At 38.4% G+C, this 288,358-nt stretch overlaps 1 protein-coding gene and 1 pseudogene across 2 annotated transcripts; one reads left to right on the forward strand and one right to left on the reverse strand.

The window, feature by feature from the left end:
• Nucleotides 1–3,190: 3,190 nt before the first annotated feature.
• Themis (thymocyte selection associated) lies at nt 3,191–226,722 on the reverse strand. Of its 2 annotated transcripts, none has more exons than XM_052169729.1 (6): nt 226,345–226,722; nt 172,830–172,991; nt 138,183–138,641; nt 123,965–125,016; nt 24,445–24,587; nt 3,191–8,933 (listed from the first exon to the last, which is right to left on the reverse strand). In XM_052169729.1, exons 1-5 carry the CDS (start codon nt 226,433–226,435, stop codon nt 24,456–24,458), a joined length of 1,896 nt encoding a protein of 631 aa, XP_052025689.1. In that variant the 5' UTR covers nt 226,436–226,722; the 3' UTR covers nt 3,191–8,933; nt 24,445–24,455. The 2 variants fall into 2 exon arrangements, with proteins under 2 accessions (XP_052025689.1, XP_052025690.1); XM_052169730.1 differs by having other exon boundaries at nt 24,435–24,587.
• LOC127674181 (protein AMN1 homolog) lies at nt 30,246–98,010 on the forward strand (annotated as a pseudogene).
• Nucleotides 226,723–288,358: the final 61,636 nt, after the last annotated feature.

Raw genomic sequence — 288,358 nt, forward strand, 5'->3', positions numbered from 1 at the left:
TCCAAATCTCAGTTGATTTGATATCTGGTCAAGACTTGCTCTACTTAAAGATGGCATCTCTTAAAGTGTCTTTACATGACCAAATGGGGGAGGGTACCCCCTTACACTTTGTATATTAATACTAATCCATCCATGTGATTGGAGCTATCATATCTGGCATTTATTAAAGATCTTAATATTGTAATATTTAATATAAATAATATTGCAGCATTGAGTTCCAACAAAAGAATATTCAGAGAATACCAACATTCTGATCATTGTCTTTATACAAAATCCTTATAACATTGAGAAACACAGAATTTAATGGATCTATTTGGCTTGTGGAAATGACTTACCAGGCTTAACTATAGTGCTCTGGTTTCGAGAAGAGACAAAAATATCTAGTGGTGCACAGCTCCAAAAGAAGAAAAGATGCTAACAGCAGTTCAGGTATGTGGGTTTGAGCAGACTTTTCATTTCTAGTATAATGATATGGCTAACCTGTGGTGTGAAAACTCTCCATAGTAAATAGAGTATATGAAATCTCCAGTTAGCCCTCACAGATAAATTCCTTTAGAGTCCCTGTAACATGGTCATGGCATTTTATCATAAAATTATTCATTATTTGAAAGCAGCTGTCACATGCTACTGAGCTGAGAGAGACCGAGTATGCAACAACAGTACACTGTTGTCATCTGCACCAATTCGTAAAAATCAACAAAGTCTAGCTCCAGTCTACCATAATAAAATTGGCACATGTGATCTTAAAAGTGAATGGGTCAAAATTATGCATTTGAGTCATATGAATGAGTGATCCTGATCTGGACCTTTAATATACGTCCATACTTCCACACAGTTCATACTTATGCAGCTCAGGAAGAAGGGCTCTATAAGCAACTAATAAAATGAATTATACTGTTACATGGAACAGTAAACATGATAGATTAAGAGAGGCCCTGAGTGCATTACTGTTACCCTCATTTCCTATGTAGAGGTGAACCTGAAAGACAACGGCAACGGGAAATCCTCCCAATGGGCAAAGCCCCAGGCAGCCCACTACTACACTAGCTGTCTACCTTGCCCAGAGACAATTAGGCAAACTTATTTATCTCATTCTGTTTCAGATCCCTCAAGGCATTTTACTTTGGGGAAATTGTGTAAGATCTGACCAGACACTGTGATCACATTTCTTAAATGCCATCAATTCCTTCAGCAAAAATAAAACTGAGACCCAAATACTTTTCTCCATACCTAGATTCATAATTCACAAACCAAGCAAAAACTTCTGTCCTCTTGAAGTTCAAATTTGTGTCCAAAAAAGATGTAAAATAAGTTGTGTGTGTGAAATATGTAACAGCTAGACGTAATTACATAAAAACTAAAACAGTGTAGCAGATGAAAGGGGCCAGGATGAGTTGAGGTTAAAATCTAAGACAAGTCATCAGAGCAGGCTGCAGAGAGAATATAACTTGTGGATAACATCTAAGGAAGTGACCTTTATGGAGAGTTGAGTAGAAGACTTTCTTTTATGTTGTTGGGTTTTTTTGTTTTGTGTTTGGCTTTTGGGGTTTTGGGGGGTTTTGTTTTTTGTTTTCTTGGGGGTTTGGGGGATTTGGTTTTTTCGAGGCAGGGTTTCTCTGTATAGGCCTGGCTGTCCTGGAACTTACTCTGTAGACCAGGCTGGCCTTGAACTCTGAAATCTGCCTACCTCTGCCTCCCAGAGTGCTGGGATTACAGGCATGTGCCACCTGGCTGAGTAGACTTTCAAAGCATGGAGAACAACTATGAAGGCCTTGAGCTTGGGTCCTGGCATAGCTGATGGAAGACTGGAGGGATGATAGCAGGCAGGTGAGAACGGCATTGGAGAAGTGAAAGGATTAGACTACAAGGGACAGTGTAGGTAATTTTAGACATTTTGACTTTTATTCTGAGCATAGTTGCCAATACCCATTCTGCATACTGGGTAGAAGAGCTGCATGTGTATCCCAAACAAAGGGGAAGCATGTTGTTGGGTTATCATAATAAACCAATGGAGCCAGTCAGTGGATGTTAGAATTAAAAGAGTAAAAGTAGAAGCAGTAAATTGTAAAATCCTACAAATGTTTTTGATAAATTAAAAAAATATGCTCAAGTCACTGAGTTGCATTTTTAGTATCCTTAATTATCAAGGTTCATTAATATCCTAATTCATTCTTTCCACAAATTTACACATCCTTTCCTATTTAGACAAAGCTGTTATGTAAAACCAGAAAGTTATATTACATGCTGACTTTGGGCTTTAAAATGTTTTTACATTATAGTCTTGTTGTAAGAGTTTAGTCAGTCCATTTCAAATAAATTACTTTTTGCAACTTCATACTTCCTTTCTGTCTTAGATATTTTCCAATAGCTATAATTAAAATGCTCTCTTTTAAAAATCCATGTAAGGAAGGAGGATTATTTGTGTACTGTTTCGATGGTACGGTCCCTCATGTCAGGGAAGTTCTGTGGTATAGATTGGAGCAGTGAGGCATTTGGCCTTGTCTTCAGTCTTCAGTCAAGGAGCAGTAGAAGCTGCATGTGGAACTTAGCTTTTTTGCTGGTTTTCATGCATTCACACTCAGGCAATGTTTTTCCCCCTCTTTGGGGCAGACATTCTCACCTCCAACCCAACCAACATAATCCTTCGCAGGCTTGCACAGAGGCTAGCCTGATCTAAACACTCCTGGACAGGCATGCCCAGAGACTTGCTTCATAGATGACTCCAAATCCTAAGAAACTGACAATCAACACTAACCTTCACATTCATATACATGGGTACACACACACACACAACTACTTCCTGGCTAAAGTCACCTGAAAGGAGGGAACCTCAATTGAGAAAATGTCTCCCTAAGATCCAGGTCTAAGGTATTTTCTTTCTTTCTTTCGTTCTTTCTTTCTTTCTTTCTTTCTTTCTTTCTTTCTTTCTTTCTTTCTTTCTTTCTTTTTTTCTTTCTTTCTTTCTTTGGGGGGAGGGTTCAAGACAGAGTTTCCCTGTGTAGCCCTGGCTGTCCTGGAACTCACTCTGTAGACCAGGCTGGCCTTGAACTCAGAAATCTGCCTGCCTCTGCCTCCCAAGTGCTGGGATTAAAGGCATGAGCCACCACTGATATTTCATTAATTAGCAATTGATGAGTATTATGCCCAGATCTCAAGACCCCCAAGAGACCACCAGGGACCACAACTCCAATGCAAGCACACAGAATTCTTTATTCAAGTTTTGAAGGTCACAAACCTTCCTGATGCAACAGGTTAGGAAAGAGACACTTGGGTCTAGGAGCTTAGGGTTTATAAAAGCAAAACATTTCAAGCAGGGGCTTTCAAGCTTTGGCATTACATGATTGGGTAAATGAGTAAAGGAATATGATTGGTGCATATCATTTATTCAAACCACAAGAAGAGACTATGCATCTACACATCTTGACCTGGGAATGATTAAGGTTTTCTTAACTCATTCTGTTATTGTGACCAGTTTATCCTGTTATTGTGAGCCAACCATAGCTGTTATGTCTGTTTTCAACTGCTGATAAAACTTTGTGATCTCTTTCCCAGAGCCCAAGGGTGGAGGCCATGCCATTCGAAGGACAAGTAAGTGAAGATGGAGTTTGGAGAGCAAGATGGAGTCTATCCTGCTCCTCTGGCCTCTTCATGGGAAAGTTCCAGCTTATTGTAGGTGGGGCCATCTTGGGCTGGTGGTCCTAGGTTATTTTAAAAGCAGGCTGAGCAAACCATGGGGAGTAAGCCAGTAAGCAGCAAGCCTCCATGGCCTCTTCACCAGCTCCTGCTTCAAAACTTCAAAAGCAGTTTGTGCCCTCCCTGCTTTTCATAGTGATCTGTTATATGGAACTGTGAGTGAAATAAGCCCATTCCTCCCCCAAGTTGCAGCTTGTCATGGTGTTTCATCACAGCAGTAGTAATCCTAACTAAGACACCATCCTTCAAGCTGCCTCAATCATTCACTGTTACAGAAGGCAGCTTTTTAATGAGTAGAATTAGTAACTGGTCATATTGACACCTATTTATGCATCATGACTATGCTGAGAAATTTTGTTGCTATGACTGGGTCCAAGATTGCAAGCCCACAGTGGGTAGGAATATAGGGGACACTCTTTTTCTTCCTGTCTTTTAAAAAAAAACAATCAGGTTCCTCAATGTAAAAAACAGGTTTCAGTTCTCGTTAAAGAACATTTTTTTTTTTTGCTAAATTGTTATAGAAAGCAACTTATTTCATAGTTAACCATGGTCAGAGACACGTATCTATGAGCAGTGGAAAATTTCGTTCCAACTTCTCAAGATCCTTATAGGTCATAAAGTTTATTGTATTTTTGATTCCAAGACAACTAGAAGCAGATTATGTAAGTGGAATTTCATTAAAATAGAAATGTTAGACATGATTTATGGTAGAAAGTATTTGAGGATTCACAACTAAAGGAAGAGAATTCATTTTTTCATTTCCTAGTCAAAGACATAGACTTACAAGAAGTCCAAATTTAATTGTACTCAGATACCAAACTAAAAATATTCAGTGCTCAATGTTAGGTAAAAATTGCATTGGTCTCAGATTACCCATAGTGTAGCTTTCTTAGGCTATTTGGTTGGGTCATGATTCTCTATGGTGTCTACAACTCAAATGCAAAGACATCAGCTTTCTCATTTACTGCTCAAATGTATGTAAATTAAACTTTAAAAAAAACACAGATTAAAAACAATCTCCTAAAATTTTATTAATTACACATGATACATCTCCTAAACTTTTGTTGTTGACATATAATATGATAACAGTTAAGTCATTAAGCAATTTTTAAAGCATTGAAATAAAGATTAGTTATTCCTTAAAGAGAAAAAAATAATAGAAGGTAAAAAAAATCGGAATATAAACATTATATGAAAGATCTCCGTTGTGATTATATGATGAAAATTATCTCAGGGTTTACTATCTTTAGAGACTCTTCAGTACTAAATCATAAAAATAAGTTCTCCCAACTCATAAATTAATTATAAGATCAGAGTAAAGTTTTGTAAAAAGTCTGACTCATGAACAAAACCTAAGGCATCCCACTATTCCCTACATAACATTAACTAGAAATATTCTCAATCTCTTCATGTTATAAAAGACAAAGTAATGTTATTCCTGTATATTTAGCACATAATATGAAAACTTATAAAATGTGTTTGCCTTTAACTTTTACAGGCATATAACTATAAGTTCTATTGTGTTATGCATTCATTAATAATCTCTTTGCTTCTGTCAACTATATTTATAAGGCTCATTACAATTATATTACCTTTTTCTTTCCATCAAATATTATGACTAACTAAATCTTTTACTACAGTCCTAATAAGCATTTATTAGAAGCATGATCAAGAATATAGTATATAAATTAAAAGGCAATTTTTCAGAATCTGAGCAATTTTTTAGTCAGCAACTCTCCCTTTTAGAAGTAGAGGGAGAAGGTTAGAGAAAGTTCTGTGACTTATAATGGTGCTAGTTGTTGAGAATTGACATTTATTTACTGTGTATTTATAAAACAAATTGAAAATGTAAAGTCAAACTCATTTTCACAGCTCCCAAAGAATCAGAGGAGAAACTTGGCCATTTTAAGTCGCTGTCAGACATAATTAATTTTTCTTATTGAGTTTTAGCAGAAATGATGATGAAACTGGAAAAATGGGAAGAAAACTGCTAGAAAAAAAGGTGAATATTCAGTGAGAGTTTAGAATTTTAAAAATAGGATTCTAATCAATAATTGAAGTACAAAATTATTTCTAATTGCAAATTGCTGATAGCAAAAATAAGCTACATAAACAATGTATATTATACAGAAATCCATCAGTGTAATCCACTACATAAATAAACTCAAAGAACAAAACCACATGGTCATTTCTTAGATGCTGAAAAAGCATTTGACAAAATTCAGCATCCCTTCATGTTACAAATCTTGGAGAGATCAGGAATTCAATGCCCATACCTAAACACAGTGAAAGCAATATACAGCAAACCAGTAGCCAACATCAAACTAAATGGAGAAAAACTTGAAGCAATCCCACTAAAATCAGGGACCAGACAAGGCTTCCCACTCTCTCTCTCTATCTATTCAATATAGTACTTGAAGTTCTAGCTAGAGCAATTAGACAACAAAAGGGAGGTCAAAGGGATACAAATTGGAAAGGAAGAAGTCAAAAGGTCACTATTTGCAGATGATATGATCATATACTTAAGTGACCCCAAAAATTCCACCAGAGAACTCCTAAACCTGATAAACGACTTCAGCAAAGTGGCTGAATATAAAATTAACACAAACAAATCAGTAGTCTTCCTCTACTCAAAGGATAAACAGGATGAGAAAACTAGGGCAATGAAACCCTTCACAATAGTCACAAATAATATTATATACCTTGGGATGACTAACCAAGCAAGTGAAAGATCTGTATGATAAGAACTTCAAGCCTCTGAAGAAAGAAATCAAAGATCTCAGAAGATGGCAAGATCTATGCTCATGGATTGGCAGGATTAATATAGTAAAAAATGGCCATCTTGCTGAAAGCAATCTACAAATTCGATGCAATCCCCATCAAAATTCCAACTCAATTCTTCAAAGAGCTAGAAAGAGCAATCTGCATATTCATCTGGAATAACAAAAAAAGCCAGGATAGCAAAAACTATTCTCTACAACAAAATAATTTCTGGGGAAATCACTATGCCTGACTTCAAACTCTACTACAGAGCCATAATAGTAAAAACTATATTGGTATTGGTACAGAGGCAGGTAGGAAGATCAATGGAATAGAATTGAAGACCTAGAAATGAACCCACACATTTATGGTCACTTGATATTTGACAAAGGAGCTAAAAACATCCAGTGGAAAAAAGACAGCATTTTCAACAAATGGTGTTGGATCAACTGGAGGTCAGCATGTAGAAAAATGCAAATTGACCCAGTCTTATCTCCTTGTACAAAGCTCAAGTCCAAGTGAATCAAGGACCTCCACATAAAACCAGATACACTGAAGCTTATAGAGGAGAAAGTGGGAGAAGAATCTTGAACACATGGGCACAAGGGAAAATTTCCTGAACAGAATACCAATCAATGGCTTATGCTCTAAGAACAAGAATCAACAAATGAGACCTCATAAAACTGCAAAGCTTCTGTAAGACAAAGGACACTGTCAATAGGACAAAATGGCAACCAACTTACCAATCCTACATCTGATAGAGGGCTAATATCCAATGTATACAAAGAGCTCAAGAAGTTAAAGACTCCAGAGAGTCAAATAACCTTATTAAAAAATGGGGTACAAACCTAAACAGAGAATTCTCAACTGAGGAAACTCAAATGGCTGTGAAGCACCTAAAGAAATTTTCAACATCCTTAGTTATCAGGGAAATGCAAACCAAAACAACCCTGAGATTCCACCTCATACCAGTCAGAATGGCTAAGATGAAAACTCAGGGGACAGCAGATGCTGGCGAGGATTTGGAGGAAAGAAACACTTCTCCATTGCTGGTGGGACTGCAAGCTAGTAAAACCACTCTAGAAATCAGTTTAGCAGTTCCTCAGAGAATTAGACATAGTAACTGAGGACCCAGCTATACCATTCTTGTGCATATACCCAGAAGATGCTTCAATATGTAATAAGGACACATGTTCTACTATGTTCATAGCAGCCTTATTTATAATAGCCAGAAGCTGGAAAGAACCCAGATGTTCTTCAACAGGAATGGACACATAAAATGTGGTATATTTACACAATGGAGTACTACTCAGCTATTAAAAACAATGAATTCATGAAATTCTTAGGCAAATGGATGGAACCAGAAACTATCATCCTGAGTGAGGTAACCCAATCACAAAAGAACACACAGAGTATGTACTCACTGATAAGTGGATATTAGCCCAAAAGCTCAAAATAAACAAGACACAACTCACAGACCACAGGAAGAAGGAAGACCAAAGTGTGAGTGATTCGGTTTTTCTGAGAAAGGGAACAAAATACTCACAGGAGCAAGTATGGAGACAAAGTATGGGGCAGAGACTGAAGTAAAGGCCACCCCGAGACTGTCCTACCTGGGGATTCATCCTATAAACAGTGACCAAACACCAACACTAATATGGATGACAAGAAGTGCTTGCAGAAAGGAGGCTGATATGGCTGCCTCCTAAGGGGCCCTGCCAGAGCCTTACAGATACACAGGCAGATGCTAGCAGCCAACCATTGAACTGAGTGCAGGGTCCCCAATGGAGGAGTTGAAAGGAGGACTGGAGGAGCTGAAGGGGTTTGCAGCCCCTTAGGAAGAACAATGGTGTCGGCCAACCAGACCACCCTGGGCTCCCAGGGACTAATCCATCAACCAAGGGGTACACATGGTTCCAACCGCAATTGTGGAGGAGGAATGTCTTGTTGGGCATCAGTGGGAGGAGAGGTCCTGGGTCCTATGAAGGCTCAATGGGGGGGCATTTCCCCATGCCCCAGTGTGGGGAAATGGAGTGGGGGAAAAGTGGGCTGGGCAGAAGGGCATCTTCTTGGAGGAAGGGGAAGGAGAATGGGTTAGGGGTTTTCTGGGAGGGCAAAACGGGGAAAAGGTATAACATTTGAAATGAAAATGAAGAATATATCCAATAAAAATTTTTTTGAAATGCATAATAAATAAATATGTCTTAAACAAGAAGGAAATGATACCTGTGGGTTTTAGGAAACAAAATAGACAATTTAAATTCCATATCATGTGTCCCTCTCTGGGCTTTATGTGCTAAAACATTTAAGCTTGTTTTTGTCCTTTCTGTAGCCGGTCCAGATTCTTCCGGAGTCCAGTGGGGAATTGTTTTTGAGCTAGAAGAAAAGACTTCCTTCTCCACTGCAACATTTACGTTCACTGCCCAAGTGACTTCCATCACATCTTGTTATTTTTGATGTTTTTTCAGTTTTGAAGAGTTCTATAAGTGAAGAAAAAGTAAAAGGAGGCCATCAGGAGGTTGGACGGACTGCTTACAAACATTGTTTACAGTATCCCTGCACTCATATTCTTTTGAGAAACAACGGGGAGCAAAGTAAGACGAACTAGAAAGGATAACCTGTAAATTATTCAGGAACAAAGTACGTATTTATGAGGCAGAAAAATAATACTTTAGATTCGTAATGTGCTCGCAGTTGAAAAACATGATTTTGTATTCATTTCCATTCAGCATTATAACACATCAATTTCAGGAGACTATAAGGTGGGAAAACTGAGGCTACAGGAAAGGTATGGCTCACCCAACTGGACACAGCTAGAGAAGGATTCTAGGTCTAGTCTACCTGCAGCCAGACACAAGCCCAGTTCTCAGAATTGCAGAGGAGTAATGCGGCACCTGTGAGCATTAAAGTAAAACAAATGCTACAGTTTTCAAGCGACAGCCATACTACAGAAGGGTTCTGTTAGCATGTAAACAAACCCACACTGGCATAACATCCTACCAAACTCCAGAGAGAGAGAGAGAGAGAGAGAGAGAGAGAGAGAGAGAGAGAGAGAGAGAGCTGTTTGCTCTCTGACAAGTCATTCCTTCCCACTGTGACCTTAGAAAGATAGGATGTGTAGCAAAAAAAAAAAAAAACAAAAAAAAAAACAGCAAACAAAAACAAAAATTCCAGAAAGTTTTGCATGCTGCACTAAAATGGTAAAGACTATCGAATCCGATATCTCTCCCACCTGCCTAGGATGTAGGTACTAGAAATCATGGCTCCCGGGCAGCCATTATCCTGTGATGTCTCTTCTTCCTCCTCACTTCCTTCTTCCTATTTCTGTCTGTCTTTTCTTTCTCCCCTTCTTCCTCTCTGTGGTAGTTTGTATATGCCTGGCCCACTGGAAGTGACATAATTAGGATATGTGGCCTTATTGGAGGAGATATGGCCTTCTTGGAGGAAGTGTGTCACTGTGGAGGTGGGGATTTGTGGTCTCATATATAAGCTCAAACTAAGTCCAGTGTTACAATACTCTTCTGCTGCGTGCAGATCAAGAGGTAGCATTCTCAGCTCCTTCCTCACCATGACTGGTTGAACTCTGCCATGTTCCTTGAACTTCTGAATCCATAAGTCAGCTCCAAGTAAATATTGTCCTTTATACAGTTACCTTGGTCATGGTGTCTCTTCACAGCAATACAACCTTAATTAAGTCTCTCTCTCTCTCTCTCTCTCTCTCTCTCTCTCTCTCTCTCTCTCTCTCTCTCTCTCCTTTCTTCTCTCCCTTCCTTCCCTCCCTTTCTCCCTCTCTCTTCCCCTCATACTTCCCCCTTTCTTTTCTCTCCTCCTTCCCTCTTTCCCACCTTAAAATCCTTATCTATCATTACCTAATCTTAGGGGATTACTTGTTTATCTTTAGAGATCAGAAAGAACAAGATACAATAAAACCAGTTATACACAATTCTCACAAAACCTAAATGAGGTAAGATCAAAAGTCTAAACTATTGTTTCACTTCTTTCCAACTTTTATAATGTGAGTGAAATATAAAGACAAAACCTACAGCTTCCTAAAAACTATAGACTTCACAGTTCCACTGAAAGAAAGTCAAGTATCTCAAGCTAAAAAGTTACATGATTTCTCTACACTTCATTTTAACTTCCCCATTTCTGTGATATTTGGGCTGGGATTGGATAGTAGGTGTCCTGATGCAGAATGTGACAGGGTCACACATTCTCTTGGAGTTCATTTCTTCTCTGTCTTATTAACTATAATGCCCAATGGTGGTCTTTAGATTTCTCAGTCTTTCTCATATAACCAGCTATCATAGATTATTAAAATAAGGATTTAATTCCCATTCCTATCACTTTCTACCTTTGAGACATTATCTACAAAAAGGGATAACAACATTATTTCTCTCTTGTAGTATTTCTTTTCTTTATTGGGAGGGGGGAAATGGAAAATGAAATGATTATACTATAGAAAGAATAGAGACTGAAGACCTAGGCCTTGAGACTTAAGTATACACCTCATGGCTGCATGTCTTGACTAAACTTTGTATTCCATTTCCTTATCAGGGAATGAGTTGTTTGAAGATAATAACCAAGGCACCAAGTTACAGAAATATCAAATGAAATAATGTATCTCAAGTGCTTTGTAAAACATAAAGCGCAGCAGAAATATTACCTGCTATTACCTTCCTATCCTCACATAAGAGGATTACAAGCTTGTGGTGGAAAAGTTCAGTCTGTCATCTTGACAGTTATTAGTCTCACTCTCCCCTGTCAGTAAACTGATTTAAGAGAGTACATTGTAAAGCAGAGACGTGGGAGGTAAGGATATTAGAATAATTATATTATCTCAAACTGAAAGAGTGGCTGGAAGCCAGGTTAATTTTAGAAGGGACTTTCTAGGTCACTTCAGACAGCCTGATATCCTTCAGTCTTGCCCCTTAGCACCCACGCTCCATCTAGCAGACAGAGCTGAGCTCACACTGAACAGAATTCTGTTCCTGTCGCCCTCTCACTTGCAAGAAATCGGAAAGTATACAGGAACCATTTTTTTTTCCTGAAATTACTTAGAATTTAGAATGCAAGTTAATATGAAAAACCTTTACTTTGGGGCATTTAGCATACATTCCTTTAGAAATATCGCAAATGTATTACAGGGTGGTTTCTTTTCTATTTTACATTGAATTGAAGATCTGCTTGACCAATTATTTAGCTGATGAAATTAACAGAGGAATTTGGATTTATACAGAAGTTCCTCAGCGATTAAAACAAACCATTCCTCATTTGAACAGATACTAAATGGAGTTTTATTTCATTTCATTTCATTTTCTTTTCTTTTCCTTTTTTTTTTTTTTCGAGACAGGGTTTCTCTGTGTAGTCATGGCTGTCCTGGAACTCACTCTGTAGACTAGGCTGGCCTCGAACTCAGAAATCAGCCTGCCTCTGCCTCCCAAGTGCTGGAATTACAGGCATGTGCCACCATGCCCGGCTTCCATTTTCCTTTCTAAAATGTATAAACCAAACAAGTGATCTTCACTAGAAGAAATATACATCTTCAAAATTAACCTGTCATTCCAGCTAAAAATTTTATATATATATATATATATATATATATTCATATACATATATACACATATATAATAGTAGTTATTATATATATATATATATATATATCATATAATCATCAAGAAAGAAAATCTCCGTTTTCTCATATTTTGTAGAAATCAAAATATGTACATTTTCATGTAAAACGATTATTTCCTAATGCATTAATTTAAATCAAGCCTGGATACACCTTACTTTCCCTGAAAAGTGAGAGACAGACTGCTAATCCTGCCAAGTCTGAGACCGAAGAGTGAAGCCCTCAGCGAGGGCTGCTTTGGTAGGAGTGTGCACGGCTAGTCTCGTCTGAACCACCCATGGAATCTCTCCCGATCATTCTTGACGCGATTTTCACCCATGTTTTCAACTGTGCACCAATCATTCTCTTTCTTTTCTTTGGTACATTTTGAGATTAAACTGTGGGCTAAGACAAAGTACCAATGACACACGTGAACAGCTGCTGCATCTCTCATTTGTAGGGATTAATTGATAGTCAATTATTTTTCAGAGCTAAGGCTTATGTTTGTTTTCTTGAAGAATGGTTTACCTAGAGAACAAAATGTTTAAGAGGTGCCACACATTGTCTATAAAGTAGTGAATAGCAGTCTGGAGGTCATGGTTTTGCTAAGAAAATAGTCATGGAGAATTTAGCACATGCCAAAGAGTTTCTTAGCATCTAAAATTAGAGTAAAGTAGAATTTTTAAAAAAAATCCCTGTAATCATGGTGCCCCTCTGTGGTGCAGGTGGCTAATAACCAAAATTTATAAAGAAAGCATGTGCTATCTTGAGTAGTCTGAAAGCAAGAGACAGTGTAAGGTATGAGGTTGTCATTTTTGGTAAGGTTGTTGTGGAAGAGATCACCAAAATAGCTCAAGGCTGTTCTGCAGGAAGGGCCATGGTGATTTCTGGACAAAGAAGATGACTGGAATTTCTCTTAAAGGTGTGAGAAATATGAACTCAATGGATCTTAAACAGAGGTGGTAGAGGATAGGGTTGTCCTCATGGGGTTTTCAGGGCAGGAATTCCATGATTGACATGGGGTTTAGCACCTTGCAATTGCCTGTTTTATTGAGAATGGACATCATGGAACAATGGTAGAAGAAGATGAATTAGCCTATTCAAGGATCCTGGTGATTAGTGTGGCAGTACATCCCAGTCTCTGAGGGCTAGAACTGCAGGAACTGCGGGCATATCCTACCACGTGCATCAGCGGCCTGCACAATAGAGTGAGAGTTTATTATAGCAGGAAAGAAGTCCTGAAACAGTGGTTGACAGGAGCAGATATTTGCACTAAGATGGGAGCAATGGTTATGGAAGAGAACTAGGCATGCAAACGTAGAGATAGAGCCAATAGAATTTGTTGATGCATTAGGTTCAATGAGTATGTGAGAATAAGGAAAGGTTGTTCTCGCTTCTTCTCTGTATCACTGCTTCCCAGATATCTCCTGGATCAGAATCACAAGAAAGGCATCTTGAAGTGGATTTTTGGTATAACCAAAAACCAAGGAGTTATTTTCCTAGAACACATACTAGTAAACTCTTTCAAGTACCAGATAGTAAATATCTTTCACAGATACTCAGCTTTGCCCATATACCACTGAAACAGCAATACACACACACACACACACACACACACACACTGCTATGTCCTAATACAATTTTACATACAGGCATTGAAATTTGAAATTTCAATTTCATATTGTTTCCGCACACCAGAAACTACTTTCTTGATCTCCTTTTTTTTAAGCTTAGAAGGAAAAACAAACGTTTGTTAGTTGCTAACCTATACAGAAACAGTCCTTAGGAATGATCTCACTCAAGGGCCATTGTTTGCCAATTGTATTCTACAGAATATATGCCCCACATATGCATTCCAATGTTCACACAAGTGATTTTCTTTGTGCATAAAAACATTCTTGTGATATGAGTATTGGTAGGCAAATTTAAAGCTTAGAGGCAAAAATCCCGAAGACACGATATTCTTTAAGGTAGAGTTCACTGTTGTGTCTGTCTGGTTGCAAAGGTTGCTCACTTTCCATAATATCCCAGAACTCTGAGCACTATTTTGCTAGTAGCTCATGGTCTTGTGCAGACATGGACTAAGACAGGGATGAAGTGAAAAGAGAGGAAAGGGGTTGCCTTGCCTAGAAAACCATTGTTTGCTCTCTGTGACTACACAGTGCTATTATAATTACCAGTCTGCTGATGAGAAATCCCATTGGTGAAACTTGACAAGCAGAGTACTCTGCAAAGAGCCAGAGCTGCAGAAAATAAATTAATCTCTGGGGGTAGAAGAGGGGCAAGGTTGTCAGTGTTCACGCAAGTGCTAATGGCGAGTGATATTTCAGAATCTGTCAGAGGATTCTGCTCGTCCTTCTGGCACACCCTAAAACATTCAAACAGAATTCAAACATCCACCAGGGAAGCAGAGCAATCTTACCACACTGTACTTTGTGATCTTACTACTTTCAAAGCAAGAGATTGCTTCTCGTAACTATGGGGGTGCTAACAATTCTGTGATTTTTGTATTCTGACAATATCTTTGCATCAAGATGGAAACATCAAATGGAACAATAATCTGTTATAATAGTTTATGCAGAGCATACTATGAAGAGCTTGAAGTACAAAAAAGGATAAGGTAGGAAAAGCAAGCTATTGATCAGTACATGTATGCATGTTTGGAAGTGCCACACTATGCCTGTGATGATGTATACAGGATTTTAGTTAAGCAAGTAAAAATAGAGTTTTTCGCATATAATCCAGTCATATTAAGCACCAGATGTTGGTGCCAGTTTTAAATTAACTAACATTTTAAATGATAGGTTCTCTAGTTTGAAGATTAAATGTTATTACTGAGCTTAGAATACTGCTGAGCAGCACTGAAAGATAGAGCTGGTTTTTCATTAAAATTGAGAAACAAAAATATGTTGCATTATGGTAATATCTGAAGTAATACCTCCAGACACGGCATGACGAGGTAGTCAATCAAGGTCTCAAATATAGAACTCCTACTGTACATTCCTTAACATTCCTTAGCAGGACTCCATTTACGTCCTATGTCCCATCATACAACTGAAATATGATTTAGGTTACATGATTAAGTCAAACTGATATCCATACAAAGATCTCTTTAGATACCTTCTTATCCAGTCTTTAGTCTCTGGGTTCTACCTTGGGCATTGAGGAGAATTTTCCCATAGGGCATCTTTCTTTTCAGCTGTTCAGTTTACCAATAGAAGTGAGACTTAGATGTAGAAAAATAATTCAAATAAGTCTTACTCAGATGTGGGACTTTAGGGGGCCAACCACCTCAATGTTCTATCAGTAGAGGGTATCGCATCAAAATTGTTCAAGCTGACAGTCATGAAAATTGCCTTCTAGGATGATAAAAAGCAATCTAGAGACATGAATCGGCTTGTTCAAAAGCTGTACATTTAGGTTTGGGGCAGGGCGAAGTCTAGAAAGCAAGGCACCGTTGTACAGAGCCATATTGGGGCAGTCATGCACTTGGTCAGAGTTTGACTTTGGTCAAGGTTAACTTCTCCCAGATAGCCAGGATCCTGCTCCACCTAGGGCCGAGTGCTAAAAGTAAAGGTTAAGTTCATTGTTTCTCCAGGTCTAGGAATTCCTGAATTAAGCAGGTGACCCACCCAGCTGCCGGAGCAGTCAAGAGGAGGACCTCCAAGAGAAGCTAGACAACTTCCACCGGAACTCAGCCGGGAGTCTGGGGGGAAGGGTTTGCCCAAACTGTTAAAAGGTCTGGCGCCATTAAAGTTTCTGGCTTTGATCAGTGAATATTGTCTTAGTCATACTTCTTTTCGCCCCTCTTCCCCATTTATCCTTCAGCTTCTGTTCCAGAAACCCACTTCGTAATAGCTGCAGGCAGCTATGGAACCCAACACACCGTGTTTTGTTTTCTGGCTTCCTGCTCCTCTCACTGGTTCACTAGTCTAATTTATGAAGGGCAAGTGATGGCGTGTTTCATTTAAAGATTTAGGATAATTCAAGGAGCATGTCTGAGGAGTTGAAAAGAAAGAAATTGTATTAGAGACTATGAATCAAGAAAGTATAAAGTGTATTTAATAAAGAACATCTATGTATTCTGACAAAGAATTCAGCTTCCAGAGGGGCACATAAAACAGAAAGAGGGAAACGGATCCCTGTGAATGAGAATCAATTAATGAATAAGTAACACACATCCTAACATGGTCTCCTTCCCAAGTAAATAGTAATCCTACTATCCTGAATAAATTTTCTCTGGGCCAAATGAAGCCTCCTGATCTCCAGTCACAGCCCCTGGCCTGGACAGCTGTATCCAACTGGTACATGAAGCTGAGGACTGCTCCAACTCAGGGCACCTTCAAATAGCCATGCCCATCCCAGAATTCCCTGAGGCTTGCCTGAATCTTTGAGGTGATTATATCAGGGCTTCTCTTCTCCCTTTACTCATGCCTGCTTCTGTTACTTCACTTTTGGTATATTCCCTGAGAGCACTTTCGCCATGTGCAAATCAACTCTGGGAGCTGAGTGTGCAAACAAACAGACCCAAAACAAAAACCAAAAATAAAACAAAAAAACCTGCTTAATGCAAACATTTCTGCTTAACACCTATCAGCTACTTAAAATAGCTCCTGAGCTGGTTAAACTATAGAGTACCATGCTCTTGTAGAAACATCAGGGTCAGATCATCCAGCTAACTCCATTATAGCAATGCTTCTTAGACTCAGGAACTCTCCTGTCCATAGCTATAAAAATCCCCAGAGGACAGAATTCTCAGAGGAAAAAAATACTGACTAACAGTACCCCACAACATCAAGGCTTCTTAGAGGTACTGTTGGGAAATAAAGTATTCTTTGAAATGAACTCAGAGTCAGTGATTTCTTGCAACACTGACATAATTGGAGTTTGTTATGTGTTAAATTAACTTTCACCTGCTTTATCCAATGAACACTTCCAAGTAGCCTATGGACTAGTAGCAAACATATGGACCCAATCAAATACAAAGAGTTTAACAAATTGCCAATGACATAATGAGCAAGTGGAGATTTTAAATCCAGCATCACCCTTTAAGACTGTAGAGGTATGAACTTTACCCTCATAGCACATATGCATGGTGTTTTCAGAAAACTGTACTTTTATTTATCGACAAAACATGCAGAGTTAATGAGGATGTTATTAAAAGATGACTCAAGAATCACCAAGCTATTAGAGTAAATTAAAGGCCCACAGAAGGTCACCTAGCAGGTCAAGTGAAGTGCTTTTGCCAGTTTTTTAGAGAAAGGAATTGGCCCTGACAATACGGTTACAATACTGTTACAGAGTTCGTTTCTTGGAGTCTGACTATAGTCAGTTTCACTGTCATTGCATAGTTCCTATTTGGCCACATAGCAAATTGGCCTTTAATTGTCTACTCTGATTTCTAGCTCAATCACCTTTCCATCAGCAAGGTTCCATCTCTTGCATCTGATGAGAAATGATGAGTTCCCAGAGACACAATATCAAAAATCTAACACTTTTATCCTAATGCAACTTTATAATTTTGAATTTTCAATTTTGAATTTGTAATTTTATAATTTTCAAATTATAGTTGTGAATTTATAATTTGAAAGTTGGCAAAGTTTTATTTGTGCTCCACTTTCCTCTTTTATGCTTATGGATGGAAACTGCCACACAGTGATAGCTCATACTGTAGATTCCAACCTGATTACCTTTGAAGATAGAAAAGTGAATAAAAACATTCTGCCCACACTACTAGTTTGTAATTTTCAGGCAAATACATGCTGAAATTAGCCTAGAAAGGGAAATTTCACTTTACTCTCTGGTAGGAAGCTAGGACATCTCTCTAGCCTAGACCTATTATTTTAATCTGAGGCTCCTTTTGTCCTCTAAACCCATCATTTATAAGCACTGTGTAAGAACAGGTACTTCCAATGTCTATAAAATATGCTGCATTATTCACTCAGGCACAACTGGGGCAGCTGATGTACTATTCCAGAAATGCACACGCTGGGAAGATTAGATACCCAAGTTCCCTGTGATTGAAACAAAAACTTTGATCTCAGGAATTGTGTTATCTGGTACTTTGTAGGATCCATAATCTTACAGAAAAAAATAGTTTCCAATGAATTAATAATGGCTTGAGTCTCAACCCGCTGCAGCAATTTTCACTGCACCGGTTGTTTCTTTTATAGTCACACTTGATTAGTATTTGAAATGTGGAGGAATTGCAATATGCATGGTTTTCAAAGCCCTTTACAGAATTTCATTTTATCACTCAGAGAGAGTCAATGAAAACGTAATAAGAAAAGCTCTATGGGATATTTTTATAGAAGTGTCAGAAGCCAGTAAGCTAACTACTTGAAAGAACTCAGATTGTACAGACAGGGTTTGGAGCAGAAACACTTCAGAGACTTTAGATCTAGTATTGTGACTTTTATATGTCCTTGGAAGAAAAATTGTACTCACTACAAAAGCAAATAAGGAGGGAGGGAGGAACAAGCCAGATGCTTAAGAATAATTAATTTCAATTTTCCCACAAACTAAATGTGAAGTTTTGAAGATAAGTGTCATAGGAATTGAGCTGGTTTTGTGTATCTAAAATATTGCCCAAAAAAAGACAAAAATTCCCCTTTTCCTTGCATGTCAGATGCCCAGCATATGGAAGTTAGTCTGGTAGCTTAATTGATTGCTATCAGTCCTTCACAAGGCCATTTGCTCTTGTTCAGTAGAGATAGAAAGTGCCATAGCAACATCTCTACACAACAAACCAGCATAAAAGGAAGTCTACATTTGACTAGCTTATATTTTAAATATTTTTATAGATTTTTTTAAAAATATTATTGATTACTTGGGATTTTCACATTATGAACCCAAAGTACACTCATTTACTAGTCTTTCCCGATCTGCCCCTACCCATGAAATCTTCCCCACCCCCTAAAATAAATGTGAAGAAGAAAAAGGAAAAAAAGGAAAAACAAAAACAAGACACAAATAAAAAAAAGTCCAATGTATGCTACCAATATAGTCATGGTCACCCTCCCATTGTGGCCAGCCCAGTAAAGAAAACTGCATCCTTAAAAGCTTCATTCACATATTTTTGGTAATAAGCCACCAGGGCTTTTGAGATGAAGCTTCTAAGGAGATCAGACTTCCAGTCTGAGCCTGTGGCCTGAGCAGACCTTGGGTGCTAGCTCCTCACCCAGTCCCACAATATCTAGAAGAAGCTCAAGTCCCAAGCAGTCTAACATGCCCAGGATCATAGGATCTGAGGAACTTTGTCACACCAGGATTTCAGGATTCCAGAAGCAGATTGACTCCGAGGAGCTCTGACACACCCAGGACCTCAGTATCACAGGATCACAGAATCACAGAATCACAGAGACAGCTAGACTCTGAGGAGTTCTGACACAACCAGGATCACAGGAGAGACAGACTCCAGTAGGAGACAGTGAGGTCAGGTAGCACTAGAGATAACAAGATGGCAAGAGGCAAGCGTAAAATCATAAGCAACAGAAACCAAGGGTACTTGGCATCATCAGAACCCAGCTCTCCTGCATAGCAAATCCTGGATACACCATCACACTGGAAAATCAAGATTTAGATCTAAAATTGGTACTCATGATGATGATAGAGGACTTTAAGAAGGACATAAATAACTCCCTTAAAAAAATCCAGGAGAACACAGGTAAACAGGTAGAAGCCCTTAAAGAGGAAACACAAAATTCCCTTAAAGAATTACAGAAAAACACAACCAAACAGGAGAAGGAATTGATCAAGAACATCCAGGACCTAACAATGGAAATAGAAACAATAAAGAAAACACAAACAGAGACAACCCTGGAAATAGAAAACCTAGGAAATAGATCAGGAGTCATAGATGCAAGCATCACCAACAGAATCTAAGAGATAGAAAAGAGACTCTCAGGTGCTGAAGAAACTATCATAAGCATTGACATAACAGTCAAAGAAAATGCAAAAAGCAAAAAGTTCCTAACCCAAAACATCCAGGAAATGCAGAACACAATGAGAAGACCAAACTTAAGGATAACAGGTATGAAAGAGAGCAAAGATTCTCAACTTAAAGGACCAGTAAATATCTTCAAGAAAAAGAAGAAAACGTCCCTAACCTGAAGAAAGTGATGTCCATGAACATACAAGAAGCCTACAGAACTCCAAATAGACTGGACCAGAAAATCTATTTCTTCCATCAAATAATAATCAAAACACAAAACAAAGAAAGGATATTAGAACTAGTAAGGGAAAAAGTTCAAGTAACATACAAAAGCAGACCTATCAGAATTACACCAGATTTCTCACTAGGGACTACAAAAGCTAGAAGATCCTGGTCAGATATCATACAGACTCTAAGACACTGCAAATGCCAGCCCAGGTTACTATACCCAGCAAAGCTCTCAATTACCATGGATGAAGAAACAAAGATATTCCACGACAAGGTGAAATTTACACAATATATTTCCACAAATCCAGCCCTACAAAGGATGCAATATGCCAACACAAGGAGGGGAACTACACCCTAGAAAAAGCAAGAAAGTAGTCTTCTTTCAACAAAAAAAAAGATGATTTCAAACAAAGCAAAAGAAGATAGCCACACAAGCATAATTCCACCTCTAAGAACAGAAATAACAGGAAGCAACAATCACTTTTCCTTATTTTCTCTTAACATCAATTCCCCAATTAAAAAACATAGACTAACAGAGTGGATACATAAACAGGACCCAGTGTCTTGCTGCATACAGGAAATGCATCTCAGTGAAAAAGACAGACACTACCTCAGAGTAAAAGGCTAGAAAAAAATTTCCAAGCAAATGATCCCCAAAAACAAGTTGGATAGCCATTCTAATATTGAATAAAATTGACTTTCAATCAAAAGTTATCAAAAAAGATAAGGAAGGACACTTCATACTCATCAAAGGAAAAATCTTCCAAGAAGAACTCTCAGTTCTGAACATATATGCTCCAAATGCAAGAGCACCCAATTTCATAAAAGAAACTTTACTAAAGCTCACATTAGACCTCACACACAGTAATAGTGGGAGACTTAAACACCCCACTCTTAGTAATGGACAGATCATGGAAACAGAAGAACAGTGAAACTAACAGAAGTTATGAAACAAGTAGATTTAACAGATTTCTATAGACCATTTTATCCACACACACACACAAAAAAAATGACACTGGTTCTTCTCTGCACCTCATTGTACCTTCTCCAAAATTGACCATACAATTGGTCACAAAACAGGCCTCAACAGATACAAGAAGATTGAAATAATCCCATGTATCCCATCAGATCAATTCGAACTAGGCCTGGTCTTAAAAGATAAGGAAAACAAATGAAAGCCCACATACACATGGAAGTTGAACAATGCTCTGCTCAGTGATAACTTGGTCAAGGAAGAAATAAAGAAAGAAACTGAAGACATTTCAGAATTCAATGAAAATGAAGATATAACATACCCAAACTTCTGAGACACAATGAAAGCAGTGCTAAGAGGAAAACTCATATTTCTGAGTGCCTCCAAAAGGAAACTGGAGAGATTATACACTAGCAGCTAAAAGCATACATGAAAGTTCTAGAACAAAAAGAAGCAAATATACCCAAGAAGAGTGGACTGAAGGAAACACTCAAACTCAGGGATGAAATCAACCAAGTTGAAACAAAAAGAACTATACAAAGAATCAACAAATCAGGAACTGGTTCTTTGAAAAAGCAACAAAATAGATAAACCTTTAGCCAGACTAACCAGAGGGCACAAAAACAGTACCCAAATTAATAAAATCAGAAATGAAAAGGGAGATATAACAATGGAAACTGAGGAATTTCAAAAAATCACCAGATCCTACTGTAAATGCCTATCCTCAACCAAATTGGAAAATCTGGATTAAATGGACAATTTTCTACACAGATACCAGATGCCAAAGTTAATCAGAATCAGATAAACCATCTAAACAGCCCCAAACTCCCTAAAGAAATAGAAGCTGTCATTGAAAGTCTCCCAACTTAAAAAAGCCCAGGACCAGATGGGTTTAGTGTATAATTCTATCAGACCTTCAAGAAGACCTAATACCAATACTCTTTAAACTATTCCACAAAACAGAAACAGAAGGATTGCTACCAAATTTATTCTATGAAGCCAGATTTATTCTTATATCTAAATCACACAAAGACCCAACAAAGAAAGAGAATATCAAACCAAATTCTCTTATGAACATTGATGCAAAAATAGTCAATAAAATCCTTACAAACCAAATCCAAGAACACATCAGAATGCTCATTCACCATGATCAAGTAAGCTTCATCACAGGGATGTAGGGATGGTTTAATATATGCAAATCTACCAAGGTAACCCACTACATAAGCAAACTCAAAGGAAAAAAAAACACATGATCATTTCATTAGATGATGAAAAAGCATTTGACAAAATTCAACATCACTTCATGTTAAAAGTCATGGAAAGATCAGGAATTCAAGTCCCATACCTAATAATACTAACAACAATATACAGCAAACCAGTAGCCAACATCAAACTAAATGGAAAGAAATTTGAAACAATCCCACTAAAACCAGGGACTAGACAAGGCTAGCCACTCTCTCCTTATCTATTCAATATAGTACTTGAAGTTCTAGCTAGAGCAATTAGACAACAAAAGGAGGTCAAAGGGATATAAATTGGAAAGGAAGAAGTCAAAATATCACTACATGCAGATTATATGATAGTATACTTAAGTGACCCCAAAAATTCCACCAGAAAACACCTTCAGTTTATAAACAACTTCATCAAAGTGGCTGGATATAAGATTAACTGAAATAAATCCTTCCTATACTCAAAGCGTGAACAGGCTGAGAAAGAAATTAGGGAAAGGACACCCTTTGTACAAAGCTCAAGGATCTCCACATAAAACCAGATACACTGAAACTAATAGAGGAGAATGTGGGGAAGAGCCTTGAACACATAGACACAGGGAAAATTTCCTGAAGAGAACACCAATGCTTTATGCTCTGAGATCAAGAATCAACAAATCGGACCTCATAAAACTGCAAAGCTTCTGTAAGGCAAAGGACACTGTCAATAGGACAAAATGGCAATCAACAAATTGGTCTTGCTCAGGTCTTACACAGGCAACAACATCTGCAGGTAGTTTATGAGCAGTATGGTGCAGTCAGTTCCTGAATACACTTGTTTCTCTTGATCTACCTTAACATCTGGGTTTTACCATTCTCACACTCCATCCATGATGATCCCAGAGCTTCTTTTGGAGAGATACAAGATATAGATACCCCATTTGTGGCTGAGCACTTGTCAGTCTTATTCTCTCACTGTGATGGTGGGTTTCCGTGTCAATGGTCATCCACTACATAAAGAAAAGGTCTGAGAACTGGTTAAAACTTGGTTCTCTTATCCTCTTTTCAAACCGTTAGACATGTTTTACTCATTCATCTAGTAAAAATAAAATATATATATGATTGGGATAGGGAACTAGCTGAGTTAGAAAAGTACCAGTTGTGAAGGACCTGGGTTGATACTATTAGCACCAGGTAGAAAGACAAGAGCACTGACATGAATAAGTAATTCCAGAGCTGGAGGGGGCAGAGACAAAAGGGTCCCTGGGTAGGTAGCCAGCCTCGATGAACGGATGAGCAAGATGCAGGTTCAGTGAGAGACCCTGTCTCAAAATATTAGGTGGATAGCTCCAAAGATAGCTCAGTGATCAAAGGGTATTTGAGTGTTATGCACACAAAGGACTCAGGTGCTCTTCTTAGCACCCCAGTGTGATGATTACCCACTGTAACTCCAATCTCTGGAGATTTGTCACCCTCTTCTGGCCTTCCAGGGTGCATGCATGTGGTACACAGCTATACAAACAGGCAAAACAGCTATTCACACAAAATGAAAACATATACCTTTCTAAACCACCAACCAAGAAGTACACACATGGAGGGACCCATGGCTCCAGCCATATATGCAGCAGAGGATGACTTTGTCAGACATCAGTCAGAGAAGAGGCTCTTGATCCTGTAAAGGCTTGATGCCTCAGGATAGAGGAATTCAGGGGCCAGGAAACTGGAGTGAGTGGGTGGGTAGGTAGGAGCACACCCTCTCAGAAGCAGAAGGAGTCGGGATGGGATAGGGGAGGTTCTGGTGGGGAAATCAGGAAAGGAGATAACATTTGAAATGTAAATAAATAAAATATTCAATTAAAAATGTTGAAAAAAAGATATATCTTTTTTTAAAAAAGTGGCTAGATTCCAAACACTGACATCTGGCTTCTACACACATGCTCTGTGTTCCAAATAACATGGAAGCAAGAAATTACATGTTGCAGCCTTGTCAGGTACACAGTGAAAATAATATTTTATAGTTAAACTGACATGTAGTTACATTGGTACTTGCTACTGCAGTGGCCCATCCTTGTTCTTCTGTCTCTCCATATCAGCCAAATCATTCTGAAAACCAACTGGTACTCTTGAAGCCTGACCACCTTGATCTGGGTGGAGCTTCTTGGATCTGTCTACGTGGTGACTCTGAAATGACAAGCACATATAAATTATCAGTTCAAGGTAAGTGCCGTCTAGAGATATGACAAGAATAAACATTTATCACAAGGCAAGTAATTTCCATATGTCTGAAAGAGAATATTCTATACGCCAAATCAAGTTATAAATCCTAGGTTTCTGCCAGGAGCCAGCCCCAGTGGGAGATGTTCTTCTTTCTTGTTGGTTCTTGAGGCAGCTGATGGGGAAGAACATTGGCAGGGGAGGGAAGTAAGACTTGGTCTTATGAAATTCTGGGTAAGACTCTGTCTTACAAGATATTTAGGGTACCTCTATAATAAAAAGTTTACTTATCTAAATCTATGTTACTATGCTATTGTGCTGACCTGTCTTCTGTGTTCCTCTCAGGTCAGAGACTGCAGTCTCAGGCCTCATCCAAAAACAGAAGGAGGTTAAGTAAAGGATTAGTTGCTAGAGCCTTCTCCCTATTGTCCAGATGCCTCTTGCTTATCTGGATAGGGGGAAGTATGGAGCAATAAACTTTTACTGAACCAGGAGAAGAGAATAACACTCACAGAAAGAAAAACTTTTGCATAAGCGAATATGCATAATCTCACATAAGTTCATACACAGCTTCAAACATGCAGAGTTCTCATTTACACATTTACACACACATTCAGTTGGGCCCAGCTTGCATGCATTTTCACAATTACATACTTACCACATGCATGCATACATTCTCACAATAACACACTTTCATATGCATAAGGAGCAAAAGACCAAGTACTGGTGCAGAAAGAACTCACTCATTCTGGATGAAAAATGAGCTCCAATAGTTATTGCACAGAGAAAGAAAAAGCTTCCATCCTTTTAAAGCTAAATGAATTAAAATCATGTTTGTAAGAAAAAAATCTTTGTTCCTTTTAGTAAGTCTAAGCCTGCCTGGTCCTTACCATGGGACCTGTTCTGTCCTTACCATGGGACCTGTTCTGTCCTTACCATGGGATGTGTTCTGTCCTTACCATGGGACATGTTCTGTCCTTACCATGGGACATGTTCGGTCCTTACCATGGGACATGTTCTGTCCTTACCATGGATGTGTTCTGTCCTTACCATGGGACGTGTTCTGTCCCATAGTAAGAGAAGCCTGCCTGCTCCTTCTGCTCTCTGCAGCCTGGCTTCTTTTTTCCTCTTTCCCTCTGCACTCTGCACATTGCTCTCTTAGTTTTGTTTTGTTTTGTTTTGTTTTTATGTTACCTATAGTTTCTTGCCGAGGATGGTCCCAGCCATTCATATCCAAGGGAGAACTTTGGATTTCAGGAGAGGCACAGGTTGGGTGGGATGACAGACAGACACAACCACACACAGAGGCGGTTTGAATCTGAATGTGTTTCTCTGATTTGAGGCCTGAGCCTTTTAAGCATGAGGGATTGAGGCACAAGGAACAATTAGCATAACCATTTGGCACAAGGAAGTATAAAATCAACCAAGTAAAACATTTTCCCATGAAACAAATTTAGAAGATCGAACACAGACAACATCGATCTTCTTTATATAAACTTTTAAAGAGACTTTAAAGGACATTTTGTCAAACTCCCTGAGTTTAAATGAGTCTTCCTGAGTAATAAGTATGAACTACATCCTGAATCACACCGGGATAAGTGAAGAATGTTGTTTTGGCCAAAGACCACCTAGGTGGGGTCTGCAAGACAAAAGCAGTTCCTCACAAGCTTCCATTGAGGCAGCTCTAAGCTTTGCACCAATTCAAATGTAAATTCTTTGTAATTTGCTCAACACCCACCTGTTCTGCAAGGCAAGGACACTGTATAAGGTTCCTCAAATGTAAATATCTTCTAATCTGAGCCTATTGTCTAAGACCAGGCCCAAATCCACCTGACCTGCAAGGTCATAGTATGAGGGTAATTTTAGGGTTCCTGGAAAAATTCTACTACCTGCCATGTCAGAGCCATCCTTCATTTATACACTGTTGGGAGGTAAATGTAATTACGTAAATGACTGGAGCAAAGTGTTGGCAATTTTCTAAACTCTCCTCCTTCTTAATAGCCAGGACTAAGAAAAACCAAGCAAATTAATATGTAAAAGAATCCATCTTAAAGTAAGTCACTAGCCAGAAAATTCTGCAACGCTTTGCTCCAGTCAACAGGGCTCACCTGTTGCAGATTATATAATAATCTGAAGTGGGTCATTTCAGGGTGATCTCCTGCTAGTGTATTAGCTTGTCCCATCATGGCTTCTGACACATTTCTTAATATATTTTAATAATAAAGTACGCACATTTTGAAGAGGTCAACTGAGTAGAATAAAAAGTTGTTATAGAAGAGAAAAACTATTTATATGTATTACTTTTTCCTTGTGTAGTTTATAAAATATTTTACATGTAGAACATCCCTACCCAGTTGTTTCCTTCATAGCCAGACAATCCAGTACTTTGTCATATATCACATAATTATGTATCAGTTCTGCATTATTCTTTTGTGAACTTATTATTTTTAAATTTTATGTACATTATGGGTTTTTGCCTGTATGCAGGTATGTTTACCACTCGCATGCATATTGCCTAAGGAGGCTAGAAAACAACATTGGAACTAGAGGTACAGACAATTGTGAGATGTCACGTGTCTGCTGAGAAACAATCCCAGGTTTTCTAGAAGAGTAATGTGTTCTTACCCACTAAGCCATCTCTCCACAGCAGTCTCTATCCTTTATTTAGAGGAAATCTCATTATCTCCTCTAAATGTATACACATTTTAATCAGCAGTTTGTAAATTTAACAAAGTCCTCTGGCCAACTTGAGAATAATAATCTATCATACTGATGAATTATTAAGGCCCAGCATCAATGGGCCCCTGTAACTTATCAGACATAGGAGATGTCATAATGTTTGACAGTATGCTGACATAATGAATACTTCAAAAGATACAACAGTTATGATCCCAAATTCAAGAAATACCTAAGGGGGAAATTAAACTTCAGCCTTTTGTTTCATAATGAAATTCAGAATAGAAGCTTATTAGTTTGACTATGATTATAAAATATTAGCAGATTTGTATTCAAAATTAGCTAGTCAGTTTTGGCCAGTCATATTAGCCACTGAGGACAAGACAATGATGTGTACTCTAAAGTTCATCATAAAATGATATATAGAATTTAATACATTAAAAGTTGGTTTTATAGAATGAAAGTATTATGAAGTTTTAGAAGTCTAAGAACTGGAAGCCCTGCACTATGACCTGACTCACCCAGGTTAACGAAAGAAATGGTGGAACTATAACCCGATTGTCAGTACAGGATTTATCTCACTCTAAGTCATTGGTTCTGTCTATAAGTACAGAAAAATGATCACATTGATGGCTATATATCTATTACATTCTTTTTTATCAGAGTCCTTTCATGCAATTTTAAAATGACCTACTGTTGTAACTTTTGGCTGGACCACATGGCTTCTTTTGAACCAACAGAGTATTGACACACCTGGAGGCTTAAGAGATAACTGCACTATTGTTTATTTGTTCATGCCTGCATTTCCATGAAGTGATGGAAACAGATTCAGGCTAGCGTGAAGGATGCAGACCATGAGCTATAGTTTAGCTGGGTTACCAAATTGTCTAAGCTAAGGTAAGACACAGCTATAGGAGTCCAGGATATTTAGGATACACCAGTTTAGACCAGTATAAACCAACTGATGTTGGCTCAACCCCACAACTTCATGAACCCACTAAATGTGATTCCAACTATATGCCATATGATGTTTTTTTTTTCTGATAGTCATGTAATACTGTGCAATGATAACTGTTTCATTCAACCAATATCTATCCCAAACACTGCTGGATGACAAAGCAAATATATAACAGCCTCGGACTTGTCAAATATATTTCAAAATACCAAATGAGAAAATTAAAATAATGTGGTAAGCATATATAGATAATTCCCTTCTAATATCAAAAGATAGAAGCTTAATGGTATTTCCAGGAACAAATCAAAGGGTCACTTTGACTATTAGTAGTACAGTTAACTATTTATCATCATAGTGCATATATTCCACTTGCTCACAAGCTATGTATATATATATATATATATATATATGTCAGTAATAATGTGAAACTTGAAGTCTATTGCCAAGCATACTGGTATCATCATACAGTATTTGAAAAGAAGAATATTCAGCATGTTCATATCTTCATGATTGTTGAATTACATGCTTTGAAAATATATTAATGATAAGGTAGACATTAAATAGCAAATTCCCTATAATGAGCGATAAACTAGATTAATAGGCAAAAATAGATTAACTTTTTTTCATACCAAATTCAACTGATAACATTAAACAGCTGAGGGGCCACTGAGGAAACAGAGTTTTAAAGACATTTGCCTGAGGAGCTTGATACCAGGGACCCACAAGCTCATATTTGACTAGTTGATATTTGACTTATTCACAAACCACAAAAGACCCTAAGATGAGACCTGAGCCCTGCGAGTCGTCCTCCGACCCCCACATGTGCTCTGTGGTACAGAGCATTTCCTCTCCTCCTTCTCTGAGACCCACATAAAACAAGTAAACAAATGCTTCCGAAGATTTAAACAAATGAATAAACAAAAATATGTATGAAAATCTAGCAGTTTGTGGTAATTATAAATGCTATGCCATAGTCCAAATTCTAAAGAAGACATTTTAGATATTATTAGAGACCTTTGAGATAAAGCCACTATGGGAGAAAAGAGCCACCTAATCATAGTGGGCGCACTATTACACTTTTATATGAGCTTCTTGGTGCAAACATTTGTAGACTTAGATATTACATTAGAATTTCATAAATTAGTAATGTACATCTACTGAAAGAACCTAAGCACAGTCTCCTGTGGTTGAACCGTGTGGGATTTTCCAACTCTTGACCTTATTCATAACCAGGTCCTGTCTCCAGAATGGAACATCAAAAGATCTATGTGGTCCATGAGTCACTGGCCCAATCCCGGCCTTTTAGTTACTGAGTTTAGATGTCACAAGTCTGGGATCTCACATCCTAAATTACTATTTATTTTCTGCCACAATGAAGTTCACACACTGTTGTTTCTTCATTGCCCTCTACCAACCCTCAACTCTCCTTTCCCTTTCCATGGTTATCAAATCATTTCACTCCGACTTTCTGTCTTCCTTCATGACTCACAAACTTGACCACATGTTAAACTTTCCTTTAGAACACAGCTTCTACCTCCGTACACTGGCTATAGGAGCACTGGAGACCTTCTTACTCTAAATGATGGTCATCCTTGGGTTGGTGGTCCCTGGCTCTCACTTCCTGCTGCTTCCGTATGCCCACCGTCTAGCTATACAGCATGTCTCTTCGCCTTGCTGTTATTTCCCTACCAGTCTCTAATTACCATGAATTGTGGACTGCTGTTTTTCCATCCCATCTCACTACTGTGGACCTAATTCTGAGTGACATTTGTAAGTAGAAGAGCCTCTCATTCAGCACCCTGAGGGTCTCCTCATTACAAGAAATCTTTTCACTACCCCAGTCCTCCATTTTATCTATCAAACTTGTATTTAGAAATCAGTGTTCTTAAGCATGCTAATTATTGCATCATTGAAAGACAGATGATGATATACTATCCTTTATATCTCTGATTGAAATTACACAGGTCAACTACCTGTAGAAATTACAAGTGAAAATGACGGCTATGTTATACAGTGAGAATCTAGAACTGAGTGTGAACACAGAACCGCGGGGTATGAGAAAATTGCCTGGTAGATGAAACAAAAAATGGGGGGGGGGGTCACTGTTCTACACTGCTTAGATAATGAACCTTCAAATTGAAGATGAAGTCCAGAGGAAGCTTATAGAATGAAAATGTGTGACAAGAGTAAATGATTTAGAAAGACATGCATTAAGCCTTTTTTTTTTTTTTTTTTTTTTTTTTTTTTGCAGCTCTGTAGTCACACAATCAAAATTAAGCTGTTTGTTCTGTGGAATTTCTAACAAACTAGGCATAAGAATCCTTGGTCTGGAGAGAAGGCTCAGTGGTTAAAAGCACTGACTGCTCTTCCAGAGGTCCTGAGTTTAAATCCCAGCAACCACATGGTGACTCACAACCATCTGCAACAAGAACAGATGCTCTCTTGTATTATGTCTGAAGACAGCTATGGTGTACATACATATAATAAATAAATCTTTGGGCCAGAGCGAGGGGGAATCCAAAAGACTTATTTTTACCTTTAATTATGTATATGAAAGGCAGGCTGTATGTTCCTGCAATATCCTCAGGGGCCACAAGAGAGCACCCTTGTAAAAGAGCAATCCTCTCCAATTGGCTGTGTTTTTACAGAAACTGCCTTCTCAGCTTTCATACACAGCCACTGTGTCTTAACATCTAGTCTATTTCTCTTCAGAAAGTAAACTTAAGTGATAACTCTGAAGAAATGTCTGGTGATATTTGGGGATTTCTTTACTAACTTTGATCCTATTGTGTGGGACCGTGTAAGGCCGTCTGTGGCCTGGTTGAGCGAGGCTTACTCTGGAGACCCAGGAGAACATTCTACAAGGGACGGAACCAGTGAGCCATGCTCCCAGACTGCTGACGCCTCAACTCCACAATCCAGTGGCCATCAGTCATGTATGGCCACACCCAGGACCCGAGTGTTCTGGCTGGACTCCACCCCTACAGTCACCTGGCTACAGCCAGGTTTGCCCCACCCCACCTGCCAGGTAACCCAGTCCACTATAAAAGGAGGCTTCTTGCCCCTCCTCGCTCTCTCTCGCCCCTCTCTCGTTTTCCTCTCGCCCTTGCCCGTCTCTCCGTCCCCCCCCCCCTCCCGATTCTTTCCCCCCTTTCCACGTGGTCATGGCCAGCTCTCATCCCTCCATATTCTCTTGCTCTACTTCTCTATCTCCCTTTCTCTTCCTACTTTTCTATAATAAAGCATTGAAACTATGAACTGTCTCTTCTTATCCAAACCCGCTGTGTAAGGACATGGAGCAGGCCTCAGCGTTTCCAGCCACCAGGAAAGGACCCAGCCCCTTCCCAGGCGAGCTTCCTCAACAGGTATCTGGGAGGCCCATGGCAGAACAGCACCGCCTTCTGAGCAAGGACCCCCTCCCGCTAGCCAGGCAGTCTCTCTCTACCTATAGTTACTTGGGCGGTGTGCAGGCCTAGCCAGTTTCCCCTTATACTGGCATTGCCCGCCAGTCTTCTCCTATGCAAGCCCGCCCTGCCTGCTCGTTTCCAGGGCCGCGCGGACCCGCCCCCCACCCTGCCTTTTTGTTTTTTTTTCCACACTATTGTGCTATGCCCAAGTGAAACCATCTTCTAGAGAAACGATAGTTCTTTTTATTATTATTCGATATATTTTTTATTTACATTTCAAATGATTTCCCCTTTTCTGGTCCCCCACTCCCCAAAAGTCACATAAGCCCCCTTCCCTCCCCCTGTTCTCCCACCCACTCCTTCCCACTTCCCTGTTCTGGTTTTGCCTTACACTGCTACACTGGGTCTGGAGAACACTAATTCTGAGGCTGCACTATCATGCTCCAAGGTAAGAGAGTGTCACCTGCCATTCATATCCCGATGGCCACGCATTTCGAGAGAAATGTATACAGGTCTCCATGTAAACTTCCTTCACTCTCTGCATGTGAGGGCTCCTTGTTTGGTTTCTGTTTGAGTGGCTAGAAATAATTTGACGATCAGAGATATTATTAAATTAAGAAAAACAATTAAGCTTATGGAAGCTAAAAGCCATTTTTCTCCTTTGTCTTATGCCTTTACTTGTGTATTCTCCTTGGTCCTCAGGCTCGATAAATAATTTAGATTACAAAATGGATTAAAACAGCAAGAAGTTTCTCCTTCTGCATTATGAGACTCTGATATAATTTGATTTTTCCCGGGGAAAGTATTTAAACAAGAAGGAACACAAACTGTGAAAACTAATCTAAATCTGACCATCCATACCATACTCTCTTTCAGATAATATTCTGTTTCATACAATTATCCACACGGAATTACTGACCCGCTTCTCTGCACAGAGTATATTCTTTCTTATGCCAGTGAGGGAAGGTGCATTTGGGCTGCCATACTGCTTCTAAAAGAAGCTGTCATGTTGCATCCTTCAATTCCTTTCTTCCATATGCTGTTACTGGGAGTCCGCTGAGGTCACGTGACAGAACTTACTCCATCAGACATCGGATGCCAGTTTCCACCTGTTCCTCCGGCCTCGGCGGGGCACTGGGCTGGCATCTAGAACCCAGCAGGCCCAGAGCTCCTCAAGTCTTGGGCACACGAGCTGGGCTCTGACCCACTGCTGGTCAGGAGCTACGTAAGCAGCCATGGGTGCGTCTGTGCAGACCCTGAGCTCTTCTCGGACCCAGCTCACTTACACACAGTGCACACTGTCCCTTTAATCAGGCATTTAAAAGGGTTTCTGTCTCTCCATTCCTCTCGCTTGGATTAAAGAAGAAACCACTGATCTTTAGAAAATGAAGATTTAGGTACCTCCTGGTTATCTTCCCCTGATAAGAGATAATAGCCCCCATCCCATTCCTTCAAAGGCCACGGCTTCCTCCAAGACTGTCTGCAACTAGATCCAATCAAAGCCATCTTTACTGCTGCTGTGATTAGAAAAGTTTATCATGCCTCGTATTATAAACATCTTACCTCGTTCTCGTAGATAAAACCTTTCAACTTGTTATTAAGACTGTTCTAAAAACCCATTTCCAAAGATACATTCAAGAGAATATTATGAATTTGAACAGCTCAATCATCTGCCTACTTCTATAAAGATCTCTGAGTTTAGCTGGAGATGGCATAACTAGTAGAAGCACACTGCTTAACCAACAAATTTTTCGTGGTAAAATGAGAACAGGATGGATATAGCTAATTTAGACAATTGTTATTCTTAGAGAGATGAGTGAGAAACCCTGCTGTCTTCAGAGACATTTGTCCGGTAACCCCATGCATTAGAAAAGCTTGCAAAAGCATTTGCTGCTTTCTTGCTAAGGCGGCAAGCATCTCTCTTGCAGATGCCAAGGTCGACTTACTTAAGATGTTGGTGTCATAAACACTGAAGTTGCTCTTGGTGCACAGACAAATCTTTTTCCTTCTTTCATATTTTGCTTTTCTGCAAATCTTAAAGCAATTAGTTTGCATGGCTATGGTCATGTAGTTTCATAGTTTCTGTTTTAATGGAAAAAATCATAACTCTTGGGTTCTGGGAGAGTAATTGGTGGCTAAAGGGCAGGCAAATCATCTTATTTAGAAATCAAGAAACAGAAAATACAATGGTATAAAAATGATGTGACACAATTTGGGTTAAATTGGTTTGGGGTGAAATTAGTTTTGAAGCAGTGTCCATCAGAACCATCGCTGCAGCAGATGCCAGATGGTGGCTGTGTGTGCTCAATAATAGGTCTGAAGCCAGTGAAGTTATTTTGAATTTGTTTCTTTAAAATTACATTTTAACTTTCTGAGGACCAAAGCATACTCCTTTCACAAGAACCTTTGAAAAGCAGAGGAACAGAAAGCAGCAACCATTTAAAACAATGTTGCTTCATTGTTTGAACTAAGAACCCTTCTGATGGGTATCATACATTCCAAGTGTAGTCAAGCATTCACACTGTAGAAATGCTAAGCAGCATCCATGTACTAAAACATTGCCAAAATTAAAAGGCTTGTGAATGACTAAGTGGCCAAGACTGGGTGAGTTCTCAGCAAGCTGCTGTCTGCTACCTCACAGACTCTGCTCTTCTAACTGGTTCTTGCCCACAGTAGTTATGGTCTTTGTGGCTTGTTTATTTTTGTGACAGGGTCTCACACATTCCAATCTGGTATTGAATTCACTAGGTAGCCATAGATGATCTTGAACTCCAAATCCTTCTGACTTTGTCCTGTGAGTGCTGAGATTATATATGTGCACCACAATGCCTGATTCATGTAGTGCTGTGAATCAACCTGGGACTGCCTGTGGGCTAGACAGGGACCCTACAAACTGAGCAGCATCTCTACACTACAAACAGATTCAGTCCTGCTAGGCTCCTACGTATAAGCGTTATAGAGTACTATTAATAATGTCAGGGACCAGTGCTTGCCCATGGGATGGGTTTCAAGTTGGACCAGTTATTTGTTGGTCATTCCTTAGTTCTCTGTTTGATTCATGCATTTCTTTTAAACAGGACAAATTTTGGGGTCCTGGGGATCCTGCCTGGTTACAAGAGGTGGCCTCTTCAGGTTCTATGTCTCTGCTAGTATTGTGTGGTTTAAACTTCTTATATCTGTGGGATGCAGTCTTTATTATTTAGAATTTTCTCATTCTCAAAATCTTGGCTCTACGGTGGTCTGCTGCTCTACAGCTCACGCACACGTCTAACACTGCGCTTCCCCTCCATCCTCGAGTCTTATCCGCTGTCTTCTCTCACTTCTCCTCCCAAGCCTCTCTGAAGCTGCATGCCAACGGCTGATCTGTGAAGATTACGAGATCCTCAGCTTCTAGTCCATCCACTGTTTGCCAGGCTCTAAGTTTCTCTCACCAACCCCAATGTTTTTACAACTTACAACTTGTTTCCAAGGTAAGTTTCTGTTTACAACTGTGTCCTCAGTTACCTCTGGATCGGTTTTAGTTCCTTGTGAGGTAAGAGATGTCAGACCCATTTCTCTTATCAAACACATGATCATAGCAGCCTAGAAATTCTTGGAGTTAAAAACCTACCTAATCACTTAATAAGCTGAGATGATCTGGAATCAACTCCCATATTCTTCTATCTCCCACTCTCTCTTTTTACCACCCCCCCCCATGGCCATAGGCAGCTATAATAGGACATTTTTTTCCATTTATTTGTTTATTTATTCATTCATTTTCTTTCATTCATTCATTCATTCATTCACTTTACATCCAGATTGTATCCCTACCTTTTCTCCCAGTCCCTCACATAGGGGACTTTCCCCACCCCCATCTTCTTCTCCTCTGAGAAAAGGAAGCCCCCACCCCCCCCTATCAACCCACCCTGGCACTTCAAGTACTATTGTGTAGATCTGTCCTCTGTCCTCTTGAACTGACAGCAGTGATAATCAAAGGAGTACTGCCCAAGCTTGATCATGACATCTTTCTGTCATGGGGGGGGGGGGGGCATGTCTCAAGGCCAATCCTCTCTGTCAGATTTATGATTGATAATGATTACTAGAGGAGAGAGGGATCCTGAGCCCTCTACCCACCACAGCAATATACAGACAGTGCACACTGGATGAAGAAATAGATTGTTTTCATTCAGTTATGTAGGAGCTCATAAAATGGCCATATTATGCAAGTAATCGTCCTTCCCCTTCGTGTAAGTGACCCTAGGTCGACTCAGTTTTTCCCAGCTCACTTGAATGGAATTGCTTTCTGTTTCTTTTCTTGGTGCTTACTCTGGGGTGGGAAGATATTTTGTTTTGTTTTCTCAGACAAAGGTCCCCCAATTTCTGGCTCACAAAGTGCTCTGCCCACTTTCTAAAGTGAGTGCCTCTTCCCTGGAGCATGGATCTTCCCTCTCCCTTGCTGACATTCCACATCACTTATTCTTCCTACAGTGTTGACATCCACTGGGTCTCCTCCTCTAAGCCTCATTGGCTTGGCCCTGACTTTAATAACACTGCCCTTTCATTGCAGCTGCCTGCTGTCTCCTCTTTCTGGCCCTGCAGGGTCTGCAGAGTGATGTGCTTATTTCCTATTTAGATGCTACACTGACATCTTCCCCAGTATCTTTACACATAACACAGGCTTTTAAAAGACCTCTTTGATATCTTAGTTGGTGGTTTTAGAGTACACTTTAATTATTTGGAAACTTTTATAAATGGTTATAAATTATGTCTATACATATATAGAATACATATAGATATATGTAAACATAGATATACATATATAGATATAGTTATACATATATATGTTTATATACATATATATGTGTGGATAGGTAGGTAAATAGACAGATAGACAGACAGACAGACAGACAGACAGATAGAGTGTGTGTGTGTGTGTGTGTGTGTGTGTGTGTGTGTGTGTGTGTGTGTGCATCCTCCCTCCACAGGTAAGTGGACAGAAGATACCAATATCATATGTCTTCCTCAATTATCCACTTTATTTTTTGAGGCAATATTCCTCACTGAACCTGGAGCTAGCAAATTTCACTGAGTAAGCTGTCCAGAAAGCCCCAGGGATCTTCCTTTCTTCATATTGAGATTACAGGTGCATGCCTCTGTTCCAAACTTCTGTGTATGCTGGGACTCTAGGTTTCTAAAGACTTGTACAGCAAATGTTTAACTAATGAATGTTTAAAGCCTGTTTTCACATTTTTAAAATGTGAAATATGGTAGTTTTAAAGGTTACGTACTGTTTTAGCAATGAAGGAGCACTAAATCAGAGATATGCCAAAAAAAAGTCTATTTTTCAAAACAATTCTTCTAGGATGCTTCTTTTAAACTTCTTAGTCTTCTCAATCAGTGGTTAACCTAAGTATATATATATGGATTCTCACTACTTCTAGGCATTATGTTTAGAATAGGTAAACGTGTATATTCAATTTTACAAAAATTGTTGTGCAATTGAGATAATCAACAAATCTTTAAAAGGTACAGATGAATACTAGAGACATTCTCCTTATTTGGATGATTATACTATTTTTTAAAGCTTTGTTCTATAAATTAATAATGTTCAGTTCATGTAGAAAACACTTTGGAAACTCTTGACTATAGTTCCTTTGCTGAAGAAGCTGTAAATGTATTCCAAAAGCAGACTCATCTTTAGCCATCTTTTAGTATAATTTAAAAAATTCTAGCAGTGGCTGTATTTATTCAGTTTACCCAGAAAGCAATGTTTTCATTAAAGAAGTCATCAGAGGCAGAATAATGGCATAATACATAAATAAATAGTTGCTCATGTATTTCATTATTGAAACACAATCTAGTCATACTGAAAACAGATTTGTCAGTGAATAGCCTGGATTTTCATGCAGCTGTACAGATAACCTCTCTCAGTGAGTTATGTTTCCATACAAATAAAACTTACATTTATTTTGAGCTTCATAAGTACCGAATGTCATTCTAGGCTGGATATAGATATTTGTATAGTGAGATACTATTTTGTAAACATCTTTCCAGGTAATTTTTCTAACAGATAAGTCAACAAAAACAACAACAACAACAAATGGTCCTCACATGTCATTACATTGATTCTTTGTATTATTTTAGCTATTTTTAGTAATCACTAGTGAATCCAGAAATATATAACATTTTAAATCCATTTTTTAAAGACTCAAAAGAGTTTACATTATTTTTCTGAATTTTAAATGTAGCAAAGCATTGGATTAACAACAATTTTAAACAATGGAAAATTACAGAAAATTATTTTTCTTATCACTTAGTTTAAAAATGTCATTAATTATAATAATCTAAATTCTTTCAAAGAATAATATCAAATAATAGAGTAAGATATGGTGAAGAGCATTGTCGCATAAGAGCGCATGAAAGCTTCCTTTCACTTTTGCTTATTTTTTTTAAAGATTTATTTATTTTTATATATAAGTACACTGTAGCTGTCTTCAGAAACACCAGAAGAGAGCATCAGATCTCATTAAAGATGGTTGTGAACCACCATGTGGTTGCTGGGATTTGAACTCAGGACCTCTAGAAGAGCAGTCAATACTCTTAACTGCTGAGCCATCTCTCTAGTCCCTCACTCTTGTTTATAATTTCAAACTTTCTCCATCCTACTGTATCTAGTAAAGAAATACCAGAAGTGTGGGGAAAGCTTCAATTATATGTTTTTGAGACAAAAAAGCTTTATATTGCATATAAGTACAATTTATAACTTATTTACTGTAGTGTATAGTACTTTAAATGAATTTATAAGAGAAACATGGCTCAATGACCCAATACAAATCAAATTCACCTATGGGGCTACTACCCCTGGTAGTATCAGCAACCTGGAAATGGAATATTAAGGCTCTGCTGTCTGCCCCCTGCTTCAATACAATTTCAATACTTCTCTCCAAAGCCAACCACTGTCCTAACAGAGTTTATTTTCATTACTGTTTTGAGATCCATGCACTTTGAATTACACAGTATGTTCTGTTTTCTGATTGGGTTCTTGCTTTTTATCTACAACATAGGATATTCCATGACTGAACATGCCAAATATAAACTTAAGAGTGTTTGGGTTGTTTCTAATTTTGGCTATTACAAATGATACTTCTATAAACATTTCTCTGTTTCTTTTCTTTTAGGCTTTTCTGTTAGGTGAACATATGCGCATATTTCTGTAAGAATCAATGATGGTTAATTTCTATTATCGACTTAGCATAGCAATACAACATGTTTGGGTATGTGCATGACAGATTTTCCATAGACAATTAAAGGAAGAAAAGCCCACTATGAATGTGGGTGGCATTATTTCATGGCTTGTGGTCCAGATTGAATTAAAAGTGGGGCCTTAGCACATGTACCCCTCTTTTTCTGCTTCCTGATGTCCCAAGATATGGGCAATCAGCCATGTTTTCTCCATAACGGAATTTATCCTTGTAGAAGAAGAACCAAAAGAAGCCCCTCGTCCTTTAAGTTGCTTTCTGGTGTGATATTTCCTATCAATGAGTAAAGTAATAAATACAATGTGTCCTCATTCCTGTGTGGCCAGCTTTGTAAACCGGGCACAACATTGTCCTAGGATACTTAACTCATGAGTGTGTGAAAGTCCAGTGTCTCCTTGCTGAGAGTTGCAACTCTCAGGCTATTGAAAACTCCTAGAGATTGTGAAGTGCTGGTGCTACCTCTCCTGATTTTAATTTTAATTTTCTAGCTGACTGTAGAAATTAAACAGTGTTATATGGGTTGCTGCAGGCAATTATTCTGAACACATAGATTATTACTTAGACTTCTTGACTCAGTGACAAATACCTGAGCGCCGACTTGAGGAGGGGAGGAGGGCTTACTTGGTTCACGTCATCAGATGTTACATTCTTTTGTGAAAAGGAGGGTATTTCAGACTGAAATAGTTCACATGGTGCCTGACGTGATATAGCAAGAGAAAATTCCTGTTCCTGATGGATTTCTAATTTTTCAATTTTTGGTATATCTTGGTCCCTAGTCAATGAATATCATCATTCTTATTCAAGGGAGGGCGTTCTCTCCTGAGTCACTCTTCTCTGGAAACATGTGTGTTCACTTGCGAGACAGTTTTAATCCACTGAAGAAGACAATCCAATTTAAATAGCACACCTATTTGTATAGTAAGGATTTGAGCATCTGGTTCACTTTCTCTGTTAGGCTGTCTGTGTTTTTGTTACTGATTAGTACAAATTCTCTATATACCCTGAAAACAAGTTATTTTGCTACTCCTTTGCTATTTTCAAACACTTCTTTCTTTTCTGGAACTTGTCTTTCACTTCTTGACAATGTTTCTATTATCTTTAATCTACAGGTTGATTTTGGTGATTTAAAAAATATTCATTTTAGATGGGTTCATTTCATGTAAACCTAGGAATATAATTTTTATTTCATTAGATTCATTAAGTCTATAATAAATGCAATTCCCCGAGATCGGTAGTGTATGTTGTTATGTGCCCTAGCCAGAAAGACACTGAATATCTGGAAATAAAACCAAGACCTAGAAATCAGAACTGTTCTATAATTATGATCAATATATGTGAAGATCAATTCCTTTGAGGAGGAAGAAGATGAGAAAGAGGAGAAGGAGAAGGAGAGGAGGAGGAGGAGGAAGACAAATACAAGGAAGACAAGGAAGATGAGGAAGATGAGAAGGAGGGGAAGGGGAAAAGGAAGAAAGGAAGGAAGGAAAGAAGGAAGGAAAAAGGAAGGAAAAAGGAAGGAAAAAAGGAAGGAAAAAAGGAAGGCAGGTAGCCATTTGTAATCCCCACAGAAACATTCAGAACTGCTTGTATTCTTCCTAAGTCAATAGTCTGAACACTGGTTGTATTCTAAGTAAAAAGTCTGACTATCAAGCCTTGAAATTTAATGACAAATATACAGGGGGAAAAGGCAGAGGACACTCTGTGCAGATTCTTGCCCCTGGTCAGGCTTTGAACGCATGCTAGCTCACTGTGTGATATCTGGCCTGTGGTAATAAGGAAGGAACCTCTGAAATAAGTAAGAGCTTAAATGAAGGGATCTAGGGTGCTTGGCAAACAACAAAGGATCCTAAAAAAACCACCAGTTAATTCATTTCTCCACTATGCGACTGCCATTCCAACATTCTCCCCTGCAGCCACAGGAATATAATCAACAAAACCCATGCTGTGCTCTCCTCTACAGAAAATATCCTTTTCCTCTCGACATATGGAGACAAAATAGAGTGAAATATGCATTCAAAAAACCACAAAAGTAGGGGCCAGCAGGATGGTTCATGCTCAGTTCATAGTCCTCAGCTGGAGCTGACCTCCTGAAGTCCAGTGAGAAACATGTCTTATCACCAAACTCAAAGACATGAGTCTGACGCCAGGAACGCAAATGATGGAGAGGATAGACTCCCACAAACTGCCCTTTGACTTTCCCACGTACACAGTGGTACACGTGATCCACTCCCCAAAAGCAGAAGTATAAGAAGGCAAGACATAAATGGATGCAAGTCACTTGCAGTATATGAATAATTTGGATCATGGTTTGAACTATAAAAATCATTTTGTGAGACAGCTAGGCAAATGTGTGTCTTTACCTGGTTCATGATGATTTTGATAAGTGATGTTGCTAATGCTTCATTCGTGGCATTGAGTTGTTCATTTTAAATGTACCTGTCTTTTAGAGTTATCCCTAAAAGAAGAATTTATTGATGAAACTAGATGAAATGCTATTTGATTTATTTCTTATATACCCCAGTTACAATAAAGAATAAGGAATATGCTGGAACAAAGTTGGTTTGGGGCTGAAAGTTGGTGAAGTCAAGGAATGAGTAAATGGAGATTCATCATGCATTCTATTTAATTTGTGGATATTCTTAATTTTTTCTATTTTAAGTAAAACTGATATGTAAAAATTGGTTTTTCCTAACATGAGATCAAGACAATAGTATGCTTAAATGCAATGTAATGAAAAACTTAATGGGTTTCAAAAAACGTTTCATAAATTCTAGGTTGAATGTTGGTGATCAGTACAAGGGCTGTATGACACTTGCCTGTCTTTTTAGAGGACTTGACTCAATATTTCTCTGGAAGCGCAGAAAAAGCTGCAGTATGGAAATTTTTGAGAAAGGTGGAGGGAGACCAAGGTTGTAAGCAAGATACATGGACTTTTTTTCTAAGGGAGAGTTCATTTTTTTCTGTCACTTTAAGAAGAGATGTTGTCCATTGTAATAGGAAGGCACAGATGAAGGAGTAAGAGGTGGGTCAGATTTATATTTATAGTTAGAAAGCAGAAAGATAAATACTGCTGTTCAGTCATGTCTTCTTGTTTGTTTTTTGTTTATCTTGCACCCTAGCACCACCCACATTCAATACTAATAAGTCTCCCCAATTAAACTATTTAGGAGAATTCCCTCATAAACATATCCATAGGTGTGTATCTTAGGTGATTTCAAATGCCCTCACATTGCAATGAAAACTAACCACGATTGTGTCCTTCTCATATCCAAAATGCAGCCGGTCCAACTTCCTAAGTCCCTATGCTCTTTAATAGCTTCGATATTGTCTAGTCTCTTCTGAGGCTCAGAACAAAATCCTAACTATGAGCCCCATAAAATCAAAACATAAATGTCACACTAGAACAGGATAAACATTCCCATTCCAAAATGGATGAATAGAAAGTTAGCAAGGGAAGACTTGAGCAAAGAAAGATACAGTTTAAATAATTCAAGCCAGCGTGTGTTTCATAAAACCCCAGTGACCAAGGGGTAAGGCTCTGCTGTAAGACGGAGAAAAGGTGATAGACAAAAGACTACATAAGCAAGTCCTGGGCAAGAGAAGCGAGACTGGAAATTTCTTACATTATCAAGCAAGAAGGTGTTGAAATGCTAAGCTAAGCAGTGGCAGGCTGTACAACCAACCAAGTGTGTATATTTTCTCAAAACAATTAGTACGTTCAACATTAGGAAGAAATAAGGCCAGGAGACAGTGGCTGAAACAAAATCCTCAGCTGAACATCTTAATGACTTTGTCATACAGGGTTGGAAGTGAGCTACTGTCATTTCAAAGATAAAATGATATAACCAGAGTGGCTATAGTCTGACCGCATTAGACCCATATAACACACTATGAAATTTGTTCAAAAGTATGTACATCTTGAGAGAAAGTGTCAGTCAATATGTTTGTGAAAAGTTCAGTTTAAAAAAAAAAACTTCATATTGGATCTGAATGGAGCAATGACTCTCAACGAAAAAAGAAATCTGTGCCAAGTAGGTACACAGTACCTACTTGTGCCAAGTAAATACACAGTGAGTGTTTTTATCTAATTCTGACTATTTGTTAGAGGAAGCCCATCAAATACAGAGAGCACATGAATTCTTTTATATTCTCAAAATATTGACACTATCATTTTGTCATGTTCAGATGCTATGTTGTGTATTCAGAACAAACCAGTGGATTCTTCTCCAGCTGTGTGTGATATAGTTAGAACTTCAAGGCCTTGAGAAAAGGAGACACAGTGTTTTCAGAGTTCCCATTTGCAGATCATAAGAGGCTTCTGGAAGAACAAGCTAGCCCTGTGGAGCCTGTGATTCCATGGCTCTGGGATGGAATGAAGAAAGAGATAATCTGTCATGGAATTTACCAGCCTCTAAGTGTTGAGTGACAATGGTTAGGGTAGTTCTTCCAAATCATAGGCATCAATGGGTGAGGACACTCGTCCTGAGCCACTCCACATGGTTTACTTCAGAATGTGGAATAATAATGTTTGTTTATTTAATAAAAGGTCAAAGATACTTCCAAGGAGTGCTAGAGAAGTCAGCTAGCATGGATGCTTTCTAGAGACTCTCAGCTACAAAGAATCCATTAAACTGCTATATTCCTTGTTGAGGAAATCAGTATTCCAATAGAGGGGTTTGACCAATGTAGCCCCCTGACTGACATGCTGAGCCAGTGACTTTGACCTGAGGGTTCTGAATGAACAGTGCATGCCAAGGCTGTTTCTGAGATCTTATTTGTATAAATGCAGATCTTATGCCAGTCATCCTGAAGCTCCTTCCAGGGAATCTCATCAACCAGGAAAGATTAACTCAGGAACACAAGGTAACGTTGAGGTTACACTCTTACTTGTTCTGAGGGAAATGAACATTGCTCCAAGACTTGTTTTGTTACCCCAAGGACTTTTTATCTACACAAAGGACTCTGTTTGTTTCCTTCTTCACTGAGTACCAATTTCCTTCTGAATTCCAGAATCTTTATAAACTTAATGTGTCTGGTTATTCTTAAGATATCATATTTCATGGATTCCAATGAACAAATATGTTAATTAACTATGGCCTTTTCTCCTGTTTATTTGCTTTTGATCAATTCAGTTTGTTCCCTAGACAAGAAATCTGGAAGGGTAGAGAAAACTGTTTTCCCCTCATATACACCAGTGAAATAGATGTAGATTCCTTGGAAAAAGTTATAAATTTACAATAACATAGATGGGATTGTTTAGTATAGCCAGACTCACCATATATAAAAATACTTCTGAGTGCATATTAAAGGGGTTGATGATGGAAGAGTGTTTAGATTCAGTGCCTTTTACACCTAATCTGAAATTCTCATTTTAATAACAAGAAAGTGAAAATGAGCATGCTATTTTCTTTATTGTATAAATAAATAACACCTATTTAAAGTCATATATTGAAAGTATATATATATATATATACTTTCTATATATATAGAAGTATATATATATATTTATATATGAAGTATATATAAGTATATATATATATATATATATATATATATATATATATATATATACTTTGAAAATTAAATTCAAAGGTAAATGACTCAAAGAACAAGTGGATTGTAAACCATGCATATATCCCTCCTGAAACAATAGTTCCAACCCACTCCTCCTGCATTCACTCTGGAGAGAGGGAGACTGAATAAGGCAGAACACAAAAGTAATACTAAGAGATCCTTACGAACTAAGAAGTTATTGACATCGGTAAAGAATCTAGAGAGATAGCTCAGCGGTTAAGAGAACTGACTGTCCTACCAGAGGTCCTGAGCTCAATTCCCAGCAACCACATGGTGGCTCACAAACATCTGTCATGAGATCCGTTGCCCTCTACTGGTATCTGAAGACAGCTCCTATGTACTCACATATGTTAAATAAATAAATCTTAAAATCAAATAGACAAAAAAAAAAAAAAAACCCAAGATCTGCCCTTAGGGATTTATAAAGACTTTAAGTACATTAGAAGTGCATGATTTATAGTTAACATCAGTCCAACAGACAGAGGCACCAAAATAGCCAATGGCAATAAGTAAAACACAAATGTAAAAGGACTAAACAGCATTCTCAAGTATAAAACAATCAAGCACATATGTTGAAAACCTATCATTTGCAGACCTACCTGCATGCTATTTTTTTTTTTTTGCCATTTTATGACTTCTCCATCCTCTACCTCCTAATATGGTACGAGGTGAATAAACCTTGGCTCTTTCTTTTTATAACAAGAGGGCTTATCTTATTTTTTGAAAACTAAGAAATGATGACAACGGAAAAAAATGATCAAAGGTTTAAAAGAAAAATATTTAGATCTTCATCTCCATTGTTTTCTTAATGCAGTCGAACAATATAGGTAAAGCAATAGAACAAAATAAGAACTAAATCATAAAATAGTAATTACTAATAGTTAAAATATTGTTTATCTCTACTCCTATCTAGAACCTTCTGATTAGGGCTTGTGGTGCTGAATTACTTTGCATGTTACTGGAGAAGCAAGGTAATCATTGATTTCACCAAGCTACAAATATGTTGACGTGCAAGGCACACTACTGGAATCGTTGTGTAAATATCACACATAGGAGTAACCACTTTTTTATTTTCCTTATTTACATCCCAAACGTTACTCCACCTCCTGGTCCCCCCCAAAGAGTTCTTCCCCATATACCCCTTGCTTCTGAAAGGGTGCTTCCCTCTACCCCCACATACCCCTTCCCTGGAGCATCAAGTTTCTTCAGGATTAGATCCATCCTCTCCCCTGAGGTCAATTAACGCAGTCCTCTGCTATGTGTGTGCCAGGGGCCTTGGACCAGCCCGTGTGTGCTCTTAGTCTCTGGGAGATCCTATAGGGTTGGTCTTCCTATAGGGTTGCTATTCCTTTCAGTTCCTTCAATCCTTCCCCTAACTTTTCCACTGGGGTCCCTGACTTTGGTCCGTGCTTGGCTGTGAGTGCTTGCATCTGTCTCAGTCAGGTGCTGGTTTAGCTTCTCAGAGAACATTCATGCTAAGCTCCTGTCTGCAAGCACAGCATCAGGAATCTTGTCAGAAAATGGTGCCTGTGCATGGGATGGGTCCCAAGTTGGTCCAGTCACTCATGGTCTTTTCTTCAGTCTCTGCTCCACTTTTGTCTCTGCATTTCTTTTAGCACAATTCTGGGCCAAAAATTTTGAAGGTGGTCATTCACTTTTTTCAAATAAGGCCCCCTTCAAGAGAACTGAGCCCATACCTAACCATGATAAAGCACATAAGAAACTGAGATTAGGTAGGTCAAGGGCCTAGAAGAAAACCAATATTAGTTTGCTAAAGGAACATGGCAAGAAAATAACTCCTAATGACATATGGGTAAATCCAAAAAAAAATTAAGCCTTATCAGAAGTTTCTTCTTACTGTAGAAAGTAATTAACAAAGAGATTCACAGCTGGACAGTGTGCAGAAAATAAGAGACTTAAGAGCACTCGGTCCTACATGGGATGTCTTCATCAAATCCTTCCCCTCAAGGCTTATGTACAATGGAAGCAGAAAGATTGTTAAGAGCCAGTAAATGATGACGTCAAGGATACGGTGTCTTCCTGACACAGGGCTGATACATATAAGAGAACACAGACACTGTTACAGCAGACACACACACACACACACTCAGGACCAGCCAAAATCCCAGCACTACTGCAATAAGCAATACTCCTAGATGAATGACAATGATTCTGTTTTCTCCAACGTTCAAAAACAAGTGGGCAAATATCCATCAACTAGTACAAACCTCTTCAGAGATATTAGCCTCCTTATGTATAAAAGATTACTTTGAGTGTGAAAAGCTGTTATTGGAGCCTTTGACTATTATGAAGTTAAGAAAATGTAACAATGCTGTTTGAAGTTGCTTCACAAGAGAAATAAATTCTATGTGTTTTTTAATCCTTAAAAAGTTAATAAAATAAAACATTGCTCATTTGACTTCTGTGGTACTCAAGTTTAAATCTACACTTGCCTTAAAAATTAGGTTACTCCCATGGATACTAGGAAATGGAACAGGATCCTGTAGAGAAGAGAGAGTGGGTGTGATTGTGTATCTATGTGAATGTCACAGAGAAACTCATTTGCTTTCATAGTTAGCCAAATAAAGCACATTAATAATTACATATATGTTAAAGTTTGGCTATAAACAGTCAGGAAGCTGACTTGAGTAGTAAGTTTATATGACCACCAGGTGGCAGTCTTCCCCATCGTGTCTAGCCTCTTACAACTAACAAAGCAGTGACATATCTGTGCACTGGATTTAAATGTGGGAAATCTGCCAGGACTCTAGGATTAAATGTCTTTCATTTAAAAAAGTGACCTCCCTGGGCAAAGGTGGAAGCTTTTGGTTTTGTTGTTTTTGTTTGTTTGTTTGTTTTTGCTGGTTTTGGTATTGGGGGGGCTGTTTTTGTTTTTGTTTTTCAGTAATACGGACACCTTCCGGACTGAGATTATTTACATGAACTACAGGTCACACTAGAGCCTCCCAGGAGAGCAGTTGGCACCTTCCCTTGATTGTGAATACTCCAGAAGGCTGGTAAATGCACCAGTGAGTGCTTCGGAGTATTGTGTTTCTGAAATCAGAGCCAAGTAAGAAATATTCAAATGCCACCCGTGTCCTCGCTTCTTATCTCAGCTCCAAGAATATTTACTTAAAACATTTTCATTCTCTTGGCAAACAGCTATGTAAATACATTTAATTTTACCATTTTAAAAAAATGCATATGTCCCTGAGACATATGACTAATGTGCTGGATTTGAGAATTTTACTCTCTAACTACATGGGCATAAATGTATCACAGACTAATTTAAGAATTAAAGGCTTAACACCGTGATCAGTGACATTTGCATTCGGGAATTACAAGCAATAGAGAGTTCATCAGCTACCTTCGCTGCAAGAGAGAGCTTGGATGCATTTCCTTTGCCGATTTATGCTCCTAACAAATGCCTACTTCTGACAGGGATCAGTATTAATGGAATTCTCAGTACAGGAATTCACATAATCTTAAGATGCTGTCTGTATTTTACACATGGAACATATGGGGAACACCTCGGGGTGAGCACTGAACACAGCAAGGGATGGGAATCCTAGGACAGTGACACCCCAGAAAGGAGGAAGACAAGGGTGGAGTAGGGAGGGCCAGCTTTCTTTTCTGGCTTTTTCTATCCATGCCTAGCAGAGAGAAAGGACCCTGCTGTCCTTTCCTTCTTGCCCCTTACTACTATGGAAAAACAATGCAGTTTGCTGTTCATCTGGAGAATGCGAACTATTTTTAATACACCTAATATAAAGCAAGCATAGAAATTCAGTATAAATTTAAGTAACAAAAATACTCATTACCCAGAACTAAATTCACAGTCATCCACAGAGAACTGGACTGTAATCCAAGTTCCAAATGATGTAACACATATAGATGTAACCAAACAGAGAGAAAGAACGACTTTATATGGACGGGGAAGCTGAGATCAAATTATTCAGGTAAGCAATGCAACATCGAGAGACCAGACGATAGCAAGTTGCATACTTCTTCAGAAGCAAAGAGGAGTGGCTTACATATAAAATTGGGGTTGCCAATTGGTCTCCTTTATACAGTGCCTCTGTGACTCCTGTTCCACTGCACGTGCAAACTCCAGAGTACTGCTGCAACCTTAAAGATTACTCTCCACCCTACCTAATGTCTCTCCTGCTATGCTCAGCCATGGAATCCCACCAGGAAACCTCAACTTTGACTGCTCTTAAGTCCATCCGACTAGGCAGTGTGCTCCTGGCAATTTTTCTGCTGGTTGCACTTTCAATTTCTAACGAGCCCTCAGTACATGTTTGATGAATTAATCAAATAAGTAACCCTGGGAGGGGTTTTTGGCTAGGCTGTTTTGGCAAAAATTCCAAAATGTCTGGCAAACACGTGTCTATTCCCGTGTTTGGAGAAGTTCTGGAACACTGGAATGCTGTATGAGTTTCCATGAGCTACAGCTGCAGACTGTCATGCAGTCTGTGGCTTAAAGTATTCTGCTCTGAAAGGCCTGAAGTTGGAAAACAGTGGTGGCATCATTCTACCGCTTGTGTTTACCCTCGTGTTCATTTCAGGGTGCTGACCCAGGTCTTCGCTTCCCCAGCTCCCCTTTTTGGGGTCACAGTGTTGGGATCCCCTGGTGGCCCAGTGCAGAGCTCTTCCCCTCAACCTAATCACATTTTCTATACACACGAATGTTGGGGGAGTGGATCATTGTATGAAGAGAGGATCTTTGGGAAGTAGGGCAAAAACTAGGGAATGAATTTTACTGACAAGAACAGAAGCATTGGGGGAGAGCAAGAAGAAAGAGATGATAAGTGAAAATTTAACAGATATGTCTTACAATTGTCTCCCTGGGCTCAAAATGAATGAGGGGTGCAGGAGAGGAGCTAAATTGAATGAGGGGATGCAGGAGAGGAGCTAAATTGAATGAGGGGGTGCAGGAGAGGAGCTAAATTGCTGTGTGAGCACAAAGAGCCGAGTTTGATCCCCAGAACCCACACAAGAAGTTTGCGGAGCCACAAGATGCTGAGAGGGTAAAGACAATTGTTGCCACACCTGGTGACCTGAGTCCAATTCCCACATGGTGGAAGGAGAGAACTGACTGCCAGTGACTGTCCTCTCACCCTTCATGGGTGCCACAACACACATCTGCACACACAGACACACACTGACACACACACACTGAGAGAGAGGGAGAGGAGAGAGAGGGAGGGGGAGAGAGTGTAAACTAAGGATCAGTTGTGTGTGTTATACCAGGGTTGGGACACAGACAGAGGAGGATCCTTGGGACTCATTGGCCAATCAACAAAGACTAATTGTAGAGCTCCAGAGGAAGCCCAGATCCTGTCTCAAAGGAGATGCTTCACCTCCCTCAAGATGATGCCCAAGGTTATGCCCTCAGTCTACTCATATGTACATATCTATTAATCTGTAATCATACACACATATATACACACATACACACATACCACACACACCACACCACATCACACACACCACACCACACCACACCACACACACATACACACACACACACATACACCACACCACACCACATATCACCCACATACACACACACACACACACACACACACACACACACACACACACACGGGAGGCAGAAAAATGAAAATGAAGAAAGGAAATTGAAGGAGGAGGTGACCCTAGAAAACAGAAAGAACCCGGGCAGCCTACTTCACTGTGCTCATCAAATAAACTCTAAGACATCGTACGAATCATACATCAGACAGCTTTCCAATCTTCACTAACTCTAAGATTCTAGTACACTGATAAGTAAAAGCCAGAGCGTCTTTAAATATTATGCATTCCGGGACTCACATTTAGCTGGTATATATTGCTCCTACACTGCAGACAGGCAGCCGTCCTCCACAAGGCGTGCCTCATTGTCCAGTATCCACACCAATTTTCCCCAAGTTCATGCCTACAGGCATGAAAAGACAGGGTTGGTAGAGAGCCATTGGGGAAGAGAAAGAGGATCTCTCTGATTCCTCTGGGAAAGGAGTGGGAAATTAATTAGAGCAGCTGCCATAGGAACTTAATTGTTTTCTTTCTTTTTTCTGCTGCTGTGTTGGTCTTTTGTGGACATGTAGATTCAACACAAAAACTATTTAAGATAACTTTAAACACCTAAAATATCAGGTGCTGGAAACTCATTTATGTTCTCAGCCCATGACCCAAAGCTCAGACAGAATTTAAAAAAATTAACCTATATTTGTAGCTGATGCTGCAGGTAGAGCTGTTGGGTGGTGACCTCATACCTGTTGGGTGGTGACCTCATACAGATGACAGCAAGCAGCTTGTTGCTAGAGGCTGCTGAAGAAGCCCCTCGTTGATTGGAGCACTGCTAAAATCTAAGTGTACATAAAGTTCAAGCCATTAATAGTCATTGTCCAAGAATTAGTTTTAAATGCAGCAAATAAGGTTTAATCAACTCCCACTGCTTAGCCAATAAAATCTTCTCATCAAGCTGGATTTTAGCCTAATATAAGATCAGCTTTTTTTTTTTTTTATGACTTGCTATGGGAGGTATAGTAGTATAAATGACTCAGCAATGTCTCCTTTTGCTCCCTCAAACAAAGCTTCTATGTGTTCACAAATGGCTATGAGGGAGAGGAGGGTCTATTTACTGAAGCAATCAGTGTTGGACAAAGCTTATATCTGCAGAGACCATTTTGAGTTACTAGGACTCCACAATATAAACCATAAACCCTTTACTGCCACAATTTTAAGGGAACAAAAAGGAAATATTTTAGAGGAAAATCTATGGTGTAGGCTTTGCCCATATGTCTAACAAGTGCTGTAAAATTCAAAAACTTTATAAGAATTTTGCTTTTGTAATCATGCCTGGAAATATTTCCTCTTTTCCCTTCAATCCTATCCAAAGACAATTGGATATGTTTGCTTGTCTAACTCCAAAAGGTACTTAAATTTTATAGCTAACATCTTTGAAAAAACAAATAAAAACCTAGACATACTGCAGCTTGGTAGAAGATTCAGTTTTATATCTGAAAACCTAGAATCCTACTTTACTGGGGTTTTTTTTTTTTTGGTCTGTGGTTTATAGACACAGTCCACACAGCACACGTGATCAACACAGCTTTCCATTTGCTTGAAAGTTAACGCTACACTGCCTTGTACATTTCCCGCCCTTCTTGGGCATCAAATGAGGTAACCTCTATTTAAATGCAGATTTTTTCTGTTTCCTTTGGTATCTCTTTGGGTCTTAGAAATATCGGAGGCCACGGCATTGTTTCGGTGCTGCTCGTCACATTTCACTTGTGTATAGCTTGAGAATCGCAGGAAAAGGAAAAGTCTGCCAGACAGAACGAGCTTGACTTCATTGCAGAATGAAGATGCAGAACTGGGGTGAAGAAGTTGGGGAAGTGGTCAGGTTTGATAAAGTCCTTGCTGGGCAAACACAAGGACCTGAGCTCAGACATGTAGCAGGCATGCAAAAGCAAGGCACACTGAACTGGAATTTTGTTGTTGTTTGGGTTTTGTTGTTGTTTTGTTTTTTGCTTTTTGTTTGTTTTTATTCACTTTAAATCCCACTCGCTGCCTCCTTCCGGTCACGCCCCCTCCCACAATCCTTTCCCCCATTCCCTTTCCCCTTCTCCTCTGAGAAGGTGGTGGCCCTGGCACATCAGGTCTCTGTGAGGCTAGGCACATTCTCTCTCACTGAGGTCAAACAAGGCAGCCCAGCTAGAAGAACATTTCCACATGGTCAGTCAATAGCTCTTGGGGTAACCTCCACGCCAGTTGTTTGGGACCCACATGAAGACCAAGCTGCATGTCTGCTACCTATGTGTGGGGAGGCCTAGGGAACAGCCTGTGTGTGCTCTTTGGTTGGTGGTTCAGACTCTGAGATCTCCAAGGGTACAGGGTAGTTGACTCTGTTGGTCAACAAGCACACCTCTGTATATGTGCTTACTAGCATAGGTGTACACACCCTCATATAGGAAAACACACATACAGCACACACACACATACACACACAAATACATACATATGGCACACATATACATGTGTACCCACAGGCACATGCACCCACACATACATAGGAACACATACATACAGCACTCACTTGCACACGCACGCACACACACACACACACACACACACACACACACACACACACACACACAAGAAATGAAGGCAGAGATTAGAGTAGCCATTTGTAGATCTGCTCATGTCAGGGCATTATTCATAATAGCTAAGATGTTAAAAGTGCTTGCTGACCAGAGCCTGGGAGGCTCTGCTAGTGCATGACAAATACAGAGGGAGACACTCTCAGCCAGCCATTGGACTGAGCACCGGGTCCCCAGTGGAGGAGCTAGAGAAAGGACCCAAGGAGCTGAAGGGGTTTGCAGACCCATAGGAGGAACAACGATATGAGTCAGCCAGTACCCTCAGAGCTCCCAGGGACAAAACCATCAACCAGAGAGTACATGTGGAGTTTCTCATGGCTCCAGATGCACAGGCAGCAGAGAGTGGCCGTGTTGGACATCAAAGGGAGGAGAGGTCCTGAAGAGTCTTGATGTTGCAGTGTAGGGGAATACCAGGACTGGGAAGCGGGAGAGGCTTGATTGGGAAGCAGGGGGAGGGGAGATGGCTTGTGGGTTTTTCAGTGGGGGGGGGGGGAACCAGGAAAGGGGACAACATTGAAATGTAAATAAAGAATATATCAAATAAAAAAATGATCCAAGTGTGTTCTGGAGGATGGATGAATGAGCAAATCATGCAATCAGCATGTGGTAAAATATCCACCCTTCAAAAGGGAGGATGTTCTGACACATGCTGGAATGCAGATAACCTTAAAGGCATGATGTCTACTGGAATAGTGGAATCAAATGGCAGAGAGGCAGGCACCAGAAGATGGGAGTGGTGACAAGGTAGGAGTTAGGCAGACCAATTAGTAGGACCATATTAGAGCTATGCAGGGTGGGTCCAGTTACATTTTAGTTTATATTATTTCAATATTGTTATGTAAAAATGAAAAAAAATTGAGGAGCAAGGTATGCCAAAGCCCCAGATTTGATATGTCCTCATAGCAACATCTCTACCATGAAACTATCAGGTAGAACTTAACTACAACATTCAAATATGTTTCTTCATAGACTTGTTCAAATCAAGACTTATGGAATATTTTAGTAAAAAGCCACACATGCAAAGGAAGGAATTATTTTTTACCAACACTGCACAGCCTGTGGAAGATGGCTCACTGAGGGAAAGTGAGTTGTTCTCCTGGTGAAGGTCATCACGCTAATAAATGGCCCATGAGGAATACTAAAAGGAAGACATGCCATTGGGTGATTGCCATCTCTGGGTTAAAATGGCAATACCTCAGCTTTGGTGGAGATTTTGTGTGGGAGCCCTTTAATTCTATGTCAATCAGTTGACTAAATCACATGGGCATTAAACACCACAGAGATGAAGTCTGATCCTGGGGAAATGCCGTCCCTCTCATTTTTTTTTCTCCCACCCAAAGCCAATGGTAATGAAAACATCTGCTTGACATTTAGAAACGAATAGATGTCAATGAAAGGAATTAAAGATGCTCAGGCTAGAAATATTCTCAGTGTTTAAGAGGAGCAAAAGAATGAGATTCTAGAAGAGGCAAGAGTGAAATCGGTGTTCTGACATGTCCTATTCATTCCTCCAAGAGAAGAGATGGAGAATAAAAAGTTCTTCAGATAGAATCTCCTGAGGAAAACAAGTGTTGCTTAGCTGCTCCGTGGGCAGATGCTGAATTCATATAAAATTACAGTCATCTTATTGTGCCCTAGGCCGCCTGACATATGTGTGAAGAAGAAAAAGTTGATGATTAAATCCATGCCTTTCATAATTCTTACCCCAAATTTCTCAGGTGCACAATGCCAAATAAATAAATAAATAAATAAATAAATAAATAAATAAATAAATAAATAAAGCAAATCTTTTATTTAAAATCAGTTCTATCGCAAACAATGTGTAAGTTGTGGGAAAGATTTCTATGATTTTCAATATTGTTCTAGTCGCTTCTGTATGATGCCTAGAGGTGTTTTCTCAGGTAAAGAAGCAATTCACTAGGTTTTGCTCACAACAATATAGTACACTCATTATTTGTTAAAATTTTATTTTAGCCCAGAACCAAATAAATCATAAAAACAAATAATTGAGATCCTAATATAGAACTTTTATTAAATTCTACAGCTTAATCAACATTCTAATATGAAAGATAATGTGAAAAGCCAAGGGTAGCCCATGAAACGCACTTTATATTGATTGTCTCGGAAACTGCCTTCCAACCAATCAGAGAAGGCCTGTGTTTTTTATTGGGTTGTCAGAATAGTCTACTGCTTCACTCAAGAAGTTTGAAAGGGTTGATCCTTTTAAAGTTTTCAGTGGAAACAAAAACAAAACAAAATTTGTCATTTGTTGTCAATCATTGTTGTCAATATTGATTTCCCAACCTCCTCTGATATCCAGTTCTCCAGATAAACACTGCAAACTGTGTTTAACTCAATGTAAGAGAGGGGACAGGTGGGCATAGGGCTATCTGTATTCAGTGTTCATTGCAGTATGAATGACATAAACTATTGATAGATAGAAAACAACAAAACACACACACACACACACACACACACACAATGAAATATTACCCAGCCTTTGGTCTTTGGTCTTTACAAAGGTGGCTATCTTGCCATTTGTGGCATAACTGAGGAATCTGAAAGGTACCATGGTAATTTAAATGTCTTTTATGAGTGAATGAGAATAATTACCTTATGATTCTATTTATATGAGGGTTCAGAAAAAAAGGTCAGTATTGGGATTGTCATGACGGCACAGCGGCTAAGAGTGTTTTCTATTCTTGCAGCAGACTCAGTTTCCATCACTCACACAGCAATCCACAACTGTCTGTCATTCTATATCCAAGAAAGGGATATAAGAAAGTGTTGAGGGCTGCAGACATGATGGCTCTGTAGTTAAGAGCACCGGCTGTTCTTCCAGAGGTACTGAATTCAATTCCCAGCACCCATATGGTGCCTCACAACCATCTGTAATGAGATCTGATGCCCTACATGCAGGCAGAACACTGCACACAAAATAAATAACGAAGGTGGTGGTGCACACCTGTAATCCCAGCACTCTGGGAGGCAGAGGCAGGTGGATTTCTGAGTTCGAGGCCAGCCTGGTCTACAGAGTGAGTTCCAGGACAGCCAGGGCTATATAGAGAAACCCTGTCTCGAAAAAAATCTTTTTTTTTTTTTTTTTTTTTTTTTTTTACTAAAAGAAATCATTGAGAGCTCCAGGCATGCTTATGTTCCTGACTGTGGTAATTGTTGGTATGTTTCATGGGTCTTTACATGTGGTCAAAATCATCAAACTGTATATGTTAAATATCTGTGGTTGCCTTGCATAGAAATTATGTAAAATTGAGTCTCACCAGGTAGATAAACCAGACTAGCAGTAGATGGTTAAAACAAAACAAATTCAGTGGTGTTTTTATAGATTTGTTTATCTTGCTTTGTTGGGGCTTTTTGTTTTTAAACTTACAGGTGGTTTTGCTTGTATGTTATGGTATCCAGTAAATAAAAAAAAAATTATACTATAATCAAATTATCCAAAATTCTCATAGTAGAGCTTATGTCAAAGGGACTTTTGAGTTTGGAGATATTTAAATTGAGTGTTCTGCTTAGCTATGCATACACACAAAGCAAAGCTTATACAAAATTTACTCAAAGACATCTAATTCCAGACAAAATTTTCTTCACCTAATGACAAAGTGCATCCCAGTCTTTTTGATATGACTATAACTTCGACTGATAATTCTATTCATAGGATAAATGTAACTGAGAATCAAATCTTAGTGTGAAATAATTCATAGGGAATGAAGGTAAATTCCCAAATGAACTGCTTGCTTGTTTGTTTTCTTTGAAACCTGATTTTGAACTTGTAGACTCAAATCTTCAACCTCTAAGCCTATTTAGTAGCTGGGACTACATGCATGTACCATAATACTTGCCTATATAAGGTAGTTTTGAAACAATTTAAAAGATAATCTTTAATAATTACAAGAGTCTAAATGCCATCATTTTACACAAATGAAGCTAATGGCAATGTTGTTATGGTAATAGAAGATATCCAGTCTACTCTACCAAGCTTTAAGGGCTGGTGTGAAGTATTAGCATAGTGTTTTAGCATGGTACCCTGAAGATAAATTTGATTTTTAATTCTAATTCTCCATGCTGAATTACACATTGCCTTCTTTAGCAGGTGGGGAATAGGTAGTGGATCATTGATAATAGTCAATGTGTGGTATATACATGTAAATTGATATTATACAAGACACATGTTTTACAATGATGGAACTAATATAAAGAAACTTATAATTGAATCCTGCTTTGAAGTAAAGAAATTAACAAATTACCTTTACATAAAAATATGACATTTCCTAGATATAGACCTCTCTCTAACTATAATTATGAACAGATATTTCAAAGATTGTCTAAATTATTAACATTAGATTAAGACACATTTTGCAGAAATTAATATGAATAATAAGAACATTGAAATTATTTTTTTCAAATTCAGTTTAGTTTATAATCAGTTTTATTTCTTCCATTTTTCCTAAATATTTTATATTCAGTGGATACTAAGTGACATTAGGCTTGTTCTAAATGTGAAAGAATATTCAAGGTATTAGTGGTACACTGAAGAGATATTTTTCTTTTTCATATATGTAGGCTGCCCGACATGGACATGAACTCTACAGTTTAGGGCACAGTTGGAACCCTCTTTATTTTCCCTTTGGCCAAGATGAGTTCTCCCTTTGGCCAAGACGGCTTTTGTAATTTCATCCATCATATCCGCTCCAGTGATCAGCTGCCCATGTTAGCATCCCTCAGAGACAAAACTCAATTTACATACAGCATTCTATAGTGTGTCCTTTGGCCAGCCTACATGTAAGAAATACTGAGAAAGACAATGCTTATAGTAGTAGCCACCTTAAAAAAATTAGGACATCTATCTTATTGAAGAGGAAGGAAAAACTAAATAAACATATGGAAATTAATTAACATTTTGGTGCAACTATTACTCTTCGATATAGCACAGTGCTGAGCAAAATCTGTACAGGCCAGTGAGATGACACAACATACAAAAATCTGTACCTATAAGTGCATGCTAAACACGCCTGCTGACCTATGGCCAGTTCCCAGAACCAACCCTCCTGAAATGGTCCAATGACTTTCATATGCATACCATGTAACCTATGTATACACATAATAATATTGTATACACATAATAATAATCACAATACATTTGAAAAAATATTTGATAAATTTTATCTTTATATTTTGTCTCAGTTGAAGTAAGATTATACAGTCTCAAATTTAAAATTTGATCAAATGCCAAATTTGGTCATGTTTACCAAAGATTTATTCAGCCCATGTATCAAAATTATGCTGAAAGATATTTTCATTATATAATTTTATATATAATAAGGGTATATTGCATACAGATATGGCCTTATGCTAAAAATTATTATCAATAAATGAAAAATGGTACCAGATTTAGCAGTAAGTGACAAATAATAGAAAATGTATTATTCATCCAAGACATATAAAATCCATAGGAAAAGATAGTTTATATATGAAATTAACCTAAAAGTATTAGTTATGAATCTGATTGAGCATGGACAGAAAAATAGAGATTTGTCAAAATTATGTATTGAACTATGGGCACCTTTATTTGACATTGTTTTGTTTCTCTTTAAAATTATATTGTTACAATATTCTTTTGTGTATAAATTACTCATAGAAGAGTTACTATTTAAAATTATAGTAGTGAAGTAGGGAGGGTATGGAATGAGTTGGAAAGGAGAGTATAGAGATGGATATAATCAAAACACACATGCACACACATGCACACATGTATGTGTGTGTATGTGTGCATGTGTGTGTATGTGTGTGTGTGTGTGCGCACACGTGCACGTGTGTGTGTGTGTGTGTGTGTGTGTATGAAAAATTCTCAAAGAATAAATAAGATTTTTTTAAAGATACATTGGAAGGTTTAAGAGTGTACTTTAGTGGTAGTGTGCTTAGATAGCATATACAGGATCCTTGGTTCAGTTACCAGGATAACAACAATTAATATGTAAAAACAAAAATCACATTGGACTGTGTAGCATGAACCTCAAAATGGGTTAATGCTCATATCTACACTGATACAATGCATGGCCTTTATGTTCAGCCTAAAGGAAACCAGAGGAACCCAAGAGATAGCCACCTTAGTATTTTCTGTAGTGTGTACTACACACTATACATTTTCTTTCAATCCCTCTTAGAGATTTCTTCTTATCAGACATGCCCATCCCATGTTCTGACAGGTTCACTGCACAAATGCTGCACCAAGAGCTAGGTAGTTAAAGAAACTTATAAAACTAGTGAACTTCAAAAGAAAACAAACAAAATCAACTATATCCACGTAACCTTTAAAACACCACATTCTGGAAGCAGCACTTACAGAAAGTCACCATTTCTCAGAAACTGAATTTCTAAGTAAACTTTTAATAACATGATTGTGTAATGTGCTGATGCTTCTCTGAGTGAAAATGTGATATTCAGAAAGTTCACACACAGAGTTCATTCCTATCAAATGAAGATTCAAATAGAAAGCTAGCTAGAAATATGCATGAGTTCGGATTTCAGGGTCCAGGCCCAGTTCTATTCCAGATGTTTTCCTATTAGGCTGTATCTTGAAACCTGAAAGTCTATTTGCAAATGAAGGAATATGGACTCCTAAAGGCAAAGTCTCATTCAGGTTAGTTAACATCCTTTGAATATGACACTGGTGACAAATCCAAATCCAAAATTATTGCCCCAGTATCAATCTACTTCTAGTAAAAATTGATCCTGCCTTGAATCTGCCATGATCTCTAAACCTACAGTCCACCATGGGAAGAAAGGTTTGCTTCATTTAACTTAAAAAGTATTTAAAAACTATGCCTAGCCCCTGTACCATACAAGCTAGCACCTTCCCAGGTATTCATTGTCCAGCTCTGACAAGACCCACAAATCATGCAGTGATTAAACCCAACTCCAAGCAAAGCAGTTTGAACTCTGCATTTACTGAGACTGCAGACTGATGTACACTTTGTAGAGCTGATAGAGAAAGAAAGTCATCATGAAGTCACATATGAGGGGCTGTGTTTCAGGAGCTGTTTATCTTGAAAGAAAGATTTCAACAGCAAAGCTATTCAGAAAGAGTTTCCATCTCACTCTAAGTTTCCCCAAAGGGACTTTGCTATGTGTGCCACATGCCTTCACGGAACATAGTTTTTAGAGATAAAAACAGGTAGTGGTGCTGTAGAAACTTTAATCCCAATCTGGGGTGTCCACCCCACCTCTGAAATCTGAATTTATGTGGGCCCTCCTCCCAGCCTTTTAGCAGGAATTTCAGCTCTCCATGCTAGCCACTACTTCCTACCTAGGGTGGAGCTCTAGCCCTTTGTTCTTCAAGGACCTGCAGTTTGCTGAGAGGCACTAGCCACCTGCTGAGCACTGATTGGTTGAATTTCCAGCCTTTGGTCCCCTCTCCCCACCCCTACCCCACCCCCACATTTGGAAACCTACATTAAACTTTGAGCTGTGATCAGAAAACTTGTCTTGGCTCGTTATTTCTCTTGTCTGCCGGTCCTTTTATTTCAGCCCCAGGTCTCCTTCCAGGTGACCCTGGTTCCCTTAGTCGCAGGTGGCTACACTTATGCATATTCAGTTCCTGAATAAAAGACATTCACAAACTTTATATTTACAATAAGCCTTAATCAGCATAAGCTCTGAGCAGATCCTGTATGTTATTATATCTATTTCCCAGCCAGTCATCCCATTATATAGTTTGCCATGTTTCATCTGGGCTGCTTTTTACTCCAGTTAGCCAACCTCCCACGGTGGCTTCTTCCTCCTTCACCTTCTTCTTCCACTGGTTGCTCTCCTCTCACACCAAGCCTAGGGACCGAAAACCCTGCCTATGTGTCTTCTGGCCTGCTATTGGCTGTTAGTATCTTTATGAACCAATCAGAAATGACACATATCATCACTTGGGTCTGTGTGTGGACTCCTCTCTGGGGCAACCAGGTATCAGGGACCACACTCAGCATTACAATACATAGCAAAAGACCAAACCTCAACAAGCTCCTTTCTTAGTCCAATAAAAGGCTCCATTTCTCTCAGATACAAACTGAACACAATTATACTGATCATGAAAATTAAAAGATATGATATATATTTATAATGTTCAGTCCACTATAGTTGGCAATTTAGATAGAGTATTTTATCATCTATCCAATCTTGGTGAGTTAGAATTTTGCATTTAAATTATTTCGTATTTTAACTTGTATTAATATCCTATGAATATCTTCTTAAATCCTAGAGAACTTAAGTTTAATTGTGAGACTTTAATCATGTAATCTTCAACCGACCCGAGATCTGAGAAGGAATAAATATTATTTCAGTATGAAATTATTTGTAATCATTCCTTAAAATGTTAACATATTTATAATTTATGCTTTCATGGGACACAGCATCTCTAAAAAAGTGGTAGGCTTGCAGATAAATGAAAACATTCTGAGACAAGATGAGGCATTTCAGAAAACGTGTGAAACAGGGGTGAGATGACATCGAGTCACCGTATTCGATGAGACTTTGACAAAGTATTAGTAGACTATAGGCCTAAAGAGCTTTTGACTTCACTATACTGAAGATGAAATTTAAACCATAAAATAGGCCTTGCCCTCAGATGCCTGCTGAATAGAAAGTTAAAGTCAAAAAGAAGATGAGAAGTATTGCTAGCATATTTGACTACAGGAACACACATTACCGGATGCACAAACATTCAGAATTTTTATTAGAACATAATAGTAATAAAAGCTATAATGTTGGATCTTCCCTGGTATATTAATGATCATAAAATGCATCCTACACTGTTAGTAGGGTGTGTATATGTGTTCTGGTAGCATGCACAGGGTTATGAGGGGATACACACTTGTGCAGTCCCACAAGGAGAGGAGAATGGCCTGCTGATTGTCTTCCTCTACTTCCTTCTGCCATACTGTGATGCAATAGAGTAGGTATCTCATTGAGCTTGGTGTTTGCTAAGTCTGTGTGCCCAGTGAGTGCTCTTCTACTCTCCCCAGCCTCCAATCCTGGGGGGACAGGAACATGCAGCCATGCTTTGAGTGTGAGTTCTAGGGGTTCAAACTCAGCACACTTCCAAACTGACACATCTTGCCAAGTGTCTTTAATGGAATGTAGTGCTTACCCCCTGAGAATTCCTGGAAGTTGCCATTGTTCAGACAAGCAAATGATGACAGTCTCATTACAACCACTGCTATTATGGAATTCTTACCACACTTCTCACTGGACTAGACTTGTAATAAGTAAGCTGTATTCAAAGGAGCAAGGAAGTTGCTGGTGCCCTTTAAAAGAAATCCCTGCTCTCCCCATATAGATTCAATATAGTACTCAAAGTGCTAGAACAATAAGACAACAAAGAGAGATCAAGAGGATACAAATTGGCAAAGAAGAAATAAAGGTATCACTATTTTCAGATTATATGATAGTATACATAAAGGATCCCCAAAATTTCTACCAGAGAACTTCTACTGATTATAAAACACTTCAGCAAAGTAGCTGGATATAAAATTAACTCAAATAAATCAGTAGCCTTCTTTATACAAATGATAAACAATTTGAGAAAAAAATTAGAAAAGAAAGGAGAAACAACTCCTTTCACAATAGTCATAAAAAATATAAAATATCTTTAGGTAACTTTAACCAAACAAGTGAAAGATCTATATGACAATAACAAGTCTATCAAGAAAGAAATCAAAGATCTCAGAAAATGGAGAGATCTCCCATGCTCATGGATTGGAGAATTAACATAGTAAAAATGGCCATTCTAGCAAAGGCAATCTATAAATTCAACGCAATCCCTATCAAAATCCCAACACAATTCTTCAAAGACATGAAAAGAGCAATTCTCAAATTCAACTGGAAAGGCAAAAAACACAGAATATCAAAAACAATTCTTAACAATAAAATAATGGCTATGGGAGTCACCATACCTGACCTCAAGCTATACTACAGAACAATATTGATAAAAACTGCATGGTCTTGGTACAGAGACAGACATGTTGATCAATAGAATTGAAGACCCAGAAATAAAACCACACATTTATGAACACTTGATCATTGACAAAGAAGCCAAAAATATACAATGGAAAAAAGAAAACATCTCAATAAATGGTGCTGATCTAACTGTGTCTGTATGTAGGAAAATGAAAATAGACCAATATTTGTAACCATGAACAAAACTCAAGTCCAAGTGGATTAAGGACCTCAACAACAACAACAACAACAACAACAACAAAACAGATACACTGAATCTAATAGAAGAGAAAGTGGGAAAGATCCTTGAACCCACTGGCACAGGGGAAAATTTCCTAAACAGAACTTCAATGGCTCCTGCTCTAAGACCAAGAATTGATAAATGGGACCTCATGAAACTAGAAAGCTTCTGTAAGACAAAGGACATAGTCGATAAGACAAATCAGCACCCTACAGATTGGGAAAAAAAATCTTCACTAACCCCACATCCAATACAGGGCTAATATCTAAATATATATAAAGAACTCAAGAAGCTAACTACCAAACAACCCAATCAAAAAATAGAGTATAGAACTAAACCAAGAATTCACAACAGGGAAATCTCAAATGGCTGAGAAGCACCCAAAGAACTGTTCAAAGCCCTTAGTGATCAGGGAAATGCAAGTTGAAACGACCCTGAGATTCCACCTTATACCAATAAGAATGACTAAGAAAAAAAAACTCAGGTGACAGACAACACATGTTAGGGAGGATGTGGAGAAAGAGGGACATTCCTCCACTGCTGGTGGGATTGCAAACTGGTACAACCACTCTGGAAATCTATCTGGAGTTTCCTCAGAATATTGGAAACTTGAAGAACCAGCTATCACACTCTTGGGAAAAGATGCCCCACCATGCCACAAGGCATGTGTTCCACTACTTTCATAGCAGCCTTGCATGTGATAGTCAGAAACTGGAAACAACCCAGATGTCCCACAACAGAAGAATGTATACAGAAAAAGTGGTTCATTTATACAATGGAGTACTACTCAGCTATTAAGAATGAGGACATCCTGAGTTTTGCAGGCAAATGGATGGAACTAGAAAATATCATCCCGAATGAGGTAACCTTGGCCCAAAAGGACATACATGGTATGTACTCATTAATATGTGGATATTAACCAAAAAAAACAAAAGTACAGACTACCCAAGATACAGTCCACAGACCTCAAAAGACCAACAAGCTAAAGTGCCCAAGTGAGATACCTCAGTTCCACTTGGGAGGGAGAAGAAAACAATCACAGGTGGGGAGGGAGGGAAGGACTTGGGAGGGAAAGGGAACAGGGGAAGAGGTGAACATGATCTGGTATTGGGTGGGAGAAAAGGACCGAATCCCTGGGGGTCAGCAGAAAGAATGGAAACAGGCAACCTCAGGATATAGGAGGAGGTTTGCAGAAGCCTCCAGAATGTACCAGAGACCTGAGAGGTGAGAGACTTTCAGGTCTCAAAGAAAGGGACATTATATAAAATGCCCTACAGTGGGGAAAGGGAACTTGTAGAGGCCACCTCCAGCAGAAAGACAGGGCATCAAATGAGGGCTGGGGTTGCCATTCCAGTCAAAACTCTGACCTATGATTGTTCCTATCTGAAAAAGGTGCAGGGATGGAAATGGAGAGGAGTCTGAGGAAAATGAGGTCCAGCAACAGGCGTAAAGTGAGAACCAACTTAAGGGGAGGCCCCAAGGTCTGGGATTATTACTGAGGCTATGAAGCACTTACAAAAAGGGACCTATTATGACTGGCCTCTGAAAGACCCAACAATCAGCTGAGTCAGATGCAGATATTTGCACCCAATCAATGGACAGAAGCTGCTGACCCCTATGGCTGAATTAGGGACATGCTGGAAGGAGCTGACGAGGGCAACTGTGTAAGAGGATCAGTAGTCTAAATTAACCTGCACACCTGAGAGCTCTCAGACACTGGACCACCAACCAGGCAGCATAAACCTGCTGATATGAGGCCCCGAACACACATACAGCAGAGGACTGCCAGGTCTTGGTTTGTCAGAGAAGATGCACCTAACCCTCAGGAGACTGGAGGCCCAGGGAGTTTGGAGGTCTGGTGGGGTGGGTGTGGGTGGGGACAACCTCATGGAGAAGGCAGGCGGGGAGGAGGTATGGGATGTGGAACAGTGTGGACTGGGAGGGAAATAAAATCTGGAGTGTAAAACAAAATAAAACAAAAAAAGATTAAATAAAATTAAAAAAAAACAAATTTCCTCAAAACAACAAAGAATTAACAATCTATCAATTACACTAAGTCAGGCATACATGTTTTAGGTCAAGCCTTGGCTTACAAAACATCCTTCTACATCTTGCCTTCAGCACTGACTTTGTCTATTTAGTTTTTATTCTTTATTTTTTCTTTATTCAATATATTCTTTATTTACATTCCAAAGGATTTTCCCTTTCCAGGATCCCCCCTCCCGAAAGTCCCATAAGCCCTCTTCCCTCCCCCTGGTCCCCAATCAACCCCTTCCCTGTCCTGGTATTCCCATACACTGTTGCACTGAGCCTTTCTAGGACCAGGTGCCTCTCCTTCCTTCTTCTTGGGCATCATTTGATATGTGAATTGTTTCCTGGGTATTCCAAGCTTCTGGGATAATATCCATTTATCAGTGAGTACATAGCATGTGTGTTCTTTTGTGATTGGGTTACCTCACTCAGGATGACATTCTCCAGTTCCATCCACTTGCCTAAGAATTTCATGAATTCATTGTTTTTAATAGCTGAGTAGTACTCCATAATGTAAATATACCACATTTTCTATATCCATTCCTCCTTCAGGGACCTCTGGGTTCTTTCCGGCTTCTGGCTATTATAAATAGGGCTGCTATGAACATAGTGGAGCATATATCCTTATTACATGCTGGGGAATCCTCTGGGTATATACCCAGGACAGGTATAATGGGGTCCTGGGGTAGTATTATGCCCAGTTTTCTGAAGAGAAGCCAGACTGATTTCCAGAGTTGTTGTACCAGCTTGCAACCCCACCAGCAGTGGAGGAGTGTTCCTCTTTCTCCACATCCTTGCCAGCACCTGTTTTCTCCTGAGTTTTTGATCTTAGCCATTCTGACTGGCGTGAGGTGAAATCTCAGGGTTGTTTTGATTTGCATTTCCCTGATGACTAAGGATGGTGAACATTACTTTAGGTGTTTCTCAGCCATTCAATATTCCTAAGATGAAAATTCTTTGTTTATCTCTGTACCCCATTTTTTATTAGGGTTATTTGGCTCTCTGGAGTCTACCTTCTTGAGTTTTTTGTATATCTTGGATATTAGCCTTCTGTTGGTTGTAGGGTTGGTAAAGATCTTTTCCCAATTTGTTGGTTGCCATTTTGTCCTTTTGACAGTGTCCTTTTCTTACAGAAACTTTGTAATTTTATGATGTCCCACTTGTCAATTCTTTTTTTTAAAAGATTTATTATTATAAATAAGTACCCTGTAGCTGTCTTCAGACACACCAGAAGAGGGCATCAGAGCGTGAGCCACCATGTGGTTGCTGGGGTTTGAACTTAGGATGTTTGGAAGAGCAGTTGGTGCTCTTAACTGCTGAACCATCTCTCCAGCCCTCCCCCCCATTTGTTAATTCTTGATCTTAGAGCATAAGCTATTGGTGTTCTGTTCTAAACCTTTTCCCCTGGCCCCATGTGCTCAAGGCTCTTCCCCAGTTTCTTTCTATTAGTTTCTGTGTGTCTGGTTTTATGTGGAGGTCCTTGATCCACTTGTACTTGAGCTTAGTACAAGGAAATAAAAATGGATTGATTTGCATTCTTCTGCATGCTGACCTCCAGTTGAACCAGCACCATTTGTTGAAAAGGCTATCTTTTTTCCACTGGATGTTTTACGCTCCTTTGTCAAAGATCAAGTGACCATAGGTATGTGGGTTCATTTCTGGGTCTTCAATTCTATTCCACTAATCTACCTGCCTGTCTCTGTGCCAACACCATGCAGTTTTTAACACTATTGCTCTGTAGTACTGCTTGAGGTCGGGGATACTGATTCCCCCAGAAGTTCTTTTACTGTTGAGAATAGTTTTAGCTATCCTGGGGTTTTTGTTATTCCAGATGAATTTGAGAATTGCTCTTTCTAACTCTTTGAAGAATTGAGTTGGTATTTTGATGGGGATTGCATTGAGTCTATATATTGCTTTTGGCAAGATGGCCATTTTTAATATATTAATTCTGCCAATCCAAGAGCATGGAAGATTTTTTCCATCTTCTGAGATTTTCTTCGATTTCTTTCTTCAAAGACTTGAAGTTCCTGTCATCCTGATCATTCACTTGTTTGGTTAGAGTCACACCAAGATACTTTATATTGTTTGTGGCTATTGTGAAGGGTGTCATTTCCATAATTTCTTTTTCAGACTGTTTATCCTTTGAGTATAGCTACTGATTTGCTTGAGTTAATTTTATCCTTTGAGTATAGCTACTGATTTGTTTGAGTTAATTTTATATTCAGTCACTTTGCTGAAGTTGTTTATCAGCTGTCTGGTGGAGGTTTTTGGGTCGCTTAAGTGTACTATCATATCATCTGCAAATAGTGATAATTTGACTTCTTCCTCTCCAATTTGTATTCTTTGACCTCCTTTTGCTGTCTAATTGCTCTAGCTAGGACTTTGAGTACTATATTGAATAAATATGGAGAGAGAGGAAAGCCTTGTCTGGTCCCTGATTTTAGTGGGATTGCTTCAAGTTTCTCTCCATTTAGTTTGAGGTTGGCTACTGGTTTGCTGTATATTGCTTTTATTATGTTTAGGTAGGGGCCTTGAATTCTTGTTCTTTCCAATACCTTTACCATGAAAGGATGCTGAATTTTGTCAAATGCTTTCTCAGCATTTAATGAAATGATCATGTGGGTATTTTCTTTTGCATTTGTTTATGTAGTGGATTACATTGATGGATTGCCATATATTGAACCATCCCTGCATCCCTGGGATGAAGCCTACTTGATCATGGTGAATGATCGTTTTGATGTATTCTTGGGATTCGGTCGGCAAGAATTTTATTGAGTATTTTTGCATCGATATTCGTAAGGGAAATTGGTCTAAAGTTCTCTTTCCTTGTTGTGTCTTTGTGTGGTTTTGGTATTAGTGAAATTGTGGCTTCACAGAACGAATTTGGTAGTGTTCCTTCTGTTTCTATTTTGTGGAATAGTTTAAAGAGTGTTGGTGTTAGGTCTTTTTTGAAGGTATGATAGAATTCTGCACTAAAACCATCTGGTCCTGTGCTTTTTTTGGTTGGGAGACTGTCAATGACCACTTCTATTTCTTTAGGAGTTATAGGACTATTTAGATGGTCTATCTGATCCTTATTAAACTTTGGTATTTGGTATATGTCTAGGAAAATGTCCATTTCCTCCAGATTTTCCAGTTATGTTGAGTATAGGCTTCTGTAGTAGGATAAGATAATTTTTTGAATATCCTCTGTTTCTGTTGTTACTTCTCCCTTTTCATTTCTGATTTTGTTAATTTGGATACTGTCTCTGTGCCCTCTGGTAAGTCGGGCTAAAGGTTTATCTATCTTGTTGATTTTCTCAATGAACCAGCTCCTGATTTTGTTGATTCTTTGTATAATTCTTTTTGTTTCAACTTGGTTGGTTTCAGTCCTGAGTTTGATGATTTCCTGCCTTCTACTCCTCTTGGGTGTATTAGCTTCTTTCTGTTCTAAAGCTTTCGGGTGTGCTGTTAAGCTGCTAGTATATGCTCTCTCCAGTTTCAGTTTTCAGAGGACACAGCTTCACTGCGTAGCACCTGCAAGGTGGATCACAACCACCTGGAATTCCTGTTTGAGGAGGTCCAACTCCCTCTGATGGACACCAAAGTCACATATGAGATACAGACATACATCCAGACAAGCCATCTGTATACATAAAAATAATAAATAATAGATAAATTCTGTAAGCAATGCATAAAACGCAGTCTTCTGTGGATCTTCTAACTAAATAAAATCAGCAAAATGCTGTTTATTTTTATTCTAAGGTTGACTGGGTAATTACCAATATATATTTTGTTGTTCAGTAAACATTATACATAAGTTAAAATACATTAAAGAATCTGCTTACAAAAGAAAAATAGCTCAGTACATGTAAAAGAGCCATTCTAAAAAAAAAAATAGAGTTATCATCCAAAAACTTATAGTTCAGAGGACTATGGGGTGTGTATTAGAAGTGCTCAAACAAGCAAACAAATAAATGAAAACAAAAAACCCACCCACTACATGTGTTCCCCCCACAAAATGCTTTCTTTCAAACATATAAAGAAAGAAAACAATTTTGCAGACAAGGAAAAGCAGAGAGAATTCATCATTTTTATACCCCCTTTATAAGAAAGAGAATTAAACTGAAAAAAAAAACCTAATTAAATACTGCAAAATACAATTAAGGAATACTCTTCTACCAGCAAGAAGGTGTACACACTTTTTTGTCATCCAAAAGCTAAGTGACAAAAGATTTTTTAAAACCATAGGCACAATAATGTGTTAATGGTTATCATGAAAAGTTGTAAATCAATGACAAGATGTGCTCCTAGGAAGCAGCAGAAGTGTAGTATTCTTATGTCACTTTATGTGATTCAACTTAATTGCTGTCAGTTTGAAATACTCCATTACAATTATGAAATATTTTATTTAAGGCTTGGTAAACACAAAGAACATGCCTATAGAAGGTAGGAAAAAAAAGAATCAAAGCATATCACTATGAAAATTATCTAGTCACGAGGGAAGACAGAAAAGAACAAAGAGAGTTTGCTTCAATTTCCAAGAAAAATATCTGCTGAAAGATTAGAGATTTAAAAAAAAAATCTATACAGACTAACTAAAGAAAGCATAGATGGTAGTGCTTATATTTTAAAAAATAACTTTAAATTTGTTATAGGAGGGAAACAAAGTTATTACATGGTTCATCAAATGGTTATAATAATTACATGCATGTGTGAATACATGTACACACACAGAGACAGAAAGAGAGACACAGAGAGACAGACAGACATACACACACACATACACACACACACACACACACACACAGAGAGAGAGAGAGAGAGAGAGAGAGAGAATAGCCCTTACATATGTAAAACAGATGTTAACAGAACTTAGCAGATAAATACAATCAGTAGCAGAAGGAATATTTAGAACTATGTTACCAGCATGGATTGTTTCAATCTGGAAATCATATAATCCAGGTGCACCTAACAGACATGAATGTGACAGTATTTTCTAAGACTTCATAATACGTAATCATCTCAAGCAAATATTCTCTACAATAGATTATAGTAGGCAACCAAACACTTGTAAAACATCTGAGAAATTTGAAGGTTATAGAAGAATCTCAGAGGTACAGAAGTTGCCTAAAACATAAGGCCTTTGATTTAACATACACACACACACACACATACACACACACACACAAACACAATTCCTAAGAAGATTAAAATGAAGCTCATCCTAATTTATGGATTGATGAAAAGTTAGTTTTAAGATGGAATTTTATACTGATGAATGTCTGCCCAATGGTGAATGTGTGGATGTGTGGACAAGCAGGCCCCCAAGATGAGAGAGCTGGAGAGCTGTCCCAGCCTCTCGCAGGCTATAGCACTACAGGGAACAGGCAGTGCACCTAACTGGGCACCACTGTAGACCTGGATGCCTTTGGTGAGGTAGGTGCAGGTGAGCCAGCCCTGAGGGATGAGGGCAGGAGAGCTGACCCTTCCCCTGGCAGGTATCAGCATTTGGGTGAGCCAGCCAGGGCAGTGCTAGAGACCTTGCTGTGGTAGTGCTGGTCTGGGAGACTTGATGGTGTGACTAACTCAGCTAACCACCCCAGCCCAGAATAAGGGCTTTGAGTTGGCCCACTCCAACACCAACCTTATCTATGAACTTCTGGAGCATGTGATAGGACTGGTCCTGCAGGTCCAAAGATACAGTTTCCACAAGATGTTTTCTATGTGGAATTGGGTGCATAATGTGAAATTCACAAAGAATCAATAAAAAGTTTAAAAGCAAAAGGAAGGAAGGAAGGAAGGAAGGAAGGAAGGAAGGAAGGAAGGAAGGAAGGAAGGAAGGAAGAAAGGAAGGAAGGAAGGAAGGAAGGAAGGAAGGAAGGAAGGAAGGAAGGAAGAAAACACAGGAAATGTGGTAGTCAATGCTGTTAGCCCAGCACTTAGAAGTCAAGGCAGAAGATCTACGGCTCGACGAATCTACACAACTAGTTTCAGAGTTGTCTGAGCAGCATAACAAGGCTGGTCACACACAAAGATGATGAAGAAAAAAAGGTTTGTCAACCATACACCCTTCTTTTACATCTCGAGAAACTAATAAAATCAACTAAACACAAAGTTAGGAAAGAGAAACCGGTTAGAATAGAAATAACTGAAATCAAGATGAGAGAAGCAACAGGACAAATAAATTAAACTGCAAGATGTTTGTAAAGACAGAACTAACAAACTTGAGCTAGATTTAAAAAAGAAAGGAGAACCCAAATAATTAATAAATAAAAGAGAGGGCATCACAATAGATAACTCAGAAACACAAAGCACTGTGATAAAACACTGTGAAAATCATTCACGAACAACTGGAAAAACCTGAAGGAACTGGTGCAGTATTAGAATCATTCAACCTATCATGACTGAATCATGAGAAAATAGGAGAGCTGAACTGGCCAGTGAGTAATCCTCATCAAACTTCAAACACTTCTCACTGAAGAAAAGTCCAGGACTTTCACGGGTAAATTCTATCAGATATTTAAAGAATAATGCTGAACGTCCCTTAGACCGTTCCAAAATATTCAAAAGGAAGGAACAATTATAAACTTATTTTACAAAGCCAGAATTTCCTGATAGCATATCCCAGAGAGGAAACTACAATAAAAGAAAACTACAAGGTGGTTTCCCTATCTGGGTGTAGATCCAGATGTTCTCAGCAAAATGCTAGCCAAGCTTGGGCAATGATAAGTTTAAAAGCTCACAAACCAATATCAAGGTGGAATATAACTTGTAGAAGACAAAAGCTTGAAGTGACACTGATTAGCACTAACTATAAAAGTTTCCAATTCTTTTCACTAAAGATTTTATCAAGCTAGTGAGGAGGTTCAGTGGGTAAAAGCAGTTGTTTTGTAAACCTGACAACCTCCCTTCTGTCCTGAAACCCACATTGAAAGGAAAGGCCCAACTCCTGAAAGTTGTCCTCTGACTCCAAAAACATGCGGTGACACAAGTATGTCCTCCAACACATTCAAAATTGTAATAATAATCACTATAATTTTAAGATTTTTAATTTTTTTAAAATATGGGGCTGATTAGCTTGGTTTCTTGGCCTAAGCACACCTTGGGTTGCACCAGGTCAAAGCACAAGAGTTGTGATGTTTCCAATAAATTGGTTAGCAGTTCACAATACTGTTCATAGTATTTTCTGAACTTCCATAGTATGTTGGAAAAAAACATCTGGCATAGTGGGATACCATCGTTCCAGATGTTTTAAACTGTCCTACGAGATGACATTGGAAGACACTGATACTCTCTCCCCACATTATAATCAAGTAATGGTTGGGCAACAGTAACCTAAGTACAGGAAAGGATTTGTGGAGAAGCCACGAAATGATCCCTAGGAAAAGGGAAGAAAAGGAAAGGCACAAAGAAAGCTGGTGGCTTCTCAGTTTAACTTCTGTGGTTGGGAAAAATATTTTAACAAAATGCACTTTAAGGGAGAAAGGGCTCAACCTTGGCTCACAGTGTTCAGGTTACAATCTATTACTGTGGGAAGAAAAGGGCAGGGAAATAACGCAATGTGGCTTCTTGCTTGCTTGTGTTTTGGTTTTTTTGTTTTGTTTTTTTTACACTGACCAAGGCCTCCTTTGTAGAGGCTGCTCCTGACAATGGCCTGAATCACTCTTCATCAATTCGTAACTCAAACAAGCTCCCTCAGACGCGTCTACTCTCCAACCTGATTTGTCTTCATTAAGACTTTCTAGGTGATCCTAGGTCATATCAAGTTGACAGCTGTTTGTCTTTGTCATGATCTCGTTTTAAAAATTAAGAACATCAGTATCTAAACTTTATGAATTTCTATGCAGCTTAACTTTCTAAATGTTGACACGTGAAAGTATTAGTATGTGTCTTAAGTCGGGATTTCTATTTTTGCACAAACTTCATGACAAGAAGCAAGTTGGGGAGGAATGGGTTTATTCAACTTATACTTCCACATTGCAGTTCATCACTAAAGGAAGTCAGGACTGGAATTCAAGCAGGCCAGGAAGCAGGAGCTGATGCAGAGGCCATGGAGGGATGTTTCTTACTGGCTTGCTTCACCTGGCTTGCTCAGTTTCCTTTCTTATAGAACCCAAGACTACCAGCCCAGAGATGGCACCACCCACTAGGGGCCCTCCCACCTTGGTCACTAATTAAGAAAATGCCTTACAGTTGGATCTCATGGAGGCATGTCCTCACATGAAGCTCCTTTCTCTGTGATAACTTCAGCCTGTGTCAAGTTGACACACAAAACCAGCCAGTACAGTATGTGAACAAATACTCATTTGTATGACGATGCACTAACAGCGAACATAGCTGCTTTCAGTTAAAGGCAGTAGCACAGAAACAGTTTGTTAACTCAGAGATCAATGCCAGAAATGCAGCTCTAAAATTGTTGACAAATTCCACCAGATCTCTAAATCATACCACGGGGTTATTCCTCAACTTCGCTGTTGCACCAGCCTGAAAGATGGCAGCTGTAGTGTGACCATCATCAGCACAATGTCCCCATGACCAACTTCAACTTCACTCAAGATGGCTGTCTGTCAGAGCCTCTAATGGCCAAGTTTGACAAGATGATAATAAAAATAAAGAGGGCAGAATGATCAATGCACAAAACATTTCAGAAATTTTTTTTAGCATTTTTAGAGGAAGTTGTGATGTTTTCAAATCTACTGTCAATCAACCACATGGTCTCATGACTTTTGTTAATTAATTATTTACTAAAATGACAGTTGCTTTATTTAGCTGAAAGGTGGAAAAATAGAATTATAGGATTTTGCCTAGCATTTTAAATACGCTAGTCAAATTTATTTCTAAAGCAATATAAATGAGAGCATCTTTTCACTTACATTTTATGAGGGAACAATAATATCACATTGAACTTTGAAATGTACTGCTCTGCAGTCCAATTATGTATATTCTGATAGAAAAGGCTACCACAATTTATCTTACATTTTTTGGTTGGGGGAGAAAAGCCTGTATGTAACATGTCACAAGTTTTCACAACAGACATTTTTCCCTTTAGAACATTTCTGTCAATTTGTGATTATTCTGTGACAAAAGTAATGAAAGCCTGGCACCATGATAAAAAAAAATTACCTTAAAAAAAAGAAAAGTGGGGAAACAAAATATCTATATTTCAAGTCAAAAGAACATTCTTTCATACTATAACAGAATGTTCCAGTAAAATTTTCTATGATATTCTAATAGATTTACCGATTTTTGCATAGATAAAATACAAAGTTATAAAATGGTTTGAGAAAGAAAGAATTTTTGTTCTATCAAAGGGAAAGTCTTCTTAGGAAGCGATGGAAGAGTGGCATCAAAGAGCAGTGAGGGAAGTGTGATCATCAGTGAAATGTTGTGATAGAATTATTTCTAAGTTTAATATGAATTATATAGTTTACCTAATTCTTTCATGTAAAGTTCATGATTAGTTCATTAAAAATAAGAGATCTGTTGTTTCTATCTTTGACTGAATTAACTTACTAACATGCGCCTTTTAAAAACTAATATTTTAATACCCCCCAAAAGATGTAGTGTTTCCTTCAGACACTTGTCCCTGGGCAACACTAGGTTTTCCCATAATAAACCACAGTATTGTTAAAAGCGATTTTCAAACAAGAAGTGACTGTCTTAAGTTTCCTACCATCTTCCTCACACAGAACATATGAGGATAAACAAACTTCTGCTTGCAAAATGTTTGAAATTAGGTCTTTAAAAAGAACCTCCTTTCTTTGTTTTTAGTTAATTCTTTCTTCCTAGAGATCTGTTCTGTCTTATGTGTAACCATTGGTGACAAGTGACTATGGAAGTCTTGACACATGATGTTTATGAACTGGGAAGTATGCATATTTATAATATGCAGAGTTTTAAAACTTTAAAAATAATATAAATTCTCAGTCACTGCCTACATATTACTACTAGAAAGTTCTTAACAGGGACAGGGTTACACAAGTTCCTATATACCTCCCCACAAGAAACTAGATTAGACAGAAATAAGGAAGACCTAACTAGTTTTGAAAAATATGAAGTTGGGCAATGATGGCCCACAAGGCCAGCCGGGTCTACACATCAAATTTCAGGATAGCCAGGGCTCACAAAGAAACCCTGTCTCAAAAAAGAAAAAAAAGATGTAGAAAGAAAGAAATAGAGAGGGAGGGAGTCATGGCAGGGGCAAGACAGAAAGACAAAGAGACAAAGACAGACAGACAGACAGACAGACAAGAAAATGAGTTGAATAATCCCTGTGGGTAATACTGGCAATAAAAACTTATAATTGGTAACATTAACTGAATACTCACAGGATACCTGATACTGTATATTCTCTATTGCAATAATTTTTAAATTCCTGAGGAAAATCCCTGCCTAACCCTGGGTGGGGCTTCTTCTGTGCTTTGTGTTTTTCTGATGTGTTTTGTTTTGTTTTGGGTTTGTTCGATTGTTTGGCATCAGCAAATGATACCAATGCTGATGTCTTAGAGTATTGTGGCTGTGAAGATACTACAAGACAACTCTTATAAAGAACATTTAATTGGTGTTGGCTTACAGTTTCCGAGGTCCACTCCATTATCATCATGGTGGGAAGCATGACATCATACAGGCAGACTTAGTGCTAGAAAAGCTGAGAGTTTGCATCTTGATTTGAAGACAGTGGAAGCAGATTTGCCTTCTCTAGGCAGCCAGAAGGAGGGTCTCTTCAGCACTGAGCAGGGCCAGAGCATAAATCGCAAATCCCACCCCTCCTGTGATGAAATTCTTTCTTTTTTTCCAAAACTCATTTTATTTTTCTTATTATTTTTATTTTCTATATTCTTTGTTTACATTCCAAATGATTTCCCCTTTCCCAGTTCCCCCCTCTCCATAAGTCCCATAAGCCTTCTTCTCTCCACCCATTCTCTAATCACCTCTCTCCTTTTTCTCTGACCTGGTACTCCCCTACAATGCTAGATCAAGCCTTTCCAGGATTAGGGCTCTCTCCTTACTTCTTCATGGGAGTCATTTGATATGCTAATTGTACCTTGGGTATTCAGAGCTTCTGGGCTAATTAATATCCACTTATCAGAGATTGCATTCCATGTGTATTCTTTTGTGATTGGGTTACTTCACTTAGGATGATATTTTCCAGTTCCAACCATTTGCCTAAAAATTTCATGAATTCATTGTTTTTAATTGCTGAGTAGTATTCCATTGTATAAATATAACACATTTTCTGTATCTATTCCTCCATTGAGGGATATCTAGGTTCTTTCCAGCTTCTGGCTATTATAAATAAGGCTGCTATGAACATAGTGGAGCATGTGTCCTTATTACATGCTGGGGAATCCTCTGGGTATATGCCCAGGAGAGGTATAGCAGGGACCTCTGGAAGTGTCATGTCCAGTTTTCTGAGGAACAGCCAGACTGATTTCCAGAGTGGTTGTACCATCTTACAATCCCACCAGCAGTGGAGGAGTGTTCCTCTTTCTCCACATCCTTGCCAACACATGCTGTCTCCTGAGTTTTTAGCCTTAGCCATTCTGACAGGTGTGAGGTGAAACCTCAGGATTGTTTTGATTTGCATTTCCCTAATGACTAATGCTGTTGAGCATTTCTTAAGGTGCTTCTCGGCCATCCGAATTTCTTCAGGCGAAAATTCTTTGTTTAGATCTGTACCCCATTTTTTAATAGGGTTATTTGGTTCCTTGTGGTCTAACTTCTTGAGTTCTTTGTATATATTGGATATTAGTCCTCTATTGGATGTAGGCTTGGTGAAGATCTTTTCCCAATTTGTTGGTTGCTATTTTGACCTTTTGACAGTGTCCTTTGCCTTACAGAAACTTTGTAATTTTATGAGATCACATTTGTCAATTCTTGATTTTAGAGCATAAACTACTGGTGTTCTGTTCAGGAACTTTTCCCCTGTGCCCATGTACTCAAGGGTTTTCCCCAGTTTCATTTCTATTAGTTTCAGTGTGTCTGGCTTTATTTGGAGGACCTTGATCCACTTGTACTTGAGCTTAGTACAAGGAGATAAGAATGGATCAATTAGCATTCTTCTGCATGCTGACCTCCAGTTGAACCAGCACCATTTGTTGAAAAGGCTATCCTTTTTCCACTGGATGTTTTCTGCTCCTTTATCGAAGATCAAGTGGCCATAGGTGTGTGGATTCATTTCTGGGTCTTCAATTCTATTCCATTGGTCCACTTGCCTGTCACTGTGCCAATACCATGCAGTTTTTAACACTATTGCTCTATAGTATTGCTTGAGGTCTAAGATACTGATTCCCCCAGAAGTTCTTTTACTGTTGAGAATAGTTTCAGCTATCCTGGGTTTTTTTGTTATTCCAGATGAATTTGAGAATTGCTTTTTCTAACTCTTTGAAGAACTGAGTTGGGATTTTAATGGGGATTGCGTTGAATCTGTAGATTGTTTTTGGAAAGATGGCCATTTTAACTGCAACACCCTATGGACCAGGCATCCAAGCACATGCGCTATTTCCATTCAAACCACCACAAGTGCTATTGACAAGAGTCTATGACTGAAGGGTGCAAAAGTAGACCAAAACACCAAAGATCTTCAGTGGCAATTTGACCTTGCCCTCTCTTGGTACAGAAGGGAATATTAAAGAAGAAGGAGAAGAAAGCAAGGCAAGGGAGAACATTGTAAACATGGAAGAGAGTGCTGGCAGCTCAAAACCATCTGAAATTGCAGCTCCAGGAATCTGACACCCTCTTCTGGCCTCTTAAGCACAGATACAATATGTATACATTCCTGCAGATAAAACATAAGATAAAAATAAGTATTCTTGTAGAAAAGTAAATATGGGTAAGAGGAAGAAGAAAAACAAACAGGCAAGCAAGCAAACAAACAAAAATCCAGGAATAATTTGTAGCAACTGGTAACTCTAAGCCAATAGATGTTTCCCTCTGGTTCTTCGATTGCCTGCCAAAGAATAACCTGATGATGATTCTTAGTATGTAGAAGAAACAGACATTAAAGAAATATCCTAAAGGATGGTTGATGGTGTAATGAGGTATCATGTTCCTCTAGAACACAGAATTAATTGCCAGGTGATTTCACCTTATACCTGCCAAAATGCAGGAGTACTGACTCAGTCAAGAGTACTGTGTGAGTTTTCCAGAAAGATGGAGAAATTTGGCTTCTCTTAATGGGTCCATTCCTGGAGAGAAGGACTAGCTCTAGTACTATCCCTGGCTAACCTGACATGGAGTTGAATCCTAGGAAGAAGGTGTGGGAGCAATTCCAGCTCAATATTTGCACCAATGATCACTGTGTAGCCACAAACAGAGAAGGATCTCTTCAGTGTCAAAAGAAAGGTGTGTGTGTGTAGGTCAAATCATGCCAATAGCTAAATTAAATAAGATAACATGTTCTGTTAGTTCTGTTAGTGAAAACCTCAATAATGATAAATAGTTTTTGTCATCTAAATATTAAAAAGTATTTAAATAAGGGATAAATCAGGACCAAACCCAGTTCATGTATATTTTGCCATAGCCACTTGCCAATACTTAACTTCTCTTTCCTTTTAATTTTATTGGAGGATGCAAACTTCCTAGTTTCCCTTTATTGGCAGAAAAAATCATTGACATGGAAAAGTGGTTGTAAAGGTATGTATTCAGCAGTCTCATGCTTGACGTAATTGGACTGAAAAGGTACATTTCTTAACAGCCTCCCAAATAGCTACCATAGTGTGAGTAGGTTACATATCCTCAAACATTAGCTGCTGTCCACTGATTATCTGTTGCAAATGCTCCCTAAAATACATACTTGGTAATAACTCTCATCCAAGGGAGTCCCTCTGTAAAGGTCCCAAATGCTGGGGTCATTCAAGACACCAGCGCTCACTGGTAATAGGTTTGTCTCCCAGTGTCTTCCCAATGGTCCTCCAACTTACCATTAGCTTTTTAACAAATGTATTTCCTGGAAAATTTAATATTAAATTAGAGCCACTTCCAACTACGGCTTTATAATTCATTTCATTCTCATCTCATGTCTGAATTTGTAGAGGCCACCACAGAAACGTCTTTTCCTGTGAATTGCAAAGCTTCATGTCCACTCCAAGGACCCCATAAATCTACTTCAGGTGTAGGATGCTCTTGAACTAACAGGACACCATCTGAGGCATTCAAGAACTCTTAAAGTCAAAAATACTGGTATAACTTATATAACAGTTCTCTTCCTCAAAAATCCACAAAAGGCAAATGAAAAGACTAAGTGGTCTTCAGCCTCTCAGCATTTGTACAGACTCAAGACTAAATCCACATACAAAGCTATGTTAGGCATACGAATTCCACCGTACTTATATCTCCTTATTACTCAACAACTCTGTTGGTTATTTTCTAGAAAACATTTTACAAGAAAACAAAGTTTTCATCATACCATGAGTTTTTCTTTTTAAAGGAAAGAAGAATCAGAGCATAATGAAGTTTCCAGTTGGGCTGGCTCATCAAGTATGAAAACGGATAGGCTTGCTGATTTCCGTGACCAGTTTTGAGGTACAAGACCTTCGACAACAACTGTGGCAAGTGATTGCATGTTATTGAACTTGGAAATCATTTCTAAACAATTCTGTGTGTCCAAATGTAAGGAAGTACTTCCCAACTGATGCAGAGGAAATGGAAAAGCACCATGTGTGTTTGAATGCTATGCTACCGATCCAAATGCATTTGCAGAGAAATCTGCAAATGTTTTGAAATAAATTCTCATTGCTGCCTAATCCAGAATTAAGCTTTATCAAGTGGCTAAAGGCAGTGCAGAGGCACACACATTTAAAATATAGCTTTCCAAAATCAGCCCATCAGGCCTGATAACTAATTTAGTGCCACCCCCTATGGGCTAAGTATTCAAGCACACGAATCTCTGTGGGCCAAACCTATCCAAACCCACCAAAAGGAAATTTCCCAAATATTCATAAAGATTTCTCCCATTCTTAGGACATTCTTAAAATCAACTTAAAATTCTTTTCCTATGACATCTTGAAATGGTAATTACAACACATTTTCTTTTTTTTTTTTTTATTTTCTTTTTTTTATTCGATATAATTTATTTACATTTCAAATGATTTCCCCTTTTCTAGCCCCCCCCCCCACTCCCCGAAAGTCCCGTAAGCCCCCTTCTCTTCCCCTGTCCTCCCTCCCACCCCTTCCCAGTTCCCCGTTCTGGTTTTGCCAAATACTGTTTCACTGAGTCTTTCCAGAACCAGGGACCACTCCTGCTTTCTTCTTGTATCTCATTTGATGTGTGGATTATGTTTTGGGTATTCCAGCTTTCTAGGTTAATAACCACTTATTAGTGAGTGCATACCATGATTCACCTTTTGAGTCTGGGTTACCTCACTTAGTATGATGTTCTCTAGCTCCATCCATTTGCCTAAGAATTTCATGAATTCATTGTTTCTAATGGCTGAATAGTACTCCATTGTGTAGATATACCACATTTTTTGTATCCACTCTTCTGTTGAGGGATACCTGGGTTCTTTCCAGCATCTGGCAATTATAAATAGGGCTGCTATGAACATAGTAGAGCATGTATCCTTATTACATGGTGGGGAATCCTCTGGGTATATGCCCAGGAGTGGTATAGCAGGATCTTCTGGAAGTGAGGTGCCCAGTTTTCGGAGGAACCGCCAGACTGCTTTCCTCAAAAAATGGGAAAACCTCCCATGCTCATGGATCGGTAGAATCAATATAGTTAAAATGGCCATTTTGCCTAAAGCACTATACAGATTCAATGCAATACCCATCAAAATCCCAACTCAATTCTTCACAGAGTTAGAAAGAGCAATTATCAAATTCATCTGGAACAACAAAAAACCCAGGATAGCTAAAACTATTCTCAGCAACAAAAGAAAATCTGGGGGAATCAGTATCCCTGACCTCAAGCAATACTACAGAGCAATAGTGTTAAAAACTGCATGGTATTGGTACAGTGACAGGCAGGAGGATCAATGGAACAGGATTGAAGATCCAGAAATGAACCCACACACCTATGGCCACTTGATCCTCGACAAAGAGGCTGAAAACATCCAATGGAAAAAAGATAGCCTTTTCAACAAATGGTGCTGGTTCAACTGGAGGTCAGCATGCAGAAGAATGCGAATTGATCCATCCTTGTCTCCTTGTACTAAGCTCAAATCCAAATGGATCAAGGACCTCCACATAAAGCCAGACACTCTGAAGCTAATAGAAAAGAAACTGGGGAAGACCCTTGAGGACATCGGTACAGGGAGAAAGTTTCTGAACAGAACACCAATAGCGTATGCTCTAAGAGCAAGAATTGACAAATGGGACCTCATAAGGTTACAGAGTTTCTGTAAGGCAAAGGACACCATCAAGAGGACAGATCGGCAACCAACAAATTGGGAAAAGATCTTCACCAATCCTACATCAGATAGAGGGCTAATATCCAATATATATAAAGAACTCAAGAAGTTAGACTCCAGAAAACCGAACAACCCTATTAAAAAATGGGGTACAGAGTTAAACAAAGAATTCTCACCTGAAGAACTTCGGATGGCGGAGAAGCATCTTAAAAAATGCTCAACTTCATTAGTCATTAGGGAAATGCAAATCAAAACAACCCTAAGATTTCATCTTACACCAGTCAGAATGGCTAAGATTAAAAATTCAGGAGACAGCAGGTGTTGGAGAGGGTGCGGAGAAAGAGGAACACTCCTCCACTGCTGGTGGGGTTGCAAATTGGTACAACACATTTTCAATTATCCTATAGGTTCATTACATTTCCTCATTATCTTTTCTAATATCTGCCTATTATTTATAATGCCCACAAGAAATTTCCGGGACGATTTTATGTACTTCATGTCCCTTTTGACTTGTTTGTTTCATATGGTAACTAAGAGTGTTCTATAAATATAAAATGGATCACACATTAGGTAACAAAATCTTTGTTTTAAAATATTCATTTTAATAAGAAGCTAAAACCGCTTGTTATTGAACAGAGTATATATCTTTTCTATTTCATCTCAAATGCCAAGCAAGTTATTTCCTCTTTTCAGGTAGGTAAGTGTATAAAATTTGTTCAACAGGTCCACTTGCTGATGGCTTATGTGGAAGTTTGAATGAGACTGTCCCCTTGGGCTCAGTGTATTTGGTCCCCAGTCAGTCTAACTGTTTGGTAATAATTCGAGGCTGTGGACTTGTTGGAGGAGGTGTGTAACTGGGTGTGGAATTTGTTGTTTCTAAAGACCCCGGTCATTCCCCGTGTGTTTCTTTTTGCCTACTGTTTAAAGATTAGTATCATGAGCTCTCAGCCGGTGCTGCTACCAGAGCTTTGTTCGTCCATCATGGGTTTTAACCCTCTGAAGCCATCAATCCAATTAAACCTTTCTTTTATGAGATGTCTTGGCCAGGGCTTTATGTCACTGCAATCACAACCTAACTAAGATAATTTAAGACAGAGTGTATTATTTAGGGTTTTTATTGCTGTGGAAAGATACTATGAGCCAAGGCAACTTTTTTATAAAGGAAAACATAGTTGGGGCAGGTTTACCACTTCAGTGGGGTAGTGCATTATCATCATTGTGGGAAGCATGACACTGTGTAGGCACACTTGGTGCTAGAGGAGCTGAGAGTTCAACATCTTGATCCAAAGGATACTGATGCTATACACTAGGCAAAGCTGGTGCACTAGGGGACCTCAAGGCCTGCCTCCATGGTGACAAACTTCCTCCAGCAAAGCCACATCTCCAATTAATGTCACTTCCTGTGGGCCAAATATTCAAACACATGATCTATGTGGGCCAAACCTATATAAACCACCAAAAAGGTATTCCCAAATGTTTATAACTATATTTCCCATTCTTAGAACCTGTGTCTAGCAAGCAAGGCATAGAGACAAAGTTACATGTCATTGTGCTCCTCCACATAGCTACTGAATGATGCTTCTATCCACGCTGATTACACATTTTTTCATTTAATGGAAGAAGTGTATTTTCAGAGCGAAACAAGTGTTAACTAACATTATTTGTATTCCAGGGCTTCATCTCCCATCCCATCTAACTTGCTTAAATGTCATGCTGTGTTTCCTGATTTGTTAGAGACTCCAAAAATTTGTTTGTATACCTCCCTCCCCCTTGCCTCTGCCAACCCAGCAAGCTGCTTCCCTTGACTTCAAAGTGCAAATATTTTTGCTTCATCACCAGTCTGGTAGTCTAAAGAGCCCTTTGGCTTGCCTAAAGGGAATCATATTTTGCAAAGAAAACAATAGACTAGAGATGCTAATCAATGCCTTCTTTCAGAATACATATTTCCTTTCTAAAAGACTAGGAAATTTTCTTTTATGAAAGAACAAAGGCAGAATGAGAATGAAGCCTTCAAAGAGTATTAATTAGATTTTAAATTCAAGTTGATGTCTTTTAAAAAAAATGACACAATTAGATGAAGTTCTTATATATTTGTATGATTATTCAGATCAGGAACCTAAAAGGTCTAAAAATATCAGTGTGTTTTCAAACAGAGGTTCCAGAGTTACTCATTGTGCCTGCAATTACCTGATAATGAATGCTAAAGTTTTCTTCCTGTTGCTTTCTACCTGGAGGTTTACCATTTGGGCAGCCCGAGCCTGAGCTCCTAGGGCATGTCATCCAACAGTTTTGCTTAACAGGTGGTCAACTCTGAGGAATCTTCCAATTAGAAGTAGAATAACCCTGTGCTCTGTTTGAAATGAAAATATTCTGGGTTTCAGACACACGAACTGCAAATAATATGAATTCAGATTTGCTTTGTAAAGGCCTGTGGCCAAGTTGCTTTCTAACTTCTAGTTGAGTTATACCTCAACCAGAAAATAAAAATTATAATCCTACTTTATAATCCTGTTTTATTTCTTCATTGATACATCAAATGAATATTTTAATAAGGACCAAAACATGTAAAATATATGTAAGTATTTTTAAGGATCCTACAGAAGTGGCCAAATGATTTGAACTAGCGGTCCTTTGCTTTCTGCACATTAAACAGAGAAGGAAGTTGTTTTAAACTCTCAAAATCATATTATGAATGAACGAAAATTAATGCCAAAACAAGGGTCTGTCCTTTGTTTGGCTGTGTCTGAAATGCTATACTTTAACGTCTTCTTTGTATTCCCCTGCAAACTTGATAGAGAATAGTTAGCTCCACAAGTGAAGGAGAGGCACAACGGTGTCCAGCATGCTCTCCAGCCTCCAGGTCATCCACTCCGACAACGCCCTCTACTGCGGTCACGCTTATTACACAGATATCAGAAGGGTTTTCTCTGCTCTGTTAAATGATGAACATTAGAAAATACCTTTAAATTTCATAGCAGTCACTAGCCTCACATTAGATGATGAAACTCTGAAACTAGTTGTTTCCTGAATCATCACCTAAAACAAGAGTGAACTTCTTTAAAGTCACACTATGGATTTTTTCCATTCTTTTTTGCTTTTTGACAATTAAAAAATGTAATGTATTCACAGTCTTTACTTCTCTATTCTCTCTTCTCCTTCCACAGGGTTACTACAAATAACACAGTTTGTGTGTGTGTGTGTGCGTGTGTGTGTGTGTGTGTGTGTATGCGCACACATGCATATGACATCATGTACAGATGTACACAATCATATTGAAATGTTAATTTTGACTGTGACTTTTTTAACAAATGGAGAAACAATGTATATTTATTTTGCTTTACAATTTTCCTTTTTTCACTTAATAAGTTGTCTTATTTTAGTATTTACTATTTTAAAATACACCCTACCTGCATTAGTATTAAAATATTTTATACTGGGACCTTACGTGGTTTATTTAACTTTTCGTCCATCAATAGACATGTATTAGTCCCATGTGCTCAGTATTTGAAGTAATCTAAAAGTGATCTTTTTATGAATGTATATTTAATGCTTTCTCTAACACAAGTAATTGTTCAATAGGATGGCCAGGCCCAAATACACACCTGTAGGGTGTTCAAGAATATGTGTCCTTACACTCTTGGGGCTTAGCCTCATCTTTAGTTTCATTGTGTCTCCAGTAATTCAAATTTCTCATTTTAATAGTAGCATAGCCTTGAATTTCCATGAGATTAAGCAGTGTTTCACATAGTTATTGATTTATTCAAACTTCTGTAAATTTTCTATCGCTTGAGCCTATTTCCCTCTACATTCAAAGGGGAAGTCAGCGCATGGATTCATTCTACACAGATGACTTTCACCCGTTTACTGAGGATCTTTGAGGAAATGTTCTTACAGCTCAGGCCAAGTCCTTTTTTTTTTCTCTCTCTCTCTTTTGTTTTACTGCTTAGCGATCTAGCTCTTGATGTCAGCCTCTGGACATCCTTGGCTGTAGCACTTGGTTTGTAGCCTGGTTTGTAGCACTGGGCTTTAGCTGCCCAGTGTGAACAGATTCACTCACATGTACTTGGATGTCATTTAGAAGCTTCTCTTCTCTGTAACCAGCGTGCTTGCTGACAGACTTTCAATTCACATGGCTCTTCCTTGGAAACAGCCATTCTGTCCCTCAAGTCAAAATCATTAAAATCTTTCAAGGAAGTCTGAGACTGTGAGAAGGTCTCCTGAATGGTAGAGATCTGATCCCTTCATTTGTGTGGGTCACTATAAGCAGGGGGGTGCTCCGCTCCTTCTAGAGACACTGTACACACAGTCGCAGCCCCTTACCCCCTCCCTGGCTTCACCAGCCGTGCTACACTCAGAAAAAAATGAAGTTAAGTTAAATCAATGTGCTAGAGCTGGGTGAGTTCCAGAATTTCATGTCGGTTTGTATATAAAGACATGCTAACAACCAATAAGTATTTAAAGGCCCTGATTTACTTTTTGCATGATTCAAATGGCTAAAATATAATTAAAAAGCTAGGGATGATTTCAAAATTTTGAAGTAAAATAATAAGAACTTGAGCCTAGACTATACTTCCTTGGGGAATACGACAAAGAATGTAGGTTATTAATAACAGTCTCACACACAGAAGCCAATGAAATGGCATCAAGACTGGTACTGAGACCGGCTGGCAAGCTTTGAGAGGAGTGTCTTAGGTTTCTGATCATCAGACATATTCCTGATAAACCACTACTGCCAAATTCAAATCCTGTCTCGTCCAAAAGAAGGATTTATGTTTTTAGAGTATGTGGAACCTCATCATTTCATTTTTGCCATTAAAATCTGAGCACTTTTAAAACTATTCAGAGATCTTAAAAAATATTTATTTAAAAAATATCTGTCTTTATATGACTGATAAGCATCTACAATTCAAAACTTCCGCTTTAAGATTTTTTAAATATCCTTTAATGACAACAGGCAGATTACGGGTATTTTCATCACAGGCATGACATCTGGTATCTCTTTGCCTGCCAAGATCTATAAATGGCTAAAAGTATAACTTTACGAAAAACCACATTAAAAAACCAGAAAACCTAAAGCATAATTAATACATCACTGACTTTGCGCGACTTTAAATCTAGCTACCATATCATTATATTCTATAGAAAAAATATTTAAGGTGGACCAAAATTTAGAGTGAGATGTAATTATCACATTTATTCATTTTTAATCTATATCATTCTGTGTTTTTACACTGTCAGTGACTTAAATTACTCAGGTATCTGCTGCTGTGTAACAAATCTTCCCAAGATACAGTGGCTTTGAACAAAGTTTTAGACAAAGTTGAAGGAACAATGCCCGTTCCTGGAGACCTTACATGGCATTCCATCCATGCTGTTTCATGACCTGCATGACAATGTGGTGAAGAAAGCTAAGCACTGATAGGATGGATGCTTTGACAATTGAGCCTCTAGCTAACTCTTTTAAATGGTAGAGCAAAGGAGAAACTACCCAACTTGTATAGATTATCAGGAGAACCAGAGCAAAGAGGCTTTCACCCTAGCTCAGCTGGCTGAAAAATAATATGAAAGGTGCAAACCCAATTTTAAAAAATGCACTAGACATTTTTCTCATTTAATGGCAAAATGGCAAGAGCCAATAAAAGTAGGGTATAGTTTATTTTCATTTACGGTTCATAGGGATAAAATTCATAATAGCAGGGAAAGTGCCCTGGCAGGAACAGGAGACTGACTGGTCACACCGTATACACCATTAGAGAGCAGAGAGTGGGCAGGAAGTAGAACCCACCCATAACACCTCAAAGTCTCCCTTAGACTCCCTCTTTCTCCAACAAGGCCCTACACCTCTCCCAAATGGCACCAGAATCTGGGAGCCAAGTGTTGAAATATATGTGCCTATGGGGAACATTTCACTCCTAAATCGCAGTAATAGACAACTATACAGAGCTGTGAAATCTGGCAGGAGTGGGGTCCAGTTTTTGGACACTAGCTCCCACAGGTCATTCTTTAGCCAAAGATGATTCTTATTCCTCCCACATTAAAAATATGCTCACCAATCTCCCAAAACTCTCAATTCCCCATCTCTATCCAGATTATGCCCGAGACCATAATCTTTTTATTCAGATCAAGTCCAGGTAAACTGGTATATTTCAAACTATGAATGTGTTGTTTCCCATAGAATCTGATTTATAAACAAATGATCATTTTTTATTTTTTTTCTCCTCCTCCTCCTCCTCCTCCTCCTCCTCCTCCTCCTCCTCCTCCTCCTCCTCCTCCTCCTCCTCCTCCTCCTCCTCCTCCTTCTCCTCCTCCTTCTCCTCCTCCTCCGTCTTTTTTGGTTTTTTTGAGACAGGGTTTCTCTGTATAGCTCTGGCTGTCCTGGAACTCACTCTGTAGACCAGGCTGGCCTCAAACTCAGAAATCCGCCTGCCTTTGTCTCCCAGAGTGCTGGGATTACAGGCGTGTGCCACCACCCGGCAATAGTGCAAGTTTTAACACACCACCAGACTTGCTTTTTCGAGACAGGGTCTCTCTGTGTAGCCCTGGCTGTCCTGGAACTCACTCTGTAGACCAGGCTGGCCTCGAACTCAAAAATCCACCTGCCTCTGCCTCCCATGTACTGAGATTACAGGCGTGTGCCACCACGCCCGGCTTGTTCATTTTTTTATTTTCATTTATTTTTATTCATGTGGGGGACAGGGAAGGAGAGAGGCCGGGCGGGTGCTACATGTACAGTGTCTGGAGGTCAGCAGAGGGCATTCCCTGGAACTTAAGTTTCAGATGCTCGTGAGCTGCCCAGTGCAGGTTCTGGAAACGAAATTTGGGTCTTCCGTAAGGTCGAAAGCACCCTGAACGTTTCTACAGCCCCAAACAGCTGTCATTTAAGAAAAAGCATGCACTTGCCCACTGAATCCCAGGGAGAATTTGCTGAAAGCCTGCTGGCATGCATGAGTGCGCTTGTTTCCGGGTCCGCTGACACGTCCTAACTCCACTCCTTATGCCAGTGACAAATGGTTTGATTACTATATGTTTATTGATAATGGTATTTTGTCTATACATTGCTTCCGTTTACAGGATTGCTTTTACTATTTAAGGTTTTCTAAATATCACCATTCACATTTCATATTAATTTGTCAATTACTAGTATCAACTGTAATTTGTATTGTATCATAAAAAATATATAAAGGTGAGAGACAAGTAACAGTTAACAACACTGAGTCTTCTGGTTCACAATCCTGCATCTTTTTCTATTAATTTAGCCTTTTAAGAGTATTTTATTATTATTATTATGTTTTTTCAAAATCGCAAAACTTGGCTAAGATTTTGGTTTATATTCTATTTTAATTTCAGCTCCAACTTCATTAATACTTTTTATTTACTCTATTCTACTGTTCAGTACTTTTAAGGCAGAAGACAGAGTTGTCATGAGAAATTAAAACCATGAATGAATGCGAAACATCATACTAGCTACACTATAAAATTATAATGTTGTTCTTTTTTTAAAAAAAATTCAAATTATTTTCTGGTTTTCTTTATAATTTCTCTTTGATACATAAATTCTTTAGAATTTGGCCTTGTAAGCCAAATAATCAGGAAATTTTCAATTTTTTTGAATCAATAAATTATTGATTTGTACTTAGTCTCATATTAAAAGAAGTTACCGTCTGTGGTTTAGCAATTAATTCATTGTCTAACTGCAAACAGTCTTCAATGTTTTAGCCTATTACGTAATAACAGGTAATAAGCTAACCCAGCCATTACTGTTACACGTACTCATTCTCCTGGGCTGACATTAAGTTTCAGAGGTTATTGCAATATTATGATGGAGGAAAATATGGTAGAATCCAGGCAGGCATGGCACTGAAGGAGCAGCAAGTTCTACCTCTTGTTCCAAAGGTGGCTAGGAGAAGACTAGCTTTCAGGAAGCTAGGTTGTGCATCTTAAGGCCATGTCCACAGTGACCTACTTACTCCAACAAGGCCACACCCACTCCAACAAGGCCACACCCACTCCAAGAAGGAGGCATCTCCTGATATTGCCACTCTTTGGCCATGCATATTCAAACCACCATACAAGGTCTCTGAATCCTGTTGGTAATTTTAAAATGTCCGGGTATGGAGGGCATTTTTATTCAAATCACCACATTCTCTTTGTCTTTCCTATCAATTGCTGTTACAAGCTCCAATTTCCAGCTATAACTGTAAATTTACATCTTTTTCTTTAACAGGTTTTTAGTTTATGTGTTTCAAAGTATTAGGCACACATGCATTAAAACCACGGTATCAGCCTACAGAAAAAACATTTCCTCAATATAAGATTTCTTTTTCTTTGCTCAGCTATATTATTTTCTGTGAAATTTTCCTTGTCATGAACAGCTTCTATGTTTTCTTTTTTTTAATATTTTTATTTTCTATTTTCTTTGTTTAAATTCCAAATGATTTCCCCTTTCCCGGATACCCCCTCCCCATATGTCCCATAAACCTTCTTCTCTCCATCCCTTCTCCAATCACCTCCCTCCTTTTTTGCTCTGTCCTTATATTCCCCTCCAATGCTAGATCAATCCTTTCCAGGATCAGGACCTTCTCCATACTTCTTCATGGGACTTATTTGTTATGTGATTTGTGCCTTGGGTATTCAGGGCTTCTGGGCTAATTAATATCCACTTATCAGAGATTGCATTCCATGTGTATTCTTTTGTGACTGGGTTACCTCACTTTGGATGATATTTTCCAGATCAAACCATTTGCCTAAAAATTTTGAGAATTCATTGTTTCTAATTGCTGAGTAGTATTCCATTGTGTAAATATACCACATTTTCTGTATCCATTCCTCCTTTGAGGGGCATCTGGATTCTTTCCTTCATGCCAGGGAATCCTTTGGGTATATGCCCAGGAGAGGAATAGCAGGGTCCTCTGGAAGGGTCATGTCCAGTTTTCTGAGGAACAGCCAGACTGATTTCCAAAGTGGTTGTACCATCTTACAGCCCCACCAGCAGTGGAGGAGTGTTCCTCTTTCTCCACATCCTCGCCAACATCTGCTGTCTCCTGAGTTTTTGACCTTAGCCATTCTTACTGGTGTAAGCTGAAATCTCAGGGTTGTTTTGATTTGCATTTCCCTAATGACTAATGATGTTGAGCACTTCTTAAGGTGGCTCTCGGCCATCTGAATTTCTTCAGGTGAAAATTCTCTGTTTAGATCTGTACCCCATTTTTAATAGGGTTATTTGGTTCCCTGGGGTCTAACTTCTTGAGTTCTTTGTATATATTGGATATTAGCCCTCTATCAGATGTAGGGTTGGTGAATATCCTTTCCCAATTTGATGGTTGCTGTTTCGTCCTTTTAACAGTGTCCTTTGCCTTACAGAAACTTTGTAATTTTATGAGGTCCCATTTGTCAATTCTTGATCTTAGAGTATAAGCTATTGGTGATCTGTTCAGGAACTTTTCCCCCGTGCCCATGTCCTCTAGGGTCTTCCCCAGTTTCTTTTCTATAAGTTTCAGTGTGTCTGGTTTTACATAGAGGTCCTTGATCCACTTGGAGTGAAGTTTAGTACATGGAGATAAGAATGGATCAATTCGCATTCTTCTGCATGCTGACCTCCAATTGAACCAGCATCATTTGTTGAAAAGGCTATCTTTTTCCCACTGGATGTTTTTGGCTCCTTTGTCGAAGATCAAGTGACCATAGGTGTGTGGGTTCATTTCTGGATCTTTAATTCTATTCCATTGGTCCACTTGTCTGTCACTGTGCCAATACCATGTAGTTTTTAACACTATCGCTCTGTAGTATTGCTTGAGGTCAGGGATATTGATTCCCCCAGAATTTCTTTTGTTGTTGAGAATAGTTTTAGCTATCCTGGGTTTTTTGTTATTCCAGATGAATTTGAGAATTGCTTTTTCTAACTCTGTGAAGAACTGAGTTGGGATTTTGATGGGGATTGCATTGAATCTGTAGATTGTTTTTGGCAAGATAGCTATTTTAACTATATTAATCCTGCCAATCCATGAGCATGGAAGATTTTTTCCATTTTCTGAGGTCTTCTTCGATTTCCTTCTTCAGTGACCTGAAGTTCTTGTCGTATAGATCTTTCACTTGTTTGGTTAGGGTCACACCAAGATACTTTATATTGTTTATGGCTATTGTGAAGGGTGTTATTTCCCTAACTTCTTTCTCAGCCTCCTTATCCTTTGAGTATAGGAAGGCAACTGATTTGCTTGAGTTGATTTTATAACCAGCCACTTTGCTGAACTTGTTTATCAGCTGTAGGAGTACTCTGGTGGAGGTTTTTGGGTCACTTAAGTAGACTATCATGTCATCTGCAAATAGTGATTGTTTGACTTCTTCCTTTCCAATTTGTATCCCCTTGACCTCCTTATGTTGTCTAATTGCTCTAGCTAGAACTTCAAGTACTATATTGAAAAGATATGGAGAGAGAGGACAGCCTTGTCTAGTCCCTGATTTTAGTGGGATTGCTTCAAGTTTCTCTCTGTTTAGTTTGATGTTAGCTACGGGTTTGCTGTATATTGCTTTAACGATGTATAGGTATGGGCCTTCAATTCCTGTTCTTTACAAGACTTTTAGCATGAAAGGATACTGAATTTTGTCAAATGCTTTTTCTGCATCTAATGAGATGATCATATGGTTTTTTTCTTTGAGTTTGTTTATGTAGTGGATAGCATTAATGGATTTCCTTATATTGAACCATCCTTGCATTCCTGGGATGAAGCCTACTTGATCATGGTGGATGATCGTTTTGATGTGTTCTTGGATTCGGTTGGCAAGAATTTTATTAAGTATTTTTGCATCAGTATTCATAAGAAAAATTAGCCTGAAATCCTCTTTCTTTGTTGGATCTTTGTGTGGTTTTGGTATCAGCGTAATTATGGCTTCATAGAACGAGTTGGGTAGAGTTCCTTCTGCTTCTATTTTGTGGAATAGTTTGAAGAGTATTGGTGTTAGGTCTTCTATGAAGGTCTGATAGAATTCTGCACTGAAACCATCTGGTTCCGTGCTTTTTTTGGTTGGGAGACTTTCTATGACCCCTTTTATTTCTTCAGGTGTTATGGGACTGTTTAGTTCATCTATTTGATCCTGATTTAGTTTTGGTGTTGGATGTCTGTCTAGGAAACTGTCCATTTCCTCCAGATTCTCCAGTTGTGTTGAGTATAGGCTTTTGTAGTAGGATCTAATGATTTTTTGAATTTCCTCAGTTTCTGTTGTTATATCTCCCTTTTCATTTCTAAGTTTGTTAATCTGGATACTGTCTATGTGCCCTTTGGTTAGTCTAGCTAAGGGTTTATCTATCTTGTTGATTTTCTCAAAGAACCAGCTCCTGGTTTTGTTGATTCTTTGTATGGTTCTCTTTGTTTCTACTTGATTGATTTTGGCCCTGAGTTTGATGATTTCCTGCCTTCTACTCCTCCTGGGTGAAATAGCTTCTTTTTGTTCCAGGACTTTCAGGTGTGTCATTAATCTGGTAATGTATGCTCTCTCCATTTTCTTTTTAGAGGCACTCAGGGCTAGGAGTTTTCCTCTTAGCACTGCTTTCATTGTGTCCCATAGATTTGGGTATGTTGTGTTTTCATTTTCATTGTGTTCTAAAAAGTCTTTAATTTCTTTCTTTATTTCTTCCTTGACCAAGGTATCATTGAGTAGAGTATTGTTCAGTTTCCACGTGGGTTTTCTGTTGTTTCTGTTGCTATTGAAGACCACTTTTACTCCATAGTGATCAGATAGGAGGCATGGGATTAGTTCGATCTTCTTATATTTGTTGAGGTCGGTCTTGTGACCAATTATATGGTTGATTTTGGAGAAGGTACCATGAGGTGCTGAGAAAAAAATGGTATATTCTTTTGTTTTAGGATAGAATGTTCTATATATATCTGTTAAATCTAATTGGTCCAAAGCTTCAATTAGCTTCATTGTGTCCCTGTTTAGTTTCTGTTTTCCTGATCGGTCCATTGAGGAAAGTGCAGTGTTGAAGTCACCCACAATTACTGTGTTAGGTGCAATGTGTGCTTTGAGTTTTAATAAAGTTTCTTTTACGAAAGAGGGTGCCCTTGCATTTGGAGCATAGATGTTCAGGATTGAGAGTTCTTCTTGTTGTATTTTTCCTTTGACCAGCAGGAAGTGTCCCTCAGAGTCTCTTTTGATGACTTTGGGTTGAAAGTCAATTTTATCTGATATTAAAATGGCTACTCCAGCTTGTTTCCTGAGACCATTTGCTTGTAAAATTGTCTTCCAGCCTTTTACTCTAAGGTAGTGTTTGTCTTTGACCCTGAGGTGTGTTTCCTGTAAGCAGCAAAATGTAGGGTCCTGTTTACGTATCTAGTCAGTTAGTCTGTGTCTTTTTATTGGGGCATTGAGTCCATTGATGTTAAGAGATATTAAGGAATAGTGATTGTTACTTCCTATCATTTTTGACGTTATTTTTTCAATTTGATTGCTTAACTTCTTTTGGGTTTGATGAAAGGTTACTATCTTGCTTTTTCCAGGGTGAAGTTTCCCTCCTTGTATTGGTGTTGTACTCCTATTATCCTTTGTAGGGCTGGGTTTGTGGGTAGATATTGGGTAAACATGGTTTTGTCATGGAATATCTTAGTTTCTCCATCTATGGTGATTCAGAGTTTTGCTGGGTATAGTAGTTTTGGCTCGCATTTGTGTTCTCTTAGAGTCTGCATGAGATCTGCCCAGGATCTTCTAGCTTTCATAGTCTCAGGTGAAAAGTCTGCTGTGATTCTGATAGGTCCTCCTTTATATGTTACTTGATCTTTTTCTCTTACTGCCTTTAATATTCTTTCTTTGTTTAGTACATTTGGTGTTTTGATTATTATGTGACAGCAAGTATTTCTGTTCTGGTCCAGCCTGTTTGGAGTTCTGTAGGCTTCTTGTATATTCATGGGCATCTCTCTCTTTAGGTTAGGGAAGTTTTCTTCCATAATTTTATTGAATATATTTGCTGGCCCTTTTAGTTGTAAATCTTCACTCTCACCTATGCCTATAATCCTTAGGTTTGGTCTTCTCATTGTGTCCTGGATTTCCTGGATATTTTGGGTTACAAGCTTTTTGCATTTTGCATTTTGTTTAACTGTTGAGTCCATGGTTTCTATGGTATCTTCAGCATCTGAGATTCTTTCTTCTATCTCTTGTATTCTGTTGTTGATATTTACATCTATGTCCCCTGATTTCTTCCCAAGGTTTTCTATCTCCAAAGTTGTCTCCCTTTGAGTTTTCTTAGTTGTTTCTACTTTTGATTTTAGATCCTGGATGGTTTTGCTTAGCTCCTTCACTTACTTGTTTGTGCTTTCCTGTAATTCTTTAAGAGATTTTTTTCTGTTTCCTCTTTCATGACCTCAGCCTGTTGACCAAAATTCTCCTGTATTTCTTTAAGTGATTTTTGCATTTCCTCCTTATTGGCTTTTGTATTCTCCTGAATTTCTTTCAATGATTTTTGTGTTTCCCTTGTAAGGGCTTCTAACTTTTGATCCATTTTCTCCTGAATTTCTTTAAGTATGTCCTTCATGTGTTCCTGTACCAGCATCATGACCAGTGATTTTAAATCCAAATCTTATTTTACTGGTGTGATGGGGTATTCAGGACATGCTGTTAAAGGAGAATTGGGTTCAGATGCTGCCATATTGCCTTGATTTCTGTTAGTTACGTTCCTGCGTTTGCCTTTTGCCATCTAGTTCTCACTGGTGTTAGTTGGTCTTGTCAATGCTGGACTCACCAGTGCAAGCTGCCTCTTCCCAGGTGGCCTCTGGTGCACAGCTGACCTCCTGCACTGCCTCGAGACAGGGTGCTGTGGCACAGGTTGTTCAGATCCAGAAGCAGATACCTGAAGGCTCCCGCAGGGGGCCTGCTGGACTCACCAGAGCACACTGACTCCTCCCAGCCAGCCTCCGTGATGCTCCTCTTGCCTCGTGCAGGACCTGGAGATGTGGTGTTGCAGCCCAGGCTGTACTGGATCCCGAAGCGGCGATCTGAGGGCTCCTGCTTCTATGTTTTCTTTTGAAGATTATTTGATAGTATTTTAACAGCATTTACCCTCACCCACCCCCCATTATTTGGATTTGAAACTATACCTTTATATATCCCATGTATTTTCTAGAGGAAATGTCCATGTTATTTTTATAATCTGTATTGGGCTTTAGATGAAGTGCGTACCTATGTGCATTAGTATTTACTGAAGTGATGGAGTTTAAATGTACAACATTTTAAATATTTTTCTGTTTGTTTTATTCCTTATTTCTTGCCTTTTGTTAATAGAAAATTATTTCAGCAATTGTTTTATCTCTACAATTAGCTTACTTGCCCTCTTCCTCCTTTTATTTTCAGAAGTTACTTTATATTTTATAATGCCTACCTGTGACTGGATTGATTCAAATGAAATTATAACACTTTTGATCTATGAAACTCTCTTCATAACAACACCTGAGACATTATGAACAAGAAAACATATTTTCAACTCAAACTTTTGGTTCTCAAAATATCAAAAGAAACAAAAGATTGTCACATGAAAGAATAAGCTAAGAAAGACTAAATTTTTATTCAAATACTTACACTTAAAATGAAAACAATGTTGCTATTTGAAAATAGTATGCTAATTTGATCATTCTCTTGACCATGACCAAATATTTTAGGGGCTGGAGATATGTCTCTCTTGGTAAAGGCCTTAAATTGTATTTGAATCCTTTGCATTCATTTAAAAAATACAGGGCACTGAGGACAGCAAAGAGAGACAGGTCCCCAGAGCTTGTTGACCAACCATTCTAGCCAAGGATTAGTGAGTTCAGGATCAGCAAGAGAATCTACCTCAAAGAATAAGGTGGGGGCAACAGAGAAGGACATCCAATGTCAAGCAATGGTATCCACATGAGTGTGCACTCACAGACACACTCACACAAACGGGAAAGCAATTATTCTGTTTCAAGTGAGATGGGGGCTCAGCACCATTGCCCTGTGTGCTCTGACTCCTTCAGTATGCATGATGCTCCCATAATAAACTGAGACTAGTTTGTTCAACAAGAGGAGTGGGTTTCTGTCCTATCACAGACCTTACTTGAGTTTTCTGAAGGGGATGATTTATCAAAGAGTGCATTTTCACTTTGAAGTACATGTGGAATGATCATGACAGCTGGGATTTTATAGTATTCTCTAAAAGAATGACTAGTTTTCCTACCACAGGGAATGGGTCATGTTGGAACTGAGATCATAGCAATGCTGATCTACTCACTATTACTAAGATTAGAATATGACAAAGGCAAAATACTTCTGAGAAGCTTTCTATAGTTGTTTTCAATGAAAACCAAGAAATCTCAATGAATTCTCATCTGGAAGTGCTAATAAACTAATGAAATAAAAAGTATGTGTATACAGGTCTCTGTCTCATTTGTGGAATGTGTGTGTGTATGAGTATATATGCAGATGGGTCTGTGTGTATGTGTGCATGTATGCATGCATGCATGTGTGTGTGTGTATATGTGTGTTTGTGTGTGTGTGTAAGAGAGAGAGACAAAGGGACAGAGAGACAGAAAGAGCAAACCAGTACTCAGAATAGAAAGTCATTCAAATGGAAAAGAAAAGGCCTCTGACCACCTTCTCTACAGCCTAAGGTAAATGATATTAGGACTAAATTCGATTTATAAATGGAAAATTACCTTTCATTTTTTAAAAACTGTTCTTCCTCCTCCTCAATGGCAGATACACATATAATCAATGAGTATCTCTTTCTATTCTTTTACATTCAACCTGTGTCATTATAGCTAATATCAATTATCTATAAAGTACATACGTATGGTTTTAGTTTTTCAATGACTTTTTCCAGTTAGTAACTATTTACCCATATCTATTAAATGGGATTATGGATGCTTTCCAAGAAATCTAGCTATCAGTTGAACTTTGAATGTTTCTCACGTGTTTACCTTTTTAAAATTTATTAGTCCCTTAGAACAGCCAGAATATTGAAGATATGTATGACAGTAATCCCTTTTGTTATATATAAATCATTTTTTTCATTAAAAGGAAGCCACCAGAGCATAATGCTTCATTTTCTTTGTGTGTAGTTTTGCATCTTATTTTTAGAAAGTGACGTATGACAGTATTTCATCCAGCCAGACTTCTTTGAAGTGTTTATTAAAGTCTAGTCCTAAAAGCCGTTCAGATGGGAAAATCTTTACTTTTAAATGAAAGAAGTGAAAGGGATGGGAGAATAAAGAAATAATACCCTATAGAGAGCACCCATGGTACCTGCATCTCAACCAAGTCAGTCAACTCCTGAAACTGTCTTAGATGCCTAATAATCAATATTTTCAGATATGGGTCAGACATTAAATACTTGCCTCCCAACATAAAAGACAGACTAATTTAAATACTAAGCATGTGGGGGCAGATAACAGATTCTAATAAATGTTAAGTGTTACATCTTGAAGTCCAGCAGTTAGACCTGAGTAGCTGTGGTGTCTCAGAAAAGGCTCTCCAGCACCTGTGTACATGTAGAAAACTAATGGTACTAAGTCTAAAATCCCCTAGGAAACATCAATAGGGCATAATGTCAGAAGGAATAAAAGCTGTGGCTTCATTCTGTCCAGACCTTCGTGAAATTTCTTTGAAAGGATGTCAGGAAGTCCTTGCCCTCACACCCAGTTCCTGGCTGCTAAAGATCGTTGATTTCCGCGGCTGCTTAAGTATTACTGATGTTCTTTCCATGCAGTAGTAAAAATATGCCCATTTTAGCAATGTGTTAACCTTTCAATTTCTCAGATAAATGAGATATAAAATTGGCACATACTGTCCTGATTATTATCCATGACTAATCAGGATATCGTAACTAGTTCTTTTGATATTGACAAGATTATTGTCCATTTCATAACTTAGGTGTTATGTGAATAATTTTTCACAGAATGCCTCTTGCTTGCCTTTACAAATAGAATGTTCACACAACCTTGTAACCAAAATAATCTCTGAGATCATTTCAAACTGTATACTAGGTACACAGTGTGCTTAAATGTAACTTACTTTTAAGGATGGTGATATAATAAACCTTTCTATACTTTGGACTCTCCATATAATCAGCTTTTACAAGCTAGGATGAACATAGTTTTGATCTCAAACTCTGTTCCCTGTTTCTCCTTATAACCACTCCATGCCCCGACACAGAGTAAAATGTGTCTCCCTTGAGACAGTTTAATGCCCCTGACTCAGAACAATTTATGTATGTATAAGGTGGGATAATTAGGTCTAAGACTATTGTTAAAAAGGTTCCACAGAAAATGCTAAAATAAATATGTGGATATAGGACAAAGGAAGGAAGGACGGAAGGAAGGAAGGAAGGAAGGAAGGAAGGAAGGAAGGAAGGAAGGAAGGAAGGGACAAAGGAATGAAGGGAGAAAGGGAAGGAGGGAGGGAGGAGGGAAGGAAGAAAGTGGAGAGGAGAAGAGAGGAAAGAAGAGGAGAGGAGGAGAGGAGAGGAGAGGAGAGGAGGGAAGGGAAGGGAAGGGAAGGGAAGGGAAGGGAAGGGAAGGGAAGGGAAGGGAAGGGAAGGGAAGGGAAGGGAAGAGAAGAGGAGATAATACCTATTCACTTACTCGAACCCAACTTTCCATTTATGGAGTCAATTTTATTATCTTGCACAGAAGCAGATTTATCTAACTCAGGTGCCACTTCCTGTTCTACATCTGCAGGACTTAGACACAGAATAATGACAAAATCCTGTCTCCCCTGAGAAATAGACATGGCTGTATGAGACAAAATTTCTACAGAAAGCCAAAAGTACAGCCATCCTCTGTGTGATCAGTCAATCGTCAGAATGATAGTTACTGAGCACTCTCAGGGTTTGGCAAATTCCTCTAAGTGCTCAATCGCTCTCACTCGCAACTTTATCATCTTTTAGAAAGAATTGAAAGCCCTTCTCTCAGACTGATTTTTCTCTATGCATTAAAGAATGATAAACTGCACCTTTAAGTAGAGGCTCACTTCAGAGACATTCCCTGTAGCATCATTCCTACCTCAGATCTCTTGGTGATTTAACAGTTTTGAACTGTTTCTGAAGCATGCATTGCCTCCCAGAATGGAGGCACACAGGCAGCTTGTTCAAATCAATATTGGGATAATGAGATTAGCATACTCTTTGGGGCTTCCAGTTGCATGGAGTCAATCATCAATCACCTCTTCATTCATTTTGCTTTGCTCGCTTACTTAGCAAATAAAATTTAAATCAGAGAAAAATATATGCCCTACTTTTAAGAATAAGACACCTGCATTGAAGGACTCATGAAAAATGGTGTTTTCTCATGCAGTATAGTAAGGTGTAATGATGATCTGAATAGATGCCTATAATTCACCTTTCTATGAAAAGGGTGAGCCTTCCAAATGGAAGCTAAATCAGGCGAAGCCGTTTGAGGGAGGACCAATCTTGTAACCTCTCTGGCCTCTAGTTGCTCCACTGATGACAGGCATTTAGAATTGGCCACTTTTAAAACTTAGTGCACCTGAAGATACTACTCTGTATAGCTTTCCTCCTCAAAAAGAACGAATTTCACAAGGAATTGTTATAAAAGAATATTTCCTGGAGACTTTGAGACAGTTCAGCAGTTAAGAGCACTGGCTGCTCTTGCAGATGACTGGGGGAGGGGGACATTTGACATTCTCTGTTGGCCTCTGAATGTATCAGGATCATACAAATATGCTCATGCAAAGCACCCAGCCGCATGGAATAAGATTAAAGTAAAAAAAAAAAAAAAACAGTATGCCCCTGATAATAGCATTCTTTACTAGAAATGTGTCTCCCTGGAGCTCATTTTCCTTCTTGAAACAATGAACTTGCTCTCTTATAGGATACATCCTGCTACTCAGTCCATGTTCTGTCTCCAGGACAGAATGTATAGTCCTGACTGTCAATCAACATACTACATTCTCTTCCCCCCTCCCCAACAGTCACAACACACATGTACCCACACAATGACACACACACACACACACACACACACACACACACATGTGCATGCGTGCTCCGGCAAACATGCACACACTTCCTTAAACACAGGCACTCCTCAGGGATTTCTATGTGCCCTAAAACAGACTTAAACAGGGACTATGAAACTCATCTCTGTTAGTTTGAAGTACAAATCTTTGGCTAATTATGCAAATGTTGCTATGAAGTGGCCCCCTTAAAAAGGGACTGTCATGATGCAGGAAAACCCCTCCCAGAAGGAAAGCCAGTACTTATACTGCGATTAGCCTCCAAAAGTTCTCTGGTGTCTTTTCAGATAGTATATGATATTGTTATTACAGGTAGGGGTGAGATTTTTAAACCACCAGACTAGAAAGCCTGTCACCCTATTACCTGTTGAGCTATTTATATTTCTGTAATATCTATAGTACATGTGAGAATATACCTGTTGAGCTATTTATATCTCTGTAATATCTATAGTACATGTGAAAGTATAATTATGAAATACGATTAGGTCAACGTTTGGTTATTAAGGAAGAAATTATTCCTCCAGATGTATACATCTGTATACCTTAAGGAAAACTTTTTGTGGCCTCTCTCACATCCTCTCCAGATCTGCCTCTCCCTCCATTCCCCTCCCTACCACTGTGTTCTTAGTTGGTTTTTTGTTTTGTTTTGTTTTGTTTTTTGAGTCAAGACTTCATTGAGGTTCTGTGATATTTCTGAACTTGCAAACTTACAAGTTAGCACAGGCTAACACCAAACTCAAAATTCTCTGGCATCAAATAGGTAAGGTCAAGGATTAGAGGTAATCATCCCATACTGGCCTAGATTTGAATTTCACACCTGACTTAGTTTGATAAGTATCAAATGAAAGGGATTCAGGCACCAAAACATTACAATGTTTCTACTAAGTTGCAAACAATCAACTGGAGGGCTGGCCAACCTTATTTTACTTATTCAAGCACCAGTGCCTTAAAATCACTAGCAAAAACAGAATAGAATAAACATAAAAATACTTTCAATGAGATGAATGCTATACACAGATATTTTTATAGGAGAGAATTAATGACTACCTATCATAAGTAATGTGTCACTACATTTCTTCACAGTCTTTGGTAGTTATATACTAAGCTAATTCATGGAAACCATTACTTCCATCAATAGGGTTGGTGTAGATATTGAACCATTAAAGGAGTCCTATCCTCTAATACCCAAATGCCCTTGGTGAGGGTTGGGGTCTCTTAAGAACAGCTTTGTCAATAAAATGTAAATATTCGACAAGAATGTCAACAACATTGACATCTGTCTTCACATTTTTTATTTGTACGGTATGATGACCATCTTTAAAGTGCACTTCTGTACACAACACTGAAAGTATAATGTTTTTTTGAGGTAAAAACAGGCTGAAATATCTGTTAATGTGTGCTTTGCAGCCTACATATTTGAGAAGTAAATAGGATCACCATTCCCCCAAAAGCTTGGCCATCTGTTATTGCTTCAAGAAGCTTCAGGGAATATTCAGTGTAATGGAATGTAAACAACATTATCAACTGCTGTGAAGACTCTACGAAGCAATCAGAAAACACTCCACACAACTTTATGAATATAAAACCAGAATTTATAAAAATATAAAGGATATGGTTCTTTATATGTAAGGATATTATTACATTTTAGTCTTTATTCTTAACCAGTATATAAAACCATCAAAGATATATTTATTATGTCACTTTGTTTTATTGTTTGTTTGGTTTTTTGTTTTTTTTCCTATATTCTTTGTTTATATTTCAAATGATTTCCCTTTTCCCGGTTCCCCCCTCCCCATAAGTTCCATAAGCTCTCTTCCCTCCACCCATTCTCCAATCACCCCCCTCCCATTTCTCTGTCCTCTATCTCCAAAGCCTTTCCAGGACCAGGGAGGTCTCCTTCCTTCTACTTGTGAATCATTTGATATGTTAATTGTCTTGAGTATTCAGAGCTTCTGGGTCCCTCAATGGAAGAATGGATACAGAAAATGTGATATATTTATACAATGGAATACTACTCAGTAATTAAAAACAATGAATTCATGAAATTTTTAGGCAAATGGTTGGAACTGGAAAATATCATCCTAAGTGAGGAAACCCAATCACAAAAGAACACACATAGAATGCAATCACTGATAAGTGGATATTATGTCACTTTGAAACATGCACACATTGTATATTACACACCTTTATTGTCAAATATTTAATTAGATTACACACCTTTATTTTCAAATATTTATCATTTTCCTATGCTAAACCGCCTAAAACTCTTCCTTTTTAGCCCCAACAATGTAAGTTCATTGTTTCATCATAAGTATTTTACTGTGCAAAAATGCACCAGAATTACTTGCTTTTGCACAGCTGCACATTTGTCACTATTGATAACCTTCCCCACCCTTCTCACCCTCCTCAGACTCTAAGAACCTCACCATCACACCCTAAGAGATGATGTTTAGGTTCTGGTTATATGTGAGATCATAGGATACCTGCAGTTCTGTGCCTGACTCACTTAACAATGTTTGTGTCTCCTGTCCCAATCACAATATCACAATGACAGGATTTGGTTTTTTATGGATAAATAATTCTCAACTGATTATCTGTAGACTTTTTAATCCACTCATCAGCTGACAGATGCTTGGGGCTGGTTTCAGATATTAGCAACTGTGAAGCCTGTTGCAGTAAGCGCTGGAATGGAGGCATTGCTTCATCGGAATGATTGTGCATCCTCAGAATCAACACCCAGAAGAATTATTGAACCATATGGTCATTCCATACTTAACTTTCTGAGGAAGCACAATAATGGAAATCATTTACATACCATCAATAGTATGTAAACAAAGTCTCCTTTTCTCTTCAAGTCCTGCCTTCATGCAATCTTACCTAGTCTAATCTTCATCTTAATTACTGCTGCTGCTGAATCATTAAGTGTTCCTTTCTGGTGGAACTAGAGAAAGGTGCCTTTAGGATGTAGAGTTCATAAATAGTTTTGTCCTTTCAATTGGTGGCTTCCATGGCTGTGTAGAAGATTTTCAATTCACTGCCATCCATTGTCTATTTGAACATAATTATTTAAAATGAGTTTGCCTGGGTCTCATAACTGGTAGTTATTTATAATATTCCTCATGTTATTCTAAGCACTTTTCCTGAATGAATTTGCTTAATCCTCACAGCAACTCTCTAAAACATATTCTTATCCTTGTATATGTAATCAGAAAATTGAGGGGAAAAGAGCCTATATTTTACCTAAAATTAATAATTACCATGACTAAATAAAAATTATCATAAAGAAAGGGAAAGCTAGAGAAGGAGAGGGATTGAGAGAGAGAGACAGACAGAGAGAGAGACAGAGAGAGAGAGAGAGAACCCAAAAGGATCAAAATCATCTTTTCCAAAACTCTAAAACTAAATTATAACACTCTAGCAAGTATTTATAAAGTTGAAATAATAGAATATTAACTTATGGGTAGGTAGGCAATAGATCATTCACAGTTAAATAGTTGATTAATTGAAATGATGGATGGATAGATAGATAGATAGATAGATAGATAGAGATAGAAAGATAGAGAGTTAGAAAATAGATTAAAAAGATAAGATGAGATGAGATGAGATGAGATGAGATGAGATGAGATGAGATGAGATCCTGGTAAAAACAAAATGTCCAGAATAGAAAAGGCAAATAATCAGTGTTCAGCATCATAGCCTAAGTAAGACACTAAGATCTTAGTGTTAGCCTAACCTGCACAGAGGATATACCATAGACTCCCCAAACATTAATTTTCAGGATGCTGAGGGTCCACTGGCCCATCCTCCTCTCTGGCAAAGAAATAGTCCTTTACTCTTGAAATGTGAGCAACATCTGCAAAGACCATAATTCTATAAATCTCTCTGAAGCAGTAAACCCTCCACATTCAGGGGTCTGTCCACGGATTTAACTGACCAGAGTAAACTTTTTAATAAAACATTGTACTTAATATATAGGCTATTTTATTTCCATTTTCCCCATAACAACACAGTATAGTAACTTTTTACACAGTATTGCATTGTGCTCAGTAATACAGGCAGTCTAGAGGTGTTTTAAAGTATACAGGTGGATGTGTGTGACTTTTAAATAAATGCTACACTATTTTCGGTAGAGGGCTGAGTATGTACAGACTTTGGTATCTGCAGGGAACCCTGAAACCACTCTTCCTGGAAGCTGAGGGGATGCACTATTTCTGTCATACCGCACGTTTGCTACTCACTCTCCCTTTGACTTCGTTTAGTGGTCACCTTTCTTCAAGAAGTCAGACAGTGTGATTTAGGTGAAAGACAGTGATACATTTCCTAACAATCATATTCAGGGGTTGAAGTTAAATATCTAGTGCCATTATCTGATTTACTCTATAGTCTTCCTTTCTTTTCTTTCTTTCTTTTTTTTCTTTCTTTCTTTCTTTCTTTCTTTCTTTCTTTCTTTCTTTCTTTCTTTCTTTCTTTCTTTCTTTCTTTCTTTCTTTCTTTCTTTCTTTCTTTTGGATAATTTTTATCATGTGTGATGCACCTGCACCTGTACCTTTAACTGCAACTACAACTGCATTTGCACCTGCACCTCCACCTGGACCTGCACCTGGACCTGCAACTGCAACAGAAGTATCCAGAAAAGGGCAATGAATCACCTAGAGCTGGAGTTGCAGGTAACTGTAAATCATCATCTGGATCCTGAATTTAGATCCTCAGGAAGAGCAGCATGGTCTCTAAACCACTGAATTATCTCTGTAACTCTTATTCGGAAGCTTTTTATTGTTGAGTATCAGGAAGTTAGATGTCCAATATAAATTCCAATTCCTATGGGAGTCATAATTATTGCCTTATTCCCAGCTACCAAGACCTTTAAGCATAACAATTTACTGGTAATTACTAGGCACTAAAATAGATTTTCAGATAGCAGCATTCTACTTGAAAATAAACCCTTTTTAAAAATGTAGCCCTGAATATTTTCTTTAAATAATATAAAACTTTAATGATCTTAGTGGAGATTCTCTTTTTAGTGTGATCAGACAATACAGGTTTATAATTTATAAGTTCTGTGTGGCCAAAGCTGTTTTATTTAATTCTTGTTAATTCCTGTTTCTCCCCTGACATAATAAAATAGTAGAGAAATAAAATGTAATTGCTTTAAAGGAGTCTAAATATTATCAAGTAAGTTAGAAAATCAAAACAAATTGGCATTAAGAGCAGAAAAAACTGTGGGAACAAACCCCATGGGCCTGGCCATTGCTGGTGTTAATGGTTTAGACATGTCTTAGAATCAGGGCAATTCTTTCAACAGAACCCACACCAGTTATCTGCTCCAAAGCCTTTGAAGGCTTCAAACTTTACTCTTAGAAAGAAAAAGAAAGTCAGAATCCTATCAGTGGCCAATGATACTCTGTACTGCTGGAGCGACTGTTATTCTTCTTTTTGGTTTGGTTTTCTCTCTCTTTGCATTTCAACCAAGTATGGTTAGTGTGTAGAAGAGAAGATGCTTGGGGGATGTTTAGCTTTACACAGGAATTATGTAAATTTAGTCTATAAAATGTTTTTGGTGAGATATTTTTTACATTATAAAATTCATTCTCCTGTTCTATACTAGACAAAGACTAATTAATCATCTCTTGAGAATAGTTATACATGTGTTCAGAATATTTCAGATCTTCGGATAGAACATGCACACAGGTAATAATACTGCCAAATAAATTATCAAAAAATAATAAACTGCTGGAAAAAATTCAATGAAATAGTAGTTCCCTTGATTACTTGATTCAAATTCTGCTCTTCAAATTCTCTTCAGTGAAGTGAGGACTATCCAGACTTATCACTATGCTCCAAGAAAAACAGAACAGGTAGAGAAGCATCTGCATTAACTCATGGCAGAGTTGTGGTCATCCTCTTTAGCAAGCAAAACTACAAATCTGCTAGGAAGTATAAAACACCTTCTTTATAACAATGTCTCACGATTTATATTTGCATGAAAAAACACTTGTGTCTAAACATGTTATCATTTCTAAGTCCAGTGTACTTTATCTAAACAAAATAACTTCATTTTGAATCATGAAATTTGTAAATTAAACTCATAAAGTTATCTATTCATTCAGGCCATATTAATTCCCTTTGGGTTGTGGGAATACGTGTGTGTGTGTGTGTGTGTGTGTGTGTGTGTGTGTGTGCGCGCAAGATATATATTTTAGAATACACATGCTGGGCAGTAGTGGTGCATGCCTTTAATCCCAGCACTTGGGAGGCAGAGGCAGGCAGACTTTTGAGTTCGAAGCCAGCCTGGTCTACAGAGTAAGTTCCAGGACAGCCAGGGCTGTACAGAGAAACCCTGCCTCAAAAAAAAAATACATTTATATAGATAAATGTACTATTTCTTAGGATGTTTTTTCTTTCTAGCCATACAAAGGAAGATAATATTGTGTTACAAATGAAACAAGCACAACATCTATGAAAAGAACATAAGAGAGAGTTCATTGAAAATGATGCTTATAAAACACGTTTCCAACAGGTATCATGGTTCTGCAGGCCAGAGGCAGGACGGCTAAGCCAGCCCTACATTGACAGTGGACCGTGGAGGTTTGGATAAGATCCCTCAACTACAAAAATGACCATAATACCTGTAAACTGCCTCATAAGATTTGTCACAGTGGGTCAAAGCAGTAAAGTCTAAAATCATATAGTATTTTGTCTGTATTGTTCAGGAAAGACACATTTTTAAAAATTCAACATATTTATCAACATAGCCTGTTGTCTTAAAAAATTCCAGGAAATGTCCATTTGGGGTGTGTTTGCTTCTCTTCCAGCTGTTCCATTTTGAAACTGTTCCCTGAAAAGCCTGTGTCACCAATCAACTCTGAATTACTATTCCCCTCTACAAGACCACTCTGCTGAAGACTGATTACCTTTTAACCATGATTCGAGATTTAGTTTTCAGGATTGGAAATAACAGTTTCACAGAGCGGTCCAGCAGAGCTCTATAGAACAGCTTCAGCCAGACTGACATGCACTTTTATTAACAATATTTCCTGTAGCTGCACAGACAATGAGAAATCCACTTCTGTGAGTGGAGACAATTATAAAAGAGCAGGTACATTTTCCCCTGGCCTAGTCACGATGTCAAATGTGTGATCAGAAAGGCCTGTGCTTTTAGCTAAATGAGGCTCGATTTCTTTCCATTTGCAAGAACATGCCATTCCTAACTTACACTGCTCAGCCTCATGGTGTATCAAGTCTCAGTTCTCCATGGCAAATATGGTCAGACATATAACACACTTGACAGGTACAAAACAATATTGTCATGTTTATTTGAAAACAAATGTAGTTTGTTTCAGAAAGGAGAGGTAGTTACCACCACACAAAATCAATGTATTGATGCACTGTGTGATGCAGGAGGCAAGAGGAACTGGCTGCACATTAGGAATGGTTCCCTGTTGAGGGAACATGGGCACCAAATTGTTTGCCTAAGAAAGGAAACTTAGGAAGAATCAACAAGGGTGACTAATAAGGAGATGTTTGTGTCAGATGGATAGATGCCAGTGGCATGTAGAGTTAAGAAAATGATGAGATAGAGAAATGAGACAGGGAGACAGGAAGGGATGTTTCTAAACAGAGGAAGTACCTGACAAAGGTCTCTCAGAGTAGGCATAGGAAGATGAAGACAGAAGCTGACTCCCACTATATGGAAAATCATGCCCCATTAAATCAAGCATCACAACATTGTACTTGGAGTACCAACAACAGAGAAATGATTAGTATAATGCTACCAGAAAGATCACTGTCACCTGCAATACAAGAAGGCAGTTTGGGAACTATCTTATTTAGAGTTTTGCTGCTGTGAACAGAATCCATGATGAAGGCAACTTTTACAAGGATAACATTTAATTGGGGCTGGTTTACAGGTTCAGAGGTTCAGTCCATTATCATCAGGGCAGGGAACATGGCAGCATCCAGGCAGGCATAGTGCAGGAGGAACCACCACGGGTTCCACGTCTTCATATGAAGGTGACTAAGAGAAGACTGGTTTCTGGGCAGCTTGGATGAGGGTCTAATTGCCCATCTCCAAGGTGGCACACTTCCTTCAACAAGATCACAACGACACCAATAAGGCCACACCTCCTAAGAATCCCCTCCCTGGGCCAAGCACATTCAAACCACCACAGAGACCCTGCTTGGTTCTTCACTGTAGTTTTCAGCAACAACAAAGTATCCTATCCTGTTGGTACTTTAAGGTACTCAAATAAAAAATATTAATTACATCTCTTTAATATACAGCATATAAACACAGCGTACACGTTTTATAAATCGATGGGCAAGGACACTATGATTATCCCGGAACACAATTCAAATGAGTAACAAATTCAGGGCAAAAACCACATTCTCTTCATTTTATTGTTTTAAACCACAGTTACGTAAAAATCAAATGAAATGCTCAAAATTTTCCACAAAGACTTGAGTTTACTTAAAGGCTAAGAAAAGACAGTTCTGTTAATAAAAGAACTCAGGTGGGACTATGCTAAATTTTAAAGGTCAGCAGTTGAGTTATGAAATGAACATTCTTTAAAAGTATTCTTTAAAAGTAGGAGAGGAAATGCAGCTAGGGAGAAACATTTATGGCTTAGTACTCAAATAGACATGGTATTGGGTAGTATTTACCACCACCATCCTCCCTGCCTCTGGTAACATACCATGCCACAGTGTCCCCAAGCTTGACATTTCTCTTTCTACTCTTAATCTTTACTACCATGGTCCAGTCACAGCACAAAAGAGAGTTGGACCTATACAAAGTGAATTGGTTCACAACACTCTTCCATTCATCCCTTAGTTCAAACCTTATAATGTTGAGCCACTCTGACAGACCCACACACCACAGTCTTCTCCTACTTCATTTCAGCTCACATCCCCTCCATTCTAAATTTTTCTGAAACAAACCTGAACTTACTATAAAGATTTCCATGTCTTCCATGAAAAGACACAGCTGAATAATTGTCAAACCATTCAACAAGATGGCAATTTTGGATTTCAGTGTTCAAATTGTCCAAATGGTTGTATAATTCTATTTTCATCAAATTATAACTAGGTATTTGTTTTGTTTTAAATCAATGAGGTTCTTTAAAAAGTTCATCAAGCAGAATGAGGTAACTGAGAGGCTATATTGTTACTGAGAAAAAAGAATGCTAAAGAGAGTATGTGCCTGAGTGCATGTTCTTACACACACACACACACACACACACATACACACACATGTATATGCATATATATGACACAATAGAAGTGCTACATTGTAAGTTTCTTATACCAATATAGTATAAAGTAGGTAAATTAAATCAAGAAAATGTGGAGGAACCTTGAGTAAAATGGTTTTGATTTTTGTTGGATTCACAGAAATGGGACTTAGAGAGGGGTTCAGGGACAGACATTGGTCATTGGGGTGCAAAGCACTCATTTCCTGTTCATAGCTGTTACTGAGTTGCAAACATTCGTGTTTATTCATGAGTGCACTCTCTGTAGTTCCTTCGAAAAATAAGAGAACAAATTCATTCATAGCTTTTGAAGTTTAAGATCAGGAAAACCTGTTATAACTGTCATTTCTATACTGAAAGATCCTAAGTGGACTAAAAATTAAACAAGAAAAATAAAGAGTAAGGCATCAAGGAATACTAACTAGGAAAAAAAAACTAAGTTTCCACATAGATTCTTGGGAATTGCAGAGTGAAGCATTAGGCTGCCAAAACTTATTTGAAATTAAGTGTTCATCTTCTTGATCAGCTATTTTAAAAAGTCTTAAGATGCCGCAATATGAATGGGAATTGTTGGCACTGAGCGTTCAAACACACATGAGAGAGTACACAGATAAATACAAGGTATGTGGCTCTTCAACACAAATGCAGATGCTCCTAAGGGACATACTGAAAAAGCACATAAAGTTCATCTAGAAACGACCTGATTGTTGCTTTTGTGGATCACTTCAAACTACTGATGTTACAACACTGGAAGATCTCTTCAGGGAATTATTAGTAAACAATTGGGTTTTTTTAATTGACACTTGTTAGGTTAGAGAGATTGCTCAACACACCACTGCTTTGAAAGAATAAGGACCTGAGTTTGTAATGAAAGTGTCCATGTAAATATATGAACATTTCCTCACAAGACTGTAACTCTAGTATTGGGGCTCGGAGCCAGACAGATCCAGCCAGACAGGCCACTAAAACAGCAAGCTCTGGTTCATGAGAGATTCTGCCTCACAACAATAGTGTAGAGAGTGAAAGAGGGGATCACCTGGCATCCTTCTCGGTATTCTCATAAGTACACACACACATGTGTGCCCACACTGCCATACACTACATGCACATACCACACACCCAGCAACATATAATGGTTATGGGAAACATATAACAGATACTTAGCTTCACCTTACTTTAGTACAATAAACTTTAGGATCCTTCCTTATGCCATCTAGTCTACAGCAAAAATGTAAGGGTGCTCAGGTTCTTAGTAGTATTTATTATCTAAATCCTCCTTTTGACTTCTCAGCACAGATCTTAATAAAAGGGGAAATAAGGACAAAGAGCACATATCCTCAGGCCATCATTGTATATTCATATCCGTAGAAGGATTCAACAATGCCCGTTCATTCATGGGACGTTTTTCCACATTACTTGGTAACTGTACTTTAGAAGTGAAGCCTGATTAAGGCCAGCACTTCTGGCTGCCACCCTCAGCTCATCTGCTCCTGCAAATGAAACTGCTAAAATGGTCTCTTCTTCTCTCTTAAGTGCACGTCTTTATTCCAGGGAACCCACACCATCACTGTGACACTGCTAGAAGGGTCATTTCTCTCTCAGTTTAATTCTTACCAGGCAGGAGGAATCTCCTGTCACAGCCTCTTCAGACTTTATCGATATGGACAAAATATAAGTCCCTATTACCCTCAAAATCCCGTAGTCCAATGTGAAGGCACCAAATAGATCATATGAAGTTAGCATAATTTGATAGCAGAGGAATGAAGGCTAAGAGCCAACCTCCTTTACCCACAATGCCCAGCATAAAAAAAATTCAAACTGTAGTCAGCAAACCCTGCAAAATGATATTTTCTCTCACTCTGCTAACTCTTCCAACATTATCTTACTAGGTCTTAGAGGAGAAGGAGATCCCTACTAAATAAAGACATTTGATTCTGTGCCAAGATGGGAAGCTTGGTTATAAGTGCTGGAATTGAGTGTACGTTTTAAGTCATACCTAGGTCAATTGTCCAACAACTAAGTTTTAAAAGTGGGGTTACATGAACCTGTATTTTTCTTAGGTTTGGGGCTTTCAGTATGATACTGATGTCATATATTAGGTTACATACATGTATAGACACTCATGTGTCCATAGATCACTTTATTGCAGGAACAACTGATATGGAATCATGTACGTATATGTCCCTGAGTCCCAATATACATTAATGTTAGAAATATAAAATTGATAGAATAAAATATTAATTTGATAAAGTTTCTGCTGGTTTTAACTTGATTAAAATAAATAAGACATGGCATCGTATAAAAGATATACACGTGAATGCCAACATATGAACACATAATGATAAATCATAGTTTAAAATAGAGGTGCTGAGCTGAATGGTAGAGTACTTACTCAGCGTATGTTTGTTTTTGAGTTTTATTTCCCAGCATAGACAGGAAAGAAGAGAGAGGGAACAGGGAAGGAGAGTAGGGGATAGAGAAAGAGAGGCAGAGAGATAGCGGTCTTGGAATATCCTCTGAATAGGCAAGAATGTTTGCCCTTGAATTTTAACCCCCACAAAAGGAAGGTCAATCTATGGATTTAGCTTAGTGTTAGGGTGCTTTCTTAGCATGGGTAAGATCCTGAGGTGAAACCCTAACATGGCCAATGATGGATGAATAAAATAGCCCCTATAAAATAAGTGAATTGATTTTTGCTTAAAATATAATGTAACAAATCATGAGAAAATTCAAAGCATTGGTTAATAAAAATATTGATATATTTTAAATAATCCCCTAATAAAGAATAAGGGAATTAAATAATGAATAAAGCATAGACATCCATACACAATATATACACTGAATATGTATACTGCATGTATAAATATATGCTTGCATATATACACTTAAATGATTCTAAAAAAAGTTCACCCACAGAAGCAAGATTCAATACATATGCTTGTTTATAAAATAAAACTCTTTTGAAAAGTAGTAATAAACAGAATCGATAAAGTCTATTGACAAGCACAGTATGTGGATAAGTTTTAGAGAAATAAACTTATATTCCCAGCTTCTAAAGCACAGAATTTAGTTGAGAAGACAGCAAAGAAAAAGAGCGTTTAGCATCTGATAGTGAGTAAATAAGCTATGATAAGTAATTTGTGTGATCTGTGGAGCATGAAGCTCAAGTGTGCGGAGGTAGAGGAAGGAGTGCTCTGAAATGTTAGATGTCCAGTCATCAGCCAGGCATGCCCTGCATGCATTTAATCCCAGATCTTGGGAGACAGTGGCAGGAAGGTGGAGGGTCCAAGGCCACCGTAGACTACACAGTAAGATACTGACGTCACAAAATGAAACAAATGATTCTAGCTTTAACGCTTAATGATATCTCTTTGAGCAATGATACTTTTAAAAAATGCATTAAAACTTTATTTTAAAAATTGGAAATAAAAACATTAAAGCCAGATAGTTCCAAAGCTTGTATACGACAGTTCACTTCCATACAAGACAGACATTCTGAGCCTATGAAGCTTCACGTGAGATTTTACACTTTCAGTATCAAATATATTTTTATGCACTTATCCACCACCAGAAAAAAATCCATGTCAGAGTTAAATTACATCCTCTTTCATGACACGTGCCTATTCCTGTATTGGTTCTCATAAGAACTCTCACTTGCCCTCCTTGTACATATTATAGTATACCTTTAGTATCTACATTTAGTTGCATATGTCAATAAACATTATCCTCCTCTACACCTCAGTTTCCTTGTACATCAGCTGAAGCTACTAAGAATATTGACAAAAACATTGAAAAGAAAATAATTTTTAAAATTTTAATATGGCCATAATAAATGTTTAACAAGATATCATAAATGGCAATCTCCATGAGAAATATATTAGGGACTTGGAAAAAAACAAAGTTCTTAGAACTGAACATTTTTCAGTATAATAAAATACCAAATCCTTAAATGTGAAACAAGGTACAAGATATTCAAGGCAGGAACACAGGACCGTTTCAAAGCAACTGAGGAAATCCAGCTAGAAGGGTGTGTGCTCTTATGATAAAGAAATCAGTAAGGTGGATGATTAGTTTGACTATAACATAAAAAGAAACAAGAGAATTGGTACAAGTTGCACTAAAAAGCATAAACCAGTTTGTATCCCCTTGATCTCCCTTTCTTGTCTTATTGCTCTAGCTAGAACTTCAAGTACTACACTGAATAGATACCAAGAGAGTGGGCATCCTTGTCTTATCCCTAATTTTAATGGGATTGCTTCAAGTATCTCTCCATTTAATTTGACATTGGCTCTTGGATTGCTGTATATTATTTTTATTATGTTTAGGTATGGGTCTTGGAAATCCTGATTTCTCCAGTACTTTTAACATGAAGGGGTGTTGTATTTTGTCAAATGCTTTTTCGTCATCTAAGGAGATGATCGTGTGATATTTTTTTCTTTTAGTTTGTTTATATAGTGGCTTGTGTAAGTGGATTTTTGTATATTGAACTGACCTTGCATCCCTGGGATAACGCCTACTTGATTGTGGTGAATATGGTTTTGATGTGTACTTGGATTCATTTTGCAAGAATTTTACTGAGTATTTTTGTGTCAATATTCATAAGGGAAATTGGTCTGAAGGTCTCTTTTTTCATTGGGTCCCTGCATGGTTTAGGTATCAGTAAATGTGACTTCATAGAATGAATTAGGTCCTGTTCCTTCTGTTTCCACTTTATGGAGTAGTTTGATGAACTACTTGTTGGTTTTAGCTCTTCTTGGAAGGTCTGGTAAAATTCTGCACTAAAGCCACCTAGCCCTGGGCTATTTTTTTAGTGGGGGGGAGGGGGGATAGATTTTTAATGACTTAATTCCTTAGGGTATATGGGCCTGTTTAGATAGTTTACCTGCTGTTGATTTAACTTTGATATGGAAGAGGGACATCCTCTTAGAAAGAGGGGAGGAAGGATTGAATGAGGAACTGTCAGAGGATGGATTGGGAGGGGGATAACAAATCTACTGTAAAAAAATTAGAGAATAATAAAAATAAACACAAATCAGAAATAATAGGGTCATATGCTGGCGAAGTGTAAAATCACAGCAGTGTTCAAGAGACATGAAGGGGAATGGATCAATGGGCGGTAACAGTTTATAAAAGGAAAAAAAAAAGGCCGTTTTCAGATACCTGCTTTAGACTGGTCAATAGATAGAGCTGGCGGTTCCAAAGAGAAACACATAAGGCAGATTTGATGTTAAGAAGTGTTTTGGGAGGGGGTTTGTTTGTTTGTTGTTGTTTTGTTTTCTTGGTTTGGTTTGTTTAGACAGTTTAGCAACTATTATACCATGTACTAGTATCTCTGAGAGTGGCCAAGGGACTCTGAGAGTTCTTCTCAGGACTGGGCCAGAAAAGCATAGTTCTGCATATGGCGTGCCCCATATATATGAGTTCTGTGGCAACACAAAGGCTCTTCTCATTATTGGGATTTCCTTGACCTTTAAAATATCCTGCAACAGGAATCGTAAACTCCCTGCAGATCACCTGGTATCATGTTAGCTTTGCACTTCTCTAACAGAGATGTTTGCTTCCCATGATCTTCATGCACATTTAAGCAGATTGTTTAAATTTTCATTTACTTAGTTATTTACATATTGAGTGCATGTGTCTATGTGCATGTATGTGTGTATATGTAAAGGAACCAAGCAGATTCCACAAAGAAGGCCTGGGAGCCCCTAAAGCTGGAGTTAAAGGTGGTTGTGAACTACCCAGTGTGGGTGCTGGGGACAAATCTTCGCTCCTCTACAAGAGGACCAAGCACCTTTAACTGGTGAGCCATCTCTCTAGTCCCTGAAACAGATTTTTGAAGATAACTATAATGTATGATACAATTTCTAGTGAGTTCATGAGTTAATTTATATAAATAATTAATTCTACTGAAAGTCTTTTAATATGAATAAGAAATGTGTGCACATTGGGGCTGGCAGGATGGCTCAGTGATTAAGAGCATTTGCTGCTCTTGAAGAGAGGATCCAGGTCAGTTCTCAGAATCCACAGAGTCATGCACAACTCTCTGTCTCCAGTTCCTGGTGACCTGATGCTCTCTTCTGACTATAGGCACCAGGCACGTGGGTGATACAAAAAAAAAAAAATACATGTGGGCAAAACATTTACACGTTTTAAAAAAATAAATCTAATAAAATTTAAAAATAAATTTCTGAGTATAGATAGGAACTTAAAAATAAACCTAGATACAGTAGAGGCTGGAACTTAGCACAAAAACACCTCGGGTTAAGGCAGACTCCAGAGAAGCATGGAAGGCTCAGACCATGACCTAAGGGTGAAGCTAAAGGACAGGGTCCTTGCTGCTGCCGCACAGTCTTGAGTTCTGCCCAGCATATGTCAGGCACGCCGGCAGAAGTCCGAGGACAAGCTGCAAAGTAGTTTTTCTCCTTCTGCTATGAGGTTCCCAGGGACTCAGTTTTGGTCCTAGGCTTGGCAGAACCCTTTTATGTGCTGAGTTCTGCCACCAGCTCTCTCGCCTTACCTTTCATTTAGTGCAAGGCAATGTTTCTTTATATTATCCCAAGATGACCTTGGACATATGACCTGCATTACCTCAACCTCTGCAGTGATAGGATTATAAAGATGCATCAACATACCCAGGTGTTTGTGTTCTGTACATACATACATACATACATACATACATACATACATACATACATATATACATACATACATACTATATAAAATACATAATTTTCTGGTTTGATATATATGCATATATATTACTAGTTTTATGATTTGATATATATAGATATAGATAGATAGATAGATAGATAGATAGATAGATAGATAGATAGATAGATATGCACACACACATAAATTAACCATCTAAAGAGTCTGTATAGTCCATACTCATTTCAAATGATTGTGGATGATTGTGGACCCTAAAATCCCTGTGTCATAACAGAACACTGGTGATTCCAATGGTCTCATTTGCAGATACTGTGCATTGAATAGGTCAGCCTTCTGTTATGCTTCAAACCGGGAGTTTCCATATCACGTTTAAAAATAAACATAAAACCTAATCTAATCCTCTTAAAAGTAGAAATCTAATACAAAGTCATTTACTCCAAGTTTAACTTAACTATTTTACTAAAATACTGAGAAAACAAAGTTTTTAACTTACTTTTTTTCTACAGCTAAAAGGGAAGGAATAGTCATTAATAGCAATAACATGAAAATCACAATTTTGGCATATTTCAGCCTCTGATGCCACAGGTAAAAAGTGGAGAAGAGTTGTTACTAAAACTTTTAAATTAAAATATCACTATTCACTGGTGAGAGACTATTCAATTGCTTGAAGATCAAAGAAGGCCAAAATTTCTTTCAAATATTTCCAATTTTGAATTTATTTAACTCTTGCTATAAAAGAAATTTTTACAGATAAATTCCCCCAGAAAAAAAATGTTATGTTTTTTCACTAGTTTGGTGAGGTATTCGTGATTTTTTGAAGTTCTTTTGAAATCAGTTCACTTCTTGAACTGAGTTACTGAAAATAAGCAGTTCTTTTACATCTGAAGTACTACACACCAGATGTCAGAGATCGCACAAGAAGTGATAGCACAGTATGACCAGAGCAAAAAGTTCACTTTGTATTCCTCTTCCACGTGTAGAAACTGAAAAACAAGTTACCAGCGCTCCGCACACGCGGAGGGCACAGACCTCTCCCTTCCAAATCCTGCTTGTGGCTTGAGGTTGCCCAGGTTTCAACCTAACACTTCCTTGATTCCCTTTCAGCCCATCTCTTCCATCTTTTCCATTGGCTTTTGCTACATAAGGTAATTTACATTCCAGTGGGTAACTGGACCCCAACCAAATTCAGGCAACTCAGAAAATCATGACTTATTGATCTGTATCATATCCTTAGAAGATCACACAAATATCTGATCCTTTTTTTTAAAAAAGTGCTAAACTTGGGGTTGGGGATGTAGCTCAGTGATAGAGTGAGTGCTTGTCTAGCAAGCACAAGGCCCTGGGTTCAGTTCTCAGCTCCAGAAAAAGAAAGTGCTAAACTTGTATCTCCTAACTAAAAACTGCTTATTATCTGAGAGGCTCCTATGTGACCTTCCTTTGTCTATTTTTCAGATCCAAGTACGAAGTTTGTAAAGGTTTCTGTTTTCTATCATCATTGCCAAGGGCCCATGAAAACTGTTATTATAAAAATCTCCAATTAGAGACAAACTGGATTCATGGCTTCTATGACAAACAGACATCTCTTTCAACACTCCTAATACCTACACCACATTCTGCGAGTGAGAAAGGAAACAAATCCTGGTGTTTAGGACAGAATCCCGTCAGTTACAACTGTCGCCACACTCATCTCTGTTCTCTTGAAGTCCTGGTGTGGCCCAGGAGTCTACATTTCTTTAATGCATACCAGCCATTCTCACTATCACAAGTTTTCTCACTCATTTTCCCAAGTCAGGGAATGCCAGGTCAGCCGCAGCTGTCTGCATATGCATACTGTTCCTGCTGCACTGTGCAGAACCCCGGCTCTCCTGCCTTTGCAGCCCCAGCTCCCACTCTGCTGCAGCGTTTCAGATTTGCTTGCTGCACAGAACTTTGCTATGACCGCCTCCCTCACTCTTTGCCTTAATGTCTCCTCAGGGTGTTCTTGTCCACAGAAGTCTAGAAATTCTAGGAACAAGTAGACACGGGGGCATTTAATGGCCAAACAGAGTTCATGAAATGCAAGGTTTCTGGACCCAGCCACAGTCTCTGAAGATGTGGAATATCTCATCTTTCAACCAAAGGTTTATTTTTCTCTCCAGTTATGGGCCCTTTCATCAGGATATAGAAGTTACATTTCTCCTGTGTGTTACTCAAAAGCTATAGCCATATATATCCATGACTGGTGAAACCCCATGGAGTCTATGTTCTTCCAAGCTATCTGAAACAAGTTCTGACACAGAAAGCATAACCTCCGAGCGGGAATCTACCCTACGTCATTTCTCTTCAGGACACATTAGAGGCACGGCATTGTTTATTCAGCCACTTTATAACATTGTTTCTGTCTAATTAGAATTCCAGTTGCAAAGAATTTAAAGATTTTATTTTCACATTACATCATCAACAATCCCCACAACTCCTCACCTTTATTTAGATTCTGTATATTATCATCCATTTATTAATATTATACCAAGCAAGTGGTAAGATCCATGTGAAACCACATTGACCTTGGTGCAGTTTTCCTCTCTTAAGACCTAGCGCCCCATGTTATGCTTTCCGCCTGCACATAGATCACAGTCTTCAAGTTGCTGCTAACACGGCTCTTGTTCTTGCTGAGATACCACTAAGCCAAAAAGTAGGCGGTAATCCTACCATGGAAAAGAACTCAATGCATCTAGTTCTTATGACCTGTCTCCACAGGTTATTAATTTTCAAACGTCTTAGATGAATTCATAGTGTTCCTAATTGACGAGGGGTACCTGCCACTTTGTCTATGGTTGAAGCAACCAATAAACAAAGTCAGGACAAAGGTATGTAGTGCAACCTACATATTATTTTTTCTTTCTGAGTTCAGTCTAGATAATGATAGAACATTCTTTTCTAGTATTGAAATTGAAATTCATGATGTAAAAACTCCCAGAAGTCCGGTGACATGTTAATAAAACTAGCCGGAGAGATTAAAACTAATATAGAAAGAAAAGTGAATGCCACTATCGTTATCAAGAGCACAGGTCCCTTAACTGTGTCCTCAGGTTCTCCATGGTCACATGAACTGATAAAACTCACTTTAAAGGGTAGAAAGGAAAGGGAAATAAAGAAAAAGGGTATTATAGCTTGTTTTGCTATTATTGTGATAAACACTGATCAAAAGGAACTGAGAGGTGTTAGTTGGTTTGAGCTTAGGGGCCATTATCATCAAGAGAAACCAAGACATGAGCCCGAGGCAGGAACTGGGAGGCAGGTACTAAAGAAGAGAGGGAATGCTGTTTACATACTTACGCCCCCCCTCCAAACAGCTGGCTACTTTTCTTATATAGTACTGACTACCTTCCTAAAAAGTAGTACAGCGCACAGGAGACTGACCTTCCTGTGTCAAACACAAGTTAAGGAAATGTCTCACAAACATGCCCACAGGTCACTTAGATGGAAGCATTCTGTCATCTGAGTCTGTCTCTCCAGATATGTCAACATAACAACCTAACCTAGCAATGACAGGGTAAGAAAGAGAAAAGAAGGAAGATAGAAAGGAGGGGAGGAAAGAAGGCAAGGGGCATGGAAAGACATAGAAAGGGGTGAATGAAGGAAAGGAGGAAGAGGAGAGGTGGATCATCACTGTTAAAGGTGGGTTATTTGTATGCAAAGATACAAATCTATTATCTACTCTGGAGGCTAAGGCAAGAAGAACACGAGATTGAGCCTAACCTGGGTCATACAGCACAGCTGTGTAACAAGCAAACAAACAAATTAACTTTCCAACAAAGTATATCCTAGCTCACATACAGAGACTTAGATATTTAACGGTTGTATCAATCCCTACTCAAGTTTGGGTCATTATAGGCATAATGGTTTTATGCCTATATGCAAAGATTATCCTTGTGTAGTGGCTATTCCTGGTTGTCAACTTGACTATATCTGGAATGAACTACAGTCTAGAATTGGAAGGCTCACCTATGATCCTAATTTTGAGGCTCAGAGATATAAGTTTCTGACCTGGATCTTGGCATGGAGACCTTGAAGCATAGTGGCTAAGACAAGGAGATCTCCAAGTTCAAGATCATTTGGGATTAAAGGCTTGGATGCACACACCTTTAATCCGGGCCACACCCTCTGCTGGAGACCCACAGACCAATAATCTGGGCCACACCCTCTGTTGGAGACCTACAGCCTTTAATATGGGCTACACCCTCTGCTGGAGATATATAAGGACATTGGAAGAAGGAAGGCTCTCTCTCACTCTTCCTTGCCTGCTTGCCTCGTGGGACTGAGAAACTGCTAGATCCTTCCATCCACAGCTGCTGCTGACCATTGTTGGGGAGTTGGACTATAGACTGTAAGTCATTGACAAATTTCCTAACTATATAAAGACTATCCATTACAAAGACAAAAGGTTGAGCAAAGTCTGAGGGAAAGACCATCCAGAGACTACCCCACCCAGGGATGCATCCTATATACAGTTACAAAACCCAGACACTATTGTAGATGCCCACAAGTGCTGGCTGACTGGAGCTGGATATAGCTGTCACCTGGGAGGATCTCCTAGTACATGACAAATACAGAGGGGGACACTCTCACCCAGCCATTGAAGTGAGCACAGGGTCCCCAATGGGGGAGCTAGAGAAAGGACCCAAGGAGCTGAAGGGATTTGCAGTGCCACAGGAGGAACAACAGAATGAGTCACCCAATACTCCCAGAGCTTCCAGAGACAAAACCATCAATCAAAGAGTACATATGAAGTTACCCATGGCTCCAGACACATCGGCAGCAGAGGATGGTCTTGTTAGACACTAAAGGGAGGAGAGGCCCTTGGTCCTGGAAAGACTTGATGCTGTAGTGTAAAGGAATACCAGGACTGTGAGGCTGGGTGGGGGGTTGTTGAGCACGGAGAGGTGTTGATTGGGGAAGGGGAGATGGCTGATGGGATTTTCAGGGGAGGAGGGAACCAGAAAAAGGGACAACATTTGAAATGTAAATAAAAATATACCTAATTAAAAATATATATAAATATGCAGAAAGCATGAAACTCTGAAAAAAAAAAAGACTATCTATATGTTCTGTGACTCTAGAGAACCCAAACTAATACACCTTGTATTATTCAAATGCTGATTTATCTGCCCCCAAATCTGGTTATATTGTAATGCTTATTCTCGGAATCTCCCACTTCAAGTATACGTAAATATTACTTCCAACTTATTCTCTTATTTGTCAGTGAAAGCTGATTAGCCAATATTGAGCAGAGAGAAAAGGACTGGTCTCCTGCCAGCCAGGGGAGGAAGAGAGGAGTAGAAGAGGATTGGGCGTGAGGAAAGGGTAGAGGAGACACCATGGGAAAAGACCTGCAGCAGAGAGAGCCAGATGAATACTAAAATGAAAGTATCTCAGGGATTTGGGCTGGGAAACAGCCAGATTGACTTTGAGGATTAGAATAGGTCAATGACCACTCAGATATCATGCCATAAATCCTATCAAAGAGATGTTATAGTCTGTGTCTCAATTATTTGGGAGCTAGCTGGGATAAACAAGAAACTTATACTTTTAAAATTGTTCTAACAGGTCACATTTTATCTTTTAATTCTAGGTATAATGTTATCCTATAAACTTATAGTTTTAAATAACTTAATGTTATTATTATCTTGGAGTTCAGCAAGTCAGAAGTCCAACCCATAACTGACAGAGTTAAACTGATGCATTATCAGCTAGGCTGATTCTTTCTGGACGACCTATTGGAAGACCATGTTTGTTTGTGCTTCGTAGCTTTGGAGGAGTACCGTTAGTCATTTTGTCCCTTCCTCTCTCTTTGAAAACAGGAGCATGGTCTCTTTGGGCATTCTTTAGTGGAATCTCCATGTAGTTCTGGCTTCCATGGAAAAGTGTTATGAAGCCTTCAGTGATTGTATTATACCTATCTCGGTACTTCAGGATACTCTCATTTCAAGGTCCTGGATTTTAAAGATATGTGAAAAGTTCTTTTGCCATGCCATGTTATATCCCTGTATGTTCTGGGAAGTTACACATCTTTGGGTGGGTGATATGATTCTACCCTTCAATAAAATATAGGAAAACATCCATTTCTCGCTTTGAAGAAGGCAATAGGGAATGGTTAAATCATTTGGAATTCTACACCACCATTCACACACATTATGTGTTTGGCATCTTGAGACCTTTAACTCACAAACATTACACACACACACACATCCAAACAATACATCTAATAATCTGTTATCCATACCCTATTCACCTTCTTATGCTTGTTTATAATTAAGATCAGATGCATCCTGGACAGGGACATCCACAATAACCAAAGCCTATGTGAGCTTGTCAATCAAAATGGACAACCACCTAAACTATGGCCATAGTAGTCACAGACATGCCTCACAGAGATGCCTAGTGGGCGGTAATATGGAAGTATTCCATCAATTGAGTGTCTATCTTCTCAGGTATGGCAAGTCAGCAACTTTTGGTCCCCTTAAGTGAAAACCTAAACAACAATGGAGCCCTTGAATAACTTCACCCATGTGGCCCACTATCACTTCTAACAGTGTGCTTTTCACTGCTCTATGGCTTTGCTTTAAATAATGTTTACTTGCTACTTCTGCAAATATATGTGAGGGGTTATTTTTGCTTCATTCTTAAAATAAGATGCCAAGAACCTGGAAACACTGAATCTATGCCCTAATCACCAATGTTAGCATCATTCAACTCAGTGCAAACAGTATGTTAAGTGCAAGTATCAAAGAATTCCTTCATGTTGGCTGCTCAATATTATTTTGGAACTGTCCTCTTTAGTCATTCTTAAAAATTTACTTTTCCAGAGATGAATTTGGTGGTTTTATTCTTTTAACAGAAAATAAGTTTAGAGACCCTTAAGGATTTAACCTTTAGCACACAATTAAAACAGACTCTGATACAGGCAATTGCAAGCAGATCAATATCCGTATATGAATCTTGATGCCCAGCACTTCTATCTTTCCTGAATGAGGAGCAATCAGAAAATATCTCTAACATCTTCTGGGAAAGAACGCACTCCTTCCATACAACATAGAAACACACACACACACACACACACACACACACACACACTAAAGAAAATATGTATCCTGGATGAGGGAGCAAGTTTGGCTGAGGCATCCTTCAGGCATGCTCAAGAATCAACACCATCAAGTACAAAGGATGCTAATCTGATGTCCAATGCCCCGAGCAATTAGAATCTGTTAAAACCTCCTAGTGCCTCTTTCCAATAGACCTGCTACCAATTACAATTCTAAGTAACATTATGTGGGCAGAAGCTCTCATTCTCTCACACAGTCTTGCCAAGATTTATTTATATCTTTCTGCACATAAAACAAAATGAAGACATGTGTTAGAGATGGATGTTCCCAGTAAACTCCCTCCATCCTATGAAGCTGGGAGTTTATCGTATGCTCATTTCCTGGGTGAAGTATTAAGATAATTCTAACTAAGAAAAATGAAACATATTTCCAGAATAAAAGGGATTTTCTTTTGAGACATCTTATTAAACATATTCCAACACCCATTGGAATCTCAATTTCTGCGGTCATAGCCAAACGTCATCCCTTCTATTTCTACCTCTACATGGATGTTATGCTATATATACTGGTGGAGTAGCAAATGTAGCAACTGAGCAGCTTCTGCTCTGTGACATCCCTTCATGGAACACGCATCGAACAGACTTGCTTCAAATCGGTGTGAAAAGAAAAGAAAGGGGGAGGGGAAGCACATTCAGAAACAACTCAAAACGTATTATCTCAAGAAGAAGAAACTTTGTGAAATCGTTGTCTTACCTTGGGAGACTTGGGCAGATCTATTGTTCTCTCTTCTGCTAAGCTGAGCAAGGTTAGCTTCTTTTCCTCAGCTGAAGGATGTTTGGGAGGTCGAGGCGGGGGATGTGATAGAGAACTCTCATACCTCCTCATCATGTAATACTGTTCTTCGGTAATCTCTTCTACAAGACTCCTAACTTGAAGCAGCCCTGCCTCCACAGGCAGATTACTACTATTAACCAATCGAACAGTCATATTCAAGCGACTCATGGGAATTTCCCAACACTCCCCAGGATTTGCAAAGTCACTGATAAGTAGGTAAGAATCTGTGATGTCCTCCTCCAACTGCAGTCCTGGGGTAGCTGCCAAAATGTCATCTTTAATGGAGAGATCTCTCACAGCCACCTTCACATTGAAGGGCCAGCAAAACTGTGTACAGAGCTCAGAAATCTGGTACTGTTTCTTATCATGAATCACCTCTACAAAGCCTCCTTCCATATACAGAGGAAGCCGTGCTACTTCATGGGTTTTATCGAGGATTTTTTCACAGGTCAGAATATTTACTTTTCTTGTTCCCTCAAAGATAACTTCTGTGGTCTCTGAATGATGCACTAGAAACTGGTCTCCAACAGACACAGAGGACAGCTCCTTGTGAAGTGTATGGAAAGCTTTGGTGGCCACCACGTGGAGAGTTTCTTTCTTGCTCTTCACTATCTGCAGGTCATAGGCCGTTGGGAACTCCCGGGGTCTTCTTTTAAACTTGCCTTTATAGCTAATAGGGATCAAGAAGTGTCTTTTAGGGAAATTGCTGCGAATTTCTGAAGCTAAGATCCTCGAAGCCTGGTACTTTTTGTGGATGACAATGGTTTTCTCTGGCTGTAAAATACTTCGGGGCAGTTGGTTCCCTTGAGACACTTCAATGACTTCAGCTACTACAGGAAACTCTTTGCTGGTCATTTCAAAAAGATCGTCTGTAGACAGCAACTGAAGAAACCAGTCAGCGTCATAAGAGTCAGTAATATCTTTGACTTCAACGTCTAAACTGGGGAGAATCCGAACTATGTCCTTTTGAACTGAAAATGAAAGAGAAGACAACTGACATTTTGTTCAAAGAGCTCTCATGAGATGGTGTCCCTGTTAGAGACAGCCTTCTGATACCACAGATAAATTTCATTTAGGAGGGAGAAAAGAACTCAAATATTCATAATTAAATTTCCCTTAGATATGACCTTTCAGTTCTGAAACTTTATGATGAAAACAAAATGATATATATACCAACATGCTCAACTTAAGAAGTAGAGGTTACCCAACCCCTGTATTTCTGTAAATCTCAACAGAAACCACTTCTCTCACTACTACAAATGGAATCACTCTCCTGACTCAAATGCTGCTCATTCTAAAATGTATGCATATATTTTATAGCATGTCTCATACATCCATATAAATGTACATATAAATAGATAAGTATGAAAGTCTTATCATTTGATTTTAAGTTACATTTCTGAGATCCTGTAAGTATATGTAAAATTATTATAGAAACAAGCTTTGTAATTCATAAAGAAACTCATGTATGAGGTATCTAACATAACCCTCACATGGTAAAATGGTGGGTGCACACAACTACGTCACTAAGGACAAGCAAGTCTGGGCTCTTGAGACTTCAGAGCCACATAAAACATTGTGTTCATATAATTGCTCTCTGAGTAGTAATCTCGAAATATTATTACAAATCTTCTTGAATTGGGATGGTTTACAATAGCATGTGTTTTTGTATGTCTTTCTAACACAAGCTTTATAACCATTTCTTATAAATCCGTATTGTTTCCCATTATCTCTAGTCACTGTAGGTAAGTGTTCTTGCTTGGTTGGCTGGTTACTTGCTTGGCTGTTGTGTGGAGATGGGCAGCAGTTGTGTTGAGTTATGAGATTTCTTATTGGTGATTGTTTGTTTCAGACAGGGCCTAACTCTGTAGCCATGGCTGGTGACCTTGAGTTTACTGTATATCCCAGACTGGCCTCACCATATGGCAACCCTTGTGCCACTTCCTCCTAGGTACTGAGGTTATAGGCATGTGACACCACACCTGACACTCTCCTGTGTTCTTGGAAACTAAAAACCCAAAAACTTAGAAAATACTTTCTTTTAAAACATTACATGTTGTTATTTTTAAGTATTAATGTTCATTTATTCAGCATCTGACAATATATCATACATAATTTATGCCATATCACATATAATCTTTATAACAGAGTTTGTAATAACATAGCATGGAAAATTTTATTTTGAGGAAAAATTAAATAAAATAAATGGTGGTTTCTACAATGGAGTTCAATAAATTTGTAGGCTCATTTAAAATAAGAAATAAAAAGAGGAGCTTCAAGAAAAAATACTCCCCAAATTCTCTTATTTTACAGTTCATTGTATGAACCTTCTTTCTTAAATTAAGAATATGTGTCATGGGGCTTCTTAAATCCCCGGCAATTTTAGAAACTAAAATCTTGTTAACTGAATAAAAATGGTCAGTTTTTAGAGTACTAGAACAAGCTCTAGATGGCCATCCCAGTTTCATACATTCTTTAAATGCAGGAACAATTTGATCTGGTATACTAGATGCCATTTGGGGTTTGGGAGTATCTCTAAATGATTCCATCAGAATAGCAGAGCCATAATACAGCTATTTCTCTTCCTTCATTGCTCCATAGTGTATGCAGTGGGCAAAGAATAGCTTTATTGTTTTTGGAGAATTTCATGGTCTCTGGAGAAATCTTAGGCCAAGATGCCTAAACCCTGTATTCAAATTTACTGTCTACTGACTGACTGAACATCTGCATTTTTATTTCTCTTAAATATTTTTACTCATTCAAAATGCTCATATTTTGATCATGTTCACACATCCCCCATTTGTTTAAAACCCATCAAGTCCAGTTAGTGATGCCTACATATACTTAGATATATAGCCACCCAGTAGATTATATGACAGCTACAAGAAGCAAAAACTCTTAAAGAAAACTGAATTTCTCTTTCCCAGAAGCTGTCAATTATTGATAGTTTCTCAGCCAGGAGTGAGAAACCCTCTTTGCTCTCTGTGTTGTGATTTGAACTGGCTCGAGTTTGCACGGGCCATATACATGCTGTCAAAATCTCTGTGACTTCATATTACAGCGGCCATTGTGTGAAGGACAATGTTTCCTTGTAGCCATCCACTGCTTTCGGGTCTTGCACTCTTTCTGCATCATTTTCAGCATGGTCCCTTCCCAGAAGGAAGGGGTATGACACAGATGACACGCTACACTCATTTATTCTTTACACTTTGACCACTCATTGGTCTCTGTGTTAGACTCTCTCTCCTGCAAAAAGAAACTTCTTTGATGAGGGTTGCAAGACACGCTAATCTGTGAGTGTAATAAAATGTTGCTGTGAGTAGGCACTCTGGTTTCTAACTCTTCTGAAGTAATGTTAGTCTGTCTCTTTTTTACATAACATACCAAAAGCATTTGACAAAGTATATTTGATTCCTTCCACTTTGATCTAATTTTCTCTATTTTGTGTTAATTTTTTTCCTGCTTCTTTTCTTTCCATGCCACCTGCTGCTCACACACACATGCCTTTTCGAGTATCTTGGCTCCCGTTCTCTATCTATATATCCTTCTCCTACAGTTCTCTATCTATAACCTTCACATTGCATGTTCTTGCCTTTAAATAGCATCGATCTGTTACAGCTCTCGCAAAAGGATGCTCCTGGATTCAATGTATTTTTTTAACACCTCTATTTACACACATAGAAGGTATCTCAAGAGTAACATTCCTGAGGTAATGTCTGTCCTTCCCCACAGAGAGAATGGTATCTGATGATTTTTTTTCCATCTCCTTTATCTTTTTTCATTCCACCAAGCCCAAAGACATCTTTAGATTCCTTCTTTTTTCTACTTGAGGTTCTGCATCCTAGTCAAGACAATGCTTCTCTACGTCACATTGTTGCTTACTAGGTTTGTTGCAAGTCTTCCTAATGAGTCTCTATAAAGTCAGACATCAAAAGAGTAGGCAGAGACACTTTCTGAGTGCTATATCAATTATACCTACCATTTCTTCTTCGTAGAACTATATCAAATACACCCAAGTCTTTCCAAGTCCTTACCTGGTCCTTGGCACTACTTTGATCTGGTCTGATAACTCACCTCACTCTAATTCATTGCTCTCTCTCTCTCTCTCTCTCTCTCTCTCTCTCTCTCTCTCTCTCTCTCTCTCTCCTCTCTCTCCGTTCTGTTGTCACTCCTTTTTGTTTTCGTATGCCCAATTTCTTTTGCTTGCTGGTCCTCTAACTAGATATTTTCATATTTTCATGGCCTACCCCTCTCGCTCTTGAAGTATGCTCAAATATTGCCGCCTCAATATAACCCATTCTAAATATTCTGCCTAAAGCCATAACCCTTGATGCCCTGTGTTCTTGTTAGCTTTTGCACTTTCTGTGCCTTCCGTTGCTTTCAATAACTTTTCAGAATATGCACGTTAATTATGACCATTTTCTATTATCTATTATCTCAAATTGGAACATATCAACAATTCATAATGAAAATGTTCTGTATTTTGTTTTCTAAAATTCAAACATATTCACCAAGATCAGAAGTCTTTTGATGCTTTTCCCATCAAACTACCTATCAATATATTTCAAATAGAATGATGTCTCTGTCATAGTAGTTAAAGAATGAGAGAAAATGCAGCTGTCATTCTCATGTGCTTCGAGTGAACAGTAAAAGTTGCCATTAAGTAAAGTATACTTCCATTTAAAATTTAATTAGGTAAAAAAGAATTTACTGTCAAACAATGCAGACTTCATTTGAGACAAATCTCTTCAAGTTAAAATTTCTCTCATTCAATGTCCTGCTCTATAGAATGAGTATTTTTCAAATGTCTGTAAAATAATAGGGATGTAATAGTCTAAAAATATTGGCAAAATGAACTGTTTTAAGCTCAAGTTTAAAAAAAAATCAAATGTGAGGGGATGATTTTTTTTTAATAAAGGAGACCTCCCTCAAATCTTTTTTTTTAATGATTTATTTATTGTTATATGTAAGTACACTGTAGCTGTCTTCAGACACACCAGAACAGGGCATCAGATCTCATTACGGATGGTTGTGAGCCACCATGTGTTTACTGGGACTTAAACTCAAGACCTTCAGAAGAGCAGTCAGTGCTCTTAACCACTGAACCATCTCTCCAGCCCCTAAGCTCAAGTTTTTATGCAGTGGGAAAAAATCAACACTGAACAAACTCATTTTGTATGTGCCTAAACACACAGGAAGAAAGCACACGGCAATGTGCTTTAGCTCCATCACAGAATGGAGGTCAGAGGATGCCTAAAATTAAAATGGAGGTGATGCAGAGCATTAGTTCGCTGCAAGCAGAACCTCTATTGGAACCCAGACACGGGCAAGAACCATTAGAGGTATTGACTGGTTCCTGGAATCTAAATGTGTACTGTAGGGACTGTACTTTACAGAGCCTCAAACTGGTTCCTGAGCCTTCTGTCCAGAAACCACAACAGCTTAGCTACACGAAGACAAGAGAAAACCCCCTTGTGCATTTTGCAAGGTGAAGAAAAGAGCAGTCGCCAGAGCCTCTGATCTCTTTAAAGGATACATATAGGGACAATTATTTGATCAGAGCCTAACTAACATGTAGGATTTTACCAAAGCCTAAACAATGGGAAGAAAGGAATTATCCAACTCAAACAAATGCTACTTTAGGTGCTTTTTTACTATGGGTAAAAAGAAATACCCAGATAACTCTTCTATTTCCATACAGGGGATGGGAAATACCCAACTCTAGCTCAGGATAGGCAGCTTGTCACCCCTGTAGGAGAGGGGGAAGAGGCTGAGAAACACTTATGAAAACCATATCCCAGATACACAGGCTCACTGAATGACTAAGCCTGAATTATAAGATGGTGCAATATATCACCTACAAAGTTTTGACTATTCATATATGTTAACAGAGTTCTGACTAAAAAATCTAACATCTAAGATCCTACAAAGGTGTCCCTAAAGAATGAAAGCAAGATTGAATGAAGATACTACAGGAAATTCTAGTCTTTGACACTTACAGCTATAGTATGCACAGTAACAAAAAGCAAAAACAAACAAACCACCTTCTCCCTATCCATAGATGCATAGAAACCTCATATTATTAACTACTTAACTTTGTTTCTTTCACTTAAACCATACTTTTTGGCTTTCTATGTGAATAACTCTAAGATATATTATGAAATACAAATGACAAATCTAATGAAACAAGGCTGGTGTCAAAAACAAATTCAATTTGAATGCATACTTGTAACCCTGATACGTGGAATATGGAAGCAGGAATTCATGGTTATCCTCAAGCCAGCATGGGCTACACGAGATTCTGATTATCAGAAACCAATAGCAATCAAGAAAAAACCAAATTCAAATATGGAAGAGATTTTGGAAACATCATACCAACTATTTAATGACTAATCAATATGCAAACAGACAGAAGAGAAAATGATGGGTAATGTAAGAGAAAGAGAGAAATTCTACGGGAAAAGTAACTGGAACAGGAACAAAGAATGACTTAACAGATTACACAATAGACTTGATACTGGCAAGGAAAAGAATTGAGAAGTTGGAGATAAGCCAATAAAACAAAAGGGTTGAAAGAATGAAACAGAATAGCAAAGAACTGTGTAACAAAAGATACAACACACATGTCATGGGAACACTCAGAAGAAGAGAGAAGAGAAGAAACATTAGAAGTAACAGCAGCAAGCCTTCCAAATCCATGAAGTGGGCAACATTAAAGACAACACACCTCAAAACTCTCTACTATGAATACCATGTTTCAATAGCTTGAAAAGATGTTACACTGTCTCTTGCTCTGAATTGAAACATTCTGTTCTTAGCAGGAGGCTCACTAGGTGAGCAAATAAAATAAATAAATAAATAAATAAATAAATAAATAAATAAATAAAACGATATCCTAAGTCTTAAAAGTGGGGTAGGTGTAACTATTCCTAGGGTGAATATTGTTATATCAAAAAATTGTCCCCAGATCTCTACTGGACTTTCATTTTTCAGAGAAAACAGTGTCAACTGTTTTATTTAAGATGTCCATAGTACAGGGAGAAAATAAATCACATTTCAAAAAATTTAAAAATCATTTTGAGTATACCCAATAATATTTTGTAAAGTATAGTTATAGTTGTTTAAGAGTATATGTATGCATGCATGTGTGTGCATGAGTGTGAATGTCTGTGTGCATGTGTGTATATGCACGTGCACGCATGTGTTTATGTGTGTACACATGAGCGCGCAGTGGATTATGAGATCTGTTAATGAGAATTTGTTATTCTACAATTGGAAAAGTGAATCTTCTGTGATAAAAACAATCTAGAGAGAGTGTTAGCTGAGACAGAAAATGTCACTTGCTGAAGTGTTGTCTTTGACTTCAAAATGACAGACATACGAGACTGCAGTAACTCAGCATGAGAGGCACTCCTGGAGATATTTGTTGCAAATTTTCTAGTTTGAAACTAGACTGAGGCAGAAGCAATATGTACTTGACAACTGTAGTTTAGACTTTCCAAATTTTCCTTCTGGGTAAATATGAATTATTCTAGCTGGGTATGTTATCAGGTTATCCACAGGGCATTGTTATGAAAAACACTTTGATTCCATTTTCTCTAACAAACCAAGACAAGTGTTCCTGAGTTATTTCACCTCTCCCTCTCCCTCTCCCTCTCCCTCCTCTCCCTCTCCCTCCTCTCCCTCTCCCTCTCCCTCCTCTTCCTCTCCCTCTCCCTCCTCTCCCTCTCCCTCTCCCTCTCCCTCTCCCCCTCCCTCTCCCTCTCCCTCTCCCTCTCCCTCTTCTCCCTCTCCCTCCTCTCCCTCTCCCTCTCCCTCTCCCTCCTCTTCCTCTCCCTCTCCCTCTCCTTCCTCTCCCTCTCCCTCTCCCTCTCCCCATTCTCCCTTCCATCCGCCACTGCTCTCTCTGTTTCCTCATGTTCTTTCAAAGTCCCCACTGTGTACAAAATATTATACAGAGGGTTGTACCTTCCTGTATGGCCCACAAGAGAAACACTTTTATTTCAGTCTAGGTTTTGTGGTACACACTAAAACATATCTTTCTAGAGAAAACAAATATATATAATCTTGGTTGGTATTGTATAATACCTGATTCCTTGGATAGATATTTTTCACTTGTAGAATACACTGAAATTTTCCCTTATTGTTCTTGTTGAGATTATAGACAGGATATGGAGTTCCTACATGAACAAAGTTCTTATACATTATAACCCTGATTTCTAGCCAATTATATTTATCCTATATTGGTATTTAATAGGAATGGCAATGATTACTTACTCATTGGCAGTTCTACATTGTTCCAGAATCTTTTAAATTAAAATTTGCTTTCTAGTTCTACCATTTCTGCCTGAATTTTATTCCTAATTACTTTGTAAATTTTTTCAACTTTACTTCAAGTATGCACAAGTATTTAGTAATATTTGCAATAATATCATTAATACTTTCGGAATTTACAGTAGGTATAGCCAAAATTCTGGGCAAGGTAAGTGAGCAGAGAGGATTATGTATAAAATATATCTTTGTAATCCTCTTATACTTCAAACTAACTACAATGATAAAATAGTAACACAGAAAGAAAGAAAACCAATACAGAACAAAACAAAAGAGTTACAGTCAGCAAATCTGACGTCAGCAAAGTAGTTATCAGTTGTAAGACAGTGAAATGGTTGAGCTGACTAGGACAAGGAATGAGTGTATACATGAACACAGAGACATGGATGAAAGGAAGCCTTTCCTGTCCACAGAATTCCCAAGATGCTTGGGGATTGGAGACATCCAAATTATTTATATGTGAAAGGAAAGGGAGGGGTTTTAAAAAGGAATTTATTTGAATGTCTGAGAATTAAACTCAGGTCTTTAGGGACAATGGGAAGCTGCTACTACCTCTCTACATAGGAAAAAGGACCTCAGAACCCTGGGCCACTGGAAGGAAGTGCAAGTCTGAAAACAATAAAATTATCTGTCTTAGGGTTATAAAGCTGTGAACAGCCACCATGACCAAGGCAACTCTTATAAGGACATTTAACTGGGACTGACTTACAGGATCAGAGGTTCAGTATATTATTGAGCTAAGACTATGCCAACATCCAGGCAGACATGGTGCAGAAGCTGAGAGTTCTACATCTTCATCTGTAGAGAAGACTGGCTTCCAAATATCTAGGAGGAGGGTCTTGAAGCCTATGTACACAGTGACACACATACTCCAACAAGGCTGTACCTACTCTAATAAGGCCACACCTACTCCAATAATGCCATTCCCTGGGCCAAGCATCTACAAACCATCACATTATCTAAAACCATAGGGATCATGGTGAGTCCTTCAGCTACTTGTCATTTAGATTCAATAACTTCATAACCACAAAAATCAGCAGGATAAAATCTTGGTGAGACTAGGTAAATTCCAGAGGAAAGATAATAGAAGTGGAGTGGTAATGCTACTACATGGAGAAGTCTAGAACTCATCAACATAGAGAGTCTATAGAACTGAAGCTTTGTTTAAATCATCTCATGTGTAAATAAGGATACACGGCAAATAGTTAGCAGCAACTTAAGGAGACCACTTAAATAAAATGATAGATCAAAACATGAAGCAAAACAAAACAGGAAACCAAATGAGGGATATAAATGCATTAAAACTACAGAAAAACATAGAAAATTTTCTGGGTTAAAATACTGCATCATTAAAGCTAAATTGAGATGAGTAACATTTAAAACTATGTATGATATAATTTTTAGAAGGAAAAAAATATGAGCCCTGAAAATTAAAATTCATCATGACTGTGGGAAGAAACTTCCCATGAAGGGAAACTAAGTCAAGGAGGCAAAAAGGAAAAGTCTTAGTTAGGGCTTGAGGTTTTGATATGCAGTTGAAAGTTAAAGACAGGCAGACCACAAAGTATTACTGAGAAGACATTAGCAGAAAAAGTCTTTTCAGAAAAGAAACACCTAAGTTGCCAGATGCAAAATTATCATCACTATGAAAGTTCAGACCTGCCACAAACACAACCAAGAACATAGAATGCCATAGTCACTCAAAGGCAACCACCAAAGAGAAGCAGAGATGTTAAGACATCACATTGTCCACCTAGAATTTCATAATGGTTAAACTTTTCATTTTGTGTGTGGGTGTAGGGGATAAAGAGTTTTCAAACTTGTAGATTCTTGCCTAACAAAGTACAAGGAGGATGAGTCTTGTCAGAACTAGAGTAAAATAAAGAAAGAAGAGATTACTTATTGATTATGAAAATAGCTACTTCACACAAAAGCAAGACAGAAGAAGGCACCACCAGGGTGTGTTCTAATGGATGCCTGTATGTAATAGGTTTATATAGCAACAGATTAAAGTTGGACTATGAGGATGGGAACTCCAGAAGGAATAGCCTCGGGGAGGGGGGATTATACCACAGAGAGATCAGCTGATAGCTTCACTATGAGAAATTACATGGCTGGGTTGTTTTCTTTTCCTCCTTTGTTTTTCTTTTCTCAAATATAGTGGCAATTGTTACTATCCAAAATGGTTCATGACTTGAAAATCCACTCATGTTCCTATCATTTGGAAGCAGGAAAGCAAATGCCAGAAAGTAGGGGAGAAAATACTAACAAGATTTATCTTAGAGTAGGAGAATGTAGGGGAAATTGGAGAACAGTCAAAGCTATAAGGTTTGCATGTAACCTTGTCATATCTTTCTTGTGTATTATTTAGATCTTTTTGATTTTTATAAAAGTTGGAAATATCTTTTTTTTAATTCAATGACAGAAACAAAGGGAATGCTCCAGGGAAACAGCATGGTCAAGTCCAAGGCATTAGGAAACTACAAATGAAAGTATTTTTCTCCTATTCATTTATTATCTAATAATAATAATCTATAGTGGTTTGAGCTTATGACATGAGTTCATATTTGTATATAAATTCATGAAGACTGGGCCACCAAGCTTTGTGCAGCACTAAGCTTTCCTCCAAAAGACAAAAGGATCTATTTGATGCTGGAATTTTTTAATTAAGAAGGATCTAATTATTAATCCATGCATCAGGACACAAGATTTACAAAATCAATATTCAAGACCTCTATTTTTATAAAGCAAACTTAAAGGATTTGAGTTTTCATTTTTCAATACTAAAACTTCCATGTGCCTCATCACATGAATTTTATATTTTGTAATAAACAAAATCACATTTTGAAACTACTTGTATGAGACCAATAGTTACAGGTTTTAGATAGTTACCACTCCTGAAAATGTGGTAACTCTTTGACCAAGGTCTTAGTGTGCCTGATAGCCAGGAAGATATTACACCTATAAAGGAATTTTGACCAGAAGCTAGGAACATGTGTTTCCCTTTAACATGGTGGTTCTCAACCTTCCTAATATTGTGACCCACTCCACATGTTGTGGTGACCTCAAACTATAAAATTATTTTCATTACTACTTTAAAAATGGAATTTTGCTACTGTTATGACTTGTAATATAAACATTTGTATTTTCTGATGGTTTTAGGTGACCCCTGTAAAAGGGTTGTTTGACACCCAAAGGGGTCATGACTCACAGGCAAAGGGCTATAATTTATTTCTACTGATTTTCCTCTTTCTGGGATACAAATTGTCACATTAATAACATATTAAAAAATCAGCCACAAGAGTAAAATGTTCATATTCCCTTTTCATTACTTGTAATGTTTTTCTTTTCAGGAAATCAATATTTCATGGCTATTTAGATAACTTTCCATCTTCCACTAAGGTTACTATAAAATATTCTCTTTCCCAGATCAGTTCTTTTTTTCCTGTCACTTTGAGGGATCAGGAAAGCACTCAGGCCTACGAGGTTTAGACTCTACCTGATACCCAGGCACAGTAAAAGCAACTGTGCAATGTCTCTTAAATTCAAGGAGCATCTAACTTCAATCTAAAAGTAATAATAATACAGAAGACCACAACAGAGTTAAAGCATCATTTCCTTCTCATACTTAGAGGAAAACATCTGCAACCCAAAAGTTTTAAAAATATGTCACATATGATGGGTTCCCCTGCTTTGTTCTCATGAATCAGTCTGTAACAGGCAAGCTCATATCAGACCAATACAGATAAGAAGTAATATTTAAAATTTCCTACAGAAAAATTACCCAGAATAATGAACATGAACATTTCATTTTAATACATAGTAGAAACTATGCTTAAACGTTTTATGAAGGATGTTTAACCAGGTTGTTTCTTGGTTAAATGGCAGAAAACTCTATTTAAATCTACCTGAACAATTCTAATAAACCTCGTTCTTCTGCTGTTTATAGTTAATGAATGCATATTCATCCAACCAGTAGATAAAAATCAAAGGCTGAGAATAAGGTTGACCAGTTGACCAAGTTGGCTTCCAATAGACTTCTAGATCTTGCTGATGGTACATCTTGCACATACTAAGTACATCGGTTATTTTCTGTTTTTCCCATTGCTATGTCCATTGAACAGAACTCTAACATCCAGGTGATTTTTCCACTAGAATTGTTATACTCATATGTACTACATCTTCTAGCTCAACACTCTTTTTTGATTAAGACAAATTTCAAGTTTATCTCTTTGGGTAGTCTTTATGACTTTCTGTGAATGGTCACCTTCCTTCCCCAACAAACACATACATGCCCTTTGTACTTTCATATTTATCTCTGTCTGCTCTTTTTATAGAGATGTAATGAATCTCCACTCACTTGCTTACTCACTTTGCCACAAGTGGCCTTTGAAGTCAGTCTTTAATTTTGTCTAATTTTGCATGGTTTGACTACATCTAATTAATTCATCTATCAACACTTGATTCCTAATCCAAATTCATTAAAAGTTCTAATGTCACTCTCCATATGTTTAGGCTCTGGGTTTGTTCTCATGCGTAAGCACATGACAGGTAGACGATGATTATTTTAGAAAAATCAGATGATTTGAAAATAATAAAACACTGTCTATTATTCAGTAGAACAGTAAGAAAAACTCAATCATCCATTTCATCCATTTCAGTTGCCTGCTTTGAGGCAGCTAACTGAACATTACTGTAAGTTCTAAAATTTGCTGCAGCATCAATATTTTATAAAATCAAACCATGCAAACTCTATACCTCTAGCTCAAAATGAACTGATCAAATTTTAATTAAACTTTTTAGTATTATAGAATTCAACACAAAATTCTAAAACCTACTAAAAGAACTACATGCTTTCTTTTTATAAGTATGTAAGGGCAATGAAGGCAAAGAAAAATCAATTTTGAGATATTTAAGAAGGTAGCTTTTGACAATGTATTTTGGCTGTGCTTGATGACCATACGCTATTTAATATTGTCTTAATTTACTTACAAAACAACTCCAAAAAGGCAAACATATCCATAGCTTTCACTTAGGAAGTTACTGAACCTTGTTCCTCACGCGTATTAAGCAACTTAATTATATTCTCTGCTCCTTTTTATTTTTTGTTTTGAGTCTTGTTAAGTTGACCATACTGGCCTTGAACTGTCTGTGTCACCTGGGCAGGCCTGAACTTGCCATCCTCCTGCCTCAACCTCCAGAAAAGCTGGGGTTATTGGGCATGCTATCATGCTTGGCTGGAACCAGGTTCAGAATTCTTTACTGTTTTCTCATTAATATTCCCTAAATTTGAAATATTTGGAATAATAATGGTCTCTGTAGATATTTCAAAATATAAGAAAATAACAATGAAGATTGCATTTTGATGTGAAAATTGCTTTAACATAACATCTTTGTTAAGTCAGGAAATCTATGTTAAAAGAAATTGTGACCAGTCATAAGTGGGTAATAGTTGGAAACAAAAGTTGTCATGAGGTAAGAATAAGGAAATCTGTAAAGAAAACTGCTTTCTGATTCTTATTTTAAAAATTAACTCTTAATAACCAATAATAAAAACAAGTACTTTAGTCTACCTGCATCTAATAGTTTAGCAACTTAGGCTTAGATAGAGCATTAAACAGTTTATAATAGATCTGCATACTCACTTCGTAATTTTCTCTTTAAGGCAGTGCTGTCTGTGATTAGATGAATAGACGGAGAATCTAGGTCTAAGAGACCTAATAAATGATAGGGACAGAGTTCTATTCTTCAGCCCAAATCTCACAATGCATATTCACACAGGATACCATCTTTGATGGATACTTACATTTCAGCACACCTTGGATTTCATAAACAGGCTTGAGAATCAATGTACCATAAAAATCTTCTGGGAATGGATTGGTTGAGTCCCACTTATGTGAGAAATCTGTAAGTTTTACTGTCCGTGTTCTGTTCTTGGGAATCTTCCATTCAACAATTTCTTTTAGGGTATAGATATGTTCATCCTCACACTCATAAAATTCTCCTTCTTGTGACAATGGCAACGTAAAAGAGTGGCTCTGATGATTCCTTATCACACCACAATTCACCAGCGTTTCTCCATTAACCTCTTCAACTGAGTTGAACCGGATTGGCTCACCCTGCTTAATAGTGAGATTCTCTAGTTTTATATCCTTCAGGTGATAAAAGCAAGGATGACCTAGTCTACTGGGTCCAATATTAATGGTTCTTGTGATTTCTTCCATTGACAGGTATGGAGTTTTATCAGCCATGACCTTAAAGAGACCTAAGAACAGAATTATGTGCATTATTACAATGAAAGTTCACATAAAAAAATCAAAATGATAAATCCATATCATAAGCATAGTATAACTTTTAAATATTAAGCTCTTATTGTATGCACATGTGTGTAGACATGAGTATGCAGACATGAGTGTGCATGTACATGTGTGTGGAGGCCAGAGGTCTATCTCTGTATCATCTTTAGTAACCTTGCCCTTTGTAATAATGTCTCTTTTTGTCCTAGAGCTCACTATTTGGATGAGACTGTCTCTCCAGTGAGTACCAAGGATTTCCCTATCTCCACTTCCCAGGACCTGGCATTAAAGGCTCAAACCATCATGTCCAACTGTCTTACCTAGATTCTTGGAGCAGAACTTAGGGCCTCATGGTTGCTATGTAACCATTTTACTGACTGCACCTAAGATGCTTATTTGAATATTAAACTCTTCTAGGAAGAATGTCAGAATATACTTGTAAATTATTAAATCATGTGAACAGGAACAGAAATGGAAACAAGAGGAAGCTTCTTGAAAAACTAAACATCCTGTCCTTAGAAATAGGAAATCTGATGACAATGTGTGCTGTCCTGACTATCAATGTGATTTTTGAGAAAGAAATTCATACTTTCAACATTTTTCTAATTTTTAAAAAGAGAAGACTTGATTAATTTTTCCGTGAATATATTCTCCTGGAGACACACTGAATTAAAGAATGGAATACATTTCCCAGAAGTAAATGGATTTGGTCAGATTTTGATTGAAAAGCTGTACAGCTGCAACTAGAGGATGGATGGATGAAATGTAGTCTAACCATATGCTTTAAAATATATTCATGCTGTGGATACTTTACCATAATGAACAACAATTGCATTGTTCTAATTAATGTCAGAGTTCTTAGCTACACTTGAAGCCCTGAGAATCTTAAAAAAAGGGATTTGACATGTACAATTTCCCATTTTTCTTTTCTTATAGAATCCTTGGAGGAAAATATACATTAATAAATCATGACATAATATATCCTAGTATATCAGTGCTCCTCACAAAGCTTTATGGAACTTAGATTATTGATTGGACTGATTTTTGTGCAGATATAAGCATATGAGGTGTGTGTGTGTGTGTGTGTGTGTGTGTGTGTGTGTATCTATATTATATAGATAATCAGTGTTATTCAGATTGTGTTATCTTTTATGTGGTTTGATAATTACTGTTTAATTCTTTTGAGAAATTTTCTTTAAGTCTAAGTCTATCTTTGATCAAACAAAGTAAAAAGTAATTCACATCATATTTGGGTAGAAATTTTTGAAAGTGTGTTAGTGCCTTGCATGTAGTAAGCCTTTACCACTGAACTAAACACCTAATCCTCTGTACTTAATACACTGAACTGTGTTAATCTACCACTTGGTGTACATGAAGACTACAAGGAAAATTAGCATTTTATTTGAATTTGTTCTGTTGTCATTTTATTTTGTTTTGTTTTAGGGACTCATGTCAAGCAAAATCCAATACATTGTATTCTTGAATTTAATAAACTATTAGAATCTGTGTGTGAGCATGTATGTATGTACTCACATGTATTTAATCTCATCTTTGAGTATAGTAATAGTTTAGTGATCTCATCTTTTAGTTTAAGCATTACTACTAAGATTCTATAATCATTATCAATAAATAGAAAGTTTCCATAGTTTTGTGGCACACGTTTTTTAATAACTAGCCTAAAGTTTATAAGAATAGTCTTATTTCTGTTTTATCAATCAGATAACATGAGACACTGAAGAATTATTTAGAGTCATTGTTCTTGAAGAGTAGAGTTTGCCTATGGCAACCGCAGACTAAATGTATTAAGAATTGGAAACAATCTGACCCTCTTGGACCACTCTTATTTCAGATAAATCACAGTCTTTACACCTCCTCTTTGGGCGTCCTATTGTAAGACTAAGCTGTATCTATGAAATTATGTGTTTTCTCTTAGAACATGACATAGCACACAGGTTAACATACACTTAGGACACCTAAAGAGATGGTGTGAGGACTGCGATTTATCTGAAATAGGAGTAGTCCAAGGGGGCCAGGTTGTTTCTAATTATTAATACGTCCAAATTAGAGGCCTTTTATGGACATGCTTTTCCTAATAATGTATGTGATTTATTCTTCATATATATTTACTTATTGTATGTTCATGTGTGTGTGACACACGTGCCATGGAAAACACGTGGAAGTTAGCAGATAACCCACAGCAGATAGACTTTTAACTTTTACCATGTGGACCCCAGAAACTCAGGTTATCATGTTTGATGACAAATGTACTTCCTGCTGAACCATCTTCTTGGCTATTACTGTTATTCATAAATTAAGAGTTTTTTTTTAAGAAACAAACATACAACTTGAGAAAAATAATAAAAGAAAATGAAATAAAATGTTGAAGCTAGTTAATAGGTGAATTTATTCTTTCAAATATTTTATTGTATACTTGATAGTTATAATTTATAATTTTTATTATATTTATGTGTACCTATATGTATGAAAGAGCCAAGCCATGACATATGTGGCTGAGGGCACTTAATCGAGTCCATTGTTTTCTTCTATGATGTGTGGGCTGTGGATCAAAGCCAGGTGACAACTTAGCAACAATTGTCCTGTACACACTGAGCTACCTTGTCAGCCCTTAACCAGCAATTAATAATTTTCAAAACACTAACAAGTGAAACATTTTAAGAAGAGGTCTACAAATCTGAGCAGTTTTTAATATTTGTATCATTTATCTTCACAATTATCTTGTGTTAGCAATAAAGCAAACATCATTACTGGGAAACATGGAAAAGATCACAATTCTCACAGTCTAATCATGGCCCCCAAATCGCTAATCAGAGCTGTGACATCACACTCTACATCTAGCCACCAAGCCAATCTTCCTTCCTGTTACACATGTGACTTACGAAGATATTGTTCTCAAGAACAGTGTGCTTATTCTGAGTGACAGGCATGTGTGCAGCTCTCCCAGGTGGCAGTCCCTCTGCACAGACCAGCCTTACCCAAACCCAGGGAGAGAAGAACACTCAGTTAGTTCTCTGTCCAGAATTCATCATATAGTGTTCTACCATTTTCTCTTCTCTGTAATCAATTTTCAACAAATGTAAAATAAAATTTACAAGTTGTATTTCCTCAAAATAGATCAGAGCATGACAGTGAATATAGCACAGACAAACATTCATATTATTGATTCTTTTTACTTTAGTCTAACCATCAAGCTTCTTTCCTAACTCCAACTGAAGTTATCTCTTCCATCTCTAAAATAAATAAATTTGAAATAAAATGTTGCTACTTTTCTTCATAATCTTATCATATCTGCAATATTAGAGTTTTTAACTTATTAGCAGCTCATCATGGTCAGCAATTCGCATGCATGATACAATTTCATTTTCAAAATAGCAACATAAAATTGTTCACATTAATAAAACATGAATTTTCATAATAAAGGTGTGAACTTTTGAATATTTTTTATCAGAAACTCATAGAAACAATTAATGTTTTTGGCTTCCAAAAGTACAATGGCTTAATCACAGATATGCATTTCAACTTTTCATCATAATTATGAACCATAAGCTGCCTAGCCTTTTCTAAGTTAACAAGAGTTGTTTCCATGTTGGTATCTAACTTCCCTTTTGGATGTAGAAAGACATAGAACTGTCAAAGATAATTTTCAAATCAGGAGAAGAAAATTATTTTTAAAGGATTGTCTGGCTTCTCTGGTACCAGATGGTATTTGGCCTTGACTGTAGTGATGTGCAAAGCAAGGTGACCAGTACTGACCAATAAAGTTCATGTACTTTCCCTATGCTATAGGTCACCAGCCATATTTAAGAAGATTTTTTTAAAATATATGGTTATAGGTTCCAAATACAGCAATCCTCATTAATTAGATGATTACCTTTACATATGCACTATAAGAACCATGTACTGAAAATAATACCATCACAAACCTATGGGAACAAAGCCAAACAGGGAGGCAGAGTTGACATTTCTACTCACAGCTAAGTTTTCCTTCAGCTACATGATAAGGTATAATAATGAAACAAATGGCTGAAATTTCCTTAATACTCCAAAATACAAACATGAATTTTATATACTATAACTATGAAGAAACATTTACCTCTCAAATAAAAGTAAATCTAATATATACAAACAGAAGCAGATAAAATTTTTCTAAAAGAATTCTTTTATGTCTTCATATATATATATATATATATATATATATGCACATATACACATACATGCACACACATACATATATATACATGAATGAAAATTATGTCATCTGAGTTGATATTATGAGTTAAAATGTTGGCTAAGTGTCTCAAGTCTGTTCTAGAATGTCCTTCCAAAGAGTTTAAATGCTTCTGAGAGATGCCAGTGGTGGTGGTCTTTTACCACCAATGTTTGTGTGTGTGTGTGTGTGTGTGTGTGTTAGAAGTGTATGTTAAAATTTTTTAAAGGAATGATACATGTGAAAGAGCTGGCTTGAAGATGAAGTGTCCAGTTTTAGATTTCTGTGAATCTTGTCTTACCATAAGTAGAGGCTCCCTTGCATAATCTGCAAAGATGGTTTGATTTGCAATCCAATTCCTAAGCATCCATATCATTCAGTATTGGTCTCTAAGGTCTCTCACTTCACACATATCTTATTGCTTTTCTATCAATTTGTTTCATCCCCAAGACATTTTTGTAGTAGATCTGTATATCCCTATGAAAACTTTTACAAAGACTCCCCAAACATGGTGTTTTCGTAGAACTTCTAGCATATGGATCTATGGTCAAGCTCAGGTTATAACTGTGTACATGAACTGTCCCATAAAACAAAAAGCTTAAAGCCCTTAAGTAACTGCAGAAGCACCCAGTGCTAGTCACAGGTGAATCTTCTCCAGATTTCCTAGTCAAAGGCAGGACAAAAGTAGAACCCCAGGAGCCTATGATAGAGTCTTACAATTTTCATAGAAAAGTCTTCATGATTGCTTCCCATTCTCTTGACTAAGACCAGTTGCATAAAGTCTCAAAAAGAACCCAATGAGGAGGGCGAGCAAGTGCAAGCGTGAGACCTGGAAAGGCTCCATGGAAGTTCAGTTGACCGGGTCAGTAAGAGTAAGCCGGCCTGCAGAAATCCTGTGTCCAGGCATCATTACATTCCATGAGATGGTCTTCAATGGCTATATAAAGTTTTTAATAGTTCTTTTGCCCAGAAGTAGAGAATAGATAAGAAAACCTCCCAATTCCTTTTCATTTTTTTTGTTCAACTGTTGCATGAGGTAAATGGACACCACCAATAATACCTTTCTCAGAAGCATTTAAACTCTTCAGAAGGACACTATACAATACGTGTGAGGTGTTTAGCCACCAATACAATTCATAATATCAGTGCAGATAATATAAGCTGACGTGTATAACTAAGGATCTGTTGTAATAAGTGTGGCACAAGACTTGTCTATGCTAACATTCTCTTCCCTAGTGGTAAGATAAAAGCGAGTAACAGACTTGGATTCAGAAACTCTTAGTGAGAACATAACTCCTGATGTCTTTTCACATGGGTCTGTCCTTTATGTCATGGAAAGATACCTGGAGACTTCAGGGCTGGACACAATTTCCACAGAACATCCATGCCTCAGAAAACTCACACCAAGTTTTTTTGGATGGTGTTCAAAGTGCCATAGATTGATGGACTTTAGGCACTAGAGTCCAAGTGTATGGACTATCCTAACTAGGTGGTTTCAAGTAGGGATTGATAGTTCTGAAAACTAGGGTTCAGGTCTAGCCCAGCCCTTTCTTTACTATGTGTGAGAACATAAACCCTTGGGGATTCATTGTCCTCTTCTAAAGCGTAAGGGAGATGATATCAGCTACTTCATAAGGTGATAATGATATTTAAACTACAACAGGTAGCATGTTTAGACAATACATAAAGAAACAGTGGTTACTATTTCTGTTGTATTATTTTCACTCTGGAGTTCAAAGCCATTGAAGGCTGATTGCAAGGACAGAACTTGTAATATCGCTACAAGTTTCAGTGTCAATTGAAGAACATTAAATATTCCAGGCTGGGTCCAATACACAGATGCTGCCTCTCAGCCCCTAGCATAGACAGAGCAAATTTTCCCAGTAATAATAATTTCCACAGATTTTACCACAGTGTTTGAAAATGGAAGTAAGCCTCAGGTGACATGTTTAGATGGCCAACCTTTGCAGAAGTATTTCTAAGTTAATTTCAGGAATCTGAACCTATGCTTTGATAAAGGGCTTAAAATTTACTTGCCATAATTTTCTGTTCATAAATAGGAGTGGTAGAGAGCATAAAGATGTACGCACATTTAAATGCACATGTGCAGCTATTCACAAGGTATACATTATACACAGTCACCCAAGTTTCCCTGAACAAAAGATGCCACAAAATGCCATGGTAGTTTTGAAAACACATTTTATTCAGGACTCTGAAAGGTGGCTGAAGCCCTTGGGGGAGTGGGGGTGGGAGCTCTCCTCCCTCTGTTTTAATGATCTTAATTTGCTAATGGAATGTTCGTGGCAAGATTTTTGGGAGCCATGTGGGGCTGGTAGTGTTATTCAGTATTGATGTTGCCTGCAAATTAAATGTACCTAAGTAGCCACCTGTTTGTGCTTATGATTAGGTAAAGCCCCATATGTTTCCATCTCTACCCATGGGAGGTAAGTACTGAAAAAATTATTCTGGTGTGAAGGGTGAAAACAGCAGCTATTCTTTTGTAACTGTCGGCATATGGCGTGGTGTTTCTAGGGAGAGTGCTGCTTTGTTTGATGTATTTGTTGATTCTTTCCATGTAGTCAGTGGCTTTTCCTTTTTATTTTAAAATCTGTTACCCACAGTTATACAAAAACAATTGAAATCAGTTTACATTCAATTCAAATGTAGAGAGATATAATTTTCTGAGGTAAGCATAAGTTTGAAATAGACTTTGCAGATTATGATTTAAATCATCTGATTTGCAACATAAAACCAGATGTCATTACCTGACCCAAATCCACCCCCCACCCCAGAAAAGGAACCTACTGCTCCCAGCAGAGCCCTTTGGATCTATATAACATGGATTCGAAATTCCCACCAATACATGATACTTTCAAGCTTCTGCAACCCATGGTGCCCCATGAGAATTATATGGAAACCCATTCGCCGTCTTCTGAATATTCTCTTCGAGCCACTTAAGCAACAGTTTAGCCCAGGTCATAGCCAATATTCCACTGGACACACGGCCTCCCAATCTACTAACTCATCATCACCTTGCCTCCAGCTAAACCTTCAACCTATCCCTGTTTTCCACTCCTCCCCCTGGGAGTGTTGATTGCTGACGGCCTTCAGAGCCTGTGAGCACTGCTCACGGGAAGATGCTTGTCCTGTTTTCTTGCCTCCTATCCTTCATCCTGTGTAGTGAGTTTTGGTCCCTTTGGAGGAAGTGAGCTTACTGTATACAAATGACCAGTGCAGGATATGTATTTTAAATACTGATATCAGATGGATGCAAGTTTCTATTTGTATTGCAACTATTTCTACATTGGATCATAATTGAGGAAAAGTGACACTCTATAGTCAACCATCAGGGTCTTATACTAAACATTTATGTTTATGGACAATTTTTATGGTGCTGTGGCAGCTAGCTTCATACATTACAAGTATATGTGTGTGTGTGTTCTTTATTAATGTATAGTCAGTTTATATTGTTTTATACATTTTTAGTGTTTGAAGGAGCATTTTTTTAGTGTTTCCTGGAAGCAAATTTCAACTTTAGAAATAATAAAGAAAAATACAAATAAAAATCAAAAGGAGAGGAATTTACACAAGGAAGGTAGACAACCTGGGCTTTTTCTATGCTTTCTGCCTATGAGTCATAACAAATAAGGTTTTCTGACAGTTTATCAGTCCTCTTTGAATTCCAAGTAAAATTTTCACTTACAGCCTGGCAGTGGTGGTGTATATACACCACCTCAGCAATACAGAGGCAAAGGCATGTGGATCTCTGGTCTCAAAGTGTGTTCCCTTCCAGGACAGCCAGGGCTCCTTGGAGAAATTTTATCTTGGAAAAAAAATCACTTACAAATATGATAGAAAACATCAAAATTACATTATCAAACTAAGAATAAAGGACCAATTATTTTTTTAAAAAAAGCCAAAAATAAGGATGGCCGTTGAAACTAAGTATTATAAAGGTCTTTGGGGCTGAGCTGAATTTAATGAAAGGTGCGTATGTATTTTTAACAGGTGATCATGGTAGGAGCAGGCAAATGTTGCATCCCTGCTGTGGCGTGTCAAGATGGACAGTTAGTTCTTATGAAATATTTCTCAACCCAGGGGATGGTAAAACTGATGAGTTCAAGAACTTACCCACAGTTCACTCAGATCTACTTTTTTTAACTTGTAGAGGGGCAGCAAATATCTTTAGTATTCACTATGCAGATATTAGCTATAAAACTTTAAGGGGAAATCATTTGAAATGTAATTAAAAATATATCGAATAAAAAAAAGAAAAAAACTTTAGTTCATTCAAAACAAAATCACTCATGTCTTCACTAGCAATGAAGATCTAAGCCTCCTCAATTTTTGACATACACTTTGAATCTTTCTATATAGACAGATTTTTCAAAACACTGAAGTACAACTACGTAATTTATTTGTATAGGTTGCCTCTCAAACCATGATTAAACCTAATGCTTTAAGAAGTTTTCACACATAAAACTTTTAATGGCTGAATAACATAGTGTAACATTTGTCATTACTTGTTATATGCATCTGGACTTTTAAGTTGATTGCATTATCTGGTTCTAATAAAAATTCTGAAGCGAGTATTGCTTTAGAATTTACTCTAATATGTACAGAAGACCCTTTCTTCTGTCGACTATCACTCTAGAAAGGCAGGAGCAAGGCATAGACAAGTACAACCCAGTCCTAAGTCACAAGCTCTGCACATACGCAAAGTGAATATTTGGTAGTTGATTGACAAGTACAACTTGAAATTTATCAAAGATTCTCAGAAGGGCTTAGGCAATCTATTGTTGAATTTAATCTCAGAGTGTTAACTTACACCAGTGAATACAAAGTAGATTCCAAATAAGTAAAGACCATGTGAATGATTTCTGTCCATCATTCATTCCTCAGTTAATTTCATTGTTGATGGTGTGTTTGTGTGTCTGTAGAACTTGAACCTAGAGCTACAAAGACACAAACCAACTGCTTTACCACTAGTTTAATTTACACCTTCAGCCCCACTTTCCCATTTTCTCTTTTGTGAAGTCGTCTAACTAAGATGTCAGGCAAGACTTTGAGCTTTCTCTGAAACCCAGGAAGACCTTGACTTGAATGATCTCCACCTTAGACACTAGTATAGGCGAGACTACAGATCTGCCCCATTAAGGTGAGCTTTATTGGTTTCATTCTGGTTTTTGTTTGTTTGTTTGTTTGTTTGTTTTTTGCTATGTATTGGAGAGTTGATGATTCAACTCCATATACTTTTCCTGAATTGTTTGTAATTATTAATGGACATTCTGTTTGCAAATAAAAAGATTCAACATAATAAAAATTTAATTCTCCACCACCAAAGCAATGTTCTGTTTCCATTATATATAATACAGCTTATAACTGCATTTGGTGTATTGTGTAATATAGGTAGAAAAGTATTCCTCAGCATTACATTTTGAAAAATATTTAAATATATTTGATCTTCTCTTTTTCTTTTTTAAGTTTTATTGATTTTTTTTATTTTACACTCCAGATTTTATTTCCCTCCTGGTCTACCTTCTGACTGACCCCATTCCATACCTCCTTCCCACCCTGCTGTCTCCATGATGTTCCCATACCCCAGTCCCCACCCCACCAGACCTCTAAACTCTCTGGGCCCTCCAATTTCTTGAGAGTTAGGTGTATCTTCTCTGACTGAGCCTAGACCCAGAAGTCCTCTGATGTATATGTGTTGGTGGCCTCATATCAGTTGGCATGTGCTGCATGGTTGGTGGTCCAGTGTCTGAGAGATTTCAGAGGTCCCTGTTAATTGAGACTGCAGGTCCTCCTACAGGGTTTCCCTCCTCCTCAGCTTCTTCTAGCAATTCCCTAATTCAACCACTGGGGTCATCAGATTCTATCCACTGGTTGGGTGCAAATATCTACAACTGACTCTTTCAGCTGCTTGTTGGGTCTTTCAGAGGACAGTCATGATAGGTTCCTTTTGTGAGCACTCCATAGCCTCAGTAATAGTGTCAGACCTTCCCGTCAGCTGGATCCCACCTTGGGCCTGTTACTAGAACTCCTTTTCCCTGGATCCTTCCCATTTCCATCCCTGCAGTTCTTTCAGACAGGAACAATTGTGGGTCAGAGTTTTGACTGGGATGGCAACCCCATCCCTCACTTGATGCCTTGTCTTTCTGCTGGAAGTGGGTCCTACAAGTTCCCTCTCCCCACCATAGGGTATGTCATCTAAGGTCTGTCCCTTTGAGACCTTAGAGTCTCTCACCACCCAGGTATCTGGTACATTCTAGAGGGTCCCCCCACCTCTTACCTCTTGAGGTTGCCTGTTTCCATTCTTTCTTCTGGCCCTCAGGCCTTCAGTCATTTTGTTCCACATAATACTAGAACATATTCCCCTCTCCTGCCCCTCACCCGTCCCACACAGGCCCCTCTGTCCCACCCACAGTGTGATTGCTTTCTTTAACCTCCAAAGTGGGATTGAGGCATCCTTACTTGGGCCATTGAGCTTGTTGGACTTTTTCAGTTCTATGGACTGTATCTTGGGTATTCTGTAATTTTTTAGCTAATGTCCACTTATTAGTGAGTACATATCCTACATGTCCTTTTAGGTCTGAGTTATCTCACTCAGGATGATATTTTCTAGTTCCATCCACCTGCCTGCAAAACTCTTGTTCTTAATAGCGGAGTAGTATTCCATTGTGTAAATGAACAACATTTTCTGCATCCATTCTTCTGTTGTGGGACATCTGGGTTGTTTCTACCTTCTGCCTATCACTAACAAAGCCACTCTGAACACATGCCCCTGTGGGGCATCTTTGGGGTATATTGCAAGAGTGGTATAGCTGGGTCTTCATGTAGATCTATTTGCAATTTTATGAGGAAACTCCAGATTGATTTTGAGAGTGGTTATACCAGTTTGCAATCCCAGCAGCAATGGAGGAGTGTTCATCTTTCTTGATATCCTTGCCAACATATGATGTCACCTGGGGTTTTGATCTTAGCCATTATGATTGCTGTATTGTATTGGAAACTAAGGGACATTTCAATTTCCATTTCCCTGATCACTAAGGACTTTGAACATTTCTTTAAGTGCTTCTCAGGCATTTGAGATTCCTTTGTTGTGAATTTTCTGTTTAGTTCTATACCCCATTTTTTGATTAGGCTATTTGTTTTTTGTTTTTTTTTTTTTTTTTTTTTTTTTTTTTTTTGGTGGCTAGCTTTTTGAGTTCTTTATACATTTTGGAAATTAGCCCTCTATTGGATGTTCAGGTAGTGAAGATTTTTCCCAATCTGTAGGTTGCAAATTTGTCCTATTGACTATGTCCTTGGCCTTACAGAAGCTTTCCACTTCATGAGGTACCATTTACCAATTCTTGATCTTAGAGCATGAACCATTAGAGTTCTGTTTAGGAAATTTCCCCTGTGCCAATGAGTTCAAGGCTCTTTCCCACTTGCTCTTCCATTAGATTCAGTTTATCTGGTCTTATGTTGAGGTCTTTGATCCACTTGGACTTGAGCTTTGTGCAAGATGACAAATATGGCTCTATTTTCATTTTTCAAAATACAGACAGCCAGTTAGATCAGGCATATTTGCTTACCACCATTTCTAAACCAATACTAAATAAGATTCAAGACTGATGCCCTGATGGTACATCTGATGAGTCATTCATCTGGTGGTCTACACCTGCTACAGTGCTGCACACCTGGTGGTCCACACCTGCTGCAGTGCTGCAGACCTGGTGGTCCACACTTGCTGCAGTGCTGCACTCCTGGTAGTCCTCACCTGCCACAGTGCTGTACACCTCTAGGTCCACACCTGCTGCAGTGCTCTGATAGCAGTTAGCCTCTGCTCTCTGTCTCAGACATCACTACTCTCTGGGATTCTGGCTAAATTGTAAGTGGGGGTGGGGGTGGGGGGAGGGGTGGGGGTGGGGGGTGGGGGGGTTGCGGACCCAGCTCTTCCACAGCAGTCTCCAGAGGAGTTTTGGGATGCCTGAGAGCTAGAGCCTCTAGTCCCTGACCTCCATGAGCCTTAGGGTCCCCAGACTGCTCCCTCCCACCCCTGTGGATTGGGGTCTGGCTTCTCATAGCCAGACACCCACCGGGCAGTGTGGGGGCATGCAAAAGTCTCCCACGTCTGCCCTGTTAGAGACAGAGACACAATTTTCCCCCACTCCCCTTTCCCCACACCACATGCCCTATAAGCTGAGACAGCACCCTACAAATACCAACAATCATTGAATTGCATTCAATTTGTTATATTACAGGTAAAGTTTGTTATATTAAGTCATGTTCTGAAAGTACAAGGAAAAGACGAACAGTTTCCCCTTCAAAACAAATTTCCAGCCTTCAAAAAAGGCAGCTGGGTTGGTCCCTCACATGTCCCTAATAATGCAAATTGTCAGAGACTACAAAATAGGTGATTTAAAAATATATAGCAAAAAAAAAAAAATGTTTTAAGGTCTGGGGATATGGCTAATGTAGGGTAGGATCCAAGGACTAGGTTTGATCCTCAGCATCACAACACACACACACACACATAAACACACACACAAACACACACATACACACACACACACACACACACACAGAGAGAGAGAGAGAGAGAGAGAGAGAGAGAGAGAGAGAGAGAGAGAGAGAGATTAAGGTTGAGGCCAGAAGACCATAAATTCAAAACTAGACTGAACTACACAGTAAGACCCTACCTTAAAACAAACAAAAATCTTTAAAATCATTTTTATTTTTGATCCAACAATTCCTAGACAATGAAGTTGTTAATAACAGAAGTAAAAATAAAGTATATGTTTAAAAGATTAATTATAATAGAAATTCCATCAATGACCATTGTCAAGATAGATTTAATAAGTATGGTGTATGCATTAAGAAATAAAAATAAAAATGGTGTGTTGAAGAATATTTACTGACACAGACAAGTACACAGAAATGAACTTTGTCAGTTGTGTTAATTCATGTGAATACCTGTGGGTGGATATTCACTGTACCCAAAAAATAATATGAAAAAATATATCACATACAGTTGACATAAAATACCGCTAACACCAAAATTACAGGATCTGTTTATTACTTTTCCTTCATTTTTTCACATTTTCTAATTTTCTATAATACATACATATTGCATGTAAAATTAGGTAAAATTTATATACTTTAAACTTCAGGGCATAAAAACATATTCACCAATGTCTACCGCTATCCTTCCTTGTAATTGCTAAAACTTGGAGAAATAAGGAGGTTTTTTCCACTAGGAAAATGGACAGTTCACATACAGAAAAGGAAATATCAGGTCCTATAACAAACAAATGACTTGTCAATTCATGAAAAACTATGGGAAACCTTATTGAATGAATGACAGAAGAAAGTCTGAAAAGGCTGTATTATCACGTAATTCCAGTCACGTGATGTTTAGAAAAGACAAGGCTACAGAATCAGCAAAGGTATGGGAGCAGAGAGGCTAAAACATCTGGCAGAGGAAGGCAGCAAAACTATTTCAAATGACACCATAATCGTAAATGTGGTCTTTTATATTTATCAAAATCCATAGGATATATGCACCAAGAGTAACTGAGTAGGAGCTATGAATTTTGATGATGAGTGGAGAGTGTAGGTTCTTTGACTGCAACACTTTCAAGTCTCTGGTGGGACTGCTGATCCTGGCCGGCACTGTGCATATTGGTTTGTGGAGTCAAGGAAGATATGAAAACCAGCTTGTGTTCCAATGACTATTAAAAGAAGCAAGATAGAAGGCAGAATTTGTACTAATTTTACTGCTAGATATTATTATGAAGGCTATCATAAACAGCCTCTAAATCCTTGAAATAACATTGAGTATAAATGACATTCTATCTTATTACTCTCTTATGAGTGAAAGACCGGCACACCAGTATTCACAGTCTTCAAGAACAACCTAGATGCTCTCACGATGGCCTTCCCATGACGGTGCTCTAAAGACAATATCATTGGGAGAATGACATGTACAGAAAAAGATGGACATGGAGTAATAAAATAGCCCTTGGAAGGAGGCGTGAAAGACGGAACATCAGCAGCTGTGGAGATGCTCATTTTCAAACATTTGTTTTTGGATCAAAAAAGGCCTACTACTAAAAAAACAAATGAACGCATAGCTGGGAAGTAAAATGCTGTTGTGACCTAGAATTTTAAAATCTACTTGTCTTTCAGGTGATATATGTGATTGCTAGAAACTTAAGAAAAGAATCTATGTTTTAAATGTACAAGACAGTTGGCCCCAAAATTAGAATGGTAAATTATTACCAAAGACTGTCTTTCGTTTGCATGTTAATTTGTATTTTCTCCCATAGTTTGTACATGGATCCCCCTTTTGTGCCAGGAAAAATATTTTGACAATCACAGCTGAGTTTAATTTGCTTATGGGAGCACAGAGGGAATGACATGGCTTATGAGAAACTGACCCAGAAAATGTGGAAACCTAGTTCCTGCTTCTTTGGAAGCATGTTCTGTGAGACAGAGTTCTATACAGAGACTCTCTGAACTTCCTTTCATCCTCACAGCCAGGCAGGAAGAACAAAGCCTTCCATACATCTTGCTTCTTTTAACCAGTTTTCTTCAAAAATAGAAGATCAAGATATGCTTAACAGAAAATTATATTTTAAATATTGTGCATAATGTTTGATCAGAGTTTTACGAACTCGTACTTTAGACAAATGAAGTGGCCATGATTATAAGCTGTAGAAGAGATATGCACTTCAAGGGGAGGAAGAAACATAAGGACTCTCTAGTTATCCTATGCTACTGTGACAAGCACCATGACCAAGGGTAACTTAGGAAGGATTACAATTCTCAGGTCACAGTCCATCAGCCAGGGAAGTCAGCAGGAACTCAATCAAGGCAGGAACCTGGAGGCAGGAGCCTAGAGGCAGGAACCTGGAGGCAGGAACCTGGAGGCAGGAGCTGACGCAGTGGTCCTGGAGAAATGCTGGTTTGCTTTGCATGGCTTCCTAAGCCTGCTTTTTATATTGCAGAGAACCACCTGCCCACAGATGGCACTGCCCTGCCAGTTAGCTGGGCCCTCCCTCATCAACCATTAATCAAGAAAGCACTTTTGCTTACCAGCCTATCCTACAGAGGTATTTTCCTCACCTCCTCTCAGAGGACTTGATTGTGTATCAAACTGACACAACAAAAACAAAAACACCTAGCCAGCACCCTGTTACAGGATCCCAAACCTTAGTAGACCCCCAGACCTTAGCACAACTGACTTTGTGATCGAATTCCCATTCAGTCTATAAAACTCAGTAAGTATGCAGCACCACCTGCCAAAACTAGAATAAAGCCTGCTCCATCAAACTCCTTATAATTCTGGGAATGATTCAGAACACACTAACCTTGCTTTTTGGCTTTTTTAGTTCTGTTCCTGGGCTAACTGTTCTTATTACCTGAAGTATGTCAACCAAGAACATGCTTGTTGTCCTTAAAAGCTCACCTTGAGAAAGGCTCGGGCTACACAGGGATCTCTAGCACACTCTGTAGTTTCCATCTGGCTAATAAAGACTTTCTATTGACTTAAACCCATGTCTGAGCAGTCTTCTCTGGTGAATGCCCCACAACACAGACCCACTGAATGTAAGATTATAGTTATTCCATGAATTAAATATATCAGTCTCCAAATAAAACAATGGGAAATTTCACTTCAACAAATGTTAATGAATTAAGCACTTCAAAATCCAAGCCAAAAATCACATATTTATTTGATAATTTTTATGATTTTTACCAAAACAAATTTTATTTAGAAGCATTTTTATTAGGCTAGTTTTACTCAATAGTTAACTAATGTTTTTTTTAAAACCTTTTCATGTGCTCAAGAAAGCATGTAAGATGATTTTTGTCTGAAGTTGAGGAATTTGGAGGTGATTTTTAAGTACATACTTTAATGTACCTATTAGAAATGATTAAATTATTATATAACTCATTTCTATTGGAAAGAGCTAGTACAGATTTAAATAAAAACCATTTACTAACTACATGACTTTGGGCAGGTTACTCTGTCTCTCACTAACACAAGGGTCACATGTGGATTGATAAAATTTATATATAGACAAATGTATTCAAAATGGTGCCTGATGTACCATTGTATCAGCTTTATGCAATATGATAGGAGAGCTTGGGCTGTGGAGTAACAGGGGATAAAACACCCCTGAGATTTGCGTTTACATTTTCTATAGACTCCCTGTCTCCTGAAATAGAATTCCTGCACAGTAATACAATTCATAGACTAGGATATAAAAATTCAAGGAGAAAAATTTCTTCAATCTAGTCTTGTAATTTTCGCAGCAGTTTTATGGATAGATTCGCAGCCCTCCTTGAGCATATGGTTTAGAGACGCGATGTAAAAGGCAGAAAGATGTATAACATTTCAAGGGAAACCAGAGTGTCGGAGATACAGTGTACAATTGCTGTTTGGGAAAAACATCATTGTTCATCATAAAGATGTAGGGAAACATTTTCTTCCAGGGTATTTCTCATGACTAACCAGGGGATATTCGCTGTTCACTCTTCCTCATACCACAAAGGAGGAATAAATCTTTCAAGAAAGTAATCTAGGAATTTGGATCCTCCCTATAAACCAAATATGATGTGATTTACCAATCTATGCAGATAATGTAATCAGCTACCAGGCATCAGGATATATTTTGTTGTGTGTGGCAGCAACTGCTAAGTTTCCTAACTCAGCCTAGAGAGCTGTCTTCAAAAAGAACAAACTGTTCTTCTTGGGCAGTTGTTTTATTCCCACAGAGAAACAGAATATTCACTTTTTATCTTTTAATGTATTTGAGCATTTGGGAGGTGACAAAATAGAGACATATGGAAGCATTATATTATAGGGTATGAACGGGAGTGTATTGAAAATTCACTCTCCTGGCTACTTTTTAGCAAAGGAGATTTGTACCTGTTCCCGAAAACATCTCTTTCAAATCTGCACAAATCTTTCCTGCCTTGTTGCCTGTTCGAGTCTGAGTTTTGAGAGCCATGCTCTTGCTTCAAAGGTCTGTATCTTTTGTCAGTGGATTTTATTTACTTGCAAATGAGACTTTGTGGGATCATCTCCCCAGTTCTCACCACAAGAAATGAGTATCTGAAATGAGTACTTCAATAGAGAGTGATGGAAATCATCAAAAATGATAAAGTGGGGGTCTCTAGAAGTTACTTCGTACATAAAAACAGCAAACTGCTTCTTAGCAGTTTTGAAGCCAGGCTTAAAATTTAAGCAAGAAGTTGGAGAAATTGAAGAAGAATTCATGAATGTGACTGAACCTCACAAGCAGAGTAATCAAGTCCCCACCTTCCACTGTCTCCATCCAAAGTTCCATGGTAGTTGTGGAAACCAGCAGCCTTAAAAAAAAATCAGTGTGGAAGAAGATGGCTGAAGGCTCTTCAAACAAAATTCCAGAAGACTGCAATTATTCAATATATTTAGTACCTCCCTTGCAAAGCCACACTGGAAAGTCATCTTTATTTTACTTTTTGTCCATTCCATGGCAAAAAAAATTAAAAATAAATAATAAAATAATTTTTAAAAACCCTTTCTCCTGAAAGCATTTGCCAAACACACAGTAGGTCGTCCTTGCCAACTGCAGCTGTCTGCAAGCCTGTGGGTAAGGCATGAGAACTTTAAAATTAGCAGGTCCATGAGATGTCCTGAGGTCACTGGGATGCCTCAACAAAACTGCAGAGGGGTTAGAAGGCCACACACTCCTCATGGACAGTTCCGCCTTGTGTAGGATTCCATGCTAAAGTAACTGACAATCAAGTTCAATGTGGAGGCTTCCTCAGCCACAGTTTCTAATGCATTGACTGGATTTTAAGGGATTCAATGGCATAACCCAAACAGAGATAGAAATTATTCAATGAAAGCTTAAGACTCATAAATTTCAGTTGAATTAAAAAAAAAAAAAAAAGATTAACAGTTGCCTGCAAGACAACTGTTTTTTAACTCAAAAAAAAAAAAAAAAATTAAGTAGCCACGCATGACAAAGAGAGTGAACTTTGGTAAGAAAAAAATGGTGAACAGCTAGCAATAAGAAGTCTCAAGGACAAAACAATGAATTCATGAAAGTTTTAGGCAAATGGTTGGATCTGGAAAATATCATCCTAAGTGAGGTAACCCAATCACAAAAGAATACACATGGAATGCGATCACTGATAAGTGGATATTAATTAGCCGAGAAGCTCTGAATACTCAAGACACAATTAGCATAACAAATAGGGCCCTGGTCCTGGAAAGGCTTGATCCAGCATTGTAGGGGAGTACCAGGACAGAGAAATGGGAGGGGGTTGATTGGGGAATGGATGGAGAGAAGAGGACTTATGGGACATATGGGGAGGGGGGAACTGGAAAAGGGGAAAGCATTTGGAATGTAAACAAAGAATATAGAAAATTTAAAAATATATAAAATAAAGTTTAAACAAGGAAAAAAAAAAGAAGCCTCAAGAGAGAGAGGGCAGGATTTTTTGTGTGGCTACATTCAGTTCTTTGAAACATTTGGATTTCAGGGCCAGGTGAGATTCACAGGGATGAAGGTACCTCTTGCTGATTCTGGTGACTTAAGTTGGATTTCTGGATCCACGCAGTAGAGGGAGAGAACCGGTTCCCAAGAGTTACCCTCTAAACTCTACATGATCACTGTGGCGTGTATGTGAGCCACACATGTTTTTGCATGAGAAATAAACAAAAAATATATGAAAATATATTTAGTTTTTAAGAAAACGAATGAATCAGGTCCCCAAAAAACTGAGAGAGAGCATGGTGCATACATGGGGATGGGGGAGGGGAATCATGGGAGAGGGAGGGGAAAGGGAGGATGATCTCCAGGAGGGGAGATGGAGGGGAGGGGGAAAGAGTCAAAGAAGCGGGGCTGGCAGATGGAGAATCCATTGACTGCGCTAGAAACCGTGCCTGAGGAAGCCTAGACATCAAACTTCACAGAGAAATGATTTATGCAAGATACTTTAGAGTCAAGGAAATTGGGTTTATAGAAATAAAGGCATGAGAATGCCATCTTACAAAAGAAGATAACTACTCACATTTGAAGTTAACTGTAACTGTGCAGAGTATGAAGAAGACAGAACCTGAACATAACCCCAAGATCTAAGACACAGATGCGCACAGGAAGGTGGAAACTATGGGAGTATAAACAGAGGCATAGAAAATCACAGATCAGGAAAAACTCACAAAATCTTCGAAGTTGGACTTTTTTTTTTTTAAGTGAATATCTGAAAGACAATCAAATTAATTAGTCCAAATTATATTATTAAAAATAAACATGTTCCTTGTAATCTGCAGGAAAAGCACTAAAAAGTAGTGTAAAAGTCTATTTTATTTCTTAGATTGGATTCTTTAAATGTCTGTGACATGTATGAGCTGAAAAGTCCAGGCTGACATTAAGTACACATCTGTGACTCAGTAAGACGCCTGGCGGAAGGTGAAGGCTGTGTATCTGCAAATACAAATGCCAACGAAATTCTATGTGAGAGATGAAGCTGGAGTGGTACAGGCCAAGAGACAAGAAGATGAAATTGCTCTCTAAGGAAATCCAAATTGCCCACAAGGAAAACTCATTTACCAACTCATAAACGATTGGAATGTTATCAAAGCTTACCTAGCCCAAGGCAAGGATGTCAATGCCAGCTCTTCTAGCCGTCTACTTTAGAGGAAGAAGAAAACCATCATTGCCAAAGCAGCCCACTCTACCCACCCTGTCCCACCTAAGGTCAGGGGAGGCTTCCATGAAAGTCATAGTTCAGAGGCACCGGCTCGACTTGAGAATGAGACCTACAGAAGGCATATCCTCATTCTACACCTTGTCATCTTTCATTATAGGCATATATAGTACCAGTCACACTATATATGCCTGAGCAGCTGTCACTCATGGCTGGTTAGCAAGAAGAAAATTATAATGCATACATACTCAAAGAAAAGTATACATTTTGATGAAACAAAATAAGTGCTGGGGTCAGACTCACGTATCTGAATCACTCTGAGAACAAGGGAGAAATATCTCAAAATCTTCTTGGAAAACAAGCAGGAAATACAGTAATGCATCTTAAAAATCCAAGAATATCCACAGACCATGAAAAACAGAAGATACAAACTATTTATGATAGCAATGTCAAGAGAAGAGATGGCAAAAAAACATGAAGAAATAATAAGTAATATGTTTCCAAATTAATGCTAAGCATAAAAGCAGGTTCAGTACAGAGATTCAGGGAAGCCAGAGGAAATAGAGCAGGACAGAGGGCAAAAACTGCATCTCAGCAGACTACAGAATATTTACTAAAGATTCTGGGGCCTGAAAAGCTATGGTAGGACAAAATCGGCATTGAATCTACTAGAACTGTTAAACAAGACAGTGATGTGAAATTCATAAAGTATTTAAGGAAAACAGCCCACTGATCTCAGTCTACAAATAGTGAAATTGTCCTTCAAATGTGAATGAAAACACTCTCCCTGATAAAAATCAAGGGACTCTGCTGTCATTAGAGACCTGCCTCACAGAAAGTTCAACGTTTATTCCATATTCTGTATCAATGTGCATGTGTGCATGTGTGTGCATGAGCAGATGTATGTGTGTGTGCACAAGCATATCTGTGCATCCATTTGCACCTGTGTGTGTATGCATGTATGAGTATATGTGCATGTGAGTGCATGAGTGTACATGTGTATGGATGTGTATGTGCATAGACCTCTCTGTGAATGTGTTTGCACATGTGATATGTGCATGTATCTATGCATAACACACACAAAAAGCGCTCTTTTAGCACCTTTAAAAGATCAAGAAAATAGAATGATATTTGGCTGGAGTAATGAAAACAAAGAGAGAAAGTAGACAGAAATACCTCAAATCAAAATAGACCAAGATCTCTGCAGATCCTGTGTCACTGCAAGTGTTAGTAAGTGCACCATATGAATGAACACGTTCTCACCATCTTGCTAGCCTGCTTGAGACAGTTACCTCATCAAAAGACACAATGTGCTGAAACTACCAAAGAAGGAACAGAATCTCTCAATAGATGTATATTCATCAAAGAAATTGAATTAATAATTAATGACTTCCAGACAAGAAAATGCCAGGCCCAGATGGGGTTCACCACTAAGTACTTATGAACATTTAAGAAACAAATTATGAAATACATTATAATATTCCCTAAAGATAAAATAGGGTGATACCTTCTGATTTCATCTAGGGTAATCCCAACATTATCCTAATGCCAATGTAATAAGAAAAAAATGCTATATAGCAAAATAGTTTTCAATATACTGTCATTACTTTAAGTGTAAGAATCCCTGAAAATATCAAATTAAATCTTATGCAGGTAGAAAGAAATTATATTGCATGATCACTGTGTTTCCTATTTACTAATGTAAGAATAATTTGACATTTAAAAATTAATATGCTATATCATATATACAAGCTAAAAGAAGAAAATCTTATGATCAGAGTGATAGATGCAGAAAAAGCATTTGACATTATATCCACAGAGTACAAAAAACAATAGCACAAACGTCAACAAGTTAGAATCAAGACTTGCAAGACAGTGGGGAACTTGCTCTGTAGATGACAGTAAAGGAGAGCATGGCCTCTTGCACTTTGTTTTCAGAACTGCACTGCTCACCAGTCATAGGAGGCTCAAACCAAAGTCTCTCTGTTCACAGATAACACATTTGTCCATGTAGAACATCTTAAGTAAACAACAGCAACAACAACAACAAATCCCAGTTAATGTCAAATAAAACCATCCCTGAATAAAGGAGACAATTCCAGCAAGGAACAAATGGTTATATTAAATACATACTTTTGTAAGCAATAGTTAAGCAGTAACTGAAAATTTAAAAATGTTCACACATCAAATGAGGTACAAGAAGAACGGAGGAGTGGCCCCTGGTTCTGGAAAGACTCAGTGTAGCAGTATAAGGCAAAACCAGAACAGGGAAGTGGGAAGGAGTGGATGGGGGAACACGGGGAGGAAAGGGGGCTTATGTGACTTTCGGGCAGTGGGGGGGCCTGAAAAAGGGAAATCATTTGAAATGTAAATAAAAAATATATCGAATAAAAAAAGGAAAAAAATGTCATTAATATGCTCAAAATGATGGGCTGGCAAAATGGTTTAGGAAATAAAGATTCTGATCACCAAGCCAGATGACCTGTGCTTGATCCTCAGGATCCATATGGTATAAAAAGAACTGACTCTCACAAGTTGTCCTCTGACCCTTACTTGCACATATTGGCCCCTGTGCACCTTCCCCAATAAATAAATTAAGATGTAGTAAAAAAAATAGGTATCTCTAAATACAATAGGTATAACTATATCAAAATATATATATTACTCCAACAGAGGGCTAATATCCAATATATACAAAGAACTCAAGAAGGTAGACTCCAGAGAACCAAATAACCCTACTAAAAATGGGGTACAGAGCTAAACAGAGAATTTTCAACTGAGAAAAAACAAGTGGCTGAGAAGTACCTAAAAAAATATTCAACATCCTTAGTCATCAGGGAAATGCAAATCAAAACAACCCTGAGATTTCACCTCACACCAGCCAGAATGGCTAAGATCAAAAACTCAGGAGACAGCAGGTGCTGGCGAGGATGTGGAGAAAGAGGAACAGTCCTCCACTGCTGGTGGGGTTGCAAGATGGTACAACCATTCTGGAAATCAGTCTGGTGGTTCTTCAGAAAACTGGGCATGAGACTTCCGAAGGACCCTGCAATATCACTCCTGGGCATGTATCCAGAGGATTCCCTGGCATGCAATAAGGACACATGCTCCATTATGTTCATAGCAGCCTTATTTATAAAAGCCAGAAGCTGTAAAGGACCCAGAGTCCCTCAATGGAGGAATGGATACAGAAAGTATGGAATATTTACACAATGGAATACTACTCAGCTATTGAAAACAATGAATTTGTGAAATTCTTAAGCAAATGGATGGAACTAGAAAGTGTCATCCTGAGTGAGGTGACCCAATCACAAAAGAACACACATGGTATGCACTCACTGATAAGTGAATATTAGCCCAAAGCCTGGAATACCCAAGATGCAACTCACAGACCAAATGATACTTAAGAAGAAGGAAGAACAAAGTATCAACAATATGAACAACCCAGTACCCCCCCCCCAGAGATCCCAGGGACTAAACCACCAACCAAAGAGTATACATGGAGGGACCCATGGCTCCAGATGCATATGTAGCAGAGGATGGCCTTGTTGGATATCAAAGGGAGGAGAGGCCCTTGGTCCTGAGAAGGCTAAATGCCCCAGTATAGGGGGAATGCCAGGACAGGGAATCTTGAGTGGGTAGATTAGTGAGCAGGGGGACAGGAATGGGTTAGGGGATTTTCAGATGGTGAGGGAACTAGGAAAGGGGAGAACATTTGAAATGTAAATAAAGGATATATCTAATAATAAAAAAGAAATATATATATTTAATAGTTATATATATATATATAAAACTTCTCTATAAAGAAGAATATAAAATTCTGATAAAAGCAAAACTATCTAAACTTACAGAATAATATTCTACATTTATGGTTATCAAGTATCACTACTGTAATAAAACCTCAATCCTTCCCACCTAGAGCTACAAATTAATTATAATTCCAGTCAAAATGCTGGGAAGTTATCTTAGTAGTATTATTGAAAGCTTATAGTTGATACGAAGAGGGAAAGAAACACAGAATAGGTAACATTTGGAACAAGAATGACAACTTTAGAAGAAGAACTTGACATCACGAATTATTACAAAGTAAAGAACAGTATAGAGAAGGTGTTGTTAATGAAAAGATAAAAAGAACAATACGATACAATGTATAGTACAGAAATGATTCCATAGAAACATAAACCAACAAAGAAAACAAAAGAAACATAATGCAGTTTGAGAACTTTGAGAACTAAAGGTACTAGACCATTGCATGCAAGAAGTGAATATAGGACTAGAACTTACAACCTTTGAAATATTTTTTAAATGTAATGCTTGAGTTTGTTTTACACAACTTGTCTTTTCTCCCAATAAGACAGACTTAACGTAGGTTGGCATGACAGATCCTTCTCGATACGGGGTGGGGGTTCAGTGTGGGTTCATGTTTTACAGATTAAGTTCCCATTGGTCAATGGATGTGGACCATCATTTCATACCCCACCCGGTCCAGTGCACCAGAAGATGCACATCTGTATCTTTGTGAGCTTTAGTGTGTAGTCCTCTCTGCAGGCTTATCCTTAGAAGTGACACTGCCCCTGGCCTTGTCCTGAATACCCAGGACAGGGACAGAAGAGTAGTGGCTTTATAAATATTGGTAGGACGGGCAGTGTGAGTCATCTTTGAAAATGAGACATCTCTTCACTCTCTACTTAAGAAGTCATAGATGGCACTGGATCTTAAGATGAACATTAGATACAGTTGTAGAGCATAATTGAGAAAAGAAACAAACTATAAACTAGACTTTTTAAAAACTTCTCCAAAAATGAGAATGAGAAGGCAAACCACAGATTTGAGAAAAAACATTAGCAAAACCTAAATGTGATCAAAGGTGGATATCGCAAGTATACAAAGAGTTTATAATGTAAGAAAACCATTAGCACATTGTTTAATGGGAAAAAAAGAAATCTTCAACTAATACCTCATCAAAAAAAAATCCACCTGGAAAAAAAACAAAACAAAAACAAAAATAATTCCACCTGGGAACTACAGATTAAAAGACTTTAATACCACAGATTTGTATGTATAGAATGCCCAAAAGCAGACACTGCGTCAATTCCTAGTGAGGACACAGAAAAAGAATGTTTATTCATTGTTTATAGCAGTACAAAATGTCATTTTTCAGGACAATCTGGTGCTTTTTTAAAATAAACATACTGTTGCTATCTTTACTATATAGTCCAATAATCACAGTGGGGAGACTTCTCTTTTTTTGGTATGTTTGGTTGGCTGATGTTGGTGTTTTGGATACTGACTATCACTAAAGAGTTTTCTACTTAATTTTGTTATGAACCCAAACTTCTTTTAAAATGTGAAATCTATTAAAATACGAAGAAACTAAAGTGGAATGCTAAAAACAAATCATTATACAAAAGGTAGATAGCAATGAGAAGTACGTATCATGAAATCAAAGGGTAAAATAACAGCAATAAATTCTTTACTGTCAGTTATAATATTACTAAAAGTAGATAAATAATGATTAAACTACACTTAATATGATAGAAGAAAAATATCAAAGCATATACTATGTGAATGAAAAGAGACTTTAAAGACATAGTAGCTAGAAAGTAAAAAGGTAGATGATGGACTGCATAATTAGTTGTTAAAAAATAAGAAAGCAAAAAACAATTGAAACTATTTTAAACCATACAAAATATAACAGGGCATGTTAGTGCACACTTATAATCTCAGCTCTCAATAGGCTATGGCAGGAATATTGTTAAAACAGTGCCAAGGTTGACTATAAATCAAGAGAATGTTTAAAAATTAATTGAGACCAAATTTACATTTAAAAATGTTATTACTGACAAAGATAACATGATGTTAAAAGAGACTCTCCAACTCAAAATGACTAGCAATTATACACACACACACATATATATCTCCATACCCTCAAAGTATATTAAACAAAACAGTACAGAATTTTAGGGATCCAAATAGTACAAGGAGGAGAAAGAGGAAGAGGAGGAGACGGGGGAAGAGGAGAAGAGGAGGAGAAAGAGGAAGAGGGGAAGAGAATGAGGAGAGGAGAATGAAGAAGCAGAAGAAGGAGAAGCAGAAGCAGCAGCAGCAGCAGCAACAGCAGCAGAAGAAGAAAAAGAAGAAGAAGAAGAAGAAGAAGAAGAAGAAGAAGAAGAAGAAGAAGAAGAAGAAGAAGAAGAAGAAAAGAAGTAGTTCTTTTTAAAAGATATGCACACTATATATTCTTTGATGAGCATATTCTATCCCCTGACCCTGTTCCACTGATCTCCCTTTTCATACCCATACCCTTTCCTGTTTATTTTTTCCCTAAATAACTCCTGTTTACTTTTATTTAACATACACATACTTGATTTTAATAATGGGCATGCTGTTGTGAAAGATCAAGTAGGGAAGATCACCTAGGTGGTGTAAATACTTCTACAAATAAGTATCTTTAATAGACTTATATATGGTAGAATATATATTCTTCTATATAGAGTATAAAAACAAGTCTCAGTATATTTTTAAATTTGAATTTAAAAAGTATTTCCTCTGATAATTGAATTAAATTAGAAATCAACTGTAAGAGGAAATTTTAAGAGTTGCAAATAAAACAAGATGTTTTAAAATACATTTGGGGGGGTCTTCCTGTTATTTAGTGACTTTCTTTTCCTTATTTTTGTTTTGTTTTTGTTTTTGTTTTTTTTAAGATGTTTTATTTATTATGTATAGAGTTCTGATTGCATGCATTCTTGCAGTCCAGAAGAGGGCACCAGATCTCATTGTAGATGATTGTGAGACACCATGTGGTTGCTGGGAATTGAACACAGGACCTCTGGAATAGCAGACAGTGATCTTAACCCCTGAGCCATCTCTATACCGTGTTTAGTGTGCTTTTCATGCATTTATTCAGTTTAAAGTTTCTCAATATATATTTCTTTTACTTCCTTGGTTTGGGTCTGTCAAAAGACAAAAAAGAATTTTGAAGTTGTAATAAATGTGATATAATTTATAAGTTTCTAAACAGAAAAGAAAACAATTTGGTGAATAGACAACTTTAGAACAAAATTATTGATAGCCACACAGATTAGAATTCTAGACTGCATGAGGAACCCAAATACCTTAAGCTCCAAAATTTCTGAATAATTCAATAAATGGACCAATGTAACTAACAGTTTTAAAAAAATATGTTCAAAATCCTTAGGCATCCAAAAAATATTTTCATACAGCATTGGGATTTCATCTTATTCCCACCAGAATGGTTATCATTAAGAAAATAAATAATATCAATTTCTGGCATGGAAATATTAATTTTTACAGCCCTATGAAAATAAATATGGAGATTCCTCAATAAGCTAAGGGGAGGACTAACCTATGACTCAAATATATCAAACTGATCTGTAAGCCCACAGCCTATAAACCAATATATGATAGACATGTCATCTGTATTTTATTGCTGCACTTGCACAGTGAAGCTATATTTAACCATAAAGAATGACATTATAACTTTTTCAGAAAAAAAATTGACATAGATAAAGATGATGACAATATCACTTGTTTCTACTTCTCATTTATTTGTAGGTCCTAGGTTTTCATACAGATATGTAAAATGACATAGAGTATACATATATATGCAATCATATTTTTGTGAAGAAGCAAGAGTCTACATGAAATGGGAATTAATAGGAAAACAGGAGAGGTGAGGAAAGGAAGAAAAGAAAGCAAATGTACCCAAAGAACATGATACAGTCATGAGAATGAAGCCTATCACTATGCATAATAAATATATACCAATAAAAATTTGTGTTAACAGTTCTACAGGGCTTTTAAATTTTAAAGTATAACTGGAGTTAAGATGAAAAGTTTTAATGTAGAATAAGCATCTGCTACTGTTGAGATCTGTGATAAATGACCTTGAATCTGATATTTTCCCCTACTGATAATAAAGAAGAAACGATCATATAGGTTCTTGGGGTCTGTTTTTGGAAGAGAGCATCCCCCTATCAGCCTTGCTCACCTCCATTTTAATTCTGACCCTTTTAACAAGACTCACTTGTAAACATCTTTAACCGTTTTTACTCAATTAATGAAAAAAAGTCATGCTAACTCCAGCCCAAAGAGAGTTTCAAATAGTGATGACCTTAGACTTCAGTCACTACCCAAGTGCTTTCACTAGTCTAATAAGAAACTATTCCTCTATCTGAAAATTCTGAACATTAAAACTTAGTAAATGTTTATTCTGTACATCTTGTTCTAATCACTGAGAATTACACTGATAAATGATTTTGCTTCTGCTCTTAGCCACCTTGTTATCTATTAGATCATGCTAGTCCAACAAACACAAAATTAATTCCAAATACATATAAAAAGCAATAAATTAAATAATAAAGGCACAAAAAACATTTGCTTCTACTTGCAACATTTTGGAAGCAAAAGCACTCTGTGTGTTTAGGGAATGACTGTTCTACAAAGGAAGTTCCCAGCGAGAATGGGCTACATAGTGACCCTGTCTCATACACACACACACACACACACACACACACACACATATACATACACACATTCATAAATATGTATATATACATGTGTATATGTACATGTGCATATGTATATGCACATGTGTAATATACATATGTATTTATACATATCAGTATACATATATACATGAATGCACATGCATACATATGCACATACATGCATATGCATACAAATTCACATTGACATACACAAATACATATATATATGCAGAGAATGATTACATCTAACTTTGCTACTTAGGAATGCTGACTATAAAGCACTGATTCTCAACCTCAGGTTCATGTTATTATTACCTTGGGAGCTTTGAAGAAACTTCATGACCATACTTCACCCAAATAAATCAGGATACCTCCTGCATCATAACTTTCTAATCTCCCTAAATGAGTTCACTATGCAGCCAAGCATGAAAACCATCATTATGAAAGACCAGGAAGGTTATAAAAGAATGAGTAAGCTTTTGGTTGAAAGGAACAGAGAATTAGAGCCCTTGAAAGAATCTTCTCCTTAATATAACTAATTTATTTTCACTCTCCAAATATCAGGTCAATTATAACATTCTCTGAAAAGCATTTTCTGACTTCCCCCCATGATATCAGTAAGAATCTTAATAACAGTAATATAAGTTTTCACTATTTTATGAACTTTGCTATATTCCAGATGCCATAACAAGCACTTTAATTATGTTTCATTATTATCTTCCACAAAGGCACTAGGAGACAAGTAGTAATATTAGTATTTAACTTTACATACAGTGAAAAAACATAACATGTCAAGATAATTCAACCAAATCATGGTCAAATTGCTTGTAGAACTACAAAATTCATGTTCTGAAACATGACCTGCTGATCCTATGTAGCCTTTTACATAGCTCAGGCATATGTTAATCATACTGTGAAGCATATTATATTGTAATGCTTTTGTGGCTAATTTCATTCGATCCTCACTTATTCATCCAATCGACAGGTGTTTGAATGTATCCTCAATGTAGGTGGTGATAGAACTATGAAGACTGGAAATTAGTGCGGAGGACACATTAACAAATAACTAACTGGCCAAACCCTGCTAGCCTCTTTTTATAAATGAAGGGTTTATTTTGAGCCACAGCCATGACCAACTGATTGATCAGTTTGTTAACTGCAGTGACCTTCATGTTACAAGATTGCTGTAGAGTAGTTATGGCACCAATCTGCCACAAAGCCTTAAAGTTTACTGCCTGGCTGTTTAGAGCAAGTTTGACAGCCCAGAGTCTAGAGCACAAGACAAGTAAATCCGATGATATGCATGCTGTGGTACCCGCACTGTCAGAATGAGGAGACACAGGTAACCTGCCCCTGCCAAATCCTGCACTCTCTTGTCCCTGCTCTGAGCTGGAATGGCCAGCACTCCCTTTCCACAACCCCCAGTGCAGATGCCTCCTGCCTTTGAGGAGGGAAGAAAGGGGGAGCCTGACCTGGCCTCCACATCTAGCACTGAACATTGTACTCCCTCCCTTCTCCTGATAATTCTAACCAATAGCACTTTCCTGGTACAGATGGCCCTTGCCTTTGAAGGAGGAAAGAGTTAATATCCTTGAGGTGATAAAGCCCACTCTTGAGCTATGGGAAAAAGACAATTAAGTGTTCCCAGGCAGCTGTGACTGCTTTGTAAAAATCACAGCTGCCCTCCTATAATGGAATTAGTTACTTCTTCCTTCAGCTGCATGATTCAGCTTTTCTGTCTAAACAAATGTTATCAGGTTTGAAGGACAGCCCTCTATTTCCCCTTTCATCTATATCTCAAACCCCTGGACTCAAACTTCACTTTCCTAACCTATGCAGCTGGAAGAACTACAATCCGCAACCACACTCTTATAATAAAAACTCTCTTTGCTTACTACATCAGTATCACAATTTCTATGTAAATTTCTTGCTTTTATTCTTAAATTATATTTTTGTGTATGGGTGCTTTTGCCTGCATTTATGTCTGTGAATCACATGTGTGCCCTGGTGCTCACGAAATCCAAAAAAACAGTGTCAGATCCTCTGAAACTGAAAAAATTATAGATTTTGTGCAGGAATCTTCAGTTCCAGAACTTTTCCTGAAACACACAGAACCAATAAACCCCCTCTGGTCAGTGATGTTAAAGACCTTCCAAATTCTAAATATCTCCCACCCAGAACTTACCACCTCTTGTTGGTTATGTTATAAAGCTAGACCCTGCTCTTATGAAGACATTGGGTTAATAGCTAGATAAGTGTCTAAAAGAGATACTGCATATAGATGGTCACAGGAAGGTCCAGCTTTAACCCCACAGACCATATTAGGGCAAAGTACCTTCCAGGGTAAGGTCCTCCTGTTGTCCCAGCACCACTGCAAGTAGACCATTCTCACAATTCATTCCAAATAGATTATTCCCCCAGAACAAACATCACCATGGTGGTCTCATTCAATGGGATTGACCCCATGTGTGCACGGAGAGAGGTCCTTAATTCCTCTATCCCCAAAGAGTTCTATATTCTAGTCCAGTTAGTACCCCGTATTACCTATTATTCAAATAGTGTTGAAAACTCTGGTAGGGCATGTTGAAAGAGACTCCATGAGACAGAAAAGTGAACCCATCTCCTTAACCCTCGCCCTAATCCTAGGGACAGGAGTGGCCAGAGCAGGCACTGGGATAACTACACAGATGTTGCCGGAAAAGAATTACAGTAACTTAAAGATAAACATAGATAAAGGTATCCAATACCTAAAAAGAATCCATCTCACACTTGGAGTGTAAAGAGACTCTTTGGCAGAGATAATACTACAAATGGGTAAGGATTATACTTAGTGCTTCTACAACTAAGAGGGTTATGTGTCACTTTGTGTGAGGAGTGTTGTTTCTATGTCAACCCTTCTGAAATTATTAGAAAATTGTTAGCCAAAGTCAGAGGGTATAAACAGGCATCAAAGGGAATGGGAAAATTCCAAGAGTTGCCCCTCGCCATTTGATTCCTCCCCTGATTAACAACTCTCATCTGGGGCCTCCAATCATCATTTTACTACTCCTCAATTTTTGGCCATACATTATCAGTAAGCTATTTCAGTATATGAAACAGAGCCTGGGAACTATTCAATTGATGATAATGAGGTCACAGTATCAACAAATTAGCACAGACAACTCAGATTTCGGAGAGCCCAAGTTAGGCCTCTAAAATTACTAGCAGAGGGAGGAATGAAGACACAGGTAACCTACCCTCATCTCTGTGAATTAAACCCTGCACTCTCGTGTCCCTGTACTGAGCCAGAATGCCCAGCACTCCCTTCCCCCAACCCCCTGTGGTCTTTGAAGAAGGCAGATAAAGGGGACCCAACCTGCCCTCTGCTTCTGGCACTGAACATTGCACTTCCTTGTCATAATAACTCTAACCAATGTCACTTTTCCAGTGTAGATGGCTCTAAAGATGCAAGAGTTGGTATCCTTGATTGATAAAGCCCACTCTTGAGCTATGAGAAAGAGACAGTAAGTATTCCCAGAAAGCTGTGACTACTTTGTAAAAGCACACTGGCTATAATAGAATGAGTTACTTCTTCCCAGGCCAGAAAGGTCCTTCTCCAGCTGCGCAATTCTGCCTCTCTGAACAAATGTTGTCAGATTTGAAGGACTTAATCATGTAATGTCATCTTCATTACATGCCATATATATATATGGCATGTATATGTATATGTAAATGTAAATGTATGTGTATGTGTATGTGTATGTGTATGTGTATGTGTATGTGTATATGTATATGTATATAAAATCAAACCCTAGACTCAAGGTCGCTTTCCTAATCTGTGGAGTGGGATCCAGGTCCACACTCATATAATGAATACTCTCTTTGTTTATTACATCAGTATCACAATTTCTGGCCATCTCTTGGGGTTCTCACGAACTGGGCATATCATGAACATTGGAAAAATATATATGAGTAGGATGGAGGGCAACCAGTTCCTACAACTCATGTGTTGGAAACCTTGGTACAGTTACCTAGATAAAGAGGAGCAACCACATCAGTAAGATCATGTGCGAGCAAGAGAGGCAAGTGACTATTGAAATAATAGAATGAATATGACTGCATGATGCTAAATAGTTTTTATATACCTCATGAAACTGTAGCCTGTTTTTTTATCATTTAATTGGAGAGGGCTATATGGGCAGGGCTTTTTTATATAGTCCAGGTTGGCCTCGAAGTCTTGATATTCCTATCTCAAAATACTGGGATCATGCTCATGCATCACCACGCTCAGCCAACAGATTTCCTGACTCTCATTCACCCATCTAGAGAAGCACATGGCAAAGCACATGTCTAGAAAACAGCAGTTCTGGGGTGTTATTGCACAGTAAAGTGACTACCGTTAACAGTTATGAACTGTATGTTTCAAAAAAGCTAAAAGATAGGTTCTTACAATTTTCATCATACAAAAAAACTAAATAACTGATAAGATATAGATATTTAACTCTATCTAAATATTATGTATACATATATTATATTACTTCATTAATGTGTTTATGTTGCTATGTAACAATTAAAAAGAACCTAACCTTAAAGAACCACTAAATACTTGTAAATATTCAGTTATTTCTTAACTAAAATGACTAGTTCCTAGGAAAAAGAAGAATGAGAGATGTTTAACAGGTTGTCCTTTGTAGATATGGAATTGATTGACCTATAAGAATTTTATCTTCTTCAACCCACACAACACACAGCCTGGTATGGGAAGCTAGAACCATTGCAATCTGTAATTCTAGCACTTAGTTGCTGGGAACCAGAGAGCTTGGCTCAACGCCCCCAGCTGAGCTGTTTGCACAGGTTTCTTAAGAGCAAAACATCCCGTGGCTTAGCTTGATTCCTGCCTTCCTGCCCAGTGTGGTAGAGACTTCCCAGGTGCCTGACCCATGACTATAATTGATTTTTCCTGTTCCCTTCCCTGACCTCTAGTATATATATTGCTGGTTTCTCAGTAAGGGGAGCGGGCGCATTCTCCTTGCAGAATGACCTGTGTCTGTGTGTTTTTAATCCCCCTGGGAATAAACTGCTTGAAGAAGATCTTCCTGTGTTGTGTCATTCCTTGCTGGCGAGGGTAGTCGCAACACTTAGCAGCCCAGGCAGAGCAATCTTGAGTTCAGTGTCAGTCTGGATTACTTGCTAAGAACCTATCTCAAAACAATACCAGCAGCAGCAGCAGCAGCAAGAGAAACATTGCAGGATATTTGATCCCATTGAGAACCCCAAGATTGTGAACTGGTAAAACCTTGTGGTATATCTCAGACTGAGGATACACCTTTAGCCCAAGACCTTTTAGTTTATTTTAAACAAGTACTTTGGTGTGTCTCAGCCCTTGTACACCCCTTTAATCCAAGAACTAAATAAAGTCACCTCTAGGTTAAGAGGCAGAGCTGGCAACCAGCTGACAGAGGTGAACGTAAGTAAACAGAAAGGAGGGACCTTAAGCTGGAAGATACTTAAGACAGTGTGAAGGAGGAGAAAGCGGTTTCCTTCTAGGATGCTGGTGGAAGAGGAAGAGCAGGGTACTTTCTCTGACTCTCGGAGCAAGGAGGCTTCCACCACAGTACCTGACTCCTGAATCTTCATGTGCTAAAATCGAGCAGCTGGGATTTTCATTTTTTAAAACAACAGAGAAGGGTTGGAAAGCTACCATTATTTCTGTTTTCTGTGAAGTGGATGTAAAGAGACTGTACCTGGAAAATTCATGGGCAGCTCAAAAGGCTTCAGAGACTCAGAACCTCTAATATCACCCTCACAAATTTCAGCCATGATCTTCTTAATTTTGAGACCTGTGATTTTAATCACTTCTCCTGTTGACAAACAGCATTCATTGCCAAACATCTCATAAACAGACCCTGGAAAGGAAAAAAATATTTTTTTTAAAAAAAGGTTCAACAGTGAAGAACAAAACAGATGTGCATGGCCGCATGTAAACGGTTCTCACTTAATTCCTCCCTAAGCTAAACAGAAATTTAAGCTGGCTATCCCCAAACTGTAGACCGTGTACCAGGGAACACGCTGGATTTTCCCTCTAACCACCAGGCAAAATAGAAACAAACAATCTTGTTGGTTGGTTGGTTGGTTGGTTGGTTGGTTTGTAATTTAATTTGTGGCTTCCCCATCACCTTTAGCTCATTTATTCAAGGTCAAACCATAGTCGCCCCTTCCCTGCTAGGATATTTGGTACGTTTTGCCAGGTCACAGAATTAGCCCATGTAAGTTAGTAGCAATTTGAGTATGTACTGCAAACACGGCTGTGATGGAATCCAAGACCCAAAGATAGATAACGCCAGGACTTCATACTAACAGCTTCCTATTTATTTTTCAGATCTGGTTCTTGTGATCAACATAAATTTAAGGCTTCTTGTCCATTTTCATCTGTTGCTTCTTGACAAGTTGGAGACAACACTAGATATCTTTAAGGCAATAGGTGGCAGAACAACCCAGCAAAACAGAAAAAAATCACTTCCACTTCAGTTCAGGGTTTCAGCCTCCTTGACAAACCTTTCATCACAGATGCTAATGTTGGGGCTTTTTGTGTATCTGCTAATGCAAGGAGAACAGGCAGGGGAACAATCAAACTATGAGCTCCATAAAAATGAGTGGCTATAGTTCTGGACAGCGGCTCTAGTCTAAAGAGATCTCATGGCACCTTTTCTGAAATACAATTGTGTCACAAGTGAACAGTAGCTTATAACTGATGTAAGGGACGTTACACAACTTCAGGCCATCAAACAGGACAACAACCCGTCCCTCCCTCCACCGGGCTCAAGGTTTCTTGACCAAATTAAATGTAGGGTTACAAGGACACAATGCTAGCTTTGTGGGCTCTCTGAATTTTTCTCTTTTGAAAATAAATTCTCTATTTCCCTTTCTTTTTTAGCATCCTCACAGATTCTGGTCTGATATATGGCAAGATAATTATAACCCTTTCACAACATTCACGGTTTTGGTAAACATTTCTAGAGCTGGAATTTCACCCAGTTCAAAACTCTCTGATTGTATCTGTGATTCAACAGGGAACATGCTGTGACACAATCAAAGAAATCTGAAGGGTCTTGATGTGCACAGGGACAATTTACATAGAGGCACGGCCACCCCTAGACAGCCTAAGAAAACAGATGTCTATCATACAGAGAGAGACAGAGACAGAAAGAGACAAAGACAGAGAGATTATGGTGAATAGTGACTTTTCTGGTTACAAACAAAATGGTAGTCACATGTTAAAGAGCAATTTTCTGTGTTAGCGTTCGCATGATATTCTTATCCTAATATTAACAAAAAAGGCCAGAGGGCAGGGGTGCTGCTAACAGCCTGTGCAGAGAACATCAGTCTTGAAGAGTAGCTCGTCTGGTCCTTGAGCTTTTAGTATCTGAGCCACAGCCCCTTTTGATTACTCATTCTACTTCTCTTAACTACTTATGTTCCTGCACTTTCATTAACCTTATTACATGGAGTTGCCAGTTTCAAGCACTTTATGAAATAAATTGAAGAATAAAATAAATAATTTTTTAAAACACGGCAATACTTTCTGTCAGTGACCTCAGAACACATATTTGCTATGATAAATCACATAACAACAGTTTATACCACTACTATTATATCATCCCGTATTTAACTGTTCATGAGGTTATTTTTTATTACTCTCAATTCAAGTTCAAGGTTCACTGGGACAAATATATGACATTATATTTGTGTATGATTACAACACAACCTTTCATTCAGTCAGTAAACTGAATATGTTAGGCCTCGTGATTGGTAGTATGTTTTAGGAATAATATATGTAGTCTTTATCCACAGAAGCCCAGTCCTTCAAAGAGTGAACAGGTAGATAGACCATTTCAAAAGAACATGAAGAAGATGTAGTATATGAAATGCAGAGTGTTGTAAAGTTTCAGAGGCAATTTGTTTCCGTGGGAAAAAGATGAGAAGGAATCCAGAGGAGACTGCAGCCAATGTGGGCTTCAAAGGATGAGTCACATGATGCAAGGATGGGCAGAGAGAACAGCATGGGGAAGGCACAAAAATGCAAAAAGAAACTTCTGGAAACTTTCAGCAGTTTATTAGGCCAAAGCTGGATAGTTACAGAGGGGAAGTGGTTAGTCATTAGGGAAATGCAAATCAAAACAACCCTGAGATTTCACCTTACACCAGTTAGAATGGCTATCATTAAAAACTCAGGAGACAGTAGGTGTGGACAAGGATGTGGAGAAAGAGGAACACTCCTCCCCTGCTGGTGGGATTGCAAGCTGGTACAACAACATTGGAAATCAGTCTGGCTGTTCCTCAGAAAACTGGGCATAACACTTCCGGAGGACCCTGCAATAACTCCTGGGCATATACCCAGAGGATTCCCCAGCATGCAATAAGGACACATGTTCCACAGCCCTATTTATAATAGTCAGAAGCTGTAAAGAACCCAGATATCCCTCAATGGAGGAATGGATAGAGAAAATGTGGTATATTTACACAATGGAATACTACTCAGAAATTAAAAACAATGAATTCATGAAATTCTTAGGCAAATGGTTGGATCTGGAATATATCATCCTAAGTGAGTTAACCCAATCACAAAAGAATACACATGGAATGCAATCACTAATAAGTAGATATTAATTAGCCCAGAAGCTCTGAATTCCCAAGACACAATTCACATATCAAATGACTCCCAAGAAGAAGGAAGGAGAGGTCCCGAATTCTGAAAAGGCTTGTTCCAGAATTGTAGGGGAGTACCAAGACAGAGAAATAGGAGGCGGTTGATAGGAGAATGGGCAGAGGGAAGAAGGCTTAGGGAACTTATGGGGAGGGAGAAACTGGGAAAGGGAAAATCATTTGGAATGTAAACATAGAATATAGAAAATTTTTAAAAAAGGGATAGACAGAGTTAAAATTACACAATTTTTTAAATTAACTTTACACTGAACAAAACAATTGTGTGAAGTAACTTTAAAGTTAGGGAATCTACATTTCCAGTTATCAGGGTCTGGGAACAAATGCCAACTTAATAAGAGGTCATTTGTACTCTAGACATTAACTACCCAAACTCTAGTCCACCATGTCACCTGGGAGCTTGTTAGAATCTCTCGGTCAGACTTGCTGAATCAGAGCCTGCATTTCTAACAAGATCCCTAGATGGTTAATAAGCACATTAAAGTTTGTAAAGCATTGGTCTGGGCTGCAAGTACACAACTGAAATAGCCTCTGTTTGGGGATTGTTTAAATAGAGGTTAAAGTAAAATGTGCCACCCTCCCACAGAAAACCTTGTGCCACTGAGGTGGAGAGGGGCAGTGAAAGGAATTGCAATATTTGTTAAGGAAAAATTTTTCTTAATCATATGAAATAGGACATAATATAATTGAACACCTTTTAGGTGAAAGTGTTGAACTTAATTTCAGTACAATGAGCGTCTACTCTTCAATACGATTTATAGCCGACTGACTGGCTGGGAATGCCATCTCCTTTCAAGGGTTCAAAGGAATGCGAAATTCAAAAGATAAATTTGTGCAAAGTTGTATATCCATTTGTAGGGGCAAGAAGCCAGAGAGTTTTATGACAACAAAATTATGAGTTTTAGGTACCACATGAAAGTATCTGGTCTCTCTTTAAGCAACTATCTCTCTACTTAATAATAAAATGAAATTCACTTATTATCAGAGTAAGAACATCATGCGAATGGTAATACAGAAAATTCTTTAACATGTGACCACCTTGTTGGTTTTAACAAAATAGGAAAGTCACTATTCACTATTCTCTCTCTCTTCCTCCCTCCCTCCCTCCCTCCCTCCCTCCCTCCCTCCCTCCCTCCCTCCCTCCATCTCTCCTTTCCTCCGTTCCCCACTCACTCCCTCTACTTTTCTCCTTGACCTCCAGTAAAACCGAGCACACTGAAACTAATAGAAAAGAAAATAGGGGAAACCCTTGAGGACATAGGCACAGGGGAAAAGTTCCTGAACAGAACACCAATAGCTTATGCTCTAAGATCAAGAATTGACAAATGGGACCTCATAAAACTACAAAGTTTCTGTAAGGCAAAGGACACTGTCAAAAGGACAAAATGGCAACCAACAAATTGGGGGAAAAAATCTTCAACCCTACATCTGATAGAGGACTAATATCCAATATATACAAAGAACTCAAGAAGTTAGACCCCAGGGAACCAAATAACCCTATTAAAAATGGGGTACAGATCTAAACAAAGAATTTTCACCTGAAGAAATTCAGATGGCCGAGAAGCACCTTAAGAAATGCTCAACATCATTAGTCATTAGGGAAATGCAAATCAAAACAACCCTGAGATTTCAGCTCACACCAGTCAGGATGGCTAAGGTTAAAAACTCAGGAGACAGCAGGTGTTGGCAAGGATGTGGAGAAAGAGGAACACTCCTCCACTGCTGGTGGGATTATAAGGTGGTGCAACCACTTTGGAAATCAGTCTGGCAGTTCCTCAGAAAACTGGACATGACACTTCCGGAGGACCCTGCTATACCTCTCCTGGGCATATACCCAAAGGATTCCCCGCCATGCAATAAAGACACATGCTCCATTATATTCATAGCAGCCTTATTTATAATAGCCAGAAGCTGGAAAGAACCCAGATGTCCCTCAGTGGAGGAATGGATACAGAAAATGTGGTATATTTACACAATGGAATACTACTCAGCAATTAAAAACAATGAATTCACCAAATTGTTAGGCAAATGGTTGAATCTGGAAAATATCATCCTAAGTGAGTTAACCCAATCACAAAAGAATACACATGGAATGCAATCTCTGATAAGTGGATATTAATTAGCCCAGAAGCTCTGAATACCCAAGGCACAATTAGCATAACAAATGACTCCCATGAAGAAGTAAGGAGAGGTCCCTGGTCATGGAAAGGCTTGATCCAGCATTGGAGGAGAGTATCAGGACAGAGAAAAGGGAGGGAGGTGAGTGGAGATGGGATGGAGAGAAGAAAGGTTTATGGGACATATGGGGAGGGGGGAACTGGGAAAGGGGAAATCATTTGGAATGTAAACAAAGAATATAGAAAATATATATATATATACAAAAAAGAAAAAGAAAAAAAGAAAATGTCTTACGTAGTCCAGGCTGCTCTTTAATTCATGTTGCAGCCCAAGAAGTCGACAGACTTCTGGTTTTCCTGCTTCCAGCTTCCCAGGTGTCTGAATTACATCTTGTGCTGCCACACCCAGCTTACATGGTATTAGAGATCCACCCAAGGGCCTTGTGCTTGTGAGACAAACACCCTACCAGTCACACAATATCCTCAACCTCACCTGTGCTGTACTTGGAAGACTGCTCAAGGGTCGTCAAAATTAAGAAATTGTGTCAGTGACAGGTAAGAAGGGCATGTAGCTACCTGTAGATTTCTGAAACAGGCAAGTTTCCCATATTTTGCTCTTAGCAATATAACACCTCCTAAAATATGTTTTCCTGAGTTTTAATATAATGATGAGTTTTAAAAATAGGCAACTTTCAAATTCTCAGAATAAGCATGTATGTGTGATTGGTTTTTAGACTTTTACTGATATGTGTGTCTGAAATATGTTTGCTTATATATAGACATACATATTCAAGTAGTATTCATTCCATTTTAACTAGGATACATATATTTTGAATATGCAAGTCTCGAATCTATTAAATCTTTACAGACTGATTCTTTCTAAGTCATAGCATATGTATTCAGGATAATGCCAAACATCAGAGCAGACTGGAACAAAGCAGCCTGTTTTCACTCATCAAACATTGCCCCTGAAGGCGGTCATGAAAGAGCCATGTGCCTTTGAAATACCTTTTCTGTAATGCTACTTTGTTCAATAGAAAGGACACATTAATATCCTTTTATGAGCTCATTCCTCGCTTGACAATCCATATAAGCAATGCGATGATCACATAGGAACAGCTGAAACAATTGGTTCAATAGACTTTTTTTTCCTTCCATTTCTCCTCAAAGCTAAAAACTATGTGGCAGCCAGGAAAGAGAAAGTCCCATTGTCTAGAGGTTTTCTTCTCTGTGCTCAAATACACTATACTACAAACTATGCCATGTCCTTCATCCCTTTACCTCTTCATAGACCTGTCTAAGTTCAACCAACCCTAAATATTCAACTAACACTCATCCTCAAAACTTCCTTATATGCAACCTAAAGAAATGCTCATTTCCTCCTGTGCTCTAATGCCACTTTGTACACATTACCTGATAGACCATTAGGGACTGTCATCATAGCTTGATTTGGTACATAATTGTTTTATTATTGACATAGTGTACATTTTGGGGATTTACTATGATTTCACAGTAAAACATGTTAATTAAATGTACAAACTTAGGCTAGAAAGATGCCTCAATGGTTAAGAGCACTGACTGCTCTTCCAAAGGTCCTGAGTTCAAATCCCAGCAACCACATGGTGGCTTACAACCATCAGTAACAAAATCTGACACCCTCTTCTTGAATGACTGAAGACAGCTGCAGTGTACTTACATATAATAAATAAATTTATCTTTTTTAAAAAATGTACAAACTCTCCCACTGTTCTACCCACACAGCTATTATATACTTTCTGTCCCATTACTAGATCTCTAGTAAATATTTTCATTACTAATATTTACTGAAATGATAAGTTTTAGAAATTCATGTGATTTTTTATATGAGCATGTCCTCCTAGTCAAGGGTCTATGTGAGTTATAATTTTTATCAGCATATTTACTATGAAATTGATAAACACATGTTAGATTGTCTCGCTGCCTTCTGAATACTCTAAAGAATGTACCTGGTAGATGGTTCTTCAATGTGATTTCTCTTTATGGTTTTCTATATTAGGTAAAAGGGGTTGAACCTATGTCCTTAGGTTACACAACTGGGCTACATTGCCATCTCTTTTCCACTTTTTATTATGACACAAGGTCTCACAAAGTTGCCTAAGCAACTAAAACATGCATCCTTGGCCTCTTGACTCACTGGGAATCCAGGTATGCACCACCAGGCAAGGCTGTTACTTTCCTTAATATTTGGCAGCTCTCTATGCTGGACTTTACAGTGACAATCTTATGAAGATTTGTAATAAACAGGGATGAGTTAGGAAGCCTTACTTTTACAATATAGTGGCTAGTAATTGCCTGTGGTATATAAGCTAGTATGTGACAATGTCTAGAGAGCCATTCCAATAGACATCTTTGCTCCTTATAAATATGTTGATGATTCTCTGCTCAGGCATAGTATATATTATCAGTAAATAGCCTGCACATAAAGGAAGCCTCTATATATGAAATTATTATATTGGAATCATATCCCTGACATTGTGGTTGATAAAGCATTAAAGATACCATTAGAGAGAACTGTTCAGCTTTTCTGTATAGTTCACCACTTGAATCAAGCTTAAAGGAACAGGAAGGAGCTGGGATAGACATTTGCATGCCAGGGATTCTATCAAAAGATGTTCCTATCTACTCAAGACCAAGACAAATTCTTCTCCACCATCTAAAGAATATACCTAAAACTAGATGAACATGCTGTTCAAATGCAGTGTTGGGATCACTGGGCACATGGGCATAAGCCTGATGCTTAACTAGCAGTAGAGCAAGACCACGACTGTTAATGAGAACTGATCTTTCAATTCATGTTTTGCTCATCCCACATGTCACTCAAAAAAGTAATAAAATTAACGATGACTGCACTCAAAAGAATCTGAGGGAGATCTCTATGGATGTGAAGAAGATGGGCTTCTTCTCATTAGCTAGGAGTTAAAATATTATCTAAGAAGTCAAGCCTAAAAATAAGAGTATGCAAGACATCGAAGTGTATGTAGGTGAGGCTTTGAAAATCTGTATTTGGGGCTAGGTGTGGTGACACACAGCTTTACTCTCAGCACTCAGGAGGCAAAGGTAGGCATATTTCTGTCAGCTTGAAGTCAGCCTGTTCCACATAGTGTCAAAAGTCATCTAGGAAAGGCTAAAGCATACAAGTGAATTTTCTGGACATGGCCCACCATTTTGCATGGACTATGATGGGTGAGCTCTGAGTTTCAGGGTCCTTAGAAACTTTATCACAGGATTACTTTGTTCAACTGATATGGCTTTCCTGTCACTATTACATAGTCATTTAGCCTGCTCTATTGGGCAGATTTTCTGCAGATCAACATGAAGATATATTCTCATGGAGTAATGTTGTATAGACAAGTGGATGGTTTCATAATTCCTGATTATGATTTTATAGAATTCCTAAATTTATACAGGTAATTTCCTGCCCCCTATAAAATAAAAGCTGTAAACAGAGTTCTGTAAATCTTCCTGTATCATGGATTAATTGCACTAGGGTAAGAAAGCAGATTTGAGACAAATTTACAATCATGGAAAACATTCCTTCTATGTTAGGTGTGAGACCATTATCTGGTAACTAAAGATCATGAACTGGAAATGGACAGTTTATTTTAGGTACAAAGACAGAAAGTAAAATATTGACTAGTTTATTTATACAAAACTTCAAAACTAAAAAGAAACAATGTTAATGATTTGTCTCCTGACAAAACTAGGCTAACTTGTGACATAAAAATTATTGCTTTAAACTGATAAAGAACTCATGGGGGCTAGTAACAGATAATGTTTTGTGAGATACTAGTCTTAATTGAAATACATGTGAACAATTCTGCTGTAACTCCTTAAACTTTATTAATCTATGACATGAATTATTGCTTTAAACTTATGTGAACTTATGGAATGTAAAAATGCTTAGAAACCCATGTGATTAATTATCCTGAGAAACTATAAAAACTAAGAACCACAATAAAATGACAGTGTGACTTTCTTCAACTTTATCCAGTATGTGTGACTCTCTGTTTTTTTTTTCCTCACTCTTTTCTTTTCTCTCTGATTCATGAAGAGTTAATGAACTCCAAGCCTCTGGCCTGGTCATCAAAGGACCCTTGAACAAGAGAAAAAGGGGCCCAAGTGTAGCAGTGAACTAGTTAAACTGTTTCATGCTCCCAGCAGGTCACATTTCCAGCCACCTGCCAGAGCCCTCACAAATAAAAGACACACACATGCAGGCTTAATTTTGATATGCCTTGAAGAAAAAAAAAATATATATATATCAATCAGCATTTCTTTTTTTATTCAATAATATTTTTTATTTACATTTCAAATGTTTTCCCCTTTTCTGGCTCCCCACTCCCCTAAAGTCCCATAAGCCCTCTTCCCTCCCTCTATTCCCCCATCCAACCCTTCCTACTTCCCTGTTCTGGTATTCCCCTATACTGCTGCACTGAGTCTTTCCTGAACCAGGGACCACTCCTCCGTTCCTCTTGGACATCAATTAATATGTGGATTATGTCTTGGGTATTCCACATTTCTAGGCTAATATCCACTTATCAGTGAGTGCATACCATGATTGATCTTTTGAGACTGGGTTGCTTCACTTAGTATGATGTTCTCCAGATCCATTCATTTGTCTAAGAATTTCATGAATTCATTGTTTCTAATGGCTGAATAGTACTCCATTGTGTAAATATACCACATTTTTTGTATCTATTCCTCCGTTGAGGAACACTTGGGTTCTTTCCAGTTTCAGGGCTGCTATGAACATAGTGGAGCATGTGTCTTTATTGCATGCCAGGGAATCCTCTGGGTATATGCCCAGGAGTGGTATAGCAGGTTCCTCTGGAAGTGTCATGCCCAGATTTCTGAGGAACTGCCAGACTGATTTCCAAAGTGGTTGCACCATCTTGCAATCCCACCAACAGTGAAGGAGTGTTCCTCTTTCTCTACATCCTTGCCAACACCTGATGTCTCCTGAGTTTTTAACCTTAGCCATTCTGACTGGTGTGAGGTGAAATCTTAGGGTTGTTTTGATTTGCATTTCCCTAATGACTAATGATGTTCTAGTCTTCCCCTCGGCTAACATACATTTCCCTCCAGTATTCCTGGCTTAACACCTTCCAAACTCTATATTTCATCTCTGCTACCCTGCTACCTTCTAGGGGGCCTTCCCCCATAGGTCTGTATTCCCTTTCCACCTACACTGCTGGAGGCTTCCTCTCTTGTAGCTCTTAAATCTGATCCTTCTCCCTCTGAGTCATGCATCATTGCCCAGCCAATGGCTGTATGACCATTCTTTATTATCAATTGAAGCCAGCTGGGGGCAGGGACTCTCAGGTCAGGAAGCATGGCTTTTGGGGAGCCAAAATAAGACAAAGCATTAAAATCAATTCCCAACATTCAAATAGTTAGCTTCTTTACTTAATCCCCTGCATCTTATATGCAGAAGTTAACTGCCAGCAACCAGTGACTTTTGGCCACAGAATAGCAAGAGAAGTTAAATTTCCAGAGGCCATCAGCAGAACGGTAAGAGAGAGTTATAAGACCAGAAATCATCAACCTTTGGCCTTCATTCTTTGCCATGTCACTCTCAGTACTTTTGAAGGGCAGGAACCATCCCTGGCAACATAACAAGTTCCAGACCAGCCAAGGCTACATACTGATACTGTATTTCAAAAGAAATAAAATCTGAACAAACAAAATCAATGAAAGTACTTATGGACTGGAAAGAACTGAAAGAAAGGAGAGAGAGGTGGGGGGGGGGGGGAGAAGTAATTTAACAACGTGTCTCTGACTTTATCCTGATCTTGGGACTCTTTTCTCCTTGTGGGTTGCCTTGCTTAGGTTCCATATAAGGACTTTTTACCTTGTCTTTTATCTTGCTTTGTCCTGTTTCAGTGTTGCCTCTTATAGGCCTGCTCTTTTCTGAAGGGAATTACACAGAGAATAGATCATGGGGAGAGGGGAGTTAGGATGGGAGCTGGGAAGAGACAAGAAAGGGGATAATGTGGTTGGAATATATTTGAAGACAAAAAAATCTATTTTCAATAAAAGAGAGCAAGAGAGAGCTGAAATTTACAACTACTCTAAGTGATAAAAATTCAATCATGAGAGTTTTACTCTTGAGGAGAAATAATTCAGTGTCTTAAATGGCAAAGTCTATTAGATTAAACTAATTATTAATATTGTACTATAATGTTCTGCACATACTCATTATTACTGATGTAATCTTTAAGATCTTTATGTTAACAATTGCCAGAGCAAAGAGATGGGGTAAAGGGTGGGAATCCCTATATGAGATGAATATTTCTCCTATGTAGCCCTAAAGCCTTTTCTATTCTATGACAATGGGACAGATGCGTAATTCCTCATCTCTTCATACTATTGCTGATCAAATATCCCTACATTTTACCCAATTGTCAAGCAATAGAATGACACGACAAATAATAATAAAGTGCCTTAGGAGTTGGCTCATTGTTTTTTAAGTAAGGAGTTGGTATCATATATGTGTTTTTACTTTTAAAAGCCTGCCTATGTTTTATAACTTAGATGCTAAGTAAAGCTACTATATACCTAAAGTTATAAAGCTGTTCTTTACCTCCCACTTAATATGAATATAATACTCGTGTTGGTTCTCCAGGGCTTCAGGTGCACTGTACAAAGCTTTCTGTAAGTAAAGCTTTACCATGCTGTAGATTTCCCTAAAGTTATTACCATTAAAGTACTTAATTGCCTATTATGCTTATGAATTATTGAACAGAAATCAAGAGTAAAGTTTTTAAAAGTTTTTACCAGTATTTTTGAAGGCCAGGTTCACTGTATTAAATAACAGAAACTAGTATTTTGTGTGGGTTTCTTTTCCTTAAGTTTTTATCATTCATTTTACTTGTAAACTTGTATCATTGTAGTGTGCACTCAAATAACAAAATGAATGGGGCCATCACTATACAGAAGCATTTAGTGAGTACTAGATCGAAGCATATGACCACAGCCAAACAGGGATCCAGAGGTCGTCTCAAGTGGTTCAAGAATAAGCAAAAAAACCTCATACACAGAGAGTTTATTGGTATTGTTAAACATAACTATTTGATTCTAATGATGGTACCAGCACTTGGATATACATTCTAATCAACTTGACAGTCATAGTTCTAACTGCAAGCTATTACAGTAAGATTCTGGTTCCTACATTATTCTCTTCTGAGTTGTACTGGACAAGTTCTTGGGCACAGTTGACCTGGGATGCTATGAGTTACTGAATCTACATAGCCATGAGCATGCTAAATGCCTGGATGAACTTTGTGAGTTTTAGCTGTAGAGCTTAGCCTCGGCCAGTATTCTCTATGAGCAAGATGACAAATATCTGTGGTATATTCTACCACTTTTGAACGCGTTTCCAATGGACTCAGAAATGACCTAATAATCATCTTCCACATAAAGTTCCTGAGGACCCTCCATTATTTAAAGCTGGCTTACGAGGATAATTTATCTCCAGACATGCTTGTATCTCCAGACTTAAGCTGCTTCCTTTAACCCCTTTTGAATGTTGTTTCCTTCTAAAGATTTTAATCATTGAGTTGATTTGCTAGCAAATTCTTTATCAAAAAAAAAAAGAACAAAAGAATATAGTCACCCATAGTTCATTTATTTGAGGGAAGCTGTCTACACTAAGGCACAGAATCTACCTTTATAATGACCACAGAGTTATATAGCCTAAAGTTAGCTATAGAATGAAAGTGAACCTAAAAATCTGTTGAATCTTTACATCTCTTGCATGAGCCTGGAACTCAGACACAACCTCACGTTATGAACTAGACAGCAGCTCTCCTGAGCGGTTGTTCAAACTATCTCTGAACGCATTCTGAGAAAATCTCATTTTTTTTTTTAAGATTTATGAACAGGTATTAATTAAATGTGACTTGTTTTTTTTTTAGTAATTCTCACTGCTAAAACATCTTTCATTTTGTGAAGAATCATTTATGTTTCTACAGGATAGGCACATAAAATCTTTTAGCCCTTAAGATTACATAGAAAACAATGATGTTAACTCTTCAGTGTAGAGACTTTAAAACCTTTAAAGGAGACAACAATCCATTGTCTATTCTCAAAAGGAAAGTTGTTAAACCACTGGAGATTTTTCAGTTTGGTGCTTCTGAATGGCACTGTAGGAAGCTAGCTCACTGTGTAGCTACCTAAACCACATCTTTTATAAATATGAAGCTCTCTTTGACTTGTACAATATGATGGTATCCTGCATTTCAGAAATATGTATGCCTAAGTATCTAGAAAGGAAGTTCAAAAGACATGTTAAGAATAACTTTCCATCTCAAGTCAGCCATAGTTTTCTTTGCAAGTTGGGATGTTATCTTTCATTGTCAACTTGGAGGGTCTGGAATTATTTAGGAGACACACTTCTTGGTGTACTTTTGAGGGCACTCTCCATGAATGTAGGGAGCACTGTTGTGTGAGGTTGGTCCCAGGGGAATTTGTTTTTATAGTGAGAAAGCTAACTGGGCACCCACAGTCATCACTGTTGCCATGCCTTCCCATGTATTCCACTAAAATAGAGATTTCCTCCTTAAAACTTCTTTTTGACGGGTAGCAATAAAAAATTTAACTAATTTATCAATAAACAGCAAAATTCCTATAGTAAAGGAGCATTAAAATAATGGAAAACCACCTAGTAAATTACGAATACAATATCTCATCAATAACTGAATTCTTCCTCTGCTTCTGGGGTTCTCAACCTGTGGGTCATGACTGATAGAATTGCATTAACCTTTTTCAGATATACTGCATATCAGACATTAACATTACAACTCACAACAGTAGCAAAATTAGTTATGTAGGAGCAATGAAAATAATTTTGTAGTTGTGGGTTCACCACAAAATGAACTGAATTAAAGGGTCACAGCACTAGGAAGGTTGACTGCTCTACAGACATTTTACTGTTGATGCCAAAACATGAAGTTTATACACTCAGGGAAGGTAAGAAAAGTTTTTGTCATTCTTTGGTTTTGAGACTCAATTTTATTGAATGTTAGAAAATAATAATCGTGAAAATATAGTTTTAATTAAAAGAAAAAAGATTTTTTTTTACAATTACCAAAATCTTTATATATGAACATAAGAATAAAAATGGTATGATTGCTACATGGTATGGTTTAGTCCAAGAGGAATGAAGCAGGTACATAAAGGGAGTTCTTAAAATGCTAAAAAAAAAATTTGGAAACAATTTCTCAATTATAATGAGAAAGAAAAACAAATATATTGTACCAGTTTTTACTTTCAAAATCAGTTCTTTGTATCATACCAGGAAAAAGAAAAAGAAAACTATGTTTTGGAGATCGAAGCATTACAAGACATTTCTTAGTGTGAGAAGAAGTAAAACCTAGGTCACAAAGAAGAGAGTCATAGGATTTATCTTTCCCTGATAAACTGGGAAGAGAACAAAAGAGTCTGCTCCCTCTCTGTGAGGCTGTGGCTCAGTGCTGAGAATATGACCTGCGTCAACCTCAATGCTGAGCTGGCTTCAACAGCTGACTCACTCTCTCAGTTAGAGTTAAACCTCTCCAGGCACACATTTTATGAGTATGTTAGAGTGATATTTTTAACTTCTTGAAAACTATTGCTTTATCCATCTAATACTAGTTATGGAATATTTGGATTTTGTTTTAAAAAGACTAGCCATTCACATCAGACCCCCAGAAAGGCAATGATAACGCGAGCTTGCTACCTTTAGTTGGAAATGTACAGCACTGAAAAACTTGGTAGATGTTGTAAAATGTATTGGTCTTTCCCATTCTTTTTAAAGTTTGATTTACCTTCTTTTATATTCCGATTCACTAAAGTTGTTTGTTTGTTTGTTTTTGTTTTAACACAAAGAAGAGATGATTAAAGGCCTAATGTGCCGGCAATACAAGAAGCACTAAGTCAAGTGTGGTGATACACACCTGTGATTCCAGATGAAGAAGGCAAACCTGACTGAGATAGAGAGCAGGAACTTGTTTTAAGAAACAAACAAAGCAATACATACACACACACACACACACACACACACACATGTACATGTGTATATAGATATGGATATAGTATATATATGTTTACAAATATATGAATATATATAGATATATGTAATTTCATAAGATACAATATTCATTATGAGTTACCTACTTAGGTAGGTAGTTCCTAAGTTCTGTTTTATAAATATTTTTCAGTGATTAAATCTAAAATAAACCAATTGCTGGGCAGTGGTTGTACATGCCTTTAATCCCAGCACTCTGGAGGCAGAGGCAGGCAGAGTTCTGAGTTTGAGGCTAGCCAGGTCTAAAAGGTGAGTTCCAGGACAGTCAGGGCTACACAGAAAACCCCTGTCTCAAAAAAAACAAAAAGAAAAATCTAAAATAAACCAAGGGCATGATTACTTAATAATTTAATTTTTGTTGTACAAAACTAATGTTTTCTTGTAAGATAGTTTTCTCATCAGATAAACAGAATTTCTCTATCTTTGGAAGAATGTTAACTTTTTAAACTTGATGTTGAAATTTGTTAGAAATTAAAAATCCATTTTTATGAAACAGAGTCCTATCATTCAGTTCAGGTTATCTTTAAAGTTACAGTGTTTTGTTGTTGTTGTTGTTGTTGTTGTTATTGTTGTTGTTGTTGTTGTTTTGGTTGTTTGGTTGTTTGCTATAGCTTCAACTGTAGCTGGAATTAAGGGCTAGACTGAAACACCTAGCTGAAAAATATACATCAAAATTTTAAATCATATACTAAATGGTAAATTGCCCTTTCATAAAAGAACTCTCTTTCTCCATATTCTATCAAAATTTTTTTCACAATAAGAAAAATTTCATACCAAATTGAGCAGATAGGTAGAATATGGAGGCACTGTCATTATTTACTCTTATTAAAGTTTCTATCAAGGAAGACTAATACCATCTAATTCTGAATATAAAGTCAGATATAATACAGATAGATAACAGACAGGCAGACAGACAGACACAGACAGATGATGATAGATAGATAGACAGACAGATAGATAGGTGATAGATAAATGGCAGATAGAAACAAAAACAAAAAAATCATTTTTCTTAAAAAAAAACAAACTATCAAACAAAAACCTTAACATTGTTGAAAGCTAGAAATGGAAGACACACAAATATACAAGGAAAAAGTCAAAGTAGAAAACAGGGAAACATTAATATATAGAGGTGGGGAAGGTTCTTTATACAGGAGAAGGAAAAGGGAAAAAAGATAAATAACACTAAGGAAACTTAAAAAGACCATAAGAAAATGGATTATTTAATAAACTTACTTAAAACAATATATGTCTGTACAAATTTTTACTTGTTCTTTAAGGCAAGAAATTGGGGGTTTGGAGAGATGGTACAACAATTAGAAGTAATAAATAAATGCTCTCGCACAAAACTCAGGTTCTTTCTGAGAACTCACAAAAATCTTTAACTTCAGTTCTGGAGGATTTGACACCATTTTTTTTTTTTATTTTGTGAGCACCAGGGCACACATGGGATTCACAGATATAGATGCAGGCAAAAACACCCATACACAAAAATATAATTTAAGAATAAAAGCAAGAAATTTATATAAAGAAAATGAAGAATCAACCTGCTCTTTGGTCCTACTAAAGAATCTAAAGAATTGTTACATATAATAGCACCAACTTCTGTATTAGTTAGGGTTTAACTGTGTGAACAGACACCATGACCAATGAAAGTTTTATAAAAGACAACATTTACTTGGGGCTGGCTTACAGGTTCAGAGGTTCAGTCCATTATCATCAAGGCAGAAGCATGGCAGCATCTAGACAGGCATGGTGCAGTAGGAGCTGAGGGTTCTACAGCTTTATCCAAAGGAAGCCAGGAACAGACTGGGCATCCTCGGGAATCTAGGAGGAAGATCTCCAAGCCCATCCCCACAGTGACACACTTCCTCCAACAAGGCCACACCTTCCAAGAGTGCCACTCCCTGGGACAAGCAAGTACAAACCATCACATTCCACTCCCTGGCCCCCATAGGCTTGTTCACACATGAGTCTCTGGGGGCCATACCTAAACATAGCATAATGCAAAATACATTTAGTCCAACTTCAAAAGTCCCCATAGTCTATAGCAGTCTCAACAGTGTTAAAAGTCCAAAGTTCAAGGTCTTTATACATCAATGTATATGTATATTTAATGGAATTATACTACACAGTATGACTGTCTAACAAAATTGCAGTGAGAAGCATAATAACCCTCACTTCAACCTATTAGTTGGTCAGGGGAGTCTTGAAGAACAATATAAAATTTTGCCACTGTCCTTGGTTGCCTCCTAAAACTTGAGAGTAAGATCCTATTGATTAAGAAATCACATAATTTAAACACAGAACATGGAGGAAGGGAACTGGCACTGATCTGGAAACCTACACCCTAAGGACTGTATCTGATAGTTTCAGAAGATAGTGTGCAAGTTGCCTAAGAAGAAGATAAATCAGTAATCTTACTGTGTAGTTAAAGTGAGAGTGGCTCTTATAAACTGTATTTGTGTGGTTAGACATCAGGGAGCTGAAATGTTTGGTTTAGAGGAACTTTAATCCAGCCACACGGCAGCTCTGGCAAGGAATCACATACAGAGACCTAGGTCTGTGCAATCTGGCTGGAATTCAGGCAAGCCTTGATTACAGTGTAATCCAATTAGAATACAGACGTGCCAATAGTAGACACTTTTAACCCCGAACAATGAAGATACGGTTCATTTTAGAGGAAAGCACCAATGATTGAAAGTGATGTCTAATTGAGGGAGAGACAAAGTGACAAATCAGGGAAAGATTTCACAGACTTAGTCACTGATAAGATATGCCCAATTCATATGAGAACAGCACAGGAAAGAGAGGCTACTTAAGAGCAGAGGGTGGTTGGTTTGGCAGGTTTACTGGGACAGTTTTATAGTGACAAGTTACAGAGAGAACAAGATAGACACAGGTAAAGACAGAATGATCCAGAGAAGGAGAAGGAGCCAGAAGATTAGAATATATTCCCAAAGTTAGTACCAGGCCAGGAAGAGCAATTCAGTCAGAAGCTGAGAGTGGCCAGATTGAATCAGTCAGCTTGGAAGATTAGACTGTGTAGAGGCAGGAAGCTTCCAGGCCTAGGCCTTGGGATAACTTGGGATAATTAGAACAGGGAAGTAAATGCTCTGGGCTTGGCCCAAGCTGTGTATCTGCACACCTTTGGATACAGCTATCATCTCATCACATCAATAGAAATAAAATCAATTATAGCTTGGGAAGAATTACTTGTGGCTGTGTTAGAGGAAGAGTGAAGAAAGTCACTGGGAGTGGGTTTTGAGTTTTAACAGCTTATACTTAATCCAGTCTCTCTCTCTCTCTCTCTCTCTCTCTCTCTCTCTCTCTCTCTCTCTCTCTCTCTCTCTCTCTCTCTCTTTCCCTCTCCTTCTCCCTCTTCCTCTCTCTGTCTCTCAGTTTCTCTGTTTCTGTCTGTCTTTTTCTCTCCCTGAGTCTTCAGGCTGTAAAGGTCTAAGTTACTGATATAGCACCATACCTCCTTCCATGATGATCATGGACCAACCTGCTATAGTCTGTCACACACACACACACACACACACACACACCCTCAGAATAGCTGTAGCAATTTTGTTCTATGCCTGCCAGCTATTTCATATTGCTGCTGTAACATGTCTGCCACTCTCTGACACGGAGAAATGACTTGACTTGGGGACATGCTGACCATACTGTTTTGTTCTGTATCTTTTGATTGTTCAGAGGTTTCTGAGGTTCTGAATGTTATGAGATTTGCTAGTGTTAAAAAATTCCACAAAGCTTTATATAGGATCTGTAAAATCAGAGGTCAGGATGAAATGTCATGTCTGAAATGGCTTGAGTCAGAGCTGACCACTGAGAAGCCCTTCCTGCACTGACATATGAGCTCACTGTGGTTTTTGTTTTTTGTTTTGTTTTTTTTGTGACTGACACTGAAGAATGCTACTAATAAGCCAAAAAGTTTGATTATAATATTCATACTCTGTTATCTCAATATTCTGAAATTATCTTGTTTACCACTCATCCATCACCACACCTTTCTCAGGACCAATCAGCTTAAATTTAGCTGATAATACCTTGCCTACTAAGCCAGTTGCTTCCCTTCTTCCCCTTTAAACTTTTAAACCTGTTTTTTTTTTCCTATAAGAAGTCTACTTTGAGAGCATACTAGTACCTCAATAAGGTTTCCAAGTCCTTTTTGCAGTCCTCCAGTATTATGGTTGTCTTAGTCAGGGTTTCTATTCCTGCACAATCACGACCAAGAAGCAAGTTGGGAAGGAAAGTGTTTTTTCAGCCTATATTTCTACATAGATGTTCATCACTAAAGGAAGTCAGGACTGGAGCTCAAGCAGGTCAGGAAGCAGGAGCTGATGCAGAGGCCATGGAGGGATGTTTCTTACTGGCTTGCTTCTCCTGGCTTGCTCAGCCTGCTCTCTTATGGAACCCAAGACCACCAGCCCAGGGATGGTACCACCCACAGGGGCCCTCCTCTCTTGATCACTAATTGAGAAAATGCCCCACAGCTGGATCTCATGGAGGCACTTCCCCAACTGAAGCTCCTTTCTCTGTGATAATTCCAGCTTGTGTCAAGTTGACACATAAAACCAGCCAGTACAGTGGTGTTTGTTCAATAAATTATTCTGGTTTAACTGAGATTGGTGTAAGTATGGTTTGTGTGCCAAGTTCCTGAACTCCAACACAGCCCCCTAAATTTGTAAGCAAGTCCCAGTTAAATGCTTTCTTTTCTAAGAGGTACCTTGGTAATGGTTTTCTTCACAGTAATACAACAATAACTAAAACATCCATATAATTGTAAAACCTGTAAATTACAACAATAACTGACCTGGCAAGATATTCCCTATGGTGCAACAGTGATACCTTTACCTTGGAGGTAACCAATAGTTCTCTGGTTCAATGTAATACCCACTCAACTGGAAGAAATTCATGCCTAAATGCTAAATTCAATGCCTAAATTCATGCTATAAATCTAGCTTACTACCTGTGAACAGAGAGGTCAGACTCTAGAGGAGAATCTACTATTGCTATTTTCCTATGGTAATATAATTTCTAACTATGGTATAAATTCTTATCATTATCCCTACTATGAGTGAATATCTCAATCTTCACAACAATATCAAACAACCAGACCCCCCAAAGCTCCCAGGAACTAAGCCATCAACCAAGGAGTCCACATGGTTCCAGCTGCATTTGTACTGGAGGATCGCCTTGTCAGGCACCAATGGCAGAAGAGTTCCTTGGTCCTATTAAGGCTTAATACATGCCCCAGAGTATGTGAAGTGAGGGAGGAGAGGTGGGAGTATGGTGAGTGGAGGAACACCCTCATAGAAGCAGAGGGAGGAAGGATGGGATAGAGGTTTCCGGGAAGGGGGAAACAGGGAAAGGGGATAACATTTGAAATGTAAATAAACATCCAATTTTTTAAAAAAGAAAGAGATAATAAATATCTCAATCTTCATCAAACATGTTTCATCATGCAGCAGATGAGAACTATTACAGATAGCAATGCCTTTTCAAAGTACAGAACATACGTGACTATGGTATGCCTAGCCTTAGGTGGTACATCTACATTACACTCTTTATACTTAAGGCTCGGAGACATTGTGTAAGAGGAAGAAGAAAGATTATAAGATCCAGAGTACAAGGATACCTGCTTATAGTGTCTTCTATAAATGACAGGGAAGTTGCACTTATTAAATCTCAACACTATGGTTGCTTAAACAATACCTGTATATTGACGACACTGGTGAGCATGCCATTACTGATAATGGAAAGTTTCACAACCCCAAGACCTAAACCGCTGAGAGAGAATCAGTCTTCTCTAGGAAATATGTCTTTGATAGGTTATCACATCCCAAATGGTCATCTCTAAACACGTGCACAGGCACAACACTAAATGACTCAGTGTAAGTGTTAAAGCTCTGAGGGGAAAAGTTTCCCAGTGCAAGTGGTGCAGCTCTGAAGGGAAAGGTGTTCAGACAGTAGGGAGCTAAGGAATACCTCAAAGTCTTGCTGCACAACAAACATCACATATTTATTGGGAAGGACGCAGAAGATGGCTACCTCTGCTTGAGCAAGAAGCATTAAAGAACTGAGCAGGATGCAGGCTTTATGTAGGGTTTATTGTGGGTGGACCTTTCCAGGGTGGCCTGGATTGGTGGAATTCTGTGGCCCAATCTTGGGCAAGCTCAGGGACTAGTGTGATTCTGTGGCCTGATTTGGGGATTTTTCTTTTCCTATAGGGTGCAGGTGACTGCCTGTACTTTGAGAGACTTATTTTCAGGAGGTAGTGTATATGTGTTTGAGTGTGATTGCATGTGAAAATTTAAAAACAAAATAACAAAACTAGAATACATTGATACCAGGAAGAAAGTTTTACGGGCAACCATTTTTTTTCTTTTACTTTTGATGTGTTTGTTAGTATCTAAGGGTGGGGGTGGGAGTAGTTTTCTATGCATAGAAAGTGAGCTATGATCACTGCTTTCTGATAATTTCTTTCTTCTTCCAGGAAAAAAATAGTTGAATATACACTGTCATTCTTGATAAAACTCTGAAACAATAAGTGATTTGATTGTAGTGTTTAGCCAACCAATTTCTTCATCCTAATAACTATGGGATAGAAAATGATGGATAGAAGCACTGATTATCAAACCTACACTATGACTGTTCATTCAACTGATAAAATAAATCCAAAACAACAGCTCCCTAAACACCTTTTTATTGCAAGTTTATTAATTCTGTCTTGAGTGTGTGTGTGTGTGTGTGTGTGTGTGTGTGTGTGTGTGTGTGTGTGTGTGTATACTGGACATAAGTATCTCATGTTGGCCATGTGAGAACAGTGTAATTTGTGGGAGTTGGTTTCTTCCTTCAATCCTGGAGATCAATCAAGTCAAGTGACTCATGTTTTTACAAACTAAACAATCTTGTTGGACCCAAATAAGAAAATCTATTACACTCTCTTAGGTAACAAATCAGTGGTGAGAAGTAGCATATGTTTATGTGGCATCTTTATAAGACCAACTCTTCCTTATTTACTATCTCGTCTCTTCTCCATCCTACATATTCTAAAATGACCTCAAAGTTCCCATTTTAACATCTACATTTAAGTTAGAAGAAATAAACAAGGAAGAAATTAAATATTTCTTTTATTTCAACAACATGCAGAAGGCACTTCATGTACTGAGCACCTTTACCACTCAATATCCAATAGTCAATGAAGTAGGTACAATTAACCTTCAAGAGAACAGGGTAATACTGCCTTTATCTGAAAGTGCTGTAGAAAGGGAGGTATAGTTAGAAGGCAGAAGGCAGTTGGGCAACCAAAAATGCAGAAAGGTATTTGAATATTTCATTATGTAAATTAGACCACACTGCATCTATAAAATTTTGCATTTTCATATGGAAAGACAGATGTGTATTTTATTTAAAATACTAAAGACAGGAAGTCCACTGCTAAGTATAAGAGTCCAGAATGAGCTTTGAGAATTGCTGACCACACCCACTGAGAAAATAACAGAGAAGCAGAGACCCAGAGACCAACCAAAAGGGACTTTCTCCTTTCTGTCTTGTAGAAAGGATGCTTAAGTAGAAAAATGTTATAGGTAAGAATGTCTTCTCATGGGGGTATGGGTTTCATAAAAATTGTGCTCAGTATGTATAAGGATGTAGGTTTAATCCCTAGTACAATAAGGAAGGAAAGAAGAAAGGAAAGAAGGGAACAAAAGAGGAAATAAGGACTGACAGGATGCCTACTCTCTAGCCAGGTTCAAATCTAGAATCTCCATTTGGGAATCCCCAAACAACTGGGGCTGTTGCCAGCCTATAGGTTTCTCTCCACAAACTGTTGGCTGAAGACAATATTGATGTGTTTATTGATTCAGGTGAATTTTTCATATGTTAAATGCAGTTAGTGTCTTGGTTTTCTCAACATTATATGAGAAAGAAATAGTATTATATCAAATACTCGTTTTGAGAGTCAAATGATAACTGTAATGCATAGAATTCATTCAACACTTGTTTGGGGTTTAGTAAATATTATTAATCATTCTCATGTTTATTTCATAAAATAATGAAAGTGAATAAACCAGCATAGTATCAAACTGCTAAAGTATCTGCAACTTTCTTAAGCAAGATGTAGCATTGTTAAAATGCCACAATTTATAGAACCACAAGGATTAGGTATAGAGTAAGAAACCAGAGGAGAAATATAGATCTTCCTAAAAAGGGGGGGAAAATCTATGGATTACCAAGGGCAAGGATGGAATGGGGGGATCAAATAGGAGGAGGACAAGAGAGGGAATATGGTGAAAAACAGCTAAAATTAAGGGCCATTTGAATGGGACCCTTATTCAGCCCCATTAGACACTTCCTTATACATACATATATGAAGGCAATCTAAAGGATATCCCCAAATAATGGGAGAGGTTGAGCCCCAGATGGATATTTCTTGTCACCAAATGAAACTTCCAGTATGGTAAAAGGGTTTTATTTAATTGAGTTGCTGTCCAAAGGGATGTTATGGGATTACCCAAACAACTTAGGCTGTTACCAAGGTTGTGCTCCACAAACTGTCTGCTAAAGACAGAACCTACACAACTCACCAAAAACACAGATCAGTTAGGCTGGTGCCATCCTAGAGCCTTTACCCCTAAGGGCTAATAGATTCTTGGTAGAGGATGTTACTCTGCACTCTACCAAAGAAAATGATAAACTCAACTCTGCTACAAACCTTTCAATCTATAATAGTATCCTACCTGCAAAGTATGCTAGTGCAATGGTGGAACAAAGCCTGAGGGAGTAGCCAATCAAACTATGATTTGATTTAAGGCTCACTCCATGAGATGAGACCATGAGATGGTTAGGAAGCATAACCAACACTGCTTCAGTGACCAAGAAACTGAGATTAGCTAGCCTAGACATCTGGGGTAAAACCGAATACTACTGTTCTACTAAACAAATGTAGCAACAAAATGACTCCTAATGACATTCTGCTATACTCATAGATCAGTGTCTTGCCCAGACATCATAAGAGAAGTTTCTTCTTGCAGTAGATGGGAATAAATACAGAAACCCAGAGTCAGACAATATGCACAGAGTGAGAAGAAACCTTGGAACACTCAGCCCTAAAGGAAGCTCTTCATCAAATCCTTCCCCTCTGAGCTCAAAAAACTCTGAGGAAGAAGAAGCAGAAAGAGTGTAAAAACCAGAAAAGATGGAGGTCACGAAGGTATCCAGTCACAATAGGACTGATACATATAACTCATAATGCACCATGTCTGTACAAGTCTGTGCTAGTTAGGGTCCTGGAGATAAAAGAAATGGACACGTACCTGCATCCCCAACCTGGAAGCTACCTCCAACTGAAAACCACTTGCAAATGAAAAAAATAGTTTTTTCCAACAGAATCTCACTGGGGTAACATACTATCCTTAGATAGGCTGTGTGTTCAGCAGTAGATGGCCAACAGAAATGAACTCAATGGCATCCTTAGAGGCTCTTTGTCCCAGGACTTGTTTTTTTCTTTCTTTCTTTTTCTTTTAAACTTATTTTTTGTTTTTATTTTTAAATTTTATTAATTCATTTATTCAGCTATTTATTCATTCTCTCTCTCTTTTTCTCTTTCTCTCTCATTTTTATCTTGTAAGTAAGCCCTCCCCATACTTATCATGGCTTCTAGATTTGTGTTCTTATAGAACTCCCCCGAGTTCTATAATGCAAAAAAGTGAGTATCTGTGATGATATCTGTTTCTTGAGACTTTTTCTGGGCCCTTTTCCTTCTGTTAGTTTATTTTCTCCCATTCCTATGTGTTTGTTTTTGGTTTATCTCATTATATTATACTGCATTTTATCATCGTATGTTAGAAGTCCAATTGTTTTCTAATGAGAGACAGAAAGGAGGTAAATGTGGATGGGAGAGGAAATGGAGAGGAACTAGGAAATGTAGAGGGAGAGGAAACCATAATAAGAAAAAATATTTTCTATAAAAGAAAAAAAGATTACGAGCATTGTCACCTATAGGTAGAGATGGGGGTTTTCCTTACTGAAAATTAATAGTTTCTTTGCCGGTCATCATAAGAGAAAAGAATATGGAAGAGAAAATTGGGACTTAAGAAAATGGGGTCCGATAGGAAGTAAAGGTACATCCAATGTCTGTCAATCCCAACTCTCTGTCAATTGGTCCTTGTATGTAACAAGCAGGATCCACGTGTGAGAACATATTAAACCCCACCCAGCTCAGGTGGTTCTTGGATGACCACTAGATTTGGTTAATCCACTGTAGTCAGACATTGCTTTGTCATTTCACTTAGGGTACCAAACAAGTACTCACATTTTGTATGTGTTTCTCTTCATGTGCTGGATGAGTAATACAGTCCCCTGCTGATGAAAAAGATGCAATGGATAATGGTGTTCACAGAACCCATGAGTTATTAAATAAAAACTCCAGTGCCAGAGGCGAATTGTTGGTCAAGGACCTGGAAGTCCTAGAAGTCTCCCTAACATTACTAGATGCTACCATTGCTCTGGACTGGCCACAAGAACAAGATGGTGAGACACTGCCGCTAATGGCACACATATGTTCCAGGACATGGAGAAATCAGGCTGGACCTGACCTACATACTTCCACCTTACTGTCTAGTACCCAAAGGTGCTATGAAAGCTCCTGGGTCAGAAAAGTTGTCATCAGTCATATCTAGATATGAATCTTATGAGCTACATAACCACCTGCCAGGCATGAAGCACTCATGGGTATTATGGCGTTGTGACCGTTATGGGGTCATGGTGTGACCAATCACTTTCTGATTGGTTCTGATGCCTTCTTCACTGGAGAGAATTCATGACTGATCTTGTCAACTACTCATCCAGCACATGAAGAGAAACATATACAAAATGTGAGTACTTGTTTGGCACCCTAAATGAAATGACAAAGATCAAAAGCCCAAGACTAGGCAGTTCATAGACCCTAGATGGATTTGCTGCTGATTTGCTAACTGCACGTAGTGCCATATTTCTTTCTCAATATTTGTTTTTATGCCCATACATTATTGCTGCTCTCTGCTTTGGTCAGAGAAGCCTCTCAGCATTTGTCAGTTGTTAGTGCAGAAACTGATGTGACTATTGAGCTCTCAGACCTAAGTGAGACTGCCCACTTCAAGGTTCTGGGAACACAGTGGAAGAGGGGTTGAAAACAGAACACCAATAGCTTATGCTCTAATATCAAGAATTGACAAATGGGATCTCATAAAATTACAAAGTTTCTGTAAGGCAAAGGACACCGTCAAAAGGACAAAATGTCAACCAACAGACTGGGAAAGGATCTTCACCAACCCTACATCAGATAGAGGGCTAATATCCAATATATATAAAGAACTCAAGAAGTTAGACTCCAGAAAACCCAATAACCCTATTAAAAAATGGAGTACAGAGTTAAACAAAGAATTTTCACCTGAAGAACTTCGGATGGCGGAGAAGCATCTTAAAAAATGCTCAACTTCATTAGTCATTAGGGAAACGCAAATCAAAACAACCCTAAGATTTCACCTTACACCAGTCAGAATGGCTAAGATTAAAAATTCAGGAGACAGCAGATGTTGGCGAGGATGTGGAGAAAGAGGAACACTCCTCCACTGCTGGTGGGGTTGCAAATTGGTACAACCACTCTGGAAATCAGTCTGGCGGTTCCTCAGAAAACTGGGCACCTCACTTCCAGAAGATCCTGCTATACCACTCCTGGGCATATACCCAGAGGATTCCCCAGCATGTAATAAGGATACATGTTCCACTATGTTCATAGCAGCCCTATTTATAATTGCCAGAAGCTGGAAAGAACCCAGGTATCCCTCAACAAAGAGTGGATGCAAAAAAATGTGGTATATCTACACAATGGAGTACTATTCAGCCATTAGAAACAATGAATTCAGGAAATTCTTAGGCAAAGGGATGGAGCTGGAGAACATCATACTAAGTGAGGTAACCCAAACTCAAAAGATGAATCATGGTATGCACTCACTAATAAGTGGATATTAACCTAGAAAACTGGAATACCAAAAACATAATTCACACATCAAATGAGGTACAAGAAGAACGGTGGAGTGGCCCCTTGTTCTGGAAAGACTCAGTGAAGCAGTATAGGACAAAACCAGAACGGGGAAGTGGGAAGGGGAGGGTGGGAGGACAGGGGGAGGGAAGGGGGCTGATGGGACTTTCGGGGAGTGGGGGTCCAGAAAAGGGGAAATCATTTGAAATGTAAATAAAAGTATATCGAATTAAAAAAAAAGAGTGTAAGAGTTGGAAGATAGGAAGGACTGTATGAAGGGCTGACTTCTAAATGTAGCATAGTCACTGTACCTGTGAACTCTCAGCAGCCGTGTTTACCTGGACAAGACCTATCCAAGATGCTGCAGAGATTCATAAGGTCCCGCCTGTTCGTGGCATTAATGAATGTTAAGGCGTGCCATTAGTAAGCATACCATTAGTAAGCTGCCTGTGGTTCAGCGAATGACCCCTCATCTATGCACAGGAAAGTAACCCTAATTAAAGTCAGTGAGTTGCAACAATGAAGCGAATAAATAAACAAAAAAGCATGAAAAGTAGAGGGTGGATTTGGTAAAAAGAAGTGGGTGAAGAGGAGAGGGTGGAGCGTGAATGAGGTTGATCATGACGACAATTACCAAACCATGTTACTTCTGCGTGCGGAAACTGTCAAATGATAATGAAAAAATAAAATGAACCATTTAAATTGACTCCTTTTGTTTATTTATGGACTTATATTTTATTATTTATTAATAAATTAATTGAATATATGTATATTTCAAATAAAAGATTTATGTTATCACTTGCTAAAATATGAATTGTTAATATCAACTTATATGAAATGTTTAACATAGCAAAGTATTTTAATCATATATATTCATGCTTATAAATATAGTTACTATGAAGGAAAATTGGTTGATAGTAGTAGAAACTATCTGGACTTCTGAACTTGGAGAATATCATTACTGCAGTTTCTTTATAGACCACCCAAAAAGATTTTCTTAGCATTCAACAAGCATTTATTGAGTTCTAGACATATAAATCTTACATTTGCTACAAAATCTTATAAAAAAGTTTCTGCCTCTGAGAAGATAGACAAACATTACATATTCCTACCCTCACATATTCCAGATCTGAAGCCAAAAAAGCTAACAACCTAGAAATGCCAAATGGGTACAACTAAAATATGTTCAAACTTTGCATGCTTATATAATCTATAAGTGCCAAATGGGTACAGTTGAAATATGTTCAAGTTTCATATGCTTATATAATCTTGGTCTTCAATGTACTGAGTTAGAAAACCTTGAGTGTAAGTCCACCCTTAGTTATATATTAATATAATGTTGTGGGGCTGATCTTGGCAATATAACAATATCCTGTGTCTAAACAAAACGAAATACTTATGAAAAGCCTGTTGGCTCTGTCTGAAAGATCAGGAAGCAATATGTACACAATGGCCATATACTGTGACCAAATGTCACAGAAAACTGGCTGTGTTTCACACATCAAGAAAGAACAGATCACTGGGTACCTTCCTTTCAAGACTGCCACAGAAAACCTGCACACAGTCTCATTCCTGTGCTTTGCTTGTATTGTGTCAGAAAGAGTAGAGTTCAGCACTGGGGCTTCCATGTTATTGAGGGACTACTAATTTTCCCTACCCTGTGTAAAAACCACAATACGATCTTGTACTCTCATTCCCACCATAAAGCATTCAAGTATCCCTCCTCCCTCCAATGGGGTGATGTGGAATTTTGTTGCTAGCCAGTAATGAGAAGCATCTATGTACCAAACAGTGCAAGTACAGACTTTCACAGACCATAAATACTATATTCTTGAGATCCTAAGGTAGTTTTTGTGAAGTTCCAGGGGTCCCCATCTGTTCTCTCCCTAAAGTGTCCCAGGAGGCTTGCTTCAACTGTAATAATACAGGAAATTTCAAAAATGAAGCCTTGGAAAAGATATGCCAAGCAAACATTTATCAAAGAAAGCAGATAATGATATATGTTAAAGTAAAATTTGCAGCAGAAATATCTAAGACAGACAAAGGGAGGAAAAGAACAGGATGGGAAGTGAGATATGGTGATGCACAGCATGTCCTTACCAAACCACAGAGGCCAGAAGCTCCCTGTGATAACTGAGAAGAGGAAACAGAAGTCACAGCTGCACCTGGAAACTACAGCACCCCCTCTCAACAACCGATCAGAGTGGTAGACGGGTTATCTGTTGAATCACAGAGAGACTCGGCAACACTGTCAACTACAGAATCCATTGTCCCCAGAAATAACTCTCTGCCTAATGACAGAAAAATGCAGTGTTCAAATCTTCACAAAAACACAGTGCCTTGTGAAAAGGGCACGGGTGTGCGGTTAGTGAAGAGATGGCGCAGCAGTTGAGAGCACTGGCTGCTCTTCCAGGGGATCAGGGCCTGTGACTCCAGTCCAAGGGATCTGATGCTCATCGCTGGACTCCACAGGCACAGGCCATGTAAGTGGTGAACACTCATACAGACAGACAAAACGCCCATACAACACAGTAAAATAAACTTACAATTTAAAAAGACTCATCAAACTTAAAAGAATTGGGTCACAGTAGTCTAGGACCACAAAGAATTAAACTAAAACTCAAAAAGATAACAGGAAATTCTCTTTCCACTTAAAAGCCAGACAGCATAGAGCCAAATAATGTATTGAAATCAATGCCAATGGAGATGGCACATGTCAAACCTTGTGCGATTCAACTGAGTTAAAGAGAGGAGGCCTTAGCATTGGTGACTTATTTTAGAAGTGCAAAGCCTCAGATCAGTAGGCCCCTAGCTTAAGAACATTTGAAAAGAAACAATAGAAAAAAATCATAGAAGTAAATAAAAGATTGAAAACTGCAACGAAAAGATGAAAAGAGCTTATCACGGGGGAGAATGAAACGAGACCGTTGTTAAAAACCCTCCAGATATTGTAACTATAAATAAACAAAGTTTATACACAACTGACTTACACAATTCTACCATTTAGGTAAAGTGAATCAGTTCTTCCAGCACCCTTATGTACCTACCTCGCTCAATATGAAATAGGTGATTTGGCCAGTCCTCTTCCTATTAAAAATTCCTCCTGGTAGCATCCCTCCCAGGCCCCGCCCAACAGTTACCCTTGCAACAGACATGTAGGCCAGGCTTGCTATAAAAGGGACCGTTTGGCCTCTCTTCACACTCTCTGACCTTTTCCTCTGACTCTTCTCTCTCTGACACTTTTCTCCCTCTCCCTCTCCCTCCCAGCCATGTGTTCCTGGCTGGCCTCTCCATTTCCGGCTCTGCTCCTGCTCCTCCTCTCCTTCTCACTGCTCTCTCTCCTCCTCTTTCTCTGCCTCTACTTCCTTCTCAACTCTGCTTCCCAAGCCCCCAAGTAGAGTCTATTCTACACTGTACCGGTCTCATGGCTGCCACCTTGGCGAGGAGGATATCTTAGCCTGGGCACACTGAGGTGCCCCTCTCACCATACCATACTGCACTCTACAAAACATAGCCTTGGTTTTACAAAACACACCACCCCCAATGGAAGTAAAGTGGAGAATGATAACAGATACCCCGACACAGATATCTAGCCTTCACCTATGCATGCATCGGAATATGAGAGTCCCAAAATACATATGCCACCCTCCCACCCAGGATTGCTTGATATCCACGGACATTCACGAATGATGTTCTAGCTAAAATGTTTAAGGTTGGAGGGAATCCATTACAAGTAGATTTGTAAGGTCGGTTGTGGTGTACTATTTTTCTGAGAAAGCTTTTGGAAGAGTCACCCGCTTGCAGAGCGGCAAGAGACATCAGGAGCAAATGAGATGCATTGCAGGGTGATGCAGGCATGCGCAGGAACCTAAGGACAAAAAGCAGAAAACTAAATCCAAAGAAATGTGTAGCTTGGTACTTTAGGATACTAACAAAACAGCAGGTTCTAAGACTCATTGGGAAAGAAGGATTGGGAAAGAGGCAACAACACAATCTGTGATGTATGCCTCAAAGAAAAATTGCCATCTTCCAGTAGGATCGTCCTATCTAGCTCTGCAAGCAGAATGCATTAGAATCGGAAGTGGGATTATATTTTAATATAAACTCTTGGGCTGTCCTCCAATATTCACACAGTCTAAAAGTATAATATGTAAGTGTACAGCCCATAAGTTTATCAACTTATTCATCAACACTTTCAGACATGGAGTAGAGCACCACCTGGCCACACTTAGCTCTCTTAACTTTTTTACTCTCCTCCCACATCAACCAACTGCCACCCCTCCCCGCACCTGGATTTTAGAATTTCAAGACCAATCAGGTGCTGTGCCCAAAGTCCCCATAAACACATTCATACTGCTAGGGTCTCTGGCTTGCAGCTGCTCCTGTGAAGAGCTGAGGGCCAACCATTGATCTCACAAAGAACTGGAACCCTCTGCCTCCCTGACCAAGCAGATGCAACCTCACTACAGGCACATGTCAGAGGCGCTATAGTGGCCAAGCCTGCAGCATTTTACTGTGGCTCCTTTCCTCTCCCTGGGAAACCTTTAAGACAGATTTGCTGCTCTGCCTGGCCATGCTGAAGCCTCTCATCAGAGCCCCAGTATGACCTGAAGTGTTAATTACTTACTCTCAAAGACAATTCACCTCCGTGGCTCTCTGCTCCCTCTCTTCTCCATCCACATAGCATAGGGCATAGTAAATTGTATATGAGTTCGTTTTGTAAACACTGTTTTACATCACAAAAAAGTAAAGGGGTATGGTAATCCTATGTATCAGTCTGGAATAGCATAAAGATTTAGGCATGAGTTAAATCTGTGATGGAGAAATCAGACAGACAAGAGTACCTAACTCCATGCCTCGATTTTCTTCATTAAGAGTAAGAATGAAGTACCTGAAAGATGTGTATAGATCAATGTTTACGCTTATCGTAACTATGTAATTTGCTTAACATATTCTGGCATAGAGGACGAGATACATAGATTCAACAGTTTTATATCTGAGCAAAGGATGAGGGAAATACTGCTTAACATTTGAAGTGTGCTAATTAGAAACATAAATGCGTGGTAGAGCTGCTGAGTGCAAAAAATCTGAGGCACAAGTCCCAAGCTACCAGAAATGTCATCTATATTTATCTTAGACTAACAAAGGTTTTATTTATTAGGGTAACGATTGTATGATGCCTGCTTCAAGGGTCAAATGAGCGGTATTTAAAATATGTTGACCAGCTCCAGACAGAACAAGGGCACTCCAGTTCCTGCAAAGAACTGGAAAACGATTGCTTTAGAGAATCAGTATTGGCTCTGACTTAGTTACTTTCCTATTGCTGTGGCAAAACACCCTGATGGAAGAAAGCAACTTAAAGGAAAAGGTGTTTATTCTGGCGCTCAGCTCAAAAATTCAGTCTCTTGTGCCAAGTGAGTCAAGCCAGAGGCTTGAGGCAAGTGGCCACCTTGCATTCACAATCTGGAAGAAAGCAGCATGAGTGCATGCTGTTGTTCAGATTCCCTGCTCCACTGATGGAGTCCAGGATCCTGGACATCCATCTACAGGATGCTACCAGCCAGAGTGGATAGGCCTGCCCATCTCAGTGCAGGGAGGAGAATCCTCACAGTCACACTCACAACCCCATCTCCCAGGTAAATTTAGGTCTTTAACTATTAAAACTAACCATCACATTCTCTGTATGTGACTCTCCATCTCAGCGGCTGAGTCAAAGAAATTCTGTTGTCTAACCACTGTAGTACCGAAACCCAGAGTAAATGTAGCTGCACAGATCACAAGAATCACTCGTGCATGGTACTGTCTGAGAGCTTCCAAACAGCTGGATACTGTCAAGTTGACCCAAGGGCCGCAAGACCGTTTTCACCCTGATGGCAAAAATTAAAAATAAAATATTTTGCACATGTAAAATTTGATATGTCCTTTCTGAATTGTACTAGGCCAGTACATTTATAGTGTAAGTGAACAACAGTAAGCCATCTACTTCCAAGGACTGAGGGTTATCAATATCCACAAAGATTCCAGTATCCATGAAAGAGCAAATGAATTCTTAACACTTTGCAACAAAAAGTTATGTTCTCTGGAAAGTTTTTGGCATAATGTTTTTTTCACATGGTATTTTAAAATAATATATCTTACTTATCCTTTGGCATTCTCTCTCTCTCTCTCTCTCTCACTCACTCACACACACACACACATTAGTGGATCTGATCACATCTAATTCAAGAATTAAATTATTCTTCTTCACTAAGTTGTTTAATAAATAGGGGTGTTGGAATACGACCAAACAGGCCTATGATGTATATTATAATCACATAAAAGCATGCAAGCCAACAAAAAAAACATACAATTCTAGAGGCTACTTGTCATATGAATGGAATATATAATAGTTAAACTGAACTACCTATAGTTTAATGATAACTTAGCAATGAATACCATTTTTCCTAGTAAGAATGGAATGTTCTAGGTAACAAAAATTAAAATTTCATTTGTCTATGTTCAATGGAGTTAAACACTTATTTAACTTTAAAGCCTATATTATGAAATTAACTTGCTAAACATTATTTTAAAAGGAGAATATCAACTTGATAAATAAATACTAAAAAGGAAATTTTTTCCCTTTTCAAAATATTATTTCTATACAAAAAAATTTTGCTGAGGTATATAATGTGAAAATTCAGGTGGTCAAATTAATAAATAATAGAAACAGTATCAGTCCAGGAATTGGATTATATATTATCATCTAGCATTAATCATGCATTGCCATAAAGCATTCCTTGAAATATTTTTGCCACTCTTTCCTGACCATGATGTTTCCTTCTTGTTTTTTTTAACAGCACATGACCAGTGTGTGACACTTCTCATTATAAAAGTAATTGTGTATATAATAAGAGTATTATCATTTTTTGTTAATAGAAAGTAAATGCAGTCACTAATGTGGTAGATCAGTTGATAAAAGTACTTGTCATACAGTTCCAATAAACCTGGCTTTTATCCCAAGAACCCACACTAAGATAGGAGAAAACAGACTCACAACATGCAGGCATAGGCACACACACACACACACACACACACACACACACACACACACACACAGCACTATGGTAAAAATCCAAAGAGAACATAACTTACTTAGCCTGGATATCTCATGGTATCTCTTAAAATCAAAAAGTTAGTTTAGGATCATTTCTCATTCTATAGGAAGGTTCATTCACAATAAAGAAAAGAAAACATAATAGACAAATTGTTCTTTAAATGTTCTTAAGAAAATTAAAGGTTTAGACATTCATGTTATTCACCTTAAAAATCAAAATGGTCTTGTAATGACTTCAAAACTAATACAACTTCATTTCAAAAGTTTTTGGGGAAAAGCTATTTGAATGTGCCTTAAACTTTTCCTGATGGCAACCGTGTTTTGTTGTTATTGTTATTGTTGTTACTATTGTTGTTAGGCACATGGATCTGCGGTTAAAATCCATACATCAATCCTGGGAAGATGCTCATTCCTAACTGACTCAAATGCTGTGTCACTATAACCGACACTTGAACCTGAAGAAAAATATTCTTTCTTGTTAACTATCCTTTCTAAGAATTAGAAATTCTAAATACATGGGTTAGCAGATAATAGAAATGTGAAAATTTCTAATTGATTGAGTACATATGGAGGGGCCCATGGCTCCAGATGCATATGCAGCAGAGGATGGCCTCGTGGGACATCAAAGGGAGGAGAGGCTCTTAGTCCTGAGAAGGCTGGATGCCCCAGTATAGGGGAATGTCAGGACAGGGAAGTGGGAGTGGTGGATTGGTAAACAGGGAGAGAGAGAACTGGTTAGGGGATTTTCCGGAGGGGGGGGGCAGGAAAGGGGACAACATTTGAAATGTAAATAAAGAATATATCTAATAAAAACAATTACCAAGAAAAGGTATTTTCCAAATAGTGATAATTATCTTGGGAAAGCTGTACATATTTTATTATATAACTTTGATTAAAACCTCAACTTTTATACTTAAAATATGTATTGGAATTAAACCAAATTAGACTGAGTAAACATTTGAAATCTTGAACTTTGGGCACGGAAGTGCTTTCTCGCTTACACACTGACTTGCTCATGATAAATCAATACCAGGCAGATTCAGCCAGTGTCAACAAATCGAGAAGCATGGCTACTGCTCTTGAGACAAGACTCTTCACATTTCCTCTCACAATTTTATTCCATGGCAGATAATTGGCCAAGAACTTGTACCTGCAGAAAAAAAAATTGTGCAGTTCCTAGTGCACAGTTCCTAAATTGCGCAGAGCTAACGGAGTCATGCGTTTCCTGGCTTTTGTAAATGCAGCAGCTAATAAGATGAAAGTGTATTTATCTTGTTCCTCACTGTTCCCTGATGCCCATAAGATGAAGGCTGCACGTGACTTAAGAACACACATGGGGTAGCTCGAGAAATCAGTTGTCAGCACTCCATTTGGCTGCATTTTATTTCACAGTCAAGGTTGATATTTAACAACATATAAGTGAGAAATTTTCAAGTGTGACTACCCCAGCATAGATGTAAATAACATCTACATTTGGCACATCTCCACTTAAGTAAACAGCATTAAAAGTACTGGCAGTAATTTTCTTTTATAGCTTCTGGAACAAAAAGAAAAAAAAAAACCTAAATTACTTCTCCCCAAGCTTTTTTGCTTGTTGTAATGCACCTGCTTTACAGCTTTTTTCTAAATTATAAGACCTGTTTAAGATAAACTTTAGGAAGAAATGTATTCCACTCAAGCACACACACACATGCACACACATGCACACTCAGAGAGGCACACACACATGCGCATGCACATGTGCACACACACACACACAGGCACTAGACTTCTAAGGTTCATATGCTTTTATTCTTATTTTAAATGTATATCTAATCATATTAAAGTACAGCTTCATATTGCACAAAAGTATAAAGCCTCTAGTATTAGCAAATGGGAAGCAAACATCGTTCCAAAGTTTTTAAAGGGAAAAAAAATCAAACATCACTCAAATAAAAAAAATGTTTTTTACAAATTTATTCCAAAGTAGAACTTTGTACATTGTCATATATATATATATAAATCCTAGTATGTTTTTAAACTGAATTAAACATTTAAAGTGGGCAAATTCTATCTCATAGTCATTTGTTCTCAACTATATACTAGGCTCACAGAAAAAATTAATATTTATTTAATAATTATTGATTTCTTAGTCCTTCCTTTTTAGTGTCTTGTGACTAGAGATTGCCTGACTCCCAAGAACAATTATGCATCCCGGAATTTTAGCAGGACACATACATGTGGGTAAATTCTGTCTTAAGATTTAAGTAAGAGCCCTTAATAAGCCTTTGCAAGTATAAGCTCATATAGAAAACTACTTTCTGGTTTTCTTGAGCTTGATTTTTTTAATGTGACTTGGCCATGTGTCATTAAATGTTATATAATTTTGATCATTTTCATTTGCTATAAACCAATATCAATGTTGAAAATTCATAGTAAAAAGAAAAAACTTTGGGCATAAATATATATAATCTGTGAAATGTAAGTAGATGTAATGAATATCATTCTATAATTTCCAATTCTATAATTTTTCTCTAATTTTACTGCCACAGCCCTGGTTGATTAAATTTAGGTAGAAAAATATTAAGCTCAGTTATCCATAAAGTAAGATGTATGTGGGTGCTAAAATAGAATTTTACCATCTGAACTCTAATACACATATTAAATCCATTAAAATGTCTATCCATATGTGAAATAATTTACTAAAAAATCATGATTCAATCTACTCATTCAACCAGTTCTAGAGTGAATTCTCCCACCTCAAAGCCCTCATACTGTAACAAAATGAGTAATAATATATTAAAAGGCGTCTTCTTATCTGTCATATGAATTACTTGGCCTGAACAGGCAAACTGCTGTTAGTGCATTATGAGATGTCTTGACTTCCATGTGAGGCCAATCGTGCTAAGATTCCTCACTGAAACTCTTTAAGGGGCAGAACAAGGGTCAACTTTACTCTAAGTTTAATACCTACAGATATATTAGCAGATAACTGACTTCGAACAATGGCAATCATATTAATAATAACTATTATTATCTCACAAATGATTTCCAGGGATTAAATAATGAAAAATATAAGACTGGACTAAATTAAATAAGTATTTATACATGAGTACCTATATTCAACCGGTATTAAAGTTGTATGTAGAAAAGCATATATAAAGTATATATACTTCATTATATTCATATAGAAAGTATTATTTAGTATACTTCACTATATATGTATAATACACTTCACTACATATTTCTATATACATATTTATATTTTTTCATATTTTTCTAAATGAGCTTACATTTGTAAAGATATATTAAGGTCTCTTAAAGTCTAAGATAGAGTTTTTTCCCATGTATATGTGTTCTGCTAAAATTCTGGGGTGCATAATGTGCTTGAGAGTCAGGCAATCTGACACTAGACATAGACACTAAAAATGAAGGACTTGGAAATCAATAGTTATTAAATAAATAATTTCTTTGCAATAAGCCACTTTCTTAAACCAAGTGTTTGTCCCTCACACTGTGCACAGTCTTGCATTACTTCTTTCTACCCACAATGTGCTGAAGTATCTGCTGCTTGTCTTAGACGATGCTTGGTTTTACTTGTCTAGTTTGGTTTGGGGTTCCTTTTGCTTTTTGTTTTATAAGCCCCACTTCTACAGGTATCTCCCACACTGATGCTCTTTGCAACTCATATGATATTGAGTATAACACACCAGGCCTGTTATCTCTGACCTTTCTTGTGTCTCTGAAATTCATTTCTGTCTGCCTAGGGGTTTTTTTGTAGCCACTGTTTTATAAAGGCTTCAAACTCATTGGGCTGTATCCTCCAACCACTACCTGTGCAGCTAGTTAAAAAGCTCTTAACATCCTCTTTGTGCTACCAGGACCTCAGAAACCCAGAAGATTCAAAATGACCACAAAATCCTGTTTTAATGCTTCTCTTAGCTCCCAGATGTTGGCCTCTTTCAAATCCACTCAGTGTAACTCTACCAGAATGCATGTTTGTCTTAAACATTCCTGGTATTCTTGACTTTTTTTCCTATAGTTTTTTTTTTTAAGTATGTAATCAGAAAAAAATGGTTTTCCTACAGGGTCATAGCTATGACAACACTGAAGCAACAGATACTTGCTTCCTCATGACTGTTGGACTAAAAGTCCACAATACCTTTATGACTAATTCAGATTCTGGTGAGGACACTCTTCCCAGCTTACTTACTTTACTGCTGCCTTCTCACACCAGTTTTATGTGCTCAATTGCTAATGCATATCTGTAAACAGACAGAGACAGAGCGAAGGAACAGACAGAAAGCACAAAGATGTCTGCTGTCTTTTCCTTATAGGGATATATTAAGTCACCGGATCAGTGGCCCACCATTAAGACCTTAGTGAGCCCACATAGAAACTCAGCATCTTTTGTATAATTAAAAAGCATTTTAAATACAATCACAAGTAACTACGACAGAGACCCTGTCCTCACCCACCTCTGCTACCGGCATCTCCCTGATTAGACCACATTTGGACTGTGAAAATTGGATATCTTTCTAATAAACAACTGTCTCTCGTTCTAAAAATTTGAGTCTTCCCTAATCATCTTCGCTTTAGGCTGCAAATTCAGAAACACCATCACTCTGTGACCACACTCTGACAAGGACCCTGAGAATTATTTTATCCTAACGCACACTTTTATACTGCAGTTAAAAAAAAAACACCAAAACCACCTTGTTTTAAAAAGCACCTGTCTCCTTTTTTCAGCATATGGATGCTTGAGGACCAAAAAATACTTCATGTATTTTGTAGGAGAAGAAATAAAGGAATAAATGAAGACACAATTTTAAGAAATAATTTCCATGATTTCAACATATTTTTGCAGAAACAACAAACATTATAATGGGCATAATATTCAAAACATACTCTGTAAATTTATTTTTAATCCCAAGAGTAAAAAAACTTTTTCTTAACATTTAACAAGTGCTGTAAGAAACACTTTATACTTTATATTAATGGATTTAGTTAGACTGAACTAAGCCTTGACTTCTGCAAATGTGTGTGTTGTTTCCTCAACATTTTTCTCCTTCACCAAGACTAAAAATAAATGTCTTACACTATCTAAATTGTCTGAAGAAAAATTCTTCACATTTTTAACTAAGTTTTGCTCATTCTCTTTAGTATCTCCAGCATATAAGCCATAAAAGAGAAAAAGGGGTTATAAGTTGAACTTCCTTAAAAGTTAAAACCTTTTTCTTCAAAGGAAGACAGAAATGAATAGGTAAATTATAAAGAGATAATATCTATATGTTTGTATATTAAATAGCCAGAATATGTAAAAACTCCTATAGTGCAATAACAAAAAACAATTCAGTAAGAAGATTGACAAATGATATGAAGGGACATTTTATTGAAGAAGAAAAAATACATTGCTAATCAGCACAACATGAAGGGACGGACCATCATTATCATCATTAAGAAATTCAAATTAAAACTAAAGGCGATATAATAGATAGCATAAAGCTTTGGCGAAGATGAAGTAAAATTGGTTCTTCATGCATAACTAGTGGAACATTACCCAAAATATCTCCAAATGTAAAACAACCTGAGTTTATTAAATAAGGCAAACACATTGCATTCCACAAAATAAAATACTGTTAGGAACAAAAGGAAACAAAACACAGATACATTTTTACAATGTGGAGGAACCACAAAAATACGATAGTGACGTGAAGTTACTGTGTGCAATAGAGGAGCTCATGCATGCTTCATATATGACCTGTTTATGGAAGGCAAATAGTCAGACAAAAAGCCTCCCCATGGTTGTCTCAGACTGGAAATATATGTGGGATTCCTGGGAAAACCATTCAAGTTAGCTCTTTGGGGTGGTCACTTAACTATGTGATAGGGGTGCAGTTCTTGACTGACTTGTATACTCTAACATGGGTCCTATAGAATGCAAATTATACCCCAAGGAAGCTGAAAGAAAAATCTAATGGAAAGAGTGCCCCCCCGCCCCCCGCCGCCAAATTAAAGCCTGAATGCCTGAAGGAAATAGATGTTTTGGTAAAAACTCAAGAACAGAACACAAAAGACAAAGGATGTGGGAAATTGTATGTTTAGTAACCCTTACCGACAAGCGGTTTAGCCAAACTGATATGTGTTACAGAAGCTTCGCAGAAATATGAAGAGAATTCCAAGAAAGCTTTAATGAGACTAGTCTACATATTTGGCATAGCTGGGGGAAAGACCAATAGGACAGAAACTTAACTAATGGCGTAGAGAAACAATGTGGGGATTGATTACTGACTGAAATTTCTATTTTGAGAGAGAAAAAATGGAACTCCATGGGAAGATGTTTACAGAGAAGTGACATATTCTAATGCACATATCAGACACATGACTCAGGATACAGGATGGAAGACAGACTTTAGGCTTCTAAGGAAGCGATCAGGAAGGTAGGTTGGATGGAAATTTGGATAATCCTGGCACAAAATTCTGAAGGTTTAAACGAAGACAATAATTCAATATAGTGCAAAGAGATAAGACTGGATACAGCAGAGGGGAGAGGGTCGTCATCAACATTTCTCCCTTTAAAAGTTCATTTACACTTTTGTGAAAATTAGATAAAACATAAAAATAATACAAAAATACAAAAAATAAAAACGGTAATTTTTCTTGTAGTGCTATGAATAGTTTCATGGCTCCAGTTACCAAAATGCTAACCACATGCATATAATTTTATAAAGTGAACACTAAGTCCTTAAAAATTAGAAGGATTGAAATGCACTGAGTATTTGCCAAAATTTTTAATAACTACAAGAAAACCAACATGGTGGCCTATATCAAACAGTGGTAATGTTAGCCAAAAAAAAAAAAAAAAAAAAAAAAAAAAAGAGTAATAGTCAAAAAATATTTCCTAAATGCTATGTAGAGATCTCACTTCTCCATGAACAGATGGGAACAGTATTGCCCCAGTAAGGTCCCTGAGAATATGTGATTCAGATATGCTAATGTCTAATTACTTATAATTGAGAAGGACTTCCCTTCTAATCTTAATAAATATAACATTGTGTCATTGATACAGTGAGAAAGTTCAGGTTATGTTGAAGGTTACATTTTCTAAAGAACATCAAGATAGTAGAAATTTCAGCAATTAGGCATACATCTTATTGTGCTCTACACCCAGCAGAGGCAGATGAGGACAGGGCCTCTGTTGTAGTTACTTAGCAACTAAGGCTAAGGGGCTTCCATTTTGACAATCTGCAAGGCTAGAACATGGCAAATTCTGCACTGGTTATTAAAACATATATTCCTAAATGACACTCCCTACAGCTCATATAGTTACCCATATAACTAAGTCATAGTATCGCAAGAGGGCAAGAAAAGACATGCCTCCCGCATACCCAAAAGTAAAATAAATTGAGACCTTTAAATTTTTCTCATAAATGTTTCTTGATGATAAACTATCTTTCAAATAATTGAAGATGATTTGATTACACAGATCAACTTATCCATCACATGTTAAAATTATCCAGGGCTTGAACCCCAAAGAGTTCATGTGTATATGGTAAAGATAACTTTAGACTTGGTTACCCTCTAACCACTTGTTACATAGTAGACAACAGCTCTGCAAGATATCTACATAGAAAACTAGAGATTGCAGGTCATAGAAAGAAAGGACCACACCTAACCAAGTTTCTCAATTTGGTATAGTTATTCCTTTTCTAGGATGACTAAGACTAGAATTATGAATATTTTTACACATGTGATGTTGTATCCACAAGCATTAATTATAAATTTGCTTTGTGTGTCTATTACATATGTGCATATTGGGCTCTTCTGAGATATCTTTCCTAGCTGCCCTGAAAAATTAGTACTGAAATTATTTAAATTACAATCATCAGCATCACATTGCAGAGCATTTAGTGAGCATATTCAGTAATGACAATATTTATTTTCAATTATTTTTAGTTCCTACCTTTTCACAAGAATATCAATAATTAATGTTATAACAAAATCATAGTTTTGTAAAAGAAAAATAGATGAATAATCTGAATTAAAACTTGATTTATTTTAATCATGGTTACTTTATCTTTACCCATTTACAATTTTATACCGCATATGCTCTAGAATAAATATGAATATCAATAGAATAAAATGTGTATGAAGTATACATCCTGTTTTCAACGATAAGATTTTTAGCCAAGTAAATCCTGATGAGTTGGATCATAGATAGATCACTCCAGTCTTGAATAAGCTTTCTCTACAAACAAAACTGGCTTTTCAGCAATGCTTCTGAGATTTATACTTAGATTAATTAATCTGTGTTTAGATTAAACACGAATGTATTTGTCTCTTCTCCCTCACATCCCTGGACCACTTCTCTATCCAATACTCACTTTTTCATTCAATAGCTTCCTTCAAAACCCTGTATGCCTCCTTCAGTCCTTTCTTTGCTTCGTACTCCCTGTAAAGTCCTACAGTTAAAAAGCATGCCTTGGACTGCCCCAGCATTTTTTATTTTTACATTCCAGCTGTAGTCCCCCTTCAGGTTCCCCACTCCCACCATTCCCGTTCCCTGGGTCTTCAAGTCTCTAGAAGGCTAAGCACTCTTCTCCCACTGAGGCCAGACCCGGCAGTCCTCTGCTATCTCTGTGTCCGGGCTACAGACCAGCCCATGTATGCTGCCTGGTTGGTGGCTCAGCCAAAGAGCCTTACCTTTTTCAGCCTAAAGCAGAGCCCCGCTGCCCTCTGTGATGTTGTGTGCTTCCCTCATCTGTCTCCCTCTCCTCTTGCATTTGCTCCACTCTCACCTGTTCCCTAGAGCAGACAGTAACCTTTGCAAAAGGCTCTTGGATCCCTTACCCATCGCCTACAACGCAATCGTTGGCGTTTGAACTCCATGCCTTACTTTCTATACGTTCCAAGTCCAAGGATTTTTTCCTCCTACTCAAATGGGTTAAAAGTCTTCTAAAGTCCAAATGATTTTTCCCCATCTGTTGTTTCCAGATCTCTCACTTTTCACATTATCTGACTCTGCAGAAGGTCTTTCCTGACCACTTCACCTTACGGCAGCCCTGTTTACGTCAGGCCCACCACCTGGTGCTTTGTTGTCAATCACTACTGTCTTCCGTGCTTTGACCAGCATTGTCTTCCAAATCACTCCCCTCAATTGCTTTGTCTGAATCTCACTTCTGTCATCCCTGCCCCCATCCCCTACCTGAAGCAAGTTCTTTGCAGGTTTGTACTTGCTAGGTCCTCAACAAGAGTGTGAATTCTCCAGATATTTGCAGTGCCCTTTTCCTCTGTGTATTCATACCCCTGTTCCAATTTTGTTTCATCAGAGCTGTCAGGACCCAGGGGAGATACCTTGGGCCCTTGATTTAGGTTTAAGGGAAATGAAAACAGTTACATCCTACATTTTAGGAGTAGAGATGTAAGGATTTGCTTGTATGTGGGAAGAAAATTAAGGAGTGACTCCTGCCTACCCTAGTATAACACTCCTTCTGATGCACTGACTCTATCAGCATGCACTTAAATGAATACCTTTTCCAACAAAAGAGGAGCTTTGCATTTTGTTCCTAAATGTATTTTTGGCCTCTTGGGCAATAATTTCCGATAATGGATTTTTAAACTTTACACAAGGTACTCCATGCTGACATAAGCTTAGTATTTGTCTGTAGAACTTGTTTCAATGAACCTTCTCATGTAGATAACACTTTTTATTCTTTGTAATTTTACTTTGAAGTAAATTTCTGAGGATCTGGTATTTGTGCATAGTTTACACGGGAATTACCTAATTGCTACACAGAATCCCAGTGAAGTTTACCCATCACCTGGCTCCCCTTGGTTCTGCTGGTGCATACTTACATGTAACTAATTTTCATTTTGCTTTTGGCTTTTGATACAAGGTATCAGTATGCAGCCCAGGCTAGCCTCTAACTTAATATCTTCCTGCCTCCTGTCCTTGCCTCCTGAGTGTGGAATTACAGGAGTATAACACAAACTGGCTTCCCTGGAGTTCTATGAAACATTTTTATATCTTTCACCTTTAACAAGGTAAGCAAAGACTTATTGTTTAAGGACCACTTCGTTAGTAGTGCACATTCATAACATGCAAATAAGTTAAAAAAAATAAGTAACTAAATGTAAAAATCACTTATCTGGTGTCTTAGGGTTTCTATTCCTGAACAAACACCATGACCAAGAGGCAAGTTGGGGAGGAAAGGGTTTATTCCGCTTACACTTTCACGCTGCTGTTTATCACTAAAGGAAGTCAGGACTGGAACTCAAGCAGGTCAGGAAGCAGGAGCTGATGCAGAGGCCATGGAGGGATGTTTCTTACTGGCTTGCCTCCCCTGGCTTGCTCAGCCTGCTCTCTTATAGAACCCAAGACCACCAGCCCAGGGATGGCACTACCTACAAGGGGCCCTCCCTTCTTGATCACTAGTTGAGAAAATGCCCCACAGCTGGATCTCATGGAGGCACTTCCCCAACTGAAGCTCCTTTCTCTGTGATAACTCCAGCCTGTGTCAAGTTAACACACAAAACCAGCCAGTACATCTGGTATATGAATTGTTGTACATTTTTTGTTAATTTTTGCATTTTATATTTACTTGATGTTGACAAGACTTAGAACGTCAGTATATGTATATCCTGTCGACGTCATTTGCCATGGATATATCCTTTGGTTTGCAGTTTATCCTAATCTGCATCTTTGTTATTGTCATTCTACAGATTTTAAGTAGTTATTTTGCTTTTATTTGTATGAATGCTCTGCATACATTTCTATGTACCAGGTGTGTGCTTGCTGCCTGCGGAAGTTGGACCTCCTTTAGCTAAACTTACAGAGGGCGGAGCTGCCAGGTGGTTGGGAACCCAACCTGTGTTCTGTGTAAGAGCAGCACAGCCAGTGAGTGTTCTTCACCCCTGAGCCTTCTTTATAGCGCCTTAGAAAGGTACTTTTCTAAGTTCCTAGTTTAATATTTTGTAAGGCTTTTTAGGGATTTTTTTGTTAATGTCTTAATTGTTACTATTTTTTCCCCCTGTGTTCCACCTGTATTGTGTATGAAGCATTGAGATTCAAATTAGCTGGGGTTTATTTTGTTTTGTTTTGTGTTTGTTTAGAAATGGTTGATAAGGTTTTCATACCACATATAACTATTTATGTAGTGATAATCACAGTTATGATTCACAAGAGGATTTCTGTGGGCTATTCATCCGGCTGAATATGTTCACCTCTTCTCTATCTCATCCTTTAGAGTGAGGGGAATCCTCATTTTCCCTCACCACATGCTGAGGGATAGGATGATTGTTCATGCTTAACTTAGCGGGAACTCAGAGGCCTGAGTTCATGACCTACAGCTTTGCTCCACGTTAGCAGGACAAGTGTACCTTCCAAAAATGAGTCACAAGTTGTATGCTAGAATGTTCTAGCATGGTTCCTGCTACCATGGTTGGTTTTAGTTAAAAGAATTCAGTCTGGTGCCACAGAACCACACATCCCCTCATATCTGCTGTTTTCAATTTCAGCTTCTCTGTAGTCTTAAAGTAGGACAAGCTTCATACATAATGTCTAGTGAAGAGCAGACAATTAAAAGAAAGAGTCAAAATACTTTGTTCTCCAATGAAATGGAATAAAAGCCATTAAAAGAAAAAAATAGTTTAGTTAGGTCCTACAAGAATAATAAACAAATAGCCACTGAATTTAAAAGTAAATAAATTATCATTAGAATTGAGAACTAATGCTAAAGTGGTTATCCCAATTTGCAATCCTGGCAGAGCAACCCAGAGATTAAGTAAGGCAAAGAGGATCCAGTGTGGGCCCAACCTGGCTCTTTCTCAAACAAAGAAAAGAAACTGAAAAAAGAAAAAAAAAGAGAGACTGTGTGTATCTTGAGCTGAGATACAGCACAAAGTCATGTCTGAAAAAGATACATGGCAAACGCACGTAGAAAAAGACTTTAGTATGATAAACATAAAAAAATATGTTTATCAAGAAGAAAGTAATGATTTTTAAATGACCATAGTTCAACACATAAAGACAGATTCCAAGAGAGCAGACTCAGAACAGAAAGTCATGAAAATTGGGTCAGAAATCAATGAAAGAAACAAAAAACTAGAGAATATTAATGAAATCAAACCATTTTCTTTCCAAATAATTTCACATTTGAGAGTCTTACTGGTAAGTAAGGTCTAACAAATTTGCAAGAAGTTAAAACGCATCTTTTAGAAGATTCATTACCTTAGAAACTAGAAAACAGTAACATCTACAGAGCTCATTTCAGAAAGCTAAAATTATCTTGGTCTGAAACAGATAAGCCTACTGGCTACTTTAATCGTGATTAAATATGAAAATCCTGAATATAAAGAGTATACAGCAAACCTTGTTAGCACATCGGACAGAATGGTGCTGAGGACAACCCTGATGGACAGGGGTGACAGAAGCCATCTTGTTGGCCCTCATCCAGGATTCTGGAATTGTGACTTACAGTTTCATTTCTGGAGGGCCCTAGCCACTAAGGAGAACGCCCAAGACCCAGGCTACTGAAGCTGTTAGCCATAGCCATGGGGAAGCTGTTGAGTGACATCAGCTCTTAATAAGAGATGTTTCTTGAGTCCATCCTCAGTTGCTGCTTTCGATGAGTAATTGTGTCCTAAAAAATCCTGAAACCCTCTGTAAAGGTTCTTCACTCTAATGCTTGTCCTATGGAAGCAGTGGGACATGGCAACTTTCCTGACACATGGCCTTACATGTGTATACGTATAACAAGCTTTCATTCAAATTCTTCAAGTGGCTCCCTGATGAATATTTAGAGTCGGTTGGACTAGTGTGTGTGTGTGTGTGTGTGTGTGTGTGATAGTTAAAGGTAACTCAAATAAACAGATTTAAGAAATAAAACCATGTTATTAACTTAATAATAAACACTATTAACTTCAAAACAACTTATTGTATAAATACTGACCAAACAAGGAAAAGATAGCAATTCCTTAAGTGAAAAATAAATGCCAGCACTTAGAAGTCAATGAAGGAATTTGAAATGATTTTCTTTGTGACTAACATAAGACAGGGATCCCCACTCTCACCGTAGCTCTGCTCCGTATGACAAAGTAAAGAAGAAACCCCAAAATAGCTACGATCAAGAACAACTCTCGCTGACTTCAGAGACACCAGTATCTACTTAGGTGAGCCAATGACATAAAAAAAAAAAAAAAAAAAAAAAGACACACTTCAAGAATTCATACGAGAATTTTTGAATATGCTGACAGTATTTTATGGCATCCTCTACTTCAGTGAGAATGTGTAGGAAAAGAAAAGTAATGTTACCTGGTTACTATGGCAACAATAGTACCCATGTGCTTCTGAGGGTGTTCTAGAAACCAGCCTAGGATACATGACCACTCTGGACCGACATTTCCTGAACTAGAGATTGCTTTGTATTTTGATTCTTTTCAAGGATTTCTTTTACTGGTTTTAATTATACAAACGTGTGTTTGCCTATGAATGGTTATGTACATGTGAGGGTAGATGCCCACAGAGGTGGGATCAACCCTCTAGAGCTGGACTTGCTCCAGGGAAGAACCACCTGGCATGGGTGCTGGGACCAAGCTTGGGTCCCCTAAAGAGCACTATGCTACCTGAATCACTAAGCCATATCTTTAGCCCATTGTTTTTGTTTTACTTTTGTTTTTAACAAAAAATAAACAATTTTCCTGGGTCAGGTGCTTTTACTAAAGATTTGGGAACATAATTTAAAATATTACTTTTTAGAAATCTCTGCTGAAAAACTATGCCTTTATTGGTGAAATGGTGTATTACAGATGCTTTCTGTGGCTCTAAATGTGACAGCATAAACTTTACTGCTAACCCTACTTGATTTCATGCTAAAAATGCTAACCAGTGCTCCAATGTAAAGAAGAAAATACAGTCCCGGAAAGGAAAAATCAGATCTAACCAAATTTGATGTACCTAAAATATCTATAATAACCTAAATATCTTAAAATTCAGCAAACAAAACAAACAAAAACAAAAACATGGAAGAATTTCTAGTTTTATTTTTTGTCTTATTTTATTGGGTTTTGTTGTTGTTGTTGTTGTTATTGTTTCTTTTCTTTTCTTTTCTTTTCTTTTTAAGATAGGCCACCACTCCATATTTTAGGCTGGCCTAAAACTATTTATCCCAGGAGGATGGCCTGCAAACTTTAGCCTTAGTTTCCCCAGTGCTGGGATTATAGGCATGGGCCCCCACAGTTGCTTAAATATCATTTATTGATATAATGGTGTGAAAAAATACTCAAAGTAAATTTGAAAATAATGAAAAGATCAACAACAAAAGCACCAACAGTACTGATCAAAAAAAGAGAGACTCAACTTGAGGGGGCATAGCCAGCTCATAGATTAGAAGACTTAATTTACAACGATGATAATTTTCCCTAAAACTTCTCTGCTGAACAGAATTCAGAGAGGACTTGTGTAGATGTTGACAATTAATTCTAAAATGTATATGAAAATTTGAAGAGCCTAACTTGAAATATAAAAACACACTGGAAAGTTTATTCCACATTAGTTGTTTTCAGTTTGACTGCACGTTAGAGTCATCAGGGAGATGTCTAGGACCTGCCAGTGTTACCTTGCCTCTCAGATAATTAAATCTTTACTTGTAGAGACACATCCAGATGATGATCGTCTTAAAAACATGTCAGATGTTTCGAATGTGCAATCAAGTTTGAGAACCCGCAGCATATCCTTATATAGCATATGCTGAATGTTCTATATTGCTGCACATCCACATGCATTCAGACAGGGAAACTGTGTAAAGAAGAGTCCTGTGACTGGAGAAGCAGACAAGAAACTGGAAAAGACCCTGGTCAGATGCACAGTATTTATGACTAGGGGACAGAGTACAGCATTAGCAAAAAGAGTTTTCCAGCCAGGTATCAGGTATGGTATGGTCTAATATTACCACTTGAGAGACAAGGGCAAGGGGATTTCTATAAATTCAAAACCAGCTTGCTGCACATAGTGAATACCTGGACAACCAGGGAAACATAGACAGATGCTCTCTCTCTCTCTCTCTCTCTCTCTCTCTCTCTCTCTCTCTCTCTCTCCCTCTCTCCCTCTCATGTCACTGTACTAATAGTTAATATAGAGCTTAGCCCTTCTTTCAAAGCATATACAATATAATCAATTCCATGAAGAGAATACACATGAAGTAAAGAGCAAATAATTAAATTTCTAGAGGCAAATGTATAACAGTTCCACAATTCATGGCAAAGAAAAATGTCCTTAGCAACATATAATGGAAATGTAATTGTAAACTGAGCACCTAACAGTAAAATTGAAAACTTCACCTGATCAAAAGGTACTCCTGTGGAAGTGAAATGCCAAGCTAAACAGTGGGAGAAGATACTCAGAACAGAAATCAGATTGTCATATATACACATACACATACACATAAACACACACACATACATATATACACACACATACACATACACATAAACACACACACACATACACATAAACACACACACATACACATAAACGCACACATACATATACACACATATACATATACACACACATATACACACATACACATAAACACACACACATACACATAAACACACACACATACATATACACATATCTAGTCATTAATAAAAAAATGTTAAAGCCTAATATAAATAAGCCATATGTAGGAACCATGTCCTAAAGAGAATCTGCAAACATCACAGAATAGAAATGGAATTGTCCTCAATCTCAAAAGGTAGTTGTAACTAAAACCTGATCTCCCCACAGTATTCCCACCAGAAAGACTGAAACCAAGACAACCAATCACATGTAATGTCTTCATGTTAGTAGGAGCTCTCAAGAGCCTTCTGCTGAAAATGTAGAATGAACAACCACTTGGGGAACTTCTCTTTCTCTACCTACCAAGCATGATATACATGCTATTCAACATCACAATTTTACTTCTATTCTTACATTCTTGTGAACACGGATGTATTCGAGTTTCATGATAAAACACTAGCAGTGTATTTAATCCAAATGCCCAGCAGCAGTAGAATAGGTAAGTAAATCCGGTTATATTTATCCAATGTTATATTATTATACACAACTGGAACTGATGGCCTATAGCTATAAACCTGGACTCTGGCTGGAGCAGGAGAACTGCAAACTGAAGACATGCCTGGGCTACAGAGTGAATCCAAAGCCACCCTATGGAGCTAAGTGAGACCCTGTATCAAAATGAAAAGTGCGGAGAGGGCTGGGACTATTATTTAACAGTAGAGCACTTGCCTAGCATGCACAAAGGCCCTAGTTTCAATTCCCAGTACTAAGATTGGAAAGAAGAAAGAAAAAAAGTATTATACACTGGAAATAAATAAATTGTATAGAATAGTACAGATTATCTTTACAGTACATGTATGCCAACTAAAAGAGTACATACTCTAATTTTTCATTTATATAAAGCTTATGAGGGAACAGAAGTCAAGGAGTATTGATTAGGTTGGGAAAGGGAGTAGATAACAGTTGAAAAGTGTGTAAAATGAATCCTCTAGAACACTTGTGATTTTCTATTTCTTGAATGATGGTTACATGGATGTACGTACTGTGTGAAAATTCACTTTAATTAAGTGGTAGCACAGAGGTAAAGTCATAAAGAATAAAGACAATGATATGAACAGGTTTCTTTTATAAAATATGAGAAAAACATTTCTTCAAGTTAATATATAAAATCAAGGTCATCATTAGATTTCTTAAAGAATCAATTGTTACTTGTCTACATGTACTTTTAAAAAAATCTGTAAACAGCTAAGTTAACTTTGGTACGTAGAATAAAAACACTGGAATGAAATGTACCTTGAACATATATTAATACTAATGTCATAGCTACCATTTATACAATGTATACGAGTGGCCAAAAGTAATTTTAAAAATCAACTAACAGAACAGAAGAGGTATTTCAAAGAGAAATGGTGCATGTACATATTATCTGATTTGGAAGCAACAAAATGATACTAGAAAATCAGCTGAAGATGTACAGAAAAGTAAAACTGGGTCCCTGTTCATCGCATAGCAATGCATCCTGCAAATAAACTGAAATCCAAATATGAAATCTGAAACTGTGAAGCTGTTATCAAAACTCTTCCTAGATGTGTAGAAAGACGCCTTCCACTATTATGGATGATAAGAAGTGCTTGACGAAAGGAGCCTGTTATGGTTGTCTCTGGAGGGGCCCTGCCAGAGCCTTGCAGATACAGAGGCAGATGCTAGCAGCCAACCATTGGACTGAGTGTGGAGTCCCCAATGGAGGAGTTGGAAGGAGGACTGGAGGAGCTGAAGGGGTTTGCAGCCATATGGAAAGAGTGATGAGTATGTCGGCCAACCAAAGCCCCCAGGGCTCCCAGGGACTAAGCCACCAACCAAGGGGTACACGTGGTTCCAGCAGCGTTTATGGTGGAGGAATGCCTTGTCCAGCATCAGTGGGAGAAGAGGTCCTTGGTCCTATTAAGGCTCGATAGATAACCCAGTGTGGGGAAACCGAGGAGGGGGTAGGTGGGAGTGGGTTAGGCAGAGGAAGTTCTTCTTGGAGGTGGGGTGGGGGTGGGGAGGAGGGAGGAGGGAGGATGGGTTGGGGGTTTTCTGGGAAGGGGGAAAGCAGGAAAGGGAATATAACATTTGAAATGTAAATGAAGAATATATCCAATAAAAAAATTAAAAAAAAAAGAAAGACATCTTTCATAAAGCCCTAAAAGCGTAAACCATGAGACAAGAAGCAACTGATAGCCGACTTAAAAGCATAAGCCCCTACTCGGTAGGAGGAAGACATAACGAAAGACGGCCTGACCCCAAACAATCAATTCACAAAAACTTAGATAGAACCTCATAGTAATCTGAGGACAAGGACTTTCAACCCAAATACATAAGATACACCCACAACCACCATCACAGCCCAATCCATTCTACCCTAGTTATGTGCAGACCATGTATTAGTTACAGTGAGTGAAACCATTTAACAAGATGCCCATTTTATATTACCAAGTGTTTAATATTCAATATGACTTACTGACTCTTGTACTTCAAATAAATAAATAAATAAATAAATAAACCTGGATGATTTGTGCAGTTCCACTACAATGAAAAGTCAAAAAATTGGAAATTTAACCATGGCAAGTCTGGGACAGCCTGTGAGTGGGAAAGTCACATGCCAACCATTCTTCCTAGTAATTTGACAAGACCCATTTTTTTTGTTTTGTTTTGTTTTAATGCTCCCCTTTTTGTAAGCAAAGAATTGATATCCACCTAGGAAATATTTTCAGACCTTTATATGTAATCAAACTAAAAACTCTTGTTTTGTTTAGAGACCAGGATTCTCTCTATAGCACTGGCTGTCCTGGCTGTTGACCAGGCTGGCCTTGAACTCATAGAAATCCACTTGTCTCTGCCTCCTGAGTACTGGGATTAAAGGGCTGTACCACCACCAGGCAGGCCAAACTAACTTTAAAATGTTAGCATACATGTTAGGGGATTTTACATGCTGGGGGTAGGTGTAACTTTTTACTACAGTAAGTTACGCAAAACTTCACCAGCTTAGTATTATAATTTTTATTGAAATTTGCCTTTTCAACACAAATTTTAAAAGATATTCTGTAGTCACTAGGTACTACTTTCTTTCTCTTTAAATAAAAGTTCCCACTATGTAAGGAGTTTGTAGACGGTCGCTACAGAGAGAGAGGAGCACAAGCACAGGGCACACTTACAAGTCCAGACTTGGCAGCATTCATTGTGATGGGCACAATCATTTTGGATGAAACAAAACACAAAACAAGTTCAGTAGTGCTTTGGTTTTTGTTTTGTTGTTGTTGTTTTTTAAAAGTCTAAAAACAAGCATCCACAACATTAAACTTTTTTACCCGATGGCAATTAATTTCAAAGAGCAGGGCAGAGATAGAACATCCTTTGTGCAGACCTGTTGAATGTCTAGGTCTCTGCTATTCAGCAGTGTGTGTGTGTGTGTGTGTGTGTGTGTGTGTGTGTGTGTTCAACTTTCCTTCAGACCACCTGGATGTGGTCTGCAGGGTGTGCTGATGTTTGAACCTAAGTATCGCATCACTGAGCTATACATGGCCTTCCATGTATTCCTTATTATAATCTGTCCCACAAATTCCCAAAAGACTACACAAAAACATTCTATCAAATTGAAGAATTAGAAAAATAACGTACCTTCAAAGTAGATGCCTGATTGGATTTCTAGGACCCTGGGGAGGGTCCTTAGGTCAAGGGAGTGGACAAATTCTTCCAGAGATAAAGCCATGGTTGTGTCTTCCGTGGTGTATAGACTTGAGCTTTACAAAACCTTGTGGCTTCTAGATGTCGATTGTCTCCCGTTGCTGTCTTTGCTCATAATTCCCCAGGCAGGCAGAATGTGGAACAGGAGCCAAATCAGGGTAAGACAGCCCAAAAGGTGGGGAGATCCTTGTCTGCAGTACTGGTCTTCAGTTCCTACCTGGGGCAGGGAGGTCACAGGAAAGCCAAGCCTAGGACAAACAGCTCAAGTAGCAGAAGAACTCGAGAATAGGCAGGAGACAGTGGGTAAAGCTCTTTTTGTTCTCCTTGTGGCTGCGTTTCCTCTGACACTGAAGTAGAAAAAAGGGGGGTGGGGTGTGTTTGTCTGAACTGACACTATCCAAAGTAATGAGGTTGGCAGGTGCTGGTCAATGTGCCTCCACAGGAGTGGCAAAGTCGTGAGGAAACAGAGTGGCCTGTGGCATGACCACCGGACAGGACCAGAATGCAGGCACAATGTCGTACTTTAAATACGGCCCTACATCAATTTGCTACCTCTCTGCATCCGGGATCTAGCTTTGCATACTCATTGCGCTTTTACATTAAACTTGGTTACAGAAGAAGCTGTTGTCAGCTGTTTTTAGAAAGCTGATACTCTGAGGACATACAGAAACTACCTTTTATCTTTCCACATTAAAATTTTTGCTGAAGCTTAAAGGAAGGGAGGAGGTGTTATACGAAAAGTGACACAGGAATTAATATAGTAAATTGAGGAGAACTTTCTGGCCTCTGCACTGGGAAGGAAAGTATTTAAAGCAGTGCTTAGAAAAAAAGACTCCTGGGACTAACACTACTTACAAGCAAAAATAAACAAACTAACTAAATAAAATAAAAATAAAGCAACAAAACAAAACACACACACACACGCAAAAGCACTACTTATAGGACCTATATTTAAATGTTTGCTTCCTCTTTGGAACTCACTTCTTAAATGTAGATATAAATACATAAATAAATAAATTGTTCAAGCCCCCAATTCTATAAAATTTTGCTCCTATGATCTAAATTTAAAGTTGAAAAATGCCCAAAGTCAAAGAAAAAAAAATAATGGAAACCTTGTGAAACTAATTTTGAAACATCAAAACCAATCTTTCTGTTTATTTCAATTTTTTGTTTTTTAAAACAAAATTTTCCTTTGGAGACCATGCTGGGCTCAAACTCATGCCAGTCCTCTTTGCCTCTGTCCTAGGATGACAGTCATGTGTTACCACATCTGCCTTACATCAGAGTTCTGTTGAGATGATGCTAGGGTTTTCTTTTCTTTCTTTTTTCTTTCTTTTTTGTTTCTTTCTTTCTTTCTTTCTTTCTTTCTTTCTTTCTTTCTTTCTTTCTTAATACTTCCTATTCTTTGCACTTAGTTCAAACAGGTTACGCTTAAAATTTGAAATGAGACTGTTTGTTTTATAGATAAATAAAAGAAGATTGAGTGACATCCATAGAGTTGAACTATCCTGAAAAGCTGTTCACTCTCCTCAGACTGGATTCTGGATGAATTGCCTAATCATGATAGAATATCTACCAAACGCTGACAGCACTTCAGACTCATGTTCAGCTCTTGTAACAATTGGCCAGCCTTCATTCTAGGCAAACCTAGGGTTAATGTGGGAAATGCTCCAAACATTTTTTGCTAGTAACTTTTATGTAATGACTTGAAACATTTTGTTCCCTAAATCTCCCAAGCTTCATAAATGTATCTTCTGTTTCCTTCTTGCCTAAGTCTCACTTGACTGAAACACTATTTATAGCCTACTCGCATATTTCATAGGGTTTTAGAATTATGGAAAGGGCTGCCTCTTGAAATATCGTACATTTTTAGAGTTGGTGCTACAGTAAATTTATTTGGTATGTAATCCGAAGTCTTTAACTTCTAACTCAAGTTTCTATCCTTGTAGCCAACATTAGAAGAATTCACTATGTCACCAGATATTTATACAGATCCAGTATGTCCCTGTTTCAGTTTTACAGAGATCCTTCTTGTATCTCAGAATCTGTTTCTCTTATATTCTCAATAATAGATTTAATGACTCTCCCATCTTTGAGAAACCCAAGCCAGAAGGCTTAGAGTTGTGTATGAACAGACATTTTCCACAGTTTCCAAATCCCTCGAGCTCTATGTGTGACAGTCCTCAAGGCCACTCCTCTGACCCTGTCCTGTACTGCCGTGGCTGCCACCTTAGCTCAAGTTGTTACTACATCTGTCATCTGAAGGCATTGTGATATAGACAAAGGAAAGAAATTACTTGAACTGATGTATAGTAAAGTGAATTACTGAAGTTCAGTCATTAACACAGGAATGGTTGACTTCATCAGAGTCGGAACAAGGAGAGCTCAGAAGTAAACAGACTGTATGTTACAATTTCCAATCTGCAGAACGTAGAATTTCATGCCAGTGAGGAATAAAGTTGTATTTAACCAACAATTATTAAATATGTGAGGAAAAAGATACTTTTTATCTTTTTTTTTCATTTTTTAATAGATATTTTCTTTATTTACATTTCAAATGTTATCCCCTTTCCTGGTTTCCCCTCCAAAAAACCCCTACCCAATCACCTTCCCCCTGCTTACCAATCCACCCACTCCCACTTTCCTGTCCTGGCTTTCCCCTATACTGGGGCATCAAGCCTTCTCAGAACCAAGGGCCTCTCCTCCCTTTGATGTCCAACAAGGCCGTCCTCTGTGATATATGTAGCTAGAGCTATGGGTCCCTCCATGTGTACTCTTTGGTTGGTAGTGTAGTCCCTGGAAGCTCTGGGTACTAGTTGATGTGTATTGTTGTTCCTCCTATGGGGGTGCAAGCTCCTTCAGCTCCTTCTGTCCTTTCTCTAGATCCTCCATTGGGGACCAAGTGCTTCATCCAAAGGTTGGCTGAGAGCATCCACCTCTGTATTTGTCAGGTACTGGCAAAGTCTCTCAGAAAACAGCTTTATCAAGCTCCTGTCAGCAAGCGCTTGTTGGCATCCACAACAGTGTTAGGGTTTGATGACTGTATATGGGATGCATGGAGCAGTTTCTGGATGGTCTTTCCTTCAGTATCTGTTCCACACATTGTCTCTGTATCTCCTACCATGGGTATTTTGTTCCCCCTTCTAAAAAGGACCCAAGTATCCACACTTTGGTCTTCCTTCTTCTTGAGCTTTGTTTGGTTTGTGAATTATATCTTAGGTATTCCAAGCTTCTGGGTTAATATCCACTTATCAGTGAGTGCATACCATGTGTGTCTTTTGTGATTGGGTTACCTCACTCAGGATGATATTTTCTAGTTCCATCCATTTGTCTAAGAATTTCATGAATTCATTGTTCTTAATAGCTGAGTAGTATTCCATTGTGTAAATGTACCACATTTTCTGTATCCATTCCTCTGATGAGGTACATCTGGGTTCTTTCCAGCTTCTGGTTATTATAAATAAGGCTGCTATGAACATAGTGGAACATTATTACATGTCAAAAAATCTTCTGGGTACATGCCCAGGAGTGGTTTAGCTGGGTCCTCAGGTAGTAATATGTCAAAATTTCTGAGGAATCACCAAATTGATTTCCAGAGTGGTTGAACCAGCTTGCAATACCACCAGCAGTAGAGGAGTGTTTTTCTCTCTCTCCACATCCTTATCAGCACCTATTGTCATCTAAGATTTTAATCTTAGCCATTCTGACTAGTGCGAGGTAGAACCTCAGGGTAGTTTTGCTTTGCATTTCCCTGATGACTAAGGATGTTGAACATTTTTTAAGTGCTTCTCAACCATTTTATATTCCTCAGTTGAAAATTCTTTGTTTAGCTCTGTACCCCAGTTTTAATAGGGTTATTTGGTTCTCTGGAGTCTAACTTCTTGAAATCTTTGTATATATTGGATATTAGCCCTCTATTGGATGTAGAGTTGGTAAAGATCTTTTCCCAATTTGTTGGTTGCCAGTTTTTCCTATTGACAGTGTCCTTTGCCTTACAGAAGCTTTGGAATTTTATGAGGTCCCATTTGTCAATTCATGATCTTAAAACATAAGCTATTGGTGTTCTATTTAGGAAATTTCCCCCTGTGCCCATGTGCTCCAGGTTCTTCCCCATTTTCTCTTGTGTTAGATTCAGTGTGTCTGGTTTTATGTGGAGGTCCTTGATCCACTTAGACTTGAGCTTTGTACAAGAAGATAAGACATGTATAAGATCACGACACTTCCGGAGGACCCTGTTATACCACTCCTGGGCATATACCCAGAGGATTCCCCGGCATGCAATAAGGACATATGCTCCACTATGTTCTTAGCAGCCTTATTTATAATAGCCAGAAGCTAGAAAGAACCCATATGTCCCTCGATGGAGGAATGGATACAGAAAAATGTGGTATATTTACACAATGGAATACTACTCAGGAATTAAAAAAAATGAATTCATGAAATTCTTAGGCAAATGGTTGCAACTGGAAAATATCATCCTAAGTGAGGTAACCCAATCACAAAAGAACACACATGGAATGCAATCACTGCTAAATGGATATTAGCCCAGAAGCTCTGAATACCCAAGACACAATTCACTTATCAAATGGTTCCGAAGAAGGAAGGGGAGGGACCGGGTCCTGGAAAGGCTTGATGCAGCAATGCAGGGGAGTACCAGGACAGAGAAGTGGGAGGGGTTTGATGGGGAATGGGCGGAGGGAAGAGGGCTATGGGACTTATGGGGAGGGGGTAACCAGGAAAGGGGAAATCATTTGGAATGTAAACAAAGAATGTAGGAAAAAAAAAAAAAAGAGAATGGATTGATGTGCATTCTTCTGCATGCTAACCACCAGTTGAAACAGCACAATTTGATGAAAAGTTTGTCTTTTTTCCACTGGATGGTTTTAGCTCCTCTATCAAAGATCAAGTGACCATAGGTTTTGGGGTTCATTTCTGGGTCTTCAATTATATTCCATTGATCTACCTGCCTATCACTGTACCAATACCATGCAGTTTTTGTCACCATTGCTCTGTAATACTGTTTGAAGTCCAGGATGCTGATTACCCCAGAAGTTCTTTTATTGTTGAGAATAGTTTCTGCTACCATGGGATTTTGTTGTTCCAGATGAATTTGAGAATTGCTCTTTCTAATTCTATGAAGAATTGAGATGGAATTTTGATGGGGATTATATTTATTTCTGTAGAATGCTTTTGACAAGATGGCCATTTTTACTATATTAATCCTGCCAATCCATCTTCTGAGGTCTTCTTCAATTTCTTCTTCAGAAAAAATACTTTCAAAACATTCCATGAAAGAAAATGAAATGATACATTTTAAACTTAAATTTAAATGTAAAAAAGCCAAAGTTTGATTAGGAAGTGTGAGGATTTAGAAGAATTGCTCTCAAGCATTACTTGAAGCCTTAAAGGAAAAGATTAATAGATTGGACACAAACATTTGAAATCTACAAATCTTCTATAAATCTAAATGGAATTTTAACAAAAATTACAAAGTCTCACTCAATATAAAGAACCAATGGATTGTTATGTCCAGGTAGCACAAACCAACCAATATTCAGAATAAAGGTGCTTGGAAACTTGACCAGCTCTTCTATTAAATTCTCTGGGAAACTTAGAATCCTTTAAAAGTGATTGTAAGGAGCTGATGAGTTGCCAGAGTAGTGCAGACAGAAGCCCAAGATCCCGGAAGGCAGGACACCATGAGAAGAACTTGGTGTTGTAATTCTCTCTACTTCTAGACATTTATCCTTAGTATTTGGAACCAATAAAGAGGCTAAGAAACTCAGCGAAGGAAAAAAATCTCAAGTTTTTAGCAGAACTAAAAACTTGTTTTGCTAAAAATGTGACTGCTAGAGACACCAAATAAAATTTGCAGCAAACGGAGCATTCAGATTATCCCACAGAAATATTCTACTCGTCCACTCAAAGATGTAAGAGTGCTGAATAAGTGCGACAGTGCGAGACTGTGTGCGTAGGATGGAAGCTAAGCAGCACATCCAAGGGTGCTTCAGAGCTGAAACTGCCTGAGAGAGGGAGGAACACCTCGAAACACCAGCAATGGCAGCTACAGATTTTGAAGGCTTGCCCCCCCAACACACACACAAAGTTAAAGGGTCCCACCGAGGTAGTACTTGTATAAATATATATACATGCATACCTTTATAAGGACATCTGTATTCAATAATAATACTTTAAATATAGTACTGGAGCTGGGCAGTGGTGGCACACGCCTGTAATCCCAGCACTCTGGGAGGCAGATGTAGGCGGATTTCTGAGTTCGAGGACAGCCTGGTCTACAGAGTGAGTTCCAGGACAGCCAGGGCTACACAGAGAAACCCTGTCTCGAAAAACCAATATATATATATATATATTACTGGTAGCATAATACAAAATAATAGTGCACACAGAATTGGGGCAGAGAAGTGGCAAGATAAACTCGTGAGGTAATTCAATTGCTAGACATCAATCTGAACTTAACAGTGCTGGGCATGAGTATATGACCTACAGCTTCAGACACTTTTTAGGCTAACATGGAGAACGCATTAGCCCAGGAACCACAGGCTGGGAAACTCAGCAAGATCCTGTCACAGATAAAAAATTTACTAAAATAAACTAAGAGGGAATGAAAAAGTAGCTCAGAAGTTTAGAGTACTGACTGCTCTTCTGGATGACCTAGGTTGAATTCCAGCATCCACATGGCACCTTATAGCTCCATGTAACTCTGGTTCCCAGGGAGTTCTATATCTTCTCTCTCTCTCTCTCTCTCTCTCTCTCTCTCTCTCTCTCTCTCTCTCTCTCTCTCTCTCTGCCTTTGTGGGTACCATACATGCATATAGTACACACCCATACACATACATAGGCAGGCAAAACACACACCACATGCACTCATAATATAAGCAAAAATAGAACAGATTATAAAAGAACCATGATGCACATGTTCAAAACCAGAAGATAAGAATTTCAGATGAGAATCAGCACACAAAAAGTACCTAATAAGAGGCTAGAGTTGAAAACTATAGTAACTCTAGTTAAGAATCAACATTGGGTTTAATAGCAGATGGGATCCACAATAAGAGGACTGCTGAATAGGACAAGAGTAGCTAATATCTATGCTCTAGACATGGTTTTGTTGTGGTTGTTTTATTTTATTTATTATTTTCAATTTAAAACAATTTTTAAACTTAAATTTTTAAACTTAATATTTAAGCATATTCTTCCCTTCCCTCATGTGTCTCCAGATCCTCTCCCTCCCTCCCCACCCAACTTCTAGTTCTTTCTCCAGAAATACGTAAAAAAAACCTTAAGATAACAACTCCCTCCAAAAAACCCAATAAAACAAAATAAGATTATACCAAAAAAGAAAAAAACAAACAAAAAATTCAAACTATAACCAAATATAAGCATACAGACACACACACACACACACACACACACACACACACACACTGTGTATATATTGGGCAGCTACTCCTGAACATGAGGCCTGTCCTGGAGTAATTAATATACTGAGTGTCTTTCTATTGGAGAAAACTGATTTTCCCTCTCCCTGAAAGTCTGAGTGACAGTTTACAAACCAACAGAAGGAAAAGAGCCCAAGAGAGAGCACAGCATTAGACACCAACTAGTGTGCACACTTGGTAATCTCATAAAAACACTTGACATAATATATACTCAGAGGCCAGGTACAGGCCCATGCAGGCCCTGTGCATCCTGATTCAGACTCTGTGAGTTCATATGAACTTTGCTCATACTGATTTAAAGAGCCATGTTTTCTTGGTGTCCTCCATCCCCTCTGGCTGTTACCAGGAAAGGGATTTGATAGAGACATACCGTTTAGGGATGAGTGTTCCAAGTGTTCCATCACATTCTCTGTGTAATGTCCAGCTGTGCATGTCTGTATTGCTTCCCATCTTCCGCAGGAAGAAGCTCTCTGATAAAGGTTGAACAAGATACTGACCCATGAGGAAAGCAGAATATCACTAGAAATCATTTTGTCATTACAATGTATCCTTTTTTTCTTTCTTGTTTTAGATCAGTTATTTGGGTTTATCCTAGGTCCCTGAGCTATCTAGAACCTTCATGGGTACCCAAGGAGTGTCAGTTGTGGGTCCATCTCCTGCCATGGGACTTAAATCAAACCAGACATTGGTTGGCTACTCCCACAAGTTTTGTACCACCATTGCATTAGCATATCTTACAGGCAGGACATTACTGTAATTGTTTTAGTAGAAAGTACATAGATCATAGAGCCCTAATATGAGAGGAGAAAAAAGTGCAATCCTCTTGGTATTGGGGACGTGTGGATGGGGGTAAGGGGTTGTGGAGGAGGTATCATCACTTTTACAGGATCACCAGAAACACTACAGCTTTGTTTAATAATGTCAAAGCAACACTGCTTCCAAACATAGAAAGGCTGAACAAATGAAAGAACTATGGTTAGAGTAATAAACATTTGTAGCAATACTTTTGACACTTTGGTTTTCCTTTTAAATACACAAAACATTATAAGAATATGTTTTTGTTTTATTCCCAGGTATAGGATATGAGGTGGCTTCAGGTAGTGCTCAGCAGCTAACTATGATTTGCCTCATGCTCTAGCAGGAGTGTGATTTTTTTTTCAGCTACAGATAGTTTAAGCAATTGTGTGATATTTGGAATTCTGGAGACTTTTCAGAGAGTGTATAAATGGTAGGACCAGGAGAGATGAGGTGGTTGTTGTTAGAGGTGGTAGTGAGTTGTTGGTTGGTTGGTAGTTGGTTGGTTTGGGTTTTGGTTTGTTATGTAGTCATGCATGAAGAAGAAACAAGGAGAAATTAGATAACCTGATGGCAAGGATCAAACTTGCCCCAAGGAACTTGATGCCCCTCAGCATCAGCAGTCTAATGATAGCATCGCCCCTTTCCCCTCTATCTGTTTTTCTCTCTTATCTACTGTCAGGGGATTGAAAGGGTAGAAAAGGATGGAGAGGGTGGAAGAAAATGGAACCCACGAAGTAGTCAAAGTCCAACTGCAAACAGTCATATGCTCCCTTAAGTACTCACAGAACAACATGTCTGACAAATAAAATCCAAAATACTGAAGATATAATGCGTAGTTCAAAAGGTGGAGTGCCATACATTGAAATCGACTTGGCCTCGTGATTTCACAACAGTGCATGCATAATTAGATATTCACCAATATGCATGTGCATCTTTAAGCGAAACACTTACTGCTTAGCTGGCCCAAAATGACAGAAATGTAACCAGCTGTATTCCGACTTCTTCAACTGTTTCGGAAGTCTTGTTCAATAAAACCTTGTTCATCCACTAGGCTTGTTTGGACTTTATACCTTCTTTCTATATAGCCACTACTCGGTGTTTCAGTAGTCCTTCAAAGGAGCAAAGGGAAGCCCATCAAATGATGATAGGAACATGAGGAGATTGTTGAATCAACAATGTGCCAGCCATAAAAGGAGAAGAATCTGTCTTCTACTTCCAGAGCACAGATAAAATCAAGCATGGGGGAAGGGTGTGGAACATGGGCTTGTAACGCCAGTGATGGGAAGCCACAGACTTGGAGATCCCTGGGTACTGCCCAGTAAGTAAGCCTAGCCTAATATGTGGGCTGTAGGTACCGGTGAGAGACCATGTTTCAAAATTCAGAATCAATGGCACTTGAGAAACAACATCAAGGTTGACTTCTGGCCTCCTCACGCATGTGAACACACAAACACACATACAGCTCCACCAACAAAATGATAATGGAGCAGTGGTCAGTGTCAGCACTTTTAGTGACTTCTGTCCTAAAAATATACTGTTATAAAAAGAAATGGGGAGATAATGAAAGATGAAACGTTTAAAGCATGCCAAAAAAAAACAAAAACAAAAAACAAAACCAGTTATTCATTTCTGTGCTAAATTCTTTGAAGCTACTCTCCTATAATGCTAGCAGAACTGGCTATTTTATTATTAATTATTGCACAAAGAACACTCTTCAAACACAGAGGCTAAAAGTCAGTGTACAGTACCTAAATAAGATGTCACACTCTGAGTAAAGAGAAAATAAAATAAGGTCATCTTTATTAGAATCCTACTTTATTTTCTGAAACATTCTTGTCATTGTTTATTTCTAAAGAAAAAATATTAGGCACTTCCTTGAAAACAGGAATTCTTCTTAATTTGAGCTTAAAAGTGTAGCGTTCAAGTCTTGGAACAGTGGTGAACAGTGCTAGCGATAGGAAAAGGCTGTTGAAGTAAACTGGACATCACCAGTGAATCAGGCTCTACCCTCTCCTTCACGAGCTGTGTTATTCCGAGATCATGCTGCTGTCACTATCCCTGCAACTCAAGGCGGTCCCCAGTGTGATGAGAGAAACTGCCTTCTCTTGTTTACACCAGGAAAGACCCACACAGGTTCTGATTAGTTCAACTCCCACCATCCCTTCCGGTGTCAGCAAAGCGCTGATCCCGAGGAGAGGAACTTGTTCATTTCCCAGATCAGTTCCTCTGTTCTGCTTACACCATACCGTGTGATCTCAGGATTGCAGTAGATTTTGTCCCGCAGTTGTAGTTACCAGAGTTGGCATGTGAAAGCTTTCCAGGGAAAATCAGTGAGTTCTTACCCAAGCAAAAGGAATCAATGTTTGGTTGTAGTGGGAAAATGTTAAAATATAGTACCGCCCCCGCCAGGCCTCTGCTCCAAGTCCCGGCAAGTCCCACTCTCTGCCCAGCACCCACTACTGCCAAGTATCCAGTAAAGCATGACTCTTAAACTTGAATAGTTAATGCCAATTTACAACGATAAAGTTTTATCCCAATATTTCTAACCTCTCAGCACACCAGAAACACAACCAACACCATCTGGATCTGTGGCTCCTCCTCTCCTCCCTCACGCAGCTCCCAGGCTCCCTCTCTCTCCGCCCCTCCTTCCCTTAGCTCCTCCTCCTCTCTGCCCTCCAATCACTGGCCTCTCACTGCCTCTCTCCGCCCCTCCTTCCCTTAGCTCCTCCTCCTCTCTGCCCTCCAATCACTGGCCTCTCACTGCCTCTCTCCGCCCTTCCTTCCCTTAGCTCCTCCCCCTCTCTCCTCTCCAATCACTGGGCTCTCACTGCCTCTTTGTGAATGGATAGGAAATAACTTGCATCAATTGTCCCTACATGAGTGATCCCAATGTCATTAATGGACCCTTATTTGCAATATTTTCATCAGCACATTCTTCTGTCCTCAACTGTCTATGTACTCATATAATTTAAATATGGATTTTTTTCATGATACAGAATTAAAACTAAATCCTTCTTTTAAATCCCCTTTTCCCATGTAGCTGAGCAAACTACTGAGGAAAGGAACAAGGCCTTTGAAAAAGTTACATTTTAGTAAAGCAGTGGTTCTCAACCTCCCTAATGCTGTGACCCTTTAATACAGTTCCTCCCTCACGTTGCTGTGACCCCTCCAACCATAAAATTATTTTTGTTGCTACTTCATAACTATAATTTTTTATGATATGAATCGTAATGTAAATGTTTTTTCTGAAGGTCTTAGGTCAGCCCTGTGAGTGGGTTATTTGACCTCCCAGAGGGGTTGCAATCCACTGGTTAGGAACCAAGGTAGCGCAGCATTCACACATGCTAAGGTCAACTGCACAAAGATGGCCTGGTTATGTCATGGAAACACACAAAGAGGAAAGGATGGCTCAAGAACTTAAGATGGAAGCCATTTCCCAGAGGCCAGTTTTTTCTCCCAAGTGCTGGGATTACAGGCGTGCACCACCACCGCCCGGCTTATTTTATACTTCTTACATGGTTTTATACTTAGGCTTGAAATCTAAAAGGAAAGATCTGATTTTTAAAGAATTTGCAACTTGTTGGGTATTAATTTCTGATAGAAAATCACTGCAATGCTTGGATCTAGTTTTTAATAAGATTTATGAAAGACTCAATCTTTTGGGGTTCTAAGATGGTATCCTAGGGACACACAAATGCCATTCTAAATTTTTCTTTCAGATGTAAAAGGTATCAAATGTGCAAACAAGTCTAAGGAGCTAATAAAATGGGAATGTCCCTTCTTCAGGTGCTTTTCAGCAAAGTTTTAAGGGACACCTGTGTTAGAACTGCATTATAGTACCTTTACTTTGGGGAGAGGAATTTTAAATCTGCACATATTGCAAGGGCTTTACATTGACCAATCCTAATGGTTTTGTTTTTATAATGGAAGAGTTAAGTCGCACCAGGAAAATGTTATTGCAGGACTTCTGTGATAATGGACAATCATACGGTTCTTCTTCCTAACCCTAACCTATTACCTTGCTCAGCTGTCAGTTGTAAGAACCGTGCAAACTCACTCTCCAGAGAAAGGTTTCTCTTAAGGTTGTCCATGAAACTTCCAGCTTTTCTAGTTAGACCAAGAATCTAATACAATGGGAGTTTGGATATAATATTCCAAGGAACCTGAAGTATTAAAAAAAACAATTGGTTAATTGTAATCAATAAAGATTTTTACCAATCCGCTTCAGATTGATAGTGAATCAAGTGACAGTTAAATTTTAAATGGAGTAGTGGTTCTTAGTAAATGCCAATCAGAAAGAATGATTCTCACTGATCATTTTAGCACTGCAGAGGCAGCGCAGGATGAGCACAAGTTTGAGATGAGCTTGGGATTACCTAGGAAGCCTTGTCTATAAAATAAATAAACCAAAATATTATAAAATTATAACTACATAATATCATTCTCTGTCTCTGACTTCCTCCCCCTCTCTCTACCCCTTTCTGTCTCCCTCTTACCCATTGGAAAATGAGCAGTAGTTAGAAGAAACTATTATTTGTCTAATCTGTGCCTCTTCTATGTGCTAGGCTAAGGACTTACCATCTGACTACAAATTACTTCAAAATGGAGAAGGTGGATCCTGTGATTGGAAAGCCCAGGGCTAGAGTGGCTCATAATAAGCAAAACAAAACAAAAAAACTGTCAGGCAAGTACTTCCTGAGTAACAATCAGAAAGGAAGGGATTGACAGAGTAGAGGCAGTGGCAATTACTTCTCTACTTAATAAAAAAAAATGACTTCGGATTTCATTACTTTCTAGTGTATCCAATTTCCTCTCTCTTTTTCTTTTGTGATATAGGTGAAATAGCCAGGAATAAGTGAAGTAAGAGTCTGTTATAGAGGATGATTTTTCAGAAAGATTTGTAGTCATGGCTCCAATTACCTTCATGGTGTCTGTTTTTTTTTCAATTAGACTTGAAAGCCCCATTGCTGTGTGAGCTCATTGTTTTAGATCATAGTCTAACCCAGCAACTGTGAACTCATCATTTCCAGTGTGAAATTGCCACTGCCTCTACTCTGTCAATCCCTTCCTTTCTGATTGTTACTCAGGAAGTACTTGCCTGACAGTTTTTTTGTTTTGTTTTGCTTATCAGTCAAGAATACTCTTGATGTCAATAGTTACAGTCACATTATATGAGCATTTGTATTCCTGATAGCATGGATTCAAAAATAATTTAATATATATTCATTCTTTACAATATTATTTCCAGAATAAAACTGTCTGGATTAAAGCAAAGTTTCTGAGAATCCCTAACCAGCTGCTTCAGGCAAGAGGACTGGGGTCCTCACAGGTGGAATAAATTTATAGAGTGGCCATCTTTTAAAATATATTTAAATAACTTTAATGTAATACTTTGTTGCTTTATGGGTAATTGGTAAACAGTGCAACAGACCATACTTGCTTTCTGTTTAAAACCTAGCAAGGTAGATGTGTCACAAATGAAGCCCAACAGGAAGATAGTATTACAAATTAAAAGCCATCCAACACTAAGATATGATTACCAATTAAATATTAGTAAAAATCTTACATCTGTCTGAGGATTTTCATCCTTCTGTTTTTTTGTTTGTTTTTAGTTGGTGAGATCTTCTTTTGCATAGTCCTCATCAAGGGCACCATTGTGCTTCCCTAGACCATCTGGGTCCTCAGCTTTCTTTATCAAGTTTTGTATTGACGGCTTTGGCAGTTTGAAGAAGACTGATCTGGCATTCTGTAAAATGCTTTCCAAGGATTTTCTTCATAGACTGGGCTTACAGCTTGTGGTGGTTTGAATTAAAATGGCACCCATAAAATGTGTGTACTATTAGGGGATGTAACATCTTTGGAATGAATGCATCACTGGGGCAGGCTTTGAGGTTTCACATCCATGCCAAGTGTGTCTCTCTCTGCTAATCTGGATGTAAAACTCTCAGCACCATGTTTACCTGCATGCTGCCATGCTTCTCTCCATGGTGATAATGGACTACACCTCTGAGTTATAAGCCAACCCCAAATAAATGTTTTTCTGTATAAGAGTTCCCAACATCATAGCATCTATTCACAACAATAAAACCCTAAGACAGCTCTAGGAAGGAAGCTCCTACAGACAAAGTGCTCTGCTCTTCCTTATACCGAGTGGCCACATCGTCAACATGGCTTACATGTTGGTGGTGTTAATGTCAATGGTCTAACTGCTTTGGGAGGGATGCTGTTTGTGTGTGGCCACTAAGAGCTTTGTTTTCTGGGTGCTGATAAGAAAGCCCTGGGATCTTCCTAATGTGATATTGCAAATGAAATCTGGGCATGTTGCTCTCAAGAGAGTTCAGTGACGTGGGTTTTATGGTGTCTTTGCAAGGAAAAATGGTTGGAAAAAGATCAAGTGTGGGCTGTAACAGCTGTCTGGCTTTCCATGTCTTTATCCTGCATTTTCTGGTGTGCACATTCCAACCAATATGATACCAACTATCATTAACCCCTCACCAAAGCCGAAAAGAAAAGAAGCCAATACACACTCTTGGCTCTATAGAACTTAGGAGGTAGTAATCCTTTTAGAACATACCTACCCTGAGTGTGTGTGTGTGTGTGTGTGTGTGTGTGTGTGTGTGTGTGTATGTGTTGGGGAATAGAGGGAATACATGTCACAGCCCAGAAATGGAGATCAGAGAACAACCTGAGAACAATCAGAGAACAGTCCCTTTTTGCCACGGAGCCTATGAGCTTCCATGGATTCTCTTGTCCTAACCTTAAATTTCACCATGGGAACAATGGAATTCCAGACTGACTGCTGTGCCTGGTTGATGTCTGGCTTTTATGGATTTCAATTCAAGTTCTGATACTTAAATGAAAAGTGTTTTACACATTGAGCCCTCTCCCATGTCCCTCAAACTTTTTTTATTTTTAAATTTTATTTATTTCATGTGTATATGTGTTTTGTTTGCATGTATATATGTGATCCACTTGTGTGCCTGGTGCCCACCGAGAGTGAAGAAGCCCCAGGAACTGGACTTACAGACAGTTGTGAGCCATTATGTGGGAGTTGGGAATTTAACTAAGAATCTATAGAGGAGCAACCAGTTCTTTTAGCCACTGAGCCAGTGTATGGCTCCAGGCCCCTCTAATGTTTTTAACAGCAGTACAAAGTGGATTAATTCACCTGGTCAGGTATTAATTTCCAGGTTTCTCCACAGCTACCTCTTTTCCACATCATCTCAGAGAAAGCAATCACTAGCCATCAGTACGTAAATAATTTACAGAGTTCCAGCATGGGAAATCCGTGTCATCTCCTCTACTATTCAATTATTCAATCATGCATTTACTTTAGCATAGAATCACAGATATTTATTTAATATTTTGTAATAGACTCAATAATACGTTTAATCTTTACAACTCAGATTGCTTCAGTTTTGACCATTACGTATAGACATATCTACAAATATTCTTTTACATATATACTCAGATATATCAATATTATAATATAAACTTAATTCTATTTTGAAAACTTCAGCTTTAGTACAATATTTCATTTTCATTCTAAATTTCTGATTTTGCTTATTTTATGTCTGTGGTCATTTGAATGTATTTGTTTCCTATAGACAGTTAAGGAGTGGTACTCTTTGGAGGTGTGGCCTTATTAGAGGAAGTGTGTTACTGTGGAGTTGGGGGTTTTGAATCTTACGTATGCTCAAGCCATGCCCGGTGAGATTGTCATTTTGTGCCTATGGATCAAGATATAGAACTCCTCTAGCACCATGTCTACAAGCACACTGCCATGCTTCCTGCCCTGACAATGATAGACTAAACCTCTAAAACTCTAAGCTAGCCCCAATTAAATGTTTTCCTTTGTAAGAGTTAACTGTGGTCATGGTGTCTCTTCACAGCAATAAACCACTAACAAAGACAATGCTCTTCCCCAATTGTGGGAAGCCTGGCTCCCACCTGACACCATTCAACTACTTGTTTGTTCAAATATATTTCCATGTTCAGAAATGTTAAGCCATACATAATCACTTTTGTCATAAATTATATTAGAAATAAGAGAACAATGCTTATTAGAGTTCCTTTTGTCTTTGTCTCTTCAATTTTTATTCATTTTCTGCATTTATATAAAACTTCCCCTCCCCTCCTAGAATAGGGTCACATATTTCTAACACATGGGTTGTTTTTTGTCACAGTGTTAATTCCATCCTGAGATACCTTTAGGCATCATCCCATTTACAAGTTATGAATCGCTTAGCAGTGAGATTCTTAATTAACTTTTCTATAATGCAGAAAGGATGCATGAGTTTTAAATTACAAATGAACCTGGAAATTGTGCCTGTAATCTCAGCACCTGGAAGGAGGATCAGGAGTTCAAGGACAGCATCTTCTACTCTGCAAATGTGAAGCAAATCTGTGGCCCATAAAACCCTCTGTTAAAAACAAGAATGTATTCTAAGTTAACTCTTTTCTGCTCTGAAAAATGACAAAATGCTCATTAGCAATCAGACCTAAAAAGAATATTTATATCTCAGGGATATGAGGATATGGAAAGATGATAAGAGCTAAAAGTCTCGACAATTCCAAAGAAATAGCATTTTCCAGATACAACAAGGCTGGTGCACATACAAACTGACAGAGACTGTGGCAACATGCACACACCTGCACAAAATTGCAGCATGGAAAAACACAGGTAGACACACTGGACACTGGACATAAAACACAAGTATGAAGAAGAGAGGATCACATGATTTTTCAGGGAAGGAAGTCATTTGTTGAGGGTAGAATGTCTTCTAGATTCATTCATCAAAATGGATATTACCCCTTCCAGTGGTCAATCAACACTGTGGAAGAGGGGGCAGAAGGAAACATTAAGAGGCAGAGGATGGGAAAGAACTTTGAGAAATGCTGTTTCTTGGATATAACACATCCTCAGAGTAGCCATGGCAACCTGCATAAAACCTGCCCACCATTGGGCCCACTGACATTCCATCAGGGGTGGGTAAGAAGCTCATGAGGCCCCACCCCTTCATTGGCAGTTAGTGATTGAAGAGGCAGAGAGAATCATATCCTCTGGTGGTCTCACCACAGGTAAGCTACCTTTGTTGAGGTAAATAACTCCCAACTCATCCTCATGGGAACAGTCCTTCTTGAGTACAGTAGGCACACTCACAAAATAATAATACCCTAGAAGGAAAGCGCAGAGCTATTGGGAATAAGACGGACATTCGGTAGAGGGAAATAACAAAGCGGGGGATATGATCAAAGTACATTACCTGTATATTTGAAGTTGTAAAATAATAAATTCAAATATTTTGTTAGAAAAAAGGACAATGTGTTTTGCTAACATGTGCATCTGTAATCCTAGCATTTGGGAGACAGGAGGATTGCTATAAGCTGAAGTGTGGCCTGTTCTATGTAAAAACTTCCAGTAGATAGAGCTATCTAATGAGACCAGGTCTTAAGAAAATGAAAAAAAAAAAAAAAAAAGAAACAAGAATTCAAACTTTTACCTCTATGAAGGCTTTCATAGTCTCCAAGTAGTCCAACTTCCTCTCAGAAGTCCAATGATCCAAATACATCTTATTAAGTGAATTTTGCACACTTTCTCCTCTATTTCTGGAACATACCCTCCTTATAGGGGAGGATCTGTATCCAATTCAATGGCATATGTTCTCATAACACTATACTAAGAAATAGTTTTTTAAAAAGCAACTGAATAATATTCACATATTTCTTGTATTTAGTGGAATCTTCTGAAACAGAGCCAGGTTGAGTTCAGTTTCACTCTGTTTTTTCCACTCACGATAAAAGAGAAAATTATAACCAAGAGAGACCACAGGCCAAGGCTGGGAGATCTGTCTCCTGGAGAAAGTTATCAAAGGAAATAAGATTGTAAATTCTAGATTTAAACCCTAGGCCATGTATAATCTGCATTTGGAGTAAATACTGACCATAAAAATAAGATTGATGTTTTTCTGTGCTGTAAAATTTTATAACTTATATTTTTGAGGTCAATTCTGTGTTCTACATACCAGCATCATTGATGGCAATCAAGAACAATCTGCACCCATCTATTTAACCTGGAGAAATCATTGCTTTTAGACCCCTTCATGAAAGTCAAGAAGAAATGGTAGAGACCAAGATTTGCATAGCTACCCAAAGATATCTCTGTAAAAACTCTAAGGAAAACTTAGATTCCCTTTTCTTGTCACTTTCTGTGGTTACTCCCTCATTTAAGCTAGCAGATGAAGGAAGAGTACTTCCAAATGCACCTGTGGTCGTTTGAATAGCTATGGCAACCACAGACACATGTGTTTGAATGCTTGTCTCATAGGAAATGGCACTATTAGAAGGGAAGGCCTTGGTGGAGTAGATGTGGCCTTGTTGGAGTGAGTAGGTGTAGTCTTACTGAAGGAAGTGTGTCACTGTGGGCTTGAGTTCGAAGCCCCATATGATTAACCAGTGTGGCACACAATCTCACCTTGCTGCCTGTGGATCAGGATGTAGACTCCCAAGTTCCTCCTCTGACACCATCCCTGACTATATGCCGCCATGCCTCACATCGTGATAATAATAAACTAAACCTCTGAAACTGTAAGACAACCCCAATTAAATGTTATATTTTGTAAGAGATGCTTTGCTTACAGTGTCTCTTGACAGCAGTCACACCCTAACTAAGACAGCACCCAAATACTAGCCCCTGCTATGTTCTGCATTTTCTACATTCTCTGCTTTTCATAATAGAGAAACTGCATATGCTTTTTTGATGGTCTATTTTGTTGAATCAAAACAATAAATGTAGACAAAATTTTAGCTATAATACTTTATCAGAGTATCTTTATGTGTGAAAGATACTCTAATGAACTAGTGGTTGTTAATGAAACATTAGCAATCCTCCATCTCTTCAAATTTGATTTACCAGATGTTTACAGTGAATCATCTTAACCTATCATTAGGAAGTTTGCTTCAGGAAGACTATATTTTACCATTTTAAGGCTTTTTTGAGGTATTACAAGGGTATAATACACCCCCCCTTTAGGAACAAACAACTGAAAACAAAGTGAAGATAACCTTGTAGTACCATTTTGTTATCTTGTACCAGTAGGCTAAAGAGCAAACCATTGACCACAAACTAAAATTCAGGCTTTGAAACCACTCTCTCCAAAGTCTAGAAGTTGGAATGAACAGTTAAAAGAGCTGAAGTGTCAAATTGAAGTCATAGAAAGATGCACAGCCTCTACCACAACTCAGACCTTCAAGACTTGAACCATGATAGGTAAAGTGCTCTGCTGGACCTGAGAGGATGGGGGAAGAAGGAGAGTGAGACTCTGTACTGAACCTTATGCAAATGTTCCAGAGAGGAAACATCTCAAGGAATGAAAACATATGCAATAAAAATGGTCAAACTTCTTTCCAATATTTAAAGGGTAAAAATACCTAATTCATAATGGGTGGAAAAATGTATGAGAGCAAGAACTTTAAACAATGTGGGGCATAGTGGGGCACAGTGATATAGACTGGATAGACAATTATTCTAACTACAATGTCACCTCAATATTGGTCAATAAAGGTAATTTATTACAATTGAGCATATATAATAAAGTTACCCAGTCTTTATCACTGTGTCCCAGTTCTTATTCACATTACAGGAAGATATTGCCTATAGCAAGAAAAACATGATTAATGGTGCCTTTCTATTTCAGTCAACCATTCATGTAGTTAACCCAAGAGGAAGCTCCACTCTGAGGCACTCTAACATGCCCAGGATCATAGGATCAGAGGTAAGGAGGACACAACATCTGTCCCAACACTGGGAGTAACTGGGACCAGCATCACCCAGGCATGCAGGAACTTCATCAGACCGGTGGCACAGGTTCCTTCCAGTCTGTCTGGACCAGTGCCCTGAGCAGACCTAAAACTCAAACTCCACAGCCAGTCCCACAATTCCCAGAGGAAGCTCCACTCTCAGTTGCTTTTGCTCACCCAGGATCACAGGATCACAGGAACTTGCTCACGCTAAGAGGCAGTTTGAATCCCAGGACCTCAGACACAGCCAGGATCTCAGGATCACAGAGACAGCTTGACTCTGAGGAGTTCTGATACAACCAGGATCATAGGAAGGACAGGCTAAAATCAGATATAGCAAGGGCAGGTATCACTAGAGGTAACCAGATATCAGGAGGCAAGCATGAGAACAGAAACCAAGGTTACTTGGCATCATCTGAACCCAATTCTTTCACCATAGCAAGTCCTGGATACACCATCACACTGGAAAAGCAAGATTCAGATCGAAAATCACTTCTCATGATGATGATGATAGAGGACTTCAAGAAAGATATAAATAACTCCTTTAAAGAAACACAGGAGAGCACAGCTAAGCAGGTAGAAGCCCTTAAAGAGGAAACACAAAAGTCCCTTAAAGAATTACAGGAAAACACAATCAAACAGGCGAAGGAAATGAACAAAATCACCCGGGGTTTAAAAATAGAACTAGAAACAATAAAATCACAAAGGGAGGCAACCCTGGAGCTAGAAAACCTAGGAAAGAGATCAGGATAGATGCAAGCATCACCAACAGAATACAAGAGATAGAGGAAAGAATCTTAGGTGCAGAAGATATCATAGAAAACACTGACACAACAGTCAAAGAAAACACAAAAATCAAAAAGCTAACCCAAAACATCCCGAAAATTCAGAACACAATGAAAAGACCAAACCTAAGGATAATCAGTATAGAGGAGAGTGAAGATTCCCAACTTAAAGGGCCAGTAAATATCTTCAACAAAATTATAGAAGAAAACTTCTCTAACGTAAAGAAAGAGATGATCATGAACATACAAGGGGCCTACAGAACTCCAAACAGACTGGACCAGAAAAGTAATTCCTCCCATCACATAGTGATCAAAACACCAAATGCATTAAACAAAGAAAAAATGTTAAAAGTAGTAAGGGGAAAAGATCAAGTAACATATAAAGGCAGACCTATCAGAATTATACCAGACTTCTCAACAGAGACTATGAAAGCTAGAGGATATGGGGCAGATGTCATACAGACCCTAAGAGAACACAAATACCAGGCCAGGCTACTATACCCAGCAAAACTCTCAATTACCACAGACAGAGAAAACAAGACATTCCATGACAACACCAAATTTATACAATATCTTTTCACAAATCCAGCCCTACAAAGGATAATAGATGGAAAACACCAACACAAAGAGGCAAACTATACCCTAGAAAAAGCAAGAAACTAATCTTTCAGCAAACCCACACAAACATAATTTCACCTCTAACAACAAAAATAACAGGAAGTAACAATCACGTTTCCTTAATATCTCTTAATATGAAAATTAATATTATCAACATATCCTAATCTATTGAAATTCAAAAACATGAGGAATTAGAAATTTGGTGGCTGTCACTCAGTGGTCTCTAATTGCTAATTGGAGAACTAGGTCCAATACAGTACAATCCATATACACTTTCTGCTTGTTTGTACATGGCAGTGTCTTGCTGTGTACCACATAATGGTATTGAAATCATGCTTCTCCTATCTCAGCCTCTCTATTAATAGGATTGTTTATTTGATTTTGTTACACTATACTATGGTTTTCAGAACAGCTTACATATTTCAAAATTATTTGACAGCCAAAAGAATCATAGAAAACTAATTTGGAAGGTGGCTTATATGAGAACAACAAAGAGTGTGATGTAATGTTTTGCTTAATATTTATAATTATTGCATCAATTTTGAAGAAGATGACCTTATAAGTTACTCTTTTTCTGAGATAAATGCTTTTCAAAATCACAGCCAATGAACCAGAATCTTACCCTCACCTAATGTCTGTTAATGTTCTGCCCCCCTCCAAGCAGAACCATTGTTCATTGAAACAGTTAATGAATGACTTCATGGACAGACCATCTTAATACACACACCATTTCTTAAATGAATGTAACCTGTTCCCTGTGGACTGAGAATGATGACAATCACTCAAGTCAAATAGCCTTGACCATAGCAGAAAATCTGAATTATGCCTATAATTCATTCTTTGGTACAGTACAACTCTCAATTCTTAGCTTAGCTACTACGGAGATAAAAATTCTTGGTGATGTGAGGGGCATTGAGGTCCAGCCTTATTACAATGAACTCCAATGTCTAAAGATTGTTCTTATTTTGGGTTTGTACCACAGTAAGAGCCAAGATTTTAAGCTCTACTGAAAACAAAAAGACTTTATCTTTTTATGTTCATTTAATAACATGTTCATTATTTTTATGATTGGTATAAAAATGCTAGAAAAGTAAAACAGCAAATTTCAAATGCTAGGTTGTGGCTAAAGTACTGGGTGACCAAAAAAAAAAAAAAAAAAAAAAAAAAAGATGGTTAACACAGAGTAGAAACCTGGCTCAAGAGGGAATCACATGACCAAGGCTAGAACCATGTCCTCTCTCTTGTAAATGATGGGTATTGACAAAAAGAAATAGGTGCCATGCATTCAATTAGTGTCTTGCAATGCCCAGACAAGATAATGAATTACCTCTTGCTATGAAGTTATACTCTAAATCTGATCCTTACATTTGAGCAAAAGTGAGTCAACTCTTCAATGTCTATATTTTTTTTCTGCTTAAGCCAGAGTCATTTTCAGTTACTTGCAGCCAATGACATCAAATAATACATTACCAGGCAATTGTTTCAGATGGCCTTCAGCCACAGCACAAGATAGAAACCATTAAGTTGATGGGCAGGTTAGAACATCTAAACTCAAGTCTGTGGATAAGAAGCTAATTCCAGTGCCAAGATGAGAATTAAGAACTGTATTCCACAGAAACATTTATGCTGAAATCTACATTTCAGAAATTTCATTTTTATACAAATTCTAGGGAATGAAAATGGACAAAATAAAGCAAACAAAGAATCTAGCCCACAGTAGAAACTGATATATTGCTTAACCTCAAAAATAATCACAAAGCTCACAAGCTACCAAACAAGCAAGGCACAAGTCTGTGGTCAGCAGGTCCAAGAGAAGAGATGGAGCTGATCTTCTGGTAATGTTATGAGTAGGTGGTAATATTCCATGTAATGGGTGGTCTGGGTGCCAAATATTGTATCAGTTAAAAATCCTTTGGCTACAAATAGCTGATGCTAAAACTAACAATACTGTTTGCAGAACTGGCCAGCACAAGACAAGAAACAGGCCTTAACAACTTGAATGCATGGGCATTGCACCTTATATTTCCACATGAACCCCTAAATCATTTCCTGTCCCAGTTCTTTTGGAGAACTGCTGTTAAAGTGCTATATCTATCTATTCAATCCAATTTGTAATAATTCCCTTTCTCTTGGAATAACCAACTGAAGAGTGCTTCTGGGTCACACCATATAGCACTTGAGCGCTTTCCAAACCATAGCGGTAAAGAGACCGACCCCACCTGAAACAAGGTGGACCAACCATAGACTCTTAGCCAGAAATTTAATACTAGAATTCAAAGATCGTGGGAAATTTGGAATTACGTATCAATTGAAACAAACACAGGTTGAAAAGCAAACAAAGCAAAATAGAATCTAGGTTCTCATATTTTTCCTTCTGATACCATTCTTTTAAAAGTCTGGTGGTAAAACATTCACATCAATGTTATAATACATCATAACAGGTTTTAAAGAAACACATCTCCTTTACTTACATCAGCATTATCCAGTTTATATCTGACTCATTACTGACAAATTCACTCTCAAGCTATTGTGATTTGGGGACTGTGCATGGCAATGCTACTTTGGAAGCCATGGCCATTAATCATCCTTCCATCACTACAAATGTCTGCTATTAATTAAGTTAGAAGAAGAAGGGTCATTGTGCTGAGGTTCCAGGATAAGACTGGGTAGATCCATTGTCATGGTTCTTTGATGGAGTGAGATAGCAATGGTGGGGAAATGCATAGCAGAGAAAACTGTCCATCCAATCAGCCAGGAAGTGTGAAAAAGGAGGACGGAGCTGATGTTCGTAATCCCTTTAGAAGCCATGGTTACAGTAACCTAGAACCCATCTCCAAAAGTCCCCAACTTCTCCTGACAGTGATACTGCATCAAGGAGACCAACCTTAAACATTATATCTGTATCCAAACCAGCATTAGCATGCTTATTTAATTAACTTCTTAGATAGATCCCCACCCTATTGTAGATGTGCTTTGTCTTTATCTAAAAGGACAGATTTTTCTGCCATGATCATAGTGTACTGTGCTACTGAACTATATGTCAGCCCCAATTAAATGTTTTCTTTTGTAAGAGTTTCCATGGTCATGGTTTTTCTTCACAACAATGGAATACTGATTAAGACAGAGACAGAGGCATGTGGATCTCTGTAAGTTCAAGGCTAGCCTGATTTACTTAGTGACTTCCAGAGCATCCAGAGCAACATAATAAGACCCTGTCCCAAAACAACAACAACAAGAACAACAACAAGAACAACATCAACAAAAATCACACAGCTGGGAATCAGGGGGAAACAACAGCCATAATTGAAAGCCCTCTGAAAGTTGATTTGCTTGTTTTCTCTTCACGCTGTCATAGCTTGTTCATGTTCATTGACCTCCTTTGTAAAGTAAGTAAAATGAAATCCAAATCTTTGACTCTGGTTTTGAGTAATTTCCATTCCATTTTATTCTCTGCCTTGAGAGTAACTACAATCAGACACGCAAATATAACCCCTCCCACATTCTACGAAATGGTAAAATGCACTCAATGAACCAGTATTAAATGAGGTAGACGAATATTACATGAAGTCTTTCTTAGTATCATTTTCCCCACCCTCTCTGCACCTGCCCAGACACAGTAATACAACCGGAAACATTTACATTGAAGTCATGTAGTCTCAGCTCTGTCTATCACTAGATATACCCCAAGCAATCAATGGATATTCTTTGACTCTCAACTTTATCATCTTTTGAGAAAGGTATTATATGGGACATGTGATTCTCCTTGAATGTTGCATAGTTTAAGCAGATTCGATACCTAAATGAAATCCCTGGTATCCTAATACCAGGGAAATCTCTTAGTGAGAGGGGATTAATGGAATCCCAATTTCCACATCATTTTTCAATTCTGCTGCACTGTTCCAACTCTAAACACAGCACTTAATTTTTGTGAATACTCAAAGCAGGATGCTAATATCACACAAAACAAACATCTAATGTTTCTGTGGAGGAGTCAGTGACATTCATCAGTGCCCTAATCCAAGTGTCAAAATCTGATTTACCCAAGAGAAAAGCCAATATTTCTGGGCAACCTCCTCTTTCCTAACTCATGCAAATGCCACACAGCAGCTGCTGAACTAACCTGTAACATTTACCAACCCCACCCACTCACCCACCTATCCACACACAAAAACACAGTTCTCTCTTCCTGGCATGCTGAATAAGAGATATGCATGAATTAAATGTTACTGAAGTCTTAGGTAACAGGATGTGTTTGAGGATTTAGTTGGCATACTTCAAGAGTACATGGGACAGCAGGAGACACTTGGGGAGTGATCCTGGGATATCTTTTTTCGTTTCTTATCCATCACCCCCCTCTGTTACTTTAATACTGTAATTTATTTTTAAAGAGGCATCATTACAAAATGTAAAATAAATGTTTACACCCTGATAAGCACTATTAAAAGAAAGGGTACTGAATTCATTTAAATGCATTTGTAAAAGATTGATTTTCCCAAGGGAGTATACATATCCTAAGTCTTTAATTATTCTTGAAGTTTTGCCTATCAACTGACAATTTCATACAGAATGGAAGCCAAACAGCCTGGCTCTCCTGACAGCAAAGAGTTATAATAACACCAGAATGAAACCAGGATTGTCACTTAGCTTATCTGTTCTAGTGTCTGAGTAACTCAGTCTCATAAATGTAATATAACTACATGTTAGTGAACACGGCTGCTCAGAATCTATTAAACCAAAAGGTGAGTTCAATGTCAATTTTCTCCAGTTTTTAAAGAGTAGAATATTCATTTTAAGGAGCCATTATGATGGGTTCTGCAGAAGTCGAATTAATACCACCACCACCAATAACAGCATTTTCCCATGGGATCACTGCGCCACCTGTAACTTTATTAGAGATGCTCTCTCTTCAGGAATAAAACTGCTTTCTGTGCATTGGGATGATCAATCTTTGTACTATGAAAGAGCCAAGAGGTTTAAACATTCTGCTCTTCTGAATGCTTGAGTCTGTGCTCACATATGTCACTGGGAAATAGGCTGTAATGAGTCCCATCTGTGTTTTCCATGCATAGGGATGGCATTGCTTCATGGTGCTGTCATGGCTGCATCTCAACGTTTTTCCCCAATCCCTGATCTCTGCAGCAAGCACCGTCCAATGCTGCTGTAGGTCACCAGCCCCACACCTCCCTTCTTTCTTTGCACAGGTTCCATTTGGGGACAGTGGTTTCTTTCTTAATATATACCATGATTCAGGTCTTCTAGCACCTGGTTTTGCCCAAAACATAGTGTTTGCGAGTCATAATGGTTGTGTATTTTGGTTTTGTGCTGCTGAAATATACACTTAAAATGTAAAATCTTACGTTAGACATATCTACCACTGTAGTAGCTTCTATTCCTTGATGACACAAAGCCTCTCATCCCAGAGGGACCTAGCCTTGTATTTCCAATAGTGCCACTTTCTTATCTTTATATGCCAAAGGCACATGCTTTCTGAGCTAATTAAAAATATGCAAACTCAAATTGACCATTATGCTCTCCCCCTTCTCCTTCAAGAGGCAAAACAGGATGACCTTGATCTTGAATTTATGTGGGTTTATGATGATCTCAAAACCCATCAAATGTAGTAGATACCAGTCTTGGAAAACTGTGAAGCCCAGTGATACAGCCAAGCAATCTTCTTTCTTCCTTTGTTAAATGATCAGCTTTGATCCCTGAACAGCTCATTGGGAAGTCCATCTCTGAGGCCAACGTGTAATGAGGAAGCTCACAGTAACCAGAAAGAGAGAACAGGAGAAAAGTGCCAAGGCAGTATCAAGAGAGCAGCATGCAGGCCTTGGCTGCTCCTACTGTAATCCCTGTGTGATTGTGACTGTACAAGATCATGAGCCAGAAATGCACAATCACATCCTCCCTAAATCCAACACATGCACATGTGCACTGAAACCAGGAGAGAGGGCAAACATCAACTTTGATCCATACATGTGTATGAAGCAATGGACTGCTCATATTGGATATGGCACTACATTTGGAGCCTTGTAGTAAATACTAACACCAGAGGACACTGGTCTGTGGGCAAGGAGGATGCTGGGAGAACTTATGGAGACCTATAAGGAAAGTATTAAAGGCGTGAAGAAGAAAAGTAAAGGAGAATGGTAAGGCACCTCAAGGGTCTGCAGTGAAACTTGCAGGAAAGAAAGGAAAACATCCCTGGAAGGTTAAGAACTAGAGATGCCTTCATGTGATATCAGAGAGTCTGAAGGCGACCTGAGAACATGGGACCTGTCAATTGTAACTAATGAACATGATTTACTTAAGGAGAGCTCCAGGAAATGTCTAAAAGGCCACTTTGTTTCTTCCAGCTGCCCACACTAAAGTGAGGAAAAAGAGAAAAGCTAAGATGAAAGGATTAATAGTCTGGCTAGTTTTGGGTCAGCCTTACACGTGCTGGAGTCACCTCAGAGAACGAAGCCTCAAACTGAGAACCTGCCTCTATAGGATATGGCTATAGGCAAGCCTAGAGGGGAATTTTCTTAATTAGTGATTTGTTGGGAGTTGGTCTGGTACCACTGTGTAGTACCAGGGGCAGTACACTGTGTATTCAAATGCTCAATACTGGCCTCACCACAAAGATCTGGTTACCCCCTGAACTGAAGAGATCCTCATAATGTAACCTTGGTCCTCAAGTTAACAGGTCAATAAAAGGCCAAGGCCTATAACTGGGCAGAAGTTACAGGTAGGAAGATTCTCAGTTACCTGGCTGTGGGCTGCAGGTAAAGAGAGGAGAGAAAGAAAGATGAGGCCAAAGGAAGAGGAAGCCGCTATGAGAGCCGATGAGCACACAGCAAGGAGAAGTAGTGAGAGTAACCGTGGACACATGGCTGGGATGTAAGCTAAAATAGGACGGAAACCTGCCCAATCTAGGCTTACGGCTTGTAAATAAAGTACCTGGATCATATGTCTTTTATATAGGTTATATATAGAATCATATAGAATGTATATATATTTCTATGAACATATATTATATAATATATATTATTACATTACATAGAATTTATAATTATTTTAACAGTAATTACTGTGGGAGGGCCCAGTGTTCCTGGGTTCTGTAAGAAAGCAGGCTGAACAAGCCAAGGGAAGCAAGCCAGTAAGCAGCATCCCTCAGTGGCCTCTGCATCAGCTCCTGACCCCAGGTTCCTTCCTGATGGATTTGAATTCCTACCTTGGCTTCCCTCAGAGGACTATGATTTAGGATATATGTCAAACAAACACTTTTCTCCCCAGGTTGTTTTTGTTCTAATGTTTCATCACAGCAATAGAAACCCTAGCTAAGACAAACAGCCACAAAAAGTCAAGTTTTGACTGGAATTTAAATAACTTGGCAAAATGAAATGAACTTTAAAAAAAAAAAAGTCTTTCAGGTCAAGAAACTTCCAATGAAAGAAAATGCCCGGGGTTAATGAGCAAACCCCAAATATGACTATGGGATTGTCAGAAAGAGCTTTTCAGACAAAAGAGGCAGGGTGGAAAAGGCAGAGACACATGTGACTATGAGAAAGGGAAGGAGGCATCCGCGGAAGCCTCTCCCAACTGAGAATCAAGAATCCCCTGCAACTGACATTTGCTGTGAAGTTAGCTACATAAATGTCTTAGTCAGGGTTTCTATTCCTGCACAAACACCACGACAAAGAAGCAAGTTGGGGAGGAAAGGGTTTATTCAGCTTACACTTCTGCATTGCTGTTCATCACCAAAGGAAGTCAGGACTGGAACTCAAGCAGGTCAGGAAGCAGGAGCTGATGCAGAGGCCATGGAGGGATGTTCCTTACTGGCTTGTTTCCCCTGTCTTGCTCAGCCTGCTCTCTTATAGAACCCAAGACTACCAGCCCAGGGATGGCACCACCCACAAGGGGCCCTCCCCCTTTGATCACTAATTGAGTAAATGCCCCACAGCTGGATCTCATGGAGGTATTTCCTCAGCTGAAGCTCTTTTCTCTGTGATAACTCCAGCCTGTGTCAAGTTGACACACAAAACCAGCCAATACAATAGAGAATATTACTTTAGGGTAAAGATACGCATACAAATATTTTACATTAAAATAGCAGTGGGCCAGGTTTAAGCCCTGGATGTGTATGTCCTTAGGTACAGACTCTTTCTGGGAATCTCAAAGGAGGTAGTGAACTTTTATTTACAGTAAACACTTGTCAAGTTCCTGAATCCCTGAGATCTACCTTATTGATTGGAACCCTGTCAGGAGCCCTGAGGGAGCCACCCATCAGCAAATTTGGATTCCTCACTCTTTTGAAGATAACAACTCACAAACAATTAAAATGGCACTCACAGGTTTTGCAAGGACAATGGCAGGGACCTTTTCCTTGAGCATCCCACACTCATACTCTGGAGAATGTCTTGTTTTCTTCCACAGCACATTCTTTCTTTTAATGCCCATGATTCAAATTCCATATTAAACTATATGGAAGCCAGCAAGATGGCTCGACATGTTGGTTGTAGACCTCCTGAGTTTAATCTCTGGGACCCACATGGTAGAAGAAGAAAGATGATTCTACAAGCTGTCCTCTGACCTCCACAGGAATTCTTTGATAGATATGTCTATACACTTGTGCATGCGCTCCATTGTGCATGTGCACATACACTCTCTCTCTTCCCCCCCCCTCCAGATTTCACAAGTCCAGCAAAAAACTAGAAAGATACATTACATAAACTGAGAATTCTACAAAAATTATTCACCAGTATTGTTGGTACCGAGACCTGCGAGGCCTGTGACGTTATATAGGCAACAATTAGAACTATAGGCCTGTTGCCAAGGCAAAAGCCACCATATACCCAGAATTCAATGGCCCACCTTTACCTGTAATTTACGTTATTACCTGTATATAACTGGGTAGCGTTTCTCCCCCCCTCTTTCTTTCTTTCCTTCCTTCTTCCCACCAGCTACCCCTATCCCCATCTTAAATAAAGTCCCATGTGGAACTGTTTGGCCTGGTGTATCTCATTGCGGCCCAGCTGCCCGCGAGGCAGGCAGACAGGTGACCTGTGCTGCAGAGTAGGCAGACGACCTGCGTAGAAAAACCAACAAGTATGCTTCAAAAGTATCAAGATCATACAAAAGAAGGCAAGCATTAGAAATTGCTACAGCTCAGAGGAAGCTAAGGTAAGTAGCAAGGGTGGTAAAATAACCCACCATACCATCCTGGAAAAGAAAGAAGATGTTAGGAAACAACTAGGGGATGTGCAGCAAAATGAAAAGCTCTGCTAACAATGACATTTTACTACCTGACAGTTATGACTAGGGGGCATGCAGCCCACAACAACCTTCAAACTCAGGTGTGAGGTATGCGGGTAGCTTATCTACTATCTGTTGGGATTCAGACCCAGGAAAAGGAGCTGAGGTGCATATTTTACATACCAAAGTGGACCAGGCCTCCAGGTTCTCCCAGCATTCCTCAGTCCCTACCAATTACAGAGAATACCCTGCCCTGAACTTTCCAGCCAAGGAGCTTGTCTTTCACTGCCCCCAGACCCCCAGGAGATCTTCCCTATATAATGCAGACATTTTGTTCTGTGTTTTCCCTCCCCCTCCCCATCATCTCTCCCCTTCCCCTTTCCTTTCCCCTCCCTCTCCCCCTTCCTCTCCCTCTCTCCCCATCCCCTCCCCCTCTCTCCCCATCCCCTCCCCCTCTCCCTCTCCCTCTGTTTTTCCAGTAGTGCTTTCTTTTGTTCTCTTCCACCTCCCCTCTGTCTTCTTCCCCATGGTGACTTCCCTGGTCTCCTTTCCCAGGACCAGTGAACCTGCCCCAGCGCTGGTTCCAAATAAACCTGCTTTTATATATTTTAGTCCTGCTTGAATTGACTCTTGACAGGCAGCAAATAGCTTATCTTTGCATTTTTATGTAAACCTAAAATTATTCTAACATAATTATTTAAAGAAAAGAAATTCTATAGCATTTCCTTTAAATATGTGCATCCTGGTGGAAGTAAATATGAGGTTAGACCAGGAAAATAGACAGAATCCCCTGAGACTGAAAAAGCTATAAGTGGAAAGAGGAGGAGAACAATAGAGCAAAATGGAGCAATGTATCATGGGAGTCAAAAGGCAAACCAGGGATGCTGGGTGGCAGGAACAGGAAAATCAACCAATAATAAAAATAATCCAGTATGGAAACTGTCTTAGTGTTTTACTACTAAGAACAGATACCATGACCAAGGCAATTTTTATAAAGATAACATTTATTTAGGATTGGCTTACAGTTTCAGAGTTTCAGTCCATTGTCATCAAAGCAAGAACATGACAGCCTCCAGGAAGATGATCAAGAAGACCCCCAAACAACATCATAGGCCTCTAAATGGATGTTCCACAGATGTACATGTTCTCCTGCTCCCACAGGTGCACATGCATGTGATCTGTCCAGCAGGTCCAGTTATTCCAGGGTCCCGAAGAGGCACTACCTGAGGGTCAAAAATGGGGGGAAGAGAGAAAGGGGGCCAAGCACGCTAAGAAAGTCAGAGTCAGTCTGGGTTGTATCAAGGCCTCATTTAATGTTGGGGAGGTAAACGAGTTTTAAGGCTTACAGAGAAGGAATTGACCTTCACACAAGAACAAAGGAGGGAAGGGCGGAGACACCCCTAGCAATCGAAGCAGGAAGCGAGGAGGTCATCCAGGTGGGGACACCCGGAGTTCTGTGGTTAGGGCAGGAACATCTTGTGGTATTCTCGGGAATCTTCTCGCACCTGGCAGCTCATGGGGAAGGCTCTAGTTAATTGTTCTCATATTTTATCAGCCACCACCTTAGGGCCATGAGTAAGCATTAAATCTGAATAGCTCAGGACGGCTTCCCACATCTCCTCCTTTTTTGTTTCTTAAGTTGGGGGGTGGCTATAGAAAGAGGGTCGGTGGAGAGCCTATTTTAGGCTATGTGGTTTTTCCCCCATGTCTAGCACCACAGTAACTAGGCCTTTTTAGATCCTAGTAGGGCAGGGCCTCTGCCTTAGGCTATATAAGTTGCACCCACTCCTAGCATCACATCCCACTCCAATGGCTTAATCAGGCCTTTGGTGGGTGTGACGGGCATTCAGGTAGCGGACTCACAATAATCCCGTCATGGAGTCACCCTGCAGCCAATAAGCAGTGTGCATCTGGCTCGTGGCACCACAATATTTCCTGTCATTGGCTACTCCACAGCTTAAGGCCCTCAGCCACTATTAGGAGCTGGAGATCACCTTCCCTGGCATTGATGTTTCTACAGCTTACGGAACAAAGAAAGCTCTGTGCCTGCAGCAAGGGTGGAGAACTGAAGGCCGGTGGTTGCTACCTCCGCATCAGCAGAAGATAGGTTTTCAGCTGAGTCTCAGATGTCCAGCCGATGGTAGTGGGCTGCAACTGGTCTGTTCAAGGCAGAATCAATCTGTGATTTAACAAAACTGGTTAATCTGTTAAAAGCCCAGGGGCCAAATGACAAAAGCAACAAAAGACCCAGGAGGGGCCCCAAAAGGCTAGGGAGCAAGGTGGAAACCCAGGGTGAAGTCTCAGCATCAGCATACTCTGGCAGCTAGCATGTTCCTTCAGCATCCTATAGAAAGAACACAAACATGCCTCTTCTCTACACTTAGAGTTCCATGGCATTAAAATTTTTAAATTTTTGTGGTATATAGAGATGTGATTCTCCCTTCTTTTATTATAAAAATATTGTTGTAAAGTTCTATGGGCCTGTTCCATAATATCTTCCCTCTGCACATTATGAGGAATCTCAGTAATATGACTAATATTAAATTATTAATAAAACATCTCAAATGACTGACTATAATAATCAGTTATAATATTTGTCTTAATCTGATTTGGAACATTCAGTATAAAAAATAACATATGTAAAAACAGTTATAACTAGAAAGCTTGAAAAGTTGTCAATGGTCATATGTATATTTTGATTAATTTTTTTTGAATTGCATTTGTATTGTAAAAGTTCAGAATTAGTAGCATTAAAAAAGAAACAATTTCAAGCAATTGTAAGCCATGACATGCACATAAACATACACAGCTACATATACACACTCACATATAATACATACAATACACATACAATACACATGCAACCAAAACAAGAAATTATGGAGAAAGGGAAGGAGTCCTGATTATATTACAGAGTTGCTATACCAACCACATTCTTGATTTACTACCCTGTACAAATCGCTGTGCTGTAAGATTCCCCCTAATCTATTTTCCTCATTTTCTCCGCCAGAGCTCAGCAGTAATGAAAAGGCTCAAAGGGGTAAGGATGGCAGAGAAAGGGAGAGTTTCCCTTCAAAAGCACCACTGTCTAGGAACTCAGATTCTAACATTGCCATTATAAAGGGGCCACAATGGCCGAGAATTGGAAAGAGTCCTTTGGTTTGCACAGTTGAAGAAAAATCTCAAATTAGTGTTTGTTACATTGTGGAAAAAATATTCAAGAATGCAAATATTAGAGTCCAGAGAAACTCAAGGGTAGTAGTGGTGTGTTCAGGAAACTGAAGGGTGAAAAATACGGCTGACTGAGAAACTAGAAAGAAGTATTTACGATTTAGTACGGAAGAAACTAAAGGACATAAAAAATTCATGTCACAATAGTCAAGGCTACCTTTGCTAACCTGCGGCCTTCACAGACTCATCCCTGTTTGTTGAGTTTGATGCTTTTTCTATCCGCAGGGCAATGGACTGATGACTCTCTTATTGACTGGCCACGAGTTTTTTGTTTGTTTGTTATTTGTTTGTTTTTTATTTTTTTGTGTCCCTTCATAGGAGCCACAAAATGCCAAGTCACTGTTAGATGTCTTATACAACCTTCAGAACCAGCTCTGTCTTTTCTGATGAGACACGTCTTCTAAGCTCAGATATTTGAACCCTTGGTCACCAGTTGGTAGCACTGTCTGGGGAGGTTGAAGAAGTGTGGCCTTGGTGGAGGATGTCACTTTGAAAATTAAAAGCCTTCTGCTACCTTCAATTCATGGTCGCAAAGCATGACAGCATGAGAGCAGGAAGCGGTGCCCACAAACCTTCAAACTCAGACACAAAGCAGAGCAGTTGAACTGAAGGCGTGAGGCTCTGCTCCTTGGTCCTGCTATCACACCGTTCAGGATGTATGAACCCAGCAAGTACAGTCTTCTAAACGTCTTTGGTTATGATGCGCCATTGCAGCAACAGAAATACAATTAATGCTGGCCCTTCCTGTAAGTCCAGTTAATTCAACCAAGCTGTCACTACATCAATCAGAGACAAAAGAGAATGAGAGATAGAGAGAGAGAGAGAGAGAGAGAGAGAGAGAGAGAGAGAGAGAGAACGAGAGGGAGGGTGGGAGGAAGAGAGAGAGAGAAGGAAGGGAGAAAGGAAGGAAGTGAAAGTAAGAAAAAAAGAAAGAAAGAAAGAGAGAGAAAGAGAGTGAGTGTGTTGCAATAATAATTAAAGAAGAGGTCATAAAGTTGAAAGGGAGTTGAGGGGCCATGGAAGGAATTGGAGTCAGAAGAATGTGAGTAGAAATGATGTAAATACAGTACCCAGGTATAAAGTTCTCAAGAAAATTTAATGTAAAAAATAAACTTTTAAAATGAAAACAATTGTAAACAAAAAGAGATAAATACAGACCACAAAGCAGAAAAACAAATCTCTCTGGTACTTGTGGGAAAAGCCATACAAGGTCCTCCCAAAAAAGAGTGTGTGCTGTGTATTAGTAGTTGAGAGAGAGAGAGAGAGAGAGAGAGAGAGAAAGAGAGAGAGAGGCGGAGGAAAGGAGGGAGGAAGGAAGGAAGGAAGGAAGGAAGGAAGGAAGGAAGGAAGGAAGGAAGGAAGGAAGGAAGGAAGGAAGAAAGAAAAAAGAAAGAAAGGAAGGAAGGAAAGAAGGAAGGAAGGAAGGAAGGAAGGAAGGAAGGAAGGAAGGAAGGAAGGAAGGAAGGAAGGAGAAACTGGGCAACCAGCAAAACAGAAACACAAGGAGGCCAGAAATGGAAAAGCAAAAGACAAATCCAAGCAAAGCCATCAGGGCCATAGCAATGGAGCAGGAAGACAAGAGTTTTTTCCTGAATGCTCACGAAGACACATCCCATCCCAGACCACAAATCAAAACTTTGGTTCCTGAGGGATAAGTGTCTACTGTGTTGGAGAAGCATGGCAGCAAACAGCAGGAAAGCGAGGGGTAGGAAGTCAAGCGCTCACATTCAAACTCCAGTACAATAACGTCTACCTGTCTGAAGCACTATCTCTTCTTCTCTAAGTTTGAAGGTTCCAGCCACACCATTCTCCCAGCGATGTCATGGAGCTGATATGGGGAGATACTTGTGATCTACAATTGTGAATACTCTAAAAATGAAAGGGGTTCTAGAGAGAAACTTTACACTTTATCTCCTCTTCAGAGGTTCTGTGCCTCATTTTATAAATTAAAAACTTGGCATGATACATTTAATTGTAATTTCTTCCTTGGCCTATGTAAAGTTCAATCTGAAACAATTTCTGAGCATTTCATTTTAATGACTGAAATGTGTATTCAATTCCTATAAAAATCCAGAGCTCCATTCCAAATGCACTTGACATTCTCCAGCACATCATTTAAATTTCTCTTAGTAATTTCCTGCCTTCTGTGAGACAGTGATATTATACTGCCTCAAGGCATTTTGCATATTTTGTGGATTTTAACATTGTAAATCCTGGTGGGTTTCTCTCTCTCTCTCTCTCTCTCTCTCTCTCTCTCTCTCTCTCTCTCTCTCTCTCTCTCTCATTATGCCCTGTTCTCAGCCCATAGTTCTTAGCCCGTAGTTCTTTTCCTTTCTCTCTAAGAAACAATGGAAAACTTTAAACAATTTGCATGCTTTTAAAAAGCAGTTTCTGAGACATGGGAATAAGTGAGAGTTTGAGACAGAAGTAAAGAAGAAGAAGGTATCAGGAGTGGAAAAAATATTCATGCAGGTGAAGGACAATGCCATAGACTTGTTCTGCTAATACGTGAAGTCCTGAAGATAGGTGGAGAATGAGAAACAGAATCAGGTTCACCTAAAATAAATACATTTACTTTCCACTGTAGGATCTGAAATCTCTCAGGTAAAAGATTAGGGAAGAAATCACTCCACATCTTTTAGCTTTCCAAATATAAATTCTGTTGAAAGGAGAAGAAATATTGAGTACAAAAAGAGAGAATAGAATAATATTGCCCAAGTCAACACTGGGAGCCATTATGTGTAATAACCTTAGTAGGGAGAAGCTGCTTTCACAACTGGGAAATAAGTATTTGGCTTATATATTATTATATTTAACATAAAATACTTATACTATGAAACATCTTCCTAGATATTTTAATAATGTTATTGACAGGAGATATTTTTATTTTGAGCTTTTAATCTTTGATTATTTTTGATATATCTGTATCTTAGGCCTCTATAATTTTATGTGCTATGCTTCTAGCCAATAATTACCAGAAAATAACCATCATAGTGGTTGATACACAAATGCACCTCACACTGAGAGTTGAGGGTCTATCTCTAGTCCTTGTGAATCCAGGTAAGTCCTGAAATTTCTCTGAGTTATTAGGAAAATCTGAATTATTATCTTTTCTTGAGCAAGGTTTAGAAAACGAGAAATTCTATTTTTTTTTTATTTAAATGGTTGTTCTTGGGGAAGGAAGCCAGCACAGGACAGAAAGTTTAAGGACTCTGAGTTTAACACGTAAGAAATCCAAAGAAGTCATTTGCAAAGGCCTTGGGAAGAGAGGTAGGAACCAGTCCTGGCAACAGACCCATAGGTAAAGAAGATTCCTCATAATTCTCAGCCACAGGCCATCTACCTCTAACATATAAATGACTGTTTTGCCAGTTTTCATCCATGTGATGAAATACGACACCAAGGATTTTAAATTAAAGGAGATAGGCTTCTTTTGATCTGTGGTTTCCCATATTTCAGGCCATAATTGACTTGCTTCATACTCTTTGGCCTGTGGAAGGGTAGAAATATCAGAGCAAATGGTGGAAGGAAGATGCTCACGTAATTGTAGCCAGAAACAAGAGAAAGAGAGATGGTTGGGAGAGCAAGCACTAGAGACAAGATATAGCCTTCAAAGTTACACCAGCCTGTCCAACAAGCCCATTTCCTAATGGTCCATCCTGCTGTGAATTCATCAGTGCAATTAGAGTTCTTGTGATCCAATCTCTGCTCAAAAGTCCATCACAGGGCAAAAAAAAAAAAAAAGCCTTCAACACATAAGCCTTGTGTAGATATCTTTAGACTGAAACAACGACAATGACCCTAACAAATAACACCCAAAGCATATCAATACTCATAACACACACATACACACACACATACACACATACACATAACACACACAGATACACACACAGATACAAACACACAGACACCCACATATACAAATACATGCATACAGACACACACATACATACACACATATACACATACACACACAGACACACACACATACACACATACATATGCATGTGCACATACAGCACATGTACAGCAAGTGGAGGGTAGACTGTTACATAATAATATGCAGATTAACTAGACAGATGCTTGAAGGATACATAGTAAAATAAACCAAGACATCCCAAAAACATAAAGGAGAAAACATCTGGGTGGATGTTTGCTATTGAGCTAGGGTCTCACTATGCTGTCCAAGCCTCTCTCATAGAGCTAGAGAAAAAAGAACTCTCCATCACTTGAAGTTTAGAAAAGATCTTTAACCACTGTTATGAGAAATATTAAAAGCATCAATTAAGTCTAGGAAATGTAGACAAACAAGCCATTATTTCGGTCAGATTTTAATCCACATGTGACTGATGCTAAACTTTGTTTCCTTTCCATTCTGTCCTTGATCCTTCTCAAATAATAAAAGTTAATTTAAACATGAATTAGCATTTTATTATGGCTGTATATTTTAGAATGTAAAAATTAAAAAATATTTTTTTATTTAATTATATTATTTATCTGAAAGACACATAAATGACTGGGTATCTTATTTTATCTGGGAGATTTATAATGTCATTTCAGCCAAAATACATAAAAAGTGTGGGTTTGTGTCTGTGTCTGTGTGTGTGTGTGTGTGTGTGTGTGTATGTGTATTTGTGTATGTGTGTATGTGTGTATGTGTATGTGTGTGTGTGTTTAGTGCTGGAAACTGAACTCCACAAATTCAGACACTCTGGAGGCACTCAGAGATTAGTTTTCCTCTAAGTACTGCATTCATTGTGTCCAATAAGTTTGGGTATGTTGTGCCTTCATTGTAATTAAATTCTAAAAAAAAAAGTCTTTAATTTCTTTATTTCTTCCTTGACCAAGTTATCATTGAGTAGGGCATTGCTCAGCTTCCATGTGTACATGGACTTTCTGTTGTTTTTGTTGCCGTTGAAGACCAGCCTTAGGTCATGGTGATCTGATAGGATGCATGGGATTATTTCAATCTTCTTGTATCTGTTGAGGCCTGTTTTGTGACCAATTATGTGGTCAATTTTGGAAAAGGTACCATGCGGTACTAAGAAGAAGGTATATTCATTTGTTTTAGGATAAAATGTTCTATAGATTTCTGTTAAATCCATTTGGTCCATAACTTCTGCTAGTTTCACTGTGTCTCTTTTGAGTTTGTATTTCCATGATCAGTCCATTGATGAGAGTTGGGTGTTGATGACTCCCACTTCTATTGTGTGAGGTACAATATGTGCTTTGAGCTTTAGTAGAGTTTCTTTGATGAATGTGGGCACCCTTGCATTTGGAGCATAGATGTACAGAATTGAAATTTTTTCTTGGTAGATTTTTTTCTTTAATGAGTATGAAGTGTCCTTCCTTATCCTTTTTGATAACTTTTGGTTAGAATTTGGTTTTATTCAATATTAGAATGGCTACTCCAGTGTGTTTCTTGAGACCATTTGCTTGGAAAATTGTTTTCCAGCACTTTACTCTGAGGTAGTGTCTCTCTTTCACACTGTGATGCATTTCCTGTGTGCAGCAAAATTTTGGGTCCTGTTATGTATCCAGTCTGTTATTCTTTGTCTTTTTATTGGGGAACTGAGTTGATTGAAAGATTAGTTTCTTGCTTTTTCTAGGGTGTAGTTTCCCTTCTTGTGCTGGTATTTTCCATCTATTATCCTTTGTAGGGCTGGATTTATAGAAAGATATTATGTAAATTTGGTTTTGTCATGGAGTATCTTGGATTCTCCATTTATAATAATTGAGAATTTTGCTGGGTATAGTAGCCTGGACTGGCATTTGTGTTCTCCCAAGGTCTGTATAACATCTGTCCAGGATCTTCTAGTTTTCATAGTCTCTGGTGAGTAGTCTGGTATAATTCTAATAGGTCTGCTTTTATATGTTACTTGACCTTTCTCCCTTACTGCTTTTAATATTCTTTCTTTGTTTTATGTGTTTGGTGTTTTGAGTATTATGTGATAGGAGGAATTTTTTTCTGGTCCAATCTATTTGGAGTTCTGTAGGCCTCTTGTATGTTTATGGGCATCTCTTTCTTTAGGTTAGGGAAGTTTTCTTCTATAATTTTGTTGAAGATATTTACTGGCCTTATAAGTTGGGAATCTTCACTCTCTTCTATACCTATTATCCTTAGGTTTGGTCTTCTTATTGTGTCCTGGATTTTCTGGATATTTGGGTTAAGAGCCTTTTGTATTTTGCATTTTCGTTGACTTTTGTTTCAATGTTTTCTATGGTATATTCTGCACCCGAGACTCTCTTGTATTACTTGTATTCTGTGTGGTGATGCTTACATCCATGACTCCTGATCTCTCTCCTAGGTTTTCTATCTTTTTGTGATTTTTTTTTTATTGTTTCTAGTTCCCTTTTTAGATCCTGGATGGTTTTCTTCAATTCCTTCACCTGTTTGGTTGTGTTTTTCTACAATTCTTTAAGGGATTTTTGTGTTTTCTCTTTAATGGCTTCAAGCTGTTTACGTGTGTTCTCCTGTATTTCTTTAAGGAAGTTATTTATGTCCTTCTTAAATTCCTCTATCATCATGATAATATATCATTTTAAATCAGAGTCTTGGTTTTCTAGTGTGTTGGGGTATAACTGCCTGCAGCCACAGCGAGCTGGGTCCCTGGAAGAGAAGCTGGGGATAGATAGGGGGATGGCAAAAAAGAATGGAAGCCAGGACAACCCAATTTCTAAATGAGGCCCCAAGTTTAATGGGAGTCTCAAAATACATATAGGTGGGGCAAGACCCTTCCCCACATTTCAGGAGGTGTTCCAGGGAACTGGTACGGCTGTTCATTGGGTGTTGGCTCCACTGCTCAGGCAGCTGGGTGGGTCACCTGCTTAATTCAGGAATCTGTAGACCCAGAGGAACAATGAGCTTCACCTTCACTCTGAGTCCTCTACCCTAGTTGGAGCAGGATCCTGGTTAGCACAGGAATCCCTGCTCAACAAAGGTTGGGAGAGGAAGTTCATCTTGATCAATGCCGAGTTCCTACTAGATGGCATGACACCCCAATATGGCTCTGTACATTGGGGTAACCAGAGCTCACTGTGGTGAGAAAACTGGGTTCTGATGATGCCAAGTAGCCTTGGTTTCTGTTGCTTATGTTCTTGCCCTTGTTTCTCACCATCTAGTTATCTCTGGTGTTAGCTGGTCTTGCTGTCTCAGACTGTGGCTTGTCCCTCCTGTAAGCCTCTGTGTCAGAACTCCTGGGAGGCCAGTTCTCTCTGGAAGGAGTTTGAGCATAAACAGCTGTGGCACAGGATCTTCTACAGGAGCAGACAGAAATGGAAAGGATCTTGTCCCAGGCTGCTGCTCAGTTCCTGTGTTCTGAGGGTTCTGGGTAGGTCTCTCTTAGCAGAAATGGTGATCTTACCTGTGCTCACAGGTGTGTCCCCATGTCTGCGTGACCAGTTCTCTCCTGGCAGTATTTGGGTAAGAAGCACTGGGGCACAGGATCAGCTCTGGGCAGAGAATCTTTTGATACTTCTTCATTGTTGTTATTGTTGTTAGAAAAATTAGTAGAGATAGGGATCCCATTTTTAAGAGATATCTTCCACCTCTGGGTTTACACATCAAAGTGGTCCTTTAGGAAAGATAATTTTGTGATCATGTGTGTGTCCTCTAACAATATACAAGATGCCTCTCACCACATACACACCTGAAGTGCCTATAGAAGTAAAACAGGAGTCAAGTGCTCTTAGAATCTCTCCATATGCAGAATCTGTGTAATAATGTAATGTAATCTTTGTACTGAGACAATGTTTAGCAAGTTGTAAGAGAATTTCAAGCTATAAATATACAAAATCCCATGTCGCTGTCTAGTAAGGTAGAAGTTAGCAGCCCAACTTTCTACAATCTGAAAAAACTTCAGATTCATTTATCCAAGCCTTAAATATGTTGACCACTCTCTTTCTCAAGTTGACGCCCTAAATAGATAGAACACACTAATAGCAGCATGTGTGAAATGAGAATTAATCTAGAGCAAAATTCAATTCAAAGTTACTTTACAACAGAAAAAAAACCCTATCTCATCACCAGCAAAATCACTATCACCACCATGCTGGGTTTATGTCCACACAATGCCATCTTCAGAAGGCTATTTAGAGAGAAAATTAAAAACCAAGGACATTTTTGGAGAGGGGAAAAAGAAGTTCTGGGTAGGGTTTAAGTCACCTGGAAGGGTGACTTCTGAAATATAATTATCACAAGAGTCAGAAAGAATAGATTAGTGTACAAGAAAAGGAAGACAGTTATTAACCTATTAGCTAGAAATGCTGTATAGATGGCTACCATTAGGAAGCCTCAATAACAGCCATTCTAAGGAGATATGGGCTGATGCAGTCAAGCCTCTGTGAAGTTGACCACTGACTTTGTCATAGGCAGATTCCTCTGCATTCTATAATGTTATACAGTTTCCCCACCACCACATTTGTGCTTGCATTTTCTCACCTGTGAAGTGACAGTATTAGCAGTCAATATTATATATGACCTTTTTCTTGTCATATGATATTCATTAAGTGCCCACTGTTTCTTTTATGTTATTATTTTTTAATGATGGACATTGTATTAGTCAGTGATGCACCTTATAGAACAAAAAGCTGTCATCTGGAACCCTAAAATAGTTTTAAGTTTAAACTTCCTTGATTTCATACCCAGAGTATGAGAACATGTCTCTCTGTGCTGGTGTACGTGCCCTGGAGAGTAGAAGGCAGTTCTCAATCCTCTGGCTCCCCTCTGACAGTAACTCAGATAAGCTTCTTTAGCAGAATATTAGAGCAGTCAGAAAACTGACAGTAAGACAGGTGTAGATCACTCTCTACTTCAGAGTGGGAACCAGGCTCAATATTAATCTGAGATTCAAAATGTAACTAGACTGGCTGCCCTGGCCAGTGTTATTCCTGCAAAAATTCTTAGACATGTAGCGGGGACAAAGGATATCAGAGCTCAAAGTGGCATCACCGTAGAAAAGCCAAGTGTGGTGATATAGTGTGTTTGGCCTAATGCTGCTTATATTATGTTAATTTGGATCCCCAAAATTGTTTGAGCAGAATCTCCTTGTCCTCATGTTAGACACTAAGGGACCCTGGTCCCAGGTTGGTTTTGATTGATAATGTTGCCAACATCCAATGGCTGTGAGGGCAGGCAGAAATAAGTATTCCCATGCTAGGGATAGAGAGGGAGGAGGAGGAGGAGGAGGAAGAGGAGATCTGTCATGCCACGAGAAGTGGAGGAGAGGTGGAGGAGAGGTGGAGGAGAGGTGGAGCAGAGGTGGAGGAGAGGTGGAGGAGAGGTGGAGGAGAGGAGACACCATGCCTGAGAATGTGCAGGACAGAGAACATAGCCCCCATGTAGGAGCCAGGGGAGAGCAGCCTTAAGAGGGCTGCCTGAGTCTAGAGCAGCAAAGGTAGAATATAGATTTTAGGAAGAAATAATTTATGAATATGGGACGGAGGTAGATTAACCATGTGGAGGTTAGGACATAGCCCAGCCATTGAACTGTGTAAGGCATATCAAAGTATGAAGGCATTGTGTGTGTGTTCTTTGCAGGAACCCAGAACATTGGGGCAGGTAGCAAGGAATGCACCATTGCCACCACCAGAATAAATTTGAGCATTTAATTGAGTACTGCTACAGATGGTACCCAAACTCACAACTCTGGGATGTGTTTGGCCATAGGAAGTGGCACTATTAGAAGGTGTGGCCTTGCTGGAGTAGATGTGCCTTTGTAAGAGGAAGTATGTCAATGTGGAGACAAGCTTTGATAACATATATACTCATATGGTTGGTTGGATAACACAACCAACGATACAGTCTCCTGCCACCTGTAGATCAAGATGGAGAACTCTCAGCTCCTCCAGTACCATGTCTGCCTGTATCTCATCATGTTTGCCACCATGATGATAATGGACTAAACCTCTGAAACTGTAAGTCAGATCCAATTTTCCTTTATAAGGGTTGTTGTGGTCCTGGTGTCTTTCCATACCAATAAAACCCTAAGTAAGACACCAGATATCAAGTATTTGTTCAGCAAAGGCAGAGGGGATGAGTAGTTTTAGGATGAGAGAGATATTGTGGCTTTATGCCTGTAATTTCAAATATGGCACGTAGAAACAGAAGGGTTAAGAGTTCAGGAGCAGCTACAATCAATATAATAGAGAGTCCAAGGTTAGCTTGGGGTGTATCAGATCCCTACACAAAATCTTAGGAGGCAAGATGCAGTATATTTTCTTAATATCCTTACATGCTACAGGCTGTTGGAGCAATTCTGCTTATAGTTTCCATTCCAATAAAGGGGGAAAGGGCAGGCCTGTCACATCTCCTTTCTCATGTCATATCCATTTTTCATAAGTTCTAGATCCTAAAAATAGAGAGTTTTCATTTCTTTATGAAGTATGGTATGTTTTAATTATTCACAAATTTTTACATGTGTCTGGTGCTACAATTTTGATAATAGAATAAAAGTATGCAATATTTCATTTAAAAGCAGATATTGATAGGTAAATAGCATTTCTTACCATTTACATAGATCTCGTTTGTTTTCATTTCAAGCAATTCTTTAGAAAAAAAGTAGAACCCCTAAATACCAGATTAACCCTCTCTCTTTCTGCTTTTTTCTTCCTCCAAATGAGTCCGGTAGCTGGTATTTTGCAGACTCATTATTTCTGCGGGTGTTGTCATCTAAGGCAATAGATCCCTTAATTTTGTAATTTGTTTTGTGTCTTCTGTGATCCTGTAAACCCCCAGCCTCCTAGTTAGAACATATTTACAGATGTTCATTTTCTTCTTTATACCCATCAGTTCTCAATGTAAACACTGTTATTACAATTTATAAGATGACAGCTGATGTTACTCTTTCAACTCTTTGGAGATATATTCAGTGGTACATTTGTAGATACGCAATGATGTCAACACATCTGCCTGTCTCTCTCAGCTGGAACATACAGAAACTCAGAGTACTGATGCTTACTGTGCGGTGTAAGTGCTGCTTTCAACACTTCTGAAAATGGGCTAAACCAAATGCTACATGTGTGAGTTTGTAAAACTCACTTTATGTAGAATAGTTTAACTACTGATTCCCCCAATGAGGAGATGTAATCCCTGAAGATTATTATATCTAGAAGTTTTCAAATTCAAGCAAATAAGTTATTAAAACCCCTCTTTTTTTTCCTTTTCCTTTCTTTTATAAAGATAGAAGCATATGTAGCCCAGGTTGGCCCAGAAAGTTGGAAATCATTTCACAGCATAGAGATGGATTTGAACTCTGATCCTTCTGCCTCTACCTACCAACTGCTAGCATTGCAACTAATTATATGTCACCCCATTTGACTGAGATTCTTTCTGTCAATGAGGCATTTACAAGCTTTCCCAGGAAGAAATGACTAAGAGCTCGCTGGATAAGATGGCTAGGTATACTTTGTGATAATATAGCTCAGGATGACCTCTTCCACTAAGAACAAACATAACACCCCAAATTAAATAAATACACACAAATGCAAAAATAAATGAAATGCTTTTAGAGGCTTTAGAACACCACTGACGCCCCAGACTCTAAGGGCCTAAGACATAGAAAAGAATAGTGGACTACTGAACTATAGTTTTGCTATCCCATGAAAGTATTACCAAGAACATTTAAGCGATACATCTATCTTGAGTAAAGTCTATGAATTCCTAAGGCAAACAGGCCTGCGGACCAGCCCCAAATTCCTACACTATGTGACCCTGAGCTAAAGGTGAACTACCTGACCTGCTATCTCTCTGATTCATGAATAAGATTTGTTTGTTGCAGAAGAGCAGAGCTGTCTTACCATATACATAACAATTTCTGATTTTTATTTATTTATTTTGTTGTTGTTGTTGTTGTGCCTGGAAAATTCAAGCCTGCTGGAGGTCCAGGCTGCTTCCCACTAATTTTCCCGAGACAACCCTGCCAGCACTGAATAAACACTTCATTTTGCCTTTCAGACATCTCAGGATTGTTGTTGTTTTTATTCATTTGTTTGTTTGTTTTTCAGGGACTCCATTAAAAAAGGAGGAAACCAGACATTTTTTTTTATTGCATTAGCCAGATGTTTTCAAGCACAACAAGAGAACAAGTGGGAAGAGACGAATCTATATGAAGATTTTCAAGTACCAAGGTGTTGAAGAAATGAAACAACCAAGCAAGCAATACTTAACATTGGCAGGTGCATTAAATCATATCAGTTTCCCTTTCTACAATGCGGAGGTTAGACTGAAGCAGATGGACAATGTCAAGTACTAGTGAGGACATCACTCTTAACACAGTGCTCAGGAGAGTCTGGGTCAACGGAGTCTCTGTGTCTTAGGATTCTGTCTAAGCTCCACCCCACAGTTACCTGGCAACAGTCAGGTATGCCCCGCCCCACAGTTACCTGGCAACAGTCAGGTAGGCCTGACCTACTATAAAGAGAGCTGCTCAGCCCTCCTCTCTCTCCTCCCCCTCTTTCTGCTCTTACAGCTCTTACTCTCCTAGCCTCTCTCTTGCCCCCTCTTGGACTCTCCTCCCCTCTAACCCTCTCTCCACGTGGTCATGGCTGGTGTCTGCTTCTCTTCTCTCTTCTCTCTCTCTCTCTCTCTCTCTCTCTCTCTGCCTTTCTCTGCCTCTACTACCCATTTAACCCCCCTCCCCAGGCCCTGAATAAACTCTATTCTATACTTTACCACCTGTGGCTGGTCCCTCAAGGGGGAAGGGATGCCTCAGCTTGGGGCTGATGAGACAACCCCTTCCTCCACACCACCATATACCATATTCACACACCTCTTTCTGTTTTTATGACCACAACACTGTGAACATCTATCTACTCAGCACCTATAGCCTCTGACAGAAAAGGCATGTAATAGTAATCCATCGTAATCGTTATCAATTATTGTCCCCTCCATGGAATACACTGGCTTCTGAAAAGATTTGTGTATTAGGGCACAACAGCCTGCTGTTTATATTATGTTTTAAGCTTTTTGTAGTGGATGGATAGAGTGGCTCTCCCTGTAATGGCACAACTTAAGCCTACAATGTGATGCTGACTGACAAAGCCAGACACAAAAATATTCTTCCAGTTTGACCTTATGGATGATACAAAGTTTGAAACTGGACAGAAGCAATGCGTGCTCTTAAAAATTAGGATTATGATTTTGTTAGAGAGATGAACCACATGTGGTTATCCAGAAGGTTTTTGGATGTTGTCAATGTTTTATTTCTTGATCACATTATTAGTTGTAAAATGAATTTCCCTTGTGAATATTTACCAAGTTACAAATAGTGTATTGTTAGTGGATGCTACATGCCAACTATGTTTTATGAAATAACTGAATTTTAGAAGAAAATTGTCTTCTGTATGCTCATGGGTTTTAACCATAGGAACTCTACCTGTTTTTCATATTAGACAGGGAAGATATGTCTTGTTCCTTCCTAGGGTCTCAACAATAAGCTGAAGTGAAGGGTCACATACAAGACTGTGGGTGCGTCTTCCATTACAGGCTATACTTGAAAAGCCCCACCAAGTAGATAGCTCTACAGAGAAAACTTTTAGCCTACCCATTCCCCTAAGCTACATGTAATTAAGACAGATTTGGCCACAATGGGTGGTAAGGAGCTGGGATATTCCAGTGAGGACATCTTGACCCTCTGTGTCCCTCTGTATGGGAGTGGGAGCAAGGGCAGGTATAAACCAGCAAGAAGCCCAGCTAGCATGATCTTTTGTAAGGGGTGCCAGTTGGGTTCCCCTGATATAGCAGGTGCTTTGGTGAGAAAACACTCACTTGGCTTGTAAATGCCTCATTGGTCGGCCTTCTCCTTCTACTTCTCAACAGCAAGCATTGCAAGTCACCAATTTGCCTTGTGTCACCATATTTGGCTGAGTGTGTCCGTCTGTCTGCATGTGGATTGGGCAATGACAACAGCAGGTGTCTCTGCAGCCATGGTTTTTAAAGAGAAATAGGAAAGTTTGTGCTTAGATGAGTTGGTAAGTCCTGCCTGGACATGTTAGTCAGTATAGTCAAATGATGGATTTTGATTTCTGTACCTTGGTGTTTTGATGGTTAGACCATGGTGATCAGCCTAAGAAATGAGTCAGGCATAAGAACTTAGCCAAAGAAAGAACTAGACCCTGGCACCCAGTTTTGAGAATGTAATCTAATGGTTTAGAAATGGAGAGGGAAGGAGGGAAGGTGTGACCAGTTAGGCCCATGTTTGCAATGCTTGGGCCTGCTAGAGAGTCCTTCATGATGGTAGAGAAAAATCAGCTTTCTCCAGTCTAATGACACTGAGTATATCAACTATTCCAGGACAGATCTCATGTTCAAGAGTAGTCAAATAGCAAATAATGGACACCACATTTAAAAAAAAAAAAATCTTCAGCCCACTTCCTACCCTGGCCAGATCAGCAGCTAGATACCTGCCCACACCTTCACTCTTTGTGCCTCCCAGTAGGTTTCCAGAAATAAAATACACAGATGAGAATTTTACCCAAATGCCCACACCAGATGGGACAACCACAGGGCCCTGCTAACAAGGGATGTCCTCACCAACTCCCAACCCTCAACCCACAGAGCTCTACACTTCTTCAGGCCTGCTTCCTACCCAGGCCAGATCAGCAACCAGATACCCACCCACACACCACAGTCTGCTTGCCTCCTAGGAGGTCCACAATACCTAAAGGGACAGAGCCCAGCTGACATGGGGAACACCAGCCCCTACTGAGCTCTACCTTCCTACTGATCTGCTTTTCCACCTGGGCCAGATCAGTGGGCCTGATACCTTCCCACATGCCAGAGCCTTTCTGCCTCCCAGGAGGCCCAAAGTAACCAGGGACTCAGCCTGCCTGCTTCCCAGGAAGTCTGAAATAACCAGAGAGACAAGAGGCCTACCCTAACCAGAGATAGCACTGCTTGTTTCCAAAAAAGGCCAGCTCTAGTCAGAGATACCCAGGCCAGTTAACACCAGAGATAATCGGATAATGGCCAGAGGCAAGCTTGGGATCATAAAAGACAGAACACAATGCAATCCAGCACTCTGAGAAACCAGTTCTCTCACCTGAGCAATTCCAGGATTCCCAACACACCTGAAAAGCAAGATAATGACTTAAAACCCATCTCATGAAGATGATAGAGGCCTTTAAGGAGAATATAAAGAACTCCCTTAAAGAAATACAGGAAAACATAGGTAAATCGGTAGAAGCCCTTAAAGAGGGAAACAAATAAATCTCTTTTTTTTTTAATTTTTATTTTCTATATTCTTTGTTTACATCCAAATGATTCCTCCTTTCCCAGTTCCCCCTCCCCATATGTCCCATAAACCTTCTTCTCTCCACCCATTCTCCAATCACCTCTCTCCTTTTTCTCTGTCCTGATACTCCCCTCCAATGCAAGATCAAGCCTTTCTAGGATCAGGACCCTCTCCTTAGTTCTTCATGGGAGTCATTTGTTATGCTAATTGTGCCTTGGGTATCTCTTAAAGAAATGAAGGAAAATATAATCAAGCAGGTGAAGGAATTGAACAAAATGGTCCAAGAACTAAAAATGGAAATAGAAACAATAAAGAAAAGACAAACAGAGGCAACCCTGGAGATGGAAAACTTAGGAAAGAGATCAGGAACTAAGATGCAAGTATCACCAACAGAATATAAGAGATGGAAGAGAGAATCTCAGGCATAGACAATAACATAGAAAATGTTGACACATCAGTCAAAGAGAATACAAAGTGTAAAAAGCTCCTAACGCAAGATATCAAAGAAATTCAAGACACAACAAAAATATCAAACCTAAGAATAATAGGAACAGCAGAGGGTGAAGAGTCCCAGCTCAAATGCTAGAAAACATTTTCAGCAAAATCATAGAAGAAAACTTCCTGAACTTAAAGAAAGAGATGGCCAGAAATGTACAAGAAGCCTACAGAACACCAAGTAGATTGGACCAGAAAAGAAAATCCTCTTGTCACATAACAATGAAAAGACTAAACATGAAGAACAAATAAAGAATATTAAAAGATGTAAGGGAAAAGTCCTAGGAACATATAAAGGAAGACCTATCAGAATTAAACCACACTTCCCAACAGAGACTTTAAAAGCCAGAAGAGAATGGACAGATGTCATCCAGACCCCAAGAAAACACAAATAACAGCCCAGGATACTATACCCAGCAAAACTCTCAGGCACCATAGATGAAGAAAGCAAGATATTCCATGACAAAACCAGATTTAAACAATATCTTTCTACTAATCTACATTAATGGAATGAAATCTCCAATACAAGGAAGGTAAATACATCCAAGAAAACAGAAGAAATTGAACATTTTAAAACAAACCCAAAATCATACCCACATAATACCACCTCCAGTGTTGCTACTTTGTTTCCAACTCAATTCCCCAGTAAAAGAAATCTCAACGCAATCAGTAATAAAATAAGCTATAAGCCTAGATTGGGCAGATCTCCCACAATACTACTCTATTTATATCTATATTATCCCATATAACTTGGCAGTTTCTCCAGGCCATGAGCTTCTCTCTCTCAGTCTCTCCCTCAATCCCTTGTTGCTCCTCCCCCTTCCTCCTGCCCAATCATTGGCTCAAGCCTTTATTTGAAAAGTTGAGGTGGGGGGAAGGTTCACAAGGCAACTCCTCATCTGCAGCCCCTCTGAGGAGTGGAATTAGCATCAAAATACAAGCTCAGGGCTATTCACAACACTCCAGCAACAAAAATAACAGTAACCAGCAATCATTTATCTTTAGTATCTCTCAACATCAATGGACTCAACTCCCCAATAAAAAGACATAGGCTAACAGACTGGATATATAAACAGGATCAAGCATTTTGCTGCATATGAAAAACACACCTCAGTGACAAAGACAAGTACTACCTCAGAGTGAAAGACTGGAAAAAAAGCTTTCCTAGCAAATGGTCCCAAGAATCAAGCTGAAGTTGCCATTCTAATATCCAATGAAATAGACTGTCAAACAAAAGTTATCAAACAAGATGGGGAAGGACATTTCCTATTCATTAAAGAAATTTTCACCAATTCTGAACCACTTTGCCCCAAATGCAAGGATACTCACATTCATAAAAAACAAAAACAACAACAACAACAAAAAAACCATTACTAAAGCTCAAACACACATTGTACCCTACACAATAACAGTGGGAGACTTCAACACCTAGCTTTTACCAATGGACTGGCCATTGAAACAGAAACTTAACAGAGGCACAATAAAATTAATAGAAGTTATGAACCAAATGGATTTAATAGAACATTTCACCCCAAAACAAGAGACTGTATCTTCTTCTTAGCACCTCATGGAACCTTCTCCAAAACTGATCATATAATCGGTTATACAACATACCTTAACAGATAAAAGAAGATGAAAATAATCCTACGCATTCTGTCAGATCACCATGGACTAAGACTAGACTTCAATAAAGACAAAAACAACAGAAATACCACATACTCATGGAAACTAAACAACTGTTTGGTCAATGATAACTTGGTCAGGGAAGAAACAAAGGAAGAAATCAAGGACTTTATAGAAGTTAATGAAAATGAAGTCATATCATATCCAAACTTAAGAGTTTCAATGACAGCAGTGTTGAGAGGAAAATTCACAGCACTAGATGCCTTCATAAGGAAATTGGAGAGATCCCATAAAAGCAACTTAACAGCACACTTTAAAGCTCTAGAACAGAAAGAAGCAAGAGGAGTAGAAGGCAGGAAATAGTCAAACTCAGAGTTGAAATTAACAAGGTGGAAACAAAGAGAACTATACAAAGAATCAACAAAAACTAAGAGCTGGTTCTTTGAGAAAATCAACAAGATAGATAAACCTTTAGCCAAACTAACTAAAGGGCACAGAGACCATAACCAAATTAACAAAATCAGAAATGAAAAGGGAGAGATAACAACAGAAACTGAGGAAATTCAAAAAACCAGAATCTACTACAAAAACCTATATTCTACAAAACTGGAAAATCTAGATGAATAATTTTCTGTACAGATATCATGTACCAAAGTTAAATCAAGGTCAGGCAAACTATCTACACAGTCTCATAACCTATAATAAAATTAGAATAATTATGGAAAAACTCCCAACCAAAAAAAAGCCCAGGGTCAGACGGCTTTAGTGCAAAATTCTTCCAGACCTTCAAAGAATAGTTAATACTAATACTCCTCAAACTATTCAATGAAATAGAAGGAATACCTAATTCATTCTATGAAGCCACAGTTACTCTGATACCTAAACCACACTGAGACCCTACAAAGAAAGAGAATTTCAAACCAATCTTGCTTGTGAATATTTATGCAAAAAACACTCGATAAAATTCTCCCAAATCAAATCCAAGAACATATCAAAATCATCATTCACCGTGGTCAAGTAAGCTTTATCTCAGAGATGAAGGGATGGTTCAATATATGGTAATCCATCAACATAATACATTATACAAACAAACTCAAGGAAAAAAGCCACATGATGATCCCATTAGATACCAAAAATCCTTGGACAAAATACAACACCTGTTCATGTTAAAAACATTGGAGAGATTAGAAATTCATGGCACATACCTATGTAATAAAAGAAACATATAGGAAACCAACAGCCAACATCAAATTAAATGGAGAGAAACTAGAAGCAATCCCACTAAAATCTGGGTTGTCTTGTGACAAGGTTGCGCTCTCTCTCTCTCTCTCTCTCTCTCTCTCTCTCTCTCTCTCTCTCTCTCTTCAATATAGTACTCCAGGTTCCAGCTAAAGCAATTAGGTAAGAAATAGAAGTCAAGGGGATACAATTTGGAAAGGAAAAAGTCATGGATTGGTAGGATTAACATAATGATAATGACCGTCTAACTAAAAGCAATCTACAGATTCAATGCAATTTCCATCAAAATTTCAACACAAATCTTCAAAGACATGGAAAGAGCAATTTTCTATGTGCAGATAATATGATAATATGTATAAATGACACCCAAAATTCCACCAGAGAATTCCTACAGCTTAAACAACTTCAGCAAAGTGGCAGGATATAAAATTAACTCAACAATCAATAGCCTTCCTAACACAAATGATAAAAACACTGATAAAGAAATTGGGGAAACAACACCCTTCACAATAGCCAGACTATTATTAAATATATTGGTGTAACTCTTCCCAAGCAAGTAAATGATCTGTACAACAAAAACTGCAAATCCCTCAAAAGAGTAATCAAAGAAGACCTCTGAAGATGGAAAAATCTCCATTGGTACTGATAATGACCATCTAACCAAAAGCAATCTACAGATTCAATGTAATCTCCATCAAAATTTCAACACAAATCTTCAAAGACATGGAAAGAGCAATTTTCAACTTCATATGGAAACAAAACAAAATAAAACAGGATAGCCAAAACAATTCTCAACAATAAAACAACTTCTGGGGAAATCACCATCTCTGACTTCAAGCTGTGTTACAAAGCAATAGTGACAAAAACCACATGCTATTGGTATAGCTACAGACAGGTCAATCCATGGAATAGAATTGAAGACCCAGAAGTAAACCCACACACTATGGATACTTAATCTTTGACAAATAATGGTGTTGGTCTAACTGGTGGTCTGTATGTAGGAGAATGAAAATAGATCCATATTTGTCACCTTGTACAAAACTCAAGTACAAGTAGATATAGAAGCTCAACATAAAACCAGATATACTGAATCTAATAGAAGAGAAAGTGGGAAAGAGTCTTGAACTCATTGGCACAGGGGGAAATTTCCTGAACAGAACACCAGTGGCTCAGGCTCCAAGATCAACAATAAATAAATGGGACCTCATGAAACTGAAAATCTTCTGTAAGGCAAAGGTCATAGTCAATAGCATAAACCAGCAACCTACAGATTGGGAAAAAAATCTTCACTAACCCTATGTCTGACAGAGGGCTATTATCCAAAATATATAAATAACTCATGAAATTAACCTTCAAAAATCCAAATAAACCAATTTTAAAAATGGGGTACTGAGCTAAACAGAATTCACAACAGAATTACGAATGTCTGAGAAGCACTTAAAGAAATGTTCAAAGTTCTTTGTCATCAGAGAAATATTCATCAATATTGAGAGTTCACCTCACATCACTCAGAATTGTTAAGATCAAAAACAAAGTGACAGCACATGCTGGTGAGGATGTGGAGAACAAGGAACACTCCTCCATTGCTAGTGGGATTGCAAACTGGTATAACCACTCTGGAAATCAATCTTGTGGTTCCTCAGAAAATGGAAAAGTGTTCTTCCTGAAGAGTCAGGTATACCACTCTTGGGCATATACCCAAAAGATGCCCCACCATACCACAAGGGTATGTGCTCCACTGTACTCATAGAAGCTTTATTTGTAATAGCCAGAAGCTGGAACCAACCCAGATGTCCCTCAACTAAAGAATGGATACAGAAAATGGGGTTCATTTACACAATGGAATATTATTAAGCTACTAAAAAGGAGGACATCGTAAATTTTGCAGGCAAATGAATGGAACTAGAAAATATCACCCTGAATGAGGCAACCCAGACTCAAAAGGACATACATGGTGTGTACTCACTGATTAGTAGATATTAGCCAAAAAAGTACAGAATATCTAGGACACAATCCGCAGACCATAAGAAGTGTAACAGGTAGAAAGGCCCAAGTGAGGATGTTTCAATTCCACTTAGAACGGGAAAGAAATAATCATGGGAGGCAGAGCAAGGGAGGTATCTGGGTGGGAGTGGGGAGGAGGAGAGAAAAAGGGAAACAGGATCAGGTATGGGGGTAGGGGAAAGGAGAGAAGCCCAGAGGGCCAAGAGAATGAATGGAATTAAGCAGCAAGGGGTCTGGACCCTCTAGTAAATACTAGAGATCTAGGAGGTGAGAGACTCTAAGAAATTAATGGGGGTGACCTTAGCCAAAATGTGCAACACTGGGGAGAGGGAATTGAAAGAGCCCACCACCAACAGATAGACAGGGCCTGAAGCAGAGGGACAGGGTTACTAACCCACAGTCAAAATTTCTGACCCAGAACTGTTTCTGTTTAAAAGAACTATAGGGACAAAAATGGAGAAGAGACTAAAGTGAGGGTGGTCCACTGACCCCGTCAATTTGGCATCTATCTCATGTGGGGGCACCAAGGCCTGACACTATATACGATGTGCTTAGAGATGGAAGCCTGGCATGGCTGTCCTCTGAGAGGCCCTACCAGCAGCTGCTGTGACATACGCAGATACTTCCACCCAACCGTTGGACTGAAGTCGGGAATCTGTATGGTTGAACTAGGGGAAGGATTGAATAAGCTGAAGGGGAAAGCGACCCCATAGGAAGACCAGCAGTCTCAACTTACCCAGACCCCTCACGGAGCTCCCAAAGACTCATCCACCAACCAGGAGCATACCCTGGCCAGTCCGAGGGCCCTGGCACAAACAAAGCAGAGGGCTGTCTGGTCAGGCTGTCGTGAGCAAAGAAGTGCTTAATCCTTAAAGGACTTGAGGCCCCAGGGAATGTGGAGACTTGGTGTGTGTGTGTGTGGTGTGTGTGTGTGTGTGTGTGTGTGTGTGTGTGTGTGTGTGTGTGTGTGTGTTTGTGTGTGTGTGATCGGGGAAACACACTCTTGAAGGCGATAGGGAGGAGAAATAGGATGAGGAACTGTGGGTGGGAGGGGGGACTGAGAGGGAGTCAACAGATGAGAATATAAATAAATAAAATAATAAAAATTGGAGGGGGGAAGAGTAAGCCAATGACAGAAGTCTGAAGCAAGCAGTCACCACCTACAACACATGCCCACCACTCAACTCCACTCAGTAATAATAAAGATGATTTTCCTGCTTCGGCTATAAGACTTAAATCACCTGCTTGAATTAAAATAGTACCAAACAATCTGAGACTGTAAAGCTGAATCTAATTAACACATTTTCTCTTAGCATGCAGAATTCTTGCCTCTGCACCAAAGTCAGCTCCTCATCAGTCCTCACTTAGCAGCACTTACCCAAGTCCTGGTCTGAAGTCTCCCTGTACCCTCTCCATAGCACTTGATCCTTTATTACATGTCTCCCTCATTAAAATGTAAGCTAGGAAAGTTTTATTCATTGAACTCTCCCAAGGGTTTAAATCACTTAAGTGATTTGCAAATATCTGTTGAATAAATGAATAAATGTACATACATCAACATTTTAATATAGTTAAATACATATACCATGCTATATAATGGTAGCTACATATGAAGAGCTGTGTTAAGCAACTTTGAAGTGTGCACATGTTTTCTTAGTTAAGCAACCATACATGTGGGAACCAAAAAGAACAAAGAGATTGAGTAAACTGTCTAATGTCACCAGGAGATGAACTGACCTTTTTTGATTCTTTAGAATGTTGGCTAAATTACCAACATTTTAAACTATAAATGAAAGGCATCTACATATCCTAAAGAAGAGGCAATACACACACTTTGTTAAAGCCAGGCAACCCACAGCATTATCAGATAATTATCTTTGTTCAAAGTCTGTTGAGAAGATGGGAATAGGAAGGGGTTTCTCAAAAGTGGCCATTCTGATGGTTTTTGATAGACTGGTGGTGAGAACTACATCTTTCTCCACCTGTCTCCTCCTCTTCAGTCTGGAAGGTTCTGCAATCCAAAGGACAAATCTAGAAAAGATCATCTCTCTTCCATGCTTGCTAGTTTCGTAAACACACACATTCTAGCTCTCTGCACCACAATAACATGCACTGAGAGAGTTCTAAGTATGTAACTGGTATCCTCTGAGACTTGAGATTATACATGCATGGAGTCAGGCATTAGCCTCTCTCTTACCTGAGTTATTCTGTAGTTAAATCGACAGGTGGCAGGATCTAAGACAAGTGTATATATATATATATATATATATATATATATATATATATATATATATGTGTGTGTGTGTGTGTGTGTGTGTGTGTTTGTGTATATGTGTGTGTATGTGTGTTTGTGTATATGTGTGTGTATGTGTGTGTGTGTGTGTGTGTATGTGTGTAAACACTACTTTCCATCAGTTTGCTATAGCATGGTCATCATTCTTCATATTTAAGATGCCATATTGATTAAGATGAATATCTGGGCTACAGGTGCAGGCTCTAAGGAAGGTCACCATCAGTTGAGGAAACCTACACAGGGAAAGCCTATCTTCCCATGGAATTCAAGAGAAAATAAAATTGTAAAACCAAATATGTAAAAAACGAAATACATACAAAGTTTAGGGTCGGTGGTGGCGCACGCCTTTAATCCCAGCACTTGGGAGGCAGAGGCAGGCAGATTTCTGAGTTCGAGGCCAGCCTGGTCTACAGAATGAGTTCCAGGACAGCCAGGACTACACAGAGAAACCCTGTCTCGAAGAAACCAAAACAAAGCATAATTAGAATGCCTTTAAATGCTCTTGTTCCCCATCCCCTTTTCCCGTCACTGTGCTACTTCAAACATGTATTTGCTTTGTTTATTTTTAATACCAAGTAAATGGAATAGGAGGGAAAGAAGAAGGATGCACTGAGACTTGACCATTCAGAGTTGGGGTAGAGAAGGTTTATACTGACATAGGTTTAAATAGTGCTCTGTGTTGAAATTTATAAAGGCATTCTAATTATGCTTTCTAATAATGGTCATCGTAAATTTATGGATCTTGTCAATCCTAAGGGATAAAGAAGGCAAGGTCAAGCAAAGTATATTAAAGCAGCAGTGGACAACAATAAAACTTTCCTTCCAGATTCCTACCAAAATCAGATGATTGTTTTAGCTAATTATTATAACAATAATACTGGTGCTAATAACACAAGTATTAATACAGAGAAAGTTCAACATTAAAATGGAATATATAGTATATATATGGAATATATAGAGCTCTCATGAGCTCTAGATATATTCTTGTATTTTAAAATCTGAATCAGGTATCATTTTCTCACTTGGTTTCTGTGTACTAGGTTAGTTGTATCTGGCCTGGAAAAATTAGCCCTGTAGACACTGAAAACTAAATCTCAGGTCACCATTTTACTTGTGGTCCACTCACCTCCATCTGCTGAGAGATGATCTCGCTCACATTATCAATTAGGTATCAAAATTTCCTATTTGGTGAAGAAATAATCACTATCATTGATTGGAGTGTGCCAGTCACTTATTGACTAATACCACACAATCTGTAAAAGGTATGTGAAGTATTGTTTCCGTTAAACAGAAGTAAAAATTGAGACACAGAAAAGACATTAAGAAAATTGCTTGTAGGTGGAAAATAGCTTCAATCTATGCTTCTTCTAATATTTATGCAAAGGAGTTATCTCAAGTGGCAAAACAAACCTCATAAAAATTCTTCAAAGGCAGCAACATGATATTATATGAGAGTCACTCCCCTGTGTTTCCTTAAAAATCCAGAACCCTTAATACCAGTGGTGTTCTTTTTGAATATTTTTCTCTGTACGAAGTTGATTATAGCATTATTATAAAATTCTCAGTGCATGTCTCTTCTGGTTTTTCAATCCCACTATGGTGTTCAGGGACTTCTTTAAAGTCAAATTTAGCTGGAGGGGAAATATTAATCATTAAAGGTAGATAGAACCAAAGGCCCAATGTTTCTGCTCATTTATCTTTGCAGTTCTTGTAATACAAATATTACAAGATTATTTCTGCATATTTTTTCTTTTCTTAAAGACTAGTATATCTTTGCTTTACGTGTTCAGTGTTATTATTTTAGTGGCCTCTAGAGGAAATGAATGTTAACTGTTCAGGACAATGGTGTCAATTCCACAGCTTCTAGGTGTGTGGTTGCCAGAGACCTCAGGTTCAGTTTATCTCTAGGTGCTGCTATTGGCTGAAAGATGTCACAAGTCAAGATTCAGATAAAACTTTCAGGGTTGCTTGGATTTGACTGGTATTCATAGGTATAGTAGAAATATCTTTATTTTCCTGCTCACTTGAATGAATTCTGGAGGACTACCCTAGTTCAAGAAACTTCTGTCAGATGAGTCAAGGTTCCTGTTGCAACTCATCATAGTCTAAATTTGTCCTGTCTCTTTTCATAATTTATCTCACACTTGAATCATTCCATGGAAAAAGTACTCCCCAAGAAGCTGTATGCATATGCCAATCTTCGAGTTTGTCTTCTAAAGAACTTACTTGAGAAATCTAGGCTACTGCTCCCTAGGACATGTGACTCTGAGCCCAGCTCCTCTGTTGTCCGTGTGACACTGAGACACCATCAGCCACCACAGAACACTAGCATGCAGTTGCAGGCCTGCAACCACTGTTGACCCGGGGTATTGTAGGTTGGTGATTTTAATACTATGGGAAGTATACTGTCTTTGAATTTTGAGCGATCTGGGGAAAGAAGTACTTATAAGGATGACAGGGTCAGCTAGTTATTGATGTGATGAATGAATGACATGGTAGAAAAGGAAGATGACTGCTCATCGATGTACTGTTAAGTATTAAAAACAGAGTCCCCTGCCAACCACGCAGACTCTCTCATTCTGTTGACAAATTAAAATGGCTGGCTGAGGGTCAGACCCAGGATCTAATTACAAGGTGACCTTTCTCCTTAATATCCTGAAACCTGTGAGGTCTGTCCTGTCCACATCATAGCACTTACTTAAAGAGACTATACTTTGTAGGGTTCAGTGGGGACATTTTGAGGAATGAAATAATCAATTGTAGAACCTCCAAATCTCCTAAATCTATGAATTATGAATATTAGAAATGTATTTCACTATTAATAATCATCAATCTTCCATTACTTTGGAAAAATCATAGACCCTGACATAATAATTATAGATCATCTACTTGAACCACAGCTCAATTTTTCTCCTGCAGCTACAAAAAACAAACAAAAGAAAAACCTTTTTTTTTTTTTTTTAATTTTCACAACGTAACCAGAGAGGGCTTGCTAAGAAAAGAAAGTCAGGGTTGTCTCTCAATAACCATGGCACAGCCTGAATAATTGTCATGAAGAGATTAATCATTTCATTATATCAATTTAGTTAGTTTTTTATTTATTTATTTTTTCTTTTCAGAATGCAAGCTAGGATAAAACTTATGATTCTCCTGCCTGAGCTGCCTAAATCCACAGATTACAGGTCCCTTTCACTATGCCTAATCTAGTTCATTGCTGTGAATCTGACTCTCACTCAAAGTCTCAGGCAGCATGACCACGGGCAGATACTGCTCATGCACTGGTTGTCAGGGAGAGACAGAGAGAAAGCCTGCACTGACAGGTTCCTTTCTTCATCTTTGAGTCCACCCAGGTGCCCGGCCTAGTGAGTGGTGCTGCTCATAGTTGGGGGGGGGGGCGGTGGTTTTCCCTATTAGGTGATCGTTTTTGTAAATATCATCAAAGAAATGTCTAGAAGTGTGTTTCTCAAACCTTGTAGGTGCTTATCAGCTCAGTCAAATTGACAATAAAAATGAGCCATGACAGGTGGTATGAATAGCTTCCTAAGTTCCAACTCTCAGTGCATTCATGTGGCCCATGGCCACACCTGGGAGTCAGTTTTCTAGTCTACAAATGTCTGAACCAAATGGATATCAAATCCCATTTTAGTTTATTTATCTATGAGGTAATATATATATATATATATATATATATATATATATATATATATATATAAAATATATTATATATAATTATATAATATATATTATTTGTGGGGGAGGGTGAGTTGGGGAAGGTGCTAGCTGCGTTGGAGTTATGTATAGTTGCAAGTCTCCAAATCTGGGTGTTGAGACTTGAGTCTTCTGTAAGAGCAGGAGGCATTCTAAATTGCTGAGCCATCTCTCTATCCTCTAAGAACTACTTCAATAGGGGGGGAAAAAACCAAGGAGGGTTTTCTGAAACTTCCTCACAGGAGAATAAAACAAAGATAATGTTTCCCAACTGTGTGAAGGCACCAAAAAGCACTGAACTGTATGTGGGCAAATTCTCTGAGGTGTTGTTTACAGCTCTAAAATCTGCGGTGAAGGCTGCAGCTTTGGGAAACGGCATACATGTGTCACTCCTAACCTGCAGAAGATCTGTGCATGTTGGTCCCCTCACTGCTCTATTTATGAAGTCCTGAAGCAAGTGGTTAAGTTGAAGCTGGAATACAGATGCCTTGCCTCTTTGCCTTCACTGGTAGAACTCTGGAGGACAACACAGCTATACTCTTGAAAGTACACTGTACTTAACTTCTTCCTAGACACCAATCACTTTTCTTCATGGTCAGATAAATGTTTCTTGGGAAGACTCCCTTTTAGCCCACCTGTATGCTGGACCCAATGACCCAAAATTCTACCAGTGTAGTGCTATTTTTCACCTACCTGGCCACTACAAATGTCTATGGATTTCTCTTTAATTGATGATGCTCATCTTTCTAAGACAATGACATTTGTCATCAATTTAAGTGATTCTGCTGTCTGGAAGGTTGATATTTCATTTATTCTACATCTCATTGCCTTATTCTTAGAATTAGATTTCCAGACTGGGATTAGTATAGAAACAGCCTACAACATTTGGCCTCTACTCATTCCTGTTCACCAGTCCCTTTACCTATATCCTTTATGCTACAGCAATGACTTTAAACAATTCTTGCAACAGCTCCTCTTCACATAAAACAACCCAAAGGTCGTACTTTACCAAAGCCACCAGTTTCCTGCCTTTAAACCTCCTTCTCATTTCATGAACCACAGAACCCCACCATTAATAAAAGACAAGACGTTCTCAGCCTTAATTCAAATCAAACGTTTCAATTGAAGTTTTACCACACAAAGCATCTCTGGTAAGTACCTTTGGGGCTGCCTGGGGAAGTGTTCCTCAACACCGAAATAAAGCCCAAATCCTTGTCAGGCTACCTTCCTCACACCCAGTCTTCAAATTAATAGCCACTCTGCCCCAGAAGAGCCTGCAGATATACACGCCACTAAAATATCTTGTCCTTTGTAATCATGTCCCTGTGCTCTCACAGCTTGCCCACTCATCAGTCAAATGCTTTATGTGACCTGTGATACAGCTTTTGTGATCTACAGAAAATGAATAACATGCTCCTGAGAGAA

The sequence above is a fragment of the Apodemus sylvaticus genome, chromosome 23 (genome assembly GCF_947179515.1).
Source record: "Apodemus sylvaticus chromosome 23, mApoSyl1.1, whole genome shotgun sequence".
NCBI classification, from domain to species: Eukaryota; Metazoa; Chordata; class Mammalia; order Rodentia; family Muridae; genus Apodemus; species Apodemus sylvaticus.

What these genes read in the sequence shown, in the direction of transcription:
- Themis (XM_052169729.1), bottom strand. Translation starts at nt 226,435, where the DNA reads ATGGCTTTATCTCTGGAAGAATTTGTCCACTCCCTTGACCTAAGGACC. An exon ending in ATCAGGCATCTACTTTGAAG is followed by an intron (nt 172,992 to 226,344) that starts GTACGTTATTTT and finishes TTTCCTTTCCAG; the next exon opens with GGTCTGTTTATGAGATGTTT. An exon ending in ATCTGCCCAAGTCTCCCAAG is followed by an intron (nt 24,588 to 123,964) that starts GTAAGACAACGA and finishes TTGTCATTTCAG; the next exon opens with AGTCACCACGTAGACAGATC.